The sequence below is a fragment of the Apodemus sylvaticus genome, chromosome X (genome assembly GCF_947179515.1).
Source record: "Apodemus sylvaticus chromosome X, mApoSyl1.1, whole genome shotgun sequence".
Lineage (NCBI taxonomy): Eukaryota > Metazoa > Chordata > Mammalia > Rodentia > Muridae > Apodemus > Apodemus sylvaticus.
The window spans coordinates 107730380-108018737 of record NC_067495.1 but is presented as its reverse complement, the minus strand read 5'-3'; the positions used below and the strand labels follow the sequence as shown (position 1 = coordinate 108018737).

General features: G+C 37.0%; 1 protein-coding gene, 1 non-coding gene and 2 pseudogenes across 3 annotated transcripts; 1 reads left to right on the top strand and 3 right to left on the bottom strand.

The window, feature by feature from the left end:
* Positions 1 to 27730: 27730 nt before the first annotated feature.
* LOC127674639 (uncharacterized) lies at positions 27731 to 28417 on the bottom strand (annotated as a pseudogene).
* A 57873-nt stretch (positions 28418 to 86290) lies between these two features.
* Positions 86291 to 205184, bottom strand: Htr2c (5-hydroxytryptamine receptor 2C). Of its 2 annotated transcripts, none has more exons than XM_052171107.1 (4): positions 205150 to 205184; positions 201757 to 202073; positions 118084 to 118284; positions 86291 to 87120 (listed from the first exon to the last, which is right to left on the bottom strand). In XM_052171107.1, the coding sequence occupies exons 1-4, from the start codon at positions 205182 to 205184 to the stop codon at positions 86291 to 86293; spliced, it is 1383 nt and encodes a 460-aa protein (XP_052027067.1). The 2 variants fall into 2 exon arrangements, with proteins under 2 accessions (XP_052027067.1, XP_052027068.1); XM_052171108.1 differs by having other exon boundaries at positions 87060 to 87120; positions 118179 to 118284.
* On the top strand, positions 182231 to 182936 carry LOC127675137 (cyanocobalamin reductase / alkylcobalamin dealkylase-like; annotated as a pseudogene).
* Positions 205185 to 273231: 68047 nt separating the features above from the next.
* On the bottom strand, positions 273232 to 273359 carry LOC127675957 (small nucleolar RNA SNORA35). The gene has a single exon (XR_007975619.1). It is a non-coding gene; the product is annotated as a small nucleolar RNA SNORA35 (small nucleolar RNA).
* Positions 273360 to 288358: the final 14999 nt, after the last annotated feature.

Below are 288358 nucleotides of genomic sequence, written 5' to 3'. Positions count from 1 at the left end.
CAGTAAGAAACATCCCTCCATGGCCTCTGCATCAGCTCCTGCTTCCTGACCTGCTTGAGTTCCAGTCCTGACTTCCTTTAGTGATGAACTGCATTGTGGAAGTGTAAGCTCAATAAAACCTTTTCTCCCCAACTTGCTTCTTGGTCATGATGTTTGTGCAGGAATAGAAACTCTGACTAAGACAGTCTTCAAGGAAATCATAGAAGAAAACTTGCCCAACTAAAGAAAGAGATAGCCATAAAGGTACAAGAAGCCAATAGAACACAAAATAAATGGGACCAGAAAAGAAAATCCTCTCCTCACATAGTAACCAAAATAAAGAAGAGATATTAAAAGCTGCAAAGAAAAAGGCCAAGTAACATAAAAAGTAGACCCATCAGAATTACACCAGACTTCTCAACAGAGACTATGAAAGTCAGAAGAGCCTGGTCAGAGGTCATGCAGACTCTAAGAGAATACAAATGTCAACACAGGCTACAACAACCAGCAAAACTTTCAATCAATATAGATGGAAAAACCAAAATATTCCAGGACAAAACCAAATTCAAGCAGTATCTATCTACCAATTTAGCCTTACAGAGGATGCTAGAAGGAAAACTCCAACACAAGGAAAATATCTGTACCAAAGAAAGGACAAAGTATCAAGCATCCCACAACAAAGGCAAAAGGAGAGAACCACACACACATAAAACCACTTACAAAAACAGACATATCTGGATATTAATGGACTCAACTGACCTATCAAAAGACATAAGCTAACAGACTGGATAAGCAAACAAGATTTAGCATTTTGCTGTATACAAGAAACACACCTCAATAACAAAGACAGACACTATCTCCAAGTAAAAGGAGGGAAAACGTTCTTCTAAGGAAATGGTTCCAGGAAATAAGCAGGAGTTTCCATCCTAATAACTAACAAATTAGACTTTCAACCAAAAGTTATCAGGCATGATGAAGATGGACACTGAATATCCATCAAGGGTAAAATACACCAAGAGAAAGTCTCAATTCTGAACATCTTTGCTCCAAATGCAAGAGCAATCACATGCATAAAAGAAACTTTACTAAAGCTCAGACACACACATTGGACCACACACAATAATAGTGGGAGACTTCAGCACACACTCTCACCAATGGACAGGCCATTGAAACAGAAACTAAACAGAGAAACAGTGAAACTAAGAGAGGTTATAAACCAAATGGATATAACAGATATCTACAGAACATTTCACCCTAAAACAAAAGAATATGCCTTCTTCTCTGCATCTCAGCATATTTTCTCCAAAATTGACCATATCATTGATCATAAGACAACCCTCAACTGTTCCAAGAAGACTGAAATAATACCATGCATCCTATCAGATCACCATGGTCTAAGGCTTATCTTCAAGAACAGCAAAAACTACAGAAAGCCCATATACAGGCTAAAACTGAACAACTTTTTACTCAATGATAACTTGGTCAGGGAAGAAATAAAGAAATTAGAGTCTTCCTGGAATTTAATTAAAATGTTGACATATCATACCCAAACATATGGGACACAATGAAAGAAGTGCTAAGTGGAAAGTTCATAGCACTAAGTACCATGGTAAAGAAACTGGAGAGATCATACACTCACAATTTAACAGCACACCTGAGAGCTCTAGAGCAAAAAGAAGCAAACTCACCGCAGAGGAGTAAAAGAAAGGAAATAGTCAAACTCAGGGCCTAAATCAACCAAATACAAAGAATACAATACAAATAATCAACAAAACCATAAGCTGGTTCTTTGAAAGAATCAACAAGATAGATAAACCCCTAGTCAAGCTAACTACAGGGACAATAGGCAGTGTCCAAATTAACACATCAGAAATGGAAAGGAAGACATAACAACAGAAATGAATTAAATTAAAAAAAAATCATCAGATCCTACTATAAAAACCTATACTGCACAAAGCTGAAAAACCTAGATGAAATAGATTTCTAGACAGATGCCACATACTAAAGTTAAATCAAGGGCAGTTAAACTATCCAAACAGGCCTATATTGTGCAAGGAAATAGAAGTCATTAAAAACCTCCCAACTAAAAAAGTCCCAGGGCCAACTGAATTTAGTGCAGAGTTCTACCAGACTTTCAAAGAAGACTTGATAACAATTTTCCTCAAACTATTCCATAAAATGGAAGCAGAAAGAACACTACCTATTTTGGTCTATGAAGCCACAATTACTCTAATTCCTAAATCACACAAGGACCCAACCAAAAAAGAGAACTTGAGACGGATCACACTTATGATATTGATGCAAAAATACTCAATAAAATTCTTTTTTTTCTTTTTTTTTTTATTATTCGATATAATTTATTTACATTTCAAATGATTTCCCCTTTTCTAACCCCCCCAATCCCCGAAAGTCCCGCAAGCCCCCTTCTCTTCCCCTGTCCTCCCACCCACCCCTTCCCACTTCCCCGTTCTGGTTTTGCTGAATACTGTTTCACTGAGTCTTTCCAGAACCAGGGGCCACTCCTCCTTTCTTCTTGTACCTCATTTGATGTGTGGATTATGTTTTGGGTATTCCAGTTTTCTAGGTTAATATCCACTTATTAGTGAGTGCATACCATGATTAACCTTTTGAGTCTGGGTTACCTCACTTAGTATGATATTCTCTAGCTCCATCCATTTGCCTAAGAATTTCATGAATTCATTGTTTCTAATGGCTGAATAGTACTCCATTGTGTAGATATACCACATTTTTTGCATCCACTCTTCTGTTGAGGGATACCTGGGTTCTTTCCAGCATCTGGCAATTACAAATAGGGCTGCTATGAACATAGTAGAACATGTATCCTTATTACATGGTGGGGAGTCTTCTGGGTATATGCCCAGGAGTGGTATAGCAGGATCTTCTGGAAGTAAGGTGCCCAGTTTTCGGAGGAACCGCCAGACTGATTTCCAGAGTGGTTGTACCAATTTGCAACCCCACCAGCAGTGGAGGAGTGTTCCTCTTTATCCACACCCTCTCCAACACCTGCTGTGTCCTGAATTTTTAATCTTAGCCATTCTGACTGGTGTAAGATGAAATCTTAGGGTTGTTTTGATTTGCATTTCCCTAATGACTAATGAAGTTGAGCATTTTTTAAGATGCTTCTCCGCCATCCGAAGTTCTTCAGGTGAGAATTCTTTGTTTAACTCTGTACCCCATTTTTTAATAGGGTTGTTTGGTTTTCTGGAGTCTAACTTCTTGAGTTCTTTATATATATTGGATATTAGCCCTCTATCTGATGTAGGATTAGTGAAGATCTTTTCCCAATTTGTTGGTTGCCGATTTGTCCTCTTGATGGTGCCCTTTGCCTTACAGAAACTTTGTAATTTTATGAGGTCCCATTTGTCAATTCTTGCTCTTAGAGCATACGCTATTGGTGTTCTGTTCATAAACTTTCTCCCTGTACCGATGTCCTCAAGGGTCTTCCCCAGTTTTTTTTCTATTAGCTTCAGAGTGTCTGGCTTTATGTGGAGGTCCTTGATCCATTTGGATTTGAGCTTAGTACAAGGAGACAAGGATGGATCAATTCGCATTCTTCTGCATGCTGACCTCCAGTTGAACCAGCACCATTTGTTGAAAAGGCTATCTTTTTTCCATTGGATGTTTTCAGCCTCTTTGTCGAGGATCAAGTGGCCATAGGTGTGTGGGTTCATTTCTGGATCTTCAATCCTGTTCCATTGATCCTCCTGCCTGTCACTGTACCAATACCATGCAGTTTTTAACACTATTGCTCTGTAGTATTGCTTGAGGTCAGGGATACTGATTCCCCCAGATTTCCTTTTGTTGCTGAGAATAGTTTTAGCTATCCTGGGTTTTTTGTTGTTCCAGATGAATTTGATAATTGCTCTTTCTAACTCTGTGAAGAATTGAGTTGGGATTTTGATGGGTATTGCATTGAATCTGTATAGTGCTTTAGGCAAAATGGCCATTTTAACTATATTGATTCTACCGATCCATGAGTATGGGAGGTTTTCCCATTTTTTGAGGTCTTCTTCCATTTCCTTCTTCAGAGTCTTGAAGTTCTTGCCATACAGATCTTTCACATGTTTGGTAAGAGTCACCCCAAGATACTTTATACTGTTTGTGGCTATTGTGAAGGGGGTCATTTCCCTAATTTCTTTCTCAGCCTGCTTATCCTTTGAGTATAGGAAGGCCACTGATTTGCTTGAGTTGACTTTATAACCTGCCACTTTGCTGAAGTTGTTTATCAGCTGTAGGAGCTCTCTAGTGGAGTTCTTTGGGTCACTTAGGTAGACGATCATGTCGTCTGCAAATAATGATAGTTTGACTTCTTCCTTTCCAATTTGTATCCCTTTGACCTCCTTATGTTGTCGAATTGCCCGAGCTAGTACCTCAAGTACAATATTGAAAAGATAAGGAGAAAGGGGGCAGCCTTGTCTGGTCCCTGATTTCAGTGGGATTGCTTCAAGTTTCTCTCCATTTAGTTTGATGCTGGCTACCGGTTTGCTGTATATTGCTTTTACTATGTTTAGGTATGGGCCTTGAATTCCTGTTCTTTCAAAGACTTTAAGCATGAAGGGATGCTGAATTTTGTCAAATGCTTTTTCAGCATCCAATGAAATGACCATGTGGTTTTGTTCTTTGAGTTTGTTTATGTAGTGGATTGTATTGATGGATTTCCGTATATTGAACCAACCCTGCATTCCCGGGATAAAGCCTACTTGATCATGGTGGATGATCGTTTTGATGTGTTCTTGGATTCGGTTGGCAAGAATTTTATTGAGTATTTTTGCATCGATGTTCATAAGGGAAATTGGTCTGAAGTTCTTCTGAGAATACATCAAAACCATCATCCACCATGATCAAGTAGGCTTCATCCCAGGGATGCAAGGTTGGTGTAATATAAGACAATCCATTAAAGTAATCCACTATGTAAAAAAAAAAAAAAAACTGAAAGAAAAAAAATCACATGATCACCTCCTTGGATGCAGAAAAGTCATTTGACAAAATAGAGCACCCCTTCATGTTAAAAGTATTGGAGAGAGAAGTAATTTAAGGCCCATACCTAAACATAATAACAGCAATATACAGCAAACCAACAGCCAATATCAAATGAAATGGAGACATACCTGAAGCAGTCCCACTGAAATCGAGACAAGACAAGGATGCCCACTTACCCCATCATATCTATTCAATACAGTACTTGAAATGCTAGCTATAACAATTAGACAACAAAAAGAGATCAAGAAGATGCAAATTTGCAAAGAAGAATGAAAGGTATCACTATTTGCAGATATGATAGTATACATAAGCAACCAGCTAATATGAGGTCTCCAACACACACACACAGCAGAGGCCTGCAGGATCTGTGTTCACTCAGAGATGATGTGCCTAACCCTCAAGAGACTGGGAGGCCCCAGGGAGTTTAGAGGCCATGTGGGGTGGGGGTGGGGACATCTACCTGGGGACAGAGGGTGGGGAGGAGTTATGGAATGTGGAATGGTTGGAGAGTGGAGGGGGTGGGTTGGAATAAAATGTGGAGTGTAAAAAATTAATTAATTATTTATTTATTTAAAAATATCAAGGCAACATTTAGGCAGATTATATATTTTATTTCACTGAGAGCATCAATTATGTCAATTCAGTTGTTGGTGTTATGAAATCTTTATACATTTTGATTTTCAGTCATATTATCAGGGATTGATAGTCAAGATTACACAGATATATATTACTATCTCCCACTGTCTGAATTGCTTTTCCAACAAATTGGGAAAAGATCTTCACCAACCCCACATCAGATAGAGGGCTAATATCCAATATATACAAAGAACTCAATAAGTTAGACCCCAGAAGAACAAATAACCCTATTAAAAATGGAGTACAGAGCTAAACAAAGAATTTTCACCCAAAGAACTTCGGATGGCTGAGAAGCATCTTAAAAAATGCTCAACTTCATTAGTCATTAGGGAAATGCAAATCAAAACAACCCTGAGATTTCACCTTACACCAGTCAGAATGGCTAAGATTAAAAATTCAGGAGGCAAATTGGTGCAACCACTCTGGAAAGCTGTCTGGCCGTTCCTCAGAAAACTGGGCACATCACTTCCAGAGGATCTTGCTATACCACTCCTGGGCATATACCCAGAGGATTCCCCAGCATTTAATAAGGATACGTGCTCCACTATGTTCATAGCAACCCTATTTATAATAGCCAGAAGCTGAAAATAACCCAGGTATCCCTCAACAGAAGAATGGGTGCAAAAAAATGTGGTATATATACACAATGGAGTACTATTCAGCCATTAGAAACAATGAATTCATGAAATTCTTAGGCAAATGGATGGAGCTGGAGAACATCATCCTAAGTGAGGTAACCCAGTCTCAAAAGATCAATCATGGTATGCACTCACTGATAAGAGGATATTAGCCTAGAAAACTGGAATACCAAAAACATAATCCACACATCAAATGAGGTACAAGAAGAACAGAGGAGTGGCCCCTGGTTCTGGAAAGACTCAGTGAAGCAGTATAGGGCAAAACTAGAACAGGGAAGTGGGAAGGGGTGGATGGGAGAACAGGGGGAGGGAAGGGGGCTTATGTGACTTTCGGGAGTGGGGGGCCAGAAAAGGGAAAATCATTTGAAATGTAAATAAAAAATATATCTAATAAAAAAAAAACAAAAAAAAATCCAGTTTCTGTTCTATCCATTTTGTAGATCTCCTGTTAATTGTATTTACTAGTTTTTACCTTCTTGATAAATTGACCCCTTTATGACTCTCTCTGAAAGATCCCTTTTACTCTCTGGTAACATTCTGTTTTTGATTATTTTCTTTGCCTAACTATTAGTATGGCCCAATAAAAGTGTCTTCCTTCCCCCACAGGCAATGTCTGCCAGTGTTCTGTATGTCCAGTGTCTGTGCTTTGCAGATAGCACTCTTTCTTAAGATTTCTTACTGTCAAAATGGTGTCAATGCCTACGTGACTGAGAGGGCATTAACACCAGCTATCTCTCTGCGCCCCATAGACACAGCAGTGGAATTGGTGAATGGAAGGGACATGAGATGTACTTTTCCCCAGTGACTGGGGTCTCTTCTAAAGCAGTGAGATCAACCAATACCTATAGTAATGAACCATGAACACAGCTTGTAAAAAAAAAAAAGGTCCAAGATATTGAAAGGTGAATGATTTCTGATTTTAGGCATTGTATGTCCTAGTGAAGATTTGTCATCAAGGACATCCACAGAGAACTGGGCTTAAAATTTGCCAGGCAGAAATGTTACCAAGAGTCACATGCTGGAACCTGGATAAAAAAATGTATGGCATCAATAGCTCTGAATACAAGGGCTATTTTCTTGTTACAGTAAATTTTTTTGTGTTTGAAAAAAGTATTAGTATGGCCTCTCTAGTTTTATTATGCTTGAATTTTTCTTTCTTTTCTATATATATTATTAGTTATTTGTAAATTTTGTATAGCATGTTTTTATCATTTTCACCCTCCTATCTTGCAACTCTTCCCAGTTCCATCCCCTTTCTATTTCCACTCAAGTTTGTGCTTTCACTCCCTTCCCAGCCATGAAGGACAACTTGTGGTGTCCTTATAAGTATGCTTGTACATGTAAACTTCTGCTGGAATGATGTTGGTATTTTAGTTGATTCACTTTTAGAGGAAGTTTACCCTATCCTCCCCACAAATTAACTATTGCCAAAACTAAGTATAGAACCTCATGCCCACCTCCTTTGTTCCTGAACCATTACTTCTAACTGGTGTTACAACCTACTTCTTAGGAATTCCAATTTAGACTGTAGGCTGGCAGCACTTCAAGACTTCCCAAGAACTCCAACATGAAATTGGGACTGCTGAGTATTTTGGACTGAATACCTGCTAGATTTGTGCTGTCAGAAGAAAGCCATTATTGTACTGGTTGTATTTCTCAATAGATTAAATACAAACTTGTATTTTAAGAGTGAAACTATAAAATTTTTATGTAAATGGATGAAATCTCAGACTATGGATAATGTTACATTTTTTTCTCTCACCATGGATATTCAATTTGAATCTTAGGAAGTATTTCTCTCATTTGAAATATTCAGAGTTCAGGCATCACTATGCAGTCGTGGAAAAAAAAACTTTCAAGAGAGAGGAAGTAGAAAACATGACTATACGCAGCTAAAAGAGAATTATAAAACAGGGCAAATAGATTGGGATTGGTGAGAGTTGAACAGAGGAGAAAAGCAATCTGGGAGGGACAAGCAATGCTAAAACGTTTTTTGATTGTCATATGGGAATGTACCACTCTGGAAGCTTCCTAAAATATACCTACATACACACACACACACACACACACACACACACACATACATACATATATACATATAAAAGAGTTAAAATGGGATCATCCCTTTATGGGATAATAATTCCACTACTAAATACCAGGGGCTAACACATTAAAAAAATCCAGTGTCAGAGAAAAGTTATTTCTTTGGAATTGTTGGCCAGTGAGGGCCCATGTCCTATATTTAATTAGATTGGTTGTTTTCTTGACATTTACTTTTAAAATTCTTCATATAGTTTAGATAGTAACCCTTTGGTGGGGTGAAGTTGGTGATGGGAGCATAGGGTGCCTTCCTACACAGGAAGTCAAGGGCACTGGAAAGAGGGAAAGAGGGCAGGCACAGGTTAAATGGTTCTCATACTGATTTTTAAAAAATTAAATCTTATAATTGGTGTGTGTATTTGGAGTGATTTTTTTCAGACAGGATGTAGGTGTTATTCTGTTTTGTATTTGTGTTCAGTTGATTCAAACTTAATGTACAGAGAATGAGAGCCATTGGAACACTCAGTCCTAAATGGGATCTCTTCATAAAACCCTCCCCTCAAGTTAGGCAGAAACATTGTTATTAAGAGACAGAGAGAATTGATGACTCCAAAAAACAAAAATAACATTATCTTCTAGATACATGAGGACTGATGCAGATATCAACTCATAGAGACTGTGTCAGCATGTGCATGGCAACTCAGCTATTAAAAACAGTGAATTCATGAAATTCTTAGGCAAATGGATGGAACAAGAAAGTGTCATCCTGAGTGAAGTAACCCAGTCACAAAAGAACTCACATGGTATGTACTCACTGATAAGTGGATGTTAGCTCAAAAGCTCAAAATAAACGAGTTACAATTCACCTAGCACAGGAAACACAAGAAGAAGGAAGATTTAAGTGAGAGTGCTTGGTTCCTCTGAGAAAGGGAACAAAATACTCACAGGAGCAATTATGGAGACACAGTGTGGAGCAGAGACTGAAGTAAAGGCCAGCTAGAGACTGCCCTACCTGGGGATTCATCCTATAAACAGTCACTAAACCCCTGACACTCTTATTGGATGACAAGAAGCGCATACCAAAAGGAGCATGCCATGGTTGTCTCTGGAGGGGCCCTGCCAGAGCCTTACACATACAGAGGCAGATGCTAGCAACCAACTATTGGACTGGGTATGGGGTCCCCAATGGAAAACCTGGACCAGAAGAGCTGAAGGGGTTTACAGCCCCATGGGAAGAACAAGGAAGTTGGCCACCCAGAAAACCTAGGACTCCCAGGGACTAAACCATCAACCAAGGGCGACACATGGTTCCAGCCAAAAATGTGGCAGAGGAAGGCCTTGTTGGACATCAGTGGGAAGAGTGGTCCTTGGTCAGGTGAAGACTCAGTAGAGGCCCCAACAAAGGGCATTGGGGGGGGGGAGGTGGGAGTAGGTCAGGTGGAGGGGCATATATTTAGAGGCAGGGAGTGGGAGGAGCCGTTGGAGGTTTTTGGGGAGAGAGGAATCAGGGAAAAGTTTTACCATTTGAAATGTAAATGGAGATTATATTCAATTAAAAAGAAAAATAAAGACGTTGGAAGGAGCTAATCAAGAGGAATGTTTTATTTCTGATTGAAATTATTTATACCTAAAATAAATTATAGTAAGAGCAGCACAATGGTTAAAATGACATTTTAGATTGTACCTACTGAAACACAAACAATAGTAATGAAGGAATAGTTCAGAGGAAGAAGTATCACAGAAAAACAAAACATAGACAGGACATATATAGCCTAAGTTATCAGCAGTTAGTTTACATTCACATGGGCTGAAAACTCATTCAAATGGCTAGATTAACAGAATAGATGAAGAAAACATGATTCCATAGTATGTGTCTAAGACATCTAAGATTCACATACAAAAAAATGTTTGAAAAAAGAACCGTAAAAGAGGACAAAATAAAACAATGGTTATATTCATCAGAAAAGACAGGTAGGATTTATGGCTGGACATTAATTAGAAATTTCATCTTTGGAGATGTAATCAAAATGAAATCTTAACAGATGCAATGATTAAATTTACTCTGCTATTATTAAGCATAGAAAGTGTTTTAGGGAAAATACAACAAATATTTAAATGCAAAGTAACTCCTGTTAATAACACTATAGCAGTAATGATGCATTTATTGAAATCAATATGGCAAGACAAATCAAAATATTAATAATAGGAGATATTAATTATATGAATCATTATTTTATATTAATAATATAAAGCTATACCATATAATTAGAAATATATATACTATTATTGATAATATTATATATAGATCAATAATATAATATGATTGCATATTAATTGCCATTATAATTAAGATCATACAATATATCATCATATTGCTAATAATATGTATCATCACATTATATTATATATATTGTATATTAATTATATCATATATTATTATATATTAATTTTTATGGTGGCTATTATATATTAATTGTTAATTAATAGTTAATTGTTGCAATTATATATTAGTTGTTATGGTATTATACATGATAATAATAATACCTTACAATATTAATGTATTAATTCAGTATTATATATTGATATATAATATTACAATATTAGTAATGCATTAATAATAGAATTGGAGCTGGAAAGAACCTGAAAGAGTCTGCTACAGTTTCAGGCAGGTCAGTGGAGTTCCCTAGTCATTACTTACTCATTTGCAAAATCGTCCATCTATCAAATATGTTTGAGGAAATTTAAACTGAATAATACTTGTTTAGGTATTTTATAACTTCATGGCTATTCTATTCATAAATCCGAATTTAAACATGAGCTTATTTGTTCCATGACAGTTTTATGCCAATGAAAAGTTTAACCATAAATAGTATATTGGTCTCCTAAACTTATACCACAAAGTTTCTTGAGTTAATATTTTGTCAATATGGTACATTTCTTTCACTATGACTTGGATTTTTTTCTTAAGGAAATTATCCTATATATAAAAGTTAGCTTCTTTTTTACCCTAGCAATGCTGTTAAAATAAACCACGGTGATCTGACCACTGTATAAAATATACTGGAATGCTGTTTCTTATGTTTGACTTAGTACCCAAGACAGGAGATTATTGAAACATAAACACCAGCCCTGGTAAATTACTATCTACTGGAATGAGTGATTAGCATAGGACATAGAATTCCAGTTGTACTGGTTGTTTGAAAAACAAATTCCCCTGTTGTTATGATACCACTGATCCAGAACAGAGTGTACATAGGCATTTGAGACTCAGTGCCCTGGATTTTTCCATTGTTTTTTCTCATTGTATCTAAAGCATCAAGTGGTGTTCTCTGAAGCACACAATTTGCCCTAAATTTTGTTTTATTTTATTTTTGGTGGGTGAAAACTGAAATTAATTCCTTCATGACTTCTGAATGGCATATCTGCCAATTTCCAGCTAATGGTGACTGTAAGAAAGATTTTTGTCTTGTAATTAACAATGAAATGTGCCTGGGATTCAGATCTAGAGTTGTGGTCAGTCTTGTCAGTCAGAGACAGCTTTTCCTGTCACTCAGTAGTAGAATGTAAAGTTAGAGGACCTTTGGGGAGTTAAATGGTGAGCACAATGTTGAAAACATAGAACCCAGAATACATACTGTTCAAGCAAGTTATCATCCAATTCAGTGCCTGACAACAAATACTATCTGTCCAAACTATTCTTCAAAGACTGTGTGTCAAACAGCTTTGGAAAGTACAAACATAAGGGACAAGCCAATCTAAACTAAGGCCTTAGGGAACTCCATTCCCTAATAGTCATGGTCATTGCTTTCAGGAAAGTGAAGTTAGTTCTTATGGGGCTATAGAGTAATCCAAGTGCCAGAATAATTCCCCAAAGAATGCGGCCAAGAAAATAAATTTTTCTCTAATGACACACTACACTGGAATCACTTTCCCCCTTGTACTCTTCCTTTCTTGGTTTCTGGTTTTACAGTAAAAGTTCAAATGAAAAAAAAAAAAAGCTAAGGCCCAGTTTTTCAGAGAATTCACCAATATTAGGATATCTGTATATTTTCTCCTTTCTGATGTCTTACCTGAGAATCTCAGCACCCATGTGCACATGGCAACCATAAGTAAATTCACAAAGATATCAAAATGGGAAAGAAGAGTTGTAGGGCCGACGGAGTTCAGAGGGACTTGGAAGAATGATGAGAGATGGTGATGAGGTGAAAATAATCAAGCATGTTATTTTTACACACACAATATACATATACACACACACTATAAACACACACACTATGCACACACACAAATACACCCCCACATGCACACACACATACACCACACACACCATACAAATACACCCCACCATACAAATACACCCCACCACATACATACACACACCCACACATGTACATGCACCCACATGCACGTGCATGCACGTGTGAAATTGCTGATAAAGAGAACCTGAGTTTAGACTGCAGCACCTATGCTTGTAACCCCAGAGCTGTGGGAGGCAAACACTGGAAGATAATTGGGGTTTGAGTCCAACAGCTCCAGGCTCAGTGAGATGTATTGTTTCAGGTGAATTATTAGAAGAAGGGGATGGGCAACTGGGAGGAGGTGAGGGTTGATATTGGGATATAAAGTGAATAAATTAATAAATTAATGAAAAATAAATAAAATAAAAAATTAAATAAAATTGCTGACATCCTAAAAGAGAGAGAGAGGGCAATAGAACAGCACCTGAAGTCTTTCTCTAGGCATACCAGAGAGCGAGAAGGAGAGGACAGACAGAGAAACAGACAGACAGAGACACACAAAGACAGAGAGAGAGAGAGAGAGAGAGAGAGAGAGAGAGAGAGAGAGAGAGAAGAAACAGAGACAGAAGAGAGATAGACACAGACAGAAGACAGAGTCACCTTGATGTGTTTTGTGCTCTGGCACCTGCTAGTTGGGCGACTCAGGTGAACCACTTGCTGATTGTTGTTTCGTTTGGTGGACTCATGTTTAGTCACTTAGCAGTACTTGCAAGAGATGAAAAAGTTACCTTTACCATCTGAGGCCTGAATAGCCTTGGGGTACTGTTGTTGTAGAATAAAGATTCAGGAGAATAAGCACACAGGAAACGTGCTTGTATTTGACTCTGACTAGATCTTTGTGAAATCTCCAGTAAACTTTTTGTGGACATGAAAAGTAACTTAGCTATTGTTATCTTGGTGGCCTTCTCAGTGGATTATAGCAGATTCATCTGTTTACTCTCTTAAAAATGCACTCAAATTTGTAGAATGGCAAGGGAAATTTTGAAATTCTACAAATTTATATTGGCTACAAAGATTTTGATACAAATTTTCTCCAAAATGAGCGTCTAAATGAAACTTAAAATTTATTATTCTTTTTCTTGCATTCTCACAGGTAATAGAAAATATGAGGTAATGAACTGATTTGCTAATCAAACTAGACATATTTTAAGGATATTTCAAATTGGTATGTAAAGACTGAAAATAACCCTAACAATTGTTTTGTGGCTATTTCTTTATATATAGATGATGTTATTCAAGTGTTTTCTGACATATAAAAACATCTTATTTATATAATTACAGAAATAATTTAAGCCAGATATGGAGGTGCATGGCTAAATTCTTAACCCTTGGAAGGTAAAGGCAGTAGGATCAGGAGTTCAAAGTCACCCATGACTGTAGGACTTTCACATCAGCCTCAGCTACAGAAGATCCTGCCTCAAAAATAAAACAATCAAAGAAAGAAAAAAGTAAAATAAAAGAGAAAACAACAAACAGCAGAAGGAATGAAGCCAAAATACTATGAAAGGATTTATATTAAAAATCTTTCTTGATCCATTTGGATTTGAGCTTAGTACAAGGAGACAAGGATGGATCAATTCGCATTCTTCTGCATGCTGACCTCCAGTTGAACCAGCACCATTTGTTGAAAAGGCTATCTTTTTTCCATTGGATGTTTTCAGCCTCTTTGTCGAGGATCAAGTGGCCATAGGTGTGTGGGTTCATTTCTGGATCTTCAATCCTGTTCCATTGATCCTCCTGCCTGTCACTGTACCAATACCATGCAGTTTTTAACACTATTGCTCTGTAGTATTACTTGAGGTCAGGGATACTGATTCCTGCAGACTTTCTTTTGTTGCTGAGAATAGTTTTAGCTATCCTGCGTTTTTTGTTGTTCCAGATGAATTTGATAATTGCTCTTTCTATCTCTGTGAAGAATTGAGTTGGGATTTTGATAGGTATTACATTGAATCTGTATATTGCTTTTGGCAAAATGGCCATTTCAACTATATTGATTCTACCGATCCATGAGCATGGGAGGTTTTCCCATTTTTTGAGGTCTTCTTCCATTTCCTTCTTCAGAGTCTTGAAGTTCTTGTCATACAGATCTTTCACATGTTTGGTAAGAGTCACCCTAAGATACTTTATACTGTTTGTGGCTATTGTGAAGGGGGTCAAAGCCAGACACTCTGAAGCTAATAGAAAAGAAACTGGGGAAGACCCTTGAGGACATTGGTACAGGGAGAAAGTTTATGAACAGAACACCAATAGCATATGCTCTAAGATCAAGAATTGACAAATGGGACCTCATAAAATTACAAAGTTTCTGTAAGGCAAAGGACACCATCAAGAAGACAAACCGGCAACCAACAAATTGGGAAAAGATCTTCACCAATCCTACATCAGATAGACGGCTAATATCCAATATATATAAAGAACTCAAGAAGTTAGACTCCAGAAAACCAAACAACCCTATTAAAAATGGGGTACAGAGTTAAACAAAGAATTCTCACCTGAAGAACTTCGGATGGCAGAGAAGCATCTTAAAAAATGCTCAACTTCATTAGTCATTAGGGAAATGCAAATCAAAACAACCCTAAGATTTCACCTTACACCAGTCAGAATGGCTAAGGTTAAAAATGCAGGAGACAGCAGGTGTTGGAGAGGGTGTGGAGAAAGAGGAACACTCCTCCACTGCTGGTGGGGTTGCAAATGGGTACACCCACTCTGGAAATCAGTCTGGCGGTTCCTCCGAAAAATGGGCACCTCACTTCCAGAAGATCCTGCTATACCACTCCTGGGCATATACCCAGAGGATTCCCCACCATGTAATAAGGATACATGCTCTACTATGTTCATAGCAGCCCTATTTATAATTGCCAGATGCTGGAAAGAACCCAGGTATCCCTCAACAGAAGAGTGGATGCAAAAAATGTGGTATATATACACAATAGAGTACTATTCAGCTATTAGAAACAATGAATTCATGAAATTCTTAGGCAAATGGATGGAGCTGGAGAGCATCATACTAAGTGAGGTAACCCAGACTCAGAAGATGAATCATGGTATGCACTCACTAATAAGTGGATATTAACCTAGAAAACTGGAATACCCAAAACATAATCCACACATCAAATGAGGTACAAGAAGAAAGGAGGAGTGGCCCCCTGTTCTGGAAATACTCAGTGAAGCAGTATTCGGCAAAACCAGAACGGGGAAGTGGGAAGGGGTGGGTGGACAGGGGAAGAGAAAGGGGCTTACGGGACTTTCGGGGAGTGGGGGGCTAGAAAGGGGGAAATCATTTGAAATGTAAATAAATTATATCGAATAAAAAAATCTTTCTATTAGATTATTGCTATAGGTTTCTAGTTTTAGCCATACTTTTATGTGTACAATTGATACATAAAATTAAATGCTTTCAAAGATTTCGTGGTCTGAGCAGTGCCACTTTTATAGTTAAAAGGATTCAAGCACTGACTCTCCTAAGATGCTGTATACAACAACAATAATCATAATATTGTTTTATTCATTGTTAAATCTTTCTGGAGATTCTAACAACTGCTGCTTAAGTCTTTATTTAACCATAGTGTTGGTCCTTCTGTAAAGTCTTTTAATTAAATTCATTAAAGTGACTCAAGTACTTATTTTATTCAAGTTATATGTCCTTTAAATATTTTTATTATGTTTTGTATGTTCCTTGTATACCTTTCTTTGCTTGTTGGCACCCTAAAAATATGGGCAGCTTGCAACAAATTACCTAAATAGTATTTTCTGATGCTAAAACATCAACCACATCTGTAATTTCACTCCTTAAATGTCATAAGCATCCTTAAATGTCTTTAAAGTTCATAAACCTTACAATGTAGGGCAGCATAACCATTGTGAGGGATCATGCAGTTTGACACCAATAAAAGGAGTCGGAAAGCCCAATCCCAAAAGATGACTTCAAAATAAAATGTGTTGTGAATTGGCAGTATCTGGATACACTGCATCAGATGGCTTTACTGCAGTGTTGGTCAGAACAGTGTGTTCTGAACACATAGCATTGTACTTTCATGCTTCACATTTATTATACCATGATGCATTAGATCTTAGCTTCATATCTGAGACTGTTTGTTGTATGTTATGAATGAGACCTGTGGTTCTCAACTTCAACTATATTGTGACCCTTTCATACAGATCTGCATGTTGTGGTGATCCTCAGCCATAAAATCATTTCTTTGCTACTGCAAAACTATAATTTTACTACTGATATAACTCATAATATCTGATACCCAGGTGGGGGTCATGGCCCATAGTTTGAGAAACCATTATCAATGCCCAAAGTACTGTATGGAAAGAAGATTATATCTGTCACAACTATCCTTTCTTTTGTTATAAATATCTGTATGTTTTAGGTTAAATGAAATAAAATATTCTGGCCAAGTGTTGCCAATGCCATTGATCAGTGGTCCTAGGTTTCCTAATTCTATGACCCTTTAATACAATTTTTCATTTTGTGGTAATACCAACTATAACATTATTTTCATTGCTATCTTATAACTGTAAGTTTGCTTCTGTTGTGAATCATAATGCAAATATCTGATATACAGGATATCTGATATATGACTCCCCCAAGGCGGTCATGACCCTCATGTTGAGAACCCTGAATTAGGATATTTTTTACTACACATATGAAATTTTCTACTCTCATAGAAGCATAATGGTGTAATCATAGAAAATAAAGGCTTTAAAATATTTTCTGCCACCATTCCTTGATGTATATGTATGCTATTAGTATCTCCTTTCCTGTTTCCTATGTACAGGTACAATGTTATCTTTCTGCTTTCTGACAGCCATTAGGGCCTTACACTTCTGTTGCCATGTATACTATGTCTTGATGGATTATGGCCCTTTGGAATTGTAAACCCACCTCTTTCCCTTAAGTTGCTTTTCTTTTATAGTATTTTATCACAGCAACAAAAATGTAACAAACATATCTGTGAATTGGGGTCACATGAAAACTTCTCAGGTGAAAAGAGGTCAGAGTTGGGGAAATTTTGGAAGTACTGATCATGGGAAGAAAATATTCTTCGACTGAGGGAGGAACTTTAACCTAAGAACTTCAACTTCCATACTGTTTAATTCTTCAAATTTGGCCAAATAGTTGGTGTTCAGGTGGTGTCACTCCAAGTGGCTACCACTTTCTACCAATGTAGTGACCAAAGCAAGCAGGACCACTTTTATCTTTATGATGACAGAGTAATGAACAAATCTACAAGATGGCTTAACTAGTGAGCAAATTTTTCAGAGAAGTGTACTCAGAATCAAAGAAAAAAACGCCTTACCCAAAAAACAAAAAGAAAAAAGAACAATAACCAAAAAAAAAAAAAAAAAAAAATCACACCGGCTTGGGTGATGATGGCACATGCCTTAAATCCCAGAACTGTGAGTTCAGGGCCAGCCTGGTCGACAGAGTTAGTTCAGGACAGCCAGCTATATAGAGAAACTACACCTCAAAAAAAAAAAATAAAACCAAGCAACCAACCAAACCAAAAGAAAACAACAAGAACAAAATCATCACCTGTACCAGATCTTATGTAAGTGTCTTTATATCTGTAATTGGCAATGTCAAAAAACAGGGACAAAAACTTAAAAATACACTATGTCTGTCATCTATCTATATCTATCTATCTATCTATCTATCTATCTATCTATCTTGTATGTGCATGGGGAGTGAGAGGTTTTTTTGCATGGCATGTACATCAAAAGACAACCGATTTGCTCCCTATCACTTTCAATCATAACTAAAAGCATACTGCTTATAGAAAAGTTGTTGTTATGCACTATTATCTAATGCTAATCTGAGTATTTTTAAAAGTTGACTCCTTCGGTTCCTCCGTTCTAAACAACCTCCTTACCCAAGGTAGATCTACTCACAGTGCATGCATGTTTCTATATGTTGATGTACTATAACAAGTACATGCTTGTTAAATATTTTTCCATACTTTGTTGTTTGCTACCTGGTACTTTGATAAAGTTATTATCTCCTTTCTTTTAAACACATAGGTTTCATCACTACAGTAGTAGACAGGGCTGCTAGAGCATATGGATATTCTTTGTTAAGCCACTGATTTCCATCTTCTCTTTTGGTCCCTTAGGTAAGTTAGTCTTTCTGTATTTAACACATGTACTCCTGGCACTGATATGACTTGTATCAACTGCTCAACTTTTAATAAGTACCAATGTGTAGCTTCACCCAAAACTAATTAAATTAAAATATTCAGGACTGAGAAAAGGGATCTATACTTTCTAAAAAAGTTTCCCACATGGTTATGATGAACAGTGAGTTTAAAAATACATGATTAAAAGGTTTATATTCATTTATTCAAGATAATTTTATGGTGCACATTGTGCTTTTAAAGATAGTATTGCCATTTGCCAAGATTATTTAAATCTAGGGTTATTGCTTTTAAGCATATAACTTTCAAATTTGAGAAGGAATATGTACAAAGTTTATTTTCAGGAAAAATTTGAAAGTGGATGGCCTTCATTAAAGCACCAACATCAGGTGTGTGAATCAGAGACTTGCCATTCATTCATATATCCAGGAGTTCCATAAGAACACTAAACTGAAAGCTATACTATGTACACTAAGAGCCCAGTGTAGACCCGTGCAGGCCCCGTGTTGCTGCTTTAGTCTCTGTGAGTGTATATGAGCTATGCTCAGTTGATTTAGAGGAACTTGTTCTCCCGATGTCTTCTATTCTCTCTGCCTCTTACACTATTTCTCCTCCCCCCCCCCCTATATGGGGTTCTCTGAGCTCTGAAGGGAGGGATTTAATGGACACATCAATGTATAGCTAAGTGTTCTAAGGTTTCTTTTTTCTCTTTCTAAATAAAGTCTGACTGGGGATCTTTATATTTGTCTCCATCTGCTGCAACAGGTACCTTCTCTGATGACTGAATAAGCCACTGACCTATACATATAGAAGAATAGCATTAGGACTCATTTCATCACAACTTTTCATCCTACATCCTTGTACTATGTTTTTGTCTGGTTCTTAATCACCCAAGTAGTGTCAGTTCCATATCATGGAGTGGGCCATAAGTCAAAACAAAAACAAAAACAAAAACACTGGTTGGTTGCTCCCACAACCCCTAGCATACTTTGCAGGCAGGACAACAATGTAGATAAAAAGTTTTGTGGGTAGGTTGATGTCTATGTTTCTGCTTTGGCAGCCTGTAGAGTACCTTCTCATAATAAGACACTAGAATGTAGATGTTAGGTTCTATGTTGGCACCAGCAAGGCACCTCCATGTTCAATGAGTTGCATGGGTGTTGTCTTCAGCAATTGAGCCTTGCTGTCAGTTTGTGTAGAGCAACCTATTGTCTTGGCAACAGTTTGGGTTGTTTGGGAGTTTCCATGGGACACTTTCGATAACAACCCAGTTAGATGTAATCCAGTCTGGATGCTAGAAGCATTGTTTGGTGACAAGAGATGGTCAGTTTGAACTGTTTTCTCCCCCATTATTTGAAGACTATTAGGACCACATTCATGTATTTTAGAAACTTCGCACTGCATTAGGTTTCTTCACCACACCTCAGATGCTCCTCTAATCTTATTACCTCCCTCACCAATTTCCCCTCCCCTCCCCTACCTGACACTTCAGTTCCTGTCCACCCTGACCCCAGTCCACCAACAAACTCTATTCTATTTCCCACATCTAGGGAAACACATGTTTCCCTCCTACTCTCTTCCTTTATACTTAATCTCTCTGGGTCTACAGATTGTAGTTTGGCTATCATTTACTTAATGGCTAATACTCATATGTAAGTGGATATTATAAAATTTTTATGAATAGTAAACTGTTTTCATAATTGCATTTCAAAAAGTTTAACCAGACTGTTTTGTGCTATGCCATAGTAGGCTATTATTTGTACTCACCACAACTAAAGGATTTGCAAATGTAACATATTCCTATTTAACTTTACTTTAATCTGAATTTTATTTTTGTAAAGTTTCACTGTGTGGTCCAGGCTGGCCTGGAACTCCTGATCTCAAATAATTTTCCTTCCTCGGCTTTCTAGACATATATCCTATGTCCAGCTGGACATCATAGTAAAGTCACATAGGAAATAATTGTAAAGGCACAAAAATCTACATAATTATTGTTTACTAACATGACAAAGATTCTGAGACTGAAAAAACTATACTCAAATGAGCAGACATTGGGCTAGTGCTTTCCTGCTGGTTTCTTGTTGCTTTTGGCCATGCACATGGGGGTCATTGCCTAGGAAAGAAAAGCAAGCACAACTTTTGTTGTTCAGGTAGGTTTAGGACAAAAAAAGCAATGGAAATAAGAGAACCTTTAAATTCTTGGATTTGATTGTGTTATAAATCTGTGTGGGAGTTACACTGCAATTCTCCCGTGGAGATGAAATGGTTTCTGTCTAATCAGGAACCTGCCACAATTTCCTTTTATAGAGGACTTCATAAGAGATTTTTTTCTACTTCTATCACGTTTTATGTTCCGAACAGATTTTAAAAACTGGCTGAGTGCATGTTACTTTTAGCTTCAGAATATAACATGCACATTTAAGAGGCATTTAACTATTATAAATTATTTTGATGACTTAACAAATATCAATACTGAGTTGATATTTTTAAAATAAATATTACTACTTTAATAAAAATAATGATGCAAATAAACAAATAAAGTACAAAAAATCTCTGTGGGAAAGTCAAAGAAGTAAACCAAAAGATTCTGTGGGAGAAAAGAAATAATTGCAGCACTGGGAGGACTAGGCCAGGATTGTTAGAATGTTGAGATCATCCTGGGCTTCATAGAAAGATACTGTATTAAGGAAAAAATAACAGCAAAAAGAATTTACCCCAGTATCTGAGAAAGAGAAGGGGTTGATTGAGATTGGGTCTTGGATAATTCACATTTAAGGACTTCTGCAACCCCTTCTCAGCAGTCAGCCTATATGCCTTATTGGTAAAAAGGAGAATTGGACAAGCTGTGAGAAAATACTATTGAGATACAGCTTCTCTGTTGTGTATGGAATTAATTGTGCAAATTGTCAAGTATGAGTCGGTCACTTCATAAAATGTGAAACTGCAGCATATATGAGAATATAGGGTTATGGTTATCATGCAAGTATTATGGGTTGGACTGTTTTAGGTCCCTTACATGACATTGATTATACAATAAATTGCTTATTAGATTTTAATTTTTATTAATGTCTGTCAACTTTTCTTAAACTTCACATTGAAAGAAATCAGACAATTATGAAGTTTATCAGTTTTTCCTAACCACGCTTGCTTTTTAAAGCAGTTTGAAGAGAATGGTTTTATTGGATATTTTCTTTATTTACATTTCAAATGTTATTCCCTTTCCTGGTTTCCCCCACCTCCATCCTGGAAGTGCCATATCCCATCCCCACCTCCCTGTTTCTATGAGGGTGTTCCTCCACCCACTCACCCACCCACCCACTCCTGCCTCCCCACACTGGTATTCCCCTATACTGGGGACATCTATCAAGCCTTCATAGGACCAAGGACCTCTTCTCCCAGTGATGCCTGACAAGGTCATCCTCTGCTACTATGCAGCTGGAGCCATGTGTACTCCTTGGTTGGTGCCTTAGTCCCTGGGGGCTGTGTGTATATGTATGTCGGGGGATACTGTTTGTTTCATATTGTTGTTCCTCCTATGAGGTTGCAAACCTCTTCAGTTCCTTCAGTCCTTTAACTCCTCCATTGGAGACCCCATGCTCAATCCAATGTGAATATATCAATATATGGACATGCAAATATGTGAACATATGAACATATGAATATATGAACATGCGAACATATAAATATATGAATACACGGATACATGAATACATGAACACATGAATATATGAATATATGAATAAATGAGCATATGAATACATGAATACGTGAATACGTGAATATATGAATACATGAACACGTGAATATGCGAACACACGAATATGCAAATATGCGAATACGTGAATACACGAATACACTAATATACGAATATACGAACATACGAATTCATGAACATACGAATTTATGAATTCATGAACATACGAATTTATGAATATATGAATTTATGAATATATGAATATACGAATATATGAATTTATGAATATATGAATATACGAATATACGAATATATGAATATATGAATATATGAATGTGTGAATATATGAATATGTGAATATATGAATAAATGAATGTATGAATATATGAACATATGAATATCTGAATATATGAATATGTGAATGTATGAATATATGAATATATGAATATATGGTTATATGAATATATGAATATATAAATATATGGATATATGGATGTATGAATATATAAATGTATGAATATATGGTTTATGAATATATGGATATATGGATTATGAATATATGAATATATGAATATATGAATATATGGTTATATGAATATATGAATATGTGAATGTGTGAATGTATGAATGTATGAATGTATGAATATATGGATATATGAATATGTGAATGTGTGAATGTATGAATGTGTGAATGTATGAATGTATTAATATATGAATGTATGAATTATGAATGTATGAATATATGAATTATGAATATAGGAATATAGGAATATATGAATGTATGAACATATGAATGTATGAATGTATGAATGTATGAATGTATGAATGTGTGAATATATGAATATATGAATGTTTGAATATGTGAATGTGTGAATGCACAAATATGCGAATAAATGAATACATGGATATGTGAATATATCAATAGATGAACATGCAAATATATGAACATATGAACATATGAATATATGAACATGTGAATATATAAATATATGAATACATAGATACATGAACACATGAATATATGAATGTATGAAGATATGAATGTATGAATTGTAAATATATGAATACATGAATGTATGAATATATGAATGTGTGAGTATATGAATACATGAATATATGAATGTATGAATGTATGAATATATGAATGTGTAGATATATGAATGCATGAATGTGTGAATATATGAAAATGTGAATATATGAATGTATGGATGTATGAATGTATGAATGTATAAATGTATGGGTGTGTGGATGTGTGAATATGTGAATATGTGAATATATGAATATATGGCTATGTGGATATATGAATATATGAATGTATGAATATATGAATATGTGAATATATCCCAACAGGGATATACCTCATAATACTTCCTATGGGCCTGTGGGGACCAATTACATTCAAACTGCCGCCATACTTTCCCAGCTACATGTATACATATATTCATGGATGAGAGATAAACAGAATGAGGGAGGATGGAATGTGAAAGAGACAGATGATAGAGAGATATTTACATACATAATTACATAAATACATCCTTTCATACATCCATACTTACATACTTAGAAGATGGATAGACAGGCAGATATATATGATGACAATCTAAACATTAAAGACATGGTGTTCTTACTTCACACACACACACACAGAGTATAGTTTACTATACCCAATTAAGACATACTAATTGGACATTCAAACTGCAAAGTCTTCTACAAATGCACCCACAAAACACACAATGTTGAGTTGATGTGCATAGATTTGATTAATGAGTAAGCTTTCCTTTATTTCTGACTTTTTTGAGGATTACACCCCAAAATCTCTCTCATACTTGTTCATTGCTTCAGTTATTACTGTATACTAACTGATACTTATAATCCACTAGACAGCAATGTTACAGAAGGTACTTTGTCGCGACCACCCTCGCCAGCAAGGAATGACACAACGCAGAGAGATATTCTTCAAGCAGTTTATTCCCAGGGGGATTATAAAACACAGACACGAGTCATTCTGCAAGGAGAATGCCCCTCCCCCCCTTACTGAGAGACCAGCAATATATATACTAGAGGCCAGGGAAGGGAACAGAAAAAATCAGTTATAGTCATAGGTCAGGCACCTGGGAAGTCCGTACCACACCGGGCAGGAAGGCAGGAATCAAGCTAAGCCACGGGATGTTTTGCTCTCAAGAAACTTGTACAAACAGCTCAGCTGGGGGCGTTGAGCCAAGCTCTCTGGTTCCCAACAGTACTTATTGTGCTGGAGATACTCATTCATACATCCTCGGCTCCAAGAGGCCTGCTGAATAATGATCCTAGTACAGAGACCCCACTTAATGAGAAAGAACTCTCTGAAGTACCCTTGGCCAGAGGTGGAGTTTTAATATCCCATTAGTCACAAAGAGTATGTGGGCACTATTGAAGGTCTCATATGCAAACCAAGAATGTCCCCCAAAATAGAGATGCATAACTAGTGGTCATAGGTGAAAGGGCAAGGAGCAAGGGGAAAAATTTGATGTGACAGTCTCTTCAGGATAAACTGGAGACCTGAAAGCCCTGTGAAGAGGTAAAGTAGCATGTTTGGTTGGGTAGTTTAAATTTCGTACTCTTTCCTTGACATGAGATCAAAGTCCCAGCCTACCTCATGCAGTGGAGCACATTCCGGGTACTGCCTTAGCAGCTAGCAGCTCCTCATCACAGACTAGAGCATCTGTCCACTGTAGTGATTGTGGTGCCCAGTCAGGAAACAGTCTGAGCATTTATCAGAAAACCTGGCTGACAGTCCCACACTGATTCTCCTTCTTAAGAATATCTTCATCTGCTAGGTCTAGATATGAAATGTGTGAAACACATCATTTTAGTTTCTGCCTTGGGGCAATGAGTTCTGTTCTGGGCTGTACTTGATAAGCTTGGGCTTTAGAAATTTAAGCCTGGGTGGTCTGGAGGTCTGTTTGGGTGGATTGAAATATTGTATGTCCTAAAGGTAGGTAGGGTGGGGAATGTCTGAAAACCCTGCATCAGAGGAGGACAATGCAAGGTCCTTCTTTGTCAGAAAGGAATATTTGAAGACAGCTTGGAAAAAAATGAAATCTGAGGACTCCTGGTGAATCAGAGGCAGTATATTAGAATTCCTTTGGTCAGAAGAGAAGGATCTGAGGCCCCATTAAATAGACTTAGTAAGTCCACTCCCACAGGAGAATATTTAGAATGTCTGAGAACCCTTTGGATATTGGTAGTCTGTAGCTCTCTATTACATTTAAGAGGCCTGAGATTCTATTTTTAAGAAGAGAAATAGTTGCGATACATAATTATATTTAGGGAAACAGAATAGTCTAAAATCTAATTCAGTAAAAGAGGATTTCTTTGGGTAGGTGGAAACATATCCAGTATCTCTGTTTGCAGAAGAGAAATTGTTCCTGCAACTCTTGGGACAGGTGATTGTTCTAAGATGCTGTAAAAAAGAAGGATGAGATAGGAGCCCCCCTCAGGATTTATGGAATAGTTTTAGCCTCTTACTCTTATGTCTGCAGCCCTATTGAGCAGAAGTTGAAGGCTGATTGATACCTTGAGATTTAAAATACATTCTAGGTACTCACTCCTTCATCAGCTCCAAACAAGAAATCACAATCTAGAATACACATCATCTGACTGTCAGTTGTAAGCATGACAGCAGTCTTAGAAGTCTTCTAAGAAGCTGCAGTGCAGTAGTCTCTGGTTTACTGTCTTCCTCAAATATCTCTCCATCCACACATTCCTCTGCATGGAAGAGAGGATATCTCTATCTAAGGGAACACAACAAAGATAGGAATCTGACTTACCCTTGCCTTAATACTTCTCTGTTTGGGACCACAGTCCAGAGTTCTCAGAAATCTCTCAGGTCAGATCAGTGCTTCCCAGGCCACAAAAATTAGAAATTGGTGGCAGGAGATGCACTGGGAAGATAGGGAATTGTGGGATTTCCTCAGACAGGCCAGGTCTGGAGCACTCTCTTTTGTGAATGTCTAAATCATGTAAGATGGGGAAAGAGCTTGGGCAGCTTTGTACAGAAGTAGGACTTTTCTGCCCTTCATCAAAGAGGTAATGTGCCAGACTTCATGAGAATAAGGGTGTGGAAGCATCCTGGTCATAAGCAGGATTTCTGAGAAACTCCCTGTAAAGGTGAAATTCTATACCTTTTGATCATGTCTCATAACATTTGGAGAAAACAGAAATGCCAAAGACTCTTGTATCCAGGAAAGATCAAGAGTCAATTTGGATTGTAGAGAATATTTCCTTGTCCAGGCGTCATGGGAACCTAGAACATCCACATCATGCAAGCCAGGTAGCAGTGTAATCAATCTCCAACATACTAGGAGGCAGTTCCCAGGTAGGTCTCCTAATAAATCAACTGCTTATTTCTGAACATGACATGACTTTCTCGTTTCTGCTGGAAGGGAATTGATTTGTCACCAATTAGGTCAAATCAAGTATTTCTAGGTCCTCACTGGTCAGAAGAAGCATCTGTTTTTCTCCATGTGGAGAAAATTGCATAGCATGTGCTTCTGGCTACAAATTGTGAGCTACTCTTAATCAGAAGGGGGATTCTTGGCATGTCTTTAGTCAGAGGGGCCTACCTGATGTCTCAATGTGCATCTGAGACAGCTAGGAGTGGAAGTTGTAAGTTTGATATAGTTGATGAGAAGATAAAGTTCTAAACTCCTGTTGTTCATATGGGGCACAGAGTGGGACAAATGAGGGCAGCTTGTGGATAAGAAAAGAACTGAAAATGCCATGATAAGAGAGAGTAGGGCCCAGGACACCCTTATGAGATGGACTGCTTTACAGGTTCCATTTGTCAGGGTGGAAAGCTGTGGTTACCATCTTGGGCATAAGAGGTAAGTTGGAAGCTTCCTAGAGCAGAACTTGAAGATCTGACTGACTTTTGATTAGAGGACACATTTCTGAGGTCTCTTTTGTTATAAAGAGCCTCTCTGATGCCCAGTTTCTTAGATGGGGCATTTGAGAGGATGTCTCTTTCAGCCTGAAATGTTCCAAGGCGACCTGAAACAGGGGGCACATATCCAATATCTCTTTGTTGACAACTAGAAAGTCTGAGTCCACATTGGTCAGACACAGAAGGTATGATAGCTCCTTTAGGGGAGAGGAAAGAACTATAACTCCCTCTCTGCAGTGGGATTCTTTTGAGATTGCTTCGGACAAAATGTGAATATTTGTGGCCTCCTAGGACAGAAGGGTCACAAAGTGGGTACACAAATTCATACCAGAATACTGGGTCTCTCTCTAGGCAAGACAGGGAAGGTATCATGTACTCTGCTAGAAATACAGCATGTCTGTAATTTCCTTGAATAAGAGGGAATGATGTGGTACTCCCTTTTGGAACTGGTAGAGGTATGAATCCCCATAGGATAAGAATCCATGTTGTAGGATGCTGTTTGATACTAATGGAAGGTTCCTCTCCAAAATGAACAATAGGAACATGTTTTGACACCTCCTAAGTAGAAACAAGGTGGCTGGATTCCTTTTGGTGGTGATGATGAGATTTTGACACCCCTATTAGTGCTGTCTCCGTCTGGAGATGACTCAATGCCTTCTTGGTCTGGAGGAGAAGTTTTCAGGATTCCTTAGATATCAGAGGCATTCCTCTGTTTTCTCCTGGTAGAAGTAGTGTGTTTAAGAATCCCATGAGGAGTGGTGGAATTCCTGAAGCAGTGTTCATGAGAGGGGGTGGTACTTGTGAACCACTATAGAGATGTCATATTGGGGAATAGCTTTTGGTTTCTTATCTTTTTTGGAAGATGAAGAATGTGCCCCTTTTTTGACAAAGAAGATGTTTTTTCACTCTCAAGTTCTGAATGGAAAGCTTGAGTATCCCTTTGGTCAGAATGGGCCTTTTCTGATTGGGGTTTTGGAAGATTTGGACCATCTGTGAATGACTTGGGGAGGTGGGGAACTTTTGAGGTCATCCTCATAAGATCCTTTGGCAGAATCAGAAGTGGAGCAGTTTCAGTTTCTGTTGGTTTCAGATTTAAGCTTTGCACACCTTTTCTTAGAAGTTCAAGCTCTTAGACCCACTTTGGAAGAATGGCAGGTTTTCCAGCCCTCGTCTTGTGATGGCACAAATTTCAGGTCTGCTTGGTGTAAAGAGGAATGTCTTAATTTTGTTTCCCCCAATTTAGAATGTGTGGAGGAACCTCCTGGAGAAGGAGAATGACTGAGACCTTCTTTAGGAGGGGTACTAGATTTGAAACTCAATTCTGATGATTTTAAGGGGGAAATGTTCCTTGGAGGAGTAGAAGTGGGAATTGAATACGTTTTGGCATACTTGGAAGAAGTGAGGCTACTTTCAGCAGAATAAACACATTTTAAGGCCTCAAGTTCTGAAAGGGACGATCTGATGTCCCCTTCAGGAAATGGTGCATATTTCAATATCCTTTGGATAGAATTGAAAAGACTAGGGCTTTCCTTGGGAAAGGGGGAATGCCTCGGGCATTCTTCATCAGAAGAGGCAGGGATAAAGTCACCATGTGCACGAAGGGACAGTCCTGAAAACTCTGTTGAAAAGGAAGTACCCAGAGAGTCTTGGGGAGATGGCATAGGTTCTAGGGGCCCCTTGGCTGGTTGAGAAATTTCTAGAGTTTCCTGGGGAGATGTTGGCATTCCGAGGATCCCTTGTTCAGATACTAAAGGGCCCAGATCACCTTCATTAGGCTTCAAAAGCCCCAGAGTCCCTGGTACAGATGGCAAAGATTCTAAAGTCCCTGACTCAGAATCTGAAATTTTAATAATGGTTTGGGTACATGGCAGAGGTCTTTCTGCCTCTGGACTAAATGATGAAGGAGGTGGAAATCTGAGAGACTCTTGTGCAGCTGACCAAGTTTCTATAGTCTCTTGGGTGACAGGTGGTGTTTCTGCACTGTTTTGCATATATGACAGTGTTTCTAGTGTGCCCAGAACAGATTCAGAATGTCCAAGATCTTCTGGATCCGATGATGAATTTCCTAAAGCCTCTTTTTCCAAACAGGGTCCTGGAGGCCATTGGGACCACAAGGAAGTGTCTGGAGGCCTTGGGCAGATGTCAATGTTCCTATAACACACTGGTCAGCCAGGGTATGTTTCAGAAACAATAAGACTGGTTGTGACACTCTCAAATCCAATTGGACAGATGGAGAAAATCCTAGACTCACTGTGAAAGATGTTGAAATTTCCAAATCTCCTGGCAAAGCATTGGATATTCCTGGACTGGCATTTGTACAGGTGCAACCTTACAGATTGCCCTGTAAAGATAGGCAAGGGCCTCTAGCTTCTTGAACAGATAACAAAGGTCCCAGATTCACTTGAAAAGATAAGGACATTGTCAAAGGCCCTACGGCAGATGATGCAAGTCCTACTGTTGCTTGTCCAGATAAAGAGATTACCATGGGACTTTTGAAAGAATGCATAGATCCCAAAGAGTTTGAAGCAGATGGATCAGTTTGTTGGACCATTTGTGGAGAATTCAAAGACTCCTTTGGCCCCTGGCGTGAAGTAGCAGATCACTCTGTAGGTTTAGAGAGATCAAAAGTCCCTTATGAGGAAAGGGAAGGACCCAAAAAGCTTAGGGAAGAAAGTAAGGGACTAAGTTGTGCAGATATTGAAAGTTCCAGAGATGAGCCATTAGATCCTAAATGTCCTGGGGTAGCTGTTGAAGATTTTTGTGCACTGGGTGCAGATGATGAATATCCTAGAGTCCCCTGGGAAGATTACAAAGGCTTCATGGAGCCCTGTACATTTGCAGAAATTCTCAGAGATCCTTGGTCGGATTCCAAATTTCTTGCCATATTTTGATCAGGGTGGGTACATCTCTGATACACTGGGGAAGATGGTGAGTCTGCTACTGTACAGTGTGTAGAGGTGGACAGTGTTCCTATACCTTGTGTATGCAAGGAAGGACTTGAAAGCCTTTGCATAGATGTAGAATGTCCAGTAGACCTTTGTGTAGATGTGGACAGACCTACTGTCCTCTGTGCAGATAGACAGGAACTCACAGCTCCATGAGCAGAATCGGAAGATTCTTGAGTCCCTTGTTATGAGGAAGAAAGACCCAGAGGATTATGAGAACATTCAGAACATTGTGATGTTTTCATCATTGCCTGGGCTGAGATAGAAAGTTTCAGAAGCTCCTGCACTGATTGTAAAGGTGCTAGATACCCTTGGTCAGATGGGAATGTTTCTGTACTTCTTTGGGTAGAAGATGACTGTCTACCAGGTTTTGGAGGTGATGGGGGCAAAGTTTCTAGAGTCGCTGAAGGAGATTGAAAAGATGTTGCCTCCTCCCTCACTCATGGCAAATGGCCTACAGTACTCTGTGATTCTTTGTATTGTCCCAATACCCCTGTGGAATCTGCTGAATTTTCTAAATTTCTTTGGTTGGAGAAAAAAGAAGTTTGCATAGGCAAAGTTCCCTCTCCTTCCCTGAGAAGTTCCTTGGGCTTTTGAGAAGATGGAGGCAAAGCTCCAAGAACCCCTGGAGTAGGTGCAAGATGCTGTTGACCACCTAGTACAGATGGTGAGTGAGTTACATCTGCTGGTGAATACAGAATGGGTTCTTGAGATTTCTGGCTAGCTAGGAAAGGTCCAGTGTCCCTTGAGGAAGATGGGGATCTTTGTGCAGCATGTGGAGGAGATGGAGAGAGAGAGAGAGATCTCCTAGCTTCCTGGCAAGAAGTTGGAGGTTGCAAAGTCTTTAGAGCAGATGACATAGTTTGTGCAGTCCCTTGTTTATATGTGGACATTTTTAGAGGCCCTTGGGCAGAAAGAGAATATCTGAAAGCCTCTTGGGTAGATGAAGAAGAACCTAGAGTTCCTTGTGCCAATAAAGAAATTTCCAGAGGTCCTTGATCAGATGGCCAAGATTCTGGGAGCACCAAGATTTTGGGTAGAACCCAGAGATCCTGGAATTGGTGGCAAAGTACCCACAGTCTGCTTTGCAAACATGGACTGACCTACTGTAGCATGTGCAGATATGGAATACCCCCAGTGCCCTGAGCAGATGGGAAAGATCCTAGAATCACTTGTTTAGATTTAGTCTCTTTCAGAGTCCCTTTTGCTGATAGGCAAGGTCCCACAGCCTGTGATCAGATGATACAGTCTCTTGTGGTGCAGAAAAACCCAGATATTCACCTTGATGTGATGATATTAAAGATCCTATAGATCCTGAAGCAGATTGAGAAGATTCCACATCTTCCCACACATATGGCAAATGTCCCAAGGTGCTCTGGGTGTGTGTGTATTTTGTCCCAAATCCCCTGTGGAATGTGGTGAATGTGCTCCATTCCTTTGGATGGGTGACAAAGAACTTTGCACAGGCAAAGTTCCCTTTGGAGCTGTGAAGTTTTTCTTGTGCCCTTTAGAAGTTAGTAAAGGTCCTAGAGCTGCTGGACTAGATAGTGGATGTGCCTGACCACCTGGTGCAGGTGGGGAGTGTTCTGGATAACCTGATGAAGACAAAAAAGTTCCCAGATTTTCCTGGCTAGATAGGAAAGGTACAGTAGTCTCTGCAGAACATGATGATCATGGTACAGTTTGTTGAGCAGATGGAGACAATTTGAGAGTCCTATGGAGGAGGAGTTGGATATTTCAAAGACTTTGGCACAGATGACACTGTTCCTATAGGTCCCTTTTTGGATGTTGACAGATTCTGAGACCCTTGGGCAGATAGGAAAGTTCCCAAAACCCCTTGTGCAGATGACAAATATCCTAAAGTTCCTTCTGCAGGTAAGGAGATTCCCAGAGGCCCTTGGACAGATGAAAAAAATCCCTAGATCCTGCTTGTCACTTTCTTTATTACCTAGAGTCCCTGAGCTAGAAAGCAAGAGTTCTTCAACTCCCTATGCAGCTATGGGCTGTCCCAAAGTGGCTTGTGCATAACCAGAAGCTTGCCCAGGCACCTGAATAGATGGTGAGGGTAATGGAGAAATTTGTGGTTTTGCATGCAGCTCAAGAGTTGATTGTGAATAGGGTAAAGTTATCACAGCTTTTTGCAAAGCAGGTGGAGGGGCTGGGCTTGCTTGTGTTGGTGAGGAATGGCCATGGGGCTTTGGGGCATGTAGCAAAGTTCCTGTAGTCCTTAACACACATGGAGAAATTCCCAAAGAACCTGAGACAGAATACAAATTCTTATGAGTACATGGGGCAGACTCAGGTGTACCCTGATTCTTCAGTGCAGATGATGATGACTGCTGGAGAGACTCTTGAGTATATGGTGACAGGCCCACAGTTGCATGAGCAGATATACAACGTTTGGTAGATAGTAAGTATGCTAGATACCTTGAGACTTCTAAAGAAGATTCCTGAGATCCTGGGTCATAGTGTGAATGTCCTGTATGTCCTGAGGGAGTGGCAAAAGACCTGTAGTCCCTTGGATAGATGGCGAGGTAACCTGAGATTCTACCTTGCGGGATGAGTGCCCTACATTCTTTTGGAAAGATGCTGACTGCTCTAGAAGTCCTGGAGTAGATGGTGAAGAACCCACAGTTTTCTGGATAGACATAGAATGTTCTAGTGTCCCTTGTATACATCTTGCAGTTGTGCAAGTCCCTGATGTAGTTTGGGGAGTTTGCTGATCATGTGGTACAGATGAGGAATGTTTCACACTCCCTTGGGAAGATAACAACAGGGTTTTTTTTTTTTTTTTTAGTTTTTTTTTTTTTTTTTTTTTTTTTTTTTTTTTTTTTTTTTTAGTTTTCTGAGTAGATGAAGAAGATCTTTGTTCAGGTGGCAAATTTTCTAGAGTCTTAGTTTCAGATTTTGGCAGTCCTGTAGCAGCTTTAGGAGAAAGAGAGTATTTCTCATCCTCTTGTTTAGATGGCAATATGTGAGCCATCCTATGAGTATGTTGGGAACATCCTAAAGCCCTTGTCTTATGTCGAGATGGTTCTACAGTTCCTTGTAGTGATAAAGACTGTCTCAGATTGTCTTTTTCTGAATTGTTTTTTGTACCTTCCCCTTTGGCAGATACCAAAGGCTCTAGGGTCCCTTGTGCCTGTGATGATATTTCAAGAGTCCTTTGTAAAGGAAAATCCCCTATTGTAGATGGCAAAGAATGCACATTCTGTTTAGAAGGTATGTAAAAGTTTAGTGGTTCTTGGGTAGTTACCAAAGGTTCTAAGACCTGTGCAGTAAATGGATGATATTTCTGTGCATTTGATGCAGAATGTGAGTCTTTTACACCTTTCTTGGTGGATAGCAAAGACCCATAAGATTCTTGGAAAGAAGAGGAAGATATAAAAGCCTCTGAAGCAAGAACAGGTAAGGAAATTCCCACAGGATCAGTACAAGACTGCTTATGTCTTGGAAAACCTGAGACATTTTTCAAATGTTCTGGAGATCCCTTAGCATGTAAATATGTCCTCATATTCATATCCAAAGATTGCAATGGTCCTTTAGTCCCCTGGGAAAACAAGGGATGTTCCATATCACCTAGACTAGGCAGAGAACACCTTAGAGTTCCGTGTGCATATGTGGAATGTTCTAGAGTATGTTGTGCAGATAAGGATTGTCCCACAGCCCCTTGGGAAGAAGACAAAGGTACTAACTACACTTCCTTCTGAGGATGAGGGAGCTCCCTGTTGCCATTGGGGTACCCCTGAGCCATACTGAGATAAATTTACATCTCTAGGGATGTGCCGTATATTTGATGTCTCCTGAGATGATGGAAAAAGCCCCAGAGGCTGTGGAGCCACTGGTAAGAGTCAAAGCACCACAGTGGCTGAAGGGGAAATTACTAGAGCTTCTGGTCTAGGTGGCAAAAGTCCTAGCATCTTTTGTGCTGATTGGTAGGTTCCCATTTTAGCTGGGAGAGATAACAAAGGTGCAAGAGTCCCTTGGGTAGTTAGTGAAGTAGAATCAGTACTCTGGGTGTTTGTGGAAAGATCCAGAGGCCCTTGCAAAGACATCAAAGGTCCTGTAAACACAGATGAGGATGAAGAAGTTTACATAGGCCTCTGAGCTTTGGAGACATGTCCTAAAACCCCTGTGCTGGTGGGAAAGTTTCAGGTCTCCTGGGAGGGGGGATGAATATACTGAAAAATTTATTGAAGATGGAAAAGCTTTCACAACACCTTGGCAAGATGGCAAAGATTCTTTTGTTCCCTGAGCATCCAGAGCTTCAGGGAAAGATCCTGAACATCCTAAAGACATTTGGACAGTTGGTAAAGTTTCTAGATATCCCTGCTTAGATTTTGATGGTTCCAGAGATCCTATGGTGAATGGTAAATGTTCTCCTGCAAGGGTACTGGAGGCAGAAGGACTTTTAGATTCTTTAGAAGAAATGGAAGTTTTTACATATGTTTTGGCTAATGGCACAACTTCTAGATGAGTTTTTTTGTTTTTTTTGTTTTTTTAGATGTGGACTTTCCCTTAAACCCTTTGTAATGTAGAAGAGGTTGTGTAGTACTGAAGTCTGATTTGCACAGTAACAAATCACCTTGAGCATGGGGAAAATTTTCTGGAGCACTTGAGAGAGATGAAGAAATTCCCTGAAGCCCTGGGGCAGATGGTGTAAATACTAGAGCCTTGTGGGTAGACAGAGAAAGCCCTTGAGCCTTTTGGGAAGATATGGACTGTCTAGCATGCCATTTGGTAGACTGGCAACTTTCCACAGTCCCTTGGCCATCTGTTGAATATTCCAAGGTCTTTTGGACAGATATAGAAGGTATGGGACTCACCTGAGGAGTAGTTGTAACTTTTGATGGTTATTTGGCAGCAGGAGATGATGTAAACCCCACTTGTGCAGAAGGTCTTAAACCTTCTTTGTCAGAAGGATCAACACTTAACTTGATTTTTAGAGAAACTGGAGGCCTGGGGACCACTTTGGTAGAGGGAGAATGTCTACTATTTTCCCCCAGAGAAGGCATGTTAACAAAAAACTCTTGGGTAGATGGAGATAATTGTAAAGTACCCTGTTCAGATATGGTAGATTCTATGGCCTCTTACTCAGATGGGGAAGGTCTTAATATGTCTGCACAAGTCTTGACTTGCTTCAGAATGAGAAGCTACTAAAGCTACCTGTATAGGTGTGGCCTCTCCTAGAGCACCATGGACATATGCGAGAGGTCTAAGAGCCTCATGGGCAGTTATAGAAGTTTCTAGACCTCCTTGCTTATTTGTGGAAGTTCGAAGAACACGTTCTTCAGGGGGTAACTCATTTTGTATAGAAGTGTCAGATTTCACAGCCAGCTTGATGGGAAAACATGTTCCAAGGCCCCTTCAGAAGATAAGGTAAAATTCAGAGCCTTTGGGGTATTTGGAAGATGTTCTGGAGTCATTTGTGGGCCTGGAGAATGACCAACAGCCTTATGTGCAGATAGGTAAGAGTCTGTAGTATCTTGTGTAGATGGAGAAGATGCCTGATCCTCTTTAGGAGATAGGGAAGTTCCCATAGCCTCCTGTGAAAGATGGGGATGTCCTATGGATTCTTGTGCACAGGCGGAATCTAAGGCATCCCCATCTTTAGATGTACAGGATGCTACAGATGTATGTGTGTGCATATCACATGCCATAGCCCTTTGTTCACATAGGATTGAACCCAGAACCTTTGGAACAGATGGAATATGTCCTAGAACATATTTTGTAGATGTGTCACAACCATGAGACACTTCTAAAGATGGAACTGTGGCTAGAACTCCTTTTGTAGATATATCCTGTCACACAGTCCCTTTGTGAGATAGGGTAGTATTCAGAGAATCCTGTACAGGTTTTGGAAATCCTAGAATCTCTGATGTATATGTGGAAATTTTTACAGCCTCTCTTATGGATTCAGAATGTCCTAGAGTTCCCTGGGGAAGCATGGAAAGTTGTATAGTTTCAGCACACTGTACAGATACAGAGTGTGCATGGCTCCCTGGGAGTGTTTGGGCACAACCTTGGCTCTTTGGGTCCTGACGACAAGTCAGGAGGGCCCTTTTGGCTGGTATGGGATATTTGAATATTTCTTGGTCAGTGTGGAACTTTCTGAATACTCATTGTTTAGAGGGAGCACGTTTCAGTCTTCTTCTGCTAGAAAGGGCATATTCAGGTTCACTTTTCATAGCAGGAGAATGATTTAATCTCCCTTTCTATGGGAGATCACTTTTGAGAACATGCCTTTGACCCTCTTCTGTAGAGGGGAACAATCCTAGTGCCCCCCTGACAGATTGGGGAGGTCTCAGAGCCCCTGGGGAAGATAGTGAGGGTGCTAGTTCACTTTTTGTATGTGTAGAAGGCACAAGAGTCCCTTGGGTGGACTCAGGAGTTTCTACCACATCCTGCATATGTGTAGAACTCTCAATAGTCTCTATAGTTCCTTGAACTTCTGGTGTAGATGTGGAAATTTTTGTCTCTGCTTGGACAGGTATGAGCGGTAGGAGGCTCACTTAGGGAATATTAGTTCCATATAGTCTTCTTTGGAGTGTAGGAAATGATCTGAGAACTTTTTTTTTTTTTTTTGCTCCTGACAATTGCATAATTTTTTTTATTCGATATACTTTTTATTTACATTTCAAATGATTTCCCCTTTTCTAGCCTCCCACTCCCAGAAAGTCCCGTAAGCCCCCTTCTCTCCCCCTGTCCTCCCACCCACCCCTTCCCACTTCCCCGTTTTGGTTTTGCCGAATACTACTTCACTGAGTCTTTCCAGAACAAGGGGCCACTCCTACTTTCTTCTTGTACCTCATTTGAAGTGTGGATTATGTTTTGGGTATTCCAGTTTTCTAGGTTAATATCCACTTATTAGTGAGTGCATACCATGATTCACCTTTTGAGTCTGGGTTACCTCACTTAGTATGATGTTCTCTATCTCCATCCATTTGCCTAAGAATTTCTTGAATTCATTGTTTCTAATGGCTGAATAGTACTCCATTGTTCAGATATACCACATTTTTTGCATCCACTCTTCTGTTGCGGGATACCTGGGTTCTTTCCAGCATCTGGCAATTATAAATAGGGCTGCTATGAACATAGTAGAGCATGTATCCTTATTACATGGTGGGGAATCCTCTGGGTATATGCCCAGGAGTGGTATAGCAGGATCTTCTGGAAGTGAGGTGCCCAGTTTTCAGAGGAACCACCAGACTGCTTTCCAGAGTGGTTGTTCCAATTTGCAACCCCACCAGCAGTGGAGGAGTGTTCCTCTTTCTCCACACCCTCTCCAACACCTGCTGTCTCCTGAATTTTTAATCTTAGCCATTCTGACTGGTGTAAGGTGAAATCTCAGGGTTGTTTTGATTTGCATTTCCCTAATGACTAATGAAGTTGAGCATTTTTTAAGATGCTTCTCCGCCATCCATAGTTCTTCAGGTGAGAATTCTTTGTTTAACTCTGTACCCCATAGGGTTGTTTGGTTTTCTGGAGTCTAACTTCTTGAGTTCTTTATATATATTCGATATTAGCCCTCTATCTGATGTAGGATTTGTGAAGATCTTTTCCCAATTTGTTGGTTGCTGATTTGTCCTTTTGATGGTGTCCTTTGCCTTACAGAAACTTTGTAATTTTATGAGGTCCCATTTGTCAATTCTTGATCTTAGAGCATACGCTATTGGTGTTCTGTTCAGAAACTTTCTCCCTGTACCGATGTCCTCAAGGGTCTTCCCCAGTTTCTTTTCTATTAGCTTCAGAGTATCTGGCTTTATGTGGAGGTCCTTGATCCATTTGGAGTTGAGCTTAGTACAAGGAGACAAGGATGGATCAATTCGCATTCTTCTGCATGCTGACCTCCAGTTGAACCAGCACCATTTGTTGAAAAGGCTATCTTTTTTCCATTGGATGTCTTCAGCCTCTTTGTCGAGGATCAAGTGGCCATAGGTGTGTGGGTTCATTTCTGGATCTTCAATCCTGTTCCATTGATCCTCCTGCCTGTCACTGTACCAATACCATGCAGTTTTTAACACTATTGCTCTGTAGTATTGCTTGAGGTCAGGGATACTGATTCCCCCAGATTTTCTTTTGTTGCTGAGAATAGTTTTAGCTATCCTGGGTTTTTTGTTGTTCCAGATGAATTTGATAATTGCTCTTTCTAACTCTGTGAAGAATTGAGTTGGGATTTTGATGGGTATTGCATTGAATCTGTATAGTGCTTTAGGCAAAATGGCCATTTTAACTATATTGATTCTACCGATCCATGAGCATGGGAGGTTTTCCCATTTTTTGAGGTCTTCTTCCATTTCCTTCTTCAGAGTCTTGAAGTTCTTGTCATACAGATATTTCGCATGTTTGGTAAGAGTCACCCCAAGATACTTTATACTGTTTGTGGCTATTGTGAAGGGGGTCATTTCCCTAATTTCTTTCTCAGCCTGCTTATCCTTTGAGTATAGGAAGGCCACTGATTTGCTTGAGTTGATTTTATAACCTGCCACTTTGCTGAAGTTATTTATCAGCTATACGCTATTGGTGTTCTGTTCAGAAACTTTCTCCCTGTACCGATGTCCTCAAGGGTCTTCCCCAGTTTCTTTTCTATTAGCTTCAGAGTATCTGGCTTTATGTGGAGGTCCTTGATCCATTTGGAGTTGAGCTTAGTACAAGGAGACAAGGATGGATCAATTCGCATTCTTCTGCATGCTGACCTCCAGTTGAACCAGCACCATTTGTTGAAAAGGCTATCTTTTTTCCATTGGATGTCTTCAGCCTCTTTGTCGAGGATCAAGTGGCCATAGGTGTGTGGGTTCATTTCTGGATCTTCAATCCTGTTCCATTGATCCTCCTGCCTGTCACTGTACCAATACCATGCAGTTTTTAACACTATTGCTCTGTAGTATTGCTTGAGGTCAGGGATACTGATTCCCGCAGATTTTCTTTTGTTGCTGAGAATAGTTTTAGCTATCCTGGGTTTTTTGTTGTTCCAGATGAATTTGATAATTGCTCTTTCTAACTCTGTGAAGAATTGAGTTGGGATTTTGATGGGTATTGCATTGAATCTGTATAGTGCTTTAGGCAAAATGGCCATTTTAACTATATTGATTCTACCGATCCATGAGCATGGGAGGTTTTCCCATTTTTTGAGGTCTTCTTCCATTTCCTTCTTCAGAGTCTTGAAGTTCTTGTCATACAGATATTTCGCATGTTTGGTAAGAGTCACCCCAAGATACTTTATACTGTTTGTGGCTATTGTGAAGGGGGTCATTTCCCTAATTTCTTTCTCAGCCTGCTTATCCTTTGAGTATAGGAAGGCCACTGATTTGCTTGAGTTGATTTTATAACCTGCCACTTTGCTGAAGTTATTTATCAGCTATAGGAGCTCTCTAGTGGAGTTCTTTTGGTCACTTAGGTAGACGATCATGTCTTCTGCAAATAATGATAGTTTGACTTCCTCCTTTCCAATTTGTATCCCTTTGACCTCCTTATGTTGTCGAATTGCCCGAGCTAGTACCTCAAGTACAATATTGAAAAGATAAGGAGAAAGGGGGCAGCCTTGTCTGGTCCCTGATTTCAGTGGGATTGCTTCAAGTTTCTCTCCGTTTAGTTTGATGCTGTATATTGCTTTTACTATGTTTAGGTATGGGCCTTGAATTCCTGTTCTCTCCAAGACTTTAAGCATGAAAGGATGCTGAATTTTGTCAAATGCTTTTTCAGCATCCAATGAAATGACCATGTGGTTTTGTTCTTTGAGTTTGTTTATGTAGTGGATTGTATTGATGGATTTCCGTATATTGAACCAACCCTGCATTCCCGGGATAAAGCCTACTTGATCATGGTGGATGATCGTTTTGATGTGTTCTTGGATTCGGTTGGCAAGAATTTTATTGAGTATTTTTGCATCGATGTTCATAAGGGAAATTGGTCTGAAGTTCTCTTTCTTTGTTAGATCTTTGTGTGGCTTTGGTATCAGCGTAATTGTGGCTTCGTAGAAGGAATTGGTTAGTGTTCCTTCTGTTTCTATTTTGTGGAATAGTTTGAAGAGTATTGGTGTTAACTCTTCTTTGAAGGTCTGGTAGAATTCTGCACTGAAACCATCTGGTCCTGTGCTTTTTTTGGTTGGAAGACTTTCTATGACTCCTTCTATTTCTTTAGGCTTTATGGGACTGTTCAGATGGTCTAGTTGGTCCTGTTTTAATTTTGGTATTTGGTATCTGTCAAGGAAATTGTCCATTTCCTCCAGATTCTCCAGTTGTGTTGAGTACAGGCTCTTGTAGTAGGATCTGATGATTTTTTGGATTTCCTCAGTTTCCGTTGTTATGTCTCCCTTTTCATTTCTAAGTTTGTTAATTTGGATACTTTCTCTGTGCCCTTTGGTCAGTCTGGCTAAGGGTTTATCTATCTTGTTGATTTTCTCAAAGAACCAGCTCCTGGTTTTGTTGATTTTTTGTATGGTTCTCTTTGTTTCTACTTGATTGATTTCGGCCCTGAGTTTGATGATTTCCTGCCTTCTACTCCTCCTGGGTGAAATAGCTTCTTTTTGTTCTAGGGCTTTCAGGTGTGTCATTAAGTTGGTAATGTATGCTCTCTCCATTTTCTTTTTGGAGGCACTAAGGGCTATGAGTTTTCCTCTTAGCACTGCTTTCATTGTGTCCCATAGATTTGATTATGTTGTGTTTTCATTTTCATTGTGTTCTAAAAAGTCTTTAATTTCTTTCTTTATTTCTTCCTTGACCAAGGTATCATTGAGTAGAGTATTGTTCAATTTCCACGTGTTTGTGGGTTTTCTGTTGTTTCTGTTGCTATTGAAGACCACTTTTATTCCATAGTGATCAGATAGGAGGCATGGGATTAGTTCTATCTTCTTATATTTGTTGAGGTCTGTCTTGTGACCAATTATATGGTCGATTTTGGAGAAGGTACCATGAGATGCTGAAAAAAAGGTATATTCTTTTGTTTTAGGATAGAATGTTCTATATATATCAGTTAAATCTAATTGGTCCAAAGCTTCAATTAGTTTCATTGTGTCCTTGTTTAGTTTCTGTTTTCCTGATCGGTCCATTGAGGAAAGTGCAGTGTTGAAGTCACCCACAATTATTGTGTTAGGTGCAATGTGTGCTTTGAGTTTTAATAAAGTTTCTTTTATGAAAGAGGGTGCCCTTGCATTTGGAGCATAGATGTTCAGGATTGAGAGTTCTTCTTGTTGTATTTTTCCTTTGACCAGCAAGAAGTGTCCCTCAGAGTCTCTTTTGATGACTTTGGGTTGAAAGTCAATTTTATCTGATATTAAAATGGCTACTCCAGCTTGTTTCCTGAGACCATTTGCTTGTAAAATTGTCTTCCAGCCTTTTACTCTAAGGTAGTGTTTGTCTTTGACCCTGAGGTGTGTTTCCTGTAAGCAGCAAAATGTAGGGTCCTGTTTACGTATCCAGTCAGTTAGTCTGTGTCTTTTTATTGGGGCATTGAGTCCATTGATGTTAAGAGATATTAAGGAATAGTGATTGTTACTTCCTATCATTTTTGACGTTATTTTTTAAATTTGATTGCTTAACTTCTTTTGGGTTTGATGAAAGGTTACTATCTTGCTTTTTTCAGGGTGAAGTTTCCCTCCTTGTATTGGTGTTTTCCTCCTATTATCCTTTTTAGGGCTGGGTTTGTGGATAGATATTGGGTGAACTTGGTTTTGTCGTGAAATATCTTAGTTTCTCCATCTATGGTGATTGAGAGTTTTGCTGGATATAGTAGTTTTGGCTGGCATTTGTGTTCTCTTAGAGTCTGCATGAGATCTGCCCAGGACCTTCTAGCCTTCATAGTCTCAGGTGAAAAGTCTGCTGTGATTCTGATAGGTCTTCCTTTATATGTTACTTGGCCTTTTTCTCTTACTGCCTTTAATATTCTTTCTTTGTTTAGAACATTTGGTGTTTTGATTATTATGTGACGGGAAGTATTTCTGTTCTGGTCCAGTCTGTTTGGAGTTCTGTAGGCTTCTTGTATATTCATGGGCATCTCTCTCTTTAGGTTAGGGAAGTTTTCTTCCATAATTTTATTGAAGATATTTGCTGGCCCTTTAAGTTGTAAATCTTCACTCTCATCTATGCCTATAATCCTTAGGTTTGGTCTTCTCATTGTGTCCTGGATTTCCTGGATATTTTGGGTTACAAGCTTTTTGCATTTTGCATTTTCTTTAACTGTTGAGTCCATGGTTTCTATGGAATCTTCAGCATCTGAGATTCTTCTATCTCTTGTATTCTGTTGTTGATATTTGCATCTCTGTCCCTTGATTTCTTCCCAAGGCTTTCTATCTCCAAAGTTGTCTCCCTTTGAGTTTACTTAGTTGTTTCTACTTCTGATTTTAGATCCTGGATGGTTTTACTTAGCTCCTTCACTGCTTGTTTGTGCTTTCCTGTAATTCTTTAAGAGATTTTTGTGTTTCCTCTTTCATGACCTCAGCCTGTTGACCAAAGTTCTCCTGTATTTCTTTTAGTGTTTTTTGCATTTCCTCATTATTGGCTTTTGTATTCTCCTGGATTTCTTTCAATGATTTTTGTGTTTCCCTTGCAAGGGCTTCTACCTTTTGATACATTTTCTCCTGAATTTCTTTAAGTATGTCCTTCATGTGTTTCTGTACCAGCATCATGACCAGTGATTTTAAATCCAAATCTTGTTTTACTGGTGTGATGGGGTATACAGGACATGCTGGTAAAGGAGAATTGGGTTCAGATGTTGCCATATTGCCTTGATTTCTGTTAGTGACGTTCCTTCGTTTGCCTTTTGCCATCTAGTTCTCACTGGTGTTAGTTGGTCTTGTCAATGTTGGACTCACCAGTGCAAGGTCCCCCTTCCCAGGTGGCCTCTGGTGTACAGCTTACTTCCTGCACTGCCTAGAGACAGGGTGCTGTTGCCCAGGCTGTTCAGATCCCGAAGCAGACACCTGAAGGCTCCCGCTGGGGCCTGCTGGATTCACCGGAGCACACTGACTTCTCCCCGCTGGCTGCCCTGAAGCCCCACTTGCCTCTTGCAGGACCTGGAGTTGTGGTGTTGCCGCCCAGGCTGATCTGGATCTGGAAGTGGAGAGATCTGAGTGCTCCTGCCAGAGGCCTCAGGATTGGAACCTAAGCTCAGTGCCACAGGAGCAAGCTGTGCTGTGAGCTCCCAGACTGCCTCTGGGTGCACACCAGGTCTCCCGCACTTCCTGGAGACCGAGTGCTGTGGCCAGGCTGTTCAGATCCCAAAGCAGGCACCTGAGGGCTCCTGCTGGGGCCCGCTGGATTCACCTGAGCACACTGACTTCTCCCCACTGGCCGCCCAGAAGCTCCTCTTGCCTCTTGCAGGACCTGGAGATGTGGTGTTGCTGCCCAGGCTGGTCTGGATCCAGAAGCGGAGAGAGCCTGAGAACATTTTTTAATTGTAGAGGACTTTCAAAGCCCTCTTGCTTTAATGGAGAAATTCTGAAATCCCCTTGGTCAGCAGGGTCAGGTTGCAAACTCACTTTACTTGAAGCAGATTGCATAGGGTGCTTTGGGGGAGAGGGGGAACACCTTTGTCTGTCTTTGTGAGAGAACTTAGCTCTCTGCCCTTCTTTGACAGCTCTCAAACCTATTAAACTCTCCTGGGGAGAGGTGGTAGGTCTTGATACATTTGGGGAAAATGAGAAATCACTGAACTTACCTTTGGGAGGATGTTTGGAGCCCTCTTTGTCTGATGGGGCCTGTTGTAAGTCCCCTTGACCAGAGGGGTCTTGTCCAACATGCTTTGGAAGAGAATTGGAAAGATTAGAGACATGTAGGGTAGGGGATAAACTTTTGAAACTCCTTCTGGAAGCTAAGGCATGAATGATTTTCCTTTCAGCATTAGTGGGAGGTCTTTGTGATGCCTGGGCAGATGTGGAATGTCCCAAAAACCCTTGGAAACATTTGGTGAGTTCCAGAACATCTTGGGTGGATAGGGACAGTCCCTGAGAATCTTGGGGAGAAGTGGAAGATCCCAGATCTCCTTGGCTATATAGGGAAGGGTGTATGGAACCTTGAATGTGTGGGAGAATTACCTGTCCATGTTGGCCAGCAGAAGAGTCAGCAGAAGATGGCCCAGGCACTGTGTGATCTTTGAACTTTTCACTGGCATCTCTGGCACTGTTATCTATAGATGTTGCAGGCACTCTGGCACTCATCTTGTCATGATCCACAGGTTCTTCAAACCCAGTAGACATAGGCTTGCCTCTTTTCACCTTCCCATGTGTGAGCACAGAAGATGAGGCCACTCTTTTGCTGGTGGCCGGCTGTAAAGCAGATGTTCTGGTGTCCCTGGCCAGTGGGTTGCTTATTTCTGCAGAAATCCCCAAAGGGAGAGAAACTGTCCATTTCTTGTTCTCTTTCAGATCCCTCGGAGGGTCCAGGGTCCTCTGATTGACTGAACCCTTTATAAGAGCTTTGGGTTTCTGTAGCTTTTCTGTAACATGAGCATCAGGTTTTTTGAATCTCTGGTCCTCATAGGGCTTTGAACTCCTGAACTTGTGCCGAGTTGGTCTAAGGAGCCCCAGAGGCACAAAGTCCCTCGGGTGTCTGCTGGTCATGTGTGTCCCCCGTTGATTTAGGGCATTATAATCTGGTTGGGAGACACTAAAGGGGGTCCCAGACAGTGGAGCCTGGGAACCCTGCAAGTGCTTCCTCCATTGTGGTTGGGTGTCAGTATTCATTTGAGGGGCACTGAAGGGGGTCCCAGGCCATGGAGGATGGGAACCCTGCAAGTGCTTCCTCCATTGAGGTCTGGTGTCTCTTTTTGCTTGGGGGGCACTGAAGGGGGTCCTCTGATTGACTGAACCCTTTATAAGAGCATTGGGTTTCTGTAGCTCTTCTGTAACATGAGCATCAGGTTTTTTGAATCTCTGGACCTCACAGGACTTTGAACTCCTGAACTTGTGCTGAGTTGGTCTAAGGAGCACTGGAGGCACAAAGTCCCTCAGGTCTCTGCTGGTCATGTGCGGCCCCCGTTGATTTAGGGCATTATAATCTGGTTGGGGGACACTGAAGGGGGTCCCAGGGCGTGGAGGCTGGGAACCCTGCAAGTGCTTCTTCCATTGTGGTTGGGTGTCAGTATTTGGTTGGGGGGCACTGAAGGGGGTCCCAGGCTGTGGAGGCTGGGAACCCTGCAAGTGCTTCTTCCATTGTGGTCGGGTGTCTCTTTTCGCTTGGGGGACACTGAAGGGGGTTCCAGGCCGTGGAGGCTGGGAAACCTGCAAGTGCTTCCTCCATTGTGGTCCGGTGTCTCTTTTTGCTTTGGGGACACTGAAGGGGGTCCCAGGCCGTGGAGGCTGGGAACCCTGCAAGTGCTTCCTCCATTGGGGTCTGGTGTCAGTATTTGGTTGGGGGGCATGGAAGGGGGTCCCAGGCGGTGGAGGCTGGGAACCTTGCAAGTGCTTCCTCCATTCGGGTCGGGTGTCTCTTTTTGCTTGGGGGACACTGAAGGGGGCCCCAGGCCGTGGAAGCTGGGAACCCTGCAAATGCTTGCTCCATTGTGGTTGGGTGTCAGTATTCGGTTGGGGGGCACTGAAGGGGGTCCCAGGGAGTGGAGGCTGGGAACCCTGCAAGTGCTTCCTCCATTGTGGTCCAGTGTCTCTTTTTGCTTTGGGGACACTGAAGGGGGTCCCAGGGTGTGGAGGCTGGGAACCTTGCAAGTGCTTCCTCCATTGGGGTCTGGTGTCAGTATTTGGTTGGGGGACACTGAAGGGGGTCCCAGGGCGTGGAGGCTGGGAACCCTGCAAGTGCTTCCTCCATTGGGGTCTGGTGTCAGTATTTGGTTGGGGGGCACTGAAGGAGGTCCCAGGCGATGGAGGCTGGGAACCTTGCAAGTGCTTCCTCCATTCGGGTCGGGTGTCTCTTTTTGCTTGGGGGACACTGAAGGGGGCCCCAGGCCGTGGAAGCTGGGAACCCTGCAAGTGCTTCCTCCATTGTGGTTGGGTGTCAGTATTCGGTTGGGGGGCACTGAAGGGGGTCCCAGGGTGTGGAGGCTGGGAACCCTGCAAGTGCTTCCTCCATTGGGGTCTGGTGTCAGTATTTGGTTGGGGGACACTGAAGGGGGTCCCAGGGCGTGGAGGCTGGGAACCCTGCAAGTGCTTCCTCCATTGTGGTCCGGTGTCTCTTTTTGCTTTGGGGACACTGAAGGGGGTCCCAGGCCGTGGAGGCTGGGAACCCTGCAAGTGCTTCCTCCATTGGGGTCTGGTGTCAGTATTTGGTTGGGGGACACTGAAGGGGGTCCCAGGCCGTGGAGGCTGGGAACCTTGCAAGTGCTTCCTCCATTGGGGTCTGCTGTCAGTATTTGGTTGGGGGGCACAGAAGGGGGTCCCAGGCGATGGAGGCTGGGAACCTTGCAAGTGCTTCTTCCATTCGGGTCGGGTGTCTCTTTTTGCTTGGGGGACACTGAAGGGGGCCCCAGGCCGTGGAAGCTGGGAACCCTGCAAGTGCTTCCTCCATTGTGGTTGGGTGTCAGTATTTGGTTGGGGGGCACTGAAGGGGGTCCCAGGGCGTGGAGGCTGGGAACCTTGCAAGTGCTTCTTCCATTCGGGTCGGGTGTCTCTTTTTGCTTGGGGGACACTGAAGGGGGTCCCAGGGCGTGGAGGCTGGGAACCCTGCAAGTGCTTCCTCCATTGTGGTCCAGTGTCTCTTTTTGCTTTGGGGACACTGAAGGGGGTCCCAGGGCGTGGAGGCTGGGAACCCTGCAAGTGCTTCTTCCATTGGGGTCTGGTGTCAGTATTTGGTTGGGGGACACTGAAGGGGGTCCCAGGCGATGGAGGCTGGGAACCTTGCAAGTGCTTCCTCCATTGTGGTCGCGTGTCTCTTTTTGCTTGGGGGACACTGAAGGGGGTCCCAGGGCGTGGAGGCTGGGAACCCTGCAAGTGCTTCCTCCATTGTGGTTGGGTGTCAGTATTCGTTTGAGGGGCACTGAAGGGGGTCCCAGGCCTTGGAGGCTGGGAACCCTGCAAGTGCTTCCTCCATTGGGGTCTGGTGTCAGTATTTGGTTGGGGGACACTGAAGGGGGTTCCAGGCCGTGGAGGCTGGGAACCCTGCAAGTGCTTCCTCCATTGGGGTCTGGTGTCAGTATTCGGTTGGGGGACACTGAAGGGGGTCCTGGACCATGGAGGCTGGGAACCCTGCAAGTGCTTCTTCCATTGGGGTCCAGTGTCAATATTCGGTTGGGGGACACTGAAGGGGGTCCCATGTCGTGTAGGCTGGGAACCCTGCAAGTGCTTCTTCCATTGGGGTCCAGTGTCAGTATTTGGTTGGGGGACACTGAAGGGGGTCCTGGGCCGTGGAGGCTGGGACACGGGTGGTCTATGGTCAGATGTTAAAGTCCGGGCTGGGGCTTGCTGGCCTCTCTCCACAGGTCTGGCCATTTAGTAATAAGGGAAATTTAACAGGAAACGGGAAATTGGCTACTACCCCTTGAAGGCGCAGCAAATGCACTTGCCAATGGTGACTGGCAGCAGGTAGTAGTCACGCAGGATACTTTGAGAGAGGCTCTGTCTCTCCTGAGATCTGTGGACACGTCCAGAGGGCGAAGCGCACAGAACTCGAGTGACCGTGACTCGCAGCAGGTAGCAGTCACGCAGGATCCGTTGAGAACGGCTCTATCTCTCCCGAGATCTGTGGACACGTCCGGAGGGCGAAGCGCACAGAACTCGAGTGACCGTTGGTCTCCGGAATCAAGCACAGCTCGAGAGCTGCTGTCCTCGGGCCTGCACGGGCCAGTCGCGAGCTGCCTCGCGTGGCAGGTCTGCTTGCAGTAGCAGGGCAAGCATCCAAGCTTTCTGAGTGAGGGGGGACGCTGAGGACCCTCTTCCTTAGGGTCCAGAGTGCTACCTAGTCTGATGCCCACTGTCAGGGAGCATGACAAGGAACTGTTGAAGGGACAGCATGATTGGAAAGGGCAAGGGGTGCTTGGGAGACCATGCTTCCAAATCCAACTTGCACCAGGATAGAACCCTCCAACTGGAGGCCATCAGTGCTGCAGTGATGTCTATTGGGGCCTCATAAGTGAATGGGAAAGGCTGATCTAGACCCTTGCTCCTCAGAGTCTGTGAGGGCTACACAATCACTGGTGTGTTTGCTAGGGAAAGAACAAGTGATCGTGTTTGTATAGAGCATAGAATGCGTGGAAATGATCTTTCAAATATTATTCTGTATTTTAAAGATGACCTATCCTAGATAAATTGATCCTAGATAAATTTGTGACAACTGTGAGTCTTCCTGGATGCAGAAACATATATATAAATGACTAAATAATACTTACTGCAATATAATTATTGTGCAAATGATATGCAATTTTTCAGAGAATAAGGACAAAAAAATAAACTCCTTATAGAATTGATGAAAGTTGTATTTCAAACTCTTTTATCTGTGTTTGACTAGATTCAGAACACAGACACAGTTGGACTCTTGAATGTAGCACCTATGGTCTTAAAAATTGCTTTGTCTGTCACAGTTAGCAAGTTGGGTTCCTATTCCATTTACATGTTTGGATTACTTTTGGAAGGTCATATACTTCTCCTGAAAACACAATGGGCTAATGGCTCATGTTAGTAGCTCTGCATGAGCCATTCACTTTCATTCCAATGACGCAGCTGCAGCATAGGTGTGCAGAATCATTCTTGAAGCCCTTAGTCAAGTTGATTCTTAGAAAGGTCATGCTTGTACAGCCGTTGATACACTGAGAAAGTCGAAAATTGAGGACATGGATCAGAAAAGTATTCTACTGACAGAAGAACTTGGTTTGCTTGTTGCACACCTTGCCAGTTTCCTTTGAGCAGTGTTTGATCTTGCTGGAAGAAAGGCGACTGTTTGGGTGTCTGCCTGTTTCTTTGATGTTTGTGAAAGACTTGTTTCCCTTTGGCTATATAGCCAATAATCATCATTCAGAAGCACAGGGGCACTTTCCTACCATCTAATTATTTCCCGGTTACATTGCCTTAGTACTTTGCCACATGTTCTTTCTCCTTGGTATTTCCCAATGCTCATCACCCCATTTCTTTGTTTAACCCCAATTTATCATAGTAATTTCAATTTTCAAGGTACCTACAGCCAGGAAATCCATTTGTTTCCTAAAATCTGGGGTAAATTCTGTTCTTGGCTAATTCTGTATTCACAGGTATGAACCCATACTAGTACATATTGTAACTTTTTGCTCCATTATCTGATTTTCCAGTTTGTCTTTTGCGATCATTGAACACATTGAATTTACTTACCAGAATAATTCTACTAGGCATGAAGAACTTGCTGCAGGATTAAATGGACAGGAAATTATAGCTATCAATTCAGATAATATATATCTTTTGAGAATTAGCTTGGCAAGTCTGATGTCAGCACAAAATAGTTTTCTCAATTTACGTTACATTTCAGATAATCTATCAAGGTAAACTGAGTAGTTGTTCATAAATGCACAAATGTCTGCTTTAAGCATGGTAATATTTAATAGAAACTTAAATTTTTCACTTTGAAATGAAATGGTTGAAGATGATTACTTGATTTATGATTGGCTAAGATTTTTGTGAATTATTCTACATACCTGAAAATGTCTCCTAAATAATATCATTATTAATAATAACATTATTAAGTTGTTCAAATAAAATAACTTATAGTAAATGTAATAATGAAAATAACTGATTTTCTCTCTGAATACTGTGCAAGGGGGTCTGTCTAGGAGCACAGGGAACACAGGAGAGGCAGAGCAGCTGGGACAGGGTCCTTATGGGCTTCATCTGCACCCAGGAGCTAGGCTGAGCCAGATGAGAACTAATGTCCCAGGGGCGCTGCAACAGGTTTCCAAGCCCACAGGAGGCACAATCTCCAGCCAGAGACTGCTGAACCAATTAACACCAGAGATAACCAGATGGCAAAGCAAATGCAAGAATGTGACCAACAGAAACCAAGGCAACATGGCACCATCAGAACCCAGTTCTCCCACAACAGTCAATCCTGGATAAACTCAACACACCTGAAAAGCAAGATCTGAATAGAAAATCACACCTCATGATGCTGGTAGAGGACTTCAAGAAGGACATAAATAACTCCCTTAAAGAAATACAGGTGAACATGGGACAACAGGTTCCTTAAAGAGGAAAAACAAAAATCCACTGAAGAATTAAAGAAAAACACAAACAAGTGAAGGAACTGAACAAAACTATTCAGGATCTAAAAATGGAAATAGAAACAATGAAGAAATCACAAAGGGAGACAACTTTGGAGAAAGAAAACCTTGGAAAGAAATTAAGAGTTATAGATGCAAGCATCAGCAACAGAATACAAGAGATAGAAGAGAGAACGTCAGATGCTGAAGATACCATAGACAACATTGACTCAACAGTCAAAGAAAATGCAAAATGTAAAAAGCTCATTAAAAAACATCCAGGAAATCCAGGACACAATGTGAAGATGAAAATAAAGGATTATTGGTATAAAAGAGAATAAAGGGTTATATCTTAAAGGTCCAGTAAATATCTTCCACAAAATTATAGAAGAAAACTTCCCTAACCTAAAGAGATGCCCATGAACATGCAAGAAGCCTACAGAACTCCAAAAATACCAGAAAAGAAATTCCTCCAGTCACATAATAATCAAAACACCAAATGGACTAAACAAAGAATATGAAAAGCAATAAGGGAAAAGACCAAATAACATATAAAGGTAAACCTATCAGAATTACACCAGACTTCTCACCAGAGACTATGAAAGGCAAAAGATCCTGGGCAGACCTCATACAGACCCTAACAGAACAAAATTGCCAGCCCAGACTACTATACCCAGCAAAAGTCTCAATCAACATAGAAACAGGAAAACTAGACCAAATGGATTTAATACATATCTATAGAAAATTTAATCCTAAATCAAAAGAATACTCCCTTTTCTCAGCACTGCATGGAACCTTGCCAAAATTGACCATATAATCAGCCACAAAAGAGACCTCAACAGATATAAGAAGACTGAAATAATCCCATGCCTCCTATCAGATCATCACAGATTAAGACTGATCTTTAATAGCAACAACAAAACAAAACAAAACAGAAAGCCTACATACATATGGAAGCTGAGTAATAATAGTCCACTCAGTGATATCTTGGTCAAGGAAGAAATAAAGAAATTAAAGACTATTTAGAATTTAATGAAAATGAAGGTTCAACATAGCTAAAATTATGGAACACAATGAAAGCAGTGCTAAGAGGAAAACTTATAGCTCTGAGTGCCTCCAAAATGAAAGTAGGGAAAGCATACACTAACAGCTTAATGACACACCTGAAAGCTCTAGAACAGAAAGAAGCTAATACACCCAAGAGGAGTAGACTGTTGGAAATCATTAAACTCAGGGCTGAAATCAATCAAGTAAAAACAAAAAGAACTATACAAAGAATCAACAAAACCAGGAGCTGGTTCTTTGACAAAATCAACAAGATAGATAAACCCTTAGGCAGACAAAGGGTGGAGGAATACTCTCATAGAGGCTGTGAGAAGGGAGATGGGATAGGGTGTTTCTAGTCAGGGGGTGGTGACTGGAAAAGGGGATAACATTTGAAATGTAAATAAAAATACAATAATAATAAAAAGAAACAAAAATAAATAAATGAAAGTCAACAAGAAAAATAATTAAAATAGCTGAATAGTATATTTTATAGCATTTAACTCATTAATTAATATTCTTTTCTCGAGATTTTAAAATTTATTCATTTTCTTTGTCAGAATGCAAGGGAATAAGTTTCATTCAAGTACTTTCATACATATGCTTTTATTGATTTATATTATTGCATGTGTGTAATCGAAATATCCATTGGTGTCTAGGTGATTACCAAGTTTATTCACTTGCATTAACAAACAACTGGATGACCAGGAAAGGAAGAAGATCAAGCCTTGTCAAAAACCAAATGAATAATTTTATACTTATGGGATGTGAGAAGCTTGAGAAAGGAAGTCAGTTAAAAAATGCTGGTTTGGATATGTAATAGGCCCTTGGTGTTCTTTCCTTCCAGTACTGGACCTATCTAGTACCCAATTTTAAATAGGGTTATTTGTATTTTTTTCCTTGAATGCCAAATGTTGTCTATAATTTCTTTTATTATCACAATTGTCTTTGCATCAAGAAATATAGGGATAGCAGGTTTCTTTTTAAGGTTTAGTATTAACTATTAAATATCTTCCCCATTTTAATTGCACATTACTCTGCCACACACACACAAAAAAAAGGATTTAAACTCAAGTTACTTGAAGCCTGGTCATACTTCCATGATTAGCTGGGTTACATTGTATCTCTGGAGTCTAACTTCATGAGTTCTTTGTATGAATTGGATATTAGCCCTCTGTCAGATATAGAGTTGGTAAAAATCTTTTCCTAGTTTGTTACTTACCATTTTGCCTTACAGAAGTTTTGCAATTTTATGAGGTCTCATTGGTCAATTCTTAATCATAGAGCATAAGCCATTGGTATTCTGTTCAGAAACTTTCCCCCTGTGCCAATGTAGTCAAGATCTCCCCCCACTCCCTCTTCTATTAGATTCAGTGTATCTCGTTTGTGCGAAGGTCCTTGATCCACTTTTACTTGAGCTTTGTACAGGAAGATAAGAATGGAACATTTTTCATTCTTCTACAAGCTGACCACCAGTTGAACCAGCACCATTTCTTTTTCTTTCTTTCCTTCTTTCTTTTCTTTCTTCCTTTCTTTCTTTTCTTTCTTCCCTTCTTTCTTTTCTTTCTTTCTTTCTTTCTTTTCTTTCTTTTCTTTCTTTTCTTTCTTTTCTTTCTTTTCTTTCTTTCTTTCTTTTGTTCTTTCTTTCTTTTGTTCTTTCTTTCTTTTGTTCTTTCTTTCTTTCTTTCTTTCTTTCTTTCTTTCTTTCTTTCTTTCTTTCTTTCTTTCTTTCTTTCTTTCTTTCTTTCTTTCTTTCTTTCTTTCTTTCTTTCTTTCTTTCTTTCTTTCTCTGTGTAGCCCTGGCTGTCCTGGAACTCTCTGTAGACCAGGCTGGCCTCGAACTCAGAAATTTGCCTGCCTCTGCCTCCCAAGTGCTGGGATCACAGGCGTGCTCCACCATGCCTGGCCAGCACCATATCTTGAACATGCTGTCTTTTTTCCACTGGATAGTTTTAACTTTTTTGTCAAAGATCAAGGGAACAAGATCAAGTGTCAAAGATCAAGTATGTGGGTCCATTTCTGCATTCAACTATATTCCATTGATCTACCTGCCTGTCACAATACCAATATCATGCTCTTTTTTTTTTATCACTGTTGTTCTGTAGTTCAACTTGAGGTCAGAGAGGGTGATTCCCCCAGAAGTTCTTTTATTGTTGAGAAGAGATGCCACTATCCTGTGTTTTTTGATATTCCAAATGAATTTCTGAATTGCTTTTCTATCTCTATGAAGAATTGAGTTGCAATATTGATGAGGATTGCATTGAATATGTAGATTGCTTTCAGCAAGATGGCCATTTTTACTATATTATCCCTGCCCATCCATGAGCATGGGAGATCTTTCCATCTTCTGAGATCTTTGATGTCTTTCTTCAGAGACATCATGTTTTGTCATATAGATCATTTGCTTGCTTGGTTAGAGTCATACCAAGGTATTTTATAATATTTGAGACTATTATGAAGTGTGTTGTTTCCCTAATTTCTTTCTCAGCCTGCTTAACCTTAGAGTAGAGAAAGGCCACTGATTTGTTTGAGTTAATTTTATATGGGGTTCCTTTGCTGAAGTTGTTTATCAGCTGTAGGAATTCACTAGTGGAATTTTTGGGTCACTTAAGAATACTATCATATCATCTGCAAATAGTGATCTTTTGAATTCTTTCGTTCTATTTTGTACCCATTTAACCTCCTTTTGTTGTCTAATTGCTCTGGCTAGGACTTCAAATACTATATTGAATTGGTGGGAGAGAGTAGACAATCTTGTTTAGTCCCTGATTTTTGTGGGCTTGCTTCAAGTATCTCTCTATTTAGTTTGATGTTGGCTACTGGTTTGCTGTATAATGCTTTTACTATGTTTAGGTATGTACCTTGAATTCTGGATCTTTCCAGGACTATTTTTTATTATATATTTGCTTTATTTATATTTCAATGATTTTCCCTTTTCTGGATCCCCCCTCCCCGAAAGTTCTATAAGCCCTTCCCCTCCCATTCCCCAATCAACCCCTTCTGCTTCCCTGTCCTGGTATTTCCCTATAGTACTGCGTTGAGCCTTTCCAGGACCAGGGGCCTCTTCTTCCATCTTCTTGGACATAATTTGATATGTGAATTGTTTCTTGGGTATTACAAGCTTCTGGGCTAATATCCGCTTATCAGTGAGTGCATACCATGTGTGTTCTTTTGTGATTGGGTCACCTTACTCAAGAAGACATTCTCCAGTTCTACCTACTTGCCTAAGAATTTCATGAATTCATTGTTTTTAATAGTTGAGTAGTATTCCATTATGTAAATATACTACATTTTCTGTATCCCTTCCTCCATTGAGGGACATCTGGGTTCTTTCCAGCTTCTGTCTATTATAAATAGGGCTGCTATAAACATAGTGGAGCATGTGTCTGTATTAAATGCTGGGGAATCCTCTGGGTATATGCCCAGGAGTGGTATAACAGGGTCCTCTGGTAGTATCATGCTCAGTTTTCTGAGGAACTGCCAGACTGATTTCCAGAGTGGTTTTATCAACTTGCAACCCCACCCGCAGTAGAGATGTATTCCTCTTTTTCCACATCCTCTCCAGCACCTGTTTGATTTTCTGAGTTTTTGATCTTAGACATTCTGACTGGTGTGAGGTGAAATCTCAGGGTTGTTTTGATTTGCATTTCCCTGATGACTAAGGATGTTGAACATTTCTTTAGGAGCTTCTCAGCCATTTGATATACCTCAGGTGAAAATTCTTTATCTCTGTACCCCATTTTTAATAGGGTTATTTGGCTCTCTGGAGTCTACCTTCTTGAGTTTTTTGTATATCTTGGATATTAGCCCTCTGATGTAGGGTTGGTGAAGATCTTTTCCCAATTTGTTGGTTGCTGTTTTGTCCTTTTTACAGTGTCCTTTGCCTTACAGAAACTTTGTAATTTTATGAGGTCCCATTTGTCAATTCTTGATCTTAGAGCATAAGCTGTTAGTGTTCTGTTCAGGAAATTATCCCCTGTGTCCATGTCCTTAAGGGTCTTCCCACTTTCTTTTCTATTAGTTTCAGTGTGTCTGGTTTATGTGGAGGTCCTTGATCCACTTAGTAGTTGAGCTTAGTACAAGGAGATAAGAATGGATCGATTTACATTATTCTGCATGCTGACCTCCAATTGAACCAGCACCATTTGTTGAAAAGACTATTTTTTTCCACTGGATGGTTGTAGCTCCTTTGTCAAAGACAAGTGACTATAGGTGTGTGGGTTCATTTCAGGGTCTTCAATTCTATTCCATTGATCTACTTGCCTGTCACTGTACCAATACCATGCAGTTTTTAACACAATTGCTCTGTAGTATTGCTTGAGGTCAGGGATACTGATTCCCCCAGATGTTCTTTTACTATTGAGAATAGTTTTAGCTCTCCTGGGTATTTTGTTATTCCAGATGAATTTGAGAATTGCTCTTTCTAACTCTATAAAGAATTGATTTGGGATTTTGATGGGGATTGCATTGAATCTGTATATTGCTTTTGGCAAGATGGCCATTTTTACTATATTAATCCTGCCAATCCACGAGCAAGGAAGATTTTTCCATCTTCTGAGGTATTTGTAGATTTCTTTCTTCAAAGACTTAAAGTTCCTCTCATACAGATCTTTCACTTGTTTGGTTAGAGTCACAGCAAATACTTGATCTTGTTTGTGGCTATTGTGAAGGGTGTCATTTTTCCTAATTTCTTTCTCAGCCTGCTTATCCTTTGAGTATCCTTGATTTGCTTGAGTTAATTTTATATCCAGCCACTTTGCTGAAGTTGTGTATCAACTGTAGGAGTTCTCTTGTGGAATTTTTGGGGTCGCTTAATATACTGTCATATCATCTGCAAATAGTGATAATTTGACTTCTTCCTTTCCAATTTGTATCCCTTTGGCCTCCTTTTGTTGTCTGATTTTTCTAGCTAGAACTTCAAGTACTATATTGAAAAGATATGGAGAAGGAGGTCCTCAGCCTTATCTAGTCCCTGATTTTAGTGGGATTGCTTCAAGTTTCTCTCCATTTATTTTTGATGTTGGCTACTTGTTTGCTGCATATTGCTTTTACTATGTTTATGTTTGGTCCTTGCATATATATTATAGCTTCTGGCTTTAGATTTTTATGAGATTCGTGAGTCTGTGAATGACTGTGTTTCTGATTCTTGTGCCTACTCTTGGGGTTCTTTGTCTTCTGTTAGCCTTCATGATCCATTCTCAGTGTGATGATTTTTTATACGTTATTTTGTCATATTTTGTTGTTGTCTGTTAGAAGCCTGTGCTTTCCTAAAGACTGACAGAAAATGAGTGGATATGGAGGGGAGGAGAGGTGGGAAAAGTACTGTGAACATCATAGTTGGGGAACCAGTAAACAGGATATATTATATGAGAAATTAATTTATTTTCAATTTTATTAGAAAGAAAAATAAGTTTAAAATGGCAGAAGGGCTCCCAGGCTGGCACCTTTTACCTCTGAAATACTAGTGATGATATCATGTACACTTGATAATAAGAGTTTACATAATCCTTGAAATCAGCATTACAACACAGTATTGGGACTGGCCAGATAGGTAAATGGTAACTCAACTGTGCCAGCTATTCTGTGTTTGATCCAGTATTTGTGCATGGTAGAAGGAAAGACAGGATATTGTGGCACGTACTTCTGATTTCCATATATATGTTATACACACTGCATAACATAAATAATGTTAGATAGATGTTGGTTGCTGTGCAAGAGGAAGAGAGAAACCATTAGAACTTTTATGGAATGTGGCACAGCAGTTAGACCAAGCCCAGTGGGTGTGCCTGAGAGAGGCAGAGCCCTGAGGACTAAGTGTTCTGAGGACTTCATGCTGTTGTGGAGTTCTGCTCTGCTTGCTACCCTCACACCACATCCCTCATAATATATGAGTTGTGTAAAAACTCTAAGGGAGGTTCATTGCCCTTACTGGGCAATGTCATTGTCACCCACAGTGTTAGTTGGATTGAACTTTTTCATGCATTGCTGCTGGGGCAGATTAATGATTTAAGTGCCACCCTTGGAAAGAATTTAGGGATGTTGGTTGTTAGCAATGACCCTTAGAAAAAGTTTGCAGATGTAGATTACTGGTCAAATTAGGTTAAGATGTTTCTGCTAGTGGATTTATATAGAAAGTCTTAGGGAAAAATTTACAGTACACAAAGGCATATTTTTGAGTATAAAGTGAGGGATGATTTTAAGCTCAGGAAACAAGAATAAAGGCAGTCTGACTACTACTACCAACATGCCTTTCTTGATAAAGCTGGGCTGGAGATCAGATGATGATTAATTTCTTGTACCCATTTTTGCCCTCAGTTGTTTGATATGATTTAATTAATAGTTGTTAATTATTAGATGTTCACCCTGAGAATTCAAAGAAATAATTGTTATTTATAAAAATTTCAATTTGTGATTCTTTTAAGATTTTTATAAGATTATTTTTTGAGAAAATTAATAATAGTTGATCCCTTTGTTGCACCATACCAGTTGCACCCTGTTGTACTCTACCTGTAAGAGAAGCCAATTGACAATACTACTTTGATTACTTATACCTTGTTAATTTATAATGAGTTTCTTAGTTAGGAATGTGTGTGGGTTCTTGGGTTCAGTATTTTTTAATCCATAATTTAAAACATTTGATCATGTGAGGATATTTGGGAACATGATTTTTCTTACATATGCTCACTGTCATTATTCACTAGAAGAAAAATAGAATGTAAAAACTGTAATTTTTATACTACCTGAGAGATTTTCCTGGGATATAGAAGCTGTGGGAGACAAAATGAAATTGTTGGAGCTTTGCTCCATCCACCAAATGTGTATATGTGTGTGTATATATGCATATATAGAAAGTTGTTGGAACTTGTTAATGATTGCTTCATCCACTAAGTGTGTAAATATGTGTGTGCCTGCTTTACACCAAACTCACATCCCCTCCTTAGGTAGCTGAACCCTGTCAGAGCTGGTTTTTGATAGATAGATATATAGATAGGTAGATAGATAGACAGATAGATCAATTTTATATAGTTCAGGACCCTCAGGCTAAGGAATAGTAGAGCCCACAGTGGCCTTATTTCTCTTATATCAATAAACAATCAAAGCAATCTACCACAGAGTGCCATCAAATCTCTTTCATTCCTAAATAATGGCTGGATTTTGAAGAACTAGAACTGCTGTTGCTCAACTTTGGTTGTTGTAATACAAGATTTTAATGGCTTTTAAATATTGTTACTAAATTACTCTTAGTAAATATTGTCATTAAATTACTATTATTAAATACTGTTACTCTAATTGGAAGTATGAATATGGGAGAGTGGAACCTAAAAATGAGTCAGACTGAAGACTCATTTAATAGTCATCTTTATTCAGGGCATCAGACAAGTTATAGTCGAGTCTGTGGGTATTCTGAGTCTTATCTAAAGTCATATGAGCAACATTTACTTTAGTTCAAATTGTATACCATCATAAAGGCAATGTCACATGAGGAGTTTAGGGTGTTTGTGTGTGTGTGTGTGTATTTGTACAACTTGTGCTTGGAAATAACACTCTAAATAATGATGGGTAAGATGATGATAATTCTAAACTAAACCCATTCCAATTTATTGTACCTGGATGAGGGACGTGAAAGCACATTTCAGGAACATCTGTGTTACAGAGCAACGGAGAAATTTCTTAAGACATGGAACGTGAAACAGGAGATGAAACAATAATACATTTTAAGAAAAAATGTTTTGAAAGAGGTGAAACCAAAGGATGTTCTGAGGGTGGAAAACAAAAACATTCTATGCTGCAGGAAATCTCTGTTAAACAGGAAGTAAAAAACTCAAAATAGCTTCAGGAAGTCCTTGAAATTGACAAAATTCTTGAGAACTCCTCCATCACCAAGAGTATAGAAATAGTAAAGACCTTTTAGAGTCCAACTCAGCCCCTTAGACTGCCTGGAAGAAACAAAAAGTAGCTGAGGTCCCTAGAAGGCCACCCTATAGCCCTTGAGCAGCCTAAAGGCTGTGCTGTGTGATTCTGTGAGACGTCATCCGTGCTGCTGTGGACTTGCTGATATAGCTCTGTGACATGCCTGTAAGTAACAGCTCACCCATGGTGGTGTACATCTGGATCCTAATAGGGTTGTGGTAGAGCCAAAACATTTACAAATTCATCCAAAAAGTGTCATGCAGGCTGGAGAGATGGTTCAGCGGATAAAAGCACTGACTACTCTTCCAGAGGTCTTTAGTTCAATGCCCAGCAACCCCACAGAACCATCTGTAATGGGATCTAATGCCCTCTTCTGGTGTGTTTGAAGACAGTGACAGTGTACTCACATATATAAAATAAAGAATTTTTTTTAAAAAAACTGTCATACAACACTGTGAAGGAGCTAGTTGTTTTTTTTTTTTTTCTAAATACAGTATTTTCTGGACATGAAATTTGGTTGATGATAACTCTCAGAAAACATGTGTAGACATGTGCCTTTCAGTTAGAGGTACTTCCTAAGCAGCTGGCTTACATTACAGTCACTGTATTTTCCATAACCCTGATATTTTATTCCTGAACTGGGACATAAGAACCAGTAAACAGATGGGTAGCTTGTGGCTCTTTCAAAAATGCTATGGAAAAGAACACAGAAATGGAAATGGAAAACAGTGAGATTATCTGGAGAAACCAACAGAAATTCTAAAGTTCTTAGTTTTGATAAGAAAGTCTTTAGTTAGAAGTTTATTTTTCTATCTGTAATAATTATTTTTTTAATTTTATATATTCTTTGTTTACATTCCAAATGATTTTCCCTTTCCTGGTTCCGCCCTCCCCATAAGTACCATAAGCCCTCTTCCCTCCACCCATTCTCCAATCAACCCCTCCCACTTCTCTGTCCTGGTACTCCCCTACAATGCTGCATCAAGCCTTTCCAGAACCAGGGCCATTTCCTTTCTTCTTCTTGGGAATGATTTGATATGTTAATTGTGTCTTGGGTATTCAGAGCTTCTGGGCTAATATCCACTTACCAGTGACTGCATTCGATGTGTATTCTTTTGTGATTCGGTTACCTCACTTAGGATGATATTTTCCACTTCCCACCATTTGCCTAAGAACTTCATGAATTCACTGTTTTTAATTGCTTAGTAGTATTCCATTGTGTAAATATACTAAATTTTCTGTATCCATTCCTCCATTGAGGGACATCTGGGTTCTTTCCAGCTTCTGGCTATTACAAATAAGGCTGCCATGAACATAATGGAGCATGTGTCCTTATTGCGTGCAGAGGAATCCTTTGGGTATATGCCCAGGAGAGGTATAGCAGGGTCCTCCAGAAGTTTCATGCCCAGTTTTCTGAGGAACTGCCAGACTGATTTCCAGAGTGGTTGTAACAACTTGCATTCCCACCAGCAGTGGAGAAGGGTTTCTCTTTCTCCACATCCTCACTAAGACCTGATGTCTCCTGAGTTTTTGAACTTAGCCATTCTGATAGGTGTAAGGTGAAATCTCAGGGTTGTTTTGATTTGCATTTCCCTAATGACAAATGATGTTGAGCATTTCTTAAAGTGCTTCTCAGCCATTCAAATATCTTCAGGTAAAAATTCTTTGTTTAGCTCTGTACCCCAATTTTAATAGGGTTATTTGGTTCTCTGGAGTCTAAATTCTTGAGTTCTTTGTATATATTGGATATTAGGCCTCTGTTGGATGTAGGGTTGGTGAAGATCTTTTCCTGATTTGTTGGTTGCCATTTTGTCCAATTGACAGTGTCCTTTGCCTTACAGAAATTTTGTAATTTTATGAGGTCCCATTTGTCAATTCTTGATCTTAGAGCATAAGCTATTGGTGTTCTGTTCAGGAACTTTCCCCCTGTGCCCATGTCCTCAAGGGTCTTCCCCAGTTTATTTTCTATTAGTTTCAGTGTGTCTGACTATATGCCGAGGTCCTTGATCCACTTGGAGTTGAGCTTAGTACAAGGAGATAAGAATGGATCAATTCGCATTCTTCTACATGCTGACCTCCAGTTGAACCAGCACCATTTGTTGAAAAGGCTATGTTTTTTCCACTGGATGTTTTCATCCCCTTTGTCGAATATTAAGTGGCCATGGGTGCGTGGGTTCATTTCTGGGTCTTCAATCCTATTCTATCGGTCCACTTGCCTGTCACTCTACCAATACCATGCAGTTTTTTTTTTAATTTATTAACATTTTTTTACATTTCAAATGATTTCCCCTTTTCTGGACCCCCACTCCCCGAAAGTCCCATCAGTCCCCTTCCCTCCCCCTGTTTTCCCACCCAACCCTTCCCACTTCCCTGTTCTGATTTTGTGCAATACTGCTTCACTGAGTCTTTCCAGAACAAGGGGCCACTCCTCCGTTCTTCTTGTACCTCATTTGATGTGTGGATTATGTTTTGGGTATTCCAGTTTTCTAGGTTAATATCCACTTATTAGTGAGTGCATACCATGATTCATCTTTTGAGTCTGGGTTACCTCACTTAGTATGATGTTCTCCAGCTCCATACATTTGCCTAAGAATTTCATGAATTCATTGTTTCTCATGGCTGAATAGTACTCCATTGTGTATATATACCACATGTTTTGCATCCACTCTTCTGTTGAGGGATACCTGGGTTCTTTCCAACTTCTGACAATTATAAATAGGGCTGCTATGAACATAGTGGAACATGTATCCTTATTACATGCTGGGGAATCTTTTGGGTATATGCCCAGGAGTGGTATAGCAGGATCTTCTGGAAGTGAGGTGCCCAGTTTTCGGAGGAACCACCAGACTGATTTCCAGAGTGGTTGTACCAATTTGCAACCCAACCAGCAGTGGAGGAGTGTTCCTCTTTCTCCACATCCTCGCCAACACCTGTTGTCTCCTGAATTTTTAATCTTAGCCATTCTGACTGGTGTAAGATGAAATCTTAGGGTTGTTTTGATTTGCATTTCCCTAATGACTAATGAAGTTGAGCATTTTTTAAGATGTTTCTCCGCCATCCGAACTTCTTCAGGTGAGAATTCTTTGTTTAACTCTGTACCCCATTTTTTAATAGGGTTGTTTGGTTTTCTGGAGTCTAACTTCTTGAGTTCTTTATATATGTTGGATATTAGCCCTCTATCTGATGTAGGATTGGTGAAGATCTTTTCCCAATTTGTTGGTTGCCGATCTGTCCTTTTGATGGTGTCCTTTGCTTTACAGAAACTTTGTAATTTTATGAGGTCCCATTTGTCAATTCTTGATCTTAGAGCATATGCTATTGGTGTTCTATTCAGAAACTTTCTCCCTGTACCGATGTCCTCAAGGGTCTTCCCCAGTTTCTTTTCTATTAGCTTCAGAGTGTCTGGTTTTATGTGTAGGTCCTTGATCTATTTGGATTTGAGCTTAGTACAAGGAGACAAGGATGGATCAATTCTCATTCTTCTGCACGCTGACCTCCAGTTGAACCAGCACCATTTGTTGAAAAGGCTATCTTTTTTCCATTAGATGATTTCAGCCCCTTTGTCAAAGATCAAATGGCCATATGTGTGTGGGTTCATTTCTGGATCTTCAATCCTGTTCCATTGAATTGCCTGCCTGTCACTGTACCAATACCATGCAGTTTTTAACACTATTGCTCTGTAGTATTGCTTGAGGTCAGGGATACTGATTCCCCCAGACTTTCTTTTGTTGCTGAGAATAGTTTTAGCTATCCTGGGATTTTTGTTATTCCAGATGAATTTGATAATTGCTCTTTCTAACTCTGTGAAGAATTGAGTTGGGATTTTGATGGGTATTGCATTGATTCTGTATATTCCTTTTGGCAAAATGGCCATTTTAACTATATTAATCCTGCTGATCCATGAGCATGGGAGGTTTTCCCATTTTTTGATGTCTTCTTCCATTTCCTTCTTCAGAGTCTTGAAGTTCTTGTCATACAGATCTTTCACATATTTGGTAAGAGTTACCCCAAGATACTTTATACTGTTTGTGGCTATTGTGAAGGGGGTCATTTCCCTAATTTCTTTCTCAGCCTGCTTATCCTTTGAGTATAGGAAGGCCACTGATTTGCTTCAGTTGATTTTATAACCTGCCACTTTGCTGAAGTTGTTTATCAGCTGTAGGAGTTCTCTCGTGGAGTTTTTTGGGTCACTTAGTAGACTATCAGGTCATCTGCAAATAATGATAGTTTGACTTCTTCCTTTCCAATTTGTATCCCTTTGACCTCCTTATGTTGTCGAATTTCCAGAGCTAGTACCTCAAGTACAACATTGAAAAGATAAGGAGAAAGGGGGCAGCCCTGTCTAGTCCCTGGTTTTAGAGGGATTGCTTCAAGTTTCTCTCCATTTAGTTTGATGCTGGCTACGGGTTTGCTGTATATTGCTTTAACGATGTTTAGGTATGGGCCTTGAATTCCTGTTCTTTCCAAGACTTTAAGCATGAAAGGATGCTGAATTTTGTCAAATGCTTTTTCAGCATCCAATGAAATGACCATGTGTTTTTTTTTCCTTTGAGTTTGTTTATGTAGTGGATTGCATTGATGGATTTCCATATATTGAACCAACCCTGCATCCCTGGGATAGAGCCTATTTGATTATGGTGGATGATCGTTTTGATGTGTTCTTGGATTCGGGTTGGCAAGAATTTTATTGAGTAAGTTTGCATCGATGTTCATAAGGGAGATTGGTCTGAAGTTTTCTTTCTTTGTTGGATCTTTGTGTGGTTTTGTTATCAGCGTAATTGTGGCTTCGTAGAAGGAATTGGGTAGGGTTCGTTCTGTTTCTATTTTGTGGAATAGTCTGAAGAGTATTGGTGTTAGGTCTTTTTTGAAGGTCTGATAGAATTCTGCACTGAAACCATCTGGTCCTGTGCATTTTTTTGGATGGAAGACTTTCTATGACCCCTTCTATTTCTTTAGGGGTTATGGGACTGTTTAGATGATCTATTTGGTCCTGATTTAATTTTGGTATTTGGTATCTGTCTAGGAAATTTTCCATTTCCTCCAGATTCTCCAGTTGTGTTGAGTATAGGCTTTTGTAGTAGGATCTGATGATTTTTTTTTGGATTTCCTCAGTTTCTGTTGTAATATCTCCCTTTTCATTTCTAATTTTGTTGATTTGGATACTTTCTCTGTGCCCTTTGGTCAGTCCGGCTAAGGGTTTATCTATCTTGTTGATTTTCTCAAAGAACCAGCTCCTGGACTTGTTGATTCTTTGTATGGTTCTCTTTGTTTTTACTTGATTGATTTCAGCCCTGAGTTTGATGATTTCCTGCCTTCTACTCCTCCTGGGTGAAATAGCTTCTTTTTGTTCCAGGGCTTTCAGGTGTGTCATTAAGCTGGTAATGTATGCTCTCTCCATTTTCTTTTTGGAGGCACTAAGGGCTATGAGTTTTCCTCTTAGCACTGCTTTCATTGTGTCCCAAAGATTTGGGTATGTTGTGCCTTCATTTTCATTAAATTCTAAAAAGTCTCTGATTTCTTTCTTTATTTCTTCTTTGGCCAAGGTGCCATTGAGTAGAGTATTGTTCAGCCTCCATGTGTATGTGGGCGTTCTGTTGTTTCTGTTGCTATTGAAAACCACTCTTACACCGTAGTGATCTGATAGGAGGCATGGGATTAGTTCGATCTTCTTGTATTTGTTGAGGTCTTTCTTGTGACCAATTATATGGTCAATTTTGGAGAAGGTACCATGAGGTGCTGAGAAAAAGGTATATTCTTTTGCTTTAGGGTGAAATGTTCTATAAATATCCGTCAAATCTAATTGGTCTAAAGCTTCAATTAGTTTTACTGTGTCCCTGTTTAGTTTCTGTTTTCCTGATCAGTCCATTGAGGAGAGTGGAGTGTTGAAGTCCCCCATAATTATTGTGTTAGGTGCAATGTGTGCTTTGAGCTTTAGTAAAGTTTCTTTTACAAATGAGGGTGCCCTTGTATTTGGAGCATAGATGTTCAGAATTGAGAGTTCTTCTTGTTGGATTTTTCCTTTGACCAGCAAGAAGTGTCCTTCTGTGTCTCTTTTGATGACTTTAGGTTGAAAGTCGATTTTACCTGATATTAGAATGGCTACTCCGGCTTGTTTCCCGAGACCATTGGCTTGCAAAATTGTCTTCCAGCCTTTTACTCTAAGGTAGTTTTTGTCTTTGACATTTAGGTGTGTTTCCTGTATGCAGCAAAATGTAGGGTCCTGTTTCCTTATCCAGTCTCTTAGTCTAAGTCTTTTTATTGGGGAATTGAGTCCATTGATGTTAAGAGATATTAAGGAATAGAGATTATTACTTCCTGTCATTTTTGATGTTATTTTTATAATTGAGTGATTATCTTCTTTTGGGTTTGATGAAGGAAGGTTACTATCTTACTTTTTCCAGGGTGTAATTTCCCTCCTTGTATTGGAGTTTCCCTCCTATTATTCTTTGTAGAGCTGGGTTTGTGGAAAGATATTGTATAAATTTGGTTTTGTTATGGAATGTCTTGCTTTCTCCATCTATTGTGATTGAGAGTTTTGCTGGGTATAGTAGTCTTGGCTGACATTTGTGTTCTCTTAGAGTCTGCATGAGATCTGCCCAGGATCTTCTAGCTTTCATGGTCTCTGGTGAGAAGTCTGGTGTGATTCTGATAGGTCTTCCTTTATATGTTACTTGGCCTTTTTCTCTTACTGCCTTTAATATTCTTTCTTTGTTTAGTGCATCTAGGGTTTTAATTATTATGTGGCGAGAGGTATTTCTGCTCAGATCCAGTCTGTTTGGAGTTCTGTAGGCTTCTTGTATATTCATAGGCATTTCTCTCTTTAAGTTGGGAACGTTTTCTTCCCTAATTTTGTTAAAGATATTTGCTGGCCCTTTCAGTTGTAAATTTTCACTCTCATCTATACCTATAATCCTTAGGTTTGGTCTGCTCATTGTATCCTGGATTTCCTGGATGTTCTGGGATAGAAGCTTTTTGCATTTTGCATTTTCTTTGACTGTTGAGTCAATGGTTTCTATGGTATCTTCGGCATCTGAAATTCTCTGTTCCATCTCTTGTATTCTGTTGTTTATATTTGCATCTATGGCCTCTGATTTCTTCTCAAGGTTTTCTATCTCCAAAGTTTTCTCCCTTTGTGATTTCTTAGTTGTTTCTACTTCTGTTTTTAGATCCAGGATGGTTTTGCTCATTTCCATCATTTGTTTGTTTGTGTTTTCCTGTAATTCTTTAAGAGATTTTTGTGTTTCCTCTTTCATGACTTCTGCCTCTTGACTCAAGTTCTCCTGCATTTCTTTAAGTTTTTTTTTTTGTTTGTTTTTTGTTTTTTGTTTTTTTTGCCTTTCTTCTTTATTGGCTTCTATCTCTTGAGCCTTATTCTCCTGCATTTCTTTAAGTGATTTTTCTGTTTCCATTATACAGGTTTCTAGCTTATTCATATTCCCCTGTATTTCTTTAAGAGATTCATCTATGTCCTTTCTGTGTTGTTCTAGCAGCATCATGATCAGTGATTTTAAATCCAAATCTTGTTTCTCTGGTGTGTTGGCATAACCAGGACTTGCTGATGTTGGAGACTTTGGTTCAGATGCTGCCATATTGCCTAGATTTCTGTTAGTAGCATTCCTGCGTTTGCCCTTTGCCATCTTGTTCTTTGGAGCTATTTGGTCTTGTCTCTGGCTGGTGTTTGGGCCTCCTGAGGGGCTCTGGGGCTATTACTGCAACACTATATGGCTGGGTTACCCCTGTAGCTGATTGCTGATGTGCTTTCTTCCTCTTGGGTGCCCTTGCAGCTCTAGTGTGCTTTGCCCCAGATTGTGTCTGTGAACCAGATGGAGCCCGTTTGTACCTTCAGGGAGTGCTGATGGTGTATGCTGCTGGGACATTTTCTGCGTGCTGATCAGTCTGCTGGGCAGCCGATCTCCCAACCGGGTTGGTGCACACAGGCTAGCCTGGCTGCTCAGGCCCTGGGTCCAAGTAGAAGCCTGGGAGGCCAAGGTCCAAGCAAAGTTCCCCTCGGGCTATGACTGTTAATTGGGTCTGTCAGGTGGCCAGGATGGCGGGCGTATGCGCTCGCGCTCCCTGAAAGTGCTGGGAGAGTCTGCTGGACTAACAACCTCCTGGGCGGGTTGACACACAGATGGCCCACCAAGCCGCCCAGTTCTTGGGGTCAGTACAGGGCCTGTTGGGGCCTAGACCCCCTGCTTTGTTAGCCTCAGGCTATGCCAGTTACAGCTTTGCTTGCTAGAGCTCTCTGGCATCCTGTAGGCAAAATGGCGGTGTGCACGCCGGCGTGGGCAAAAAACAAAACCTCCTGGCTGGGTTGGCACCCTGATGCCCCCCCCCCCCAACAGCCCAGTGCCTGGGTGTAGGCCAACGCCCGTCGGGCTTAGACCCCCGCGATGTTGGCCTTGGGTTATGTTTGTGTACCTCAGTCTGTCCGATCTCTCTGGAGTCCGAAACCAAGATGGAGGCGAGTCTCTGGTGACTGGCGGGAAGCAGAGTTCTGATGTGGCTTCTGTGCGGCAAAAGGCACCGTAAATCCTCAGGTGCTTGCAGCCCGGCTGGCCAGCGAAGGTCAGTGGTCGTGGGCGCAGGGCCTAACTGGACCCTCTGTCGCCTTGGTTCCACTGCTGATGGCCCTTAGGCTGGACCAGCCACTGCTGCACTGCTGCCACCACCGCCGCCGCTGCCGCTCCCTACCATGCAGTTTTTAACACTATTGCTCTGTAGTTCCTGCTTGAGGTCCGAGATACCTATTCCCCTGGAAGTTCTTTCACTGTTGAGAATAGTTTTAGCTATCCTGGGTTCTTTTGTTATTCCAGATGAATTTGAGAATTGCTCTTTCTAACTCTTATGAATAACTGAGTTGGAATTTTGATGGGGATTGCGTTGAATCAGTAAATTGCTTTTGGTAAGATGACCATTTTAAGTATATTAATCCTGCCAATCCACGAGCATGGAAGATTTTTCCATTTTCTGAGGTCTTCTTTGATTTCCTTCTTCAGAGATATGAAGTTCTTGTCGTATAGGTCTTTCACTTATTTAGTTAGAGTCACCCCAAGATACTTTATGCTGTTGGTGGCTATTGTGAAGGGTGTCATTTCCCTAATTTCTTTCTCAGTCTGCTTATCCTTTGAGTATAGAAAGGCTACTGATTTGCTTGAGTTGATTTTGTAACCAGCCACTTTGCTGAAGTTGTTTATCAGCTGTAGGAGTTCTCTGGTAGAGTTTTTTCGGTCACTTAAGTATACTATCATATCATCTGCAAATAGTGATGGTTTGACTTCTTCCTTTCCAATTTGTATCCCTTTGACCTCCTTATATTGTCTAATTGCTCTGGCTAGGACTTCAAGAACTATATTGAAAAGATATGGAGAGTGGGGGCAGCCCTGTCTAGTCCCTGATTTCAGTGGGATTGCTTCAAGTGTCTCTCCATTTAGTTTGATGTTGGCTACTGGTTTGCTGTATATTGTTTTTACTATGTTTAGGTATGGGCCTTGAATTCCTGTTCTTTCCAAGGCTTTCAGCATAAAAGGATGCTGAATTTTGTCACATGCTTTTTCAGCATCTAATGAAATGATCATGTGGTTTTTTTCTTTGAGTTTGTTTATATAGTGGATAGCATTGATGGAACCATCCCTGCATCCCTGGGATGAAGCCTACTTGATCATGGTGGATGATCGTTTTGATGTGATCTTCGATTCGGTTGGCAAGAATTTTATTGAGTATTTTTGCATTGATATTGATAAGGGAAATTGGCCTGAAGTTCTCTTTCTTTGTTGGATCTTTGTGAGGTTTTGCTATCAGCATAAATATGGCTTCATAGAACGAGTTGGGTAGTGTTCCTTCTGTTTCTATTTTGTGAAATAGTTTGAAGAGTATTGGTGTTAAGTCTCCTTTGAAGGACTGATAGAATTCTGCACTAAAACCATCTGGTCCTGTGCTTTTTTTCCCTTGGAAGGCTTTCTATGACCCCTTCTATTTCTGTAGGGGTTGTGGGAGTGTTTAGATGATCTATGTGATCCTCATTTAATTTTGGTATTTGGTATCTGTCTAAGAAATTGTCCATTTCCTCCAGATTCTCTATTTGTGATGAGTATAGGCTTTTGTAGTAGGATCTAATATTTTTTTTAATTTCTTCAGTTTCTGTTGTTATATCTCCCTTTTCATTTCTAATTTTGTTAATTTGGATACTGTCTCTGTGCCCTTTGGTTAGTCTGGCTATGGGTTTATCTATCTTGTTGATTTTCTCAAAGAACCAGCTCCTGGTTTTGTTGATTCTTTGTATGGTTCTCTTTGTTTCTACTTGATTGACTTCAGCCCTGAGTTTGATGATTTCCTGCCTTCTTTGCCTCCTGGGTGAATTAGTTTCTTTTTGTTCCAGGGTTTTCAGTTGTGCTGTTAAGCTTCTAGTGTATGCTCTCTCCATTTTCTTTTTGGAGGCACTCAGGGCTATGAGTTTTCATCTTAGCACTGCTTTCATTGTGTCCCATAGATTTGGGTATGTTGTGCCTTCATTTTTGTTAAATTCTAAAATGTCTTTGACTTCTTTCTTTATTTCTTTCTTGACCAAGGTATCATTGAGTAGAGTATTATTCAGTTTCTATGTGTAAGTGGGCTTTCTGTTGTTTTTGTTGTTATTAGAGAACACTTTTACTCCATAGTGATCTGATAGGAGGGAGGCATGGGATTATTTCAATCTTCTTATATTTGTTGAGGTCTGTCTTATGACACATGGTCTGATTGATTTTGGAGAAGGTACCATGAGGTGCTGAGAAAAAGGTATATTCTTTTGCTTTGGGATGAATTTTATATACATATACATATACATATACATATATATATATACATATATATATATATATATATATATATATATATATATATATATATATATATATATATATATATATATACATATATGTTAAATCCAATTGGCCCAAAGCTCCAAGTAGTTTGTTTCACTGTCTCCCTGTTTAGTTTCTGTTTTCCCAGTTGGTCCATTGAGGAGAGTTGGATGTTGAAGTCACCCACAATTATTGTGTTAGGTGCAATGTGTACTTTGAGCTTTAGCAAAGTTTTTTTTTTTTTTAATGAATGAAGGTACCCTTGCATTTGGAGCATAGATGTTCAGGGTTGAGAGTACTTTTTGGAGGATTTTTCCTTTGACCAACAAGAACTGTCCTCTGTGTCTCTTTTGATGACTTAGTCATCAAAGTCAATTTTATCTGATATTAGAATTGCTACTCCAGCTTGTCTCCTGATTCCATTTGCTTGTAGAACTGTCTTCCAGCCTTTTACTCTAAGGTAGTTTATGTCTTTGAGACTGAGGTGTGTCTCCTGTATGCAGCAAAATGTAGGGTCCTGTTTATGTAACCAGTCTGTTAGTCTATGTCTTTTTATTGGGGAATTGAGTCCATTGATGTTAAGAGATATTAAGAAATAGTGATTATTGCTTCCTATCATTTTTGATGTTAATTTTATATTTGAGTGGTTATCTTCTTTTGTATTTGATGAAAGAAGGTTATTATCTTGTTTTTTCCAGGGTATAGTTTCCCTTCTTGTATTGGTGTTTTCCCCCTATTTTCCTTTGTAGGGCTGGGTTTGTGGAAATATATTGTGTAAATTTGGTTTTGTCATGGAATATCTTGGTTTCTCCATCTATAGTGATTGAGAGTTTAGCTGGGTATAGTAGTCTTGGCTGGCATTTGTTTACCCTTAGAGTCTGCATGAGATCTGCCCAGGATCTTCTGGCTTTCATAGTCTCTGGTGAGAAGTCTGGTGTGATTCTGATAGGTCTTATTTTATATGTTACTTGGCATTTTTCTCTTACTGCCTTTAATATTCTTTCTTTGTTTAGTACATTTGTGGTTTTGCTTATTATGTGACAGGAGGTATTTTTTTTTAATGTTATGAAAACTCATGTCTTTTTTCTTTTTTTTTAAAATATTTTTATTTTCTATATTCTTTGTTTACATTCCAAATGATTTCCCCTTTCCCAGATCCCCCCTCCCCATATGTCCCATAAACCTTCTTCTCTCCATCCATTCTCCAATCACCTCCGTCCTTTTTTTCTCTGTCCTTATATTCCCCTCCTATGCTAGATCAATTCTTTCCAGGATCAGGACCTTATCCATACTTCTTCATGGGAGTCATTTGTTATGCGATTTGTGCCTTGGGTATTTAGAGCTTCTGGGCTAATTAATATCCACTTATCAGAGATTGCATTCCATGTGTATTCTTTTGTGATTGGGTAACCTCACTTAGGATGATACTTTCCAGATCAAACCATTTGCCTAAAAATTTTGTGAATTCATTGTTTCTAATTGCTGAGTAGTATTCCATTGTGTAAAATATACCACATTTTCTGTATCCATTCCTCCTTTGAGGGGCATCTGGGTTCTTTCCAGCTTCTGGCTATTATAAATAAGGCTGCTATGAATATAATGGAGCATGTGTCTTTATTGCATGCTGGGGAATCCTTTGGGTATATGCCCAGGAGAAGTATAGCAGGGTCCTCTGGAAGTGTCATGTCCAGTTTTCTGACGAACCACCAGACTGATTTCCAAAGTGGTTGTGCCATCTTACAGCCCCACCAGCAGTGGAGGAGTGTTCCTCTTTCTCCACATCCTAGCCAACACCTGCTGTCTCCTGAGTTTTTAACCTCAGCCATTCTGACTGGTGTAAGGTGAAATCTCAGGGTTGTTTTGATCTGCATTTTCCTAATGACTAAAGATGTTGAGCACTTCTTAAGGTGTTTCTCGTCCATCCGAATTTCTTCATGTGAAAATTCTTTGTTTAGATCTGTGCCCCATTTTTAATAGGGTTATTTGGTTCCCTGTGGTCTAACTTCTTGAGTTCTTTGTATATATTGGATATTAGCCCATTATCAGATGTAGGGTTGGTGAATATCCTTTCCCAATTTGATGGTTGCTGTTTTGTCCTTTTAACAGTGTCCTTTGCCTTACAGAAACTTTGTAATTTTATGAGGTCCCATTTGTCAATTCTTGATCTTAGAGCATAAGCTATTGGTGATTTGTTCAGGAACTTTTCCCCCCGTTAACATGTCCTCTAGGGTCTTCCCCAGTTTCTTTTCTATTAGTTTCAGTGTGTCTGGTTTTACATGGAGGTCCTTGATCCACTTGGAGTGAAGTTTAGTACATGGAGATAAGAATGGATCAATTCGCATTCTTCTGCATGCTGACCTCCAGTTGAACCAGCACCATTTTTGAAAAGGCTATCTTTTTTCCACTGGATCTTTTTGGCTCCTTTGTAGAAGATCAAGTGACCATAGGTGTGTGGGTTCATTTCTGGATCTTCAATTCTATTCCATTGGTCCACTTGTCTGTCGCTGTGCCAATACCATGCAGTTTTTAACACTATTGCTCTGTAGTATTGCTTGAAGTCAGGGATACTTATTCCCCCAGAATTTCTTTTGTTGTTGAGAATAGTTTTAGCTATCCTGGGTTTTTTGTTATTCCAGATGAATTTGAGAGTTGCTTTTTCTAACTCTGTGAAGAACTGAATTGGGATTTTGATGGGGATTGCATTGAATCGGTAGATTGCTTTTTGCAAGATGGCCATTCTAACTATATTAATCCTGCCGATCCACGAGCATGGCAGATTTTTCCATTTTCTGAGGTCTTCTTCAATTTCCTTCTTCAGAGACCTGAAGTTCTTGTCATATAGATCTTTCACTTGTTTGGTTAGAGTCACACCAAGATACTTTATATTGTTTGTGGTATTGTGAAGGGTGTCATTTCCCTAACTTCTTTCTCAGCCTGCTTATCCTTTGAGTATAGGAAGGCAACTGATTTGCTTGAGTTGATTTTATAACCAGCCACTTTGCTGAAGTTTTAGGAGTTCTCTGGTGGAGGTTTTTGGGTCACTTAAGTAGACTATCATGTCATCTGCAAATAGTGATAATTTACATTTATTCCTTTACAATTAAACTTACCTTTAACATCTGTTGTGGTGTGAGATCCCATGTTGGAATAGAGATTACCCATGACACCAAATAAGCAGCATAATGCCTAGGGAAAGAGAACTATATTAATGGGAAAGGAACTGCTAACACAACTGAGGGCAAGAGCCATAAGACCCTGAATTGGTATTCTAGCCATTATTCTAGTCTACCTCCTTCCAACTTCGTGAATGCTAGACAGCATATAGGAAACAGGATATTAACTGAACGTGGCATAGATTCCATGAGGTCTTTATGCATGATGAGGTGGGATTTTGTTTTGATGTAGCTGGTTTGGAATTACCCAGGTTCTTTTAAGTATTCCTCTACCCATGTTCATGTAAGTAATAGTCATTAATGGAATCCTTAACTTGATCTGTTGTATGTGCTGTATCAGAGGCTGTAACAGCCTTTTATCTGTGTCTTCCCAGGAAAAATTTATAAAGCAGATCATACAGTAGGTAGTAGGTTTAGCTTAATGTTAAAGTGTATACTTGGCATGAGTAAAGTATTGAATTAAATTACAGTTAACCCAGTCCAAACTGGAACAGAACAGAAAATGGAGACATCAAAATATTTTAGAATCCAAAAGCAGCTTCCATGCCTGGTATTGCTAGTTCTATATTCCAAGGTCCTAGTATGTTTTAGGATTGATGTTTTGAATATATTAGGCTTATATCACTGTAAAGAGATGTTTGAATGAGATGATTAATGTATAAAGACATGGTATTCATTTTGATTTACAATTTTGGAAGTCATGATAGAGTGTTGCCATTGCTTTGTGTCTCTGGTAAGGCAGCATGTTGTAGGTGCATGTGTTAGAGCAAAATCACTTATATCATGATACATGGATTAAAGAGAAAAAGGAAGGCTCTGAGGTCTCAGAGTATCATTTGCAGTCATCCCCCAATGATCTAGAGAGCTCTACTGTTATTAGTGTTAACTGAGATCTTGATAGGCCTCTGAAATAACCTAGGTGACAAGCTTGTAGGTGCATCTGTAACCTATTTTAAAGATTATATTGACTAAGTTAATTGAAGTAGGAAGACATACCTAGAAGTCTTGGCATGATTATCTAAGCATGTGTTCTAGACTGCATGAAGAGGAGAAATCTATCTGAGTACCGTCTTTCATGTATCTCTTCTTCCTAACTGGATACAATATGACCAGCTGCTTCAAGATCCCACTGTCTAATATTCTCTGCCACAATTAGATGATACACCCTGTAGGTGCCTGACCTTTCCAGAAATCAGGCCATGGCACTTGCATTCTCACTCCTTGCCCTGACAGTTTGCTTTCTCTCACTTGATGCTGTGAGCAAGCCAAGCTCCCTTCAATAGATACATTGTGGCCCATGGTCTTGGCATGAGACCAATTCAGACTAAATCCCACTGTGTATCTTCTGCCACTCTCTGGGAACTCACAAGAGTCAGCAACCTCTTTTGCTCTCTGGAGTTTTAAAGGAACTTGAAGGCTCATGTCTTACTATAACATGGTGGCCATTTCTCCTGGGGTACTGAAGGAAATGGATCTTCCTTCAGGAACCCATCATGTCATACCTGGTAACTATCTCTCCTAATGTAACTCTTCTCTGGCTTTAGAGGGATAGCTCTGTTTCTGCTTTCAAGGCCCCATTATGTTGCATGTGCACAGTGTTTTATCTCTCCTAATTGTCTTCCCACTTAAATTCTAAATTGAATCATACCTCACACAATAGTTGTTAGGCTCTCTTTCTTAATAAAGCTTATTCTGAAGAGTAGCTTGCTTAATCTCCTTTTCCATGAAAAATGCTGCTCTGACCTGTGATTTTGTTCTGAGAGACTATACTCTGCAACCACAAGACAGAACAAAGTCCTTCTCCCTCAAGTTGCTTGGGCCATACTACTTTATTATACAAACAGGAAAATTAACTAAAACAACCTATCACTAGGTCTCTGCTCTTAAAGCTTCTACTACTTTCTAAAAGTGCCACACTATGGACTAAGCATCTAACACAGGGAACTTCAGAGAACATTCGAGATCCAAACTATAGCAGGTTGCTTGGCTTTTATCTTTAAGCCCTTTTGTTGTCCATGTTACATCCTCTTACAAAGAAATCGAACTCTGGTGTGAAGAGAGATTCATTTTGACATTTTCATAAGAAACACGTGGTAATTTACTCCTTAAATATGTTAATAAGTTCTTAGCCTTTTAAGCTAGGATTATTAGCTAAGTAGATGAACAGCAATCAATAGGTGTGGACACCACTGAAGATAGAGGTCCTCACCCCATCATAGTCTATTTTAGAATCCATCTTCCATTTTCCTTGTAACACTAGAAAGGAAAGAATCACAATTTCTTCTCTTTGAGATTTTTTTTCCCATTCATATTTAGCTGTTTTTTTTTTAATCTAATACCATTCCTCCTCCCCCTGCTTCTATGAGAGTGCTCCTCCACCTACCCTCTCCAACCTCCTTACCCTGGCATTCCCCTACACTGGGGCCTCTCCTCACATTGATGTTCAACAAGGCAATGCTTTGCAACATATGCACAAGCGCCATGGGTCCCTTCCTGTGTATTCTTTGGTTGGTGGCTTAGTCCCTGGGAGCTCTGGGGAGTATGGTTGGTTCATATTGTTGTTCTTCCTATGGGGTTGCAAACTCCTTCAGCTACTTCAGTTCTTTCTCTAACTCTTTAAGATGTAAACGTCTATAGGAAAAGGTATTGGAGCTATGTTGAAGCTCATTAAAAAAACCCTTCCTACTCAAAGAGTGTGGTGTAGTCTAAGTTTTACCTCATGAATATTCTGAGGTCCACACATTACAAACATACATCTTAGAGTTAATATAACAGGGCCTGCCAATCACTTGGCCAAGTTTCTTTGTAATTGATAAAAATAGGTATTTTTAATGTTTTGAACTATCTACCAAAAACATATTTGTGCTTGGAGCGTTGTTAGTACGCAGTAGATGACAATTATCATGTAGTTAGACATGAGAAATTTCCTCTACTCCACAACTGCCGCGGTAGCCCAGTGATGTCTGTAAAAATGATATTTTTCAGACAGAGGCGGAAAAGAAATGCCTCCTGGGAATAACGGAACACTCTGGAAGATGTGGAAGCTGATAATCTCACCTGGCAATTTACTGTACTCTCTTACTTTCTGGCTATTTAAGATGGGCCCTTAGTTCTCAAGTAGCAGTTTGCCCTGACTTCCTCCTTTTCTCTCTTTACCGGGATTCCTAAGGCCTGACTGATAATCCGATCTTTGAAGTTGACTCACTGACCGCCAAACCCCCTTTTCAGAATTGCAATGCCTTGCCTCATAGTTGTTTACATAATTACTACCTTCCAACCACATGCAGGTTTTTATGGCTGTGTATGAAGATGGCTCTGGCACTCTGGTACTGAAAGCATTGATTTACTCAGGAAGTTTTGTTTCACAAGATAGAAGGCTAAATGTTAGATAAGGATTTCTCACAAGAACTTGTTAAGACCCAGGTGGTATAAAAAACTGCAAACTCTTTGAAGATTTACTGTAAACTATAAGTGACTCTGTATTCTAATCAGGAAGTTTGATGGCATCTGTAAATTGATCTTCTATATCTGTTACTTGAGAAACTTTGTACCTGATTGATGTTGCATTTCCTTGTACCAAATGGCTATGATAATTGTGCCTCACTGGCTACATCTTTTGAAATGGTAATACCAGCTCTTCCGGTATAAAAATCCTTGCCTTAGAGCTCCAAAATACATTCAGTTCAAACCACCTCTGTGTGTGTGTGGTTTGTTCTGTCTGTCATCTCAGCCGGAGCTGTGCCTTCCTGGACCAGAGGACCCTGGTTATCCCACAGCAGACCCACGGTCTGTAACACACAACAAGAAAAAAATATCATGCCCTGTGAAGTTTCTCTCTGTTCTTATATTCCCCTCCAATGCTAAGATTAATAGAATTAAAAGCATCTCAAACTATTCTTCCATGTCTTTCTGTCCAGCCCCAGAGGATCTTCACAAAAGGAACATGTTCTAAAATGATTAGTGCTATGCTTTGTGTTAGGCATAATGTTAAAAGTAAGCACACTTAACTTTGGCTGAGTACTAAAAGCAGGAAAAATGATGTTGATAATAAGATTATCCATAGGTCTTGGAGTAAAGTTTGAGTTTGCAGAAATGCAAGGTCAGGGAGATAATGTTAGAATATAGGGGAAATTGATTTAGACTTTGTTTGAAAGCTAAGAACAAAGAATAAACTGATGGATTTAAAGACAAAGTTAAAGATAGCAAATACATATGTGGATATGAAGAGATCTGGGTTTGAACTGAAAATGATATAAGTAGAAGATTCAGTTTAGTCATGAAATTGGTTCACAAATGCCCTTCCCTCCTCTACTTATATGTGTATTGACCCCTTCCTTCACCAGCAATTCATTTATTTCATTTATTTTTCTTTTTGATGTGTACGAGTGTGCCTCTCTCCCTCTCCCTCTCCCCTTCCCTCTCTCCCTCCCTGCCCCACCTCAGTGTGTGTGTGTGTGTGTGTGTGTGTGTGTGTGTACTTCAGAGTGTGTGGAGGACAGCCTTAGGTGTTTGTTAGTTCTTATTTCCCATCTTGTTTGAAATAGGATCTCCGTTTTTGTTGTTTCCTGTTGCTTATGCCAGGTAACCTGACCCAAGACTTTCTCCCATCTCCTCTTAGGAGCCTTGGGATTAACAGATGCATGTTTTGCCCAGGAGTGGTATAGCCGGGTCCTGCAGAAGTGTCAGGCCCAGTTTTCTGAGGAACCGCCAGACTGATTTCCAAAGTGGTTGTACCATCTTACACTCCCACCAGCAGTGGAGCACTGTTCCTCTTTCCCCACATCCCTGCCAACACCTGCTGTCTCCTGAGTTTTTAACCTTAGCCATTCTGACTGGTGTGAGGTGAAATCTCAGGGTTGTTTTGATTTGCATTTCCCTAATGACTAATGATATTGAGCATTTCTTAAGGTGCTTCTCGGCCATCCGAATTTCTCCAGGCGAAATTTGTTTAGCTCTGTGCCCATTTTTAATAGGGTTATTTGGTTCCCTGGTGTCTAACTTCTTGAGTTCTTTGTATATATTGGATATTAGCCCCCTATTGGATGTAGGGTTGGTGAAGATCTTTTCACAATTTGTTGGTTGCCATTTTGTCCTTTTGATAGTGTCCTTTGCCTTACAGAAACTTTGTAATTTTATGAGGTCCCATTTGTCAATTCTTAATCTTAGAGCATAAATTATTGGTGTTCTATTCAGTAACTTTTCCCCTGTTCCCGTGTCCTCAAGGGTCTTCACCAGTTTCTTTTCTATTAGTTTCAGTGTGTCTGGTTTTTTGTGGAGGTCCTTGATACCCAGAGGATTCCCCTGCATGCAATAAGGACACATGCTCCACTATGTTCATTGCAGCGTTATTTATAATAGCCAGAAGCTGGAAAGAACCCAGATGTCACTCAATGGAGGAATGGATACAGAAAATGTGGTATATTTACACAATGGAATACTACTCAGCAATTAAAAACAATGAATTCATGAAATTTTTAAGCAAATGTTTGGAACTGGAAAATATCATCCTAAGTGAGGTAATCCAATCACAAAAGAACACACAGGGAATGCAGTCACTGATAAGTGGATATTAATTAGCCCAAAAGCCCTGAATACCCAAGACACAGTTAGCATATCAAATGACTCCCATGAAGAAGTAAGGAGAGGGCCCTGTTCCTGGATAGGCTTGATCTAGCATTATAGAGGAGTACCAGGACAGAGAAAAGGGAGGGGGGTGATTGGAGAATGGGTGGAGAGAAGAGGGCCTATGGGACATATGGGAAGGGGGGGACTGGGAAAGGGTAAAGCATTTGGAATGTAAACAAAGAATTTAGAAAAAAAACAGATGCATGTTTTTTCCTTTAAGTGGGCTCTGGGGAATTCAACTAAGAGCCTCACCCTCTAAGTCATCTTCTTAAATATTATTTGTTTCCTTTTTAATAAACTAGTAAACATGATTAATTTGTTTCACTGAGGTTTTGTAAGCCATCATAGATTTCTGTTAAGCAAGATAAGGAGACTGTGTGAATATTCCACTTATAGCCAATTCTGACAAAATCATGGATATATTTTATACTCAATATTTTAAGTCATATTTGAATTGAGGAGAGGATAGTTTGGACTGCAACCTCAAACAGGGAAGTTGGTGCCATCTCTAGTTAGTGTTAGAATATATATGTGATAACTATTTGGTTAACAGGGTCTCCTAGCCTCACTATGTATTCCAAACCAATCATACACACACACACACACACACACACACACACTCACACACACACACACACGTGTATATATATGTATATATACATATATGGTATATATACATATGTATATATATATATATATATATATATATATATATATATATATATATATATATTAGATTTCATTCTGCTCTTCTGCTTCCCACATGAGAGTTTGCTTTTGAAAAATAATTAACCCCTGCTGGCCTTCTGGATAATGTAACCTTTTCCAAAACTGGGCAGCAGCTGAATTAACTTTTGTTGGGGACCATGAGAGATAAAGGTGATTTACAACTTTGCTGGGTGAGTAGGGGCTATAGGGATGAGTGTAAATCCTTGGTCAGGGCCAGCGTGCTGAGGATGTCTCATTTGCGTAAGATTCCAGGTGTTGTTAGACATAACCTTGTAAGGGGAAAGGAAGGTCATTCTGGCTATTGGCTAAGTGTCCTTCTTCGGTCAGGACATGCAGGCCCCACACATGTGGAGAATGATCTTACTCAGAATGAGATTTCCAGGGTTTGGGCACACCTTGATTCCACTCCTGCTCCAGGCCTGCTCCAGGCCTGCTCCAGGCCTGCTCCAGGGTCCATGGCTTCCTGGCCCCACATTTAACTTTTTCTAGCACCAATCAATTCCTAACAAGTAGGATTTTCAGGCCCTAATCGTGGCTTATAATTAGGAATGCAGGTAACATTTTATAAAACCGAGAGCACATTTTTAAAACAGAATCTTCATCCTTTCAAATTAACCCCGCGTGAACATTATTATTATTATTATTTTATTTTATTTTATTTTATTTTTTGGTTCCCAAAAGGTGATTTCATTTTACTCATGGTCCACAGAATTGAACTAAATTCTAAGATATTCCTTTTGGTGTCTTCAAAAGTTGAGAGTTGTTTGATATGGAAAACTCCACACATTTGATGTCAAGAGTTTTGTTTCTTAAAAGCAAATCTTTGTAGCAGTGATTTTGGAAGGGCTGGGGATGGGTGCTGGGGATTGAACCAGGGCTCTCTGCATGCCTGGCAGGCATTGGATTGCTCACTGCTAGCCAGATCCACTTTGAAAATTTTATTTTTGTATAGAATTTTGCTGAGTTGCCCAGAATTATCTGAAATTTGATAGGTACCTCAGGCTGGCCTTAACCACCCTGCCACCCTTGGATTATTTCTTGTTCCTTTCCTTTAGAAGATACAAGGTTAGAAGAAATCCTTATTGTAAGTGTGGTGGCTTGTCCTACTTTCTTCCTTTCTCCCAGGCATATAGAGCCCAAGATAGCAACCAATGCTTTATTTCATTGTTATCATTGTTCTAAGTGGGATACAGGTCACAAAATATTTGAGAATTGCTTTGAGACGTTCTACATTTGTAGGTTTGTAAGAATATCTCTTTATAGCAGGTTCCATTTTCTAGGTAACATTTTTATTTACGTGTAAGAAAAAAATATCCAAGAAGAAATGGGTCTCAGCTGTAGAAGTTCCACTAGGGTAAGTGGGAGCTCAGAAGCAGTGGGTATAAGAAATCAATGACTATTTCATGGTAAGTGATATCCTTTTTTGTCTGCCTAGAAGAGTAGTTCAGGGCTATGAACTGAGTTACCTCAATATTATGCCTATCTTTAATACCACTCGTAGTAGTAGTGATACCATTATTGGGGTAAGCAAAAAATGAAACCTTGAACTAGGTAGATGATGGCTCAGTGGGTAAAAGCACTTGGTGAACAAGCTTGAGGATGTGAGCTATCTCTGCAATGCATGCAAAAAGCCAGAAATGCTGCCACACATCTGTAATCTAAATGACAGATAGGGGATCAGGGTAAGAAAATCAGCCAGAATATTGTTTGCCAACCAACTATTGTGAAGTGGGCAGTGCAGAGACAGAAAGAAGAAAGATTCTGTCTCCAAACAAGGCAGAGTGCGAAAACCAAATCCCCTTCACATGCATGCCATGACATCCACTGATGAACACACTGCACAAATAAATTTAGCTTTTCTCTATTGTTTTTATTGGGCACACACAGCTCCTAGCTTTAGCAGTGCAAAACAGTTCTAGGGCCTGGCATGGTGGTGCATTCCTGTAATTGTAACTCATATGATAAGGAAAAGATTATGAGTTTAGGGTTAACTTGTGCTAGATAGCATGTCCTAGGCCAACCTGGTCATTTTAGGCAGTCTTGAATTAATTAATTATTCTGTCTATGCATAACAGTATCTGCTGATTCCAGTGGCTGTTCAATTTCTGTGAAGTAACTTATTTATATTCAGAAAGGAATGAAGCACCAATGTTCTCTTCTAGAATTGCAGTTAGACCAGCATCCTTTTGGCTTTTCCAATCACCTGTAAACTATATATGTTGAAAGAAAAGGCCAGTGCATTTTGTCAGCCTTAACTCCAGGTATAAGAAATCAAGTTGCCCTGTATGTGGCCTCTGATAATTTCAGAGGTGTCTGCCTAAGCCATCTGAGTTGAGAGGCAAAGTGAACTTGAAGGTGTCATATACTACGTGATGACCTAACTGAAGAATGGGGAGTTTTTTGCAACTCATTTAGCCATGGGGAAAGACAACCTAGCAACTGATTTCTGACTCTCTGTGTGTACCTGTTGTGTATCTGTTGAGAGTACAGTAGTATCTACATGCTGGAGATAAGACTATCCATAGGATAGATGGTTCTTGCGGGGCAGGAGTGGTGCACACTTTAATCCAGGCGGAAATAAGTATATCTCTAAACTGGAGGCCAACATCCACAGTGCAAGTTTCAGGACAGTCAGAAACTCGGTCTCAAAATAATAGACTGCCCTGTCTGTCCTTGGGGAGTATTGAGTCTGGTGATTATGGTGATGATTTACTTTTTAATTATATATTTTTTAAGAATTTAAAGATATTTCAATCATGTTCTTTCCCTCTCCCAATTCCTTCTAGATCCTTGTTCCTTTGCTACACTCTAGCATTTTATTTTTTTTAAATTATGTTATTTATTTACATCCCAAATGTTGCCCCCCAGTACCCCCTCCCACAGTTTTTTCACCCCATCACTTTGCCTCTGAGATGGTGACTTTCCCAGCATCCTGCTTCTCTAGGGCATCAAGTCTCTATAGGATAAGGCACATCTTCTCCTACTGGAGCCAGACAAAGCAGTCAGTCCTCTGCTACATAGGTGTGGGGTCTTCAGTCCAGCCCATGTATGCTCTTTTGTTGGTGGCTTAGTCTCTAGGAGCTCCTGAGATTTCTGGTTAGTTGACACTGTTGGTCTTCCTATGGGGTTGCAATTCTCATCAGTTCCTTCAATCCTTTCCTTAACACTTTCATAGGGGTTCCTGACCTCAGCCTAATGGTTGGTTGTAAGTATCTGCATGTCTCGATCAGCTGCTGATAGAGCCTCTCACAGGACAGCTATGCTAGGCACATATGTTTGTGTCTGCAAGCACAATACAGCTTCAGTAATAGTGTCAGGATTTGATGCCCACTCATGGAATGGATCCCAAGTTGGGCCAGTCACTGGTCAGCCATCAATCTGGCAGATACTCAGAAAATTGGAAATAGTTGCATCTGAAGACACAGCTATACTGCTCCTGGGCATATACCCAAAAGATGTTCCACCATACCACACTGTATGTTCATAGCACTCTTATTCATAATACCCAGAAACTGAAAGCAACCCAGATATCTCTCAACCAAAGAATGGATACAGAAAATGAGATTCATTTACACAAGAGAATACTATTTAAAAATGAGGACATCATGAATTTTGAAAGGAAATAGAGGGAACTAAAAAATATCATCCCGAGTGAGGTAACCCAGACCCCAAAAGACATGCATGGTTATGTACTCATTGATAAGTGGATATTAACCATAAAGTATAGAATGCCTGTGATACAACCCACAGTCCATAAGAAATTAAAAAATAAGGCCCAGGTGAGGATGCTTCAATCCCACTTAGAAAGGGGAATATCCTTAGCATTTTCAATTGATAGGGTAGATTTTTATCCTGAAATGGTGCACGGGGGAAAAATGACACATGACAAGCTAGGTCATCATTTAATAAATTTAATAAATTAAGAGGAAGTCTCACAAAACTCAGAAGAAGGTAATTACACAGGAATAAGGAATCAGACAACACTTTGCAACCATTCACAAAAAGTACCATTTGACAAAGGAGAAAAATTACAGGAAATAATATAAGGCAGTCTGTTGCACGTGTCTTAAACAGTATACATTATAATAGCACATCAAAATGATTTGACAGTAAATTCACCATGTTTACATTTGTCACATGGACTATTTTAAATACATTTATAAAAGTTTGTAGATTTAACACTGAACTGTAAGATTTACTTCCAAACGGATATATTTATATTTATATATGTATGTTTCATAGCAAACTGCACAGAACTTACAAATAGCACACAAGTTGAGAATAATTGCTGTGTTGGGTACTATTATGTACTACTACTTGATGACATAAGAATTATTAACAAATGTGCTATAAGCGATTATCATTCCACTTATTGCTAGTGCTTTTGGAACTCCATGGTTTATACTCTATTTCTCTGTATAACATGTGCTATGAGCTTGCCCTGATAGTTAAAAAGAAATCAGATGTTTCCAATTTTCTCTAATACTTCAGATCTGAATGTCTCTTAGGGACTGCTGAAGGAGTTTTCTCCAGCGCTTTCTATATCAGCTCCTCTGCCTTACATTGGTACGGATCAGTGGATTCATGCAACATACATGGCGTACATGCACAGCACCATCTGTATGTGCAGAACTCATGCTCAATGCATGCTGTGTTTCTTCAGTCATTTTCATTTCATTAAGAAGTAGGTCATCTCATTCAATTTCAGGTAATGGTTTTAACATGCAGTTCAACTGACCTAACAGGCAGGTAGACTTTACTTCCATGTCATGTTTGGGCATGCTCAAGCAATTGAGTGACATTTGGCAGTGTTGTAAATCAAATAGAGACTGTTTGAGTTTCCTCAAATACAGCAACTCTCCCACTGCCCCCATGGCAGACTGTTTAATTTATCTATGCTGTGTGTTGAGAACACACTCCAGGAGTTTTTGCAATTCAGATCCTACATTACCGACTTCAAGATCCTAAGAGACCCACTCCAAGGTGTGCAAGTAGCTGTTGGGCATAAGAAACAGTGTCATGAATTCTTCAGAAATTTTTCCACAGTTGTGTGAAATGTACACACAAGGAGACACAGTTACTGGGAACATGTGTATACTCTGCACACAGCATAGACTTAATAATCTGACTTGAGCAAGGCTTGGAATCTCTTCATGGTTTTCAGTTTCACTAAAATGGTACTTAATTCTTAGAGAGCAGCAGGCCCATGAATGAAACAATGGCTGACACTTAAAGGATCACAGCACTACATTTGAACAAAGATTTAAAGTTCAGGTACAGAATTGCAGCACAATGGAGAGCTTGTCACGATCATAAGTGAGCTGCAGCCTTTTCCTGCACTAGAGAGCTTGGAAGGATCTGAAAATGAGATAAATTTTGTTTAAAATCCAAATGGAAACTCTGTATTTCTTTTCTTCCCAGAGTTCAAGAAAAATGACTTTTTAAATTACTTTTTTTTTCACATTCTAAGGGCCTAATTCAGTAGTCCTTAATCAAGTAAAACTTTCAAGGTCACAGTTTTCTTATCCTTCTCATACTAGTTTTACTTAAAAATGGACTGCTAAATTGGGCCCTATAGATAGAGGTACCATAATTAAGAAGATATTTTAATAAGGCTCAACATGCAAATTTCACTTTGTGTGTAGCACACAAATTTCCAGAATTTGGAGATCAAAATCCAATTGATGTTGAATCCTGGATTGGGAAATAACTCTGGGATTTGTTTTCCCAGTTTACTCTTGGAATTAGGTATTTACTAAGGACCAGAATGAAAACACTAATTTTAGTTTTGCTTATCGTAATAATCAGAATTTGAACATTGTCCTTAAGAAGTGAAAAGCTGTTTGATGTGTATATCTCTTTGGCATCCTTCCACTTCTGTAGTCCTGGTTAACCAGCTGCTATGTTAAAATGCCACTATGTTTGGAAACAGACATTGCAGCAAAATACTGACACAATATTCCAACAATGTCAAGTTTACCCCGTGTGTAACAACAAAGTTGAATTCTGTCTCTGACTCACTGATGAATATGTTTCACAATGGGCAGAACCTATCTTACTGTGTTTATGCATGTGGATGAGCAGAGCGAGAATCTAAAGTACATATTTACTGTTAACCCGGAAACGATGCCACTGAATCTGTCAGTTTAAGTGTGGTTTGAAATATCACCACAGTCACGTGCATCATTCTGGTCTCCTGCAAATGCCACCTGAGATGAATATCAACTTTTCCACATTCACAAAAAGAATAGAGATAGGAAGGAAGAAAGCAAGGAAGGAGCAAGGAAGGGAGGGAATACGGAAGGAAGGGAGAGAAAAATACAAACACTATTATGCATCAAGGAATCAAAATAAATTAGTCTCCATCTATCATAAACAGTAAATATAGAACCCCAAATCTCACTATTTAGCACATGATTGTAAAGTACAGGGTTGCAAAGCTATTTATAAAAACACTGTTTTTGTCACACAGTAGTATTTACACTAGTTATGATCCACAGGAAAATCACGGGGGTGGGGGAGGGGGAGTTTCCTACAAGAGATTTCCTGTAGGAAGTTTGCACTGCTCTTGCTTACACACTACTAATCCTCTCGCTGACCACATTGGAGGGATTGACTGGGAGCTCTAAATTCTCTACCTGCATCTCTATGCCAGGCTCTGTGTCATTAGCTTTCCTTGCCACACGTTCATTGGTATGCCTATAAATGTTAACATTGAGCTCCCTTCCAGACAAAGCAGTGGCAGCAACCCTAGGAATCTGTCGAACAGGAGGCTTTTTGTCTGGCTTATAATCGCAGCGCAAATATTTAGAGAAAGCCCTTCGGTAAATTTTGTTGAAAAGAGTGTACACCAGAGGATTGATGCCTGAACACACATAGCCAATCCAAACAAATACATTGAGAAGCTTCTCCATTAGCTTTTGGTTACAGGCCTTCCCACAAAGAACCGACAGGATATTGGTGATGAAAAACGGGCACCACATGATCAGAAACACAAAGAATACAATGCCAAGGACTTTGGAAGCTTTCTTTTCATTGTTGATAGCTTGCATGGTGCCCCTAGGACGCTTTTGTTTCTTCTTTCGAACTGGTTTCTGATCTGGATTGGGGTTGGGAGCATTCTCTTCTTCACCACCATTCTTCTTGCAGCAGCACTTCAGAAAGTTCAGGCTGATGTTGCGCAGGTCCTCCTCAGTGTGGCCTCGAAGTAACATCAGAGTTTGACGGCGCAGGACGTAGATCGTTAAGAAGTAGGTGATCACCATAATCGTCAGCGGGATGAAGAATGCCACGAAGGACCCAATGAGAACAAAGTTCGGATCATTGAGCACGCAGGTTGTATTATTCACGAACACTTTGCTTTCGTCCCTCAGTCCAATCACAGGGATAGGAACTGAAACTCCTATGGGAACAAAAAGGTGGGGAAGTCATTACAGCACATGCATTGATTTGTACAATAGCACAGTCATTGACATTTTGACAAAAAAAAAAAAAAAAAAAAAAAAAAAACCTTGATGTTTGTTGAAAGTTATTCATGGCAAACCCCAGAAACTCCTGGAAAGTATTGGTATAATAGATAATGATGGCATTCAGTGAATTGATAGAATCTCCATTTTTGAGACAAGATAGTGAAGATATTATGTCCAGGAGTGGACTGAGTCCATTATGTTCTATTTGTAGTCCCTAGAACTGTTATGGCTCATCGAAGGTGCCCAATATTTGTTAAGATAGGAAATAGCAGTCAGTCATACGTGTCTTCAGAAATATCATTAAGATAATTTTTAGTATACTCTTATTCAATTATAACAACACTGATATGTACCTCTACAAAGTCTGGGAGGAATGACTGGATAGTTTCGCAGTCATGCAACCACTAATATATGAGCAGAAGCAACTGATTTTTTCTCCCCCCCCCAAGGCTTTGTGTGTGTGTGTGTGTGTGTTTGGTCATCAGTAAGATGGTTTCAAGGTCAGTAAACAGAATGAGGGTGAGGTAAGGATGGATCTTCAGGGTATGATACTGTGCTAGGGACAGGAGGAAGAAACAATGGAGGAGGGGGCTAGGAGGGAGGAATGGATGAATGGAGGGAGGGAGCGAGAAAAGGAGGGAGATAGACACAGAGACAGACAGACTTAATTTTTATTCATAAGATAATGGACAAGTAGTCATTCAAGAAAATCAACTGGATTCCTGACAAGAGATAGCCAAAAGGAGGAGGACAGTGACCTTACACTCAAACCTTCTGGAAACATCAGAAGCACTATGGTAGAGCACATAAGTACACACCACTCGACACATAGGGACAACTTTCCAAGGGAATTTTCATACTAGTCTATCTTCTCTGCATCCTCAAGAACAGAAGGCCTTGCCAAACTCAGATTGTGCCTGGGAGATTCTATCTTAGGAAAATGGGGCACTGAGCTGCTGGATATACACACTGCAAAATGAAAGAGGAGATAACCTATACTCTTAAACAAGAGTTCTAAACTCCAAGGACCACTTGTAGAGCTATGTGGAACTTAATACCTTAAGGCCATGCTAACTGACTTAAGTGCTCCTTTTCAGCTAACATATTTGACTGAAAGAGAAATTCTCAAATTCATCTGGAATAACAAAAAACCCAGGATAGCTAAAACTATTCTCAGCAACAAAAGAAAATCTGGGGGAATCAGTATCTCTGACCTCAAGCAATACTACAGAGCAATAGTGTTAAAAACTGCATGGTATTGGTACAGTGACAGGCAGGCAGATCAATGGAACAGGATTGAAGATCCAGAAATGAACCCACACACCTATGGCCACTTGATCCTTGACAAAGAGGCTGAAAACATGCAATGGAAAAAAGATAGCCTTTTCAACAAATGGTGCTGGTTCAACTGGAGGTCAGCATGCAGAAGAATGCGAATTGATCCATCCTTGTCTCCTTGTACTAAGCTCAAATCCAAATGGATCAAGGACCTCCATACAAAGCCAGACACTCTGAAGCTAATAGAAAAGAAACTGGGGAAGACCCTTGAGGACATCGGTACAGGGGGAAAGTTTCTGAACAGAACACCAATAGCTTATGCTCTAAGATCAAGAATTGACAAATGGGACCTCATAAAATTACAAAGTTTCTGTAAGGCAAAGGACACCATCAAAAGGACAAATCCGCAACCAACAAATTGGGAAAAGATCTTCACCAACCCTACATCAGATAGAGGGCTAATATCCAATATATACAAAGAACTCAAGAAGTTAGACCCCAGAAAACCAAATAACCCTATTAAAAATGGGCACAGAGCTAAACAAATAATTTTCACCTGAGGAACTTCGTATGGCTGAGAAGCATCTTAAAAAATGCTCAACTTCATTAGTCATTAGGGAAATGCAAATCAAAACAACCCTGAGATTTCACCTTACACCAGTCAGAATGGCTAAGATAAAAAATTCAGGAGACAGCAGGTGTTGGCAAGGATGTGGAGAAAGAGGAACACTCCTCCACTGCTGGTGGGGTTGCAAATTGGTACAACCACTCTGGAAATCACTCTGGCGGTTCCTCAGAAAACTGGGCATGACACTTCCAGAAGATCCTGCTATACCACTCCTGAGCATATACCCAGAGGATTCTCCAGCATGTAATAAGGATACATGCTCCACTATGTTCATAGAATCCCTATTTGTAGTAGCCAAAAGCTGGAAAGAACCCAGATATTCCTCAACAGAAGAATGGATACAAAAAATGTGGTATATATACACAGCCATCAGAAACAATGAATTCATGAAATTCTTACGCAAATGGATGGAGCTGGAGAACATTATACTAAGTGAGGTAATCCAGACTCAAAAGATGAATCATGGTATGCACTCACTAATAAGTGGATATTAACCTAGAAAACTGGAATACCCAAAACATAATCCACACATCAAATGAGGTACAAGAAGAATGGAGGAGTGGCCCCTTGTTCTGGAAAGACTCAGTGTAGCAATATAGTGCAAAACCAGAACAGGGAAGTGGGAAGGGGTGGGTGGGAGAACTTGTGGAGGGAAGGGGGCTTATGTGACTTTCATGGAGTGGGGGGCTAGAAAAGGGGAAATCATTTGAAATGTAATTAAAAATATATCAAATAAAAAAAGATTATCATCTAAAAAAAAGAAAAAGAAAACATAGATAATAATGATTGCTATTTAATCTCTGGGAAGATCAGAAAGGGAGGGTTTGGAATGGGATTATTAAGCATTTTCCTCAGGCATGAAATTTTTGGTCTTTGTGATGAGTCTCCAGATAAGAAACTAAGTGACAGGGTAAGAAACAGCAGCCAATGCAACAAGATTTCATTGGATGCTGGTCCACAGTCATCTATAGATCTTGAGCTAGCCATGTAGGTTGGAAAATAGAGAAGGGTATATAAACTTGGAGACATAATTCAAATTATGACTTTTAAAACAAAAAATTGTACTTGATTAGAAATTATCAGATCTTTCTATGGACCCTGAAGGATGTCAATGGTCCAAGGGAAGATAGCCATTTCATGAGACAATTCTAGAGGAACACCTTCCAGATTCTTTTGGTTAGCAGAGGGTGCAATTAAGTCCCTCTCTAATCCCAGAACTTCAGGAAGAAGATCCTGAGGCTAGTGACTGAGAAGTTTGTCATCCCTCTAAAGGCATCACTATAGAGATAGATATACCTCCCTCTAGAAGCATCTTCACAGAGGTAGAAGTACCTAGACACGAAGTTTCAACTTTCCATGGGCTATGCTCCCTAGGGACAGCATCTTATGCTGGCTGTAAGTTCAGTGCATTGACATCCCTCAGAGCCCAGCCCTGTGCTACTGTAAGCTCATTTCTGTTAATAAATAAAGTATGCCTACAGAATTAGGACGACAATTTTCAGAAGTTGATTTTCCACTCCTGGAGCTGAATTTGGGTCACCAGGGCTTGGAGAACAGAGCCTTGACCTGAGCCATTTCTCTAGGCCATAAGTTTCCCCTCTGAAAACACACTACCCCATGCCCCCACCTTTACCCATTCCTGCTTCCCTGTCCGGGTATTCCCCTATACCTATAAATAGGCATATACCTTGTGAGGCCTATTTTATACCCAGTATTTTTATATACTTTTATGTAAATTAAGGGAAGGGTAAATATTATAGCTGCCTGTTATTTCACCCATTCTCTGTTTCAGATGTATATTATGGATGATAGAGGTGAAAATGTTTTATCTTAATTTGGCTAACATTCTACTCAATATATATCATTTTGTCAAGTAGTTTAGTGACTTTACTAAAGCTGTATAATTATAAATTTTGTTTTTGAAAGCCATGAATGCAGTCAACAAACATGAAGAAATTAACTTTCAATACTTTATGAACATTATTGATAACAATAACAACAATCATGGAAACAACATCAATAACAATATATTATGCACAGAATATTTTAGTTGATACTTAAATAACAAAAAAAAGTAGTACCAGCAGTTCTCAAACTGTGCTTCAAGGACCCTGGGAGTCTCTGAAATGCTTAGAATTTTCTGGTCTGGATAGTTTCCTATTACTATATATTTTATTATATTTTTACTATATAAACTTTTACTATATTTTGGGGGTTTTATCTACATAAACTACTGTAACTTAGCCTGACCTTGAACTTATTTTCCTTTTTTCATTTTCTTTTCATTCTACCAGAAAAAAATTTTTTCTTAAACTTTCATGAGCTATTGCATATATACATTTTTCAAATAGTAACATGGAACCATGAATAGATTGGGCATTTTTATATTACAGTGAATAAAATATACCATTACATTATTTCTAAGACAGTTCTAGTTCCTGCAATACATGTATATACATGTGTATGTATTTCTATGTGTTTTTATTTTATTTTTTATTAGATATTCTTTGGTTGCATTTCAAATGTTATCCCCTTTGCTTGTTTCCCCTTTGAAAACACACTACCCCATGCCCCCACCTTTACCCATTCCTGCTTCCCTGTCTGGGTATTCCCCTATACCTATACTGGGGCATTGAGCCTTCTCAGGACCAACAGCCTTTCCTCTCTTTAGTGTCCAACAAGGCCATCCTCTGCTTCATATGCAGCTGGAGGCATGAGCCCCTCCATGTATACACTTTGGTTGGTGGTGTAGTCCCTGGGTGCTCTGGGGGTACTTGTTGGTCCATATTGTAGTTCCTCCTATGGGACTGTAAACCCCTTTAGCTCCTTGGGTCCTATCTCTAGCTACTCCATTGGGGACCTTGTGCTCAGTTCAATGGCTGATTGTCACCTCTGTATTTGTCAGGCACTGACAGAGCCTCTCAGGAGACAGCTTTATCAGGCTCCTGTCAGCAAGTACTTGTTGGCATTCACAATAGTATATGGGTTTGGTGACTGTATATGGGATGGAATCCCAGATGGGGTGGTCTCTGGATGGCCTTTCCACCCAGATAGTCTCTGCTCCATACTTTGTCTCTGTAGCTCCTCCCATGGATATTTTGTTTCCCCTTCTAAGAAGGATCATAGCACCCACACTTTGGTCTTCCTTCTTGAGTTTCATGTGATCTGTGAATTATATCTTGGGTATTTTAAACTTCTGGGCTAATATCCACTGATCAGTGAGTGCATACCATGTTTGTTCTTTTGTGATTGGGTTACCTCACTCAGGATGATATTTTCTAGTTCCATCCATTTCTACCTCCTGAGCATTTGAATTACAAGCTTTATTTCTCTTTATTTCTTTCCTTCTTTCTCTGTGTCTTTCTGTCTCCTTCTTTCTTTCTTTCTTTCTTTCTTTCATTTTTACTTGAAACATCACATTAAGTTTAATGCATGTGCACATTGAGAAATTTAGGTCTTATTGTATCAATAGACATTTAAAAATTCAAATGTTTAAAATAATGTTTGAATTCCTGAAAATATTTAAATTGTAGGAACTGTCATAAAGGTATATAACATGGTAATATAAAAAAGATTTAGATTATCATTATTAAAAGGAAAATGATCCATTAAAGTCTCTTATACTTTTCATTTCTAATATAAACATTAATATTTATACTATTGATACAATATATATTCCACATAAAAGACCTTGGGAGTCCCTTAGTGTTTTAAAAAGTATGAAGATTCCTTAAACCAAAGTTTGAGAATGCCTGTTTTGTGTTGTTAGATAAATCATGTAAGGTCTGTGGAGTTAATAGCAGATATGTTAGGTCTTCTTTATCATTTTCAGTTCAAGCAATAGTAATTCATGTGTAATTAAACCATCAAGCATAAATAACAGTACTACTTCCATTAACACACCTTAAATGCATTATTTTCATAAGAACCCAGAAACACCTTTTATTTGATCAAGCTAACTTCAGAAAATAAAAATTTAGCATCTGATATATTTTACTTTTCATTTGATCAAATAAGAAGAGTAGATATGAATAATTACTTTTGATACCATATATCCATAACCATTTCAATAATAAAGTCTACCCTTTTCTCAGTGTTTCTTATATCATACTATATGATCCAATTATATTTAAATTTTTATATAGTTTATAGATTACTTAATTCATTACAGATAATAAAAGAACTAATTTAATATTTCTGAAGTTAACTTCATGTCATCTTAATATATTAGAAATAATGAAAACAATTCATAATTTAATAATGCTATATAATTCAGGTATTATTTCAACTAGTGAACAGTTCAATATTGTGCATGCACTATCTAATCAATTTTTTCAAACTGAAAAAATAGTTTAAATAATGATTATTAATGTTATTTAAAGATAAAATGAATCTTCAATAAGCATGTAAAGTCTATCAACATTATAGAAACACTGAGCAATACATATTTCAAGTTTTTAAAAATATGGACTACTATTTATACTTTATTAGAAATATTATATATTATATTATATATAACTACAATTACAGGAACTATATTAGCTACTACTGCTACCACTACTATACTCAATCATTAAAGACGTTTCACCAATAAATTAATTGTGTGTTTATATAATCATATTTGCATGCATTATCTCATTTCATAAAATATCACCTATTAAGATTATTTAACTGCAACATGCAAGCTTGAATATTACTGACTCTTATACTTGCTTCACATTATAAATTGTCTGCATGCATTATCTTATTCTAGTGCAATAAAAACTCATTTAGTGAAGTTATTCTAATGCAAAAAAGTAAATCTAGACTGGTATAAGTATAAATGCATTATATTAGTTCCTAAAAACCTTGAATTCAAGCAACACAGATCAGTTCTTTTTAAGCCATCAGATAACATCGCTTGCCAATGCCTCTAAAACAGATTTTTAAAACATTTTTGCATTTATGATTTATCTTTTTTCAGTTTATTTATTTATTTATTAGATACTTTATTTACATTTAAAATGTTATTCCTTTTCCTCGTTTCCCATTTGAAAACCCTCTATCCCTTCCTCCCCACCCCCTTCACCAACCCACCCACTTCCGCTTCCCTGTCCTCGCATTCCCCCACACTGGGGCATCCAGCCTTCTTATGAATGACAGTATATTATAATCAGTGTTGACTAGACAGTAGTTCCCAAATTCTTCTCCCATTTATTAAACTTAGTCTGAAAAAACAATAGCAGTATTTGCAAAACAAATGTAGTACAGAAGCCCAGAAATACTCTGGGAAAGAAAAAAGAGGGTATGCCACAGAAGTTAGAGATAAAAGTTACCTTTTAAACTAAGGTCATTGTTTAGAGAGAAAATAGTCATAAAATAATAATGAACAAATTGTTAAGATATGGGTAATAAATAACTGGTAAAGACCTGTATAAAAAGAGAAATGAATAAATTTCTTTGGACAACCTTACCAACAGAATGAAGCTATAGATTAGCAATGTGGATTTTTGAGATGAGGCTGATGTATCTATTTTCAATCCTTGTATAATTTGGAAAGTTATTTTTTCAAGGATATGTAGGAGGACTAAGTTGATATGACTAATCTCTTGCCTCCTGCTGTGAGTCCCTTGAAAACCATAGTTAACATCATCCAATTAAAGAATAACAAAGAAAATCAGGGTAGGTTTCTTCTTTAGATGACATATTGTTACTAATATTTGGAGAAAGAGGTGTTTTGTAAGCTTGAGGACTAATTCAGTTATGGTGTTGGTAGCATGAGAAATTAATGAGTTCACTCAAATTTGATCCTCTGCGATTTTTAGATTTGAATCCAAGAAAGAATGCAGGCATATATATTTATTTGTATTTATAGGGTAGTTATTGTTCACATAGTGCTAAGAACTTCTACATAAGACTGAGGAATTGTGATTTAAAAGAGGACAGCAAGGCAGAAAGAATAAGGAGGAGACTGACTGAGCTCGCAAGAGTAATGCCTGGGGAATAGAAAGTACTCTTGGACAGAAATTTATAAGAAAGTGGATGAAGGAGTGTGGTGTTTTGAATAGGTATGGCCCCCATAGACTTATGGGATTTTGTGGTTTCCCATAGAAGGGGGCAATATTAGGACATGTGGTTTTTTTGGTGTAGGTCGGGTGTTGTTGGAAGAAGTGTGTCACTGTGGCCTATGGATCAAGATGTATATACTCTCATCTCCTCCTGTAATATGCCTACCTGTACACTGCCATGCTTCCTGCCATGATGATAATGGAGATAAATGAGATATAATAAGAAAAACATAATGCAAGTGCAGAATGATTTTTGTCTATGGGAAGTGTTGGATACATGACTATGTGATAGTAATTATCAGGGAATTTAAAGAAAGTAAGGAAGTGACTGAAATAAAAAGCAAAGGAAAAATTAACTGAATTGTTAACTGGATCTGTAAAGTGGTTGACATAGATGTTTCTGGATTCTAATTAGCAACCAGAAAGTAAATGAGCTTTTCTTAGAAATCAGATGAGATAGCTGATCACACATATGATACAAAGAAAATACCCAAGCAAATAAATACAAAGAGGTTGGAGAAAAAGACAAGAGAACCTGAGAAGAGATGTACATTTAGGTGCAAGGAGGAAATGAAGTCCTTAGTTCTCTATTAAATACACAGAAGAGACATGATTATATAAGGGCAAAGGGAAATCTAAACAGAGGGAAACAGGGGATTAAAGATCAGGGATATGTTGCTGAGATCTGTAAGAGGTTCCTCTGGAAGTCCAAGGCAACTCCAAGTCTTGGTAGGTGGCGCTAGTGCAGTGATTCTCAACCTGTAGGTTTCCACCCCTTTGGCAAACCTCTACAGCAAAAACATTTATTTACATTACAATTCATAGCAGCAGTAAAATTCCACTTACAAAGTAGCAATGGTATGATTTTATGGTTGAGGGTCACCACAGCATGAGGAACAGCAACATTAGGAAGTTTGAGAACTGCTGATGTAGATATAGGGAAGCAAAGTCTGGGCAGGATTCTAGTCTGTGCTGTGGCACAGGATTGCAAGCAACTGAGAGCCCATGGCGGTAGGTCAGACCTGTTACAGAACTCACTCCAAGTTGTGTTAAGTTAGAAGTGATAATGGAAGATCCATATGAAAATCTTCTTGATAGTATGTGTGAAGTTCTAGCCACATAATTTTTCCTAAAAGGAGAAATTACAAGGTTGTGATTTTGAGGGGGATGTTGATGACAAAAGAGGAGCTGAGGGAGTTTGCAGCCCCGATGGGGGAGGAACACTGTCAACTAGCAAGAACACCTCCCCTGGAGCTCCCGGGGGACTTATTCACTAACCAAAGAGTACACATGGAGGGATCCTTGGCTCCTGCTACATATGTAGCAGAGGATGGCCTGGTTGGACATCAGTGGGAGGAGTGGTTCTTGGTCCTGTGGGGGTTTGATGTCCCAGTGTAGGCGAATGCCAGGGCAGGGAGGCAGGAGTGGGTGAGTGGGTGGATGGTGGAGCACCTTCATAGAAGCAGGAGTAGGGAGAATGGGATGGGGGGGTTACGGAGGGAAGACCTGGAAAGGGGAAAACATTTGAAATGTAAATAAAGAAAATATCCAATAAAAAAGGGGAAAAAAGAAAAGAGGAATGTGGAGTATGAGTTAAAGGTTTGAAACCTTTTCTTGTGACTGTGATCTTGTATTTATGACTAGTGTTCCTCAATGAAAATGTAATGACATATAAGAGGCTTCTAAGGAGCCAAAATATTTTAATATTCTCCTGTCAAAACAATAATGGTAGATCTTGTATGTATTAGGAAAACACTTTTGCACAGGGCTGGGCCGTCTCTCATTGGTTTTTGCTTTCTGATAGTGGTTCTCACTAAATTACTCAATATTCCCTTGAATTTGCTCTGTAACCCAAACAAGCCTTGACTTTGTAATTCTCCTGCCTCAGCTTCCAGAGTGGCTGGAATTAAGGACCTGTGCCAACAGCCCTGGTATTTAAAATAGCACAGTAAATAAAACACTAATGAAATTTAGAATTCGCTAGTGAGCATTTATCATATGGTAATATTTCTGTCACAAATATGAAAATATTTGCAGCTCATTCTGATGATATAACTCAAACATCCAAGTTATTTTTCTGATACATTGTATCCATTTATAGCTAAGCCAACAAAGTATCGAATTTCATTCATTAGTTAGATTAAATAAAATACGTTTTCACAATGAAAATTTAAACCTTCATGTAATAGTGGCTGGTATTAAAATCAGTATTTTAGCTAGTCACAGTAGTATAGTAGCTAGTAGTAATTATAGTAGCTAGCATTAAAATGCAGATAGAGCATGTATGCATATACAGTAAATAAAATAAATCTTTTAAGAAGTCAGCTTTAGGGTTGTAACAAAAACTTACAAAAATTATTTAAAATACCCTGGCAGTATAATACAAAACCAACTCAGGGGTATTTTTGGAGGTTTTTTCCCCCCTCAATGGTTTTCTATATATATTTTCTGGTTTTGATGCAAATGTGTCTCAGTGTTTGCATGTTTTTCTTGTGCTTTTTCTTTTGTTCTTTATTTCCAGTTTATTTTGTCTTATTCTTGTTTGTTTTTATTTTATCTTATTGTTATTTGTATGCTTACTGTTGTTATTTATATGCTTACTGTTGTTATTTATATGCTTCTTTCTCTTATGATGAAAGAAAGAAAATGTGTGGATTTGAGTAGGAAGGAAAGTAGAGAGGATTTTGGAGAAAGAAAAAACTATAATCAGAATATCCTGTGTGAAAATGATCTGTTTTCAATTAAAAATTTGAAAAAAATGCATTTTATATTAGTGGTTGAGGAACTTATAGAAAATACACCCTCCAACTACCAGCTTTCAAAACTCAAACACATTTTTGAGCAACAATAACAAACAATATTTGAAAGTATTTGGAGCGAAACAAGAAGTAGGAAGAAACTATAAGGAACCATTCCATTCAAAATTAGAAATCTTGAAAGATGAATCTCAAATTCCTCTGTCCATTACCTGGGGACATTCTCTAGCCTGTATGTTAGAACTAGAAAGTTGAGTTCTAACTGAGCCGCAGGAGTCAGAATGAAGAATTTAGGAATGGGAAAAGAGCTAAGAATGTGGTAGTATTAACCAGAGAAAGAAGGAGCCACAGTGTGGAGGCAGCCTTGAATTTCCATACAAAATTGCCTTGAATTCTTGCTTGGCACCTGAATCTCCTATGAGCAGAAGTAGGGAAAACATGGAACCAGGAACACTTAAGAGGTTTAGTATACTTAGAGTGATATTTATATCATCTGTTGTAGAAAAACAGAATTTGGAATTATAAATTTAAAGGATCCTAGCACATAACTTGGGCCATTCAATAACTGTAGAAAATAAACTTTAAGGGGAAAAGCTCTTTTCTTTTGATTTCTATAGTGGGTTGGTCTGATGTTGCTTGCATTCTAATGCTAAATACTGGTTCCTCGAATTGTGGTTGCTTGCTCAAGTGATGTCACAAGAGGCTAGAGCCTATGATTGGGCAGTAGAGGGAGAAAGGTGGGACTGGAGGGTCCTGATAAGGTGTTGCAGGTAAAGAAAGAGAGGGAGGCTTTTGACTGTGGGATGGAAACCCCGTCCCTCCACTTGATGCCCTGTCTTTCTACTGTGGGTTGACTTTACAAGTTCCTTCTCTCTTCTGTTGGGCATTTCACCTAAGGTCCCTCCCTTTGAGTCCTGAGCTTCACTCACCCGCAGCGTGAGGGAAAGGAGGTCCAGTAATTGGTCCAAATTGGGATCCACCTCAAAGGGAGGCTTCAAGGCCTGACACCATTATTTATGATATGGTGTGCTTACAGACAGGAGCCTAGCATGGCTGCCCTCAGAGAGTCCCAACAAGGAGCTGAAAGAGTCAGATATAGATATTTACACCCAACCAATGGACAAAAGCTGGTGATTCCTATGTTTGAACTAGGGATAGGCTGGAAGAAGCTGAGGAAGAGGGTGGCCCTATGGGAGGACCAGCAGTCTCAACTAACTTGGACACCTGTGATCTTTCGGACACTGAGTGTACTAGCTGATATGTGTGTCAACTTGAGACAGGCTGGAGGTATCACAGAGAGAGGAGCTTCAATTGGGTAAATGTCTCCATGAGATCCAGCTGTGAGGCATTTTCTCAGTTAGTGATCTAGTGGGGAGGGCCTTGTGGGTGGTGCCATCCCTGGGCTGGTAGGCTTGAGTTCTATAAGAAAACAAACTGAGCAATCCAGAGAAGCAAGCCAGTAAGGAACATCCCCTCCATGGCGTCTGCATCAGCTCCTGCTTCCTGACCTGCTTGATTTCCAGTTCTGATTTCTTTTAGTGATGAACAGCAGTGTGGAAGTGTAAGCTGAATAAAACCTTTCCTCCCTAACTTGCTACTTGGTAATGATGCTTGTGCAGGAATAGAAACCCTGACTAGGACATATTGGTACCAGGAGTGGGGTATTACTGTGACAATCTGACCATGTTTTGGGGAAGACTGTGGAAAGACTTTGTGGAACTTTGAGTTACAAGAGCCATTAGGATGATAAGAGCTATGTGGAATGTTCTGTAGAATCTTGAAAGATAATGTTAAGAACAGTTCAGAAGATGGAGGCTGAGCTTGTGAAATTTCAGAGGGAAAATTAAAGACTCTTATCAGGGATGTTACTGTTTTGATTGAGAAGATTCTATGGTTTTGGTTAGCTGGGGCTGAAGAATCAGCTGTGATTAACAAGATACCAGATCCACAAAAGCAAACCATTGTGTTACTGGGACTATTGATGCTAGTTAGCTGGAGTTAAGAAATTAGTAATGATTAAGAAGAGACCAACATCACTGAGGTGAAATCTTCTGGGAAGTGTTTGCTGAGAGCACAGAGGCTGTGTACCAGAGATAGCCAAGGTCATACCTTGTGTTGTGACTGGACATGGTAATATGTAAGAGTCACCCAGGTAGTACTGGTTTTGAAGGTGTGAAGAGGTCATGAAGAGTAGCTGAAACCCAGCACTGTAAGAGGCCATGGAAGGCCATCGGTGAAGGTGCAGCCTCAGCTGCAATTGATGGCTCAGGATTTAAGAGGTTGTGCAAAGGAACTGAGGTTTGGCACCATGAAGAGAGCCTATGAGAGGCTATTGGTGAAGCCTAGTTACAGTGGAAGACAGTAGTGTTTTTAGATGCCAGTACCATGAATGACCACCAAGAACAACAGTACAGGCAGCTTGAGCCTAGAAGACAAGCTGTGTGCTACAAAGGGCAGATCTGGAGAAGTGATTCAAGCCCTTGGAAGAGCCCAGAAGATTGTGAGTTGGATCCCAGACATTGGATGGTTGGAGTCTGATTTTGCTTTTGATGGTGACTGTGCCCTGATATTTTTTTGTCTTGAAAAAAGAAAGAGTCCACAGATAAGAGAATTTGAATTTTTAAAAGACCTTGAATTTTAAAAGATATTGGATATTTTAAAGGGATTGAACTTGTAATATACAAAGACAGTAGGGCTTTTAAAGTTATTTAGATCTTGGGGATGAATAAGAAAGTAAGGTTTGAGGCTTAATAGTGATGTGTTTATGTGTCAAGTTAACAAGGGGTCAATTGCACTGGCTGGTTTTGTGTGTCAACTTGACACAGGTTGAAGTTATCACAGAGAAAGGAGCTTTGGTTGAAGAAATGCCTCCACGAAATCCAGCTGTAAGGCATTTTCTCAATTAGTGATCAAGGGGGAGGGCCCCTTGTGGGTGGTACCATCTCTGGGCTGGTAGTCTTGGGTTCTATAAGAAAGCAAGCTGAGCAATCCAGGGGAAGCAAGCCAGTAAGAAACATCCCTCCATGATCTCTGCATCAGCTGCTGCATCGTAACCTGCTTGAGTTTCAGTCCTGACTTCCTTTGGTGATGAACAACAATGTGGGCATGTAAGATGAATAAACCCTTTCCTCCCCAACATGCTTCTTGGTGATGATGTTTGTGCAGGAATAGAAACCTTGACTAAGACACTGAACCACCCACTCCAACACATATACATCATAGGACTGCCTGGTCTGGCCTCAGTGAAAGAAGATGCACTTAACCCCCCAGAAACTTGAGGCCCCAGGGAGTTGGGAAAACTGGTGGGGTGGGGTTGGGGTGGGGGGTGGGGACATCCTTTTGGAGATGGGAGAGGAGGAATGAGATGAGGAACTGTTGGAGGGAGGATCAGGAGGGGGATAATAACTAAACTGTAAAATAATTAATTGGAAGGAAGGAAGGAAGGAAGGAAGGAAGGAAGGAAGGAAGAAGGAAGGAAGGAAGGAAGGAAGGAAGAAGGAAGGAAGGAAGGAAGGAAGGAAGGAAGGAAGGAAGGAAGGAAGGAAGGAAGGAAGGAAGGACAGAAGGGAGGGGGAGGAAGGAGGAAGAAGCTGCCATGGGCCAAAACCATGAGGCTAGGATAAATAGCAAGTAACAAGGGACCTTATAGCTGGGTAATAAGTTAGTATAGCCCTAGATCTATCCAATCTAAGGATATTGCTTGTAAATAAAATACCTGGCTGGTGCATTCATTCAGGCTTTTTAGGATTATAAATTCATAATATAGATTTCTTTTTCTTTTCTCCTTTGGCATAATATTTTTCTATGTAGTTTAGTCCATCCTGGAGTAGAACTCATTTTGTAGTAGACAGTGGCCTTGAACTCACAATTTTCTTGCCTTAGTATCCCCCATGCTGGGTTTACCTACATGCGACAGCACACCTGGCTTGCCCTGTTTCTTAAAGATGAAAGATGTAGTCTAGGACTGAAAGCAACCCTGTAGCTCATTATTAATAATTTGTTTTATTAATTAACAGACCATCCATAGCTTTTTTTTTCATGAACATTTTTAAAAGGTTACTAAAGATACAAAGAGATGGAGGAATACACTAAAGGTGATGTTAAGTCAACAGAAACAGAACAAGATATAACCATTAATGTTCCAACCAACAGAGAAGAACTTTATCATAAATATGCTAAATAATCACTACAGATACTGTAGTAGTTATAGAGATGGAAATTTCAGGATGGGTATAAAAGTTAAAGAAAATATTTCAACTGTATAATAGACTTTTTGAAAAACAGGATAGGATTTCCAGTCAATACAGAAACTGGTGAATTTGAAAGTCTAAATCATGTACACTTAAGCACAAAGAAGAACATCATTGCAAAAGTTTCGATCCATGTTTGTAGCCTTGACAGAGATTCTTGGACTCGACTTGCCATCTCATCAAAAGCAATGATTGAACAACCCAAAGCAAAGATAAAACCTTCTATTCGTCTTAGTAGTAGAACCTGGGCTTTCAGGAAATATCTTTACACATAGCCTTGTGTTTATGTATTTACCTGGATATAATATCATGAATATGCAACAGTGAATAGGTGCTTAAGTAGAGATTGGCTATACTGATGAAAAAAGAGATAGGGATAAGAATGGTGGATTTTAAAATGTTCAACTTTCTAGACAATCAACAGAAGAAAAAGACAAGAAGAGGCAAAGAGAGGTATGTACTGTTACATGGCCTGCTTGAGGACTAGTTGCTCATATACAAATGATACACACCTTATGGCAGCTATCAAAATAAGAACAGCAACAGAAATTTCCAGTGGTCAAATAGTTCTAGTTGGACTTTCTTCCAGTCAGAATGATGAAATGTTATTGTTACTAACACAGAAGAAGAGGAGAAGGAGGAAAAGGAGGAGCGGAAGGAGGAGGAGGAAGAGAAAATCTCATTAATGTTCAAGAATTTACTGCAATGTCGCATGAAATTGGACCTTGGCATGAACAAGAAGACTAGTCAGTCTAAACTGTAACTAACATCCTGGATCTGAAACCAATCCAGTTTAGACTCTTGGTGATACCATATAAAAATAGAAAGTTAATACAACAGGTTTGATTCCTATTATCACATCAAAAATTTTAATGACATAAAAACAAAAGAAAGGAAGTTTTCAAACCATTAAATAAAACATCTGAATGAAAAATGAGATGCATAAACTTAAAAGAATTGTTTGAGATGAGAAAAGAAATGAACCTGAATATTTGGACAGGTCTATGAGAGATTCTGAATAACAAAAAGGAAAAATAGATTATAGAATTTAATATAATTTTTAATAACCGGTGAGGCAATAGCAAGCATGAATAATGTTTAGAACACGAGGAGAAAGAACGGGGCATAAATATGCCAGAGAAAATAATGGCTGCAATTGGCTCAATTTGATGAGAAAGTATGCATCTTTTGAATTAGTAGCACAGCAAACATTTAAGTGATCAAATTCAACAGAAACAGCTAAATGCACAGGGCATGATTTAGGAATATAAAAGTAAAATTTAAGACATGATAAGTGGGAAAAATGACAAATCTAATGAAAAGCCATAAAGATGGAAGATAATATAATAATATGAAAATAAACATCTCTCCAGAGAACTAAGGAAAAACTTAACTAATGAAATGCACCTGTCAAATCAGAATTTTATCTAAATGGACATACTTTTCATAAATAAAAGTAAAATTTAAGACATTTTTTCAGATCAACTTAAGTTGAAATTGTTCACAACAGACTGCTCCTCCACTGCTGGTGGGATTGCAAACTGGTACAACCACTCTGGGAATCATTCTGGAGGTTCTACAGAAAATTGGAAATTGATATACCTGAAGACCCAGCAGTTCCACTCTTGGGAATATACCTAAAAGATGCCCCACCATGCCACAGAGGAACATTCTCCGCTATGTTCAACATGACCTTATTTGTAATAGCCAGAAGCTGGAAATGGCCCAGATGTCCCAAGACAGAAGATAAAGAAAATGTGGTTCATTTACACAATTGAATGAATACTACTTAGCTATTAAGAATGAGGACATCACAGTAACAGACAAGTGGACCAATGGAATAGAATTGAAGACCCAGAAATGAATCCACACACTTATGCTTACTTGATCTTCAACAAAGGAGCTGAAAACATCCAGTAGAAAAAAGATAGCCTTTTCAAAAATGGTGCTGGTTCAATTGGAGGTCAGCATGCAGAAGAATGCAAATTGATCCATTCTTATCTCCATGTACTAAACTCCACTATAAGTGGATCAAGGACCTCCATGTAAAACCAGACACACTGAAACTAATAGAAAAGAAACTGGGAAAAACCCTTGAGGACATGGGCACAGGGGAAAAGTTCCTGAACAGAACACCAATAGCTTATGCTCTAAGATCAAGAATTGACAAATGGGACCTCATAAAATTACAAAGTTTCTGTAAGGCAAAGGACACTGTTAAAAGGACAAAACTGCAACCAACAATTTGGGAAAGGATATTCATCAACCCCACATCTGATAGAGGGCTAATATCCAACATATACAAAGAACTCAAGAAGTTAGACCCCAGGGAACCAAATAACCCTATTTAAAAAATGGGGTACAGACCTAAACAAAGAATTTTCACCTGATGAAATTCGGATGGCCGAGAGGCACTTTAAGAAGTGCTCAAAATCATTAGTCATTAGGGAAATGCAAATCAAAACAACCCTGAGATTTCACTTTACACCAGTCAGAATGGTCAAAAACTCAGGAGACAGCAGGTGTTGGCAAGGATGTGGAGAAAGAGGAACACTCCTCCACTGCTGGTGGGGCTGTAAGATGGTACAGCCACTTTGGAAATCAGTCTGGCAGTTCTTCAGAAAACTGGACATGACACTTCCAGAGGACCCTGCTATACCTCTCCTGGGCATATACCCAAAGGATTCCCTGGATGCAATAAAGACACATGCTCCATTATGTTCATATCAGCCTTAATTATAATAGCCAGAAGCTGGAAAGAACCCAAATGTCCCTCAAAGGAGGAATGGATACAGAAAATGTGGTATATTTACACAATGGAATACTACTCAGCAATTGGACCTCATAAAATTACAAAGTTTCTGTAAGGCAAAGGACACTGTTAAAAGGACAAAACAGCAACCATCAAATTGGGAAAGGATATTCACCAACCCCACATCTGATAGAGGGCTAATATCCAATATATACAAAGAACTCAAGAAGTTAGACCACAGGGAACCAAATAACCCTATTAAAAATGGGGTACAGATCTAAACAAAGAATTTTCACCTGAAGAAATTTGGATGGCCGAGAGGCACCTTAAGAAGTGCTCAACATCATTAGTCATTAGGGAAATGCAGATCAAAACAACCCTGAGATTTCACCGTACACCAGTCAGAATGGCTAAGGTCAAAAACTCAGGAGACAGCAGGTGTTGGCAAGGATGTGGAGAAAGAGGAACACTGCTCCACTGCTGGTAGGGTTGCAAGATGGTACAACCACTTTGGAAATCAGTCTGGAGGTTCCTCAGAAAACTGGACATGAGACTTCCGGAGGACCCCGCTATACTTCTCCTGGGCATATACCCAAAGGATTCCCCGGCATGCAATAAAGACACATGCTCCACTATGTTCATAGCAGCCTTATTTAATAGCCAGAAGCTGGAAAGAACCCAGATGCCCCTCAAAGGAGGAATGGATACAGAAAATGTGGTATATTTACACAATGTAATACTACTCAGCAATTAGAAACAATGAATTCACAAAATTTTTAGGCAAATGCTTTGATCTGGAAAATATCATCCTAAGTGAGGTAACCCAATCACAAGAGAATACACATGGAATGCAATCTCTGATAAGTGGATATTAATTAGCCCAGAAACCCTGAATACCCAAGGCACAAATTGCTTAACAAAATGACTCCCATGAACAAGTATGGAGAGGGTCCTGATCCTGGAAAGGATTGATCTATCATTGGAAGGGAATATAAGGACAGAGAAAAAGGAGGGAGATGATTGGAGAATGGGTGGAGAGAAGAAGGTTTATGGGACATATGGGGAGGGGGGATCCGGGAAATGGGAAATCATTTGGAATGTAAACAAAGAATATAGAAAATAAAATATTAAAAAAAAAGAAACAATGAATTCACAAAATTTTTAGGCAAATGGTTTGATCTGGAAAATATCCTCCTAAGTGAGGTAACCCAATCACAAGAGAATACACATGGAATGCAATCTCTGATAAGTGGATATTAATTAGCCCAGAAGCTCTGAATACCCAAGGCACAAATCGCATAACAAATGACTCCCATGAAGAAGTATGGAGAGGGTCCTGATCCTGGAAAGGATTGATCTAGCATTTTAGGGGAATATAAGGACAGAGAAAAAAAGGAGGGAGGTGATTGGAGAATGGGTGGAGAGAAGAAGGTTTATGGGACATATGGGGAGTGGGGATCCGGGAAATGGGAAATCATTTGGAATGTAAACAAAGAATATAGAAAATGAAATATTGAAAAAAAAGAAACAATGAATTCACAAAATTTTTAGGCAAATGGTTTGATCTGGAAAATATCATCCTAAGTGAGGTAACCCAATCACGAAAGAATATACATGGAGTGCAATCTCTGATAAGTGGATATTAATTAGCCCCGAAGCCCTGAATACCCACGGCACAAATTGCATAACAAATGACTCCCATGAGGAAGTATGGAGCGGGTCCTGAAGGGTCCTGATCCCGGAAAGGATTGATCTAGAGTTGGAGGGGAATATAAGGACAGAGAAAAGGAAGGGAAGTGATTGGAGAATGGGTGGAGAGAAGAAGGTTTATGGCCCATATGGGGAGGGGGGATCTGGCAAAGGGGAAATCACTTGGAATGTAAACAAAGAATATAGAAAATAAAAATATTTTAAAAAAAGAATGAGGACATCCTGAGTATTACAGGCTAATAGCTGGAACTAGAAAATATCCTGAGTGAGGTAACTCAGACCCAAAAGGACAAGCAGGGCATGTTTTCATTAATAAGGGGATGGTTAAAAGTACAGAGTACCCGACATACAGTCCACAGAACTCAAAAAGGTCATCAGGCTGAAGTGCCTGAGGACCCTCACTCCCAATTGGGAGGGAGAACAAAGCAATCACAAATGGGGAAAGAGGGAGGGAACTGGGAGCAAAAGAGGGAAAGTGGACAAGGGTGGGAGAGGGATTTGGGGGAGAGGGGAACCTGATCTTGTATTGCTTGAGGGAAAAGGACAGAAGCCCAGGGGGGCAGCAAAAAGAAAGGAAGCAAGCAACCATAGGAATTTGGGGGGGACCCTAGAGAATAATCAGAGATCTTAGAGGTGAGAGACCCTTAGGACTCAAAGGGAGGGACCTTAGATGAAATGCCCAATCATAGAGAGGCAGAACTTACAGAGCCCACCTCCAACCTGAAGACAGGGCATCAAATGAGGGAGATGGGGGGGCCATCCCACAGTCACAACTCTGACCCTTAAGTGTTCCTCTCTGAAAGAATTACAGGGATGGAAGTAGAGAGGAGCCTACGCAAAAAAGGTCCAGAGACAGGCCCAAAGTGGGATCCAGCTCAAGGGGAGGTCACAAATTCTGAAAACCTTTTTTTCAGAATTGAAGGTGAGATGAAAAAAATTATTACAAAGAAAATTATTTGTAGAATTCAGTGCAAAAATGCTTAAATAAGTCTTTGAAGACAAAAAGAAGGATATGAGCAAGAATCAGTGACAAATCCTTAAACCATATGTAAATATAAGATTAAATGTGATTTAACAGCTGGGTGTGGTGCTACATGTCTAGAATCCAGGATTAGTCTGTAAACATAGTGAATTTCTGGGTAGCCAGAGCTACAGAGGGAGGCATTTAGTCTTTTCTCTCTTGCTCTCTCTCTCTCTCTCTCTCTCTCTCTCTCTCTCTCTCTCTCTCTCTCTCTGTGTGTGTGTGTGTGTGTGTGTGTGTATGTTTGTCACTGTCTGCATGTGCACATTACACACTTTATACACAAATTATGGGAATGGTAAAATGTGACTCTACTCTTATAAATTTATTGTATTCTTACTCTGGGAAGCAACTAACAAGTAATTGGGATCAATTAAGGAGGTACACTTTGTTTTCAATCTTAAAATTTAGATGTAGGGTGGTATATTGTAAAGGCAATAGATGAGTTCAAGGCAGACAGGTGGATCTGTGTTTGCTGATAGCCTCCCCTACATAGCTAGAAGAAGGAGGAGGAAGGAGAGGGGGAGGAGGAGGAAGAGGAGGGGAGGAAGAAGAAGGGAGGAGAAAGGGAGGAAAAGCATATAAATATTAATAATAATAAGATGAAGGTGGTTTCTGGAAAATGAAAACAGTTTGGGAATGACACCTATTAAAATGGCAGAGCTAGAATTCCAAAAGATTTTTCTTAGTAAAAAACAAAACAAAACAACAGAAAATCTGGAACACCTAGAATTAGCCCTCTAGGGCTGTACAAAGTAATGAAAGATTAGTAATAACAAAGGAAATATTGATTCAAAAAAATGCCTCAACATTGGCAAGCATCAAACCTTTCACCATCTTCTGCCACCCAGATAAGTGGAAGTCTTAATAATACAACTGATGTTTCTGATACAATGTTGAAAATGGAGCAGATCAATCAAATCCAGGAACTCAGATATATAGCTATCTGTCATGCCTGGTGTTGTCCTGGAAGACCAATTGAAATTTCTGTTTTGTTGCTGTTGGATTTGCATAGGAGTTTAACTAGTTCTAAAAGGCTCTAAGACTCAAGGGACATTTTTGGCAACTGTTCTAACATTGTAATTATCTGAGGTGGCCCTTGTATGTGGATGTAATAAGCAAAGAGACTGGGGTAGAAGCTTAAAATTAGTTATCGCATAAAGATTTCCAAAGTTCCAACATAGTTCCCATACTTTAGCTCTCTCTGTCTAAGTATGCATTCATTCATAAGGCTGTGCTTTTTTTTTTCTTATTTTTTTCGATGTATTCTTTATTTACATTTCAAATGATTTCCCCTTTACTGGGTCCCCACTCCCCACATGTCCCATAAGCCCTCTTCCCTCCTCCTGTTCCTCTATCCACCCCTTCCCACTTCCCTGTTCTGGTATTCCCCTATACTGTTGCATTGAGTCTTTCCAGAACCAGGGGCCACTCCTCTGTTCTTTTTGGACATCATTTAATATGTGGATTATTTGCCTTGTAAAGATCCCAGGTGGCCCTAAGCTCCCAGTTCTTGCTAACCCAGAGGCTCTGTGCAGGCCAAATGTAAAGTCCATAAGAGATTTATACCCTAGTTAAATACTAAAGAAGTATCCCAACAATAACATGGACCCTGACAAGGAAGTAGATTTATTGTTTCCAGGCAGGAAACTAATCTCTACCTAATTAGCAGCTGGTCACCAAACTAATGAGTCACAGACTTTATTGACAAAGAATATATGCTTTGTGCAGTTCCTTCAGAAATGTCCCAAAACTAACAAATATTACAATAAGGCATGGAAACAACAAGTCCTAGGGAACAAGGAGAATCTAAATTCCAACAAACCACAGGTAGCAATAAAAAAAATTCTAATCCAAAGAAACAAACATATGGCCAGTGCACAATAAATGAAACAGCAAGTGAAATCTTTCCCAGGAAGACTAGATATTGAACTTACCAAATAAAGACTATTTTAATAAGTTAAGCTACTTTGAAAATGTTCAGCTAACTCAATGCAAGAATTAAATATGCTCATCGAGCAGAATATTATCCATATAAATATTAATAAAGTAACACATAGCCAACATAGTTCTCAAAACTACAACAAACAATGAAGGATCACTGAGAGAGTTCTTGTCTAAGCATCTTCAGATGTCTTAGAGTACATCCTAATCACAGAAGAAAATGTTTCTAGAAATAGTCATGGGGACATGAAGCACAAAAAGGAACATTTAATCAAGAAAGTTACTACTGCTTAAAATGAAGAATGAGATTCTGTAGTGTCTGAATAATATGCATTTTATTCTTCCTAACTCTTGATTCAATGAGACAGGCAGTCTCTCCTTGACAAGATACAACCAGTGCACAAGGCTTTCCCACACTCCAAGTTTGATGTATATGCTTCAAAGAGTGGCAGGACACTGACAGTTTTTTCTGTCTTGCCAATGAAATTATTATCTGGTGATCACAGTTGATAGGCAGGGACTTCACTGTTCTGCTCAGGCTCCACTCATACAATGGAAGTTCTGTTTTCTGAATGCTGATGTGGAAAAAGCTATTTTTACATATTATAAAGCAGTGGTTCCATGAATGCAGAAGCAAGCCAAAAGACTGATTGTTTTACCAAGCATTCAGAGACTACAGTACATTTTTTTCAAGAAAACCCTGCTAGCATCCCTGTCCTTCCTAACTCTAAAGACAGAATTGTAACCCTGGACTTTTAGCTTAGAAAATATTCAATAATAAAGCAAGTAGTTCTTAATCTATTCTCAGGGAAAGTGACTTATTCTATTATAGTATTGAAAAATTTAACCTTTGGGACAATAAAAAATCCAATAGAGATTCCTAAAAAGTAAGAGTAAAACTCGACAATAGAACAGCTTAGCCATCATCAAGAGATGCAACACAAGCACACACACACACACACACACACACACACACACACAGAGAGAGAGAGAGAGGGGGGGGGAGGGAGAGGGAGAGAGAGAGAGTCACTCACGGACCACCAAGAGATGAGGAAGAAAAGGAGGGAGCAGAAAAAGTATTTTTTGAAATAATGGCTGAAATTTTCTCAAATTTATTAAGATCCAATTAGCTATAAAGTACATTAGCCATGCTATAATCCACAGAGCAAACAAAGCTGACTAACAAAGATGGCCCAAGGTAGGATGCTTGAATTTCACCGAGAAGTGGAAATAAAATCACAATAAAATTAAACAAAAACATTGGGCGTAGATGGATAGAGGGAACAGGATGGGAGAGTGGGTGAGGAGGGAAACAGGGGATCAAGTATGAGGAGGATGGAAGGAAGAGAACTGGAATAGATGGTGGGGGACATCTCTGGCACAAGCTAGAACCCAAGGACAATAGCAATTCCCAGGGACCTATAAGGGTGAACCTAGCTAAGATCCCTAGCAATAGGGGATATGGAACTTCAAATGTCCAACTTGTGTAATCAGGCAACACTTGCAATGGAGGGAGGGGACACTAAACCCACATTGTGTGTCTGTTGGGGGAGCACAAAACTTTTGACACACAATTTTTCCTGCCTACAAGACATGAAGGGATAAAGAGGGAACAGAAAATAGGGGAATGGCCAACCAATAACTATCCCAACTTGAGATCCATGCCTTGAGAGAGAGCTCACCCCTGAAACTTTAATGATATTGTGCTATGCTTACAGACAGGAGCCTAACTTAACTGTCATCTGAGAGGCTTCAACCAGCATCTGAGTGAAGCAGATAAAAAGACCTACAGATAAATATTAGGCGAAGCATGGGGAATCTTATGGAAGATGGGGAGGAAAGATTGAAGGAACCAGAGAGGTCAAGGATACCAGGAGAAAATCTACAGACTCAACAAACCTAGGCCATAGGGGTTCTCAGAGACTGAAGCAACAAACAAGAAAACATGCATGGGATCATGAATCTAGGCCCTATAAGCATATGTAACAGATGTGCAGCTTGGTCTTCTTATGGGTCTACTAACAATTGTAGCAGTGGCTGTCTCTGACTGTTGCCTGTCTTTGGTTACTTTTCTGAGCTTCCTTGTCTAGCTTCAATAGAAGATGATGCACCTAGTCCTACTGCAACTTGATGTTCCAACATAGGTTGAAATTCATGCAAGGCCTCTCTTTCTCCTCAAAGAAAGGGAGGGGAACCATGGGAGCAGGGAAGATGAGGGGTGCAGGGTACTGGGAGGAAAGAAGGGAAGAAGTTGTGATTGGAATGTAAAGTGAATGAATAAAATAATAAAAAGTGTAGGAAATCAATCAACTCTAAATCATGTAAATCAAGAGAAACACTGTTTGTGGTGAACATATAAGACATTAAAATGGTGAACATATAAGCAAGGAGAAGATTTTGATATTAGGAGAAAGAGATAAAGGGCTTAGCTCACAAGTCATTAGATCCCCTAGAACTGGAGTAACAGGCAGTTTTTGAGCTATCATATAAGTATTAGGAACCAAACCTCGGTCCTCTGTAAGAGACCTTGCTTAACCCCTGAGCAACAACTGCACCCTAACAATTTATTCTTGAATAAGTAATATATCAAAACAAGAACTTAAAAAGTAATAGAAACACAACATACTAAAACACAAGGCATACAACAAGCATAGTAGAAGAAGGAAGTTTATAACCATTGGTGCCTATACATGAACCAGATTAATTTAATAAATGTTATATTAATTAAATCAGCATTATAGTAGTATAAAATAGTCAGATATATTAGTGTAATAATAGAAATTCTGAAAGTAAATATGTATCTCCTCCCAATGTATCTTTAGTAAAAGCAAAAAGAATATTAGAGAAAGAATAAGTTGTTCTGGGAAAATTGGATATTCACTAATGAAGTTAGCCCTCTACTGCCATGCATAAAAATCAAGTAATGGATCAACAAGTTAAATACTATACATGAAACTATATTAAAAACACAAGAGAATGTTTTAGGATATTGTGTTGAAGTAGATTTTTGGATAAAATGTTAAAGTGGAAATATTCAAATGGGTCTATATAAAATTTTATTTTAAAAATTTTCACAGTGTAGGAAAAGGTCAACAGAGTTAAGAAAAAACTTAGAGAATTCAATAAAATACTTTAAATCTGTACACCTGATAAGAGGTTAATAACTAGAATGTGCAGGGAACTCAAACACCTCGATATCAACATTAGAAAACAATAAACCCCCAATAACCCAAATAAAATATTTCTGAAAGGAAGTCTTCTAAAAAGTCAATCAGATATTTCATAACCAATTCTTCAGCACAAGGAAAATGCTAATAAAAACCACAATGAGTTAGATTTAGGAGGATTCTACCAAAAAAAGGGAAAAAGAACCACTAGCAAGATGTGATGAATGGGTGGAGAGAGGGGGAAACCTAACACATAGTTGCTGAGAATATAAATTAGTATAGTAATTATGAAGAACAGTATTGAGTTTCCTCTAGAAATTAAACTAAAGAGATGATATAGAAATTCCATTACTGGCTAATGCCTCAAGAAGACTAAATGAGTATGTCAAAGAAATATTTGTATTTCCATATTCTTTGCAGCACATCTTGTAATAGCCAAGAAATGGAAAAAACATATGCACATGAACTGATGAATGGATAAAGGGAATTTAATGTATGTACTTGATGGTACAATATCCAGCCATATATCAGGATGTACTCTTGTCATTTGCAACAAAATAGATGGGACTGGAGATTATTGTGCTTAATGAAATAAGTCAATAACAGGAAGTCAAATAACACATAATCTCTTTCATATGCTGAACCTAAAATATGTTAACTTTATTATAGCTGAAAATAAAGTGGAGAGAAGGGAATTGTGTGAAAATGTTGACACCGTCATTGAAATGAAAATTTAATTAATGGCTCAATAGGAGGTTTATTATTTCAAAAAGACAGAATTAGAAAATGCAGAGAGAGAAACATGGAAAAACACAGACAACAGAGAGAGATAAATAGAAATATCAACTGAGATAATGCATTCTAAAGAACAAAGGAATAAATAATGAAGAAAAACCAAGAAATTCTCAAGTATGTGTGTGATACCATCCAGTCTCCCAACACAGTTGGTGTTAAATAAAGAAGGATAGAAAAAAAGAGACAGAAAATATATTTGAAGAAGTAGTGGCCAATTTTTTTTAACGAATTTGACCACAAGTAAGTTCCTATACGTACAAAAAAAACCACCATAAACTCCAAGTAGAATAAAGTTTAAAAGGGACCATGTATAGAGTCAGAATAATAAAATGTCAAATTACTAAAGCCATGTAAAAATCTTATTAAAAGTAGAAGAAGAAATAGAAGCAGAAGCAGCTAATCACATGAAGAGAAATTTCAAGAACAATAAGCAATCCCTCCAACTGATGCTGAAATAAAAGTAGGGTAGCTTTTAAAATGGAATAGCCTCAGCTATGCAGTAGCTAAAGTAAGAAAATTGGCAATCAGTCAAAATCACATATTGGTGATGGAGACATATTCACTGATTAAAAAACTATAAAATACACAAAGATTAATTAAGATAATTTAAAGAGAAGTAGATAATTCCAAAAACAATATTGAGATTTCACAACATAACTTTCACTGACAAGTTGAATAAACAAAAAAATTAATGAAGAACTACGGGTCTTAATCTATGCCATAATATAGATAGACCTAACAGATATCTACAAGTGTTGCACATGACAGTAAAATATATATTCGTCTTAGATATACAACAGTTTCCAAATAGACTGAAAGTTAAAGTAGGAGACAATTATCAATTAGATTAAAAGGATTGAAAGTAGGCACAGTATACTTTCCAAAGAAGATGGAGTAAAAGTAGAATTCCATAATGGAAAGATAATGGGAATTTTCAAAACATGGGAATTAATTAGGAATTAGGCAACTCAGTCCTATAAGGATAGTTAGTCAAAGTAGAAACAAAAGATATTAAAAAATATGCTGAGACAAAAAATGAGAACATCCCACAACAAACTATGAGACCCAATGAAAGCAGTGTTTACAAGAAAAAGAGGTAACTGTAATGTTTATATTTTAGAAGTCCTCAAATGAACAAACTGATGTTCCTTTAAAAGTAGTGACTAGAAAGTAAGCCAAACCCAAGGAAGAGTCACAGAATAAAGTTGCTGTCAAAATGGTGAAGTAAGTCCACAGTAAATAGAGAAAGAGCAAATAAAAAAGGATTGGACAAGGGAAGTAAAGGAGAAAAATCCATGATTAAATTCACTTCTTGTAGAAATGTAATAAAACAGAGTATAGCCAAACTTAGAAAAGAGAGAGAGCCAATCTTAGTAAAGGATGATGTAAGATTTTTGCATGCTACTCTGTGCCCAAAACATTATAAACAGTAGATAAAATACTAAGTTGTTTCTTTGAAAATGACTGTTTACCAAAATAATATGAAAAATTAAATATTCCTATTCATTTGAAGTGATTAAATCAATAATCAAGACAACACACACATGTGCACAGGACCTGCAGTTATGGAAAGCTATATGGCTATATTATTTAATTGTTCTAAACAAAGGTAAAATGCTAAAAATCTTCCAAAAATCTGATAAAATATATGAAGATCATTGTAGATTCACTTTATGAGAAATATATATAATCATCACACCAAAACTGGCTACCAAAGAAAAGAAAATGACAAAGCAAATCTCTCTGGACAATTAGCTTTAAAGGGTTAATTAAATCTTAAAAGAATCCTAGAGAACATCATACTAAGTGAGGTAACCCAGACTCAAAAGGCGAATCATGGTATGCACTCACTAATAAGTGGTTATTAACCTAGAAAACTGGAATACCCAAAACATAATCCACACATCAAATGAGGTACAAGAAGAAAAGAGGAGTGGCCCCTGGTTCTGGAAAGACTCAGTGAAACAGTATTCGGCAAAACCAGAACGGGGAAGTGGGAAGGGGTGGGTGGGAGGACAGGGGAAGAGAAGGGGACTTGCAGGACTTTTTGGGGAGTGGGGAGCTAGAAAAGGGGAAATCATTTAAAATGTAAATAAATTATATCGAATAAAAAAAAAGGAAAAAAAAAGGCAAGCCACCTTCTTAAAGGTATAGATGACACATGACAAAAAAAAAAAAAAAAAAAAAGAATCCAATGATGTAGAAATAAAAAATCCATTACCAAATATAATTTACTTGAGAAAATCAAGGTTTATCCCAGTTCAAAAACATAATCTGGTATACTATGAGAATAAAGGAGAAAATATATCCAATAACCACCATATTAGACAGAAAAAAAAAGATTTGAAGAAATTCCCACTAATTAGGAAATGTCACAATAAATATAGAAAGAAAGGCAACTTGCTGAATCTGATGAAAGATATAAAAGGCCTGAAATACCATACAGCATTCATATTGCTAGAGACTTAGAAATGCCAGACCAGCTTTTTATCACTGAAGCCACAGCCCTATGCATGAACATCACTCAGTATTAAAATACTAATCAGAAAAGAAGGGAAAATGTCCTATACTTGCTCTTTCACTGAACACTACCTTACATGCCCTGTCAGGACAACAAAGCAAGACTAATAAAGATTTAAGACAAGGGATGGTCAAATAAGTCTCCTATCTTTTATAAGTGACATCATGGAGCATATACAGGAAATTGCATTAACTCTGTAAATAAGCTGTTAGAAATACCAAGTGAATTTAGCCAGATTTCTGGGCAAAGGATAAATGTATAATATACTAGGTGTATTTATTTCTGTATAAAATTGCCAACAAGTAATTGACAATAAACATGTTAAAAACCAATTCATTTCTATATAAAATTGTCAACAAGTAATTGGCAATAAACATTTTATAACCAATATTATTTACAATAGCTACCAAAGAATTAAATGCCCAGAAATGTGTCTACAAAAGATAGAAGTAATACCTATAAGATAAAAACAGTATAATTGAATATAAACAACTTAAGTAAATATAAAATATTTGTGTGTACATATGGATATGTGTATGAATTGAAAACCATACTCTTGTTAAGACTTTAGTATCTACATAATTGATTTATAGATTCAATTCAATTATGTTTTTTTAAAAAATAAGACATTTTACATTTTAGATTGATAAGCTAATTTAAATCTTTATGAAAATGAAAACATTTTAGAGTAGTATTAGTGATTTGGAAGACCATGACTAACTGATATATTCTACTAAATAGCTATTATTTTAATTCTAGCATTCTAGACTATTTAGATTATTTATAGTAATATAGTTTTAGAAACAATTGGTTTTAATTCTACCATTTAGTATCTGATGCTATATTATTAATCTATTTTCCATTTTTATCTTTTACATATACATATGAATTTGTTTTATTAATCTACCATATTTTTTAAATTTGGAAATTAGTCATTTCTCTTACAGTTTTGAATGCACAAGTTATACTTTTTTAATCTACTATTGATGCAAAATATCATTTTACCTTAAAAATGTCATAATGGTATCTAACAACAACTATGTTGATTTATAAATGCAAAGAATGTCAACTTAATTTCATAATTGCAGTTTTGCTTATCCAGATTCATGGAATTCTGTGAGAAACTTCATGGCTTGTTATCTAATGGTATGATGTAGATCACAGGATGATCTACCATAGCTACAATAAATCAATATGAATAGTGATATAAATTAAAATGCTTGACTAGTCCAGAGATAAAACTTTAGAAGATGAATGAAGAGCCAAGAAAAGTTGAGGCCTTATTTTCCCCATTTGAATGTTTTAAACAAACATAAGGTTGAAGAGAAATTGTTTCATGAGACACAGTATAAGTTCAAGTGAGTGAGAGAGGATTAGAAATAACTCTAACTTCCATCTAGTTAAAGTTTTAGACTTTAATGTCAGTCAAACACTAACGAAGATCTTAAGTATGTGAAATAATGTGATTGTTTATCTCTTAGTATTCTAAATTTTTAAAAGAGCAAGAGCTGTCTTTTATGTATTTTGTTTAAGAACTCAAAATGTAATTAAAATTCATGAGAAATCATAATTTTGTTTAATTACTTCACAAATTTTTATGTTTACTTCATGCCAATTCAAATTGTATTATTAATTTCCCATTGAAAACTTGAGTATAAAAAATGTAAAAATTAGTAGGCCAAATATTCTGGAAAGATCTTTCTTTTCATAGATTTCAATGTTATATTTTTAAAATTTAGATTCTTTCTTATAGTTTTGTAATTTTCATAGCATTTTGTATCTGTGTTGCCAAATCCACTGGTATATTAAGTGAAAAAAATTAGCTAAGGTAAGCTTAGGTACCATATCCATATGCTTTATACTACTTTCATTATTTTTAACCTAAATATCAGATATGTAGGTTAAGAATAATTACTCGACAACCGATCAAACGCAATGTTACCAGTCGATGTCTGTAGGTTGTTCACAGTACATAATCCGAAGGTATTGAGCATAGCCGCTGCAATTCTATGGCCAGGTATATTTACCTATTGATATTGCCCAAACGATGGCAATCTTCATGATGGCCTTAGTCCGCGAATTGAACCGGCTATGCTCAATAGGATTACGTATTGCTACATACCGGTCCAGCGATATGGCGCAGAGGTGCATGATGGACGCAGTTGAAAATAGCACATCTAGTGAAATCCAGACGGGGCACAAATATCTAGGTAAAGGCCAGACATAATCTGAAAGAGAACAAAGAGAAGAGAAAAGAACATGTTATCCAAATTGTACTGACCATACTTTTACACTTTAGTTTAATTATTATTTCCTCTCCACAACATTTTAAAGGCAGTGCGATTTCAGAATTTTTCCCAGTGATGATAGCATCAGTGCTATAATTTTTTTAATTACAGTATGCTTTACATAATATAAAAGTAACTACTTTAATGAGTACAGTTCCAGGGCATGTAGTAGCTTCACAGTATTATATAAACATGACTTCCTTCTAGGTCTGTAACATTTCATCACTCCAGAAGAGAAATACAATCCACTAACCAGGCAGCAGCCTATTCATTGCTGCTCAACCCACACTGACAATCTCTAGCCTGTTCCTTGTCATTACAGATTGATGTGCTTTGGAAATTTCCTATAACTAAAGTTATTTTTCATAGTGAGACTGTTGATAAGCATGTTTGGAGGCTCATCCATGTTCATCTACTTATTATTACCTTGCTCCTTTTAATAGCCAATGAGGTAGTCTCAAGAGATTTTTAATTTCCTTCATATATTGTTTATTGTTCTATGAAGCACTGAAGATACTTATAGTTTTTGACCCTGTGTTCTGTAGTTTCACCAAACTCATTTATCATGTCTAAAATTTGCATGTATATTTCTCATGATTTTTCTTTTTTTCTTTTTTTGATGGAGAATAGAGTTTATTCAGGGCAGAGAATGGGAGTTAGAGAGGCAGAGAGAGACAGACAGACAGAGAGAGAGAGAGAGAGAGAGAGAGAGAGAGAGTAGAGGTCAGCCATGACCACGGAGACAGGGGAGGGGAGGAGAGCCCAAGAGGGCCAGAGAGATGGGAGTGTGATGGGAGAGAGCAAAGAGAGAACATGAATTTTCATACATATGATCACAAATATTTTTGTTTTTTTTTCCAGTGCTCCTTCCATGTTTCATGTTCATTCCTCATCTCATTTATTTAACTTGTCATATGGTATCATTTCTTAAACTTTTAAATGTCTTGTTTTTCTTTTATTTATGCTGAAGTGCATACATGTGTGCTGTCGAAGACCAAAGAAAACCATTAGATCCTGAGGCACTTCTTTAGCCCCTACTTATTAATCTCCCAATTCCATAGAAATATATCCACTAGAAGAAAGGAGGAGTGGCCCCTGGTTCTGGAAAGACTCAGTGAAACAGTATTTGGCAAAACCAGAACAGGGAAGTGGGAAGGGGTGGGTGGGAGGACAGGGGAAGAGAAGGGGGCTTAAGGGACTTTCGGGGAGTGGGGGGCTAGAAAAGGGGAAATCATTTGAAATGTAAATAAAGTATATCAAATAAAAAATTTAAGTTCAAAAAAAAAAAAGAAATATATCCACTTATTTCTTCTTCCTTTCTTAGTTCTTCTCACTAAAACACAAAATTACAAAGAAATACTGGATTTCATAGTGGATATTTTGTTATTCCGTGTTTATCATTTTGCTAATTGCTATAATTTTGCTTTTTCTTTAGTTCCTTGAGGCATAATGGTAGGTTAAATGTTGATGTCTATGCTGTTGAATCACTCTGGTGAGTTAGTTTTTCATTTCACTTACTGTAATTTCTAACTCCCTAATGCTCTGTTGCAACATTGTTGTCCATTGTCCCTTGTCTCCTTTAGTTCTTTGTTCACTATTTCCTTTAGCATTTCGAATAATTTAAGTAGCTGATATAAATTTTTGATAATTCTGTTCTTGGGCTTCCTGTTGTGGTCAGCTTCTAGGTTTTATTTTGTTTTCATTTTTCCGCTTAATTTGGCCATTTTTACTTTTTCTGACTTTTATTTTTATTAATTTATTTATGTATTTTTGATGTAGGTGTGCCAATTTCTGGACTAAAAAAGAGGTGAATAAATAAAGTTCAAAATAAAATAACCCACCCTCCAAAAATGTAGGTGTGCTTTGTCTGCATGTACACCTAAGTGCCAGAATAGGGAGTCAGATCCTTTATAGATGGTTGTGAGCCACCATGTAGTTGCTGGGGATTGAACTCAGGACCTCTAGAAAAGCAGCCAGTTCATTTAACCTTTGAGCCATCTCTCCAGCCCTATGATTTTTATTTTAATGTATCTTGCATATATGATGAGATTTTTAATTTTATAATAAAGCATCTCTATAAATCAGGTTTCCCTATATTTCTGTAGGTTGACACTATTTGTAATGGTGGGTTTTGTTGGTTTGTTTTGCCTATTTAGAACATATTACCATTTTTCAAAACCAGTTTTCATCATCTTGTTTAGATACTATACTTAAATTGAGTTTAAACTATAGTATAACTTAAGAATTAGGAAAAAAATTGGTTCCTATATGCAGCTCAAGCTAGTCTTAAACTTGTGATTCTCCTGTCTCAGCATCCAGAGATCTAGGAGTTAGAGGTATTCCCCACCACATCTGGATCTTGCCTACATTTTCACTAAAATTGTCTAAGACTCTCTGTATGCAAGAAAACAAAATATTCCCTCAATGCGTTCTACCTGACTTTGAGACTTCTCAGTGCATGGTGAGGTTTTTTAAAACCTTTTCTTAATGGAAAATGTTTTCTTAGCCATCTTGTCAATCCTGAATTTCCTATTTATATTTGTTATTCATGGACCTTCATGGGTTTACAATTTTATGGTTTTCACCAAATTTAAGAACTTTTCAGTCCTTATTTTTCAAATGAAATTTTCCCTTGTTTATCCATTGAAAGTCAAGGCACTTCTAAAATAAAGCATTTTATTTAATGCTTTCTCATATATTTCCTAAGAGGCTTTCCTTCTTTTCTTTTCTTTTCTTTTTTTTTTTTTTTTTTGAGTACTTTTTTTTTTAATCTGGTGGTAGCTTTGATGGATCTCTCATCTGATGCACTCAGGTTTTTTTCTGTCATTTACCATTTGCTACTAAGTTTATCAAAAAAACACCCTTAAGCTCTCAGATTTATTTTTGTTGTTTTTAATTTATCTTCTGAAAGTTACAACTTTCAATCAGTGTTAGCATAATTTTTATGTTGTTACAAATATAATGAGAGTAATAAACTTATGCTCTGACTTTCAATATCTGTATATATTCAGAATATGCTACTATGAGCCTGTTATGTTTCCCCTGTTCTTGAAATTTTATCATATCTCAAGCATTGTGACTATTACTTGGCTGAGATGCTTGGCTGTTTGCCAGGCCATCGTCAAATTGAAATAATTTCTATTTGTTGGGCTGCAGCTCAAATGTCATTACAGTTTACTTACCATTTCTTAACCTGCTTGAAGCATTTACTGACAAGCATGCTATGAGGTTAGTGACTTTTAAAGAGGAGTTGATGGCTTTTCAGAGAGAAGAATTAGTTGTTTCTTTTTCACTGTTCTATGATAGCTATTCCCTCAACTTGTAGATTGAATTTAATGTCTATTTAAACATTTCCCTAGGTGCTCTCTTTGTCTCTCTCTCTGTGTCACTCTGTCTCTGTTTCTTTCTTTCTCCCTTCCTCCCTTTCCCTTACTCCCTCACCTCTCCTCCTCCTCCTCCTCTTCTGCTCTTACTCCTTCTCTTCTTTTCCTCCTCCCCCTCCTTCGGTTTTAAAACAGAATATCACCCTTGTTGCTCAGGAAATTACTATGTAGGCTCATGTGACATTTAATGACTAGGAATACTCTTGTCTCAGCCTCCAATGTGCTAAAAACTAATGTGAATAAATATGCCTGATTTCTTCAGGTCATTTAGGTCATAAAGCTGAATTGTTTATTAAAGACTTAGCAAAGTCTTATGGTAGAAAATGTTTCTTCTTCATTTATTATGAAAGTGAGTGATGTTGAAACTCAATCAATGTGACTTTCATCCAAGTGTTCACTAGAAAGATCTCTAAACACAGGTGTTTGTTAATTTGACTATTAACATTTATTTTTATATTTCAGACCTGGGGGTTGAACCTATATTTGTCTTTATATATGCTAGGAATGTGCTCTACCACTGAGCTAAAACCTCATTCTTTTATCACTCCTAGGTTTCCTAAGCAACATCAGTTATGGAAGTTGACTGTATTGGTGATTATATTAATTTGTTTGATATTTTGCTTATAGAATTTCATTCCCAGTTACACTTGGATGTTCAGATGAATAGATGTTTCATTGGATTAATTAATCTATTTGTTATTTTCTACCATAATTGCAGATTTCTCCAAAAAATGAGTGAATTTGCATGATCCACACATATTTACCATACAGCAAATAGGTGGAATGTTTAGAGATTCACATAGTAAAAATGTTATAGCTGGATGAGACCTTATGCTGGGCGAGGTGGTAATGCATGCCTTTAATCCCAGCACTTGGGAGGCATAGGCCGGCGGATTTCTGTGTTCCAGGCCAGCCTGGTCTAGAGTGAGTTCCAGGACAGCCAGGGCTACACAGAGAAACCCTGTCTCAAAAACAAACAAACAAACAAACAAAAAGATAAGACCTTATTTTCAGAAGCAAAGTTGTGTGTCCTAAGAGCTTAGGAGATGGCAGATGTTGTCCATACACATACTGATAGAATTTCTAAAACAAACGGGATAGATTGGAAGCTAGCCTAAGAAGGAGTCTCTTGTGGTTTGGCATTCTGAGAAACGTGACTTTCTGTGTTATCGGATAACATATCTTTATCAGTTACTTCTCAGTCTACATTTAGGTTAGTTGAGGCAGAAAGACCTATCCTATATATGGATACTACCATTTTATAGCATTTGTTGATCTTTGCTTCCTGATTATGCACATATTTTTATGTTCCTAACACCATACCTTTCTTGTCATGCTGGGCTATATCTTCTGCAACTGTTAATCAAAATGAACCCTTCTTTGCTTTCAGTAGTTTCGATTATGTCTTTTGTTATAGAAACAAGACAAGTAACTAACACAGCATTTTAGCTCATACCCACAGCTGTCTGTCACTATATGCAGTACTACAGACATGTATTCACTTCATACAATGATGGTGGCTTAACAGATATCTTTTGTTGCCTATTCCTCCATTTTAAAGTGGATTCATCTCTAGAGAGTGACTTTTTTCCAGTTAGTATTATATTCTCAAGGGAATCCCAGGATAACATTTAGTCACTGGGTACTAGTCTAATAGAAAAAAAAGTCATCTTAACTGTACTACATTCTGAACTTTCTTAAAAGTTACAAAATCTCCACAAAAATGGTTGATTTAACATCTCCAAGATATATCATCTAAGAAATTTCAATATCACAGAAGTGACTACTAATGTGACTGCATTAGACGAAGTTCAAGATAAAAGTTAAAAAGAGTTATTAGAAATGTGTTAAAAGAAATCAAACATGACATGAATAAACTCTAGAATAAATTCTAAGAGGAAAGAAATAAATAGTTGAATAAAATGAGGAGGTCATTAGGGGCTTTGAAAGCAAAACTAAATAAAGAGAAACAACAAAGTGAAAAACCAAATACTAGAAATGAAATAAATTTTAAATAAAAGTGCATTGGAAAATCAGACTCATAAAATAAACCATAGAAAACACAGAATAAATCATGATATAATAATTCTAAACATATATTCACTGAAAACAAGTATACCCAATTTTGCTGAGGAAATAATACTAAAGTTACTGATTAAGCCCAAAGCAATACTCGTAGATTAGAAACTTCTACTTCCTCCAAAATGAAAATTATTATAAGAAATAAAAACAAAAGTAGGAACATCAGAGATAATTGTTGTATAGTATATCAGATAGACTTAGAAGTCATATACAGAGCATTTCATGTAAGTTCTGATGAAAAATAACCCCAATAACTCTTGGAGCTTTCTCTAGAATAAAATATCCTTCTGAATTGAATATTAGTACAAAGAAAATGTCTTAAATACACAAAAGCCAAATCACTTCTTATATTACATCTTATTGTAATGGAATTAACCTAGAAACAAGCATCAAAATGAACTACAGAAAATTTCACAGACAAATAGAGATTAAACGGCATACAAATGAATATTGAACAAGTCACTGAAGAAAACAAGGACATTTTAACATTCATACGTCAATGAATAGAAACATCAAAACTTTAAAATTCTTTATGTAGGTTAAAGATAAATAACATTCATTAATATTTATGCAAAATTCCAATTACAATATTAAAACAATCAGAAAAATATCCAAAACTAATACATCATGGCAGAACAACAATAATTGTGGTAATGAAATGGTAATTCAACACTGTAAAATATACTGGGATGGTATATTATGTTTATGTTGTGAAAAGATTTATGCTATTTTAATAGATACTAAAAATCATTTGAATAAATATAAAAGCCACTTTATATTTAGATCTAGATCTTAGATCTAGATACTAAGAACTCCCTTAAACTTGAGAATTTACTCCTAAACAACAAGTATACCTAATTGAATAATTGAGGTAATGCAATTTAACTTTATCAGACTCAGGAATTGGAGAGAACACTAACTTTCTTATTGCTCATTATTGTGCTTCTTTTTCTTTTTGCAGTTGTCTTAAACCTAGGTGCCCAAGAGTGCTAGGGGAATACACCTGAGGTTCATGACCATCACTGTGTTCCTCATTGCTTTATTAATTTGGTAAGTTAGCCGGTTAACTATTGTGTATTTATGGGTCAGACACTTGATATGGCAACCTGTGGAAGCCAGAGGACAATTTGTACATTCTGGTTTCTCCTTGTAATTGCTGGATCTCAGAGATCAAACTCAGTTGGTCAATCTTAGTAATAAATGTCCTCGTATGCTGAGCCATCTAGGCAAGTCTCTATTGGTGTTTTGTTGACTTTTACGGAGATGAGTATCTAAGTAACTTGTTTAGTGTTTGAAAATAAGAGAGAGATAAAATTATTTTATTTCATAAAATTTCTTACTCATATCTTTTCAAGTTAAATGTAAGATTTATTTTTTACTTTTACTCTTTAATTAGTCATCAATCTTATGGAAAAATTCTGTGTCTAACCCATATAAGAAGTCATACTGTTATTCATTTTATGTGAAAACTGAAAAATGGAACTTATTTACTTGAGACATGCAAATATGTCTGAAAATCAATAATTTTTCAGTAAATAAATGCTTATGTCACAAGATCTTTCATGAGGCAAGCCTAATATTGAAAATGAGTTGTATATGTATCCTTACATATAATGTTATTATATGCCCCTTGGATGAGACTGGGTGCTTTATCTAACAAGCATGACTTCAAAACATTGGGGGACATACCACTTTCTTTCTTGCAACAATTCCTACCTCCCCTATGTACCTTGGAATCTTGCCTATAGGCTATTACTATCATATCTACAATTATTTAATACTCTCTGCACACCTGGTATGAGGTATATGGCTTCTTTTTTAGTGTTCCATTTTTAATTTTTCTAATTTTCACTCTATAAATGACATTCTTTCCTTAAGTAGGGATTAGATTATCTCTTACTCTAGGTACTTTTCCTCTGAATATCCTAAATAAAAATGGACAACTACCAAACCTCCTTATTCCATCATAATGTTAAGAGAAGGTGAAAGAATTTTTTCAGTCCTGCCTGTATGTTTATAGGAATTTCTGCAGACTTTGCTATCCATTCATATATCTTTTTCCTCTCGTAAGCTGAAACTACAGAAATTAGTCTTCACCCTATAATAAATAATATCCATCAAAAGTTCTTCCTAACAATATAGCTGAACATCTTTGTTTCTTCCATGAATAAATTTTATGGCTCTTCAATCAAGCAGAATGATGTTTCCAGTATCTGTCATGACGAAGTGGGCCAGGAGATGGGACATCCTACATATGCAACCAGCCAGCCCCCTCTTATTATGAAGTAGGGATTTCCTGGCAGCACTATGCAGGATGTTCAACCTCCCCGTCCATGTGAAGATCAACTGATGCACCTGGAACTTCTGTTCTCTGTTGGAGGACTTGCCATTGGTTGATGCTTCCCTGTGCAAATGATGATATGAAGGCCTCTTCAAACTTTGTCTTCTGTTATGGATGAAATGGCATTGACTACTGATAACCAGCATGGCCTAGAAACCTAATAATCAATAACCCACACTTTTTTTCCAATTATTCTCCAAATCTCAGAACTATCAATTCTTATAGGCCTTTAAAAATAATTCTCTCCATAATACAGGTTCCACAACACATTATGAGTTACCCACTCCAGAAATACTGCAAATTTAGGCAAGGGCAACTGCTTGCTTCTGTATATAATATGCCCACAGTCTTCTTGCACTATAGTAAAGTCAGTTTCTACCACTGAAGGAGTATACTGCATACAATTTTTGAACAGTGCTAGCACAGACTAATTAACCATCTATTAACAAAAATGTATTCCTAAGCAATATCCTGAGATCACAGATTGTGGTTTTGTAATATGATGAGAAAACTCTGAATGAATTAATTATGTAGGGGTATAGTATATTAGCTGTCTTTCACCTGAGAAAATTCTGCCTCGATGTGCTCACTCAATTATCAGGCCTGGGGACTTTGTGACATTTCTAAGTTGTAACCCTACAATTCCACCAGGAGCTCACACTTGGGTTGTTCTTATGAGCTACAAATAATTTTTCAAAGCATTCTGTACTTGCCCAAATGAGAGACTTCCATAACTCTAAGGCTTTCTATTTGACTTTGAAATTTTTATTATTTTGAGAACTATATACATAGCTTCCTTTTTATCATGTTCTGCTCCGTCTCTTATCTCTTTCCATGTCCAGCCCTCATTCCTCACCTACCCAACTTTGTGTCCTTATTATTAAAAACCCAAGTTCGATTAGTTCTTCCTTTATACTCACAGGTATGTGGTTATCTCCTGGAGTGTGATAAACCTATCAGGTCCACACTTATAATCAAAAGTAACTCTACTTCTCCTGAAAGTTTTGAATTTTGATTAAGTTACTTTCACTCAGACTGCAAGTCATTACCCATGGACTTATAATAAACATTTTCATTTGTCTGTTTATATATTATTTTAGAGTTGTTTAATATGTATAAGGATAAATGAAAAAAAAACGTTGTACTCTCTGCCTTTCCAAGAATATAATAATGGCGATTTTAGCTAGATTTGTTCTATATAGGCCTACTTTCTCAGTAGCAGGAATAATTAAATGATGCAGGAAAGGGAATAAGGATTATGACATTAATTTTATGTTTCTATACTTTGTTCCAGGCTCTTTAGCTGCATCTTATTACACTAATCATTTTGATAATTAGATTTCTAAAAATAAAATACTCGATTATGTTGTTGAAGCAGGGTGATTGCTAAATCAGTAGAAATGGAGGAATAGGAGCAAATAATTTCAATGATCATAGAGATGAGTACTTATAGTCAGGTTCTAGAGTTTTTCTTAAACAAATTGTCCGAGTACGTCTGGGTAACAGTATCAAGAACTTTCATTTAACTAGGATGGTAAGGAGTTAAATTCAAGAGTTACTAACACTATGGACAAAAAACAGTAAGACAGCAGCTGAGCTTTAAGTAGTTCAAGACCCAGCATGGTTAGGGAAATTGGAATGAGAAGTCACAACCTGTGCCTTCAGTCAAGTCTAGGTATCCACTGCCAATAAGCCAGTTAAGAGGCCCAAGTTAAAATGGAAAAGAGAATAAGAAGATGTTAATTAATGTGAACATATTGAGAAGAGGGATAAGATCCTGTAAATCCTTCAAGTCCATCTTGAAGTGAAAGTTCAGAAGTGAAAACAAAATTTAAACAGAAGGTGAAAGATAGGCACATATAAGCCATCCCTGTGAAGATATGCTTCAGTCTTATCCTGGAAAGTGCTCTGAGTAATTGTGAGAACTGTTTAAAATTTCTCTGCAAGACTATTTTCCCCTTCGGCTGGAGCCATTTTCTCCTCTAGCATGAGATCCTTGGGGACATTGTCATTTGATTTGCGCCCATTGTTTTAAGAGTCTGATAGTCAGAGATACAAGTGTTTCTTTTAGCACATCTTCATTTCTGCCAGACATTGAACAATTTCCCCCTTTCTGTTTTGTCACCTCCATCTTGAGGCAGTGTGTCTATATCTGAAACAAACATTATAAATCAAAGTAGGAAGAATTTTTATGTTAGCTACCTATTTATTTTAATGGCAGAAAGAAATGCCTATAAAGTATGGAGCTATTTATAATATGGTATGTATTACATCCATATTTTATAAGTGAATATTATATAGATAATTACATGTTATATATAATATGTATGATAACACATGGCCCATGAAACTTGATAAGTTACAATAGGATATTTTAGTCAACACTATATACAAGGCTTGGCTCTAGCATGTATTAGAACACCATGTGCTTTCCTTAATTTGCTATAATTTTAGTAATAACTGTATTGTCTCTGATGATTGACTTTTCTCTGAATTTGTTGATTTTGGCTTTTTTGTGGAGACTCACACCTGTAAAATAACCATTTGCAAGAACCCTTCCTGCTCTTCCAGGGAAACCCCTACAATAAGTAGCTGAAATTGTACTTTATTTGGACAGCCCTTTCTGAAATTGTGCCTCCAGTTAATCTTCCCTTAATATGTCTTCCAACTGTATTCTGTTTCTATCCTAATACATTTATGGTACCACAATCTTCCCTCTTCATATTCCCTGATATATTGGAAAGTTTTGGAAAGTATATTCTATCTGGGTGCTCTGTAATGTGGCCTGTGCTGTAGTGAACAGCCCAGGTACCAGTACTTTTATGCCTCATGATGTCACAATTCATCTCATTGTTGGCATCATCTTTGCTCAGACTTTCAGCCAATGAGAATGCATCCAGTAGTATACAATGACCTCACTTCAACTAGCAGTCTCAGTCTTACTCTGGTCAGGCCAAGTGGCAGCTGGCTCAACCAAAGGAGCTCCTGTTTGCCAGTCATTCTAGCCTCCATGCTCTGAAAAGAGAGATCCTCGAAAGAACAATAGACAACCTGCGATTTTGTCTCTAAGAAGCCTAAAGACTTTGAGTCTTCAATATCTTCTCTGTGTTGGATGCCTCTGTATTGAAATCTTCACTTCTGTTCAGATTACTCTCAAGACGAAATGTGGACAATATTGGACACTCCTGAAGTAACACCGCAATAAGTTCCATTGGACTGTCAAGTTCTCTTCTATTGAATCTCTCATTTTCATCATGGATGGGTGAATGTGAACTTACTCTGCTGAGCCAGACCCCACGATGGGAATAGGATTCTTTGCAAGATTTTACTATCCTGATCTTGAGGTCATCTATGCAGGTATTAATAGACCACCTCCACCTGTCATCCATCAAAAATTTCTGAGTCAATATCTCTTCGCCATGCCTCCAGAAATAGCTAATCATCGAGGTGGTGGATTTAAGTATTTCCATTTAATAAAAGAAATTGTGAAATATCATCTTGATGTCTACAAGGCTCTTTTATGATAGATTTTTATTTGGGAGGTGGCATAACATTGGGAAGTGGTATAACATTTTTGAGTTCAAATAGTTTAACTATATGAAATAGTAGCAGTCCTTTGGTCTTTGTAAATATAACTAGCAGTAAACAAATTTGGAAATATCTCTTGTCTGTTAAAGTATAAAATATTTGTTTTAATATTTGTTATTTTATTTTACAAGATATAAACTGTTTATACATCATTCTATTTAAGCACATCCTGTTGGATCTATGAAGAATGCCTTCATAGCATATTTCACGACTTTTATAGCTCCGCTCTATATAGGACACAGAACTGGAGTAATCCTAAGTGTGAACCACATTGCTTTGGATAATCTCCAGTCTGCATAATATTTTCTTTCTACTAGAAACACACCAGGTGCATAAATAACTATTGACAAACTAGAAGGAATGAAATCAGCCAATGTGTCCAAATAAGTCTCAAATATTTTCTCTGCAGTAGGAAATGTGTCACTAGGAAGAAATGGTTGTTTTACTATAAGTAGAGAGTATTGTGAGAGCGAACTGGTATTTGTTCATGGATAGCTAATAAAGGAACATGTGGCACACAACTAGCAGCTCACTAGGAAGCAACAAAGTTTTCCAGGGGGAAGCTTTCAGCCATAACTGCCCCTCAATCTTCTATAAAAAACAAGGCTTTAGAGAAGCATTTATAACAACAGCTAGGCCAACCAGGTTCAATATGCTAGTGTATTTCACAGTGAATTAAGTCTTTGTAATAGGGGCTTGTCATGATGTAGTTTAGCAGTCCTTGTGTCTTCCACATGACAAATATTAACCAGGAATAAGAAAAAGAGAAATGATATCTAAAGGTAATAAAATATGTAATAGTTCACTAAAGTGTTAGACACACACAAACGCACACATGTGCACACATATGCATGAATGTATATATATGCTTTGAAAATTGGGCTCTTACTATCCCAACTGTACAACTTAGATATCTTTTCCTAGATTTTATAGCATTATGTATGCGTTAATATACTAATCTAAAACACATGAAATAGAGTCTAAGGAAATTAAGAAAAGAGGAAATTTGGTTTAGGGATATTCTGTTAAATTTTGTTGAGACAGAGACTTAAAACTTAGGTTTGACTCTCCTGGAACTTCCTGTGCATAGCTGATTTCATTCAAACTCAGAGACGGTCCCCTGCTACTGTCTATCAGTCTGCTGGGATTAAAGCTTGTTGCTCCACAAGCTTATATTGTTTCTTTAGTTTTACGTTTATCTCATTCACTAATATCTGTATTTTAATTTGAGATTTTTGTATTAATATAAAATTTCCAGAATTAGAATTATAGAGAACTGGGTTCTTTCCAGCTTCTGGCTATTATAAATAAGGCTGCTATGAACATAATGGAGCATGTGTCTTTATTGCATGCCGGGGAATCCTTTGGGTATATGCCCAGGAGAGGTATAGCAGGGTCCTCCAGAAGAGACAAGCCCAGTTTTCTGAGGAACCACCAGACTGATTTCCAGAGTGGTTGTACCATCTTACAGCCCCAACAGCAGTGGAGGAGTGTTCCTCTTTCTCCACATCCTCGCCAACACCTGCTGTCTCCTGAATTTTTTGACCTTAACCATTCTGACTGGTGTAAGGTGAAATCTCAGGGTTGTTTTGATTTGCATTTCCCTAATGACTAATGATGTTGAGCATTTCTTAAGGTACTTCTCGGCCATCCGAATTTCTTCAGGTGAAATTTTTTATTTAGATCTGTACCCCATTTTAATAGGGTTATTTAGTTCCCTGGAGTCTAACTTCTTGAGTTCTTTGTATGTACTGGATATTAGCTTTCTGTTGGATATAGGGTTGGTAAAGACCTTTCCCCAATTTGTTGGTTGCCGTTGTGGTATACATACATACATACATATACATACACATACACATATATACACACACACACACAATGGAGTACTATTCAGCCATTAAAAACAATGAATTCATGAAATTCTTAGACAAATGGATGGAACTATAAAGTGTCATCCTGACTGAGGTGACCCCATCACAAAATAACACTCATGGTATGCACTCACTGATAAGTGGATGTTAGCCTAGAGCTTGGAATACCCAAAATACAAGTCACATATCAAATGATGCCCAATAAGTAGGAAAAACAAAATATGGATCCTTGGGTCCTTTATATAAAGGGAAAAATAACACAAAAGGAGATACAAAGACAAATTTTTGAGCAGAGACTGAGGGAAAGACCATGCAGAGACTGCCCCACTCAGGGATGCATCCCATATACAGTTACAAAACCCAGACACTATTGTGGATGCCCACAAGTACTTGCTGACAGGAGCCAGATATAGCTGTCACCTGGGAGGTTGTCCTAGTCCATGACAAGTACAGAGGGGTACACTCTCAGCCAGCCATTGAACTGAGCACAGAGTCTCCAATGGAGGAGCTAGAGAAAGGACCTAAGGAGCTGAAGGGGTTTGCAGCACCACAGGAGGAACAATGATATGAGCCACCCAGTACTCCCAGAGCTCCCAGGGATAAAACTATCAACCAAAGAGTATACATGGAGGGACCCATGGCTCCAAACACATAGGCTGCAGAGGATGTCCTTGTTGGACATCAAAGGGAGGAGAGGCCCCTGGTCCTAGAAAGACCTGATGCCATAGTGTAGAGGAATACCAGGGCAGGGAAGCCGGGGAGGGTTTATTGGGGAAGGGGAGATGGCTTATGGGATTTTTGGCAGGGGAACCAGGAAAGGGGCCAACATTTGAAATGTAAATAAAAAATATACCTAATTTTAAAAAAGAAAAAAAATGAAGAAAGCAAAAAATAATTATAAAGAATTATAGATCTTACAAGGAGAGAGCTTGGCTGGTGGATGAAGGTACACTTTTATTATAAAATAAATTTAAGGGTTTTACTACATTATATTTTGTCCAGTATTTTTACTCAAATGTTGTGTCTGGTAATTTAAAATATCTTAAAATCCAGAGAGGGACTACTTTTTAATCTGTCCACCATTTTATCACTCTTAGTTAGTTTTGAGAATTTTTCTAGATTTTTTTGTTGTGATAAAAGATTTGATTCAAGATTGAAATAAAAGATGGAAAATGGTAAAAAGAAAAAAAACAATAATAAGAAGAAGCTAGTGGTGGAGGCAGGTAAAGGGTTGTAATAATGGACCCACTCTAGTGACATGCCACAACAAAGGGCCAGATGTTCACAGAAATTTCCTCTAGGATGAACCTGCACTGCTGTATCTGACGTCAGCCCAGAGGTTCAGAGTCCAGAAAGCAGAAAGCAATTGGAGAAGGGTAAGAGAAAGGGGGAAGTAGCAATTGAAATGCTCTCCAGAGCACACTTACTGTTAGCTAACATGGAGGAGACTCATTTGATCAGTTTATACTTATGGTGAATCCTAATTTCTATTCTTCCTCTTTCCCTGGAAGATGCTCTTTATAGGCTTTAAAAGGATCTCAGCCTGAAATTTATAACATTGCAACAAGTCCCAGGAAGTCCCAACTAAAGAAACTAAAGGAACACTGACATTACTTAAGATTAGCAGAATTGTTTGAAAAGTTGAAATTTTTCTTTATTTCTCCCCTTAATAACCCTTTTTCTAACATTATTCTCCAGGGCCTAGCCCAGTGAGTCTCCCCCATCCTTCCCTCTATATACCTTCCCCAACAAGACACATCTAGTTTGGCACCACATCAGAGCCTAGGCCCAATCTAGCCAACAATGTCTGTGCCACAACTAATTTCAGGGTGTCTGCCAGGACTCATCCTGCCTAACAGCTAAGCTGCAGGCCTTTCCCATGCTACATCTAACTGTTTCATCCAGCCAGATCTTCTTAGTCAATCCAACTTCATTCCTTCCAAGTCATTTCTGACCTCTAACATCCTCTATTCTCCCCAACCTGCCCTGTCAACATCTCACTTAGAACTAATGAAGGAAGTCCACCAGTCCAGATCTCATCTGAAAAAATACAACAGTGAGAAAGATAAAAATCCTACAAGTCCTGTAGAAATGTTTGACGATGAGTATTAACTAAACGAAACCCTGGACACCCAATTGAAAAGAGCTTGAATTTTTGTAAGAACATCTTCCCCATATTTGATGGATATTTTGCATTTCAATAGATATTCCTCTCAACAATTTAATATGTGCTCTAACCAGATGAAAGCCACATTTACCCCCCCTGAATATTCCTAAAGGTGACCAGATACATCTCGAAAGAGGCATACTTCGTGATCTGAAGTCAGAGTCCCATCCTTAAGATTAGGTAGGTCTTTCTTTGTTTGGGACTACTGGCCAGTGGAAGGTAAGGTATACAAGTTATGAAGTCAAGAATATAGGCCTTAGGAACATCCAAAAAGAATGCAAAAAAAAATTGTCAAAATGTTGGCATTATAAGGAGACAAAAGAAAGAACATATGTGTGGAGTTTTTGATAGAGTATTGTTATATTGGCCATGTAGTACATGATATTAGTAAGTACCAAGATGTGACTATCAGTACAATAGTGACATGGTAGTTACATTGATAACCAACTGCTTTCTGATTGAGTTGGTAACCCAGTGCATGAAAGGTAATTCATGCTTGGTACTGTAAATCCAGTCTAAGGCCAGGGCTGTGTCAGCAATAGGCCCTAGAGAGGAAGCCACTGCTATTGTTTGGCTAAATGGAGATGATGTGCTCTTCAGATGATCTTTTAACATTTATATTTATGAATTAGTGCTGCTGGCAGAGAAGCTTCTTTTCTTAAATAGTACAACCCTTCCAGACTAAGGTACCTTGTGGAAAAGTGGCTATAATGAACCTAAGAGTCAGAGTATTAACAATATTGTAGAATTTTTTCTGGATATGACTTAGCTGTTGCACCCCGAATCCCAACTGCTATAATCTGTACAAGATTCAGCCATCTGTATATGTCACAGAGGAAGAAGGGGCTCATGAAGTCTCATAACTTCCTGAGTTTTTAAAGCCAGTTAACTGTAGGTCTGGAGGGCAGGGGGAGGGGTGCAGGGGGAGAATCATAAATGCCCAATCTTCCTTCAGATTTTACAGACAGTTAACTGTACTTAAAGAGAAGGTGTTTTAAGAGCCTCACCCTCCCTGTATTTTTTTTGCCAGTTTACTGGTTCTAAACTCAGTACATAAGGCTCATTAGGGCCCATGCTTCCTTGAGTTCTAATTGGCATTTAACTGTTGCAGAGGAGTGGGGCTTAAGAGGTCCTACCTCTCTCTAAGTGTTTATAGACAGTTAACTGTAGTTAAAAAGGTTGGAACATGAGCCCTGCCCACCTCCCCCTCCCCTTACTCACAGGCAGTTAACTGGTGCTGGGTTGTGGGATTCTTGAGGCCCCAACCTAACTGATTTTTTATTGGAAGTTAACTGTAGTTGGGAGAGTCACAAAATTCTATAATTTCCTTAGAGAAGAAAGGATTATGAGGTCTCCAGCCCTATCTGAGTTTTTATTAAGAATTAACTTTAGCTAAAACTGAGAAAGTCATGAATGAGGAATATGATCAAATTATATAACTGTATGAAAATATAATTTTATTACTGTAAAATTAATATATGCTATTAAACGAATTTAAATAAATTTAAATTTCATAAAATTTAATCATTTTTGCATTGTTAGGATAGAATTTAGGGCCTTACAAATGATTTGTGCATAAAACCACCATACTAAAATAATATTTTAGTTTCTTAGTTCCATTAGACTTTACAGACATTTTCTACAAATCCAAGTTTGACGGTGGGGGTGGGGTGGTTGTTGGCACTGTTTTTTCTCATGTTTAGTATATGAGGCTTATGTGCATTAAAAACTTTAAAAGTGATAAAAGTTAGTATACAATACTTAGAGCAATCATTGTTTCTCCTCTATGATTGCAGCAACATGCTGTTATCCATAATTCTTTGAGTGTATATAGTTACCTTAGGTTCTCGATATAAAAGCTATCTAAAAAATTTCATTTTATTAACAGCTTAATATTTTTATTTTTTATTATGAATTTTCATGGTTATCTTTTTTTCCTCACTTATTGGAACCATAAAATTGGAAGCCAGGACATTTGGTGTCTATTCTAAGACTGCCATTGAGTGAAGCATAGATAGAAGCAAATCAATAAGCCATTCCTTTGGTTTTATCCTTTCATCTACTCAGCTACCTACTCACTCATTCATTCACTGAGTATAACTAGCACCTCCTTGGTATCAGATACACTTCTATACTTTTAGGAGGAGACAGACAACAAATGAATAAAGTGTAGATAGAGCAAATATATATATACATATATATATATATATATGTATACACACATATACGTAATAAATATGTATGTATATTATTTCCTATCAAGAGTAAAAATGTTTTGAGTCCAAGCAATAATGTAGACCCAGTGATGCATAGGCTAAATTATTTCAATACTGAAGTTAAATCAGTAACATAAATATTTTCATAGAAGTGCTGGTGTAAATCATTATTTTTGAAAGAATATGTAAATTTTCATTTTCCTGTCTATAAAGGTTGAATGATTATATTATATTTTCTTTTCTTTAATTGGAAATAATTTTTCCATTTAATATATTCTGATCATGGTTTTCCCTACTCATTTCCTTCTAGATCCTCCCTACTTCCCTATACTTTCTACCCCATGACTTCTTTTTCTCTCTCTTTAGAAAACAAATAGACAAATGAAGAAATGGACCAGAACAAAACAAACAAAAACAAAGAAAAAGCATGAGAAACACATACTTACAGAGCCACAGACACATACAAACAAAACTCAAAATATACAAAATAGGAAAACATAATAGACAAGCAAACTAATAGTAAGGTTAGAAAACAAACAAAAAGTTCAAATAAAGTAGCACAACAAACAAACAAAAAATCTCAATATCATTAAATTTGTTATTGATACCTCCTAATACTTGGCATGGGGCCTTCCCTTTAGAGTGGCTTGTTGATTTTTCTCATAAAAGTAGCTCTTGGTTTTTGATATTTGTATCTTTTCTCTTTGTTCCTAATTGATTGATTTCATCCCTGTGTTTGACTCTTTTCTACTGTCTACTCCTCCTGGGTGTGTCTGCCACCTTTTGTAGCCAGGCTGGATGCACAGTGGAGGGATAAGGACATCAATCTGCCTACAGAACTTTCAACCCAACATTTGTTCTGCCTAAAAGAAATGCAGGGACAAACACAGAGCAGAGATTGAAGGAATGGGCAGCCAGTAATCAGCCCAAATTGAAACTTATCCCATGGGTTAGCCCCAATCCCTGTCATTATTAATAATACTTTATTGTGATTACAGACAGGAACCTAACATAACTGACCTCTGAGAGGCTCTACCCACAGTTGACTGAAACAGATACAGATTCCCACAGCCAAACATCAGACAGAGGTCAGTAACCACAATGGAATAATTAGGGGAAGGATTGAAGGTCCTGAAGGGGATGGGAACCACACAGGAGAACCATCAGTCAACTAAACTGGACCCCTGGAAGGTCTCAGAGACTGAGCCATCAAACATACACCGGGTGGAACAAGGCACAAATATAGCAGTCATGTGCCTGTGTCTTCATGTAGGTTCCCCAACATCTGAAGTGGAGGCTCTCCCTAAATCTGAAGCCCAACTCTGGTATCCATTCCCCAAACAGGGCTGCCTTATCTGGCCTCAGTGGGAGAGGATATGCCTAATCCTGCAAGGACTTCATGAGTTTGATGCACATGTATGGAACAATTGAATAAAAATGCCATTATGGGGTACAGAGTTAAACAAAGAATTCTCACCTGAAGAACTTCGGATGGCGGAGAAGCATCTTTAAAAATGCTCAACTTCATTAGTCATTAGGGAAATGCAAATCAAAACAACCCTGAGATTTCACCTTACACCAGTCAGAATGGCTAAGATTAAAAACTCAGGAGACAGCAGGTGTTGGCGAGGATGTGGAGAAAGAGGAACACTGCAAATTGGTACAACCACTCTGGAAATCAGACTGGCGGTTCCTCAGAAAACTGGGCATGTCACTTCTGGAGGATCCTGCTATACCACTCCTGGGCATATACCCAGAGGATTCCCTAGCATGTAATAAGGATACATGTTCTACTATGTTCATAGCAGCCCTATTTATAATTGCCAGGTGTTGGAAAGAACCCAGGTATCCCTCAACAGAAGAATGGATGCAAAAAATGTGGTATATCTACACAATGGAGTACTATTCAGCCATTAGAAACAATGAATTCATGAAATTCTTAGGCAAATGGATGGAGCTGGAGAACATCATACTAAGTGAGGTAACCCAGACTCAAAAGGTCAATCATGGTATGCACTCACTAATAAGTGGTTATTTACCTAGAAAATTGGAATACCCAAAACATAATCCACACATCAAATGAGGTACAAGAAGAAAGGAGGAGTGGTCCCTGGTTCTGGAAAGACTCAGTGAAGCAGTATAGAGCAAAATCAGAACAGGGAAGTGGGAAGGGTTGGGTGGGAAAACAGGGGGAGGGAAGGGGGCTGATGGGACTTTCAGGGAGTGGGGGGCCAGAAAAGGGGAAATCATTTGAAATGTCAATAAAAAATATATATAATAAAAAATAGAATGGCAATTCACCTCTGTCATCATATCACTTGGAAGATAGAGGCAGGGAAAATAAAAATTCAACATCAGCCTCATCTACATAATAAGTTTCATATTAGCCTGGGTACCAGGAGACCACATCTTAGAGAGAAGGAGGAGCTGGAGTTGGAAGATGAAAAAGAAAGGATGAAGAAGAGAATATAAAAAGGTTTGGGAATACTAAGATATGAGAATTCCCATTTAGATTCCAAACCTTTTTGGACGCTACTAAGTCTCTTTTGGATTATACTGTAAAAGAACATTAGTATTAGATATTTGTACCTAGATTTCTTTTAAAAAGGTAAAACTACTATAACTATTTGAATGATTTGTATATTTTAAAGTCTTAACATGAATGAAGAATAAACCATTGACAGAAGTAGAACAGAGCTATACAACTAATTCATTAAATGTGGGTTTCAAAGACAAGACTTTTGTATGAGAAACGTGAGTGGAGAGCATACTATTGTGAGAAGTATAAGAAACAGAGCTCTAGAAGAGGAGGAATTGAAGGACTGGGGTTGCAGTATACAACTATGTAAGCAGGTCTAAGATTGAAGATGGGAGCCCATACAAGCCACTTGGATGCAGATAGAAAATAGAGTGGACAAAGTACATTACTTAACCAAAATTCTAGAGGTGTCCTGAATGAGATGGGCACACCTATGAGCATTCTTGAAGGAGATGTTAACTATTCTGTCATGACATCCATTTTGGCCTATTTATGATTTGTGAAATTTTAAAACTCTTTCATACTTAATTTCCTTATTTTGCCATGAGGCTCAATATCTTTACATCATATGCTTATACTGAGTACCAGAGAAAAATACATACACATATTTTTGTGTGTTTGGTGGTAATGATAAAACTCAGGACCCTGCACATGCTCGGCAAATGTTCTCCACATGGATCCATCTTCAGCCCAAAGTAAATATGAGACCTATAAAATGTTGAAACAGTTTTAAACTGTTTATATATATATATATATATATATATGCAAAAGGTAAAATTTATTTAGTGTTAATGCCTGTGTATTCATGCTATACAGATGTGTGCGCATGCCAAAGCAGACCTAGAGAGCTCAAAGTATAATTTTGAAGACATAATTCTTTCCTTTCACCTCTTCATGGGGTCTAGGGATTGCTCTCAGGTTCTCAGCCTTGGCTGAGTGTGCCTTTACCTGCTAAGCCATTTCACCAGCACTTCAAAGCAAATTTTGTGCAATTATGTATAGTACGTATGCATCACATTTTAATATTATGCTTTTATACATGTGAAAAATTATTTTGATTGACAAAAGAATAAACAAATAAAACACAAATAAGAGAAAAGAGAAATCATCAAGTAATCAGCTATGCTTTCATAGGAGCTATGTCTTCATCTAATAGGAAGCACAGTGTTTTTCTGTTCCTTGTAACTTGATAAAATATGTGTGGTGATTTAAATAAAAATCAAGTCCATATGCCCATATATTTGAATGTTTAATCATCAGGAAGTGGCATTATATGAAGAGGATTGGGAGATGTGACCTTATTGAAAAAGGTGTAGCCTTCTTTGAAGAAGTTTGTTACTTGGGGGGGGGGGGGGGGAGGTGGAATTTGAGTTTTCAAATCCCAAGCCAGGACCAGTGTCACTTTCTCTTTCTGTTGCTTTAATCCAGGGAGCAGAGTACTGTTATGACAGGCCTGACTATGCTACTTGTTGGCAGAAAATACACTTTTGAACTTTAGATTAGGCAAGCAGTTGAGCATTTTAAGGAGGGCTTAATGGGAAGTACTAGTAGGAGCATGGAAGACCAGACTGAGATCATTTGAACGATGGGGGCCAAGCATAATAAGTCTCAGAAGGGATGAACTTTACTAAGTGACCTAGAGTCTATTTTGTGACATTTTAGAAAAGACTGTGGCTTCTTTTGTCCTTGTCTGAAAAAACACACTTGAGGCTAAATTGAAGAGTCTGGATTAATGCCTTTGGCTGAGGAGAGCTCCCGGCAGTCTAGTATTGACTGTTGAGTGGACAGTCATATACAGATCTTTAATAAAAAGGATCACAGTGAGCAAGGAAAATACAAAATGTACAGTTTGAGGAGGAATAAAGAATCAGGAATGTAATGGAGGTAAGATCTGTGTTCAGGAAGAAAAAAATTTAAAGAAAAGTCTGATGCTGTAGAGAATAAAGGGAATTATGAAATCAGTGCAAGATATCACCTAGTTAATCTTGTAATTTTTGAAAAGGAGTTAAGCAAACTTAGGCACTCAAGAAACCCATACAAACCAAAAAGCTTGAAGATGTAATCAAATGAGTGGGTCATGTTCTAGCTACAGGAAGCAGCATTACTTGGCTTTAGAGTTACAGATAGAAGAAAGGGATTGTGGAATATCCCTTCACAGATAAGGAAAGCAACCAAAGCCAGGCAGGTGTCAGGGATGTCTGAGCATGGAGACAAAGAGAAGCCATTATGTGAAATTATGAAGTTAGCCTGGTTTGCCTTGAAGATTCCAAGATGTTGGAGATGCCAGAGTTATGAGATATCTGATGAGGAAAGTTGTGAACATGAAGTGTGTTGAGGTTTGTTTTTATTGTTTATTGCAAGGCTAAGTGCAGGTCCCCTGGGGTCTGTGCATAGACCCAAGTGACTCTATTTGGCCCAGCTCACAAGTTACTTCTGATTGGTAAATAAAGATGTCAACAGTGTATAACTGGGCAGCTTATACATAGGTGTGGTTTATGATTCCAGGACTTGAGATGGGAGGCGAACAAAAAGAGGGAGAAGAAGGCAAATGGAGGAAGAACCACCACTTATTAGGTGTGTTCAAGAGAAAATGGCCCTGAGGCCTGGCCAACTGAAGTTATGAGAAGCCTAGATAAAGCAATAGTAAGTAATAATTTGGGGCTATTGATAGGAAAGTAGATTCTAATTCCATGAAGAATAGATACTTGCTCAGCTCTTGTGTTGTATAAGGCTTATTAGCATAAAACCTTGGACAACAACAAAGACCATGGCTTAATTGTGAATTGTGCTATATATCTTTGTGTATCAAGTTGACAAAAGGCATATTGTGCTCGGAAATTTTATGTCAGGTTGACATAACCCAGGGTCATTTGGTGGGAGGGAACTTCAAATGAGCAAATGCACCCACCAGAGTTTCTTGTGGGCAAGACTATGATGCATTTTCTTGGTTGATAGTGACTGGCATGGGAGGGCTGCTTAGTGGCAGGCAGTAATATCCCTGGACTGGTGGTCCTGGTTGCTAAAAGGAAACAGACATAGTAAGCCATGGGGGGCGGGGGGGGGCAGGCAATTAAGCATCACTCCATGAGCTCTGGTTCAGTTTCTGCATCCAGGTTTTTGATCATATTTCCTTCATGATAAATAGCAACAGACATATAGGCTGAAATTAGCTTTTTTTTTATTACCCAAGACATTTTTGATTATTGTGGTTTATGACAGCAATAGGAACTGTAACTAGCATGTTAAGATATTTCAGGCCTGTGAGGCATCAATGGGAGGAGACGCCCTTGGTCTTATGAAGGCTGGATGTGCTCCCTGCCCCCACTCCTGTGTAGGGGAATGCCAGGGTAGGGAGGCAGGGAGAGAAGGATGTGATAGGGGGTTTCCAGAGTGGGAAACCGGGAAAGGAGATAACATTTGAAATGTAAATAAAGAAAATATCCATTAAAAAAAGAGAAAAAATTATATTTCAGGCCAGCTGGGCTCAAAACTGTTAGTGTTATTGTGGTAAATGATCTGAAATTGTTAAAACTGAACTTCAGTGACCTAAAAGTGTGGTTTAATGTATTTTTTGATAGGGAGAGAGAGAAAACAGGAAGTTCAGTAGGTAGGGGGGTGGGTAGGATCTGGAAGGATTGGAGGGAAACAAAAAGATATGATCAAAATATATTAAAAATTCCATAAAATAGCTTAAAATAGTGCAAACTAATTTTATTTTCTTTCTCCAGAGAAGATTTAAGATTTGTGGTAGGAGGTAAAAGTTGAAGCCTTTGCCATTAGATTGATTGGATACAGACCCAACCTCTTATAGTTAAAAATCTATGAATTGAGGAAGCCAGTTTCATTTTACTCTTGAATATTTTCCATAACCCAGTTGATGAGACTCTCTGCCTACGGAACCTTTCACCATGGTAAAGCCTTTCCTACCAGGACCTAAGCGTAGGATTGTGGTTCAAGTTCATTCCTGGTTCATCCTTGTGGTTATGGTACAGTTAGTTCCTTATGGTACTAACTTAAAGAGCTATGCTCCTCCAATGACTTGTTCTCTACATGCTTTCAACTTTGCTTAGTGTCTTAGGCAGGGTGTCTATCCCTGCACAAACATCATGACCAAGAAGCAAGTTGGGGAGGAAAGGGTTTATTGAGCTTACACTTCAATGTTGCAGTTCATCACTAAAGGAAGGCAGGACTGGAACTCAAGCAGGTCAGGAAGCAGGAGCTGATGCAGAGTCTATGGAGGGATGTTCCTTACTGGCTTGCTTCCCCTGGCTTGCTCAGCCTGCTCTCTTATAGAACCCAAGAGCACCCGCCCAGGGATGGTACCACCCACAAGGGGACCTCCTCACTTGATTACTAATTGAGAAAATTCCCCACAGCTGGATCTCATGGAGGCACTTCCCCAACTGAAGCTCCTTTCTCTGTAATAACTCCAGCCTGTGTCAAGCTGACACACAGAACCAGCCACTATACTTAGCAAAGCTCTTCAATGCCATAGCTGCTTGATTCTTAAATTAAGTAAGCTTAAATTAAACTATCTAAGCTGTAATTCTGAGTGAAATTTTGCCCTTTTATTCAATAGTACCCTTTAGCTCATTTTTTTGCATCTCTCTATATAACACATGCATACATTTATAAACAAATAAACAGGTTTATGTGTTCAGTATACTTGATCATTAGTAATGCACCCATCATCTAGTATACTACATTTTCAGAAAACTATCATCAATGCTAATTAAGCTTATAAACTATTTTTGAATTAGCATTGCTTCCAATTTGTCTACAAAATCTTTTGATAAGCCACATAGGAAACCTTTTGCAATGGTGAGCTGCAAAGACTTTTTAATCAACATACAGACATGCTTTTTAGTCATAGTGCTGATTCTTTGAAAAATAAATAATATTTACAAACTGCCCAAAAGAAAGACAGTAGACTGAAACTGCCAAGATTAGAGGTGAAAAGGTACCTACTACAGCAGACTAGAATGAATTCAGAGGATTAGTGGGAAGTTTACTACAAAAAGCTAGAAAATATAGAAGGAATAGACAAATCCCTAAAGACATGTTATATACCAAAATTAAAGTAACAAAAAGCAATGTTTGTATGAGTGACTCTAATAAATTTTATTTTCTCTCTTTATTTCTCTCTCCTTGTTTATCTCTCTTCCCACTCTCACACACATTCTTTATTTGTAATATCCAGAATCTTTATTCATAATATTCAGAAACTGGAAATAACATAGAGGTCCCTAAACTAAATAACTGATTGTGAGAATGTGGTACATCTCCACAATGGAATACTATTCAGTGATTAAAAAACAAAGTCATCATGAATTGTGCAGGCATATGGATGGATATTGACAAATGTTATCCTTAGTAAGGTAGCCCAGATCCAAAAGGACATGTATAATATATATTCATTTATAAGTGGATATTAGCCATAAAATATAGGGTGCCTATACTACACTCCATAGACCCAAGGAGGCAGGACAGGAAGGAGGGCACAAGCAAGGATGCTTGAACCTCACTTGGGAGGGGGAATGGAATGGTTGTGGAAGGCAGATGTAAAAGAGGGAGCTAACTGGGTGGGAGAGGGAATATGGGGAGAGTAATGGGGTTCATGGTCAGGTATGGTGAGGAGCAGGGGGATGGCCCCATAGGCATGAGAATGAATGAAAATCTACAACTGACAGAGGTGGGGAGGTGGGGGAGCATCTCAAGTACATCACAGAGAGCTGAAATAAGGGAGGTACCCAAGAATCAATGGGGAAAACTTCAACTGTAACTCACAATAATGTGGATATGGAATCTGAAAAGGCTACCTCCTATACCCAGACAGAAACCTCAGTGGAGCAATAGAGACACAAACCCACCCACAAATATTTCAACTCAAATTTTATCCTTTCTGCAAGTAATGTAGGGATGGGGGAAGGAGCAGAGACTGATAGAATGGTCAACCAATAACTGACCCAACTTGACACCATCCCATGAGCAAGCATCAGTTCCTGTCACTATTAACTAAACTCTGTTATGCTTTCAGAGAGGAATCTAGCATGGCTGTCCTCTGAGAGGCACCATCCACCAACTGACTCAGAATCATACACTTAGAATGGATGGAGCTTGTTGACTCTTATGGAAGAATAAGGATTGCAGGCCCCAAAGGGGACAGAAACTCCACAAAAGGCCAACAGAGTCAAGTAATCTGGATACTTGGGGCTCTCAGAGACTGAACCACCAACCAAAGAATATACATGGGCCTGACCTAGGCCTCCCAGCTCATATGTAGCAGACGTGCAGCTTCGTCTTCATGTGTGTCCTGAACAACTGAAATGAAGGTTATCCCAAAAGCTGTTGCCTATCTGTGAGATATGTTCTTCTAGCTGGGCTATCTATTTGGCCTCATTGGAAATGAAGTGCCTAGCCTTGCAGAGACTTGAAGTGCCAGGATGGGGGGATTACCAGGAGTGCCCTACCTGCTCAGAGTAGAAAGGGAGTGGGGATGGGAAAAGGATTGTGGGAGATGGTGACTTGGAGGGGAAGAGTGAGTGGGATATAAAGTGAATAAGTAAAATAAATAAATATTTTAAAAAGAAACAAAAATTGAAAATATTTTTAAATATTTAATATCCTTAGCCACCGAGGAAATCAAAGTTAAACTACTTTGAGAGTCTATCTCACTCCAGTTGGATTAGTTAGCTATCATCAAGAAAAATAACAGAAAATGCTGGTGAGAACCTGAGGGAAAGGAACACATACATTTCTGGGTGTATTATAACCTGGCATAACTGTTAAAACGTCAGTAGGAGACTTTCTCAAAAAGGAAATATTGAAGTATAGTGTTTTCCTACAATTATTTCACTATATAGACCCAAAGAACTCTAGGTCATCCCACAGAAATACTTGCACATATTTGTTTATTGCCACTTTATTATCAATAGGAAGAAAGTATAAAGTAGGTGAATAGATAAAGACGTGGCACATGCGCAATGATCTAAAGAAGAATGAAGCCATGACATCTGTAGGAAAATGGAAGAATAGAAATGATTATATTTAGTGAAAGATTCTCGTACAAGCCCCCAAACTGTTTCTTTCATATGAAAATCATATATATGATAAATATATGACATGAAATAAAAGGTGTAAAGAGAGAATTATGAGGGCCTGCAGGAAGGAGGTGAGGGAAGTGAGAAAGTATTCACAGAAACAGTGTTTGTACAAAAATGCTAAAATGAAACCCATCACTTTGTATGTCATTAAAAAAACTATTAATGAAATGGTTACTAGACTTCATTATGAGGTACACTTTCAGAGTAGTAACAATGTAAGTCTAAATGAACTCTTTTGTCGATGTAAAGATGTTATGCTGTTTGAGTTTTAAAAGTTTTCTGTTTGGTTGATTTTTTTCTTTGCTTAGAATAAGCAACTGGAGTTGAGCAAACCAGTACCACTGCCTTAAGTTGCTTCTTTCAGGACACACAGCAAGAGTGGAACTCTGGTTCTAATGATTGTTTAAAAAAAGATTGCGGGAGGAAGATCAGTTATTTTACTCACTTCTCTTCTGTGCATGATCTGTAACTCAGTAATTTCTTCCATTGAAATCTCAAGAAAGGCCACTTTAAAAAAAACCTAACTTTGGATATGTTTGAGAACATGTGGAAACAATATATATGAATGACTTAAATATTTAAGATATGAGCTAGTCTTCCAAGGTTATAAACTTCTTCATGTTTCCAGTTTCCTTAAATATTTTCTTTTTGATATACATAATGAGATACAGGCCTAGGCATTTTTTTTTTTTACCTTAAAACTTCAAACAATGAAGAATTACTACTGTACCCAGGAGATACTTGATCTTTTACCTAATGTCTTCTACAGTGGAAACCTTGAGATGCTGTTTAGTCTATCAGTTAGGACAATAACTTAAACACAGGAATTTAACATTCTATATCACCATGTGGACAAATGCTTCTTTTCCCCATCTTTGGTTTATGAAAATCTCTTCAAAAATAGTAAGGCATATCAATATAGGAAATGAACAAAGCCTGGAGGTTGAAGCATTATTCCATTGCTGATCTGGTATGGAAATTTTTCTGTACCTAATAGCAAAATCTTTGCTCCCACATATATAGAATGCTTTATCTAGATAGCTCTGATTTCAAAATATGGAAATGACATCAAAGATATCATGCATGAATGGAAAAATGAAATACATATGATTATTTTATTGTATGCCAAAATATATATGAGACATAGAAAAACACTAACAGATGATTCAGGCTCAAAATAGTGCTGCAAGGTTTGGTAGGAAGAATATTTGTTTAAAGCTTTTCTGGTTTACATAGGAAAAAAAGTTGTGCTCAATAGAACACTTTCACTTTTGAGCTGATTTCTAAGATATATGCTTGGGGATGTTTTGTTTTGTAAAATACAAGTCTTTTCTTTCTCTTTCTCTTGATAAATATAATCATCATCTTCTATCAATCATATAGGATAGGTTATCAGACCTTGCTGACACATAAACTTGAGTGTAATTTGCCTAAATACTTTTATTTGGGACTTGTAAAGCAGCATTCCAGAAAAAAACAGTTTTGAGTTATTATCTCATATAATATTTAAAACACAAAATATATAAGAAGTGCTATAATATCGATATATACAACTTCTAAGCTTCAGTACTATACCAATTAAATATTCTTTTTCTGGATTTTAGGTTACAGAATTTTCTTTTTCGTTTACAAGTAAAGGATAGTTTGTCCAAGGTGAGAATAAAACAGTGTGGACTATCAACCACTATCCATGTAATACCAAGTTCTATGTAATACCACTTAGCTGCAGTGGTATTTCATTATTATTGACAGATGACAAGGCTCCTTAAAAACATTCCAAACACATTCTATTTTTTTATCAATTAAAAATCTATTTGAAAAATGGAAGATTTACAGGATTCCCTATAAATGGTGTAGCACTTTTTATTTCCTGTCAAATATTTTCTGTTGCATAAACATTTATTATACATTTCTACAGAAATTATTCTTCTCACCTAAGGAATGTAACAAATAAAAGTCTTTGCCTTGATGGATTTTGCTAGACTTGGCCATTATATCTCTCTATTATCTGGTATTAGTCACTGAATTGTTTGTCATTGCAGATTTTGAAATTTCTATAGAAGTTATTAAAGGTAATGATGAAAAACAGATATTTTCTACCTAAGTTAAGGAAATAAAGGATATAATCTATTTAAATTAAGTTAATATTTTTCGAAAACTGAAATAAGTTGCTTGGGGGTTAGGGCCATGGTATCCATGTATGAATTCATGCCAAGCCTCATGCCTAATATACTGGAGTTGTTATATGCTTAATATCCATTAATAAATGATCTAGAAGGGTTTTTTTCAAATGTCATTTTTACTTTGATCCTGTTAGATCTTTGGAATGAGACATAACCTTATTCCAACAAAGTAGAATAGGAGGACATGAAAGAAATACAACTAAGAAAAAAGGGGAATATTTACATCATACTATACAGTGTGCAGCAGATTTAAATTTCTCCTGTAAGACAGGTTGTGATAGGAAAGAGGGAAAGGGAAGACACACACACACACACACACACACACACACACAAGAATATTTAATCATACTTTATAAATGCAACTGTAAAAATACCCAATCTTTCCAGTTGTAAATAAAAGGTTACAAAAATCACAAAATTTCACCTTCCACATGTAGTTAGTTTGCTTGTAATGCTGGAATCTCAATCTTGTTTTCAATATTTTTTTCTACTACTTTTGAGTGTTTACCAATGGAGAAATGTGGAGAAACTCATAATAGAGAAATCATCCATAAGAATGTAACCTGCTAAAATTCTGCTAAGATTCTGACGCTCTTAAACTCAATTTAAACATATTGATGATTTCTACAAAAACCTTATAAATTTTCTAGCTTTTATTCTTGATCTTATGGTCTCTTTATTACCTTGTCATTTCTTAAGTCTCAATTTTTGCTTTTGTGTCTTGTATGTTAGCATAAACTAGAATTAATAGCTATTGTTAGCCAAGGAACGAATAAAGTTGTCTTCTAAGTCAGAAACTATGAGTTCCCTTGGACCTACTCAAGTCCCCCTTATTTAAAGTCCTTTATTTATGTACCCCCTCTCACAAACATTCTCTCTCCCAAAGCTAAGAAATGACTCAATTAGAAATGTTTTTAATACAAGAGGTTATGCTGTTTAGTTTTTGTCAACTTGATACAATCCTAAATTATTTGGAAAGAGAAATTGTGAAAATGGCCACCACCAGATTTGCCTATGGGCAAGTCTATTGTGCATTTTCTTGATCAAAATTTGATATAGGAAGGCAGAGCTCAAAGTGGGCAGTGCCATCTTTATAATGGTGGTCCAGGGTGCAAGAAGATCAAATCATGGTGATTAAGCCAGTAAACAGCACTGTTCCATGGCCTCTGCATCAGTTATCACTTTCAGATTTCTTCCCCGTCCTTCAATGATAGGCTTTGATAAGGAAGTAAACATGAAATAAATGTGTTTCTTTTCCAATTGCTTTTGGTCATGATGCTTTGTCATAGCAATAGAAACCCTAATTACAAGGGAAATTGGTAACTGTAGTGTGGTATTGCTCTGACAGATCCATGTGATTTTGGGAGGGTGGTGGTACCTTTTGAACTTTGGGCTAGGAAAACACATTGAGTGCTAGTTCAAAGGCTAGTTCTGTAGCAACTTAGAAGATAATAAGACAGAGCAGAGCAAGGGGTGGAGGGCTGAATTTTTGTGTGCTATTTTGTATTAATCTATGATATCTGTTCAGCTATTGTCCAATAATCAGTTGCAATTCAGAAGAGCAAAGCAGATGGAGGAAAGCCTTTGGTTTTCTAAGACAAATAATTCTAGTTATCAGAAGCTGATGGATTAGTTGTAATTTAAAAGGTACTAGCATTGTTGAGGCAAAAAATCTTTTGAGGGTATTCGCTTAGCGTCAGCACACTGAAGCTCTGGTTCAAAAAAAGCTAAGGGTTATATCTCATTCTAGCAACCAAAAGATGGTTATGTGGTGACAGTTTTGAAGGCATGAAGAGTTATGGTGAGCATCTGAGCCTTGGCACCACATGCCACTGCTGGAGTCTCCAAAGAGTAACCAGAAGAGGCTATTGGTGGCTGTGCATCCAAGCTGTAGTGGAGATCAGAAAAATTTGGAGATGCCAGTACTATTGGATGACTGTTAATGATAGCAGGAAATGTAGGAGTAGAGTGTGCATGCTGCAAATGGAAGTGTGAAAGGCCTGTGGCTGTCTGAACCCTGTTGGAACCTAGAAGATCATGCATGAGTCACAGAAATCAGACATTTACACTGGTGAAGTTTGTTGTTGCTTTGATTATATAGTTATGGATTGTGACTTGGGTCCTCTTTGGAGTTAGACAATATTTAACCTATTGTCTTTTTTTAATAGGTGCCCCCAGTTGAGAAACTGTGAATTCGGTGTCTCTTGAGGTCTTAAAAATATTGCATTTTTAAAGTGTTTGAATTTTTACAGACTGTAGGACTTTTAAAAAATTGGAATATTTGCTATTTCTTATTTTCAGTTTTTCAGCATTTTGAGAAAAAGAGAGAAAACAGATGAGGAGGGAGGATGGGAACTATCTGGGAGTTGGGAGAAGGAAGAGAATGTGTCAAAATATACTGTATGAGTAAAATTCAAAACAAAAAGAAGTTTGATTATATTGCGATATTAATATTAATATGAAATCTTAAGGTGAACAAGAAAGGAAAAGGAAGGTTACACTGATATGTGTCTTTGGTTCACAAGGTGTCAATTATTCTGGCTTGTTATGTCAAATTGACACAAGATGCACCAACTCGTCTAAGGCCCCCGACATATATGCAGCAGAAGACTGCCTGGTCTGGCCTCGGTGAGAGAAGATACACCTAACCCTACCCTCAACAGATTTGAGCCCCCAGGAAATGGGGAGTTTTGTTGGGGTTGAGGTGGGAAGTAGCAACATCCTCTTGGAAACAGTGCTGGGGAAGGAGGTATGGGATGAGGAAGAGTCAAAGGATGGATACCAGGAGAGAGATAGAGACATGACTGTAAAAAAAAAAAAAAAAAAAAAAAAAAAAAAAAAAAAAAAGATCGAAAAATAATAAAAAGTCTATCATTCAGAGAGAGAGAGAGAGAGAGAGAGAGAGAGAGAGAGAGAGAGAGAGAAGCACAATTAAGAAAATGACCCCTCCAGATTGTGGGTGAGATTGTAGTGCATCTTTTAATTGACCATTGATGTGAAATGGCCCAGCTCATTGTATTACCTCTGGACTGGTAGTCCTATGTTTGTAGATAGGCAGTCTGAGCAAACAACAAGAGGTAAGTCCAAATGCAGCATTTCTTAGAGCCTGTTTCAGTTCCTACCTCCATGTTCCTGCCCTGCTTGAGTTTCTAGCAATACTCTCCTCAGTGATGGAATGTTCCCTGGAAGGATGAGCAAAATAATCCCTTTCCTTCCCAAGTTTCTTTGGTCCTGGTGTTTTATCACAGTGATAAAAAACCTAATGAAGATATCTGGCTGGCTGTGAAGAGTAAAGGCTTGACAAAAGTGGAAGGGGAACAAAAGAAGGTAGGATCTAGAGAGTGATGTATAGGGATGAACTTTATAATGCATATATAAAAATATTATAAGCTGGGCAATGGTGGTGCATACCTTTAATCCCAGCACTTGGGCTGCAGAGGCAGGCAGATTTCTGAGTTTGAGGCCAGCCTGGTCTACAGAGTGTGTTCCAGGACAGCCAGGGCTACACAGAGAAACCCTGTCTCAAAACCAAAAAAAAAATTATAAAATAGCATATTTTTAATATATGTTAATAAAACATTATTTTTTCTTTTATTCTTCACTCATACATTACATCCTCCCTAAGTTTCCCCTTCCTCTGGTCTTCCCAGTCATTCCTCCTACCTCGCCTCTTCCTCAGATCTACTCCTCCTTGGTTTCCCTTCAAAAGAAAGAACAGACCTTCCAGGATTATCCAATCAACATGGCCTAACATTACAGTAAGAGTAGGTACACACCTTCATATCAAACCTGAATGAGGCAACCCAGTATGAGGAAAGGGGGCACCAACACAGGCTGAAGATGCAAAGATACCTTCCCCGACTCCCCTGGTTGGGAGTTCCACAAGAATGCCAAGTTATACAACCTTGTGTTATATGCAGAGAACTTAGCTCAGACCCATACAGTCTTCCTGATCTCTCTGAGCCCACTTGAGTACTTGTCAGTTGATTCTGGGCCATGTTATTTTGGTGTTCTTGGCCACATTTTTTGTGAGGATCCCCTGGCTCTGCCTAGTGTTTGGGCTGTAGGTCTCTGCATCTGCTCCCATCAGTGTTCTTTCTTAGAAAGATGGTTAATCTTCATAGTTTACTTGATTGGATTTATAATTACAAGGAAATTTGTCTTGGGGTATGGCTAGGACGGCATTTCTAGAAAAGATTGTCTGAAAATGAACAGCCACCCTGAATGTGCATTGCACCATCCATGGGTTGTTGTCTTCTAAAGTAGAAGAAGCAGCTGAACACCAGAATTCATCATTCTTGACTGCAGATCCATGCGCTTGCCTCACAATTATGCTTTCATGCTTTTGCCATGGTGGATTATTTTACTTTAAGCTGTAAACTCCCTTCCTCAAATTGCTTCCTGTCAGGAATTTGGTCTGATTAATGAGAATTGCAACTAATATGCAAGGAAACTGAATTTAAGAACCTTCTTTGAATTCTCATCTAAATGAAGTGACTTGTTTTTATCTTTTCAGTCAGTTGTAAAAGGGAATCCAGATTAGGTACTGGAAATTAGAAAATAGCCATTTTGCTTTTATTGGCTATTTTTTGGATTTTTTTGTTGAAATTGCCATGAATAGTGGATAAGGAAGTATTTACAAGAAATAAACCTACAAAGCAGAATTGGGACCTAGGTAAATTCTTTCATAAAAATCTTGATTTTTAGAAAATAACTAAAGCCATAAAACTAACTTAAAAGATTTCCATTCTAAAACAACTTACTGAACATTGATGTAAACAATGGAATTACACTGTTTAAACTTGAGTTTAACCCCATTCCTCTCTTACCACAGTGATAGAGCACAATAGCCATGAAAAACATTAGCTGGTAACCTGGGAGATGACCTGTTTTGGTGTGTCATGTTAAATCCCATTCCTAGAACACATTCAATACTTTTTTAACTATTTGCAGTTTCTTTTGAGCATTTTATTCCCAGGGCCTTGGCTATTTGACCTGACTTGAGTTCAGTTCCTTGGAAAAACCCCTATCCCTGGGGTATTATTGAGAACAGTAGCTATAAGCTGGATTTGGTAACACATTGTTTGGCTAAGTCTATGAAATTATTTAGAACAGAGAAGCAGCTGGCTAAAATAAACTTAAGGGTTGGTAACAAGAATAAGAGTAACAAAAGGGATTTTATAATTTTCCACTATATTACAGGAATCAAATAGGGGTACATTACTACAAAGTCAGAAAAGAAGTAGGAGGAAGAGGAGGAAGAGGAAGAAGAGGAGGAGAAAATAGTAATAATAATATAATTATATTAACAGCAAAAATTTCCCTAACCTTGATGTTCTACTGAAATGGGAGGTAAAAGCTAATACTGAAATAAACAGTGTCAGGACAGAGTGGAAGAAAAATGGCTGAAATCATTTCATAAAATATTCTGAACAGTTGTTATTAAATTCTAAACTATTATCTTTCAATAAGAACTACTTTCTTTGAGACAAGGCCTGTCTATGTAGCCATGATCATCTAGTAACTCTCTATATTGACCAACATGGCTTCAAACGCACAAAAATCTTGCCAGTCTCTCTCCTAAGTGCTGGGATTAAAGGTATATGACTTCTTCCCTATGTAAAGAATAATTCATAAGCAGTCAGGTCAGAAAATAAACTAAAACTCCAGAAAAAAAAGACAGAGAAGAAAGCAAGAACCAAATATTTCAGGTAATTTAGAACATGCAGAATTAATCTAGGAAGGGTCCCAAAATAAACAGCAATGTAGAGCCAAACCTGTGAAACAACAGAAAACATGGAGGAGGGGGAAGAGGAGGAGGAGAAGGAAGAGAAAGAGGAAGAGGAGGAAGAAGGGAAGAGAAGATCTGATTACAAAGGGAATAGACTATGTTGCTTTAAATATCTAGCTTTCAGTAAGAATTATTTTGTGTGGCTAGTGTGGCTGCAAATTATATCCAATAGAAAGAGAATTGATTCACCTGCAGCAAGTAATATGGAAGCAGACAGACTCTGGGAAGGTTAATGGAGCTACCAAAAATGAAACATAATCTTTGTGTGCTTTCAAACCTGTACCCATCAATTATCTCTCCCAATCTCTACCAGGATAATGCCTAGAACTCATTTCAAAATATTTAGAATAAAACATTCTTGTTAACTTCAATAGAATAAGTTATAAGACATGAAAAGTAAATGAAAATTGTGGTTCATAGAAAGAAACCAAAACAGGATATATATAGAATGTGTAATTTGGGGGAAGGTCTTCAAGGGTGAAGTAAGAGGGATTTAGTAAGCCAGCAGCCATCTTAGATCCCAGGAACAGCAAAGACTCCAAGGACAGACCATCCGGAAGGAAGCAATTAGCTATGAGGCAAGGCTATATTTTAAGGCTAAAGTTACCATCTTAAAGCACCCATATTGGTCTCCTCGAATGATGATAACATTAAGCACCACATACAATCTTTGAAGGATTTCTTTGGCAAACCTTGTAGTACCAGAGCTGAAATGATGATGATAAGGATGAACACATCTTGAACAGGATGACTCATTGCCATGTTTCCTCTTCAGTCTAAAATCTCATATCAGAATTCTGCACTAAATCAATCTGGCCCTGTTTTTTTTTTTTTTCCTTTTCTTTTCTTTGTTTTTTATTCGATATATTTTTTATTTACATTTCAAATGATTTCCAATTTCCTGGCTCCCCACTCCCCGAAGTCCCATAAGCCCCCTTCCCTCCCCTTGTTCCCCCATCCACCCCTTCCCACATCCCTGTTCTGGTATTGCCCTATGCTGCTGCACTGAGTCTTTCCAGAACCAGGGGCCACTTCTCCGTTCTTCTTGTACCTCATTTGATATGTGGATTATGTTTCGGGTATTCCAAATTTCTACGCTAATATCCATTTATCAGTGAGTTCATACCATGATTGATCTTTTGAGACTGGGTTACCTCACTTAGTATGATGTTCTCCAATTCCATCCATTTGTCTAAGAATTTCATGAATTCATTTTTTCTAATGGCTGAATAGTACTCCATTGTGTATTGGGAGGTTTTTAATGACTTCTAATTCCTTGTGCGATATAGGCCTGTTAAGATAGTTTTCTGCTCATGATTTGACTTTGGTATGTGGTATCTGTCTAGAAGATCATCCATTTCTACTAGATTTTCCAGTTTTGTTGAGTATAGGTTTTTATAGTAGGATGTGATGATTTTTTAAATTTTCTCTGTTTCTGTCATTATGTCTCCCTTTTTATTTCTGATTTTGTTAATTTGAATACTGACTCTGGACCCTTTAGTTTGGCTAGTGGTTTTATGTATCTTGTTGATTCTCTCAAAGAACCAGATTCTGGTTTTATTCTTTGTATTCTTTTCTTTGTTTCTATTGGTTGATTTCAGTCCTGAGTTCAACTGTTTCCTGCTTTCAACTCCTCTTGGGTGAGTTTGCTTCTTTTTGTTCTAGAGCACTCAGGTGTAATGATAAGTTTTAGTGTAAGATCTCTACAGTTTATTTACCACAACACTTAGTGCTATGAACTTTCCTCTTAGTAATGCTTTCATTGTGTCCCATAAGTTTGGGTATGATGTCTCAATATTTTCATTGAGTTCCAGGAAGTCTTTAATTTCTTTATTTCATTCCTGACCAAGTTATCATTGAGTAAAGAGTTCAGAGAAATGCAAATCAAAACAACCCTGAGATTCTACCTTACACCAATCAGAATGGCTAAGATCAAAACCTCAGGCAACAGTACAAGTTGAAGTGGATGTGGAGAAAGAGGAACACTCCTGAAGACCCAGATATACCACTCTTGGGAATATACCCAAAAGATGTCCCATCATGCCACAGGGGCACATGTTCCACTAACATCCCAGTTTGTGAGAGCCAGAAGCTGGAAACAACCCAGATGTCCCACAACAGAAGAATGGATACAGAAAATGTGGTTCATTTACACAATGGAATACTACTCAGCTATTAAGAACGAGGAAATTCTTACTTTTTCAGGCAAATGGATCAATTAGAAAATATCATCCTGAGTGAGGTAACTCAGACCCAAAAGGGCATGCATGGTATGTAGTCACTAATAAGTGGATATTAGCCAAAAAAAAATGTACAGAATACCAAAGATACAGTCCACAGAACTCAAAAAGGTAAACAAGCTGAAGTGCCTAAGAGAGGACACCTCAGTCCCACTTGGGAGGGAGAAGAAAGCAATCACAAGTAGGGAGGGAGGGAGGGACCTGGGAGGGAAAGTAGACAGGGAAGGATAGAGGTGGGAGAGGTGGGAGAGGAGAACCTGATCCAGCATTGGGGGAGGGAAAAGATCTAAAGCCTTGAGGGCCAGCAGAAAGAATGGAAACAGGCAACCTCAGGGGATAGGAGGTTGGGGGGACCCTCTAGAATGCAAAAGAGACCTGGGAGGTGAGAGACAGGACTAAAAGGGAGAGACCTTAGATGAAATGCTTTACAGTAGGGAGAGGGAACTTATAAAGCCTACCACCTCCAACAGGAAGATAGGGCTTCAAATGAGGGAGATGAGGGCCATCCCACAGTTATAACTCTGACCCATAATTGTGCCTCTCTGAAAGAATTACAGGGATGGAAATGGAGAGAAGCCTGAGGAAAAGAAGGTCCAGAGACAGGCTAAAAGTGGGATCCAGCTCAAGGGGAGGTCCCAATGCCTGACACTATTACTGAGGCTATGGAGCACCCACATAAAGGGACCTAGCATGACTGCACTCCAAAAGACCCAACAAGCAAATAAAAGAGTCAGATGCAGATATTTGAACCCAAAATGGACAGAAGCTGCTGACCCCTGTGGCTGAATTAGGGAAAGGCTGAATGAAGCTGAGGGTGAACCTGTAGGAGGACCATCAGTCTTATTTAATTAGGATTCCTGAGATCTCTCAAACACTGAGTCAACAAACAGGCAGCATACACCAGCTGATATGAGGCCCCCAACACATACACAGCAGAGGACTGCCAGGTCTGTGTTCATTCAGAGATGATGCACCTAACTCTCAAGAGACTGGAGGCCCCAGGGAGTTTAGAGGTCAGGTGGTGTGGGGGTGGGGACATCCAAGTGGAGACAAGGGGTGGGGAGGAGGTATGGGATGTGGAACAGTCAGAGGGTGGACAGGAGTTGGCAGGTGGGGAATAAATTATGGAGTGTATAAAAATAATAAAAAATTAAAAACTCTCATATCAAAAACTAAATTTGAGTTCACTGGACTATATTTCTTTTCCCCACACGGCAAGTCTTCTTTCTCACCAACACTCATCTGCTTATAGCCATACTGAAATAGATGGCCAATTCTAGATTGTTAGAGCTTCTGATTACAAAATGATTTAAACAGAAACTCCCAGAAGACTAATACACATTGAAAGTTAAGTACTTTGCCATAGCACTGCATGCTGGATTCTTTTTAATTATATAAGTTTGGCAATGCTGCCACTTAATTTTCCTACTCTACTGAAATTACAGTATTCTTACCTTATTTTGTTCAAAGACAAATCTATAGTTACTATATTTTACCATGCGACAGCATATTTAAGATTGTAAAGTAATTTGATTTATTTTTTGATTGTAAAGAAATTGGTCTATGTATGTCTTGGTCTATATTTTAATTTCACAGTTGTTTTGCTTCTACATAGAATCTTGTATGGCTGTAATACTAAAATACCAAAATTATATAGAGATCTCATGGTTGTTAGATACTTTCACTTGTATTCTTTAGTATTCCCAAGTCCTGGGGACTCCTACATGGTGAACTAACAGAGCCCAACACAATTAGAATGGCAAAGACTAGGGAACAATAAAAATTCGAAGAGGTGCTTAGTCACACTTTAACGTTTATGATGCACATAATTCTTATTAATCAAGTTACGTTTTATCCATAGCAAAATTACTATACTACAGAGTTCAGTAAAAATATTTCCTCATCTTTCATATCTTATTCTAATTGCACAGAAGACAAAACTGCTTAATGTGGTTGATATGTGCCACCCACTGGTGAAATCCATATATTCACAGATTGCAAGACTGTAAGAAACTGAAAATTTGGGACTTTCAATAAGAAGAAGGGGGATATTGTAAATGATTTATTTTCTACTATCTATCTACTTGTTTTTGAATATATTTTATGTTTGAAGTCAAACTTGAAATTTGTGTTATTTAAATAGTACATATTCAAATTCACTTGTACTTCTTACTAAAACATAAAATCCATAAATGCTTTATGGAGGGCATAGTATTGCTATCTGAAGGGGATATTATATTTAGAATACATGAGATGGATATAAACAACATAGAAATATAAATAAGTGTTTAATATTGCTAAATGTCATCATTGTATTTTCTAGTAAAGTTCTGAGGGAAAATATGCTTTTTAACTCTCCCATTTTTCATTTGTTAAAAATACGATGTAGTTCATACGATGTAGTTATTACTGTTTCTTCTACCCAAGTTCTTTTACAATCCTTCCCATGCCCTCACCCAAATCCATACCACTTCTAGCTATCTTTACTAAAAAAGCAGGCCTCTAAAAATTAACAATAAAATCAAACATATTAAAACAAAAACAACCAAATTAAACAGAAGCAAAAGAACCACAAAAAGCCCTAACATCCAGAGGTTATGTGCTGTATGCTGTATGCTATATGCAAAGGCACACATGTTTAATCACACAAGGCCCCCTCCATCAAAAAAATAGCAACCGAAGAAGTCATGATATACATATAGAAGACCATTAAGGATACAAAAAAAAAAAAAACTCAACAAAATATTAAGTGACAAAAGGACCTCTAATGATGCCATTGAGTTTGTTTTGTGTTGGGCAAAAGGCTGGTCCTAAAGTATAGTTTGTATCTCAAATAAAAAGGCTAGAAATAAAGTTTTTCTTGTAAATGGAGATAACTCCTGGGTTTTGGATATGGACTTGTGTCTACTTCCAATTTCAGTTCTGGAATCCCATCTGGTACAAAATAATAACTGTATATGGGATACCTACTGCCAAAATTATCCCAAATGGAGAAAAACGTGAAGCACTCCCATTAAACCAGGGATACAATATGGTTTTCCATTTACCCCATTCATATTCAATATAGTTCTCAAAGTTCAGCTACAGGAACAAGCTATGACACAGAAATAAAAAGTATATAAATAATAAGTATACAATATCTCTTTTTGCATATATTAAACCAGAAGACTCCACAGAAAATTCCTAGGCTTAGTCAGAATTTTCAACAAGTTGGCAAGATACAAAATTAACATACAAAAATTCATAGCTTTCTCTATACAAATAGCAAGCATGCTGAAAACGAAATAAAAAGAACCCCATTCTTAATAGCCTTTTAAAAACATGAAATAAACCTAATCAAAAATGTGAAAGACCTGCAATAAAATATTAATCTAAAGAAAGAAACTGTGGTGGTTTAGGTTAAAAATATCTCATATAGGCTTAGACATTTGAAATTTTGTTCCTCATTTACTGGGTGCTGTTTGGGGAAGTTTAGAAGGTATAACGTTACTGTATGAAATCCATCACTAGGGGAAGCTTTTGAGAGTACTAAAGCTTGGCATCCTTCCAAATCACTGTCTTATATTTGTAGTTAAGGATATGATCTCTCTGTTCAGAAACTTTCTCCCTGTACCGATGTCCTCAAGGGTCTTCCCCAGTTTCTTTTCTATTTGCTTCAGAGTATCTGGCTTTATGTGGAGGTCCTTGATCCATTTGGATTTGAGCTTAGTACAAGGACACAAGGATGGATCAATTCGCATTCTTCTGCACCATTTGTTGAAAAGGCTATCTTTTTTCCATTGGATGTTTTCAGCCCCTTTGTCGAGGATCAAGTGGCCATAGGTGTGTGGGTTCATGCTCTAAGATCAAGAATTGACAAATGGGACCTCATAAAATTACAAAGTTTCTGTAAGGCAAAGGACACCATCAAAAGGACAAATCGGCAACCAACAAATTGGGAAAAGATCTTCACCAATCCTACATCAGATAGAGGGCTAATATCCAATATATATAAAGAACTCAAGAAGTTAGACTCCAGAAAAACCAAAGAACCCTATTAAAAAATGGGGTACAGAGTTACACAAAGAATTCTCACCTGAAGAACTTCGGATGGCGGAGAAACATCTTAAAAAATGCTCAACTTCATTAGTCATTAGGGAAATGCAAATCAAAACAACCCTGAGATTTCACCTTACACCAGTCAGAATGGCTAAGATTAAAAATTCAGGAGACAGCAGGTGTTGGTAAGGATGTGGAGAAAGAGGAACACTCCTCCACTGTTGGTGGGGTTGCAAATTGGTACAACCACTCTGGAAATCAGTCTGGCGGTTCCTCCGAAAACTGGGCACCTCACTTCCAGAAGATCCTGCTTTACCACTCCTGGGCATATACCCAAAAGATTCCCCAGCATGTAATAAGGATACATGTTCCACTATGTTCATAGCAGCCCTATTTATAATTGCCAGAAGTTGGAAAGAACCCAGGTATCCCTCAACAGAAGAGTGGATGCAAAAAATGTGGTATATATACACAATGGAGTACTATTCAGCCATGAGAAACAATGAATTCATGAAATTCTTAGGCAAATGGATGGAGCTGGAGAACATCATGCTAAGTGAGGTAACCCAGTCTCAAAAGATGAATCATGGTATGCACTCACTAATAAGTGGATATTAACCTAGAAAACTGGAATACCCAAAACATAATCCACACATCAAATGAGGTACAAGAAGAAAGGAGGAGTGGCCCCTTGTTCTGGAAAGACTCATTGAAGCTGTATAGAACAAAATCAGAACAGGGAAGTGGGAAGGGTTGGGTGGGAAAACGGGGAGGGAAGGGGACTGATGGGACTTTCGGGGAGTGGGGGTCCAGAAAAGGGGAAATCATTTGAAATGTAAATAAATATATCAGTAAAAAAAAAGATATTATCTCTCAGCTTGCTGGTCCCACTACAATGTCTGTTGCTTTCTGCTATGCCTCAAGCCCACCATAATGTCCTTTCATTCCTCTTGAATGATAAGCCAAACTAAGTTCTCTTTTCTTTGAGTCCTTCAGTAATGGTGATTTATTATTGCAAAAGAAAATAAACTGATCCAAAGGCCAGGGAAATACTAGAAGAAGGAAGATCTTTCTATGCTCAAGGCAAGGTAGAATTCGTATTGTAAAAATAAATGTCTGACCCAAAGAAATATGCAGAAACCACTCAATCCCAATGAAAACAATGAAGACATTCTTCACAGAAACAGGTGGGGGGGGGGAAAGAAACTTAAATTAATATGAAAGTACCAAAGACCTTGAATAGTCAAAATATCCGGAGGAAAAATTAGTAACACTGGAGGGATGACCATATCTGATCTCAAGTTACACTACAGAGCAAAGCAATTCAAACAGCATGATACTGAGGAGAAAGCTTTAAAAAAATACAAATAGGTAAAAAATATTTTTTAAAGGTCTTAAACATCCTTAATCATTAGACAAATAAAAAGCACTTTGAGATTTAATCTTATCCCAGTGAGAATGGTTAATTTTTTTTCATTTTACTTTTTTTATTATATATTTTTATTTTCTGTATTCTTTGTTTACATTCCAAATGATTTCCCCTTTCCCAGTTCCCCCCTCCCCATATGTCCCATAAACCTTCTTCTCTCCACCCATTCTCCAATCACCTCCCTCCTTTTTCTCTGTCCTGGTACTCCCCTCCAATGCTAGATCAATCCTTTCCAGGATCAGAACCCTCTCCATACTTCTTCATGAGAGTCATTTGTTATGCTAATTGTAGCTTGGGTATTCAGAGCTTCTGGGCTAATTTTTTTTAATTTATTGATATATTTATTTACATTTCAAATTATTTCCCCTTTTCTGGACCCCCACTCCCCAAAAGTCTCATCAGTCTCCTTCCCTCCCCCTGTTTTCCCACCCACCCCTTCCCACTTCCCTGTTCTGATTTTGCTCTATACTGCTTCACTGAGTCTTTTCAGAACAAGGGGCCACTCCTCCATTCTTCTTGTACCTCATTTGATGTGTGGAATTTTTAAAAGAAAAAGTAATGAAAATTTCTGGTATGGATATGAAGAAAGTGTAATATTTATCCATTTTTGGTGAGATTGAAAACTAGTGTAACTGCTATTTTCTAACATGGATGTTTATCAGAAATCTGGAAATAACTTTACCAGTGTAAATAATTCAATGTCTGATTTCTGTGACTCATGCATGATCTTCTAGGTTCCAACAGGGTTCAGACAGCCACAGGCCTTTCACACTTCCATTTGCAGCATGCACACTCTACTCCTACATCTCCTGCTATCATTAACTTTGATTCAGTTCTACCACTCCTGGAAATATATCTAGGCAACCCTGTATCCTACTGATGAGACCCTGGCACCTCAATGTTCACTGCTGCTGTATTCTCAATAGCCAAGAAGTTGAAACAGCCTAGTTTTTTTTTTATCTAATGAACAAAGGATAATAAAAATATATACATAAGCAATGGAATATTATTTACCTATAACAATGAAATTTTCAGTTAAGTGCATAGGGTTACTCAGACTCAGAAAGATAAATTCTGCATTTCCTCCTTGTGTGTGGATCCTAGATTCATATGTTTAGATTTCTTTATTAATTTTGAATACACAATGTTGAGAGTATATGCTGATAAATATTAGGTCAAGATATGTAACTGTAAGATCTCTCATTGACTTCATGGAAGGAAGATTTCAAATGGAGTTACTGTCAATTCCAATAAAGGATAAGTATACTATTGTTATAATTTTATTTTAGAATTTCTAAAAGTTATCATTGTGCTTAACTAGTTCATTTATGATAAGCACATTTCTTTTACTGGAAAAGAGATAAGATGTATTCTGAGTCATTAAATATAAAACTAATGAGTAATTTTTTTGTCTAAGACATCTTTCTGTCACTAACTATACTTACTAAAAATGTGTGAAATGTATAATATTGCACGAAATATTAATTCTTTTATCCCCAGTTATTCACCAAGGCATCATATATATATATATATATATATATATATATATATATATATATATACCTTCATAATGTTAATTTGGAGCTCTAAGGAACTTGTTCATTATAGAGTATTAGGATATATACGAAGACCTAGAAATGTCTAAATCAATTCAATGTCTCCCATATAACAATGCAGCAATCCCTTTAATAGAGTCTAGTGGTAGAGTGCCTCTCTATAAACTTGCTGGTTAACTGATGGAATTATTTTTTTGGTCTGTTTTTGGTGTTCTCTCTGGTGTGAGTAGGCATTCATATTTTGTCTCCCTGGAAAGGTTCACAGGACAAGCATTCTCATGGATGGCAATGATGGTGTAATGACAGAGACTCAGCAGAGATTACAGTGCCTGGTAGAAAACTATAGATACCCAACAGCCAAGGCCATACTCAAAAGATGCCCAGCAAATGATGATGGATAGCCAGTGTTAGTTGATGGAATCCCAGTGAGAACTCATGAATGACTAATTAGACATGATGAATACCAATAAGACCAGCCAATGGTTAAAATTCAATTGCAGGCAGTAGTAGGTCAAAATGGAGCAAATAATCTATGATCACGTTCCTTTTTAAAATTTATTTTCATGTGCCTACGTGTGTACCTGTGTATCTATATGTACCATGTTTGTTCAGTGCCCACAAAATCCAAAAGAATGTAATGTATTTTCCAGAACTGGAATTACAGATAGTTGTGAAATCCCTTATGTGGGTTTTGGGAATTGAACCTAGATTCTCTGCAAGAACAGCAAGTATTCTTAATCACAGAGCCATTTTCTAGGGCTGTGATCATGTTTAAATGACAATAAACATCTTGGTAATTTATTGATAAAATAGCCATTGCCTTTAAAAATATACTTGGTCCCACTTTCTGATTTAATTTGGTCCATTCTATAGGTGAAAATGTATGTCCAATACTGGCAATCTGACCAAAAATGCATAGCCAGGGTATTTATAGGCCTTATTACTATTACTTTGTAAAGTTAACATAAGATCAAAGTGCCCTCTAAAGTCATACCTCTGTGCCTATAAAGCAATTCAGTTGTCAGGCCTCCCCAAGAAACTTCCTTTTGCAGTAGATGACTGAATGCAGAGACTCGCATGATTGGTCAAATTACAGAAAGTGTTTGTGGAATGTTCTGCTATCACTGATATGGCACATATAAATCACAGAGCCTCTACCCTCCTAGAGACTCAGGAAACATCCCTGAAAAGTGTAGTGGAAAGATTGTAATAAGTAGATGTTGTAAAGGAAACAGAAGGAAACATTGACTTCTGGACATGACATAAGTGCTGCATGCAGAGTAACTGTGGTTCTCTGCACAATGCTAGCAGAGTTTCACTCAAGGACCTCCACATAAAACCAGACACACTGAAGCTATGGTGAAGCCACCAATTCACAGTTGACAGCTGCTAGGAGGTTGCTTACTTTGGGGTTATAACCCTTCTAAGTTTTCCATGTTCCAGTATATGGCTCTCCACCCATATGCATATGGTGCATATATTAGATTCAATGTATTGTGAAAATAAATCAATAAATACATAAATAAAAAGGAAACAGCACAGATGTGAGGGGGCATGGGTAGGGTCATGGGAATTGGAGTAGAGAGTGGGGATCATTAAGCTTAAAATATATTGTATACATACATATATGATATTCTCAAAGAATCAATAAAAACATATTTTAAAAGTTAAATGGCAGCAATTAGAAACAATGAATTCACAAAGTTTTTAGGCAAATGGTTTGATCTGGAAAATATCATCCTAAGTGAGGTAACCCAATCACAAAAGAATACACGTGGAATGCAATCTCTGATAAGTGGATATTAATTAGCCCAGAAGCCCTGAATACCCAAGACACAAATTGCATAACAAATGACTCCCATGAAGAAGTATGGAGAAGTTCCTGATCCTGGAAAGGACTGATCTAGCATTGGAGGGGAATATAAGGACAGAGAAAAAGGAGGGAGGTGATTGGAGAAGGGATGGAGAGAAGAAGGTTTATGGGACATATGGGGAGGGGGGATCTGGGAAAGGGGAAATCATTCGGAATGTAAACAAAGAATATAGAAAATAAAAATATTTAAAAAAAGTAAATAGTGAAAAAAAGTTAAATGGCTTCATTTGTAGAATAAAGTTGTAGGTAGAAAAATTCTGGAAATACTCAATATATGTGAAAATGTTTTCAAAGAATTCAAGGTGATTTTATGTTTACTTTCTATTTGGTTTCAGAACATTCGTGTGGATACTGATAGAATCTTCAGCAATCTTAGGGATGAAAGTCTATAATATAAAGAAGGATCAATATTTCTAGATACATTTCTTTTTTATTAGGTATATTCTTTATTTACACTTCAAATGTTGTCCCATTTCTTGGTTCCCCCCTCCCCTGATCTAGATAAATTTCTAATACTTATTTCTCAAATATGTTGCTGAGTATTGGTTTGAGAATCTCTGTTTCTTAAAGACATACATCTCTAACAAAAGGTAGTTAAGGCTATAACAATTCTTTCAAAGAAATGTAAAAATTAAAAATAATTAAAAATGGATCTAAGTTTATGTGTATATATTCCATTTTTGTAGGAAAAATTAACTATCAATGAAAAATCATCCTCACCCATGTGTATAAAGTAGTAATTACATACAAGGGGAAGTAGCTTATTGAACAGTTCCATGTTTTAGTATAGTTGTTCATAAAGAAATATTTTAAAGAACATATAAGATGAAATGAGTGATAGTAAGGGCTTTAGAATATTTGTACACCTATGAAAAATAATCAGTATGTCACTAACAAATTCTGAAGCTTTAAGCACATCACTTTTCTAAACATCAGGCTCTTTATTTTTAAAGCAGAATAAATAAATAAATAAATAAATAAATAAATAAATAAATAAATAAATAAATAAAGCCATCATTTTAAGGTGATGAATAAAGGAGATATTACATACAAAGCTACTTTGAAGAATGGAAGAATCAAATATTAATGTTTCCTATAGTACGTACCCACTTGTAAGTGAATATTAGCTGTAATTAAAGATAATCATGTTACACTCCTCAGACCTAGAAAGGCTAAGTGACAAGGAAGGTTTAAGTGGAGATACATAAATTTCCATAGAAGAAAGGAGATGGCAGTGGAGAGGAAAGAGAGTATGGAGGGAAAACTGCAGTTGGGATGCTATATATGAGAGAAAAACAAGTGTTTAAAAATTGATGTTTACTATGAATGCATAGATTAAAATATGGGGATTGTGAACTGTAGCTTTATAGAGTCGTTAGTCTATAAATTATTTTCTCTCCACTTTCATTTATATGTCCTTTCCAATTCCCATTAACAGAAACTGCGCTGCTTACTTCTCTTTAATGACAGGCAATCCAAAATTTTGCTCTCTGCCAACTCTTTAAGCAAACTGTAAGAGGAGTTACAGCTACCAAACTATGTCTGATCGGCAGTGTTCATGTCTCTGATAAATAAAAAAATTAAAACTAAGAATAAATGAGAGGATGTGGGTTTGATAAAAATAGACTGAGATAAATGTCCTTCAAGTGACCTTTATTAGAAGAGGTAGGTCGACTCTTCATTAGCAGAGACTGTCATCATTGATAACATGATGGGGGGTCACAAAGGGAAAGATAATTCAATTCCCTTCAGTTCCAAAGAATTGAGGGGGTAATTTCTCATTTCAAAAGGTGAGCAGTCAGAGAAATCCATATTGAATGACCTAGTATATGTGATAGATATCAGGATCTGGGAATTAGAGGAAGGGGACGAGCTGCAGCTGTGAGGAAGAACTTGTAACTATTGGAGCTTTAAGGGCACAGCCTGAGCCATTTGTGAACTTCTATGAGAGAGATTTCTGGAACTTAATTGACTTCTAGGGAAAAGAGAGGCAGCTAGTGGGTCTAATATTTATAACAGTCACTCTCAAATGATTTGAATTAATAATCAGATGATTATTACTACTAGCTCTTATATAGAAAAAAGCAAGAGTAGTTTAAAATATTGAAAAGAATGGTATTGGTGTTTACTCAATTTACTTCATTAAAAATTTCAATATATACAGGTATTACATTTAAATTTAAATAGATAAAACATTAATAAAGCCAATATTTTCTCATTAAGTTTAGTGGTTTGAATGAAAATGGCCCTCATAGTATCACAGAGAATGACAGGATTAAGAGATGTGACCATGTTGGAGTAGGTGTAGCCTTGTTGGAGCAAGTAAGTCACCAGAGTTGGGATTTGAGATTTCAATGTTCAAGACAAGCCCAGTGTCACTCTCTCTTTCTTCTGTATGCGGATCTGATTGTAGAATTCTTAAATATATCTACAGCACCATGTCTACCTGTGTGCTACTATGTGCCTGGTCATGAAGATAATGGTCAAAACTTCTGACCTGTCCAGTCTTAAGCACTGTCCTCTATAAGAGTTGTCATAGGCATGACATGGCTTCACAGAAATAGAAACCATAATTTGGTACCAGGGACTGTGATATCACTGATATGCCTGAGCATGATTTTTTTCCTTTAGGAATTTGGAAATGTTAGGAATTCGGACTAGAAAAGCAAATTGGACATTTTAAGTGGAGCTTAATGGGCCACACTGTAGGAGCAAGCATGGAAGACAGTGGTTCTGGGAGTGCTTTGACGTGTGAATGTCATGCTCAAGAGGATTTAATGACAAATATTAGTTAGTATGTGGCCTAGGGATAATTTTTGTTATATTTTGGTGAAAAATGTGGCTTCTGTAGGCCTCACCTAAAGCAATCTGCTTGAGACAAATTCAAGAGTTTTGTATTAATACATTTAGCATAGCTTTCCAAACAATGTAGCAGTGACTGTGTTATATGCAGATTAGTCGCCAGTCTCACACAGATGTATAATGAAAAGGAACAAATGGAGCAAGGAAAAATACAAAAATGTACAGTTGCAACTTTACACCAGGAAGAGTAGTAATTTAAGAAATACCTAACACTATCCTGGGTTTTTTGTTATTCCAGATGAATTTGAGAATTGCTCTTTCTAATTCTATGAAGAACTGAGTTGGGATATTGATGGGTATTACATTGAATCTGTATATTGCTTTTGGCAAAATGGCCATTTTAACTATATAAGTTCTGGGAGAATCAGTATCCCTGACCTCAAGCAATACTACAGAACAATAGTGTTAAAAACTGCATGGTATTGGTACAGTGACAGGCAGGCGGATCAATGGAATAGGATTGAAGATCCAGAAATGAACCCAGAAAATGAATCCAGAAAAGATAGCCTTTTCAACAAATGGTGCTGGTTCAACTGGAGGTCAGCATGCAAAAGAATGGGAATTGATCCACCCTTGTCTCCTTGTATTAAGCCCAACTCCAAATGGATCAAGGACCTCCACATAAAACCAGACACTCTGAAGCTAATAGAAAAGAGACTGGGGAAGACCCCTGACGACATCGGTACAGGGAGAAAATTCCTGAATAGAACACCAATAGCATATACTCTAAGATCAACAATTAACAAATGGGACCTCATAAAATTACAAAGTTTCTGTAAGGACATTGTCAAAAAATGTGGTATATTTACACAATGGAGTACTATTCAGCCATTAGAAAGAATGAATTCATGAAATTCTTAGGTAAACGGATGGAGCTGGAGAACATCATCCTAAGTGAGGTAACCCAGTCTCAAAAGATCAGTCATGGTATGCACTCACTAATAAGTGGATACTACTAGCCTGGAAAACTGGGATACCCAAAACATAATCCACACATCAAATGAGGTACAAAAGGAACAGAGGAGTGACCCCTGGTTCTGGAAAGACTCAGTGTAGCAGTATAGGGCAAAACCAGAACAGGGAAGTGGGAAGGGGTGGGTGGGAGAATAGGGGGAGGAAAGGGGGCTTATGGGACTTTCGGGGAGTGGGGGGCCAGAAAAGGGGAAATCATTTGTAATGTAAATAAAAATATATTAAGTAAAATAAATAATAATGCAAAAAAAAAAAAAAGAAAGAAAGAAATGCCTAACACTAAGTGTAACCAAGGGAGTGGTAACCTCAGAGCAAGGCTTCACCAAGCTTATCTTCTAACATGTAATAAGGAATTAAAGAAAGTGAAAAAGAATTAAATAAAATCTTAAAGCCAGGTGTGGTGGTGCACACCTTTAATCCCAGTACTCAGAGGTCAGAGGCTGGTGAATCTCTGAGTTTGGGGCAAGCCTAGTATAAATAGAAAGTTCCAGAACTTAGGCAGTGAAGGAAACAATCAAAAACAGAAAGCTGGTAAAGATGGAATTGAACTAAGAGACCATGTTCAAGCCTCAGCAATCAGCAGAACTTGGCAGCTTCAGCCATGTGGTTCTGGCTTTAGAGTCAAGGATACAAGAAAGGAGTTATGGAATATCCCTCCAAGACTAAGGAAAGCTACCGAAGCCAGACCTGTCTCAGGGGCATCCCTGCATGGAGTCCTAGAGAGGCCATTGCATGAAGCTGTAAAGGTGAAGCCTGGATTGCTTTTGAGATCATAAAATGTTGGAGATGCCAGAGCTGTGGGATACTTGCCAAGAAGAACTGCTAACAGGGAGTGGAGCCAGACCAAGGGGAAGAAATGTGTTGTTGTCAACAAAGCTAAAGGAATTAGAGACCTGAAGAGCCCTTTGACTACAGACATGGAGATGCAGAATTTGTAGTTTGCCTTGGAGGATTTCTGGTCTTTCTTTTGTCAAGTATTTCCTCACTATGCTCCCTTTCCCCCATTTTGGTATATCCTGTGCCATTGTCCATCTGAAGTATGCCATCTGCTTTTTCATTTTCATTTTATAGGGGTTACAGCTAAGGAATTGCCATGAGTCTCTGAAGAGATTTTGAACTTTATATTTTTCAGCACTGATGAATAAATGAATGAGCGTCACTGAGTTGATTCCCACATTCGAATTAATGGCAATATAGTGGATTGAGTAGAATCATAGGTACTAAAGAAGATGCGGATTTCCCAGGCTCTGCAAGTATACTGAAACACTGTTACTCCATGATTTTGGAAGCAATAGCATCAGTTATTTCAAAACTTAAGGTGTCAGGGGTGTGGTTACATTTCATTCATCATTGAATTTGAGCAGAGCACAACACATATGTAATTAATTCAATTAATTCAGATTGATAAATTGGGGTTCTGTATAAACCTCAGTGCCTTGTAGATTTTAGTAATTTGAAAATAAAGTCAAGACATAAGATTTTAGGCTTGCAAGATCTATTTTTAGGTTGAGTTCTCAACAAAATGTGTGTGTGTGTGTGTGTGTGTGTGTGTGTGTGTGTGTGTAGGTGCTGGCTGGCTAGCAAGGTCTAGATACATGCCTATATCTGCTCTCCTACTTTCCAATACTGGGAGTATAGGGGCTTCTCACTATCCTTAGCATTTATATGGATACTGTGGATCTAAACTCAGGTCCCCATGATTGCACACAGCCTGCTGAGCCTTCTCCCCAATATTAATCTTTGAATAATTTTAAAGTAACATTTTATACCTATTAAATGCTATATGTTTAAAATTATATATCTATCTATCTATATCTATCTATCTATATATATATATATATTGAAATTTTACATATAGAGTAGACTTAGTCCAAACATTAAAATGCTTTACGAGAAAGAAGGTAAAAATTAGAAGTAATTAAGGAAAATTATAGCACATCAATTAGGCATTTTCTCCTCTTTGCACACCAGCATGTAAGATCTGCCGAATGCTAAGCAATCACATTAGGTGCTTGATTGTAACAAATGATAAATATATGCACAGGGAAGGCCAAGGATTTGAAATGTTACATACTTGGGGATTTTCTTTTTATTTTGTTTATTTCATTGTACCTTTGAAAATTATGGAGTTGTGGCTAAAATGGTTAGTAGAAAAAATAAAACTGTTCTGAAAATATCTGAGATGTGATTCAAAAATAAATATAGGACTAATTGCACTCAAAAAGTCTATGGAATGCAATTTAGTGAAAGTGAAGTTGTTATCTTGTGATTTATTGAAACATAAGTTAGCCTGCAATAGAATGATGCCAAGGACAATTTATTTCGAGTTTTATTTTTCTAAGTTTTATGTCGACAATGAAATAATGATGCCTCACTGATACATGCAATTACTAAAAATGGCAGCAATTATCTGTATAGATAGTTACACACATCATTCAGCTATAATGAGTCAATAAATAGCTCCCTATAGGTGGTAAGGGGGGAAGACCCGTGATGAAAACTACAAGTTGCTTACATATATGACTGCAGGACTGAATGTTAGCGTTAAAAAAAGAATGTTAGGGGTTGTGCCTATCTATTGGAGGTTGTCTCTACAGGTTCTATCTCCCATTTCTCAGGTATTTCAGGTAATGTCATTCCCTGAATGGGTCCCTGGCATCTGGGACTTAATAGTGGCTACCTCCAGTTCTCCATGCCCCACTGCTGCATATTTTTATTCAAGTTCTTGTCCCTCTGTACTTCTTTCCTGTCCCTTCCCATGCTTGATCCTGACTGCCTTATTTCCCTCCACCTCCTCTCTCCATCCCTGATCCCTCCCTCCCTCTACTTTCTGTGAATGTTTTGTTCTCCTATCTATGTGGGGTTGAAACACCTGTACTTTGGTCTTCCTTCTTAAGCTTCATATGGTTTATGGGTTGTATCATGGGTATTCTGAACTTTTGGGCTAATATCCAGTTATCAGTGAGTACATACTGACACCCATCTCAAAATTTCTAACCCAGAATTGTTCCTGTCTACAGGGAAAGCAAGGAAAAACAATACAGCAGAGACTGAAGAAAAGGCCATCCAGAGACTGCCCCACATAGGGATCCATCCCATCTGCAGACACCAAACCCAGACACTATTAAAGATGACAAGAAGTGCATGCTGAGCATAGCCTGATACAGCTGTCCTCTGAGAGACTCCACCAGCATCTGACTAATACAGATGCACATACTCATAGCCAACCATTGGACTGAGCCTGGGACCCCAATAAAAGAGCTACAGGAAGGACTAAAGGAGCTAAAGGTGACCCCATGAACATCAACTAACTGGACCACCCAGAGATCCCATGGACTAAACTACCAACCAAAGAGTATATATGTAGGGACCCATGGCTCTAGCTACATATGTAGCAGAGAATGGCCTCGTCTCACTCACATCAGTGGGAGGGAAGGCTCTTGGTCCTGTGGAAACTTGATGCTCCAGCACAGGGACCTGATCTCACATCAGTGGGAGAGGAGGCTCTTGGCCTGTGGAAGATTGATGATTCAGCATAGGGGAGGGGTGATGGGATGGGGGTCTGGAGGGGATGCTGGGAAGTGGGGATATCATTTGAAATGTAAACAAATAGAATGATTAATAATAGAAAAACAACAAAAAAGAATGTTAGTCTTAAAGTGGTGATGCCAATAATAATAGAGATAAGAAACAAAGAGCTTGCAGTTGGATATGTTATAGCCCAGATGATTTGATAAGAGTCAGAGAGGCTTAGCCTCCACAAGTTTGTCTTGATCCCTTCAGGAGGGCAGATGTAAGATACTGTTTACTTATCATAGATCCTCACTTCTAATGCAGCTCACTGGAACAGATTAACTTGTAAATAGGGGTGGTTTATTAAGTTAACAGAAAGCTTTGAGGCGACCCCAGACCACCCTACAGACAAGGTACTAAATATGAGGTTAACAAGAAAGACTGCAGTTACATCTTGGTGACTATGCTGGAGTTAATTCTATGCCACAATAAAGCTACATTAAAATAATTATGTAAATATGAGCTAATAAAGAAAGCATTTGCACATGTAACAGTGCTTGAGATACTTGCGAGCTCAAAGGACAGCTGGCAGTCGTGGATAATGAAGAAAGTAGGGGTCAGAAGAGGACAGAGGCAGGCTTCAACTCTCCTTAAGTGAGTATGGAGTGTATGATCATATCCCAGGTTGGGCCAGAGGGATATGCATAGCTTGTCTCTCTATTGACTCAGAGCATGATAGCCCAGAAAAACCATCAGACTTCCAACAACTACCATGGCCTTTGCCCAATTTCTACCATGGTCCTATATAATCCCAACAAAGTTAAGTTCAATGGCTTTTTCTATATTAAGAATGCCTCCTACTCTTGAGAGTTCTCTCACTTTTCCTTAATTTCTCACATTTCCGTGATTACTCACTTTCCCATAATTCTCATAATATGGCTTTTTTAAAAAAAAAAAAAAGAGGGGAGGCTGTGATCCGGATGAAATGTTTGGAAGAAGAATAAATAAAGAATTCTGCAGCAGTAACATCTATAAGGCTAGATTAAACATGTGGAACCAAGCTATTGAAATTGATGGAGAACAGTACCATCTTTATAGGAATGCTCCTACTGCTCTTTTATAGGCACACATCTCTATACTTATATACAGATAAGTTATAGTCCAGATGATCTGAAAAGTGACAGACAGGCTCCAAAAAGTAAGGCCCAGGCTGCCTGCCTTGCCCAATTTAATTGTAATTTTTAAAATATCATTCTGACATGTGTCTATTTGGATTTAATGTATCTATATAAATTTAATTTGAATGTATCTAATGTTTGGTGTTTAGTGCCAAGCATCTTTTTATATACCTATTTGCATGACAATCTGTGTATTATTTATAGTAAAATGTTGCTTCCTGTCTTTTTCCATTTCAAGCTGAATTGTGTTTTCCTATTCATATTTCAGAGTCCTTCATATGTTTCAGAACAAACTGATTAGCCAAAAAAATATTTTGCAAAAAGCACTCATATCCTAGACCCTTTTCATTCCCCTTATATGGAAATAAAAAAGGGAGATGAGTGAGGAATGATCTTGAATCTTTCCCATACTCATGTATGGCAACAAAAAAGGGACATTTTGCTGCTCTAATTAAGGGATTTGTGATACAGAGATCATTTGGACTGTGTAAGTGAACTCTGAAAAATAAAAGTGCATGAGTGATTTATTAAAGGAAGAAGAATAAGATGTCAGAAAGATAATAATAAGTAGGTGTTTCAGATTGGCTCAATTTCAAGAGTGTTTACCTAAGATGTGCCCACCAATAAAAAGTGGCATGACTTTCTCTTTTTGTTTTTATTTTGAGACAGGCCCTTGTTGTATGACCTGGAACTTAGTATTTAGGCCAGACTAACCTCAAACTCATAGAGATTCAACAGCCTCTGCCTCTTGAATGCTGGGATTATAGGTAAGTGCCAACTCTTCTGGCCCTAACAACTTTCTGATTGAATTTGAGGCCTTATCCACAGGAAAGAGTTCATACCTGATACTATAAACTTGACCAAAATCTCTTTACTAAATGGATGTGAGAGTCAAGCTACCAACTAAACATTTATGTTTGTAATTATTGACCAGTGCTTACTCTCAGCCTATTTCAATGACAGTTTTGCTTGCAGTGGTGAAAGTTAATAAAGAAACTCACGGCTATTCAAATGCTGACTGTTGAGTTCTCAGTCCTAAGTGGAACCTATATGTACTCTAAGGACTGGTGAAGAATGTAGAATAACAGATGTTGGAGCACAAAGGATGTAGGAGATGTCTACTGGTGAGTCATGCTGGAAAACGGTGTCTGCAGGTGACATGGTCATTGCACTTGTGAATGCACAGAGATTATGGTTCTTTGCAGAGGACTTTGCAAAAGATTGGTCTAGTCAACATTCTATCATGTATAGGTCCCATCCCACCATCAAGAAGTTCCACTACTGGAGTTAGTAGTTGTTTGGAAAGGAATATTCATTCTATTCAGTGGTATAACCACTGACAAGTCACCCATCTACCAGTCAGTAACCGTATTTGGTTCAGCCACCACTCCTCCTGCCTGCACCAGGCCTGCTGTACCAGGAACATCAAGATTAAATCCTTTATTGCCCCAATTCTTCGCAGGGTATCTGCTATGGCATGCCTACCTGCCATGAGAAGTGTACCATCCTGTGAGTACAATTCTCCAGACCAAGGCTGCCAAGTCAAGGCCTGCTGCACCAGAAATATCCAGGTTAAGGCCATCTTTCCAAAACCTGCTGCTACACCAGGGACAAACAGATAGCTTAATGCCACTCTAATAACATAATCAACAAGAGCCGTGGTAATATGGCACCTCTAGAGGCAATGATCCTACTATGGCAAGTTCTAGATATCCCAACACAACCAAAGCCCAAGAAAATATCCTTGAATCTAATATCATAAAGATAATAGAGGGCTTTAAAGAGGTTCAGAGTGTCCAAGGCAATTGGATCTGACAATGGTCCTACTTTTGTCTCTGAGGTAAGTCAGAGATTGACAGAGATTTTGGAAGCTCCATTGTGCATACCATCCCCAGAGCTCAGGACAAGCAGAGAAAATAAGCAGAACTCTATGAAAAACCTTAACTAAATTGACCTTGGAGAGGTACTGCCCCTCCCCTTAGCCCTGTTCTGAGCCCAGAACAGCCCTTACCATTTTAACCTGACTCCCTTTGAGTTGTTTGATACACCAACTCCTTTGGTGCCCACTGGGCTCTCCCAGGAGGTATTCCACAACATGAGATTTGGTCCAAACTGTCTGCCTTAAATGCTGGAGACCTCTCATCACTTCCAGACTGGTGACTGGAACTATGTAAGGAGACTTCAGGGACAGATAGGTTAGAACCCTGATGGAAGGGACCCTTCATGGCACTGCTATCCACTCCCAGAGGCCTCAAGGTGTATGTTACTGTGGCCTGGGTACATACTTCCCATGTGAATCCTGCAGACACCCTGTTCTCCAGAGATTCACACTAGAGGTACAGAAGATGGAAAATATGTTCAAGCGCCAAGATCACTCAACCTTTATCATGACAACCTTTATCATGGTACCTTTGGATTCTGGTTCCTTCTCCCATCCTATGTGCCCATCTGCAAAACCTGTAACAGCACTCACTGTCTCCTTTCTGTTGGGGTTAGGGGTGGCTGCGACAGCCACCAGGACGTCTGCTCTGGTCTTACAAGGGGAAAATTATGACAGTCTGAGGGCAGCCACTGATTTAGATGTAGAGAGAATAGAAATTTCCATCAGTCACCTTTAAAAATCACTGACTTCATTATCAGAAGTAGAACTGCTGAACAGGTGGTCTATGTGCTGCCTTAGCTGAGGAGTGTTGATATAGACCATTACAAGGTTGCTAAAGAGTCAATGGCCAAGGTGAGGAAAGGGCTAGCCAAGCAGAAAAGAGAAAGAACAGAGTTAGGGCTGGTTCAAGTGTTGGCTTAACTCCTCCCCTTGGTTAACCACACACATATTCACTCTGTTAGGACCCCTAATTGTTCTCCTGCTATTGTTGAACTTTGGTTCTTACATTTTGAACCACTTGGTCATCATTGTTAAGAAACACTGAAGTACAGTTCAGCTAATGATCTTAAAGCACAGATCAAAGAACTAGATACAGAAGACCAGGAGTATGAGTTATCAGAATACCAGCAATTGCTTCAGGATTGAAGCATGCACAAAGAAAAGGGGGGCAATGAAGAGGCTAGCTAAGGAACTTTGGAAAGGTCATGGAACATTTGCTCCTCCCAGAAGGGAGAGGGTAAATTACATTCCTCAGACCACAGGGAGGTCCTGCGACTAGGGGAGGCCCAGAATTATTTTGAAACCATTGGCCACCTACCTCATTTCCTAACAATCAATCAGTTTAAAGGTAACACTGTGCTGCCAATCACATTGTGCCTAATGGTGGCTTTCCTGAGGACTGTATAAAGGCCAGCTAGGTGCGCTGCACATGGCCATTCTCTCTCCACATGCAGGGTGATCCCAGCATTCTGGAACAACAAATTCCTCTTCCTTTTTGCAGCAAAAGAAGAGGAATTGAATAAATACCTTCAGGGGAATACCAGGACAGGGAAGCAGGAGAGGGTTGATTGGAGAAGAGGGTGAGGGGAAAAGGCTAATAGTATTTGGGGGGGAGACCAGGAAAGGGGACAACATTTGAAATGTAAATAAAGAATATATCTAATAAAAAGGAAACACAAAAAGGAAAAACAAAAACAAAAAAACTACAGTAACATGGGTGAAGAAAATGACGACAAGTTTTAAAGACCTGAAAATAAAAATAGAAGCAGTAAGGAAAACACAATACAAGGAAATCTGTGAGGTAGAAAAACTGGGGAAGAGAACAGGCACAACAGAGGAAAGCATCTTTAACAGAATACAAGATATGGAAAAGAGAACGCAGGGGTAGAATATACAATAGAAGAAATTGATACATCATTCAAAGAAAATGTTCAATCTAAGAATTCTTGATATAAAACATCCAGGAAATCTTAAGTCATATGAAAATGCCTAACCTAAGAATAATAGGAATAGAAGGTGAAGGAATAGCTCCAAGGATGAAAATTATATTCTCAACAAAATCATAAAATAAAATTTCCCCTAACCTAAATAGACATCTATAATTATACAGGAATTTTACAAACACCAAAAAAAATCCTCTCACCACATAATAATAGTCAAAATACTATATCTACAGAACAAAAAAAAAGAATATTAAAAGCTTCAATGGAAATGGACAGGTAACATACAAAGGCAGACCTATCAGAACTACACATGATTTCTCAACAGAGATTCTAAATGCTAGAAGTTCCTGGATGAATGTCTTACAACTTCTAAGAGACCACAGATTCCAACCAAGGTTATTGTATCCATCAAAACTCTCAATCACCATAGATTTAGAAAACAAGATATTCCAAGAAAAAAATTAAATAATTTCTATCCACAAATCCAATCACACAACAAATTCTAGAAAGAAAACTCTAAATCAAGCAGGGTAACTACACCCATGAAAACACAGGAAATAAATAATTCCACACTACCAAAAACAAAAGAAAGGAAGCACACATAAATACATGCACACACACATATACACACACATCAAAATAACAGTAATTAACAATCATTGATCATTAATATCTCTCAATATCAGTGGAATCAATTCCCAAATAAATTGAGACAGGTTGAGAAAATGGAATCAAAAATAGGATCAATCATTCTAGTACATATAAGAAACATACCTCAGCAACAAAGATAGACATTAACTTAGAATAAAAGGATGTACAGATGTTTCCCAAGAAAATTGACTCAATAAGCAAGCTGGAATAGACACTCTCATAGCTAATAAAATAGTCTTTCAACCATCATTAATGAAAAAATATGGGGAAGGACATCATACTCATTAAAGGAAAAAATTCCTCAAGATGTCTCAATTCTGAACATCTAATTGATGTAAAGATTAAACCATACAATGAACCCCACACATTAATAGTGGGAGACTTCAACACCCAAACTCTCACCAATAGATGTGTCATCAAGGCAGAAACTAAACAGAGAAATAATGAAAGTAGCAGGTTATGTATCAAATGGCCTAACCTATCTACAGAACATTTTACCCAAAGACAAAATAATATATCTTCTCAGCACCTCAGGAAACCTCCAAAATTGACCACATATTTGGTCACAAATCAATTCTTAGTAGATACAAGAAAATTGAAATAATTCTTTTATCTTAACAGACCATCATGAAATAAAACTGGACTTCAGCAACAACAGAAAAAAAGTTTTGCTAGGATAAAGATGGACCAGATATTGAGGAAATGGCCAACCAATGACTGGTCCAACTTGAGGCCTTTTCCACAGGAGAGAGCTAACTTTTTTTTTTTTTGAGGAAAAAAAAAAAAACTTGAGGCCTTTTCCACAGGAGAGAGGCACTATTTTTTATTGGATATATTCTTTATTTACATTTCAAGAGTTATCCCCTTTCCCAGTTTCCCCCCTCCAGGATAGCCCCTATTTGATATTCCTCCCTCCCCCTACTTCTATATGGGTGTTCTTTCACCTACTGTTTTCCCACTTCCCTGCCCTACATTGGGGCACGTATGGATCCTTCATAGGACCAAGGACCTCTTCTCCCATTGATGCCTTACAAGGCAATCCTCTGCTACATATTCAACTAGAGACATGTATACCCCTTGGTTGATGGCTTAATCCCTGGGAGCTGTGGGGCTGGGAGAGTGTCTGGTTAGCTGATGTTGTTTTTCTTCCTATGAGGCTGAAAATCCTATCAGCTCCTATAGTCCTTTCTCTAATTCCTTCATTGGGGACTCCATTCTCAGAAGAATGAATGACTGTGGGCATCTGCCTCTGCATTTGTGAGGCTCTGGCAGGGCCTCTCAGGATACAGCCATATCAGTCTCCTTTCAGCAACCATTCCTGGCATCCATGATAGTGTTGGGGCTTGGTGATTGTATATGGGAGGAATCCCCAGGTGGTACAGTCTCTGGCCTTTACATCAATCTCTACTCTATATTTTATCTACATATTTGCTCCTGTGAATATTTTGTTCCCCTTCTAAAAAGAACCGAATCACCCACACTTTGGTCTTCCTTCTTCTTGAGCTTCATGTGGTCTGTGAATTGTATCGTGGGTATTCAAAGATTTTGGTCCTGAGTGATATAACCCAATCACAAAAGAATATACATGGTATGCGCTCACTGATAAGTGGATATTTACCCTGGCACTATTAATGGTAGTCTGTTATACTTGCATAACTGTCTCCTGACGGAAATAGATGCTGAGATTCTCAGCTAAACAATAGGCAGAGCTTTGAGAGTCTAATGGCAGAGTTGGGGAAAGAATTGAGGAATCTGTATGGGTCAAGAACACCACAAGAAGTCCTATAGACTCAAGTAACCTGAGCCCATATGGGCTCACAGAGGGAGAGCTATCTCACCTACCAAAGAGGATGTAGTGGTGGACCTAATCCTGCTACACAGATTTGTAGCAGATATGCAGCTTGGACTTCATGTGAGTCCCACCCCCAAACTTAGGCAGGGGCTGTCTTTGACTCTGTTGCCTGTCTTTGGGTCCCTTTAACATGTCCTGGCTGCCTTGTCTGCCAACAGTGTGAGAGGATGTACTTAGCCCTGCTTTGTCTTGATGTTACATGGTGTTTTGGTACACAGGGGGAGCCCCCCCCCCACTCTGGGGAAAATGGGGATACTAGAATGGGAAGGGAGTGAGACCATACGACTGGAGAAGAGAAGGGAGGGGGCTGCAATCAGGCTGTGAAAAATGTAAGCATACATGCTCATACAATCAAACATAATTAAAGTCCATAGGTCATGTGCACAATGAAAAGATATTAGGGGAGGTGGAGAACTTGAGAAGGAGCAAAGAGGGATGGAAATGAAAAAGTTTAGCTTAGGGTGAAAACAGTCCAAACTGAAATTGTGAAGTAGTCTCTCCCTCTCTCTCTCTCTCTCTCTCTCTCTGTGTGTGTGTGTGTGTGTGTGTGTGTGTGTTAGTGCACATAAAGCTCTGTATTCCAGTTGCAGCTGTATAAAAATGTTGTCATGCCAATCAGTCATACAGAGAGATGTGCTCACAATCCAAACAATCCAAGAAATGCTGGAAGCTAGCAGAAATACATAGGTAAAAAAAACAGCAGAATCATGAGAGTCGTATAGTAGACTATGGTCTCATAGACAGTGTATAGCCTAATCATTCTGATTTCAGACTTCTGGTGTCATAGCTATGAAAAATGCATTTGCATGTGTCTGGTATATTTGGAAATATGTGGAAGAAGTTAAAAGTTTCTCTTTATCTATTTTTTAAATTTTTAAATTTTTAATTTTTAAAATATTTATTTCATAACTGCTTTTTCTGCATGTGTGTCTGTGCATGACATGTGTGCCTGGTGCATGTGGGGGTCACAAAATGTGGTGGATCCCTGGGACAAAACTTACTGATGGTAGTGAACCACCATTTGGGTTCCTCTGGCATAGCAGTAATAGCACACGTTTTGAGACAAGGTCTCACTGAAACTCTGATTTCACTCACTGACTTGATAAATAGGATTAAATTAAGTTCTCTAGCTGTACTTGTATCTACAAATAATATGTAGTGTGTTCTGCTACTGTAATGACCTGCCTCAACTAGCCCCGCCCTTCTCTTAACTTTGAGAAACAGCTACAGAATAACTGCCCTAAGTTGTTATTTCTGATTCTGTAAAGGTGTTGCTCATGTGGGCTGAATTTCAAACCTCTAACTCACTAGTAACAAAAGATACCCAAAATAATATTGTACAGCCTATAAAGGCAAGTAACTGTAGATGAGATTCCAGTCTCCAGGCCAGTAGCTCACTGCTGCTGGTCATCTTAATAAAAATGAGTTCTCCAACACTTCCAATGCACTCTTGGTTTCTCAGTGACCATATTTCTGTAGCAATTTGGCTAGACTGGGTAGCTAGCAAGCCTCAAGGATTTTCCTGTCTCCTTATCCCCAGTGCTGTGATTACAGGCATGCATTACAGGCCTGGATATTTAAGTGGGTGCTGTACATTGTAGCAAATGCTTTACTGACCCAGACAACTCCAACCACAAGAATACATTAGTTTAAAATTATATTTATATTTAAATTTATATGTATGTATGTATGTATATATGTATGTATGATCACATGTGAATGCAGATGTCAAGAGGATGACAGATGTAATGGAACTGGAGTTGTAGTCAGTTTTGGGAAAACATGGTCCTCTGCAAAAAGCAGCAATTGCAATTAACTGTTGGACCATCTCTACAACCCACAAGAATGCATTTTTAAGTCAAGTGTGTGGGAATTTTATAGATGCTTTTGGAAACTGATACACTATATTTTATTATCATTTTTATTCCAGAACTATGAAAAAACAAATGTACTTTTCAATCCACCTATTGAATTGATCAGTGGTTCTTAGATGTGGTGACTTTTTCTAAACGAGTGTTCTGAGTGAATGTCCTCAAAGCCAAATAACCACCATCTTTGGAGACTAGCTGCACCCACTTTCAAAAGAATTATCTCAGCTCGGTTTGCTGGCTCTTTGGAGGGGTGGGGTAGTACAGTGTAAATGAGAAATCTGACAATTACATTATATAAAGTACATGCAAATAAAGCTTTTGGGAAAATGATTATGGCATGAACATCTGCTCTTATCAGTGCCACACATGTTAAGGAAATTGCTAACTATTATAAAGAGGCAAATGGCATGTCTTTTAACTGATGTATGAAACATAAACAGAAAAATTATGCACATCAATTGGGAACTTTGTGACGTTTCAATACATTTATACACTGTGCAAGTTTAAATCAGATTAAATATACGTATTTCCTTGAAGCCACTATACTTTTTATGATTAAAAAAAATCCATGCAAGGTTTCCCAGAAAGCTCAGCATTTAGCGTGCGCTATGGAACTGCTTGTCACAGAGCTGAAGCAGATGAGGAAACCCTATGTCCTTTTGGCTTCGAGGTTTACCCCTTCCAGGTGGCATGGTACAATGAACTCCTGGGCCTCCAGCCTTCCACTTGCCCTTCCCAGGGCCTACCCTGGCCTTCCTGGTACTCAGCACACCTGCTATGTTTGACAGAGCCCTCAAACCCTTCTTGAAGAGCTGCCACTCCCAAACACTGAGAAACCCTGTGAACCAATGTGTGTCCTACCACCTGAGGTGTGTTACAGAGTTACCAGGATTGCATATGGAAGTCATTGCTGACTATGAGGTTCACCCCAATCAGCAACCTAAGATTCTAGCCCAGGCAGCATCCCATGCGGCAGGTGCTGCGTACTACTACCAAAAAAAGGATATGGATGCTGACCCATGGGGAGCCGGGCACCCAGCACATAGCAGGTGTGTGCATACACTCCCGATTTGGGGGTTGGTTTGCAATCCAAAGGTAATATTGCTGCCAGGGATTGAAGTGCCAGATTTGCCCCCCAGAAAGCCCCCTGACTGTGTGCCTACAAGAGCTGGCCGCATCACTCTGCTTCAAGGCTTCAGTTTCCACTGGCAGGACTGGACTTACCTGGATGCTGTGACTCCTGAAGAGCGTTACTCCGAAGAGCAGAAGATGTATTTTTCCACCCCACCTGTCCAATGCTTGGCTCTATTAGGCTTAGCCCAGCCCCCAGAACACCCTAGCACTGCATCTGAGCATCCTCTTTCCTTGCTTACCAAGCCTCAGAATTCCAGGAGAGCACGAAGCTGGCTTAGTCCAAGTGTCTCACCACCTGTATCCCCAGGCCCTTGATAACTTTTCCCCTGTGGGATCCCACACATGGTGGATTTGTCTTATTTTAAGTATGATTTGGGTGTTGAAAATGCACTTTTTCCATTTTTGTTTTTTTTTGGGGGACAGGATTTCTCTGTGTAGCCCTGGCTGTCCTGGAACTCTGTAGACCAGGCTGGCCTCAAGTTAACAGAGTTGTAACTGTCTCCCCCGGAGTGCTGATTTTCACACTGTGAAAAAAAACACATTTGATTTTGGATGTGATGATTTCCTGATGATAGTATTTCAAAGACAGTCAAGACTCAATTTACATTGGTCAAGATAAATCGTATGCCAAGGCAGACTCAAAACCAGCTGTTGAAGTCAGATACTCGACTCGTGCCTGTTACTATTCTCCTAAGATACTTCTATTTAAGAGCCATGGTTCTCACTGTCCCTTTAACACATGTTAAACATATGTTGTAGTGACCCCAACCATAAAATTATTTTTGTTGCTGCTTCATAACTAATTTTGCTAATTATGAATCATGATATAAATATCTAAGTTTTCCAATGGTCTTAGGGAATCTGGGGTCATAAGAACCACAGATAGGGGTTCCCATCACATAGAGCTATGCTAAATTAACATTTAAGTAAACTGTGCTGTTACTAAAGGCTTAAGGAATCTGATACTTAATACTCAAATAGATGTACTTTGAAACCAGGCAATGGTGGGCACATGCCTGTAATCTCAGAACTTGGGAGGCAGAGGCAGGCAGATTTCTGAGTTTGAGGCCAGCCTGGTCTGCAGAGTGAGCTCCAGGCCAGCCAGGGATACACAGAGAAACCCTGTCTTAGAAGAAGAAGGAGAAGAAGAAGAAGGAGAAGGAGAAGGAGAAGGAGAAGGAGAAGGAGAAGGAGAAGGAGAAGGAGAAGGAGAAGGAGAAGGAGAAGGAGAAGGAGAAGGAGAAGGAGAAGGAGAAGGAGAAGGAGAAGGAGAAGGAGAAGGAGAAGGAGAAGGAGAAGGAGAAGGAGAAGGAGAAGGAGAAGGAGAAGGAGAAGGAGAAGGAGAAGGAGAAGGAGAAGGAGAAGGAGAAGGAGAAGGAGAAGGAGAAGGAGAAGGAGAAGGAGAAGGAGAAGGAGAAGAAGAAGAAGAAGAAGAAGAAGAAGAAGAAGAAGAAGAAGAAGAAGAAGAAGAAGAAGAAGAAGAAGAAGAAGAAGAAAGGAAGATGTACTTTGAATTCTGGAATGTTGGAAGGACATGATGGCATAGGATTGTTTGGTCTAACCTAACCAAGAATCCAGAAGAAAATTCTTGCTGATGTTACAGGATCAAAAAGGAATATTCTCTAATCATAGCTAAAATACAAGAAGTTGAATACAATCCTAAAAAAAATAAAATAATAAAAAAGCGCCAAACCATTTTATCTAGCTTATCAATTTGGTGTCATATTACTGTCTATAGCCACCAGACCATGTAATTGTTGCACAGAACTTCATATTGCTAACTCACCATATTATCTATGTTCTCAGGGGAAAGAATTGAGAATTGCTTTTAGGCACCATTGTTATAGACAGAAGAGTCCACCTCACCACTGGATATGAATTTTTTTTTGCCCAATCCATGCCTTAATTTTGCTTGATTTTTACATAGATTGATGGGTGATTTTGAGTTACAGGGTTAGTTAGAACTGAGTAAAGAATATGTGAACCAAATGGAGAGTCACTGTTGTACGATTTTTTAGTGTCTTTAGTGCTCTTGTCATTTTAGCATCTTCTTTACACAATCAAAATCTATAAAGTATTTGAGAGTATTTTGAGTATATAACACACAACAGTGAATCCGACTCAAGCTTGTCCTTGAACCTTCTCTTTTAAATATTGTAGAATAATGTTTTGTTTCTTTAAAAAGGACCTTAGCATATATAATTTTTATGATGGATTATATGTATTTTGAAATATTTCTTAAGAGACCAGTAATTGTGAAGAATGTGAAGAAGATGAATGAATGGCTGGGAACTGAGAATGCACACAGCTGTGGCTATGTTCTATTGGTTGAGGAATTGGGTACCATAGTGACCTAAATATAATCTATTTATATGAAACTTATGTCTCTTGGCAATTTGCCAATACGTATGCAGAAACGGACTTAAATCATTTGGGGGAATATCTGTTCATGATATCCTTTGGCATACTCTATCAGTCAATCAAATATTAATTGTGAATATTAAAATTCCAAGGCATACGTCTGTCTTTTTAGAGAGTTAAGGATGAAATCAGTGATTTAGAAAGTCATCAGAAAGTGGCTTCAGAACAGAAATAAAGAATAGCAGTTAAAGGAAACAAGGTCACAAATTTGAAATTGTGTGTGGGGAATGGGTTAACATGAAAGGTTTAGAAGCAAGGAAAAGGAAGAATGAAATGATATAATTTTGTTATAATCTCAAAATATTTATGAAAGTGTAATAATACTCTAAGCAAAAATACTCTTAATATAGAGAAAAGTCCACAAGACCCCACCCCTAGATGAAAAAATGCTGACAGTCCATGGTTACTGATGAAGAGAACCTGTTTTCTCCAGGAAAAATGTCCCTAATATGTTTTCCAGTCCCATGTGATCAGCATTTAGCATATACATATGAGTAATACAAAACAGAATCACTAGGTTTTATGGGTTATGAAATTGAGAAGGAATTGGGGTAAGAAACATAGAAGGAATAGAAGAGGGGATAGATATGGGAGGGGATGTTATAACATAGTCTACTCATGTTTAAAACTCTGAAAAATAAAAATTTAAATAAAAAATTATTTCACAATTTAAATTACAACACTTAAATATATTTGAATATTCTTGTTATTCATGCTTATTTCTGATGTACCATATCCAACATTCTAAGAGAAAATACCAAATGCAAACCTCTATTTCATTCTGAAATTCCTAGTCTAAATACGCAAATGTCTAGAGGTGCCATTTCATTATACTAGAAAGAGAATGAGCTTTACCAAGTTTAAGTTGTGTGTTTATTTGAAATGGGAATTTGATATTATTAGATAGCCATTCTGAAGATACCGTATGACATTTCTTGGTGTTGTTTATTTAAAATATTTTTTTAAAAAAGTGAAAATAGAGCCTAAATAAAAATACTACACATTACCATTACCACAGTAGATCTTCGAAAAGTTTGGAGTTCCAAGGTGGGAAGAAAATTATAGCATTGATGCAACAATTATAACAATAACAATATTTTAATGAACATCTGAGGAAATCATTAAAGAAAACAAAGCTGAACAAAATAAAAGTACAGCAATTTTTAAGTATACTGTGGTCAATATATCCGAAAATGCATACCCAAAGGATTCAGAATAATATTTGAATAAAGCTTTTCATTTTGCCCATACCATGAAACAGTTTTTAAACTAGCATACTTACCTTCTTTACATTCTACAGATCAGCTTAACTCTAACTTTTCTCCAGATTAGCTCCCATGCTCTTTTCCCCTCACAAAAATCTCCTGATTGTTTTATGGTTTTTAGGATTATACCCAGGGCCTTGTGCACCATAAGACAAGTGCTCTCTTACTAAGCTACTATGCCCTCAGACATCCTCCTGACTTTTCAAGAGGAAATCATGAGTACTAAAACAGTATGGTTGACAATACAAATAGGTGGTAGAATTGGCATAATATACATTCGCATCTTAACTCTGATATTTTACTAGTCTGATAATGTGACCTCAAACAAGTCATTACTCATGAAAAATGAGTAAGCTATGTGTGGGCAGAAACGCATTGTTGTGGATTTGCACACTGGCCTCATTAACAAAAAGGGTATTTGCTATAAACTTTGTACTCAAAAAGTGACTGTAGCATGAACAATCATTAATTTCTATACCTACAAAATTAGATTTTTGTAAGACTTAATGTGACATGGTAACAGCTGTTTAGGTCTTGACACATTACTGTAGCCAACGTCCAATGAAACTTTGTCTTTCAAAAATTGTTCATCTTCACAAAGTCTTATTGAGATGTATTTTTACTCCAATGTGGTCTAATTATGTCTAAAAGATATTCATTGTCATTACACTCCAACAAGATGTGTATACATTTTTCTGTGTGGATAATATTGTACATGATGGCATTTGGATTGTGTTGCTGCCACACTCCTTTGTAAGCATCAACCTGGGTTTGTTTCTTTTACAGTGGGAACTATATATCTATACTCTCTGGTTTAGTGTTTCAAAAGTTGGGTTTAGGGACAGTCAAATATGAAATACATGAAGAGGATCGGGAATGTTTATTGTATTAAGCAGAACTACATACAATTAAGCATGTACTTAGGAACTTGCATTAAGATATGCTTTCCAAGTCCAATTCACAGACCACATGAAGCTCAAGAAGAAGGAAGACTGACGTGTGGGTGCTTTGGTCCTTCTTAGAAGGGGGAACAAAACACTCATGGAAGCAAATCCAGAGACAAAGTGTGGAGCAGAGACTGAAGGAAAGGCCATCCAAAGATTGTCCCACCTGGAGATAAGTCCCATACACAGTCACCAAACCCAGACCCTATTGCAGATGCCAAGAAGTGCTTGCTGACAGGAGCCTGATATAGTTGTCTCCTGAGAGGCTCTGCCAGAGCCTGACAAATACAGAGGTAGATGCTCACAGCCAACCATTGAACTGATCACAGGGTCCCCAATGGGTTACCAAATGGAGGAGTTAGAGAAAGAACTGGAGAAGCTGAAGGGGTTTGCAAACCCACAGGAAGAAAAACAGAGCTCCCAGGGACTAAACTACCAACCAAGGTGTACAAATGGAGGGACCCTTGGCTCCTGCTGTATATGTAGCAGAGGATGGTCTTGTTGGACATCAATGGGAGAATGGTCCTGTGAAGGTTTGATGCCCCAGTTTAGGGGAAGTAGGCGGGAGTGGATGCGTACCCTCATAGAAGCAGGGAAGGGAGGATCAATGGAGGTTTGTGGAGGGGAAACCAGAAAGTAGACTAGCATTTGAAATGTAAATAAATAAAATAACCAATAAAAAATAAATTGAAGAGTTCTTATACTAACAAATTAAAAGTACATTCTAAGGGTCGAGGGGAAAAAAAGATTAAAGAATCACACCCAGGAGGAGTACAAGGCAGGAAATAAACTCAGGGCTGAAATCAATTAGAATTAGAAACAAAGAAAACAATACAAAGAATCAAAGTAAGCAAGAACCTAGAAGCTGGTTCGTTGAGAAAATCAACAAGATAGACAAATATCAGCCAAACTTACTAAAAGGAAGAAAGACAGTACCCTAATTAATAAAGTTAGAAATGAAAAGGGAGAAATAACAACAGACACTGAGGAAATTCAAAGAACCATTAGTTCTTACTTTTAACCTGGGGGTGGCAAAAACTTCACCGTTAAAAAATAAAAGTAACTGTTTCTTTAAAGCCTATACTCCACAAAATTGGAAAATCTAAATAAAATGTATGATTTTCTGGACAGATACAAATTACCAAAGCTAAATCAAGATCAGGTAAAACATCTGAATAGTCAAAAGAAAGAACCCCGCATGATGATCTCACTAGATGCAAAAAATCATTTGACGAAATCAAACATCTTTTCCTTAAGAGTTTTGGAGAGAGCAGGCATACAAGGTGCATATCTAAATACAATAAAGGCAATATACCTCAAGCCAATAACCAACATCAAATTAAATGGAGAGTAGCTTGAATAATTTCCACTAAATCTGGAACAAGACAAAGCTGTCTACTCTCCTCCTATCTCTTCAATATTTGAAGTTCTAGCCAGAACAATGAGACAACTAAAGGAGATCAAGTGGATACAAATAGGAAATAAGTCAAAATATATCTATTCATAGATAATATGATAAGTGACCTCAAAAATTCAAGCAGAGAACTCCTACAGCTAATAAATGCCCCCAGCAAAATCAACTCAAAGAAATCAGTACTTCACATCTAAACAAGAGAGAAACTGGCTGAGAAAGAAGTTAGGGAAATAATAAGTTTCAAAATAGCCACAAATAACCTAAAATATTTTGGTGGAACTCTAACCAATCAAGTAAAAATTCTGAACAACAAGAACTTCAAATCCCTGAATTCAGAAAGGAATTTAGGAGGAAATTGGAATATGGAAAAAAATCTCCCTTCTTATGGATCAGTAGAATTAACATAGTGAAATGGCCATCTTAACAAAAGCAATCTATATACTCCAATGCAATCCCCATCAAAATTACAACACAATTCTCCACTGATCTTGAAAGAACTGAAGGGGCCTTATTTGGCATCAATGTGTGTGTGTGTGGGGGGGGGGGTAGGCACTTGGTCCCGTGAAGGGTTGATGCCCCAATGTACAGGAATGCTAGATCAGTGAGGCAGGAGTGGGTAGGTAGATTACGGAACACCCTCATAGAAGCATGGGGAAGGGGGATGGGGCAGGGGTTTTGCAGAGGGGAAACTGGGAAAGGTGATAACATTTGAAATAAATATAAATAAAATATCCAATAAAAAAGAACAGTTTTCAACTTTATATGGGGAAGAAAACAGTAAAGTCAAAATGATCCTGAACAGTAAAAGAACTTCTGGAGGTATCACCATCCCTGACCTTAAGTGTACTACAGAGAAATAGTGATAAAACTGCATAGTATAGCTATAGAAACAGATCCAGAAATAGGAAGTCCCAGAGACCCAGGAGGAGTGAGGTTCCAAGGAGTCAATGCAGGTGACCTTAGCTGAAATGCCTTTCAGTGGTATATGAAACCAGAAGAGACTACCATCAGTAGTCAAACAAGACCTGTAGTGGAGGGATGGGGACACCAACCCTCCTACAAAACGTTGACCCAAAATTGGTCCCGTCTAAAAGAAATTCAAGAACAAAGATGGGATGAAACAGAGACTGAAGGCATGCCTGACCAATGACCAGCCCATTTTGAGACTCATCTCACAGGCAGGCATTAATCCCTCACATTCTTCCTGATGCTGTTGTTGTACATGCAGATAGAAGCCCAGTGTAATGACCCTCTGAGAGGCTCTACCCTGCAGCTGACTGAGAAAGATGCAGATACTCACAGACTTTGGCTAGAGTTCAGGGAACCCTATGGAAGAGTTAGGGGAAGGACTGAAAGCTGACAATAGGATAGGAACACCACACACAGGAAGACTAACAGGGTCAGTGTACTGGCTAGTTTTGTGTATCAACTTCACACAGACTGGAGTTATCACAGAGAAAGGAGCTTCAGTTGGGGAAGTGCCTCCATGAGATCCAGCTGTGCGGCATTTTCTAAATTAGTGACCAAGTGGGGAGGGCCCCTTGTGGGTGGTTCCACCTCTGGGCTGGTGCTCTTGGGTTCTATAAGAGAGCAGGCTGAGCAAGCCAGGGGAAGCAAGCCAGTAAGAAACATCCCTCCATGGCCTCTGCATCAGTTCCTGCTTCCAACCCTGCTTGAGTTCCAGTCCTGACTTCCTTTAGTGATGAACTGCAATGTGGAAGTGTAAGGTCAATAAACCCTTTCCTCCCCAACTTGCTTCTTGGTCATGATGTTTGTGCAGAAATAGAAACCCTGACTAAGAAGACCTAACACCAATACTCTTCAAACTATTCCACAAAATAGAACCAGAAGGAACTCTACCCAACTTGTTCTATGAAGCCACAATTATACTGATACCAAAACCACACAAAGTTCCAACAAAGAAAGAGAACTTCAGGCCAATTTCCCTTATGAATATTGATGCAAAAATAATAAAATTCTTCTCAACAGAATCCAAGAACACATCAAAACGATCATCCACCATGATCAAGTAGGCTTCATCCCAGGGATGCAGGGATGGTTGAATATAAGGAAATCCATCAATGCTATCCACTACATAAACAAACTCAAAGAAAAAAAACATATGATCATCTCATTAGATGCAGAAAAAGCATTTAACAAAATTCAGCATCCTTTCATGCTAAAAGTCTTGGGAAGAACAGGAATTCAAGGCCCATACCTAAACATCGTTAAAGCAATATACAGCAAACCAGTAGCCAACATCAAACTAAACGGAGAGAAACTTGAAGCAATCCCACTAAAATCAGGGACTAGACAAGGCTGGCCTCTCTCTCCATATCTTTTCAATATAGTATTTGATGTTCTAGCTAGAGCTATTAGACAACAGAAGGAGGTCAAGGGGATACAAATTGGAAAGGAAGAAGTCAAATTACCACTATTTGCAGACGACAAGATGGTCTACTTAAGTGACCCGAAAACCTCCACCAGAGAACTCCTACAGCTGATAAACAACTTCAGCAAAGTGGCTGGTTATAAAATCAACTCAAGCAAATCAGTTGCCTTCCTATACTCAAAGGATAAGCAGGCTGAGAAAGAAGTTAGGGAAATGACACCCTTCACAATAGCCACAAACAATATAAAGTATCTTGGTGTGACTCTAACCAAACATGTGAAAGATCTATATGACCAGAACTTCAGGTCTTTGAAGAAGGAAATCGAAGAAGACCTCAGAAAATGGAAAAATCTGCCATGCTCGTGGATTGGCAGGATTAATATAGTTAAAATGGCCATCTTGCCAAAAGCGATCTACAGATTCAATGCAATCCCCATCAAAATCCCAACTCAGTTTTTCAGAGAGTTAGAAAAAGCAATTCTCAAATTCATCTGGGATAACAAAAAACCCAGGATAGCTAAAACTATTTTCAACAACAAAAGAAATTCTGGGGGAATCAGTGTCCCTGACTTCAAGCAATACTATAGAGCAATAGTGTTAAAAACTGCATGGTATTGGCACAGGGACAGACAAGTGCACCAATGGAATAGAATTGAAGATCCAGAAATGAACCCACACACCTATGGTCACTTGATCTTGGACAAAGGAGCCGAAAACATCCAGTGGAAAAAAGATAGTCTTTTCAACAAATGGTTCTGGTTCAATTGGAGGTCAGCATGCAGAAGAATGCGAATTGATCCATTCTTATCTCCAGGTACTAAACTTCACTCCAAGTGGACCAAGGACCTCCATGTAAAACCAGACACACTGAAAGTAATAGAAAAGAAACTGGGGAAGACCCTAGAGGACATGGGCACAGGGGGAAAGTTCCTGAACAGATCACCAATAGCTTATGCTCTAAGATCAAGAATTGACAAATGGGACCTCATAAAATTACAAAATTTCTGTAAGGCAAAGGACACTGTTAAAAGGAAAAAACAGCAACCATCAAAGTGGGAAAGGATATCCACCAACCCTACATGTGATAGAGGGCTAATATCAAATATATACAAAGAACTCAAGAAGTTCAACCCCAGGGAACCAAATAACCCTATTAAAAATGGGGTACAGATCTAAACAAAGATTTTTTACCAGAAGAAATTCGGATGGCCGAGAGGCACCTTAAGAAGTGCTCAACATCATTAGTCATTAGGAAAATGCAAATCAAACAACCCTGAGATTTCACCTTACACCAGTCAGAATGGCTAAGGTCAAAAACTCAGGAGATAGCAGGTGGGAAAGGATGAGCCCAATCCTACAGAAAATTGATCCACCAAGGTGGATGGATATGAGGAAGCTGCCATCTCAGAAGTTAAGATGGAGAATGGGAGTGATCTCTGAGAGGGTGGCTGGGAGGGGTCAGGATTTGGGATGTAATCAATTAATAAATAAATAATTTTAAAAATTCCCAGTGAATTAATTTTGAGCCTAACTTCTGTTAGCATGTGAGATTGAATGAGTTTATAATATTACTTTAAACTGTAAGCAGTTGTGTGAATGAAAACATATATAATGAATTATGGTGTAATGGTAAGAGATAATTTGAAGTGAAATACAGTTTATTTTGAAAATGTGGTTAATAAATGCCTTTCTACATTTATTTATTTATCTATTTATTATTTTTAATATTTGCACATCTTCCTTGGTGACTCATATATCCATCTCTCTTGATGAATTTTTAAATTAGCTCTGGGTTTTCTTAATTTATGCTCTATTAGATATATTATTGCTGAAAATTTTCTACTACATTTTCCTTTTCAATCACTTAAGTATTTTTGTTTCATGTATATTAAGCATAATTTATCTATTCATTTTATGGCACTCTCAGAGTTATCACAACTGATTTAAAGGATGATATAAAACCCAGGATACAAGAAGTATACAGTGTTTTTTGTTTTTTGTTCCTATGAGGTTAGTCCACCTTGTGTGTGGCTCCTGTGGGTGGCCTTTCTTTATTCCCGGGGGAAGAAGGATTTCCCTGTTTTGTCCTTCTTCTGTCTTGAGTTATTTGAGAAGCTGGCCATCTAAGACTGAAATATACATGACAGTGTGTTTTTTCCCACCAGTTTCTTTCTATCACTTGGCAACATGAGCCTTAATTTCCAATAACAATTCTAAGAACCTTTGACCTAACCCAGTATTGTAAAGATTTCTCCTTTTTTTTTTTTATAGAAAATTTGTAGCTTTGCATTTAGCTTTAAGTTACATTTGAGTTAGTTTTTCTTAGGTGTGCATTTTTATGAGGATGGAAATTTGTTTTTTTTTACACATGATAATAAGTCTAGTATTATTAGAATGATTTTAAAATGAGTTTGAGCCTTTGTTGCATTTGTTGATTTTTTTCAGTCTTTGACTGTAATCCACTCAACATAGCATTCTTCTTGATTACTGTTGTCTGATAGTGAAAACTAAGATCAAATCAAATTCTGTCTTCAACATTGAAAAATAAATTTCTCTGTCTCTGTCTCTCTGTTTGATCTCTCTTCACCATGTGTGTGTGTGTGTGTGTGTGTGTGTGTGTGTGTGTGTGTGTGTGTACCCCTGTGTGAGTACAGGAACATCAGGTCTTGGACAAAGTATGAAGGTCTGTCCTTGCTTTTGAACTTTCTTTGGGACAGGTTCTCTATATACACTATGTTAGCTTCCCCATGAGCTTCCAGGAATTCTCCTGTCTCCCTTTCTCACTGTGACATTGGACTACTGAGATTATAGACAGAAACCACACCATGCTACTTTCCATGGATTCTAGTGCGCTGCACTCAGGCTCTCATGCTTCTATAGCAAACATATTAGTCACCAAACAAATGAGCTTATTTTCAAAACTGTTTCAGCTGTTCTGATTCCTTTACATTTCATCATAAAGTTTAAACTATGCTTTATATTTATGACCCTTAAACATGAAGATATATTTTTTGTTGACACTGTACTGAATCTGTAGATCATTTCAGGAAGTATTAATATCCTTAGAAGACTGACTTGTCCAATTATAAACAAGATGGGTGTCTTACTTTTTCTAGTATATTTAAATGAATTTTTCTAGTGTTCTTACTTTTCTTCATATACCTCAATTATATATTTTAGTAGATTTATACATTTGATTTGTTTTAATTATATTGAAAGCAATATAACTTTGAATTTGTTTTCCAATTTCTCTTGCTAGTATATAGAAGCACAAATTACTTTTACATATGAACATATAAATATAGCTTACAAAATCTCTTCTTAATGATTCTAATCATTCATTAAGTTATCTAGTTATTAGTGAATGTACATTTTCCTGCCCTAGAATTTTTGGGAGGTCTGGGATAGAATTCAGTGCCTGGCAAAGGTAAGGCAAACTTTCTACCACTAAGCCACATCCCTACATACCAAACTTAAAACACGTTAATTTTCAGGTTAAAACAATGTTCTACTTGTAATTTTTCTTCACATCCCAGGACTAGTAGTTTCTTTAAGAAGTCTTTGTTGTTCTTTGTAGGCAGAGCTGGGAATCAAGCCCAAGTGTGCATATTCATACATATAGAAATTTATATATCATCTAGCTGTCTACCATCTATCATCATTAGGAAATTATAGTTATGAGAAGAATATTAGATTTTACCTTTTATTGAAAATAGATTTTTGCCTCAAATAATACATCCTGATTATGGTTTCCCCTGTCTTTACTCCTCCCTGGTCTTTGAATCTCCCCTTCTACTTGGAGTAAACCCTTTTTTCTCTCATTAGAAAGTTAAGAGGCTTCTATGGGATAATAATATAATATAAAATAATGTTCTAATCTAATCTAATAATAAAATATGGAAACTAACATAATAGAATTAGACAAAATAACAAAAGGGGAAAAGCCCAAGGATAGGGCCAAGGAGCAAAGACTAGTTCACACCCAAGGAATCCCATAAAGATACTAAACTGGAAATCATGATATATACATGAAAGATCTGTGGGACAAAAAAGAGAAGGAAACAATATAACTAAAATAAAAATAGTAAAATAACATTTAAAACAATTTTAAAAAAGAAGAGCCCTGACGGAAAGTTATGAGATAATGAACCTCCAAAGGTGCTACTGAGTTTGCTTTCTAGTGCTGCACATGCAGCCTACCATTAAGAGTAGTTTGTTCCCCTTGTGAGACTCCCTTGAAAAAGATGGTAATTTTATTTGTAAGTGGTCACCAATTGTAGATAACATATAGGTTAAAGATGGGGGCAGGTGTACACATCTTTTAGCTCTAGCATCCCATCTGGAATAGCTCTATGAAGGGGCATTGCATGCTCTCAATTTCTGTGAGTTCATATTTGTGTTGATCGTGTGTTAATTGAGAGGACCTGTCCTCTTGTCCTTCATCTCCTCTTGCTCTACACTCTTTCTGCTTCCTCATGAATATTAATTAAATAACATTCATTTCATTATTTTCTTTCTTCATATATAAGAATAAGAAACTTAAGCCTACAAACCAGGGTCCATGGAGGCTCACTTAGACTGTACTACCAACCAAAATTGTGTGCAAGGGCTGGGCCCAAGCCTCCTACACATTTCTAGCAGATGTGTAGCTTGGTCCCCAACCATTGGAGCCTGGTCTGTCTTTGCCATTGGAGCCCCTTCCCTTAACTGGACTGCCTGATTGGGTCTCAATGGGAAAGGATATGCTTAGTCTTACTGCAGCTGAATGTCCCAAGGTGGCGTGGTATACAAGAACTTCCTGTTCTCTGAGGAGAGGGGAAGTAGTAATCCGGGAGGAATTTGTAAGGTTAGGTAGGACATGGAGGAACAGACAGATAGGGGAGGGAACAATCACAGGAAGGGGCAGGGAGGAAGCTGGATAGGAAAGGAGACATGCAGGGGAAGAGGGGAACATGATCAAGTGGAGGAAACAGGAGTGAAGTCCTGAGAGCTGGTTGAAAGTATGGAAACAGGCAACCTCAGGAGGTAGGAGGTGGGAGAACTCTCTGGACTGTACTTGAGACCTGAGAGGTGAGAGACTCTCAAGATTCAAAGTGAGGGACCTTAGATAAAATGCCAGATATTGAGGAAAGGGAACTTGTAGAGGCCACCTCCAGCAGAAAGAGGGATGGGGTGCCATGCATGCCACAATCAAAATGCTTGATTTATAATTGTTCCTGTCTGAAAGAACTGCAGGACAAAAATGGAGAAGAGCTTGAGGAAGAGATGGTCCGGGGACAGGCCAAATTAGAATCCAGCTCAAGGCCTGACACTGTTACTGAGGCTATGGAGCACTCACAAAAAGGGACCAATCATGACTGCATTCCAGAAGACAAAACAAGCAGCTGCAAGAGTCAGATGCAGACATTTACACCCAAACAATGAACAGAAGCAGCTGACCCCCATGGTTGCATTAGGGAAAAGCTGGAAGATTCTGAGGAGGAGGAGGGCATCTGTGTAGAAGGACCAGCAGTCTCAAATAACCTGAACCCCCCCACACCCGGCATCTCTCAGACACTGAGCCACCAAACAGGCAGCATACACCTGCTGATATGAGGCCCCAACACACATACAGCAGAGGACTGCCGAGTGTAGCCTCAGTGAAGGAAGATGCACCTATCCCTCAAGAGATTGAGGGAGTAGGGAGGTATGGTGGGGTGAGTGTTGGGCTGGGACAACCTTGTGGAGATGTGGGGGAGGAGGTATGGGATGTGGAAAAGTCAGCGAGTGGACTGGGAGGAGGGTAAAACTTGGACTGTAAAAAAGAAGATTAAATTAAAAAAGATAGTAAAAAGAAAAGTGAATAAATTATTTGAGAAAATAATAAGAAATCTAGCTTTAAGAAAAGCCTACTCTATGGGATATACTTCAAAATTCAGAATACACAGAATATAGCCATATATCAATGATAAAATCAAAAGTAAAATTGAAAGTTCATGGAAATGCAAATCAAAACAACCCTGAGATTTCACCTTACACCAGTCAGAATGGCTAAGATTAAAAACTCAGGAGACAGCAGGTGTTGGTGAGGATGTGAAGAAAGAGGAACACTCCTCCACTGCTGGTGGAGTTGCAAATTGGTACAACCACTCTGGAAATCAGTCTGGCGGTTCCTCAGAAAACTGGGCACCTCACTTCCAGAAGATCCTGCTATACCACTCCTGGGCATATACCTAGAGGATTCCCCACCATGTAATAAGGATATATGTTCCACTATGTTCATAGCAGCCCTATTTATAATTGCCAGATGCTGGAAAGAACCCAGGTATCCCTCAACAGAAGAGTGGATGCAAAAAATGTGATATATCTACACAATGGAGTACTATTCAGCCATTAGAAACAATGAATTCATGAAATTCTTAGGCAAATGGATGGAGCTAGAGAACATCATACTAAGTGAGGTAACCCAGACTCAAAAGGTGAATCATGGTATGCACTCACTAATAAGTGGATATTAACCTAGAAAACTGGAAGACCCAAAACATAATCCACACATCAAATGAGGTACAAGAAGAACAGAGGAGTGGCCCCTGGTTCTGGAAAGACTCAGTGTAGCAGTATAGGGCAAAACCAGAACAGGAAAGTGGGAAGGGGTGGGTGGGAGAACAGGGTTAGGGAAGGGGGCTCATGTGACTTTCAGGGAGTGGGTGGCCAGAAAAGGGGAAATCATTTGAAATGTAAATAAAAATATATCGAATAAAAAAACAATTAAAAAAAGAACACCTAAGTTATCAGTGATAAATTGATTCTAACAATGTTATTCAGCAAAGTTTAAAAATTAAGCAGCATTTGAAGATACAGTTCACAGACCAATTGAAGCTCAAGAAAAAGGAAGACCAAAGTATGGATACTTTGGTCCTTCTTGGAAGGGGAAACAAAACAGCCATGGGAGGGGATACACAGACAAGTTGCAGAGCAGATACTGAAGGAAAGGCCATCAAGACTGCCCCACCTGGGGATCCACCCCACATACTATCACCAAACCCAGACGCTAATGTGGATGCGAACAAGCGCTTGCTGACAGTAGCTTGATACAGCTATCTCCTGAGAGGCTCTGCCAGCACCCTTCAAATACAGAGATGGGTGTTCCCAGCCAACCATTGGACTAAGCACAGGGTCCCCAATGGAGGAGCTAGAGTAAGGACCCAAGGAGCTGAAGAAGCTGTCAGACCCATAGGAGGAACAACATTAGGATCCAATCAGTACCCCCAGAGCTCCCAGGGACTAAACCATCAACCAAAGAGTACACACGAAGGAACCCATGGCTCCAGATGTGTATGTAGCAGAGGACGACCTTGTTGGACATTAAAGGGAGGAGAGTCCCTTAGCCCTGAGAAAGCTTGACGCCCCAGTATAGGACAGAAAAGAGCTAGAAGGTAGTTGGTGAGCAGGGGGAAGGATGTGCTGGGATAGGATGTTTTTGGAGGGAAAACCAGAAAGAAAATAACATTTGAAATGTAAATAAAGAAAATATCTAATAAAAAATTAAGTTGCAAATAAAATCATGGGTCCTAGAAAGATGGCTTAGCAATTAAAAAGCATTGATTGAGCCTTCCCGTCCATTTCCCCACCCAGGCAAGATCAGTGCCCTATACCTACTAGAATGGTACAGCCAGGAGGTCTGCAGAAACCAAAAATAAATAAATAAATAAATAAAAAAGAAAGTTCACTTATTTACAATTTTCATTATCCTTAAATTAATGATATAATGAATAAAAGTGTTTTTAAATTATTCAAGTGCATTATTAAGTATTACTCACTTCAGTGTGGTCATATTGATTTCAGATATATTCTTTTCAATTCATTCAAAATCCCTCTTTTCAATGCTCTGAAGAAATGCTTGGAATACTATAAATACCTGATCTTTCAAGTACCTGAGAGATAGAATTGTACAGTGAAACTATAGTGGTGTTCACTTTTTATCAGTTTATTTCTTCTGCTGAAATTGCCTTTCTTGTTCTCATGTTTATATTTCTTGTTTCATATTTAAATGGATACATTTTGTATTCTCCAGTGGAATAATTAGTTTTCTTTTTTCTTTATTATATTTAATATTTTTTACAGTCCAGTCCACACAGTTATGTGCAAGTGATGCTATAAAACAATCTTAAGATCTGAAAATTTATTATTTTTATTTTTTGGTTATTTCTCCATTGCTATGCTGTCTTTATATATAGACTTTCTTTTTTCCTTGTTTAAATTGGCTAAAATTTTTCCTTTTAAAAAAGCAGATTTTTATTTCTGAACTGAATGTATTTCTTCTTTCTCTTCTTTATCCAATCAATTACTTCTATTATCTCTCTGAATTTTTTCTTTACCTTACTTTGTTTTACTTTTTGGGCTTTCTTTGTGGTTCTCCAAATTTTCTTTAAGAAAATTTTATTCGTCCTCTTCTCAAAAAGATATCATTATGTTTTCATGTCAGTTTGGTGTATCGGTAACTCTAGACTCTTCCTATGATAGGAAATATAGTGTTATTTGTCTTTCTTGGTCTGACTTATCTTGAAGTTTGCAGCAAATGTCTTCAGTTGTGATTTAGTAATGATACAATTGAGGCGAATTTGCATCTTTCTTGCTGATTTCTAAGGTTTTAAGCTCAAGAACATCTTTACAGAGGTAGCAGTGTGCTTTCTTTCAAAGGCTCTACGTGAAGAATAGAGGACGGTGTGTGGCGAGTGGATGGTGCTTATTTGTGACATTTCTGGCCTGAAAACTATGTTTTAATCTCTTCACCATTTCACTGTCCCCCTCCCTTTTCTTCAAATGTCAATTCTGCCTATGTTGTTTTTCTTTTTCACTCCATTCTACCTCCAGGAGGTTATTTTTTCTTTAGATTTGTGCAGACTTTTCAGTCTGTGACTTGAAGCTCATCTGTGAAACTTTTCCGTCTTCTTTCTTTTTTTTTTATTTATTTATTTATTTATTTATTTATTTATTTATTTATTTATTTTTATTTACATTGCAAATGATTTCCCCCTTTCTGGGTCCTAATGGTGTTTTTAGATCAATTTCAGGCTTCCTAATAATGTTCTTTTTTTAATTTTTGTTACACTTTTTTTATAACATTTTTATAGCCTATCTTTGGTCTAGCCCTCCCACCCCCAAAAGGCATGTACTGGGGAGCTCACAGTTGAAACTATACCTTTGAAGTTGTTGTTTCACTAAGTTTCTGTGACCTTGTCTTCACTAATACTGAAAAAGTAAAAGCCCAAATAACCAGGAAGTTACAGGTGCTTTGAGGCAAACATGTCACTGAAACTCAGTGGAATAGGAAGACTGTACTTCCTAAGAGTGCCTTATCTATAAGGCATTTAGAGCTGATAAATTTAGGTACTGCCACTGAAGACTTGGGAGTGGCTAAGTTTCAAGTGTCATGAGATATTATGCTCAAGACACATTGTTCTTCTTTTTAAGAATTTTAGGCTATTTTCATTGTCCAATTCCATTATGCATTTGGGGAACTCCTTGGACATCTCTCTTTTACTCTACAGGAAGGTGAGTATATTAACAATTAAAGATAAACTGGGACTTCTACATATTAACAATTAAATTTGAACTTGACTTTCAAACTTTGTAGTTATGCTATTTATTGAAAGACAAAGTATATGTCCGTGGTGACAGCTACTTGGGAGTCTGATGCCGGAAGTGCACATGAGCTTTGATTTATTAATTTATATTTATTATTAATATTTTTAAACATTTGATGTTTTTCCTTTAATTTCGTGTGTGTATAGGTATTTAGCTTAGCTGTATGTCTGCACCACATGCATGCTCTACTGACTACAGAGGTCAGAAGAGGGCATCAGATCTCCTGGGACCACAGTCAGAAATATTTGTGAAATGCCATGTAGGTGCTGGACATTGAACTCGGGTCCCCTGGAAGACAATGTAGTATTCTGGACCAGGGCTTTAGTGTGATTTTGAATTTTCTAAAATCATAAGTACTAACCAAAATGAAAACATAGATTAAAATGAACAAAGCAAAGAGATGGCAGAAAATCAAAAAAAACCAATAAAGACTCTTGAAAATCATGGAAGCTGAGTTTTATGGTTGTGATATGAACTTGCATTTATGTGCTCAGAAATCAATTTTTATACTTTGTCTCCTTATAAAACTATGACTTAGAGACTGCAACACCTATTAAGTGCATAATTTGTACCAACTATTTAGTTTGTCAAAAGATTCAAAAGATTTCATGTGCTGGGGGTATAGCAGTGATTGAGCACTTGCCTAGAGTGAATGAGGCCCTGGGTCCAATATCTTTCTCTCAGAAACATTTCTTAAAATAAAATTACTAAAGAAGAAAAGAAAAGGTTTTTTCTCTTTGTTCATTAGAGTTGGCACTGATAGTGTGCTAGCCCAAATACAGGTCATAGTACCATTTTGTCACTATCCCATTTTGTGTGGTTATTTATTGTTTATAAATTACACTTGCAAATAAAGTGTTTACGGATAATTTCAATATATTATAAAGTAGGTCTTTTATCTTTTGAAAATTCTGCTAAGGTTTTATTTCATAAATCTCAATATATCCACTCATTTTTTTCTTGCTCACATTTTGTTTATCTTTGCTTTTCAAGTTCTATAGATAATTATTAACTGTATGAATTACATCCTGAGGATTATTACAAACCTATACAACAATCTGAGACTGAGAAATGAATAGAATTGTACTCACCATAAAGAATTGCAAGCAGAGACAGGGGCATGACAAGTAGTCCCACCAGCATATCAGCAATGGCTAGGGACATTAAGAAATAATTGGTTGCATTGTGCAGTTTCTTCTCCATGCTTACTGCCATGATAACGAGAATGTTGCCCCCTATTGTCATGATTATAATCACGACGATTGAAAGTGCTGGCCAGTTTTGTACCCCGTCCGGGAATTGAAACAAGCGTCCACCATCGGAGGAATTAAAAGTGTCAGTTACTATAGCTGCTACTGGACTTATGGAAATATCGAACTGCCAAACCAATAGGCCGATTAGGTGCACGCTGAAAATTAAAAAGAAAAGAGAAAGGAAAATCAGGCTCCATTTACACACACTATATCACTTATCCTAGGCAATAGCTTGTAGCAGCTTCTACTACTGTGACCATGAGTACATTTCCTTTCTTTTATTGAGTGACTGCTATAAGGTGCACACACACACACACACACACACACACACACACACACACACATCTCACAGGAGATCAATAATGATTTATTCTTATTATGCAGCTGAAAAAAAGAATGGGGTTTTACAAAAAAGGTTTTGATATTTTTCCCAAGCCAATGAAGCCAAGTAAATTACAGGACCAGGGGCCATCATAAGTTCTAGTTTCAGACTATTAAAATCTTAAATGTTACTTTAGTCCCAAAACACAGTATTGTTTGACTTGGTGTGATAATTTATTATTCTCTTTTAGATTTTTTAATTTTATTTTATTATGTTGGATTACAGAAGACCATTTTCACTTAACATATGTCTTCCTCCCATACCTCAATAGATTCCCTCACTCTCCTTAGACCTCTTTTTTCCTGAGACAGTTTTGCTTTTATTTTCATGTTGTTTGTCATACATGAGTATGTGTCTCTATGAAGTAAAGGCCCTACAAATAAAAGAAAATATATGGCCTTTGTCTTTCAGAGATTGACTGAATGCTTTATTCTTTATAGTTTTAAAATATTAATTTCTTTGAGCTATTCTTTAAGATGGCTGTGACAGAAATAATGGGAAAGTTTCTTAACGAACCCAATGGCCAGACAAGATACTTGGAAGTGGAATTGTGTTGTGCTAAATTTAAAAGAAAGTATCAGACTTTATCGAAACAGTTTTATGAATTGTTTTTGAAAGCCACTGTGACAACACACATTCATTCATTTTGAGAAGTATTTTCAAGTTCTCATGTTTGCTAAGTGACTTTCTAAGGTTGTTCACTTCTTGCCTTGTGCCTTAAACTTTAATGCCCCCTACTGTCTAATTTGTGTACTCAGTTTTCTAGGACTTAACTCTAGGCTTAAGAGTAATTTGTATAAATGATTGATTCCCATGGGCAAAGGTAGGAATTAAATTTCTTAAATCATTTTAAATACATATTTTTACACTGGTCCTTGGAGTTTACCAGTAAGAATTTCAGGTTAGGTGGCAATCAAGGACAAAGAAGGTATTGATATTTTACTTCTGATAATTTCAAATTAATTTCCCTCCTAGTGATGAGATTTATTTACATTTCAGACACAAATATTTGCTCAAGATGTGAGCTCCTAAGGTGTGTCCAACAAAACCAACACGTTACCTTCCATGATAAAAATAAGACAACATTTATGTTCAAAATTTTCTCCATCCTAGAAGGAGGAAGAAAATAATATGGGAGGACAGTGGAAGGGAGGGACCTGAGTAGGAGAGGGTAGGGGAAAGGGGGAACAGGATCAGGTATGGGGGTAGGGGAGAAGCCCAGATGGCCAAGAGAAAGAAATACATGACCTCAAGGGATGGGGGGGGGCTCTCTTGAAATTACCAGAGACCCAGTAGCAAGAGATTCTCAAGACTCAATGGGGGCGACATGGGCCAAAATGCCCAATATCAGAGAGTAGGAACTCAGAATCCACCTCCAGTAGATAGACAGGGCCTCAAGTGGAGGGACAGGGTTACTAACCCACAGTCAAAATTCATGGCCCAGAATTGTTCCTGTCTTAAAGTACTGTAGGGACAAAATCAGAGAAAAGACTGAGGGAAAGGAGGTCCAGTAACTGGCCCAACTTGGGATCCATGTCATGGGATGGGGAGGCAGCAGGCCTGACACTGCTATTCTATGCTTAGAGACAGGACCCTGGCATGGAGAGACCCTACTAGCAGCTGACTGAGACAGAAGCAGATATGTATACCCAACTTTTGGACTGAAGTTGGGGAACTCTGTGCTTGAATTGGGGGAAGGATTGAAGAAGCTGAAGGGGAAAACTACCCCATAGGAAGACCAGCAGTCTCAACTAACCAACACCCCAAGGATCTCTCAGTGACTGAGCCACCAACCAGTTACATACATGAGTAGGTCCAAGGACACTGACATATACAGAGCAGAGGTCTGACTGGTCTGGCCTCAGTGGGACAAGATGCTCCTAATCCTTTAGAGATCTGAGGCCCCAAGGAAGAGGAAAGTCTGGAGAGGGGAGTGCACTCTCAGAGTCAGTGGGGAAGAGGAATGGGATAAGGAACTGTGGGAGACAGATCATGGAGGGGGTCATGCCTGAAGTGTAAATAAATAAAATAATTTTTAAAACTTTCCTGTTTGAAAACATCATTTGTGACTGGCTATTCTGGATGAGATCTATTTATCTACTTCTATCTATCTATCTATCTATCTATCTATCTATCTATCTAATTTTTATTTTTACTTCCCTCTGTTTATTATTTTCAGTTATTATATAGGGGCAAAGGGATTATTCCTTAAATAGCAAGTTTGGGTTAAGTGAGACATACAGTGCCTTCACTCTTGTATTTAATTCTTTACTAGTCTTTACATTGCATTCTATTGTTTCATTCCAGGACAACAGTGTTCTGCCCTATCAGCTACATCCTCAATCCCTGACTTCAGATCTCTAGCATGCTCTACTATTCCTCACAAAATCAATTGCTTAAATGAACATCATCCTCTCTTCCCCTTCTCACTTTTTCTGCAGTTCAGCCTGTATCTATTCTAAACTGATCTCAGTCTTGTAACCCCCTGTCCCAGTCACCTTGGTGTCTGTACTATAGCTTTACAGCATCACAATAAGCAGCCATTTGATTTTTGGAATTGTTCAGTTCATACAAGAAAGAAAGGGGAAAAAACTCTTTAAACCTTACCCATGATAGAAACAAACATAAAAACTATAATAAGTGCAATTGAGGCTACTATCCCCATATCATTTAGTATATGAGTTTAAAATTTAATTAGATGCCATATTATTCTTATTCCCAATATATTATCTTTAAATACAAAATATTCATATTTTTGATACAGGTCTTATGCAAGCATTTTGATATTATTGATTAAGCAGCCATAAAAGTAACTGTTATTTTAGTAAATTAAGTAATAGAATTCTTACAGGAGCGTGTGCACTGCGTTGCCCAGGTTCACCATGATTGCTTCAGTTTTAAGCAACCAGAGTTTCAAACTGAGAATTGGAAAGTTAACAGAATTGTTTCATTCCCTGAGGAGAGAAAAAAAAGAAAAGAGAAAAGAACATTAGTTAAAATATCAAATAACTTGCATATTAACCAATTAAATGAACTCAAATGAACATATTCAGTGTTAAGATAGTCAATACTTCACTTAAGTAACAGGGAAAGATGTTATATGAAAGTAATGAAGAATGGCTAAGAACATTTTTTCACTTACTTATAGGCACAAAGTGATTAATTTTTGTAAAATTTCTCATTTATGCTCTACTACTGGGTGCCTTTACTGCATATTCTTTTGTTAGAGTAAACAGAACTTCAAATCAATGTTTTGCAAATATGTTATAAATAGATTTTTGAGATCTGCAAGTCATTGGGGAAACATAAAATTTAAAATTAATTTACATCTATAAAACTAAACTGTTTCATCTTACAGTAAAATAAAGACTATAACAAATTTTAATAATTAAACATATTTTATAAATTTCTAAGTTTTGTTTCTCTTCAAAATGAAACCCACGTTAATATAGAATTCTATTTATACTTTTGCATTAACCAATAATATCCACCAGATGGCAGCAGAAATTAGTTAAGTTTATCATACATTCTAAGTACAGCAGTCCCTCTATGTAAACTATTTAGTAGCAATTAATGAAATATTACAGCCAAAGTAGATGAGGTAGTATTGAAACTTAAAAATTAAAGGCTAGTTGTATCAAATGATTGAAATGACACGCTTAGCTTCTTTTGTGGATTGCGAGCAGCTTTTAAAAATCTTCAGTTCAGATGGTTTTTCTTTCTATAAGTTGTCTTTTAAAGGATTGTTTGAGATATCATGACCTGTGTATTGGACGACTAATCCATATTTTTAACTGCTGGTTTAGAATTAAATTGTCCAGAAAAGTGAATGCATCTTTGCAGAGCTTAGCCTGCAAAGATCATTTTTACAACAACACAAAGTAAACGGTGTGAGTCCTAGTGACTAACAAAGTAGTCTTTAGGGCTTTCTTCATTGAGATTTGTAACTAAGAACAGAGAAGTCAAATAAAGATCACTATGTTCTCTATTCTTCCTCGTCTTTGTTTCTGAGTTTGGGTTTGACTAAACTTTTTGCCCTGCCAAATTCATAGCTAATAAATCTATTCTTTTTAACTTTATAACGTGATTTCAAGATTAACATCTGTTACATTTTTCAGTTTGCAAGTACCCAATTTGGCAATCAGAAGAAGCAGAAGAAATGTGTGTGTGTGTGTGTGTGTGTGTGTGTGTGTGTGTGTGTGTGTGTGTGTGTGTGTGTAACTGTGCATAAAAGAGGAGGCAGTAAAAGCTTGAGAACATCACATAATATTGAAGATCCATTTTATGTAGTTTATATGTATTTTCAAGGAATATAAAAATAAATATTAGTCTTGATACTTTTTCTTTGGTGGTCTTAGGTTCTTTCAGAAATGCGGAATTAAAATTTCACTAGAACAAAATGTAATTCCTCATTCTCATCTCATTTAATAGAACTTTATTTTCCTAGTCATTCAAATTATCAATTAATTAATCACAAATACACTTCCTCTATCACAGTATTAAAGCAATCATTAATTAATATGGTCTGCCTTTGTTCTTCAACATCTAACTTTCAATTCTATCAAAAACATCTGGTTACTCTTGTGAATATATGCCCTCTGACTTCTTAGTGACTAGAGACTCAAAATATTATGTGAGCGAATGGTCTCTGCAGACTGCTGAGCCATTTTATCTGCCTCCAGACAACACGTAAACACTCCTTCTTTTTGAGGTAGAGAAATAGGTGATGAAAAATTCCTAAATAAATAGCAGTATCATTAAACCTTTCCCTTTTTTAATCTTTCTAAAGTACCAAAAGAGATTTTTTTGATGAAAAAATGTTGAAAACGCTTTAATATTTATTTTTTCATGTATCCACAAATTAGTATAGTTTTTATAGTATAGAGTCAGTGATAATGTAAAATGCAGTGTATTCCAATAGGAGTATACTTGAGTATTATCGATTGCACTTGCAATAGTTACATATGGTCCTGATCTCATGAAGTACTTTATGCATGTTCTCAGCCCTGGTTTAATTGAACTATTGTTTCAGGAAACACTATGTTTTCTTAGAAATTAATCAACTCCACATTATTTCCTTTAGAATTACAGATAAAAGCATCGAACAGGAATTCACTTTCTTAGGGTCGAGTTTTGCTAAGAAAACAGTCATTATAAACACTATTATGCACAGAGATTCCCAATTTATTAACTAAAATTACTTTCAATCAAAGTTATGTCTTTTCATGCAGGTAAAACTTGTTTTTTTTAATTTGTTTTACTTCTGTCTTATTTTTCTCTAATACCAAGGGGCAAATGTCCTTCCTCAAGTTCAGAACTAAAGCAATCATTAAAAATTTACATTTTAACATTGACTAAAACAAATGGTAAATTGTCTTAAGTATTTATAGAGATTTAGGGACACAATATAGGAGGAATAAGTTATATGAATTATATGACACAAATTTTGCTTCATTATAAGATATAATGTTTTGCAATAATGAGTATCATGTATATTGGAAATAATAAGTGTTTGTAGAATCACAAAGGAGAGAAAGAATGCAAAATTCCTCAAGCATCAAATAACTAACAAGGAAAACAAGCAAAATACTTTCTGATTTATACTTCTCATACTCTACATGTGAGTCAAACATTTAAACTTGGGAAGTTTTGTGTTTTATGGATTTTTATAAATTCCATTTTTAGATGATGAGCGAACTGGCTACTCTTTAATCAGAATCTATTTGACTCCCATAGAAACTGTGGGCAATGAAGCACAAGTGAGTGAGAGCATGAGAAAACCAGAATTTAATGATTTTCTCAAGTATGAAATAATAATGATAATAATAATAGAAGATTAAATCACAAAATGAATTCACTATCAGTAACTACTCATATCAATTTCTTATTTCCTCCTGCAACATTTATGACATTTTTATGTTGTCTTTAAAGCATTGAAGGATCTTTAAGTATCAATAACAGATTTTGCTCAGGCAAAATCGAGGACAAATATTTATTTGCATGTGGTTTTCATTAGCATGATTTTATAGCCGATATTAATTAATAAGCTCCTTAAACATAAATCCAAACACTGAAATGGTGTGCATTATATTTAATAGTTGCTCATTAAAACTATGCTTGTATGTTAATAGGTTACATCTATCAGCTAAGTTTATAGAACTTATGTGAACACTTGGAAATACTTGACCAAAAATAAGATTACCATTAAGTATTCAAAAATAAATTTCAAACTGTTAAAAATCCATGTCATTCACCAAAATAAGTAAAACAATTATAAATAATTATCTTGAAAAATAATGAAACACAAAGTTAAAACACTTTGTGTGTGAGCATGTGTGTGTGTGTGCGTGTGTGTATGTGTATCCTCTTTCCGTTTCTGTTAATTAGTCAAGTGTTATAGCTAGTTGACTTAGGGGAAAGGGTGAGGGAGATTTTGAAAAATATAAATTTTAATGGAAGACAATGGGGTTTGGATTATATATACATTATATTTGAAAAAGAAATGGAGTTTGAGAAGGGACTGAAGGAGCTGAGGGGATTTGCAGTCCCATGGAGCTACCAACAGTGTCAACCTGCGAGATCTTCTGGGGACTGGACCACCAACCACAAAATACACATGAAGAGAGTAAATATGATATGGAATTCTTATTAGACTGTAGAATACGCAGCAAACAGATGATCCCTTGTGAATTTATTTTGTGTGTGTGGGTGGACATATGTGTGTGTCTGTGTCTGTGTTTGTATACTCACATACATGCCATGGAAGAGGTATTGAGTTCAGGGCAAAATTAGCAGAAGTTACTTCTTTCCTTCTACTATGTGGGGTTTGAGGACCTAACTCTGGTCATCCAACTTGGTTGTAGCCACCTTTACTAGCTTAACAATTGTCCAGCCCTTGTATGAATGTGTATCATAAATCATTTAAGAACTGAATCCCTGACATTGCATGTAAAGACCACTGGGGCCTAAAGGCCTGTGGAATCATGGAGACAGAGTAGTTGTAGCTACCTGCCCAGGACCAGTCCCTCAAATAAGACCCAAAAGTTAGGGGAAGGACTAACTGGAGAGAAGATGAGCTGCAGGGGTTAGAGGGGATAGAAGAACGTAATAAGTGTGAATATTATCACAATATACTGTATACATATATAAAAACTGGCAAAAATTGAATAAGACGTCAATGAAATCTTCTGATTATTATATGGACTCAACTTTAAGCAGATGGCTAGATCAAAATGAATTAGTCGAAATGTTCAGATGGTTCATGTGAGGAAAAGAATCCTGTGCAGAGTTCTAACAATCCAAATATATGTATATGATTATGTACATGTATATGTATATGATTATGTATATGTACATCTATATGTATATGATTTTGTATATGATTTTTGTATATGTATATAATTATATATGTGTATATGTGTGTGTGTATATATATAATATATATATTATTAGGACTAAGGTATATTACTTGAATGTTCCTTTCAAATTTAAATGTACTATAACAATTTCGTAATAAAGCAAACTTGATTCAAAAAATTCACATATTCTATGAATTTATGAATTCTATGAAATTTTGAATTTCTATGTTTTTACATTGTGTAATTCTTTATGATTTGACGGAAAAAATTTCAGATACTACAAGCAATTGAAATCCTTTACTACCAGTAAACATAGTAGCTTTAATATGGAAAGTTCCTTTAGAAATGCATTCTATGAATTTAAATGAAAGCAAACACACCATTTTGAATTTTAAGCTCTTAACTTACTCTACAATCTTGAATTCACAGAACTTCTGTGACTAAAAAATTATAAGGGATCAAATAATCTAGTTCCTTGTCTTCAGGCAGGTCTATATTTAAGTCACTTTGACAAGTTTGACAGTTGATGTTCTTTAGAACAACTTTCGTCGGAGGTAATTTCAAAACCCTTCCATGTACAGCAATCTGTTCGTTTTGGAAATGCTATTTTACACCAGGCAAAATCACCCCAGGCTAATTGACATCGCTGGAAATGAAAACTCTCACAACACATCAGGAGAGGGATGTACACCTCAGACTTAAGACAGTTATTGCATTTTTGCAAGACTTGCCCTGGAATACAGTGCTTCAAATCTAAAACTAGACACTTCCCTAGACTGTGACAAGAGGGAGAAAGGACACTTCTGACACTGTAGTCATATATGCTGGAAGATTTTGTAATTTTTCTTTTTAAAAAAAGTTGGCAACATTCAGAGGATGGTATTTGAGGCCTTTTTTAGACATTTTGTTAGATCTCATAACACCAATATGATTATTTAACTTGAAAGCAGTTGTTCCCAATACTTACACTTCCCCACTTTTCTGTTCAGAAAATACTAAGGTGTATTGAGGCCAAAGAACTTCCCAACTTGTGCTTTGAGTGCAAAAGAAATATTTTCTCTTTATTTGTGTATTTGAAATTCTTACGCTTGATATATATTATGGGATATTTGTCTTTTGTTTTGTGGTGTTGGGATGGCATAGTCCTCATGTGGAAGCCACATCCTCAGGACCACATAAAAACAGTTATAGTTAAATCTAACTAAAATGCAAAATAAAACCAACGAAACAAACAAAAAATACAGTGAACTCCTCAAATCAACAGCGTTTAAAGTAGTAAGTTTCCATAGCAAAACCTATTTCACTTGCCTAAAATAATACTCCAAAAATTTAGTTCCTAAACTAAAGTTGCTGATGCAAATCACTCAATAGTTGTAATAACAAACATTGCTGGGATCTGTCTTAGTGGGCAACTTGCCCAGCAATTTGAAGCTGTTTCTCCATAGGTGGTTGGAGAATTCTGCCTAAATTATCTCAACCTAAGTATCCTTATAGCAAAATAAACAAAATAGCTTATAAAGAGCAGTACCAACAGGGAAACCATATGTTAATATATGTGTTGGAGACCAACTCCAACTGACTTCCAAGACTGAAAACTGTACAATCAAATTTCTATGTGTTCAAACATTTATTGATTCCCTATTCTGTTCTAGGCTCTTTGCCAGATGCTGTACACATCTTGGAAAACAAGGCAGAAAAATGCCCTGCTCACACAGGGCTTACATTCCAACACAACAAACAAGGGATAAACATGCCAGAAGTGTATCATTGTTATGAATGAGATAGAATCACATAAAGATAAGAAGTAACAGGAGGAAATATTTCAGACAGATTTATAGCTCTATGTATTCATAGATTGAGGCTGTATTAGCTATTATTTATCTCAAATACAGTTATTTTACACTGGCTATATAGGCAACTGACAAGTATCACTGGTGAAAATACTTTTTGCTTGTTTGTTTTACACACTTGAAACAATTCATTCCCTTTAGTTTTGTCAACGTATATACAGTCCAGCATAGCTGTATACAAAAATGCATTTCCCCCTTAGATTTACAATGAAGTCCCTTCACTGACAGACAGTTCTTGCTCCCTCATTCTTGTTTGATTAAGAAATTATACAGTTTGGGCTGTCAAGCAGGCTTTGAATGTTGCAGATGCTCCAGTTGACTTAAGAGAAGCGAAAAGTTCAATCAGTTGCCCAGATGTATGTATTGCCAAATATCAGGGTACTTGGGTACATCTGGACAGCCGAATGAACTCTTAACCCCTCATCTCTCCAACACTTCTTCAGTTTGCCAGCTTTAGATACTCCTGGATAAAGGGGAAAAGAAGTGGAAAAATAACACTACTTTGGAGTTGAAAGATTGATTAGTCTTTCAAGTTTGGCAACTTCACATCAAGAAAAAGCAATCTCTGCCACCATATATTACTGGAAAATATGTTTAAACAACCGACAAGCAACAATATTTACACAAAACTGGCTCATGATGAACATTAAAAATGTATGACAAGTACATAAAACTCAATGAACAAATCAAATTTGCATAATTTACATTTTCAAAAATATCATGTTTTGTTATTTACTGGGCACTAGGTACTGTGGTTTCAGACTTGACTTTATTACTTAGTTGAAGTGTAGCTAAAATAAATAATTAGATTTATTTGGGTCTCAGTACTTCTCCCATTTTATTATGAAGTTAAAATAGAAAATTACAGGTAGATTCTGCTTGCCATTTCCAGCTCAACATGAAACATGACATACACCTAAATGTTCCCCTTAATTTGAAAGGAGTGTGAGAGTGATCTGGGAGGTATTTTCATAAAGCACTCCGTATATTCTGCAAGTCAATGTGCATACAGTCTTTAGCATCTATTTTTTTCTTCTTTCTTACACTAAAGATTTAGGAAATCACATACAGTCATTAAAAAAATAAGACAAAGTTTTCTATTCATAATTTTCTGACTTAAAATATCCCGTGCCTAGAATAATTACAAAAAAGTACGTTTTAAGAAGTACTACCTGGTTGTGTGACATTCTAAACCTCACCTTCCATTTTATTAAAGTTAAGTTAGTGTAGTGGTTCTCAACCTGTAGACCATGAAATTTTTTTGGAGGAGGGTGTCAAGCAACTGTTTCACAGTAGTTGGCTAAGATTACCAGAAAACACAAATGTTTACATTACATAAAAATTACCATTATGAAGTAGCAATGAAATAATTTTATTGTTGGGGACAGAACAACGTGAGGAAATGTATTAAAGAGTCACAGCATTAGGAAGGTTAAGAACAACTCTGAGAAGCACCAAATCTGTTTACTGCTTTATGGGCATTTCTGCTATTTTGTTGATTTGTCGGACAATTTTGAAAATACTCTTATTTCTTGCATCAGGTCCATAATCTTTGCAATATATTATCAACATTTAGAGAAACAGATATGCCTATTTTATAACTTCCCTTTCTGGGTTTGAAGTTAACATTTCAAGTAACATATAATAAATATATAATCACCTTAAACATTTTCTAACTAGTTTCATTAATAATTCTGTAAATTATTCTTCTCTGTACAACTCAGTATAAAAATACAATATGGCAGGAAGTTTAGAACAACATCAATTCTTTAATCCTGTTGTTTATGACTTTAGTGAGTAATAGTCTGTGTGTCCATGCCTGTGTTTGTGTGTTAGAGGTGGTGAATGCAATAAATGTACTTTAGATGAACATGTTTAAAATAACCACTCTCCAAAGCTCCATACTTTCACAAGGTGAAAACATGTTATAATGTCCCAAAGCCATCGAATGAGTATCTATGTTTGATCATCTTTTTCAAATGGAAGAGCTAACTTGCCTAACATTAAAACCCATGTAAAAAACTTACAATTGAATATCTTAGAAATTGATACGATTTGTGAAATAACAAATTCTTCATAACAGAAGCACCTGCTTTCAATTTTTTAAAAATGATTAATTTTTTGTATGTGAGTTATACTGTAACTGACTTCATACACACCAGAAGAGGGCGTAGGATCCCTTTATAGATGGTTGTGAGCCACCATGTTGCTGGGAATCGAATTTAGGGCCTCTGGAAGGTTAGTGCTTTTAACCACTGAGCCATCTTTCCAGCTCACCTGCTTTCAATTTCATTGAAAGATTATTCTACATAAAGCCAATCATGATTTTTCTACCCACTCAAATGCAGCAGAGATGTGGTTAGCTATTACACAGATTCATAGTCCAATACAGACTAACGAGGTAATTTTGCTAAGACATTATCACATTCTGCAGTTTGGTTTAATGATAATTTTTAAAAGCAAAAGAAACAATTTGAATATGGCTTTGCTCTTTGATCAGACTTAGAAATGGACCACCAACCAGGAAGCATACACCTGCTGATATGAGTCCCCCAACACTAATACAGCAGAGGACTGCCTGGTCTGTGTTCATTCAGAGATGATGCACCAGCCCTCAAGAAACTGGAGGTCCCAGGGAGTTTAGAGGTCTGGTTGTGTTTTGGGTGGCAGATGGGGACATCCTCATGGAGATGGGGGAGGGGAGGAAGTATGGGATGTGGAACAATAGAAGGGTAGATTGGGAGGGGGGAATAAAATCTGGAGTGTAAATAAATAAATAAATAAATGATAAAAAATAAATATGTAAACATCAAATGAAAGATTACTAGGTTTGGAACAGACTTGCTAACATGGAAAAGGAAAGTCTCATGGGGACTTAGGCCTAGACAAAGAATGAAAGGATACTAAAGGAATGATGAGAGCTACCCAAATCATTTTCCCCCACTACCTGTTTACTTAATACTAAGTGGTCAGGCTTGAAAGCACATACATCCAAGTAAACGTCTATGAATTTATCTAGCCAGGTCTATGTATATGTGTATATGTATGCATGTATGTTATATTTAATATATGAACAACCTAATAAAACAATTTGAGAGGGCGTAAAGGGGAAGAAGAACATGGGATGGGTTGGAGGGAAGAAAGGTAAAGAAGTAAATGATGAAAATATTTTAGTTTTGGAAAATAAAAATAAAATATTGCTATGTGTGACAATTACACAGCAGTTTTATAAGAATATATACAGAATTTTAGAATTGTATGATGCCATGCTATGAAATAACAAAAAAGGAGAGAAATAAATTATTAAACTGTTATAGAATACTAACAGTTACAGTCTGTGATATGGAGTCATAGAAATTATTTGACTTTTATCCATACTGTTATATATGTTTTTGAAAATTTTTTAAAAAAATTTATGTTCAGATGAGATGTACTCTCACTTCATTATTTTATCCCTAATCTAGGTTTTTATTCTCTTAATACCTTAACATACCAAGGGTTCTGTTCTTACAAACAGAAGGAAACAAAGCAAAAACTACTATTTTATTTTTCTCCCTAAACAAGAATAATGTATTTTTCTTAATAAAATATTTGTCTTTGTTAATGATATAAAATCTTATAGGCTTCATTCTTCTTGAATAACTTTTAAAGAAAAGTGCTTGCTGGCAGGAGACTGATAAAGCTGTCTCCTGAGAGGCTTTGTCAGAGCATGACAAATATAGAGGTAGATGTTTGCAGCCAACCACTGAACTGAGCACAGGATCCCCAATGGAGGAGCTAGAGAAAGGACCCAAGAAGCTGAAGGAGTTTGCAGCCCCATATGAGGAACAACAATATGAACCAACCAGACCCCGCAGAGCTCCCAGGGACTAAACCACCAACCAAAGAGTAGACATGGAGGGACCCATGGCTACTGCTGCATATGTAGCAGAGGATGGTGTTGTTGGGTATCAATGGGAGGAGAGGCCTTGGTCCTGTGAAGGCTTCTCTCAATGCCCCATCATAGGAGAATGCTAAGGCAGTGAGGTAGGAGTGGGTGCATGGGTGGGGGAGTACCCTCATAGAAGCAGGGTTGATGGGGCATGGGACAGGGGGTTTGCACATGGGAAAATGGGAATAGGGACAACATTTGAAATGTAAATAAATAGAATAGCCATTACAAAAAAGGATAGATGTCATGATAATACCTTGAGAAGAGTTATCCTTAAATGATTGACATGTCTAATATCAACATATTAGCCTTTAGTGGGTGACACCTTTTCCACTTAACAGCGGTATCTCATTGCTTAAGCTCTTTTATCTAAGATCTCTGGGGATGTACAGTAACAGAAGCTCATTTACTATAAACCATAGCTCTAATTTGGCACTTTTCCTAAATATCTAGATGGGCAACTGGTTCCATTATGCATGCCTGGGCATACTTTTTCAGTGTTAGTGACTAAATAGGCTGAAACGGAACTTTTATTAGATGTATTCATTACTTATTTTAAACCTCTATTCACTTTGAACATTTATAAAGAAAATATATTCATTGTAAATTATTACTGGGTTAGAGTAAGAAACTTTTGCCTCCCATGTGATATTACTGGGTAGGTTATATCAGTAGGTTGTATCTCCATTCATGCATGCATATTGCAACTATTAATGAGAAAAATCTCTATGGATGTAAAAGAGAATAGGAAGCTGTACATGGGAAGATTTATGGGGGAGTGAAGGGGAAATGATAATTTTTTATTCTAACTTTAAAAATTAAAGAATTAAAATAAGCCTATTTAAGTATATGCATCAACATGTACATTTTCTTCTATATGTAGCAAATTACAGTCAGTGTTGTTATTCCTACTACTACATTTAAAAATTTTTAACCGGCCATATTTCCTTGTATTACAAATAACTACTATTAGGTTTAAGCTAGAGGACTCTGTTTTGTAAATGCAAATACTATATTCATAAGTAAAATGCAATAACTATGATTACTGAGGATATAGTACCATCTTGAGAATACATGATACAATTACTGAGATGTTTTAAAATATTTACTGAAAAGAATTGATCATATTTTATAGATTTTGAAAATTGGTTTTACTTTATTTAAAAAAAATAAATGCTAAATCATTTACAAAAGTGTAGCACCATAAAAGTGAATGTGGTTATTACAGTTGTTTAAAACCAACCAAATATGTGGTGTTGTTGTATACTTTGGGATATACAACTAAGTAAAGAAAAGACCTTTCCTTTTGTAAGTGGTAATAGAAAGAGGGTAAGAAAGCGAGTAGATGGAGGACACCAAGAAAGCCAAGTTTCTCTACATCAACGGAGCAAGGCCCATATGAAGTCACATAGATTCAAGCACCAAGCACAGGGCCTGCCTGGGTCTGTATCCGGGCTTTTGCATATATAATATAGCTGTTAGCTTGATGGTTTTATGGAATTACTGAGTGAGTGAATGAGTGGGTCTCTGATTCATGTGACTTCTATTGGTCAATTTATTTTCTATTGGTATTTTCATGACCAACATCAATGTTGTAGATTTTGTTTTATCTTATTATATTTAATTTTGTTATAGTCTTAACGAATAAAGAAAGAACAAAGGAAGGAAAGAAGAAAGGAAGGAAGGAAGGAAGGAAGGAGGAAGGAAGGAAAGAAGGAACAAATGAAGGAAGGAAGGAAGGATTAAAGAAAAAAAGAAAACCTGCCAGTGGGGTAAAGGTTACCAACCAAACTGTCATACCTGCCTGGAGAGGGAAAATCAGTTTCCTGTAATAGAGTGGCACTGAGAACACCAAGCACTCCAGGATAGGCCCCACGTTCAGGAGTTAGGACCACACACAATGGACATCATGGTTGAGTGTGTATTTTTATTTGGTGACAGTTAGCTTGGTTACCTTCTGTTAGGATTCTAAGCTTCAGCCCACAGTTACCTGGCAACAGCTACAGTTACCTGGCAACAGCCAGGTAGGTCTGGCCCACTGTAAAAGGGGATTCCTGCCTCCTCTTCTCTCTCTTGCTCTCTTACTCTCTTACTCCCTTGCTCCTTTGCTCCACCTCTCTCCTCATTCCCTTCCCAGCTCTCTCCATGTTGTCATGGGTGCCCTCTATTTCTCTACTGTCTCCTTCTCTATGCCTTTCTCTCCCTCTACTACACTCTTAACTCTCTTCCCCATGCCCAATAGAAATAAACTCTATTCTATGCTATACTTACGGCAAAGGGATGCCATGGCATGGGCCAACTGAGACACCCCCTTCCCCCACATCCCCATACAATATATTCTTATGCCGCTTTCTCTTTTATGATCACAATACCTTCTGTTTGGAGTATTAACTAAATTGTGTTTTATAGGTTTTGGACATTTGGTTGTTGATTAGGTTTTTATTTTGTTTTGTTTTTGAGAAAGAACTTAATGTTAGGTGGGCCGGGAGTGGGAGAGGATCTGGAAGGACTTAGGGGAGGGGAAGAACATGATCAAAATAATTCAAATTTAAAACTTGTTTTAAATAATACAAATACAATTTAAAAAATAAATAAGGTCATTAATGTGTTAATGTCAGTCATTGAGTATATTTTATTTAAAAAAAAACCTTAGGTTTAAAATTTCAAAGGAAAATGGTATTATCCTAATACAAAAGAAAATTTAACATCATTAAGTCTGAGTTGCCTACATTTGTACTGAACTGCATTTGAAATAAGTAGTGTTTCCTTGCTATGTAAGTGAGATGAATTGCTATACACACTAAGTTGTACGGAAAACTTTTTAAGTCAGGAATTAATTACATCATGAAAATAAATGGATATTACAAGAAGAATTTATTCCTTTTATATGTGTGGTGTGTGTTGCGATATGTGTTATGTGTGATGTGGTGTATCTATATAGTGTGTGTGTCTGTTATATGTACACATTTGTTTGTTGGTGCACAAATAGTGGTATTATAGACATGAGAAACCATTTGGTTTTTGACAGGGATGCTGAAATTTGGACACAGCCAACTCTTCAAAATCAAGAAAACATTTTTCATAGTGAAAACAATGACAACAAGAACAAAATAGGAGCAAAACCCTAGTTTTTCCATAGCTTGTGCAGCATTGATAGAGACTCTGGTCACTTACATCTGCTTAATGAACCTCCTCATAACCACTCTGAGCTGAAAGCCACAACTTTTAGCAATACTGTCAGGTTAACAGTCAGCCAATAACCAGTGATTTGTTAAGCAAGCACCTATTTTCCAACTGATGGCCTTTAGTGCTGTTTAGGTATTTTGACCTTATTGTCTCCTGGAAACACTGCAGTTAAAGGATATTTCTGATCTAAATGTATGCCATTATTGTTTAAGTAAAACTCCTGTAAGAATTCCCCCTCTCTTTAATGTTTTTAAGAAGACATTTAGTATTAAATAGGAAGAAAGGGAGTGAAAACACCCTCAATATCTATTTGCTTAGCATCTTAGATGTGCAATGTTTCCTTAGAGACAGAAGACATAATCAGTGGTCAGTCATGTCTTGTGATATAAAGAAATAGGAGTAATTAAAAGAGACAGAGTTTAAACATTACAATGGAAAAAATATCCCACTGTCTGCTAATGACCCATTGTTACGTGCTGGCCTAGCAGTAATTGATGAAGACCCACAGGCTACTTGAAACTAACTGAAAGGTTAAAAAAGAGCCAAATACAAGGATTCTAAACTGGCTTCAAATCTCTAAAACCAAAGATACAACGACAGCCAATGTTAACAAAATGGAAGGCAAACTGTCAGCCACAGATAGAGTTAGTTATTCTTTTCTACTTGATACATGCCCTGAATTATTTTTTATTGGATATTTTCTTTATTTGCATTTCAAATGTTATCTGTTTCCTCATCCCCTCTCAGAAAACCCCATATCCTATCCCCTTCCCACTGCTCACTAACCCACCCACTCCTGCTTTCCTGTCCTGGCATTCCCCTACACTGGGTAAGCCTTCAGCAGTTCATGCCTTGAATTCTAAGCCACTTAGAGCAAGTCCTAGCTGATGATGCAACTACACCGGGTAATATTATGGTGACACATTTCCTTTCTTTAGTCAAAAAGGATGAAGAACTTCTTGCACACCAAAGATCCATATCACTCTGTGAGGAATGCAACACAGGGCCTCTTTAGTTCAAAGTAAAAACAAGGGCCAAAGGCTCTGGCCTACCTCATCATTTCTTTTCTCTCTACCAATGTCTCCTGCTTGCCTCCCTGTTCTTTTTTTCTGTTACTCCATTTAATAGTCTTTGGCGCCTCTCTTTTAATCCCATTTAAAAATTATTTTATCATGAAGACCAAACACCTGCAAAGGAACTCTGTATCCCCCAGTGATAATAATAGATACTTGAAAATAGGTCTTGAGTTAAATATATGTGGATATATAGTTCTTGGAGGTTTCTTGCTGAGTTGGAGTCCAGATGGTTGGCTGGTAGTCACTGCCAGTCTAAATTTGCTCTCTCTATTTAATAGTAACAAAAAGCCTTTCAGTTGGCAGTTTTTAATAAAATAGCAAACACAGGAAGGGACAAATCATACAAGCTTAAATATTTTTAAAGCTAATAGATTAAAATAAAAATTATGATACCAAAGTAAATTATTTTCTAAAATTATATGGCAATTATTATTGTTGAGCTACTGCCTTTATCTTTTCTAATTTTCAAAAGATGACAGATTTAAATTGAATGGTATTTTACTCCAGCTGGTTATAAAGATGACAAAACTCAAGGTGTATTCATGCAAAGCTGAATTTTATACATTTGGAGTAGGGCACTTAAACCTTGAAATGAGCATAAAAGAACATGAGCCAGTTTGATCTTTACATTCATAAATGAGGAAAAGCACATGCAAAAAAAAAAAGAAAGAAAGAAACCCACAGAGTCTATTTGAAATCTTTATGTTGATTCAGGACCTATCAACATGATAGCCTTGAGGGTTCTACTTTAGTAAACTGTTATAGAAAATAAGAATAAAATTGTGAATTAAGAAAACTGCATTATGCCCATCAAACTTTGCAATATGATGAAATGGTTTCTTGACTGGGATACCAAAAAAAATGGTTTACTCACTTTCCCTATTAGTGGATAAGTTTGAGCTGAGGACCTTTGGTATGTCAAGCCCTGTGTTAAGTACTGAAGCTATGATGATAGGCAAAAATTGATATTCTTCATTTTAGCATAAAAAGAAAGCCCAGTGCTAGTAAATAATCACATCAGCTTTACACTGTCAGATTGTAGTCAGTACTAAAAGGGTAAAGGGTAGCCTGTATTCAATTAAAAGGTTTGTTTTTCATTGATTATTCAATTACAAGTTTGTTTGTTTGCTTGTTGGTTGGTTGGTTGGTTGGTTGGTTGGTTGGTTTGGTTTCTGAGGCAAGTTCTCATGTAGTCCAGACTGGCCTTGAACAATCTTAAGCAGCTGAGGAGAGCCTTGAGTTCTTGATTGTCTGGACTTCCAGACATGCCTGACTTCAATGGTGGTTTCTGTAAGAAGTTAATTGACCTGAAGGAATCATTCTTGAAAACTTTTCATCAGGCTCAAGGTTGTTAGAGGGGAAAATTCAGTTTCAGACCCAAGTTTAGCAGCCCCAAACCTAAGTGTTGCATTTCACTGATGAAGATAGTAAAAGGTCATAGTTTAAAGAATAAAAATCCTGTGTTGCCTATTATCCTGAGTGAGGTAACTCAGATGCAAACCCCATTGGCAAGACTATCCATTAAACTTTTAACCAGATTTTATCCTGTCCATAAGACATGCTTGCATGGGGGAATGGAGTAGAGACTGAGGGAATGGATAGCCAATGACCAGCCTAAATTGAGACCCATCCCATGGGCAAGCACCAATCTCTATTAATAATACTCTGTTGTGTATGTGACACTATTAATAATACTCTGTTGTGCTTGCAGACAAAAGCCTAGCATGGCTGTCCTCTGAGTGACTCCACCCAGCAGCTGACTCAGACAGAAGCAGACACCCACAGCCAAACAGTGGGTGGAACTTGGGGACTCTTATGGGAAAAGAGGAAGGATTCCTGGCCCTGAAGGGGATAGGAACTCCACAGGAAGACCAACAGTCAACTAACCTGGACCCTTGGGGCTCTCAGAGTCTGAACCACTGACCAAAGAGCATATACAGGGCTGGACCTAGGTCCCCAACATATATGTAGCAGATGTGCAGCTCAGTCTTCATATGTTTTCCCCCCAAAACTGGACCATGGTTGCCTGTCTGTGGATATGCTCCCTTAATTGGGCTATCTTGTTTGGCTCCAGTGGCAGAAGATGCTTCTAGCCCTTCAGAGAATTTATGTGCCAGGGTTGGGGGATACCCAAGGGTGGCTTCCACTCTCTCAGAGAAGAAAGAGAGGGAGAAGGAGAGAAGGACTGTATGAGAGGGGACTGGGATGAAGGCAGCAATGAAAATGTAAAGTGAATAAAAAATAAATACATAGAAAATTAAGAAAAAGAATAAAAAGTCACACTGAATATTTCTTTTTTTTTCTAAAAGAATAGTGGGGACTGCCAACATTTTCAACAATACTCTATTAAGATGTGCTTCATTTATGAGAAGTCATAAGTATAAAAATATTTGAGATAAAACGTTGGTACTTCACACTCCAATATGTGGCTGCCTTTCATTTCAGGCAAAACACATTAGTACTGCCATCTCGTGGCTACTATGATAAATAGTCATTTGTATGTTTGGGCTTTGTTCACAGGGGATCAAATGCAAGGTGCATCTTTTAGCGATTTCTGATTGATTTCCCAAGCCTGTTTTATAATAAACCTAATTATGGAATACACACATACTGCTACACTTGTAATCCCAGAGCTCTGTAGAACAAAGTTGAATTACAAGTTGAGCATCTGTGTAGATTACATAGTGAAATGCTGTCTCAAAACTCGGCAGCATCAGCACGAACATGGTCATACTGATGCAGAGCACACGCAGACACGTAATAAAGACAATAATGAGGAAAGAAAGCCTAGACATACCATTTTGATAAAAGACAGACAATTCATATGGATATCATCCTAATTTCGATAGAAAAGGTTGTCAAGACATCAAAAATTACATGAATTTCCAAAAAGGGAAACATAAAGTAACTGTTTCCTGACCTATTTTTAAAATTACAGTTTTTCATAAATTATGTAGCTTAAACTAATCTTTTCCTCTAATGAATTAGGATTCAATTTTAACTAGTATCACTTATTGCAAAAAGAATTAAAGTACTTTTTCAAAATCCCATTTTCTCCCCAGGGTGTGTATGTGTGCATATGTTTTGTGAGGTGTAATATATCACAATGCCACTAGTATCCATCAATACATTTTGAAAGATGCTGTAAGATTTGGTAATAAAGAAGATTAGCATGGTAGCCAAAACATTAAGAATGACCTCTAATGACATCATCTTTCTATAATCTCTTCCTTCTTGAAAGTGAGTGGAATTTGAATATAGAAACTTTGCCTTCTTTATGGTCCCCTCTGCAGCAAAAGACCCCATTTAAGTGATACTATTAGTCCTTTAAATGCAGGCCTTCTTCTTTCCTGTAATCGAAGAGCATGTCACAGAGAAATGAAGCATTAAAAATATTTTTTTTTGCAGGGCCAGACCGGGAGGGAATGTAAGGGCCTTGAGTCACCTCACCCATACCCTGTAGGAAACCTAATAATTGGAATGTGGACAGCCAGTCAGAATGGTAGTCCGTGGGTAATAGGCTGTTTTAAACAGGAACCACCAGTCTATAATTCTAAGGAACTGAGTTCTGCTAAGGTTTTGAATTAGCATGGAAACAGATATTTCTCCAGAGCCAGGTTAGAGTTTAGCCAGCCTGGCATCTTTGCTTAAGCACTGCTAGATCTTAAGCAAGGAGCTCATGAGAAGTTTTTGTTTTTGTTTATTTGTTTTGTTTTTCTTGTTTTGTTTTTTTTCGGAGCATCTGATGTAGAAAACAATGAGGCTGTAGGCTATAGTGCTAGGGAAATATTAGTCATCTCCATAACTAGAGAGGAGCCGATCTGATGTAAAGTACTGCAGGTTTTTATTCTACTCAAGCTAGTTCTTCTCTCCCCCAGTGCACCAAAGTCACCCAAGATGGTTTACAGGTGGGAAGCCCTGAATAGGAGCAAGGCTTTATAGTAAGCAGCAAGCAGGGAGTATGTGTGCAAGCATCTAATTGGAAAGCTACTGTGGCCTTTAACATAATTAGCTGGTGCTGGGAGTCATATCATACACTTAATTTCTGCTCCCTTCTGCATTGGTGGCTGTTAGGCAAGGTGTGGCCTTGTAAACTGGGGTACAGTTTTGTTGGGGGAATAACCTAACAGTTATTCCTAAGTGTTACACCTAAGTGTAAACTGGGAACGCTGGTCTTGTTGGGGATTAGCCTAGAGACTGGACAGGTTATGTTGGGGGTACAACTTGGAAACTTGGTCACGTACTCTAAAATGGGGTCTGAATTTAAAAGATTTGGCATCTCGAGGTAGTGTTGTAAACAAGCAGTCTTTTGGTCATTTGTTACATGGCAAAGGAAAACACCTGTTGTTTATCAAAGTAGAGCCTTGACACAATGACTAGTGAAGAACAGAGATGGACAACAGCAGAATTTGGGCAGGGAGAGATTGACATAGCCATTGGAGAGCATTCTTAAAGTTTTGTCTACCAGACTTATCTACTATAATATGAAGTCATATAGAACTTTTCATAATTTATTAATACTGTTGGCATGATGGCAGCCAGTCTAGGTACTTGTTGCCAAGCCTGAGGCTCTGCCCAAAACTATACATGGTAAAAAGGAGTCATAGCCTACAAGTCTTCCTCTGACCTCCATATGCATTGTAGCACACATACATGCTGATTCACATAGACATACTAGGTAGATAAATATTTAATGAAGTTATTGACAAGAAGAGAAAAGCTGCAAGGCAGAGCAGATAGAGGCCTGTCCTTTTAGATAGGTAAAGCCGTTTCCTCATTAGGAAGAAATCATTTGCTTCAGTGAAACAGTATTTGGCAAAACCAGAACGGGGAACTGGGAAGGGGTGGGAGGGAGGACAGGGGAAGAGAAGGGGGCTTACGGGACTTTCGGGGAGTGGGGGGGCTAGAAAAGGGGAAATCATTTGAAATGTAAATAAATTATATCGAATAAAAAAATAACAATAAAAAAATTTATTTAATTGATCTTTATAAGTACTCTACTACATGGAAATGAGAAATTGAAACTCAAAATTTGTAAAGATATGTTGCGATGAAAAAGATATTTGGGAAAGAATTTATATGTATCACACTACTACAATCTTTCTTAAAATTCTTTCCTGGTAAAACAAACAAACAAATAAACCAATGAATATATAAAACAAAGCAAGTGTTACTGCATTTTAATAAGCATGAGTAAAAGTTGTATAAAACGTACACTAATAAAGCAGAAGTCACTTTATGAAACATGACCGAGTCAGTATATTGTCACATTTGTAGCACAAAAGAAAATGAAAATGTTGAAAACCTCTGCTTGCTTAATATGGAGGAAACAAAAGAATCCAAAGTAAATAGATGAGAACTTATCTGCTAACACACAAATTGAAAGTCCTCTATATTATCCTCTGCATAATGAATGCAACCTACTTAAGGGGAGCTTCTGAGAAACTAAACCTCAAGCTGCCAGATAATGGACAGGAAATTTCAGAATAGTCTGTAATAGTTGTTGAAACACCAAAACAGTTAAAAAAGACCTTCAGCATTAGGAATAACAAAGAATGCATGGGTTTCTGTGAGAATGCTGGAAAACTAAGTTTCACTTATGCTGCCCATGACTCAAAGAGCTACTAAGATTATTGTGTTTTCAAAGCTTTGTACTTATATTGTAGCCTCAAAGAAATCCATTAATAAACAACTATGAACAACTATTTACATTGCGCTTTTTGTAACACTGGGCCTCAGGTAATCAGTTTAGCAAAGTAGACATTGAACCTCAGCACATTGCAGTCCCTGCTAATTTGGTTGTTTTGAGTGTTTGGTACAGTTCAAAGCAATGCAAATGAAACGACTTTGAACTTGATGAATGGAATGATATTAAATGCCTGTTTACCTTCTGCTTTGTTTTCTTGGCAAATTTTATTATTTTAAGGAATAAATCTACAGTTCTATTTTCTACAATTTTTTTCAGTAAGCTTAGACTATCCTCTTAGTAATACTATTACATAAGTACAGGTTTTATTTCGACACTTGAATGGAATGTAAAAACCAAAACAGACACACACCTAATCTCTTATTCATTGTGTGCAAAAGACTGATCAATAAATCAAATTGCTGCATTAAGAGTATAAGGTGCAGCAAGACCACAGTTCTTGCACATTAAACCTTGGTTATGGCTTTTCCTACCTGTTCCTCTCCACCTTCCTTCAAAACCCAATCCAGATCCACTCTCTTTAGAAAAGAACAGGCTTGGGTTACCTCACTTAGGATGATATTTTCCAGATCAAACCATTTGCCTAAAAATTTTGTGAATTCATTGTTTCTAATTGCTGAGTAGTATTCCATTGCAATCTCTGATAAGTGGATATTAATTAGCCCAGAAGCTCTGAATACCCAAGGCACAAATCGCATAACAAATGACTCCCATGAAGAAGTATGGAGAGGGTCCTGATCCTGGAAAGGATTGATCTAGCATGGAAAGGGAATATAAGGACAGAGGAAAAAAAGGAGGGAGGCGATCAGAAAATGGATGGAGAGAAAAAGGTTTATGGGACATATGGGGAGGGGGGATCCAGGAAAGGGGAGATCATTTGGATTGTAAACAAAGAATATAGAAAATAAAAATATTTAAAAAAAGAAAGAAAAGAACAGGCTTCTAAGAGATTATAATATAACATAAAATAAATTATGAGATAAAACAAAAAAAATCACATTGAAATATAGCAATAAAAACCAACAGAAGGAAAAGATCCCAAGAGAAGGTCAAAAGAATCACAGAATCCTGCAAAAACACAAAAATGGAAGCCATAATATAGAGAGAGGATCTAGTGCAGACCCATGCAGACCTTGTGCATGCTGCTTTAGTCTCTGTGAGTTCATACTAGCTTTGTATATGTTGATTTAGAGGGCCTTGTTTTCTAAGAGTTCTCCATTCTCTCTGGCTCTTATACTGTTTCCATCTCCTCTTCCATCTGGTTCCCTGAAATCTGAGGGTAGGGATTTGATGTAGAAATCCCATTTAGGGGTAAATGTTCCACGGTCTCTCTCTCTCTCTCTCTCTCTCTCTCTCTCTCTCTCTCTCTCTCTCTCTCTCTCTCCCTCTCTCTCTCTCTCTCACTGATTAATGCCTAGTTGTGAGTCTTTGTATTTTCTACTGCAAGAGAAAGCTGATGATGGCTGAACAATGCACTGATCTACTGAAGCTAGATGTGAAATATTTTAAAGGGAATTCATCACATTCATTACAACATCAGAATAAAGCAAGCATGGCAAACTTGTAGAATTTATGACAGAGCATTACAACAGATGATTTGGGAGAAGCAGATTCTCTGCAATAGGAAAAGCAGAGAATTGTTTGTTGCTGTTGTTCCTATATTTTTATATTCTTTTTTTTTTTGGTGTTACACATTACAAATTATTTCATTAACATTAAGAGAAACACTGAAACTACAGCATAGCAAATATTCAGAAATCCCAATGGCAAGCTTTAAAAATAAACAGATCTTGCTGGTGCTAAAACCAGAGCCTGGATTTAGAGATGAAGTTTCTTGCAAGTAGGTGTAAGGTTGCCTTTTCAGAATTGGTCCATAATGTTTGCTTCCAAAACACAGATTTGGTTTCTAATACTGCTCAGTGGTAAAGCAAAAATACTTAACCAGATTGAGGTCCTGGCACTCCCCTACTCCAAATCCAAATTTATTGTGGAAATGCAAAAACTGGCAAGGCTTGATATTTAGCTTAGCTTCTTTGGTAGCAGCCAGCCTTAGTTCAATGTTCTTCAAGGGGCTTCAACCGTGCCCCAGACCAGCCTGACACCCACAGCTTTTTCTGTGGCCATCTGCTGAAGTTAGTTGAATTCTACTTAATTTAATTCATATTCTGACCCCCAGAAAGTTACTATTAATAATCAATCTATCAAAGGCATCTGGGGGAGAGAGGGAGAGAAGGCGACTTTTCTCCAAGCTGTGGAAGCTGACGATTTTTTTTGCCTCCCCCCCCCCTTTTTTTGAGAAAGGATTCCTCCATGTTATAGCTTTTGGCTGTCCAAACTCACTTTGTAGTGAAGGTGGCCTTGAACTCAAAGGGATCTACCTGTTTCTGCCTTCAGAGTTCTGGGACCAAATATATGTACCACCTCAACTGGCTGGAAGCTGACATTTTCACACACACACACACACACACACACACACACACACACACACACACGTAAACCTAACTGTCTTATCCTGTTCTCACCTAAAGAATCTCAATCCAAGGTATCATAAAACAAAACCCAAAATTAACATAATTAGTAGATAAAGACAAATCCAGACACTTTTTCTGTGAACAAGGCCTATGTTCTCATCCCACCGTAATTTATGTCTTTATTTCCAAGTATCATTTTAAAGTTTCTAATGAAACTAAAGATTCATTTCTACTTGTTTCTTTTCATCCAACAATCCCTGTCATTTTTTTAAATATATCAGATATTTTATGAGCTTGAATAATTAATTTGTGTGACACATTTCTGTTAGAGGATGGTTATAAAGTCCTCAAATTCTATGTTTACTTATGTGCCTTTTTGTTCTTATTGTTGCTATTGTTATGCTAGGGTATTGAATCTAGAACCCTACAGAAGCACTCCATCACTGAGCTACACTGGTAGCCACAAACTTTTATAAAATTCCAGAAGATTGACATGTAGAGGCACAATGTAACAATATCTTTACACCTTAACAGCTTTTCAATAATGAACTAAGAAGTAACAAAATAATAAAATTAAACAATGGTGAAAATTTTCCTATCATTACAAAGAACCTCCTCTAATGTCAGGATTCAGTAGTAGTGTCTATGTAATGCAGAATTTATCATTCTCATGTAAGTCATTAGTGTGAAAAACATTTTTATAAATATAATACACATACAAACACAGGCAGACAGACACACACATCTTTAGTAATTCTAGAAACTACAATGTTTACTGGAGAATTTACTGGAAAGGAAATGAATTTACAGCTAGACCTGGAATAATTTATTCCTCATAACAGTTAATGGGTTATAGTATATATTCTTTACAAGAATATTCTCAATACAAGGCCAGGAGGCTTTAGATGAGTAGAGGAGTAGATTGTTTCTGCACTAAGCTCATGAGCTCATGCACAATTTAATAGAGAATTTAATTTGCAGTAACATGGGTGGACACGGTACATTATGTACAGCAAAGTAAGCCAGGCAAAGAAGACAAGAGCCGCATTACATCAGTTATATGCTGAATCTGAAAAAATCACTCATGAAAGCAGACAACAGAACTGCGGTTACAGAGGTTGAGGATGTGAAGTGATGTGATGATAGAGAAATATTAGCCAAGAGGAGAAGGGGAGGGGGATGGGAGAGGCGAGAGGGAGCAGCTGTGGAAGGTGGTGGAGGGTGGGTTGGATATTGGGATGTAAAGTGTATAAATAAAAAAAATGGAAAAAAAGAGGCAAGTTGTGGTGATATTTTATTTTTAAACTAAAATACTTGTGTATTATTTGAAAAAGTATCTGACCTCTCAATTTCTTTTGTGAGTATCCTTTTATGAAGAGGCTATTTACTATTTATTTTTAATCTTTTATATAGATTGAAAAAGCCAATGTCCAAATATGAATACCGAAAAAATTTGATAAGCTATGGAGTTGTTATCTTAAATTGCAGATGCTCTTATTAATATGCATAAGTCCAATAAGATTAGATGGCCTGCTGTTATCTCAAATAGTTTGAAGCATGTGGAAAAACAGTCCAGCTACATTCATGTGCATATAAATTAACATTATAATTATAAAATGAATAATGACATTCTATCACAGTGAAAAGTTAGATAAATTAAAAACTTATTTAAAATTGTTCTAACATTTCAAATTAGTCTACTAGAGATGTAAAATAGTATTCAAACAACACATGGACAAATGTTTCTGTTTATGTATTCTATAACAATCTTTCAAAGGCCTCTCTTCAATCTATAAGGGTGATTAGAGGACAATACACCATTAATATTCAAGGTGATAAAGCATTGATTAAAAGTTATCATTTTACTTTTACTCACACTTCCAAGATAATCTTATCTTAACTACAAACCATGGGCCTTCTAGCAAAAGCTTTGATTACTCAAGTATAACAAATATGAATGCCCCTTTCCTAAAAGAGACAAATATGGAAAATAAGCTCATGAAACACTTAAAACATGGCAAAATCATTAATATCAAAGCAAAGATTTCATATAATTTGGTAGACAACATATTGACAGAAATGCTCATAAACAAAGAAGCCCATTCATTGCTCACTGGTGTGAGGCATATACACATATTTGCAGGCTTCTGGAGATAGCTATGAAAATACAGCACCTTCTTTGTTAAGAAGGAGATAAAATATAGCATGAAATCTTAATAGCAGAGTTCATATCATTCTATGACATGAATTATTTTCCCTACAAATTAAGCTCAGAAGTCAGGATGGTGAATATATTGAAGGCAAAGAATTTTAGGGGCTAAGGAAACAGTCAACCTATGAGAATACTTACTGGGTTCAACGTACAGTTTTTATCATGGGAGAGCTAAGAAGAACTGGACAAGGAAGTAATGAAGTGAACTAGTAAAAGCAGCAGCTGGCCAAGTCTCAGGCATAGAGAATTGATTTCAACATATTCAATGCAATTGCGAATAGACAACTGGGTGGACTTTGTGTTAAAAAGATAAATTCAAAAACACAGTGTCAAGAGCAATGTGGGATTGTTTCCCAGTCCAAGATTGTCAATAATTATGACTGCAAGTAATTTAAAGCTTCAATATTAAGAGAGGCAGAATTATTTCTTAACTGTACAGGGAAACATTATGCAATGAACCACAACAAAAAAAAAAACACCTATTCATTGTTCTCTCCATTTCTTTCTTTAAGACTATAGACTCCAACACAGAACATTCTGTTAAGTGAATGATATTAAATCTGTAGTTAACAGAATACCCTAGAATATCAGAATGTATATAATGATATACATGTGGATTACTTTCTGGGAAGCTGCAATTGTAAAGAGAAAGTAGTGATATTACAAATTATTATAGTCATGAAAACATAAAAATTTAAAAGAAACTGTATAAGCTCTTTCATTCCCATATATGTAAGCTTACATAGAAAAATATCTCCTAGTACTTAATGCTGACGTTGGAGAAAATATGGTGCATGTAATTAAATTTTACTGCAAAGCAGACACAGTTTCCTAGTTCATCTCAGATTTTCTTCCACTCCTTTGGGTTGGTAGTCCACACTATTATTAAGTGGAGCATTCTTTATGTAAATCTTAGACATAAATTAGACCCTGAGATGAAAATCGAACATCCTATTAATAATAAGTGTGCTCCTGATCTCATCATAGGATCAATCAAATTATTAGAAAGGCACTATACCTTAAATAAAGGATATTTTTGGTAAAAGTTTAAGATCACCTTGCAATTGAGAAAATGAAAAAAATCTGAAAATGTATATTACATATTAATTACCTACTTGTATAGCTGAAAGTTTCTTTATTGTTTCTGTGTGCCAAAATAATGCAATTACACAAAATCCCATGCATCTAACAAAAAAGAAAATTTAACACAGTGGAAAGCACTATCAAAAAACTAGATTTTTGTTTGAGGTTAAAATTTTGAAAACATTGATAAACACTGTATATTTTGAATTTGATCAAAACGGACAGAGGAAGAACAGCACACTTGTTGAGCATATGAATTCTTTCAACGGTTCACAAACTGCTACATTTAAAATTAATCACCTTGTGGGCTATATTATCTCAAGCTGTATATTTCATATAAATCACCTTGAGTTGGTTATTATTTCTAGAGTGGTTTGGGAAAATGTCTTAAAAGTAGTGAAAACGAGAATGAAAGTCAATTTCAAATGACTGCATTAGACTAGACTTATGAGGCAATAAAATAGATGATATGCTTAAGCGAGGAAAATGGTGGCCCTCATGATATGCCTGTATACTTTCTGTTAGGCACTTCAGAACTAAAGTTGTCCTATAAATATTTAGCAATGGAATAAAATGAACAGGACTTAGAGTATATATAACCCAGGTTTTTATAAAGTACAAGCAGATGGTATTTATTTTGAGTGTTCTCTAACATGAAGAAAATAAAGAAACTCTGTGGAAAAGAACCCCAGATTTAAGCATATGTAAATCTCTGATAAATAGAAGCACAATAAAATTGTAGAATAGCATGCATTTTCTTTGTGAGCTTCCACCAGTGGAGAAAATTAAGCAATTTTATTAATCATTTTATTTGCTCATGAGTAAGCAATATCATATTGGGCTTGATAAAATGATGTAGGAACTCAGAAATCTGAGCCGGAAACACACAAAAGTCTCAATATCCATTGTTAAATTTTTCAGAAACAAAATAAAGTAAAATTTGGCATGATTACAATCACATATTGATGAGAGCACTTAAATCACCTTGTACCTAGTTTTTCATAGATAGAAAAGTGTGTCCATTCCAATCATTAGTCATTGTACAAAAGAATAATATGCTTTATGTCCCTTTTTATCTTTTTTTTTCAATTAGAACAGGCTTCACTCTTCTTGCCAACTCTACACATGCATTTCAGTATCTTACGGTCAGGAGAAGGGCTAATGACCACACTGAATAACTAAAACATCTATTTAGTTAATGCAATTGTAAGTAAACACTTGATCATTTCATCCTGATTCTCTCTGGAAGTTTCACCTTGATTAATGTAATACTGTCAATAGCAATGCCGCTATCATGGGAGTTGAATAAATGGAAAGTTGCTAACCTTACCAGATTTCTTTTCTTTATGCAACAACAACATAATGAAGGATCAGATGAGCACAGGATAGACATATTTAAATAACCCATGAGCATCATCTTGTGCATAGCAGATTTGACTATCCGTATACTAAATAAGAATTTCTGCCCTCCCTTTGTCATTCATCTTGTAGATACCTCTAGATCTAGTGACTATCCTTTATATTCTGAATTATATCTTCACTCTAGATAAAATATTTACCTTCAAGGTCAGTGGATTTCAATTGGGGATGATTTTGCCTATCAGGAGTTATTCAACAAAGTGTCGAGTAGACATTTTGCTCTGTGATGCATATATAATACATCACATTGGATGCTTAAATACTTTCATTAATATGTGATAGGGTAAAGGTATGTAATTAAAAACAAATATTTAGTATGATTATCCCTTTTGAAAGTAACAATTATTTTTTTATTCGATATAATTTATTTACATTTCAAATGATTTCCCCTTTTCTAGCCCCCCCACTCCCTGAAAGAATTTTCTTTGCTGCTAAATACATAATTAATTACTTGATAGCAGTCATTGGATTAGAGTCAATAGATATAAATAGAAATTTCTAAAATGTTCTTTTTAAAGTTAGGCTATATGATGACTATTAACATTATCTTTCTTTTGATAATTAATCAATTAAATTTGATAATTTGGTAATAATAAAATGCCCACCATATAAATAAGTTTATTTTGGAGATGAGTGGATTGTTTTTTTAATAGACAAGCTAAATATATGCAAAGTATAAAAATACTTCCAAAGTTAGAACTGATAGCTATTTCTCCAGAAAGGAGTACTTTCTTTATGAAAATGATAATAACATATAAAAAGTAATATTTCTCCTGCAGATCTGTAAATTCTCTATTAAGTCAGGAAAGTAAAGCATCAATATTTTTCTATCATATCACTTTCCTCCTATAGTATCACTAATTTTAAGCTAGGAGTAATTCTATCAATAAGATATATAGATCTTATTTTTTTCCAACAAGCAATAGCTTTCAGTCAAAACAAATTCTATTAAATAATCTTTTTTGTTCCAACATATTTATAAATAATTTGTTTTAAATGTGACAAAAGTGATCAAGATACTCCAAACTATGTCTCAATTTATAGATTTAGATATTTAACTCTCTATCCCTACCAAAGTCAAGCAAAATGTTGGAGCTCGGTAAATAGCTGTTGAATGAAATATTGAGATTATGTTAAGATTATATACAGGACTAAGAGAAAGAAATTAGAAAATGATTTTCAAAGCATTAAATAGTTTAAAACGTGTGTAACTGAGCTGATTACTGGCATTAGTGAGTGTGATGCTTCTTTTACCTCAGTCCTTTATACAAAGCTTATAAATGTGCATTGTTTCTTGCTCAAAAATGTTTTTGCCACTGATTTTAATATAATTGTCATTTTGAGACTACCAAAACTTTTCTGAGTCAAACAGAAAGCAGTGCTGTAATATTTCTTTGAATGAAATTGGCTATTGTGTTGAAATGACTTATTTCTTGGAGGCATTTAACCACTTCTCTCCTCAATTTCTTCTGGTTTAAAATGAAGTTAGTATTGATCGTGACAGAGGGTTATGAATGATGATAATGATACATAGTAAAACAACTATTGCAATCACTGAAATTATGATGACAAATAAAAATCTTGCTATTTATCAAAGGACATTACAATTTGAATATAAATTGACTGCCATGTGCTTACATTTAAATGCTTGTTTCCATTTTATATTGTTATTTTGGGAACCTGTAGATCTTTGAGAAGCTGACTGATGAAAGTAGGACATCTGAGAGAGGCATTGAAGGTTATACTCAGTTTTCATTATGGCTCAATTTCTATGCATCATTGTCATTATATTAACTGCAACTGTAACCCTAACACTAAACCTTACCCTTCCTGGACCCTGACCCTATGGCTATTTGACCCATACCATCGTTACACCTGAATATCATGAGCACCGCCATGCCTTACTGCCAAACCTGAGTGTAATAGCTCTGGAATCATGGACCAAAATTATTTTTAATCAATGAACTGACTTTGTTAGGTATTCTATAATATTTATCCAAATGCTGCTAGTATTCGGTGGGTATTAGTTTAAAGAGTTAACTTCCCTATAATAGCATGCATTGTATTGCGTCATGACTGATATTATCTTAGGTGGCAGGTTTATATGTTTCTTAACATTTTAAACTTATTGCATGATTGTCAATTTGTTCATTGGTGCTGTGTAAAACTACTCATATTTTTTTAGAGTGCATGTCAGCAAGCATTGCATGCTTATTTTTTAACCTGTATCAACTGAATACTAAATTTCTAATGTCAATTTGCTGCTATATATAAACTAATAAGGCTGCAAATTATATTGTCTCCACCAAAGGGCTTACTATTTCGTCTTTAATATATCAGTAAAACATGCAGGAATCCCTTAAAGTTATTTCCTATGATGTTTTAAATTCAAATTTTCACACTGTATTGCATTTGTATATAAAAATTCTTGTTAGATGTAAATGTGAAATAAGAGAAGTAATGCAGAAGAAATAAATATATAGAGAATGTTAATCAAACAGATGAAAGTCTATCAAAATCATATAGTTGTAGTTTTATTTTTTGTTTGTTGTATTTCATAGAGAAAGAGAAACAATGAAAGTCAAGCTAGCAAGCTTGCCACAATGCTAGCAACTTCCCTGTGTTGACTACATAATTTTTGGCCTAGATGTACAGGGGAGGAAATGACCAGGTTGCCAATTGGAAGAATTACCAACTGTTCATATCCACATCTCTAAAAAGTCAACAAAATGCCATGATCATCTTTAGTGCCATGAAGGAAAAGACAATCTTCCTGGAGATGCTGCTCAGATATGTTGACCAAAATAATTCTTCACCCAGGAAACAGATTTTCCAAAATAGTGATAGACACAACAGATGCTTAGGGGGAGATTGTGGAGGGAATCTCAGCATTGCTGTTCTATTATTTGAATATATTTTTAAATTAAGTATGTCTGCAGAGTTGTCAAATTGATACCGTTTATAATTATTGAGTTTTTTTAAATGAGAAATTATCTCAAAAATGACAAGAAATGTTCTCTATAATAGCCACAAACAACTTCACATTGCAAATTGTTTGCCATAAACTAAACTAACCATTTTGTCATTCTGGTGTAAAGATTTACTAATATCAAGTTCATTAAAACTACAGCAAATCTTCATTTGTGACCTGAATTTGCATTCTCTTTGATCTAATAAGTTGGTTTATGGGTTACAAATCCCAAGGTGTTACCCATTAAAAGGCCATGATTCTGTCTTTGCATTTGACCATCCTTCAGCAGTCAAGTCTGGCCAATTTTTAATTCAATCAAACCTTTTAGCTTACCAAATTGTGGTAGTAAATACCACTGAGTTTGATTTGCTAATCAAAAATCTTATTGATGCCATATAGATAGATGGCTCACTGTGTAATGCCACTGGACATCAAGTTTGATGGCCTGACTTCACCCTTGGGACCCACATATTAGAAAAAGAGAACTGATGCCAGCTAGTTATCATCTGACATCCAAGTGTGCACCATGACACACACACACACACACACACACACACACACACACACTAATACCTGCATAAATAAATGCATTGAGTAAATGATTTTAAGGGTTCATTTAAGTGGAAATTTCTGATTCATTCCTTCCATACCAACTATTTGATCTTCTGAGTTAGAGGCCAATTTGAATGTAACAAAATACTGTCTCTGCCAGGATGTTTTAGCAATTTAAGCACTCAGGAGGTTTGAGTGCAAGCCTAGTTGGGGATTATCTTATGAGTACCACCCCAGCCAGGACTACAATGTGAGGCTCTGTTAAAATATGGAGGGATAAAAACCCATTTTAACTAAGTAAAGTCAAACAATCCTACTTCTGTATTAGAGTATATACATTTGTCAATACGATTATACTTCAAGGAACTCAGTTCATGTTATTCTAGAAACCAAGTAAAAGGAATGTCAGAATGGTTTGTGTTAGATTGAAATCACATTTTCTATTCAAATTAAGGACAACCTTTTGAATCAAACTGATTACACTAGAGGATAAATCTGCATAGGAATACTTAGAGGTAATAAAACAGGACATAAGACAGCTAAATGGCTTTGATTTTTAAGTTTACTAGTCTAAATTATCAAAGCTATTTGTAAAATAAGCAACTATCTAGATATTCCCATTTCAATTCTTTATTGTAAACCAGTTTACATAACCTCCATTTGCTTCCATTTGGAGGTAGTCAACTATTCTTGTGTAAACACAACATTCTTCAGACAAAATCCTACATTTGCCCTGATTCTCAAAAGCTGTACATGATTGCCCTTCTCTTCAGTATACTGCTGTCTTCTTTTGTGAATTATCATGATAAAAAAACAAAGATACTTTTCGGTCTTCAGTCACTTAATGGAAAAGCTACATGGCTTCAGAGAGAAATAACTAATTGAAAGATCAAGCATTCTTACATTCTGATGCAGTGTTTTCAGAAATAATCAACTTTCTGACAACCCCTAACGTTTAATGATAGTGGAAATAAGTTCATGCTGTCTCTCACAACACATTAATAGAGAAATTTTAAGACCAGCATTCTGTCTGCTTTATAGCCTTGTGAATTAAAAGTTCTAGCATGGAAAATTATAGTTGTTTAATTATCATTATTATTTTCGTATTATTAGTTAGAGTCAGGAAGTCACCAAGTAGTGCATGCTGGCTTGCTATTTACCTGAGACTGGTCTTTGACTCCAAATCCTCCTGTCTCCCTCTTTTCAAGTATGGAGAATACAGGAATGTGCTAAACTATCTGACACTATGTGCGGTTTCTAATGAATGTTTACTTTGTTGTAAAAGTTTAGTGTAGAAAAGTGAGAGCAAGTAATCATGTTTCAGTGAAATTTCCAAAGGAGAAAACAAGGACATTGGTAGCCAAGTGCACCCACAGTATGATGGAGACACACATCAAGTGTTAGTGGGACCTGAGAAGAAAGAGCTCACTAAGACACTTTTTTATGGCTTCCTAATAATATCTCATTTTTTTTAGGATGACCAATTCTTGGTTAGAAAAGATGACTTAAAATGATTATAAAACAAATTGATAAAATTTCAGTCTTATCTATTTTTCTCACACTTACATTATTATATCTTTCCATTTAATAAGTTGATTGGTGGATGGAAAGTTCATTCACATTTCCATGGCTATAAATGAAAAAAAAATTACTAAAATTTAATTTCTCCTCCAGTTTGTTGTTTAATTTCCATAATTTTAGGGAAGCTTTAATCAATTCAAAATGATAAGATCATTTTTAAATGCATGTAGTGAACATGCTACTTGTATTCATGGACTAAAACAACTTTTCTAATGATTAGAGCTGATTTTTAAATTACAAAATGATGTTTCAACATACATGTATACTTATGTATGTGTAAGATTATTAATACAAACCTATTTTAATTTCTTATTTCTTTGACTAAAATGATATCAATTTATCATTTCTTTCCTCCCTTTAAAATCTTCCTTGCCTCTTTAAAATTCACGAGAAGTAAGAGTATCAGAAGCCAATGGTTACAGTTTGAATATAGCATTTTTCTCAAAAGATTGTGCCTTTCAAATCAGCATTTTTTATAAGACTATATTTTACATTTATGGCTGTCTTAACATTTATAGTCATCCTACAGAGAATGTTAGGAAAGTTTAGGGGCATATTACAAATAGAAAAAGTTTGAGGCACTAAACTAACAAGTTATAAAATAAACTTTTGTCAAGTTAATAAATAATTTGTACATTAAGAAATCATAAGGCTGAAAAGTCTCCATTGCAATTTTTATTCATATATGAACTTAAAATCTTACTTTGTTCACTAAAAGTAGTATTTTTTTCAAACCTAAATTGCTCTGGGAAGCTGAGGATGGTGTGTAATGGCTGAGCACTTGCTCAGCAGACCTTCTGCACTGAATTCTAGTCTCAACTCCAGGAGAAAAAAATGACAATGAAATTATACTACAAGTTTTTGTAGATCCTATCAATTTTTGTGATAAGTATGGCAAGCCTAGTCTTAAATGTTTGCATTACATATGAAAAAATGTTAGGCACCAATCCATTTTAGTTACTGAATTATAGGGAAAATGAAAATCAAGTGACATGTTGTGAGATCAAGTATATGTTGTGAGAAATATATTACTAAATGCTAGGGTAAAGGTCTTTTGAAAAGACACCATAAGACATCCAAGCCAGGTGTATTGATATACATCTGGAATTCTTCCACTTTGGAGGCGGATGCAGGAGGGTCTAGAATCCACAGAGTGGGCTACAGAGTAGGACCCTGGCCCAAAAGAAAAATTAGAAGTCTCAAATGAGCAAAAGTACATATAATATATGAAATTTGGATAAATTAGTGAATGGTGTCCACAATTCATTATTAAAGTAGAAATGACAGTGAATCTATGAACCAGCATTAGAAGAAACTGTTTTATACATAAGATTTTTAAATTTTGCTTTTCATATATATTTTGTATTCTATATCTTATGACATATACTAAGTATCTGTTTTCTATAGTTTTTTTTCAAAGTGACTTTTAAACACTATTTGGTAAAAAACACAGTTGGGATAAAACACAGAAGTAGTCTTTTAAATTTTCAAAGTTTCTTGTAATCTTGAATCTAATCAAGTCAATGATATTAACTGTAGAAAAACTACAAATTTCAGAATGATAACAGCTTCAGCCACCAATTTTACATACAGTATTTTATATAGCTGAGTAGTATTTTATGTAATTCTTTTCCTTAACTTAAGGCAAGCTTAAGCAATAGAAATTACATTAAGTATTAAAATGATAAAAATGTTCCCATTCTTTCAAAATTGAAGCAATGTGAAACTAATATGTTGTTATTGGTATAGTTGGTTGCTATTGAAACATTTTATTATAAAAAGCACAACGGCTATATAATTTATTTATCTGGTTGAATTCCATGGTAACAAAAGTCTACTTTTTTATTTTCTTTAAAAGATATGATGAGGTATAGCAGGGTCCTCTGGAAGTGTCATGTCCAGTTTTCTGAGGAACCGCCAGACTGATTTCCATAGTGGTTGTACCATCTTACAATTCCACCAGTAGTGGAGGAGTGTTCCTCTTTCTCCACATCCTCGCCAACACCTGCTGTCTCCTGGGCATATGCCCAGAGAATTCCCCAGCACGAAATAAGGAGACATGTTCCACTATGTTCATAGCAGCCTTATTTATAATAGCCAGAAGCTGGAAATAACCCAGATATCCCTCAATGGAGGAATGGATACAGAAAATGTGGTATATTTACGCAATGGAGTACTACTCAGCCATTAGAAACAATGAATTCATGAATTTTTTAGGCAAATGGTTGGAACTGGAAAATATCATCCTAAGCAAGGTAATGCAATCACAAAAGAATGCACATGGAATGCAACATTGATAAGTGGATATTAATTGGCCCTGAAGCTCTGAATACTGAAGATACAATTAGCATATCAAATGATTCCCATGAAGAAGGAAGAAGAGGGCCCTAATCCTGGAAAGGCTTGATCCAGCATTGTAGGGGAGTACCAGGATAGAGAAAAGGGAAATATAGGAGAATGGATGGAGAGAAGAGGACTTATGGGACATATGGGGGGGGGGGACTGGGCAAGGGGAAAGCTTTTGGATTGTAAACAAAGAATATAGAAAATAAAAATATATAAAAAAGATATGATGAAATTTGATTTAATCAAGTAGATAAGTATACTGACATGAAGTAAAATGGTTCAAATTTTCCTTCCTTTCTATCTTTGCCTACTTGCCAAGGTGCTTAAATTATTTTAAACTGTAAATATTTTAAAACGAGCTATGTAATAAAAGAGAACAATCTCAGAAGTCATTTTTTTCATCAAAAAATAATAACCTTACACATTCCAAATGGCTTGAAGAAATAATTTGCCAAGAACATTCTCACCCTGAAACTCTAGTGTCAACTGCAGAAATGTCTAATAATGTACTATCGGACATTGCCTTTGTAAACCCCTTGAAAGCTAGAAAACTTTTTGATTGAAGAAAAAACTGTTCCACATTGTGTACAGGCTCATTAGTGGCAAACATACTACATTCTTTGTTTCTCTTTCTATTTATTTACATATGAAAGAAATGGTCTAGGAATAGATGGCCTATGGAGAACAATTTCTGGAATATGCTATAAAGTAAGGAAAATAAAATTATTCAGCTCCAGGTTTCTAATAGATCATAGATTGGTCTCATCATTAATTTAGGTACTGCAATGTTTTTATGAATAAATAATTATTTTAAATCATGTCGAAGGACATTGAAATATTGAGTTAAATATTCATTACCAATAACAAATTTCATAAAAATTACCAAAAAGCCTTATGCATTCCAAATGTCTTGAAGAAATAATTTGCCAAGAACATTTGCCAAAATGGCTGTTATTTACGTTGTTGCTTTAACAGTAATTTGCCCCCAATCACAACTCTCTTTTGTAGAGGAATTTTAATCCAGCAACATGACTGCTCAGGAAAAGGATCACATTCAAAGAACTTCCAGGTCTGTGTGATGGTGCTGGAATAACTCACCTGTAATCCCCTCTGGATGGACTAGACCTACCCTTAGTAGACACATTTAATGTCCAAACAATGACATTTAATTAAGAGGCAAAGTGATGAATCAGAGAAAGATTAGACAGAATGAGTTAGCAATAGGATATGCCCAGCTCTCAGGAGAAAAACTACTTAAGAGTAGAGCCCAGGGAGTCAGTTGGAAGTCAGTTAAGTCAGTTCAGTATCTGAGCTGGGAGTCAGTGCAGTGAGTGCAGTGCAGTAGAGTTGAGTTCCTTTTTGAGTTCATGCAGTTCAATGCAGGTCAGCAGATGAGATTGAAGATCTCATCTTCAATGAGCCAGAAGATTAGAATTACTCTCAAAAGTTGTTTTGAGGCTAAGAACAATGGAATCAGTCAGCTTGGAGATGAGTTTGGAACAGAACAGCTGAGTTGAACCAGCCAGCCAAACTTCAGTAAGAAAAAGAAATGGTGAGCTTATTCAGGATATAAAAGTTACTTTTTAGATCCTTTTATTCGGGGATTCATGTTATGAAATTTCCCTGACTTGAATACTGAATTTTTAAGGAACAACAAAGGTCAGGAACAACTATTTCATCTGATCATCAGTTTTTGGTTTTATGACAATTAAACAAATGGACTAAATTCTTTGAATACTGAATTTTTAAGGAACAACAAAGGTCAGGAACAACTATTTCATCTGATCATCAGTTTTTGGTTTTATGACAATTAAACAAATGGACTAAATTCTTTCCAATTCTAAAGTCCTCTGGATCCATGAGAATGATTTTAACAAGTGGTAAAAATAAAGATAGGGTATTTAGAGATTTGACATTTAAACAATCTAGGGATTAACAATCTCCCTGGAAGCTGCTTATGTTAATTTTAAGTTTATTTGTTTTAGGCAAAACAATCTAATCCCTTAGTGATGTGTCAGCATAATAATAGTAAGTTAGGATTTCACAGACAAATTCATGATTCCTATAGTCAGTCCTATAAGATGTTATAAATGCAAAAGGCCTGGTTCATTGTTAGAATCCCTTAAAAGTGACATTGTAAGAATGGAGTATTATATTCACAACTTCCTCATAAACAGTTTAGTAAAAATAAGTAAGTATTCTTCTTGTGGAATGAGAAGACTTAATTACCCCATGGCATTTAGAAACTCTTACTAAGAACTTAACTTTCAATCAATCTCTTGTGAACACATCTAATAATGTATCATACTATTTATTAATGACAATACGAATGGTATTTATAAATAAATGAATGCTGCACCACATTACTTTTTAAGAAAATGATTATACTTTCAGAAAAATGTCAAATACAAAGGTCAGTGAAATATCATGGTTATAATATTCAAGTTATATTATTGTTCAAAAGTATTCTTTCTATTACATTAAAATTCATCTTGTTATTGATATGTTTTGTGCCTTTAATAGTTGACATTTGTGTATGTATGGATTTATATAAAAATCTACTTGTCTAACCTTGAAGAAATAAATGAACTGCTAATGTTTTTTATTAAATGAGCTACCAATTTCATGTTAAACTTTAAAGCCACAAATTCATCCATAGCAGTTATTTTTAATAGTTTCTTGTTTTAGCCCTTTTATAGGTGCATATTTTTGAAATACTATAGTGAGAAATACAATCCTCTTACCACCATTCCTGTTTTTGTAATTTGGTATGTGGCTGAAAATGCTGTGATATTTTATATGCCCAAAATACCTTTACACTTATTCTTAGAGTGTTTTTTAAATAACCACACAAAATGAGAATTATTTGTTTGCTTTCCATTATAAAAATATTTCCCCCTTCCAAAATATAACCAAGAGTATCAAGGTAACTGAAATAAAAGTATGTTTTAAGATTTTAATAGTGTAAAATAAGAGATATTTACTATGTTCTAACTTATAAGAAGAAAAAATATATTACACGGAACACCATAGCCTCAATGTTCTCCCCAGAAATGAGCAAGACATCCACTCTCCTTCATATTCTTTCCCTTTGTGAAAATATCTAATTTCAGGATAGGAAATAACTCTTTGTAAATGATGTTGTCTTTGGCTCTGATCCCCCACGCAATGGGAACTTTTTTTCAGTGAATGCTGTGGTGGTGGTGTTGAAATCTCTATTTGGGGGTATGATCTAATTTATAAAGTGTGAGAAAGTATCACAACACAAAACATAGCGATGAAAATTAAACCACTAAATTAGTAAATACTTATCATGGCTAAAATGTTATAAAATTATATATTATTGATCTGAAAGGATTGTTGATTCAGTTATCAAAAGGTATAGTGTTCACATGCATAAATATATTTTAATTTTTTCAGGAAAAGAAATGAGACTTATAAATTAGAAGTTTTAGATAGAATGCAATTATTTTAAAAGATAATTTTATAACTAACTCTTAAATATAAAAATGTATAATTCTCAGAAGTCAAACATTTTGAACATACTGCAAATTATTTTAGTGAGTTCCCATTGTCTGTGAGTCTTAAAGGCTTAATATTTGCCAAAATGTAAGATGTTGAGTCCCCATTTTTCCCTTTCTCTTCCCCAAAAGTGAGACTTTGACCTAAATCTAATAGGGTTTTCTGATAGGCAGAAAAGATTACTTAGAAATTCCCTTATAGTATTCATATTCATTTGTATGTGTGAATGATGTATGAAGAAAAATTATATACTGGCAAAATTGAGTAATAATATAAATATACATCATGTCAAAAACTCATGTCTATTTTCAATCTATCATGTTCACTTCTGTATCAGCATGTGTTATAAGGAATGCCACAGACAGAATCTTTATCCTTTTCATGTGCCATAACCACTACTGGATTAAAACTATTTTAAAACACAACTGGGCTTTCCCAAGCTGAAGAATTTCTTGACATTTCCAAGAGTAATATAGAGTTGTGACATCTCCATCACGCTTGGTCTGATTAGGACCAAGCATTATAAAATTCACATCACTTTATCAAATTCTCATCAGAAACATATGGAATAAGTATCACTGCCAGGCCTAACAGCATGGTTGTATATTTTTTCAATTTGACAGAAAGAGGAGTTTCTAGGGAAAACTACTTATTTTTTTCCAATACATTTTCCAAAATTTTCCCATGCACTAACCTATGCCATTTCTTATAGGAAACCAAAGTTAAGGAGAAAACTTAGCATGAATTCATAGCTGTTTTGCAGATTGCAGAAGATTCTAGAAGCTAGGGAAGATGATCACAAAAGGGGAAGGATGAAGAACAGGTTTCTTCTCTAAATGACTTGTAGATTCATTTTTCTTTCTCCTAGTTAAACATATTAAATATTTACTGTTATGAGGAAAATGGGAGTCATTTGAATAAACTTTAGGCAGCAGGAAACTCATGAAATATGCTTCTTTTTTTCTTTTCTCACACTTTTTTGGTCATGTTGGGAATTGAACTCAGGGCCTTGCACATGTTAGAGTAAAGCTATCTCTTATAGTCCAAAGCATTACTTTTAGAGATAGAAAAACAGCCAATATAATTTCTAGACCAGTCTCTTCTTATTTTATATTGAAATTTATATGTATTTCCAAATTGATGTACATATATAGTGTATATGAGTGTGCGTGTTTTGTGTGTGTGTGCGCGCATGTGCGTGTGTGTACACGCATGCGCCTGTGTGTATATGTGTGTGTGTCACAATAATAATCAAAGGAAAAGAGCCTATCAATATGATAGTGAGGAAACATTAGGGACATTTAAGGGAGGGTGCTGCCGGTGGCAAAAGGGAAGGCGAGACTGTTGTAATTCTATTTCAATTAAAAATATACTTTAAAAGGGCAGTATCATAAACATCATTTAAAAGCCAATTTACACTTTAAAATGTCATTGTTAAATAAATGTTTTCATGCCTCAATATAACTACTCAACAATTATTTCATAGATAGCTCAATATCTACATAAAGTAGCTCTATTCACTCTAACATCATGTTTTTCTATCTAGTTGCTTAAAGAAAATGAAATATCTTAAGGCTAACATTTTCTAAGTGATGTGTGAGCAGTCAACTGACTAAAATAGCTTCATGTTGTTAGAAAATATTGCTATTTTAGCCAAAAATTCTAATGGATTGTTACTTAGACCAAAAGTATGTTTCTAGAATTTTGTTAAAGTTTTTCAAGGAAATTCACATTGTTGTCTACATTGAGATTTCTGAGACCATGATCCACTGCATAAACTCCATAAGAAAAAATGCAATCATCCTTCCTATTCACTAATAAATAATACTGAGGTTCTGGTCTTTCTCTTGAATTGTCTGGCTGATAATCTCCAATACTGATATGACAGTAGAGGTTGAGTTTCTCTCCTTTCTTAGCATTATCACTACAAAATCAATACCAGCACTGTAAACTTTTGCTTATTACATTTTATTGTTTGGGCTAAGACGATATGTTGGCAATGTCAACAGGAATCAAAAGAGTTCATATGAAACTTTTTCTTTAATGTTGATTCTATATCAGCCTTCATAAATGTGAATGTATGTGTGAGTCCATATGTGTATGTTTGTGATCTACATCTCATTTGAAGCACATTTTTTCTGATTACCATTTGTCATCAACTATACATTAAGGGGGGAACCCTTCTGTTCAATGGTTGTTTCTATACTCTTAGATTTATGCTGGTGTTCAAAATAATTCAATGTATAAGACAAAGAGAATAGCCAATCCTACAAATATAAGGCAATTTTATATTGTAAGATGGCCATATTGCAAAATAATTTTTTATCAGTCTACAGAAAAGGTGAAACAAAGATTGCTTTAGAACAGTGATACTTTCAGTCCTGGTATTAAAAGATCATTTTGGTAATCTGGAAAACCATAGAAGAAATAACATGCTGTAATTAGAAATGGCCCAACAATGCATTCATTTTTCTTAACCTTGAATATATGTTTTGTTAAAAACAGGCAGAATACAGTTGCAAAACCTTTAGCCCGCTTGAAATTATTCTTCTCTCATTCATTGGTAACCAGTCAAGATTACTCAGGCATCACAATGGCCAATGTGACTTATTACCAATGAGAGGTTATCTTCTAAGCTCTTTAGTTTTCAAATTTGCCTAGTCTTGTGGTTTTATATTTAAAAAGAAATATGAGGTTTTGCCATTAAGAAGGTGGTGATAAGATGGTGATGGGAAATAAAATAGCATTTTAAATTCTGTACGGTATTCATTTTAGTTTGATTAAAATACCAGTCAATGATTCATTATATTTTAGAGCTAAATGCTTTTATTTGCTAATTGATGCCTGCCTTCTAAGAAGACAAAAGTGGTTATTCATTATACTGGTATGATTATTCATTATACTGGTATGAATTGTCAATTTTCTAAACTAATTTGAACTTAAGGGTGAGATTATGGCAATATTCCAGAGTCAGATGCTTCTTTTCCATCTAGAGAATTGGTTCTCAAACTTCCTAATGCTGTAACATTTTAGTTCCTCATGTTTTGGTGAGCCCTGGCTATAAAATTATTTTATGGCTACTTCAGAACTGTAATTATGCTATTGTTATGAATTGTAATGTATCTAGTGGTGATTTCTGGTGGTAACAGCTGACTCCAATGAAAGGGTTGTTTGATCACCCAAAGGGATCATCACCCACAGTTTGAAATATGCCAATCTGGGTCATCATAAACTTCCTCATAGATTCTCCATGTATTTTTCCTTGTCTTACATTATCATTGACTGCAAGTGATTTTAATATTGCTCATAATTTATTTCCTATGAGATATAAAACCATATCCTCTTTAAGCTCAAGAAGCCATTATTGACAGTGCCAATAGAGAAAAATCTGTTTCATTTCGCTTTCAACAAACACTGGCCTAATAAACACACAAAACACCCATATGTACAACACACTTCAAGGTTGGGGCACTGAGTTCTCTGGGTGCAGCAAAAAGCTTTATAGTTCTTTGTAATTGGTCTGAATTTGAATTCAAATGAACTGAAGGAACTGTTCAAAGAGCCAAATCTCCCTTTCTTTCTCTCCTTTGAATTTCAACTCAGCCCCTCAAGCCTCCTCTTATCTCAATAGTTGTTTGTTCAAAAGCAAAAAAATTCCAGAGCATTATGTGATGTTTCTGTAAATATTTTAAAAAATATTTTAGATAGTATATTTATTTGCTCTAAAATAATAATGCAAAAAATGAAGTATCAGAGAGACATGACAAGTTATTCGAGCTCTTTATTTGGCATGTGATTTCCTGCATCCCAACTATTAATTTCAATGACTAATAAATCTGAGACCAAAAGTTTAAGCTGTACTTCAAAAGTTGTATTCCTACAGATCATAAGGAATTCTTCCTTTCCTTATAATAAATTTTTCAATATGTATTAAAGTGAAATCATTTTGCAGCTCAAATTATGTTTTACTTTTCCCTTTGAAAGTATTATTTTTAGCCTCAGATATCAGAAATGGAATATGTTTCTTCTTTAGGCTGAAATAATAGTGGAAGATAATCACAGCATTAAGTAGAATACTATACATTGCAAACAGAGACTGTATGCTAAGTATTTGGGTAGGTTAATCACCTTCTTTTACTTGGCTTTATTTCTATGCATTAGGGATTTTTATGATTATGAAGAAGAGATTTGTCAGGATGGACATTTACCTACTTAATATTACATATGGTTATCAAGGGTATTCATTGAAAACATAAAAATATTTCCCAATGATTGAACCAAAATTTCATGTGTTTTCATCAATGACACAATTTTGGGCTTTTGTTTAATGCACTGACCACAATGTTGAAGTTTAAGACATTTCTATGTGTGGCAGGTTGGAAGCTAAGGCAACCATTTCCGGCAATCATATTACTATAGGATGAGTCATTTCACTATACTATACCAATTGCCAGGGAAATGAAAGGCAGAATGTAAGTGCTAAAGATACCAAATTTGGAAGGAAAGAATATAAAATAACCTTTTAACAAGCCCTTGTCAGGTCAAGCTCAACCATATTCAGAGAAAATTAGAACCCACAGTAGAAAGAGAAGACTTCCAAAAGCTGTTTTCTCACTTTCAGATTAAGATTTTTCTCTCATAGAGATCTTATACTGAGTGTTTTTTTAAATTTATTGATATATTTATTTACATTTCAAATGATTTCCCCTTTTCTGGACCCCCACTCCCTGAAAGTCCCATCACTCCCCTTCCCTCCCCCTGTTTTCCAACCCAACCCTTCCCAATTCCCTGTTCTGGTTTTGCCTTATACTGCTACACTGAGTCTTTCCAGAACAAGGGGCCAAGTGAGGAAACCCAGACTCAAAAGATGAATCATGGTATGCACTCACTAATAAGTGGATATTAACCTAGAAAACTAGAATACCCAAAATAATCCACACATCAAATGAGGTACAAGAAGAATGGAGAAGTGGCCCCTTGTTTGATTGTTTTATTTCTAATAAAATCCTAAAAAAATTTGATAAATCTTTATATAAATTTCTTTCATTGAAAAAAGAAGATAAATATCTTAGGACTGTTATTATTTATTTCCTGTGACCAGGGTCCATGACACGTTCATATTAGATTTCTTTCTCAAATATGTTGAAAGTGAACATAACCACTTTTATTTTTAAAGGCAAAATCACAATGCTACTGCAATATTTTATTTTTACTTTCCAATAAACTGCCAACTTTGAATAATGACAATGTCTAAGCCCCTTATGGTACCCTCCAATTTCTCAAAAATATGGTTTATGTCGATAATGTCAATGACAGTGTAATAATTGGGATGATGAAAAAGGTTTCCTGAAGGTTTTGTGTTAAGTTATTTAGACATTAAGGTATGTTCCATATTTTAAAAGTCATCATTGATCAACTTGATTATTGGCAATAAATATCATATCATGGTACAATGTCAGTCAGAATGGAGTAGCAGAAAGCAGTCAACATAAGTTTGTCAAAGACAAATGTGTGGAGAAACACTATAATAGTATGCTTCTGGACTGCGATTTCTTAATTTAAAATTAGTGCTTACAATTTACATGGGAAATGCTTCTTTAATATTTGTTAAGATTAATATTAAATCTAATTTTACTTGAAATCAAGCATCTGTGATCTGAAAACAAGACATGTAAGTATAAATATATGTATTCTCTTTTGCTATTTTATTAGATGTTTGTTTAAACTGACCCGGAATTGATAATCATCCATGGTTTTGGTAAAAAGAAATTCTTTTGGTCTGGTTTCTCATTTTACTAATGGGAATATATGAAAACAATAGGATCAATAATGCTGTGGATTTGAAAACAGTGTACTAATAGCCACACCTATTTTTGCACGGTAGAAATAATGACATTAAAATTATTGATTGGAACTCTTGCACCAACCAAATAAAGGATGTAATTCCAATGACAAGGACAGCCTGTCATTTGCACAGTATTTTACTCTGCATATTTATCAAACTAAGAATATACCAGCAACTTTAAATAAACACTCTTTATTCAGTTCTATTCTTCAGTTAAGTCATGAATTAATTATAAACAGACTACTTTTGAGAAAGAATATTTTGCTTCTGAATATATTTTATTCTTGTAAATTGACAAAATGTAAACACATGACCTAATCATTATCACTGTCTGTAGGTTTAGTGCACTGTGTATCAATTAACCCTCTGCCTCAAATTTATGTATTTAATTCAAATTTAATATGACACATAATTTTTAAATTTGGATGAATATATGTATTATAGATATTGAATTCCCTTTAATAGATTAATAATATAATACTAGGCTCAGAAGAATTCTTAAATCCTTTTTAACTGTTTATGTCAGAGAACGAAGTCATTTTTGCAGGGTTTTTTATCATTGTGTCAACGTTTTATCTTGCTAAGTTAGTCTCTGAAAGATAAATTTGATTTGTTTTCTCTTCTGTGTGAGTCCTAGTCTTTTGAGGTATGTAAACCATATATATATATATATATATATATATATATATATATATATATATATATATATATATATATATATATACAGACTATATGAAAATAGATGTGAAATGGTTTAGAGGAGCAAAGTGTCCTCATGGAGGAAAGTAAGTGCAATTGGATATGACAGGCAATATATTCAAGTGATCAGAACCCTGCAGGAGGATGATCTTAGGTGACTGTATAATAAAATGAAGCCAAATTACTTAAGAATGTAGCTCAATATCAAAGACTTTGCCTTATATCTACAGTGCCCTGAGATAGGGTAGGAGATGAGAACAACTAAAACACTCACTAGAAATAATTATTTCCTGAATAATGAGAGAAAATTTTATGGAGTTGAATGCCAAGAGAATTTAGAGATTGCTACTTCCAAGCTGTATTATCTTAACTGCTTTCTGACTCTTGTCATTTAAGTAGAGACAACTATAAAACATTTGTTGTGTAAAGACAGTGATACTCTTAGAATGATGCTATATGTCTGTCAAGAAACCCAGGATAGCTAAAACTATTCTCAGCAACAAAAGAAATTCTGGGGGAATCAGTATCTCTGACCTCAAGCAATACTACAGAGCAATAGTGTTAAAAACTGCATGGAATTGGTACAGTGACCCGCAGGCAGATCAATGGAACAGGATTGAAGATCCAGAAATGAACCCACACACCTATGGCCACTTGATCCTCCACAAAGGGGCTGAAAACATCCAATGGAAAAAAGATAGCCTTTTCAACAAATAGTGCTGGTTCAACTGGAGGTCAGCATGCAGAAGAATGCGAATTGATCTATCCTTGTCTCCTTGTACTAAGCTCAAATCCAAATGGATCAAGGAGCTCCACATAAAGCCAGATACTCTGAAGCTAATAGAAAAGAAAGTGGGGAAGACCCTTGAGGACATCGGTACAGGGGGAAATTTTCTGAACAGATCACCAATAGCATAGGCTCTAAGAGCAAGAATTGACAAATGGGACCTCATAAAATTACAAAGTTTCTGTAAGGCAAAGGACACCATCAAAAGGACAAATCAGCAACCAACAAATTGGGAAAAGATCTTCACCAATCCTACATCAGATAGAGGGCTAATATCCAATATATATAAAGAACTCAAGAAGTTAGACTCCAGAAAACCAAATAACCCTATTAAAAAATGGGGTACAGAGTTAAACAAAGAATTCTCACCTGAAGAACTTCGGATGGCAGAGAAACACCTTAAAAAATGCTCAACTTCATTAGTCATTAGGGAAATGTAAATCAAAACAACCCTGAGATTTCACCTTACACCAGTCAGAATGGCTAAGATTAAAAATTCAGGAGACAGCAGGTGTTGGTGAGGATGTGGAGAAAGAGGAACACTCCTCCACTGCTGGTGGGGTTGCAAATTGGTACAACCACTCTGGAAATCAGTCTGGCGGTTCCTCAGAAAACTGGGCACCTCACTTCCAAAAGATCCTTGCTATACCACTCCTGGGCATATACCTAGAGGATTCCCCACCAGGTAATAAGGATACATGCTCTACTATGTTCATAGCAGCCCTATTTATAATTGCCAGATGCTGGAAAGAACCCAGGTATCCCTCAACAGAAGAGTGGATGCAAAAAATGTGGTATATCTACACAATGGAGTACTATTCAGCCATTAGAAACAATGAATTCATGAAATTCTTAGGTAAATGAATAGAGCTAGAGAACATCATACTACGTGAGGTAACCCAGACTCAAAAGGTGAATCATGGTATGCACTCACTAATAAGTGGATATTAACCTAGAAAACTGGAATACCCAAAACATAATTCACACATCAAATGAGGTACAAGAAGAAAGGAGGAGTGGCCCCTTTTTCTGGAAAGACTCAGTGAAGCAGTATAGAACAAAATCAGAACAGGGAAGTGGGAAGGGTTGGGTGGGAAAACAGGGGGAGGGAAGGGGACTGATGAGACTTTCGGGGAGTGGGGGTCCAGAAAAGGGGAAATCATTTGAAATGTAAATAAATATATCAATAAATAAAAAAAAAGAATTGGTGAATGGTTTCTGTTTCTAATACAAGATTTTCCTTGCTTACAATTCATCATTATTTAAAGAATATAATTAATGAGTAGAAATGCATTGTCCTTGTGCTATAAATTACTTGTGAAGTTTCTCTTCTAATACCATTCAGGAATAAATTCAAACTAAAAATTTGAACCGGATCATTTGATGGGATTTTAGTACTTAGGGATGACATGAGTGTTGCATGGGGAAATGAGTAGCTCAGTGATTTTGCAGATTCATAATTTTTAGGGTAAGAAAGCTAGGAAAGATCAAATGACTGGTATACCAAAGTCATCTTTTATTACTCATTCTCTGGACAAGAGAAAATTTCAAAGATAGAAAGAATTTTATTAGGTAAGTATTGAATAGAAAGCTGAAATGAGATTTCTTGATGATGATAATGGTAACTTGCTCAATGGCTTAATTTATCCTGATTATTTTTATGCTCAGTTTAAAAATCACACCTCATGCCATCAGCTAAATTCTAATTAGTTGGCAATGGAATCTTAGTAAATGTTTGGGTATTGGTTCTCTCTTTCCACTGTGAGTTGTAGGAACCCAAGATCAAACTCAAGTTGACTAATGGCAAGTACTTTTTTACCAAATCACAGGCTCTCTAATTTTACTTCTGTATTTCAATTGAAAGAAAATTATTTGTACATAAACATTGACATGGCCATTGTACTTAAAAAGTCATTTATTTTAAAAACAATCTGAATTAAGTCATATATGATTCATACTTCTACTCTTAGGCTCTGGCTGGGAACATGCATGTGCTGTAGAGTGACACCTTATCTTGAAAAAGAACTAATAATTTTTAAATAAAAATCAGCATGTAATGTATATTTTAATTGAAATAAAAGTTATATTTTCATCCAAAATATTCAACATTATTTGAAATATCTAAATAATTTTATAAGAAGCTATGAATGTACAGTCTCTTTCTCTCTTGTGTTTTGTTTTGGAATTTCCCAAGCAGAAGCATTTTAAATTTACACTTTGAAATGCAGGAAAATAAAATATATTCTGGTTACAAATTCTTTGCTTATATATTTTCTTTCTGACAATTACTGTATACATATATTGCAAATACATAGTGAAATAATGCTGGATTGAATCTGCACAACCAGGAAAATGTGCAGAATAGAATTTACTTATGGAGCAACAATACAAAACTTAGTTTTATTCTCATTATCTAGTCCTTATCCAGGGTCTCCCCCTTCCTATCTTTAATTGAATTCTAGCCCTAAATATACGTATGAAGAAAATTATAGTATTTTGGTACTTCAAAGGACAGTTTTCCTTACAGCATCCCAGAAAGCTAAGTTAAATAAATATATATATATATAAAGCAAAAATGTGTGGGCAACGTGTAATTGTACATCTCAACTTGTGTTGTATTAGTCACTAAACTAAGGTATTCATAAGACTTGCTCCCAAAGTACCTTCAAATTTCTTATGAAGAGCTCCTATTGAAAGAATTTAATTTAAACCAACAGAAACACAGATTTGGCATCTACATTTATTATCAATTTAGTAATGTAAGACAGTGTTGTTTACAAAGGAAACATGCTTACAAAAGTCAGAGGATTTCTCACTGAGAACCTGCATCAGAACAGTTCCATTATTTACCATTAGAAATCAATGGAACATTTGCATTCTGGAAATGTACATATAAAGTTTTTCAAGGATCTTTTAAAACATGTCTTTAGTCTTCTAAGATTCAGGTAGATATATGTGATAATTGTGTCATGCATAAAAGAAAATAATTTTCATCATAAATAAGGAGAAAGTACATAAGTGAATTTTAATAAAATTATATTATAATTATGAATTAATATAGACATTAAACATGTTTGTGGTTATCTGGAGATGTTTAAAAGCTAATAAGTATGCCAATTGCCTTTTATTAAAGGGCACACTTCTGACTCATCATCATGACACCGACTTCTTGAGTTTGTAACTCAAGTGTGAGAGTGGGTCTATGTGTAATCTCCATTCACAAAAATAAAACAAATTTGACTCAGTTTAGTTCCTGAGTTTCTTGAAATTCAATATTGCATGTGTATTTTATGCCATCCAGTTCCACAACTCCAGCTCTATGTCAGATTACAAGTATGCTTAATGGCTGTGGGGTTGGGTAAAGAACCTGGGATAGTAACAGAAACAGGCAGATAAGCACAGACACACAGACACACACACACACACACACATACACACACACACAAACACAAATGTGCATACATGTAGAGAGGGAAAAAGGAGGGAGAGGAGGAGGAGGAGGGAAGGGGAAGTGGGAGGAGGGAAAACAAAAATGTATGAGGAAGTCCAAAATCAGAAACCAGGACTCCTCTCACAGAGAATGAGAGCCATAGGCAAAGATAGTCTATCACGTTTCTCTAGGTGGTGTTTTGTCACTAAATCCACTGATCTTTTATGTAAACATTTCTTTTAATGATCAGATTAGCCCACAATTTTTAACCTTGATTTGTTGGTTACAGGTTCAAGTATATTAAGCTCCACAGCTTGTCATCCTATGTTTTTCTTTTCTTGTTATAGCCCAGGGTTTATTTCAACTCAACAAACAAATAAAAGATTAAGAGTTCAATGAATGTAATAAAACATAGCCATAGGAAGCAATCAAGGCATAGCACAACCTGAAAGTAAGGCAAAGTTTTTTAGTACTTGTATTACATTTCTAAGTAAATAGCTTCAATGTGTCAGGGCTCAAAGCCAGACAGCCGCATGCTAGGGAAGTGCTCTACCACTAAACTACACTGCTGTATTATGGGTTACATAGTGTGAATTATTACCAGGAAAATCAAAGTCATCCATCTCTTTGATACCTAGTTTCTCCATTTTATTTATTATATTATTTATTATTTTTATTTTATTTTATATATTATTTTATTATTGTTATTTTATTTTATTATTATTTATTATTATTATATTATTACTTTATTATAGTCTTAGAGAAAGGTGCAAATCATTGTATTTTAAAATCTTGATGTCATATATGAATAAAATGTTTTCAAAAATTTTACTCACTTTAGAGTTGATATTAAGAGTGAATGAATTTTATGTACATGATCATTTCAATTGATTAAAGATTGTGAATGCATTTGTTTATTTCCTACTAATTTTAATATCTTCTGAAACCATTGAAAATTATGCAAGTCAGGAAATAAACATTGATCAAAACGTGAAGTACAAAATATATGAGCAAAGGACTGACTTGTAAACATTAGCTTAAAGGCGCCATCTCCTTTCCTCCCTCCCTCCCTCTCTCTTTCTCATGTGTGTGAGCGTGTGTGTCTGTGTGTGTGTATGTGTGCATGTGTGTGTGTGTCCCTCTTTTATTTCACACTGTAGGGAGTTAAGGTGTTACCAATAAAGCAAAAAGACAATCTGACTCTATGGAAACAGACTTTGTGAACCTAATTTAGTAAGTCAAAGACCCCAATTTCATTCTTATCAATGTAGTACCCAAATGAAAACTAATGGGCATGTTAATTCACTTACAGCAAACTCCATGATAAGCTTTGTGGTAAGTGTAGTTCTAAAAGTCAATGAATCAGTGGGTAGAGGACTCAATTGATAAGCATTGCCTTGTGTTGAAGCAATATTCTATAAAGACTGCTATGTAAGGTCAGAGAGAGAACAGAGACTTGGGATATTAACATAAGCTAATCTTTACATTTCTCCTTCCATCTTTATGTACCCTGCTTAGATGGTAAGGACCGAGATGAAGGAATCATTTAAAACCAAATAAAATAAATTTGAAATGATGGTAGATAATAGTGTGATAAAATGAATTGAGAAAACATAATAGAACCTTTCAGAAAATATCTGTGGAATTTCACAGTTATGTACAGTAGGAGAAGCCAAGCAAATGAATGGAACAATGAGATAATTCATTTTCTTGCACAGGGTGACCTAAATGAAGATAAGTTGGCTGAAATTACCACACAAACAAAAATTAATGTGTATTTTAAATGATAATAAAAATATGAAGAAATGCCAGGATGGAAATAATCAAAATAATTGTTCTGTGATTCAGCAAGTTACTTTTGCAACTTTAATTAGCAGGTCAATGCAAATGAGTAGAGTTTTATGCTATTAAAAGTCGAGAAGGTACAGAATCTTCCAAAGGAATCTTGTTAAATGATCTAATGGAATTTACAATGTAGAAAGGAATTCTACACCATGTAGTTTCATCAGCCCATGAAACAAAATGCCAATCTATCCCCTTCAAGGTTGCTGGGATGGTACACAAGGCAACTGTGAAATTATTTGTATAAAGGAACACTTGAGAAGGAAGAAAAATAGCTGACAAGCATAAAATGAGTATGTCTATCAGGAAAAAAATTAATATAGCTTAGAAGTGAGACCTTCATATAGGTTGAAAAGATTATGAAAATGTAGTTAACTTTGAATAGGAAAGTCACTGGTACAGTGTAACAGTATTTGCTATGCCAAACAGTACCTAGTTGGTGAATTTAAAGCTTAATCGAAAGCTAAAGAACTAGTACAACAGCCACTTGACCTGGTCCAAGTGTTCAAATCTGTAAGCAACTGGATACACAAAACTCATTGTTGGTCTATGCACTTAAGCTAAATATGTCATTATTTCAAAAAAAAAACCTTACTACCATCACCTACCTGATTGCATTTAAAGTTTAATGTCCTACCACGTTGGAATTCTTCAAGTAATCAGTTTGTACTCATGATTTATTCCACATTTTTGAAACAATCACTTTTTTTCATTCTCTTTACATCTCCTGTTCTCAATAATAAATTCTGTGGCACTCATTAGTACTACATACACTCTATAACTAAGATGAAAATTTTACCACATATTTCAGAAACTATTTACACAATTTGCCTATTACTTCGGATGATTGTGTGCACCTTTAATCTGAACGCTTAGGAAGTGGTGGGGGCCATAAGATCAGGAGTTTGAGATCATCTTGCCTACATAAGTTGTCCAAAGCCTGCTTAGGTTATATAAAACTCTCAAAACATGTCTCAAAAACAGATACTAAGAGAGATCAATAAAATGCATTTCATACTCTCTGAGGATGACATAGACAGTACTGGAAACCTAGGCAACTCCTTAAAGCCAGTGAAGTTATGAATCTTGGAGGATAAGCTACAACAATCAGTTTAGTAAGACTGCATAGTCCCTAGTTAAATTCTAAGCATTTGTCCTTAATTGCACAGATATTGTAGTCCTCACCCTTCATCAATAAACTTCTTACAACACGTGAAAATCATTACAAAAAAAAAAACTGTAGCCAATCAAAATGCAGAGTTCTGGATTCCTGTCGCAGTGGATACACCTTGTTTATTTTTAGAGTCACAGTGTATTTAAATAAGTTCATATTTCTAAAAACAGATGATTACTAATTCATTCATCAAACATATATATGGATTACTATTCAAGCTCCTGTATGCATATGTAATTGAATACAGAACATTGAATAACATCTGGATAATTTTTATACATAGAATGAAAAAGAAAATGGAAAGGAGAGAGGGAGAAAGTAAGGAGTAAGATGAAGAGAAGGGCAGGTATACCTAGATTCTGCCTCATAAATGAGAATGTGGTGGAGATGGATGTAGTAGTGCATACCTTTATCAGGAGGACCAGAATTTCTGGATCATCTTCCACTTTGTAAACAGTTCAAGGACAAACTAGGCTATTAGATATCTTGTTTCAAAAAAAAAAAAACAATCAAACAAATGAAAAATAAAGCTCTTAATAGGTAAATCACCAAATAAATAGAAAAAGGGATTGAGGGAACCTTTATGCAATGTGGTAACAATACTGGTTAATATTCAAAATGATCTATGCATCATTCATAAAGTAGACTAACCAGTTTGTTTTTCCTAATGTATATCTCTAGTCCGATGAAGAAAATATTTTCTAGTTACAGCTATTCCTTAAAAAGAAGTCATAGGAGGAATTCAAAAGTAAAACATTTTATTCCTTGACCTTCTTAGGAAAGGGGTCCTGTTCAAATGCATAATCTATTGTTCTACATCTTTAGTGAATTTTAAAATTAGAAACAATTAATATTATTTCCATATTCAAATTACTTTCAGGTAACTGGCTACAAATTAAACCTGAAATGTAGTAAAATGATGGACAGGGTACTTAACAAAACATTCTGGATAAGGTTTACTATAAATAATGCATAAAACCTTTTTGATAAGTTTTATTATAAATGATGGATAACACATGTAAATAAAAAAGAGCTAATGGGCACAAAGCTTTACAGGAACTAACATTATTTCATACTATGTTAATTGAAATTGCAGAAGACTTTAAGAAAAATGATTGTAAAAATGTCTTATGGTGATCCAGGAAGTTCTGTTTTAATTTATTGATCTTTATAAGATTACTGATTTAGTATTCCTTTTTATATTCACTTAAATTTCTGCAAGAAATGATTTTGCTCCCATACTTTGTAATAAGTCCCAGGTTCAAGTCCATAAATTCTTTGAGGATCGGAAATGAACTGCCCATCTGTGATTTTTTAAAAATATATATTTGGTGTTATTACAGTTTCAAAAATGATAGTCATTTGCACATTTACCTTATATTCATTCTCTCCCATATCAGATCACAAGCTCTGTTTGGTTTGTAGTTTTTTATCCTCCACATAACAGGTGCTCAAATAAGATTTGTTGCTTCATTTATTTATTCAACAAATACTTATTGAGGACCTGCTATATGCCAGGCATGAAGAAATACAATGTGTTGTATATATTCTGACATTTTCTTTAAAACGTTCAACCATAATTTTCATTATGACATTATAGAAGAAGTTCCAATATTTCTAATAAGTACTTACTAAATCATTTTCTCTACAAACCTTCTTTTATCTCTATTTTTTCTTAGTTGTATCTAAAGATAGAGGTATTGTGTTTGTCTGACCTATAATGTGTTTTATTCTGGCTCTTGAATTAGACTTTTTAATGCATATTTAGTTTGGCTTTGCTTCCTTACATAAACAAGGAGATGCCAAAACAGGAACAAGTACTTTTTAATTATAAGAAATATAAGTGCAAGGATTATTATGCTTTAAAGTCAAGCTAAATCATTCTACTCTACCAAAGTCTTCTCACATTTAAAATGAATGACATATATCTATTCCAAATATTTTCAATAATTAGTTCCAAATGTAAGAATGAGGTGAGCATCAGATGTCATATTTATCAATATCCCATTAACTCTAAAATATCTGCATCGAATGTGTCATCAAAATATTTTTTGACACATGGTCATAATATATTTAAAACAAGAGTTTTATGTTGTTTAATCAATGGGACATTTGAGAAAATTGTCTTTATTTTTACTGTGATGTGCGTGACTGCTTTGCCTGCATATATAAGTGCACCACATGCATGCAATGCCTGAGGAGGCCATTGGAGGGTGTTAGATTCACTAAAGGTGGATTTAATAATTTTAAGCCAAAGATTGGGTGCTGGAAATTGAACCCTGGTCCTCTTCCAGAGCCACAAGTGCTCCTAAGTGCTGAGACATCTTTCCAGCACCTAAATGATTGTTTTTAATTCTATTAAAAAATAACTTTGACTGTGTGAAATTTTAATGAACCTATCTAAAAGAAGAATATCAAATAAAAAATAAAAGTAGAAATATGCAAATTCAAGTGGAGTGTTTTCGAATCTAGGTTGTGGGGTTTGGAGACAGGGTTAGTGAAAACCTTAAAATGGAGAGTTAATTAATCTGTTCTAAGTACAAAGTTGTCTTTTAAGAATTCGTGGTTTATTCTTCTGGATGTCATCCAATCTCTATCAAGTTCTCATTGCATGTTCTGTGTATTAAATAAAAATCTACACAGCCCATGCAATGAGCACATCCTAGAGACAAGAATGGTTGTGATATGTAGTTCAATAGTTGTGATCACGTCATCAACTTGTTAAGTTAAAAAATGTTAAGTGTATTTGAAATCTTCATTGGCAAAATAGAAAACATAACCAAAGAAGTATAGAATATTAGAAATTGGAGAACCAGTAGATTAGCAATCTGTCACCCTATACCACTATACTGCACTCTCTTCCAAACTATATAAAGAAAACAAATAGCTACTCCAAGTAGATGTTGATATTTGAGAACCTCCTGGGATAACATAAATTATAAGCTCATATAGGAAAGGCCATTGTTCACTACATCCAAACTAAATTCCATGCTCTGGTTTGTGAACCTATAGATAGATGGTTTCATGAGAAAAAATATTGGACATAGGAAGAAGAAAATCCTGGATTACACATTGTATTTCTGTGAATTTGTAAAACTTAGTTTATTTTCTGAGCCTTGGTTTATGCCTATAAAACAGGGACAAGAATAACTTAATTTCTTAATTTGTTTTCCAAAAGATAAGAGTTTAGTATGTCAAAGATCTCTGTCATGTATAAAATATAAGCAAATAGAATTGGTTCTTGGTCTTACCTGAAACAACATAGTCTCCTCATAGGTCTTGCTTTTTAATGGTTTTGTACTGTTTGTTTTTTCCTGAAATGTTTCCAACAACTTTTAAGTTATTTCTCGGTTCCATGACCCTGAATTAAATATTAGACTTTACGAAGTAGCTATGTGAGGACTATTTTGATTACCTATTATTGTTTAATAAACAAGTTGCTTGGAATGCAGTTGTCAGGAAACAGCTAAAGTCCTGGCTAAAATCAAATTTAGAATAAATTGGCAGGACGGGGAGAGAGTTAATAAGGAAGTGAACAAATGCACAAGATCATTGCAGAAGAATAATGCTGTAAAAACTTCAATATAACCAACTAAACTAAGAGATAGTGTTTGAATAGTGCGGATTGCTGGTGTATCAAGGTAGATTAATGAGGCAGTCACACATAACCTGGGACTTGAAGAATGAGGAGCATCTTGACATCTGAAGATCTGAAGTAAATAAGGTTACAAAGAGATCATCAAGAGCACATTAGTTCAAAGTGGGTGTGAACTACTTTAGCTTGGGAGAAGAAAATACCTAAAGTCATATCTTTGAGACCTAAATACTGAAGAGCTGTAAGAATGGAATGGTGTGCTAAGACAAACAAGTCTTTACTCCTGATTTGGTAGAGCTGTTTCTGAATCTATTAATATGTTCAACATAGTATCACCAGAAGCCTTAATATTTACCTGTTAAATGATCTGCAAAATGTACTTGGGTTTGAAAACTATTGTGATTTTAGCCTTATCATTCTCAAGACTGACTGTGGATAATATTTAAATGAAATAATTGGGGGGAATAGAAGTTGTTCTGGAAAGACTCAGTGAAGCAGTATTCGGCAAAACCAGAACGGGGAAGTGGGAAGGGGTGGGTGGGAGGACAGGGGAAGAGAAGGGGTCTTACGGGACTTTCGGGGAGTGGGGGGCGAGAAAAGGGGAAATCATTTGAAATGTAAATAAAAAATTATATCAAAAAAAAAAGAAGTTTACAATGCTTTGCTTCTAAGATGTTGTATTAGTATTCTTTAAGAGCCACGGTTTGTTAACATTGAAAGAGTTGAAATTGACATATTAAGCAATAAATTATCACTTTACTAAACTCCCTTGATATGTCATAGTTTCCACTTCCAAATTAGAAAATGGAGAATTGTGAAGCATTATTTGTAAGAATGTTCATAATTTAATAGATATGCCATTCATATCTCTGAAAATTAGCACAGCTTAATCATGATAAAAATACTAATAATTTAGCTTACATATTATGTAATAAAAAATGAAGCATTTCCCTACAGTGTCACCTTTGAGACAAACTATTCCAAATATGTGGTGTCGTGGCATTGGAATGCATGGCAAAGGAGGAATGGTCAATTTTCTGATCCCCTCATTACCCATAATACTAAAGATGGAAATCAGTCTCTTGCAAGCCCTCTAACACTGAGTGGTGTTAGAGGCCCCTTTCTTTTAGTAATAATTCTTGCAATAGGGGCCTCTGTTATGAACAAAAGGAGGATGAGCATAAGACATTTCCTCTCTCCTACAGTAGCAATGCCAAAAGTCAGAGCACACTCCTATTTTATGTCTCTGTCTTAGCACACACTATAATTTTTATGGTTTGTTCTGTCCTTATTGAGATCCTTCATTTTTCTCCCTATCGAGTTTGCCCATGTTGAGGCCTCCTGTTTCTTACCCTATGCCCATAGAGTAACCACAATTCTGTCACAAAGCATTAAGAACTTAGAGTCAATTAGCATATTTTAGGGTTTCATTTCCTTTCCTTAATATGTTGCCACCCAAGTATGAGAAAATGATCATCTACCCTCTACTTGTTCTATATTTATGACATGGGTAAATTGTTTTCAGAGACCAAGAACTGAAACGTTCATACTCCTCAAGCACATGATATACTATATTAATAAACATTACAGAAGATTAATAACATCAAATTGCCAAATGCTGATTCAAGGATGAGGGACAAAGAAGTGATGAAGAATGCTATATTTATAGTCATCATCAATTAAGAGGCTCATGAAGCTCATTACATACATTCCCACATTCTTAATAAATTCAGTTACATCTGACTTTTAAAAAAAAAAAACTCCGGCCTAAATAAACATAAACTCATATTGAATTCCAATTAGTTACATAGTTTTAAATCCATTTACTTAGATAAGCATACAGACTTTCAAATCATTCTAACTGTAGTAGGCATCTGAATATATAATGAAATCATTAAGCTTCTAAAAATGCTAGCTTATGAATTTCAGACAAAATGTACTTTCCTTAAAGCTACATAAGGTGGTGTAAAGTTGTAATCTTAGCACTTGGAGATTCAAGGCACATATGTCTGGTCTTCAGTTCAAAGGCAGCATGGGCCAAAAATGACTCTGTCTTGCTTTAAGTTTCTCTCTGTGTGTCCGTGTCCCTATCTTCTTGTCTTTATTTCTTGCTGTCTCTCTCTTTCTTTCTCTGTCAGTCTGTCTTTGTCCATCTGTTTATATATCTGTTTCTCTCTGTCTCTTTCACTCTCAGACTCTTTCTCTATCTACCTACCTATTTACCTACCTACCTACCTATCTACCTACCTACCTATCTACCTACCTGTCTATCTATCTATCTATCTATCTATCTATCTATCTATATATCTAACTATCTATCTACCTACCAACCTACCTATCTCTCTATCTCTCTAACACCATCTCTATCTCTATCAAATTGTCTCTGTCTCTTTTTCTCTGTCTCTCTTTTTCTCTCACTTGCTCATTCGCTCTGCTAATGAGCTTTCTCTGCAAAACTAAAACCAACTTATTTTCTTTAACAGGAAATGGCCTGAAATGTAGTCAGCAGAGAAAATGTAATTAATAACTGTCAGCCCATGCAAGCTGTCCAGTTTTATAATTAACTTACACTTTAATAATTTCCTAACAAAACATGAAACATTTTATCCTGTAAGAAATTATTATTTTGGGTTGTGTAGACAGAAAAAGAAAGTCCTCCTTCAGCTGGGTTTTGTGCCCTGACTGTCCAAGTTAAGTCATACAATTTATCTTAAGCTCATATATCAATCCAAGATATTCATGAATAATATGTGAAGGCTGCCAAACTAATATGGAACTGCATGCAGAGACCACTAACTTACACTATACATTACTAAAGTAAAGACTAAAAGCAATCAATACAGCTGCCATCATTTCCCTAAGACAGCATTTAGTAGGGTAGTTTCTAGAGCTCTCTTCAAGAATAAAAGCTGTGCTACAGCCTAAGTGCTCTTTAAGCTATGAAACTCTTTATTCAGATGGACCCAAAAGGAAGCAATAGTAATGTGATGTAATCATAAGCTCACGTTTGAGGGGAAAATAAATCAGTCTTTTCCATTTTGGAAAAAAAAATGCATACCCTAATTTAAACGTAAGCTTTGACAATAAATTATGTTTATAATTTTAAAGGTTCACCCCATAACATATTCATATATGCCTCAACCCTGACACGTTTGGAGCATAACTATTAAGTCATGATTTAGGGCTTAATTTGTTGTTTGCTTGTATCTCTAAATCATTAACCTAAAATTCATGACCAGTTCATTCATGAAAACAAATCCTTTTTTTTTCAAATGCTGGTTTGTTGACAGCTAGTTTCTAGAAAACCTAGTATACCCCAAAGTCCTATAGTATTATGCACAGATTTCTAAAGAAACTTAAAAGTTAGAAAAATGGTAATGCTTACTTATAATAGCCCCACACATAGAACAAAAGCTAAGAAGCTGAAGGAAATATGCAAAAAGCAAATAAAAACATACATTGATTTTTTGCAACTTTTATCAATCTGAATGTGATTTACACATTTTATCAATCAGATGTTAGTTTTGAAGTGTGTGGAGGAGCCCTTGTCTAGTATGTAGGATGCTCAATGTCCTTCCTGCAGCATTGTAAATAACATCTACTCCAAATTACTATACCATTATATACTTATACTGTGATTTCATAATCTCTCCTTCTCGCTCTCCTTCTGTCCCTCCTCCTGTCTTTGTCTCTCTGTCTCTGTCTCTATATCTCTCTGTCTTTGTATCTCTGTCTCTCTCTGTCTTTGTCTCTCTGTCTCTGTTTTTGTCTCTCTGTCTTTGTCTCTCTCTGTCTCTGTCTCTCTCTGTCTCTCTCTGTATCTGTCTCTCTGTCTCTCTGTCTATGTCTCTCTGTCTCTGTCCATGTCTCTCTCTCTCTCTCTCTCTCTCTCTCTCTCTCTCTCTCTCTCTTTCTCTCTCTCCCCCTCTCTCCTGATTTGTTGAGGCAAGTTTCACTGTGCAGCTCTGGCTGTCTTCAAACTCGTTCTATAGACTGGCCTCCAACTCACAGAGATTTGCCCACCTCTACTTCCCAAGTGCTGGCCTTAAAGACATACGATCCACCACCACCACGTGAAATAATTTCAAAATGAGGTCATAAATATATTAAAAACTCAAGGTTTCCCTGGCAAGTTGAATCAGTCAGCATGCAGAAGAATGCGAATTGATCCATCCTTGTCTCCTTGTACTAAGCTCAAATCCGAATGGATCAAGGACCTCCACATAAAGCCAGACACTCTGAAGCTAATAGAAAAGAAACTGGGGAAGACCCTTGATGACATCGGTACAGGGAGAAAGTTTCTGAACAGAACACCAATAGTGTATGCTCTAAGAGCAAGAATTGACAAATGGGACCTCATAAAATTACAAAGTTTCTGTAAGGCAAAGGACACCATCAAGAGGACAAATCGGCAACCAACAAATTGGGAAAAGATCTTCACCAATCCTACATCAGATAGAGGGCTAATATCCAATATATATAAAGAACTCAAGAAGTCAGACTCCAGAAAACCAAACAACCCTATTAAAAAATGGGGTACAGAGTTAAACAAAGAATTCTCACCTGAAGAACTTCGGATGGCGGAGAAGTATCTTAAAAAATGCTCAACTTCATTAGTCATTAGGTAAATGCAAATCAAAACAACCCTGAGATTTCATCTTACACTAGTCAGAATGGCTAAGATTAAAAATTCAGGAGACAGCAGGTGTTGGAGAGGGTGTGGAGAAAGAGGAACACTCCTCCACTGCTGGTGGGGTTGCAAATTGGTACAACCACTCTGGAAATCAGTCTGGCGGTTCCTCAGAAAACTGGGCACCTCACTTCCAGAAGATCCTGCTATACCACTCCTGGGCATATATACCCAGAGGATTCCCCACCATGTAATAAGGATACATGCTCTACTATGTTCATAGCAGCCCAATTTATAATTGCCAGATGCTGGAAAAAAACCCAGGTATCCCTCAACAGAAGAGTGGATGCAAAAAATGTTGTATATCTACACAATGGAGTACTATTCAGCCATTAGAAACAATGAATTCATGAAATTCTTAGGCAAATGGATGGAGCTAGAGAACATCATACTAAGTGAGGTAACCCAGACTCAAAAGGTGAATCATGGTATGCACTCACTAATAAGTGGATATTAACCTAGAAAACTGGAATACCCAAAACATAATCCACACATCAAATGAGGTACAAGAAGAAAGGAGGAGTGGCCCCTGGTTCTGGAAAGACTCAGTGAAGCAGTATTCAGCAAAACCAGAACAGGGAAGTGGGAAGGGGTGGGTGGGAGGACAGGGGAAGAGAAGGGGGCTTACGGGACTTTTGGGGAGTGGGGGGGCTAGAAAAGGGGAAATCATTTGAAATGTAAATAAATTATATCGAATTAAAAAAATTAAAGAAAAAAAAAAAAACTCAAGGTTTCCCTGGCAAGTTGAATCAGTGGGTAATGAGCTATTCAAATGAGTTTGATCTTATTGTCAGTACTGCAAAAACAATATATACTGTAAAGAAAGAAACAGAAGAAACTAGAATAAAAGACACTATAATTCAATTGTGTAAAGTAGAAAGACCCTGCTCCTGAGAGCATGGTTAGAGCATCCTGCCTGATAATTGAAAGCAGCGTGAATATGAAGAATATGCTTTTTTCTTCAGTACTGGCATGTATTCTTGTAAGTGTAAAGTCTTCAAGAAATTCCTATTCATTTATACAGTCTATCAAATCCAAAATACATGAAAATTCAATATAATTTAAAAACATGGAGGATTTGTTATCAAAAGTACATCTCATAAGCATATTACCAAGGTTCATTTTTCACACAGAAAAGATGAAAATATTTTACAGCATATTTCTATGTAATGTGTGTAATGTCAATCTCATAAGACCAAAACATGACTGAACTCTATCCCATGATATTGCAAATGTTAGTGTAACTAGCGGCTTATAATGCCCATCAGTGTCATTTAAGAAGTCACCTGTGATTTCTACTCAATAGTCATGTCTAGCCATTAGCCTTGTTTTTCATTTTCATTCAAGGTGAGGGTAAAATATATATATTGAACTGTAGATGCTAAGAGTGATAAAATCCAATTGTAGCATTTATGATCCAGATAAGACTATCTCTCTTGCTAAAATCTGTGGTGATTACTAGTATGAATAGAATACAAATAAAAAAAATCCCTGCATGTATTTGCAGTTATGAAATAGTTGTTGAGTAAAGATATAGTACATTTATATGTTAATTATAATTATATTTGTCAGGAAATTATTCTAGTATTACATAGCATGTCACCATACAATTCCCAATTTCTTCAAATAGCAATCTCCAGAGTCACAGAGTGTCATAAAACAATCTTGTTCCTTAGATTAAATGTAATACATTATTATTTGAAGATTAGGAAGACTATAAAACATGATGATCATATGCTAATATTCTCACATATTCTTATACAAAAAAACCTGACAGGTTATATACACAACTAAAAATGTACCAGTTCCTTTATCACTGTTTTTTCTTGTCTCTGGAGCATACAAGCTGTCATTTTGACATTATGGGGTAAGGACAATGGATTTTGGGTTTGCTTGGTAGAAAGGATATAAGTAAAGAAACCTTTATATTTCAAAACATTTTTCCTTTGCTCTACCTTGAGGAGTTTAAGTGCAATGGTCTTCCTGCTGTAAGAAAGATTGCAACCAGCTTGTCAATCTTCTCTCCCAACGAAATCAATCCTGGTGACAGTTGCCACTATGGCCTCCTCCATGTATTTAGAAGCATGGAGGAGGACATGTGAGCACCTGCCTCCGAGGCTCAGATTGTGTTGATACTATGACTGTGTAACCTTCTGAAAATGTCAAGAGATACCTAAGAAATAAATTTTTACTTTCATTATGTTGTTTTCCTTCACACATCAAATCCTTGTGGATTGTTAATTAGAAATTACCAATATTTACAATGTAATCAATACATGGCTTTTGAAATGTTTCTTCTACATTCTTTTATCATATAACTAGATATAAAAGAACACTTGATCAAAATATTTAACAATTATTGCAACAAGATGAACTATTTGTTTTTCTTTTCATAATAAAATCGGGTATAAAAGATGTTCCGTTATGGAGCTATGAAAGCAAAAGCAAAATGAGAAATACTAAAATTAATTATATATATTCACTATTTCTACAGAACATTTATTAAAATGTTGATAAAACTGCCAAAATCATACTCAAAAACATGAATTATAAACTTAAAGTATAGCACATAAAGATTCCATTCACAATACATTTGACCCATATTTGTTAAAGTTCTTGGCAATGAAATATTATTGAGCAACTTTCTGTCCATCAGAGTAATTTTTCTATTATAGTTAAGTTATTTTGACCTGAATAGGTTCACAGTAGCTGTTTATAAATTATACATAAGTATACTCAGAAAAATCAGTGATTATGTCATTTAACTAGTCACTTATTTTTAAGTAAATATGAAAAAATACTTGGCATAGTGGCCCACACTTGTAATTTTAGTACTGGGGAGGCAAAAGCAAAATTGGAGCAAATACAAGGCCATTATGAGCTGAACTGAAAGACCTCATTTCAAAAGGAGAAAAATAAATAAACCTCATCTGTAACTAAAACATAACTGAATCAGTAGCCCGGAAACTCTCTAGATGCAGTTTTTACATTTTATTAGGAAAGAGGACCTACTCACCATCATAATAATTTCAACTAGGATTTAAAAAATTATACCCATTCACTTTATATAATACTGACTCTATTCAGTTGGGAAAAAAGAAGAGAAGAAGGAAGAGAAGAAGTAAAGTAGGAGGAGAAGGAGGAGGAAGAGCAGACTCAATGAAAGCTGCCACTGCTACCTTCTTATTCAGTGTTGTAGATTTTCTGAGGTTGGTACCATGCTTCAGATATCAATATAAGTTAACATCTTAATTTTCCTTTCTATGCTTAATCCTTTCAAGGGATTGAAAACGTATCACAAATCTGTAGAAATTATGAGATGAGGCACAGAATTTAAATTATACTCTGATTTTCCTAATGTAATTATCACACACACACATGCATGTGTGTGCACATGTGCACATACTCTCTCTCTCTCTCTCTCTCTCACACACACACACACACACACACACACACACACACACAAACACACACACACACTCCCAAAATGATTAGAGTTTTAATTAATTTGACGTAATCAAATGCATCCTGTAATATTAATCTATTGGCCTGCTTTAGTTTCAATCTATTTTTCACATTTATGCTTAATCGCTGAAGCTTTCAATTTCTGCACATTGCAAAAAGAGTCCATACACTTTTTGCTTTCATTCTTTCTGCTTCTTTTCTATTTAGTCAGTTTTAAAGTTAGAAGTTTTTTTAAAAATTGAAGAAATAAAAATGTTCAATAAAACGGGAAGAAAATATAGATTTACAACTTCAAATTGTGTACAGAAACAATCCAATCACAACAAAAATGGAAATAATATTTCCAGTAGTGAATTTACAACTTTAGTTCTATCAATTATCAGTGAAATTTAGATGTTCATATATTTTGACTTGATATTTCATATTACTAACTTAGAGAACATTTGCAGATGCACAAACAGAACAGTATGAAATTTCTCAAAAGCAGTGCCCAGAAAAAATTAAAACTTGTGATATGACTATGTGAAGAAGTTATTTAGGACTTGTTTCTTGTCTTTTGCTTTTCTTTATAAATTATGTTTTGCCATGACTATGGTTAGAATTCAAGGTCTTTTACTCATACTAGACACCTTTCTAAGCTAAAACTTAGTAAACAATACTAAGAATGCATTTGAAAGGATTTTTGTTGCCCAACCATACTAAAAGCAAGAAGAAACTACTCATAGAAATACTCGAAAATGTTCTGTGTACAAAACTGAAATATGGAGGTAATAACCATGCTGAGATAAAATTTCAATTATTTGCTTTTCTTGTAACATTTATGGTCCAAGATCTCACACAGCTCTTGCTTTGTTACTTCTAGTTTAACAGGTCTCTATCTCATTTTCTACTATCAGTAGTATGAGCATCAGTATCAATAATCCAAGAAAGATGTATTTTACAGCTAGAATTAAATACACAGTGTCACTTCTAGCCTACAAGAAACCAAGATCTGTTGGGTTTGTGTGTGTGTCTTTGTGTGTGTGTTTGTGTGTATGACAAGATAAAATGATAAAATAATGAAGAATTCTCTTAAACATTGCTTTGAATTTTACCTTGGTTTTGTATTCACTATAGTAAGAATGTTCAAAGTTAATTCATAGATAAATGTATAATTCCTTAGTCCACCACATTTTAAAAGTATGTAGTAAGTATTGGACACTGTGACTTCTTCCTCAGAGAACTTTTCAGCTAAATCTATTTGTTACTTCTCCAGTTAATGGAGAGGAGTATTCATGTATGTCAAGATTGATGCATAATCCATTTTGATGGCTTAGAGACACTTTCCCCACTCCATGAAATGGAAAAATCTGCCAAGGCAAGTAGGCCTGCAGCCTTGAACCAGCTGGATTCACAGAAGACATCTGAGCCTCATTGAGTTGACAAGAGCTTCTTGCTGTTCAATTAATCTACCTGCATTCCAGGAAGCATGGTCTCCTATTGGTTGATGAACAATGGGAACAAGAGCATCCTTCCTGAAACCAGAGTGATACTGGAAGTTTGGAACTGCCTTTACATGTGAGACATGACAAAGGATGCCCATATACAGCAGTTGTGCATACCCTTGAGCAGGAGCCACAACTACTAGCTGTAGCATAATTAAAGTTTTCACTCTGAAAATATGCCGGACTAGCTTCTCCTGGTGGAGTCTTCTACTATTTTAAGTACCACCCATATCACAATATGGTCACATTTCTATTACAAAATAAAGAGTTACGTCAATCACCTGCAACATTCTCTCTCTCTCTCTCTCTCTCTCTCTCTCTCTCTCTCTCTCTCTCTCTCTCTCTCTCTCTCTCTGCCATCATTCTCTATGTCTCTTAACAGTGAAACACAGAATTCCAAATGGGTTGCAATACTACATCACAGGAAACATACGTGACAACAGTGATTGCTATGAAAGTCAGAAGAGGAAAACTTGATACAAATTTGACAGGTCATTTACATTGCCTTTATTAATGCTGTTATACCTCCACGAATGAATCTACTTCCTTTATACAACTAAACAAAGTAAAGGTGAAGACCATGGTCAGTTCAGTGTCTTAAATCTAGGCAGTAGAAAACACAGGCCTTTGATAGCATATAATATCACAATATAATAATAATACATCAATGTGTCATAAGGATTCAAATATCTCTGATGGACCAGGCCATGACTCAAGGAGAGGTTTGATGATAAAGGTTACCATCTACCAGAATGAATTTTAAGTACTTGAACCATGGCAGTTTTCCATCTGTTCCAGTTTGTAATTTGCTATCTTGACAACAATAAAATATGAATAGGAAATGCACTTACAGCAAGAGCCCAAGAGGGTAAGTGTAGCAAAGGAAGCACTACATAGATCAATAATTGTGCTTCCTTTTGAATATCACACTCTGTTATAAATATACTTCATTTGATATGCAGATACTTATTATACCAATGAAGTTCTTTGTCTTTGTTATAAAATGGTATTACATTAGGGTATTATCTAAATAAGCCTTCTTTTTCACAACAGCATGTTGTCCTTAGGAAATCTGATGAGAAAAAGACATTTTCTTGGCAGAGTTTCACAACAAGGACCTCTGAGACAAGTTCCAAGACAAATTAATATTAAGAAATTAAAGATTTTAAATGTATTTAAAAATCTGGCTTCTCACATCTTGTTATGAATGGAATATATATGTGGGGTGGTACATTCAGCTAGCACTTATTCCACAGTTAAAATAGTAAAGGGAAACAATAAAACTGTATTTGAACATATTCCTTCAGGTAAGTGAGCACTTTATCTTCTTATACTCGTAAGGCAAAAGGCATCCATTTTTATTTCCTAAGGGACCAAGTCTGAAAACTCAAGAGGGACATCCATAGAAGAATGTGCTCTCTTAGTTCATATCACCCACAAGCCTGAAAAGGCTAAAATTTCATTGTTCTCAAATGTTAATAAAGATGATAGTCTAAAGAATAATGCATTTTGAAAATATACTCTCAAATATTGAAACAAGCAACAAACCTAGGTTATAGTTGTCATTTATTGGCATGTATATTATTATTTTAGTTAAGCTATTACTAAGGATTTAAATTTTATAAAAAGCATGGCTTTTTTTCACTGATGTATTTTACCTTCATTGTTTCACAAAGGTAAGATTATAATGAGTTTCAAGTTGTATACATCTTTTAACAGTGATGACCTAAGTGTCTGAAAATAGACATAATCCCTATGGTTCCTGTCTTTTGTGATAGAGGATTATGCTTTAAAACCACATTCTAGAAAGGCATAGCTACTATCCATATCACTAAAAGAAAAATGTGAGATCTCTCTTTGGCATACTCATTTTACTTATAGAACTTATTATGGATTCATGTTTGACAAAGTCAACTTCACTAGATTCTACATCACTTCGTTTTTATATGCTACCAAAACTATGGCATTCAATATTCTAGTGCGTATCTCCATACTGTTCTGATAACAATACCAATGCTTGACTTTGCAGGTAAGTTTTATTAACATTTGGCTAAACAATGATTCATTGAGCTTATATTTTATGAAAGAGGCACTATATGTACAACAGTAAGTCTTAACTGTCTGTGAAGATAAATGTGTTGCTCTCAAAGAATCAGCCACTATTATGTGGTAGAGGGAGAGATTACTGGAGATTTGAGTATTTGAGCATATCTTAAAATTATAAACCGGCCAGCAATGGATGGTGAAGTAAAATCCCACCTCTAAGCGTACTGTTCATATAAAGGGGCTGAAGAAACTGGGAAGGACAGTTTTTCAGGAATGTGGTCAGAACATGAAACAAACAGGACATAAAGGAGCTATCATCTCTAAGGATAACAGTAGTCTCATTGTCATCATGGCAATGGAAGCTAATCTTTGTTCATTCCAACATGAAACGTATTTTAGAGACTCCAACTCTGAATATTAAAAGAATTGGTTTTTATTGCTAGAAGCTGCACAGCTAGAAAGGATTAAAATGGCTCCCTAGCACGGATAACACTGAATACTAGCTATTAACCGGGTAAGGAAATAGCTATCTTTTCTTAGGAGTAGAGATCATGTGGCTACCTGCTTTTTACCCGCGCACAATTTTCAGGAAGGTCCAAGACCCATTAGTTATGTACCCACCTGCATGCGGGAGCAGCCCACAGTGTGGCTCTCCCAGCTTTCGGAGGGATTTGTTTTCGCACTGTTCGATGCCCAGTTGGTCAAGAAAAAGTCCAATGGGTCACTTGCCAGTGCTACAGACAGCAAAGTTGTTATCACAACCACATGCTCAGTGCAGAGGAAGCAGAAAGGAGGAGGAGGTGAATAAGAAACCAGAATCATCTCAGAAATCAACACTGCTTTCGCTTGGCAGGGTGACTTATGAATGGGGTTCTACTTCCAAAGAAAGAAATGTGAGTTCAAAGTTAGGTGATTTTGAATCCAGAGTGTCAGGCGTCCCTGCATAAGTTGTAGGACCTTAGAAAATGTACTCGAGGTCTCCTGGCCACCGTTTCTTCATATGTTGAATAAGACTAGTACTATTTTCATCCTTCATTGCTATGAGAATTTTAGGGAGATGTGCAGCATCCAGGGCTGTACCTAATATTTTTTTTATCTCTCTGTGCGTGTGTTTGTGTGTGTGTGTGTGTGTGTGTGTGTGTGTGTGTGTGTGCGCGCGCGCGCATGTTCTAGGCTAAAAGAGGGATGAGTGTCTTCTGGAGCTGAAGATATAGAAGGTTACCAGCTACCTGACTTGGGTCCCTTGAAAGAGCAGCAGGAACTCTTAGCTGCTATGACTTCTTCAGCACCAGGGGATTATTTGTTGTTAATAATTCTACATATTTCCACTCCTTTTATAATTTTACTCCTACAAAGCAAAGTTTCTTTGCACTACAAGGTTTGTGTTGACTGAAAGATGGAGTGAATACTTACAACTGTCTAATATTTCCTATAAAAAGTACGCAGATCATTATACTTGGATTGTACTTTTGACAATCTTTCCTTGTACCTGGATGGACCTCACTTTCTCCCTCATGTACAAAATCAGAACACAATCCATTTGCTGCATCTTCTATTTTTCCTGTCTTGTTTATAAATGAAAACCTGTCACTTGCAGCTGCCTATAGCAAATAATCATTATTTCTTCCCATATGTCTGGCTTCATTAAATGAGAAAGTATTCACTAATAAACTTTATGAAGCAATTACAAGACTAAAATAATATACCAAAAAATACCAATATTCTACCCATATCACCTACCAATATCCCCTGCGCCTCTGCCATACTGAATGCTTCCTGCTTGGATACTCAGCTTTCTGAAATCTAAGAGTCTGGCCTCAGTGTACAGAATGGGATTAATTATAACCTTTAGTATGTGAATCACTATCATCATTGCACCACTCATGTCTCTCTTGCTATAATTAATTTGTTATTTAAAATTATGCACTGTGAATATCCAATTTTAGGAGATAAGGCCAACATTTTCCCAAGTATTTGTACAGATTTGTATTTCTGCCAGCAATCTATAAAGGATCCACTTCGTTCATATTCTTATAATTGTTTGATTCTTTTAAACTTTCAAGTTTTATCAATATAATCAATAGAAAACATTCCCTTTTTTGCCTTATATTCTCTATTTTATGAGGCTGTTTTCTAACCCCAAACTGAAGATTGCTATTTTTTCTTCCTAGACACTAAAGACTTAAGAAGATAAGAACAACCAAGACGATTTAAAAATAAGTATTAACATAATATAAGAGCATGGTAATACCCTTCAGGAATGAAAGTGCACAAGATAACATGTCATGACTCATAAAATGATAGTTTCCAGTCCAAAATGATAGAACAGTGACAAATTAAAAGAAAAATAGAAATTATTGTGAGGGCATAGACTTTATCCCAGTAAAGGCAGGCAGATCTTGCTCTGAGTTCTAGGTCAGTCTGGTCTACACAGTGAGACTGTCTAGAAAACCAAAACAAAACAAAAAACAAGAGGAAACAAACAAAAAAAAACCACTTTTGATCCAGTAGGAAAATTGACATAGTGAATACTATACCAATGCAAAGGGCTTGAATGGCACATAGAAAATAAATGCCTAATGAGATGAACAAGGTGACTGAAAAATAGGGCTATGCTACATGCTAATAGATAAAGGCACATCCTGAAGGAGCCTTACATGGAATGCAGGAATCAATGATTCTCTGTGTCTTTGTTCATCCATGATATTAATACTTAGGACAACACTATTCTATTGTTTGTTTCTTGTTAACTGGTATTTCACCAATAAAATCATGAAAACCTTGAGAGGACAGAGGTATTGGTGAACATTTCATTTCAATGTTTCAGCATTATTCAAGGATTTTCTTGCATTATTATTAAACTAGCACCCAGACACTTTATGCTACTCATTCTTTATTGTAACCTTCATGGAGAGACATGGAAGGAGAAAACCTTGCAATTTCATTAAAAAAAAAAAAAAACGCATTAAGCAATATGTCTGGGATCTCCTTTCAGTCAGATGTTTACAACAAATTGCGTGAAAACATGAATAATTTAGAGAAATAAACAGCATATTTTCCTCTGTGGCAGAGGTGTTTTGATATGTTAATTAGAGTGTTTTGCTTTTTTCAAAAGTAGGTTGCACCATTTTTAGTTCTAATGCAAACTTAATGCATTATCTATTAATATGAAGAGTCAAATTAACACTCTTAGATGTTTATACTTTTTGAAAAACCATAAAGTAACAGCTTTATGTTCTCTATGACATGAATATCATAAAGACAGACCTTCTGGATCTGTATTTGCTAATGATTACTATTCAAATGATTAGTACCTCTGAAGGCTATAGAGAATCTGGCGGCTATCCTTTTCCTTTCTTGGAATTTAGTGAATAGCTTGTCTCACAGCTATGTAACTGCCATAGGGACTCAAAATCAATGTATTGTAGAAAAGAAACTGAATATTTTTAAAGACCACAATATGATAGCAATAACATTAAAGAAATTTGTCTGAGAACAGGCCATCAATTATAATGTAAGGTACATGGAAACTATATACACATCTGATTAGTTACTTCACTTTCCTTTGCTCATTTAGGAAACCTAGTATATAAGTCAATTCTCTGAACTGGTAGATAGTAAGAAAAGAAAAACCTAATTTAGTCAGCCAGAGATACAGTCAACCACTTGCCTACTATGTGCAAGGCCTTGGATCCAAGACACATATACAAAGAAAGACAAAGGTTATCTCATAGTAAAATAGGGCTGTAGGTAGAATGGGTGTTTCAAAAAAAAATGTGTCATTGAAAAGACTTCCAACACAACAATCTCAATACCTGAAAACTACCATAGCAAGACAGCCACATTCTGGCCAGGCCAGTCTGTTACTGGTTTAAACAATACAGAGCCCTGTACCTAGAGACATCTGTATGCCATAGAGAGGAGAACTCTAGTGTTCTATTTCTATTTACTTGTAAGGAGTTTCTTTCTCAGGGAGTGGCTTTTCATATTGCCAATGTCCCCTAATCAACATCTTCTTCTTCTTCTTGACATGTTCACTCACTTTACCTACTTTACCTTTATTGCTCTTACTTGTTTAACACAAGTTCACAGGTCACATCAGCTCTGGTCTCTTCATCTCTTATTGGCTTCCATGAGCTCCCACATAGATACAGGTCACAAATCATATGCTTTGAAATACACTTCCTTCTGACCTCTCCACACTACCAGGTAAATTCTGTCTTCAATTTTATACTCAGATTGTCATTTTACACACTGATGCAATAAAAGCTCTATTTGTTGATCACTCGTTGACCTTATAGTGTCTTCCTTGATCTCTATTTTCCAGTAATAAGTTTATAACTAGACATTTTCCAAGAGGCTTAATCACTTAAAAATGTATTCTGCTGCAATCCTGATACCTCAACAATATGGCTGCCAAAATAAGACCCAAAGAAATACTACAGCAATAGACATGTGGATATAGAAGAGGAAAATCTCACAGGCACCTACACCCAAACAAACCTAACACGGCTCTATTTCTACAGTCAGCTAAGCAATACTGAGGTAAGAAGAACAACTCTTCCCTAGGGACTGGTTGCCTGACTGTTTATCCAATGCCAATTGATGAGTCTTGAAGTCATATATATATATATATATATACTAGTAACACAATAGGGAGCAAGTATGATGCATTCACATATTATGCAACACATATCTATCTGTATAATTCTCTATATATCCATATATATTCGCATAATGAATATATAAGGTATGAGAGAGAAAAAGAAAGAGAAGTAACAATTGGAAAAGAGGTCATGAGTTTAAAAGGACTGGGTAGGGGTGTTTGAAGAAAGGGGCAATGATGTAATTATATTTTAATTAAAAGTTAAATACATATTTTTAGTTCTATGTTTGCTTGATAAATTTGAAGATGTCTCTGAAATATTAGGGTTCCATGTTAGAAATGCATGGTCATTATTTTTACTTTTAGAATCAGTGATTATGGTTACACAATAACATAAAGATCTTTTCATAACCTAAAAATGTGGCTTTTCCTTTAAAGGCAGGAAGAGTGCCAGAGTCATCAAAGTGAATATTAATTAAAGAGAAGTAAGAATAGACAAACATTGTGAGAAAGTTATGCTGCTGTCAAGTGTTAGCACATCAAGTACTAAAATAAGACTTCAATATAATTGTCAAAAATACAGTAGAATAAAGCCAATCATTTGTGCTTTTATATCCATGGGAACATGATGTGTTTTCTTAAAATCAATTAGCAGATAAGTGTATGCCCAACTTAAAGGAAGCAAAGATCTGCAGAAACATAAGGATTTAAAAATACCAAAGAATGGAAATGAGCAATTCATTAACCTTCATCTAATATTTACTCAAAACATTTACTGGGCACTTTCTTACTGTGCGTAAACATTGCTTAAACTGTTAAAAGACAACTTTTCAGCTGGAACCCCACTAAATTTGTAGACTCAATAATATTTTCTGAGTAGTATTATTTTGTTAAGTCCAGAAATATTAAGAACCATCTGTTGAAATCTTAGAGGGGCAAGCTTCAGGAGCATGAGAAAAGAAAGGAGTGCTGGTATTTAAACAAAAAACAAAACGAAAAATAAACAAACAAAAAACAACTCAGGATGATTCAGACAAGTATTGCAGTTTACAAGCACTCAAAACTTGTTTTGTGGACAAGCACTATTTTCTGGCTATAAACACCACAGTCCTTTCCCACTAAGTAGCCAGAAGCATCAACCATCTGGTTTGACCTTATTTATAAGTAAAAGGCATTTTCAAGACAATACATAGGGGTTTTAACAATTAATAAATGGTTTCTATATGTTAAAATCATTAAGAAGTTCCATTTATGGAATTTCTCTGACAAACTTATGTTATCCTGAATTCCACATGATGGTTAAATTAATTGGGATTGATAAACTTTCTGAATTCCTTAAAAAAACAAACAAACAAACAAAAACACATGTATACATATACTACAATATGTGTGAGGAGTTTGGGGACACCTTGTGGATGGAACTCAGGTCATCATTGCCCGCAGTAAGCATTTTTACATACTTTGTCATCTTGCAGAGCAGAGTTAGAAGTTTGGATGGAGCAAATTATAATAATTATAATGATAGAAAGGAAATAATGTTAGTCATCTGTTTGTAACCAGGATGTATTTGATAATTAATGCTACCGAGTTTACATGAACTGATTCCGTTAGGCAAGTGTAGTAGAATACTGCATTAATCACTGATAATAAAAACTAGTTTCATTACAATGTTGTGAAATTTGGAGGAAATAGCATTTATCACTGGTGGTACCAGGACCATTGTCTGACAAGAGGGAGGGACACCAAATCTGGGCATGATCTCTCAGAGGAAGAGATTAGAGACTGAAACCTTTTGTTAGTTGTCGGAAATGCCTCCACCCACCCCAAGAAGGTGTCCATCAAGACCAGGAGGTAGTTGGCATGTCTGCCTGGTACCAACAATCATATCTGACATCATGCCTAACAGTGGAATAATTTATATTATGTCTCTACATAATGTCATGATTCACTTGATGAGAAACTTTGTCATCTGTACTTTAAGTGAGATACACACTTAACAGAGACACACATCAAACAAGCAACTCTGTTATATCCTATGCCTATATTTGCTACTCTTGATTATTTTATATGACCATGACACCTTACATTTCATCATTAAAGTCAATTAAGTTGGGCATGGTGGCTCATACCTGATAATCCTAAGAAATAAGGAAGTTGAAGTTTGAGGACTACCCAATGTTCAAGGCTTTCCTGGATCACATTGTACAGTGAGTAAGTTCCTATTTTGAATCAAAATTAGAAGAGAACAAGCACTCTCAAATTTTATACCTAAGTTTTTAGACATTTTTTGGCATCATGAACAAAACTGAAGGAAAATATTTCTTTTATTAACTGGCAGAAAAACTAGAATTTCTCCAATGATGAAGAATAGAGATTCTTCACATTTTATTTATAACCTATAGCTGCTGGTAGGATAGGTCAGGTTTTCCTATCTTTGTACGTTAAACAGCAATACAATTAGCCATTTGTTATAGCATTGAAATGAGATTTTAAAAGTGAATATAGTAGGTACTCTTTTTAATTCCCTTTAGTGGTAACACACACCTTGGAATCACTTGGCAAAAGTGACTGGAAGTAAGGGAAGTAGCATGAAATAGGAAATGAGATTCAGAGAGAGATCGAGAAAGAATCATGAAATATGTTCATTTTCCATTTGATACTCTGCTTTTAATATTTCTAACTCTGGGGTTCTTATGAAGTATCTATGAACTAAATTTCCTCCAAATGAAGCTATGCCTGTCGCAAACATTACACAAGGGTATATTGGATGGTGAGACTGTTGAAGCTGTGTAGGGATTAGAATGTTGCATTTCCAGAAGAAAGTTATCTTAGGCTCTCTTGTTCCTGTGAATAGCACTTTTTAGTCCCCTCTTCTGTGTGTTAGTTAACATGTGGTAAATATTGGGCAAAGCTCGTGGAATATATGAACAGAAACCTAATTTCTATTAATCCAAAAGTGAAGAATGTCATCAAATAGCATCTGAGGACTAGAGAAAGAATGCTTCACTTGGCTATAGCTCACCTACCTGGGGTAATATGAAAAGGGTTTGATTAATGACTTTGTTTTGTTACTATAAGAACTTTTTGAAATTGTTAATTTCCTACAATACAGTATTTGAATATGAATTCCAAGGTCACCAAAATGAATATATCGCTTCAGAATAAAGAATTTCTTTTTCCCTTTGAGATGAATGCTGTGTGTTTTTTCATGAATGCATCTCATCACTTAGGTCACTACTACCACCAAGGAATAAGCAGAGAAACCTACCAAACCCACATGTTCCTCTTACACTTAGCTCACCAGCAATGTCTGGCAGTCCCTTGAACATTTGTAGAGATCACCTTCTAAAGTCCTCACTTCTTTGTTCCTAGAGACCCCTCTTTCAATCTACTGTGTGCTTCCTAACAATGGGAAAACTGACTTTAAAGGCTTGCTCTGCCTCTGCATTCAATGTTCCTTTCACACATCAACAATGAAGTTTCCAACTTAGATTTCTACAAATGCTTGCAAGAAGCTTTTAGTTCTGAAGAGTTTGCAGCCACTTCTAAAACCTGACCTTTCTATTGTAGTGTCTCAATAATTTCTGTTCTCTTTCTCTCTCATGACAGACCAGTCCTTTGCTGAAATTCCAAAACGCAGAATTTAATAGCATTCCCTACTGTTCACTCAGCATGCTTACAGATACCTCTACTCATTCAAGTTTTAAGCTATTTTAATGTTCATATGGAGGGATTCCCACCACATTGAGCTTTCTCGGCCTAAAAGCTTACTTTTCTCTCATACAGTCGATGTTTTAATTTATCTAAATATATCAATGTTCTTCCTTATGTCTTTTTCTCTCTTTTCATTCCTAGCTACTTGTCTAGAAAATCCTCATACCTTCAAGTTGTAAGTCAACTGTCACATTTCTGCAGATCTCATCTTTCTCATACTACCCACAAAACTGTGGCACCCCTATTTGTTAGTAATTTTTGCTCCAGTAGGGTGGACTGCAAATTAACCATACACTGTTTTGATGTAGAAGCCAAAAATAGGGTTCAATTTGGACTCAGTTGAAAAAAATAATCAAAATGTCAATATGGATTGCTGTGGAAAGGTTATAAGTAGATTTCAGTGTAATCTGCACGAGGTTGTTATTTGGGCCTATCTCTATGTGTTAGCTCTCTGTGACCATCTCTGAGCTTTAAAGGCAAAGCTCAGTATCTGTGGGTGTCCACATGGTTCCCAACATCCAAAGTATGGAATAGGAAAAATTATTGACTCTTACTTTCTGACCTTGGTTCGAGTTTAGTTTATGGAAATTTGGGACCTTGTTAGAAACATGGAGTTTAATGTCACCAAACCTATTGAATTAGGATCCTCCAAATGATTGCAGCCATAGCATGGTGCCAGAAACAAAAGGGACCATGTGTCATGCTGCATTGAAATACTTTGTCAAAATCTCAACAATTTTAAAATAAAGAAGAAAGGTAGCTAGGATCATAAAAGGTATGAGTCACAGTAGATACATTAATTTTAAGACAAATCGGGTCTATTGCAAAAATGCTAAAGGTCAATTCAATTGGACAGAAATAAAGTAAGAAAGTGATGTAAAATTAAATAGCTCCAAACTACGGTTGTCTCCATGCTCGGTTCTGTTCTGTTTCCTGTTTGACTTCAAACTGTTTATGTAGTAAGAGTGCCTTTGAACCCTTGAGGCACTTGCCTCATTTCTAAAGTGTCCAGTATGCATTTCTGGAAACAAAACAAAACAAAACAAAACCTCTATGCTTTATAAACTGAATTACATGTTTTTATGACCTAATATTTTAAAATGATAAAATTTAGCATTGATATGTTTGTGTGATGATTTCTTTGGTTAAGAAATCTATATGCATGTATTCGTTAACTTTTTTGTACTCATGAAAGTAACTACAAACTGACTACTTACCTTTTAAAATTTTGTAACTTTCACTTATTTTGCAGGTGGTGAAGCTTTTTTTTTTTTTAAATCTTTTTAAAGAATATATACTTTTAAACTGTCATGTTAACCTTGCCAGCTTTTGCCACAGACTATTTCAAATAAAAATGTATCCATATTGTTAACAGTTTAAAAATTTCTAGTTAGATCAATTAGATTATATACATTTACATATATATAATTACATTTCCACATATTTATTGGGCAAGAAGAAGTATTTAAATATCTAGGCAATCACAATCTGGACAATATTTTGAGTTTAACTTAGTGTGAAATAGGATGACTTACAACTTAGATTATCAATAAAAAGAAATACTGTATACAATGCCAGAATAGAAGGACCCATGGCTCCAGATGCATATGTAGCAGAGGATAGCCTTGTCAGACATCAATAAGAGGAGAGGCCCTTGGTCCTGGGAAGGCTCAATGCCCCAGGGTAGGAGAATACCAGGACAGGGAAGTGGGAGTGGGTAGATAGGTAAGCAAGGGGAGGGTGAAGGAATAGGGGTTTTCAGAGGGGAAATGAGGAAAGGGGATACCATTTGAAATGTAAATAAAGAAAATATCTAATAAAAAATAAAAAAAGGAAGCTTCAAAACTTAGTCATGCTTAAAATACACTGTGAATTTTTAAAAAACTATACTTGAGTATTTCTATCCTAGAGGTACTATTTTATCATTGTTATTTTATCTTATAATGTTCATAACTATTATGATACTGATTATTATGTATTACATGTAGCACACTATGTTTTTATTGCGATATAAATGTGCCATCAACATAGACTATAAAGATACTCCACTGGTTAGTACTGAATCCTTTGATTCCTTCACATCTTTCTGCTGATATATGTTTTAATTTATCCAAGCAGAAAGCGAAGAGTAAAAAAATTATAAAATATAATATATATGATAAAATACAAGAAATTTAGATATTTCAATATTTTTGAAAGCCATTACAACATAATTCACAGTAAAATAATGGATCTCTGCAATAAGAAATATTGAATTTATTTGTAACACCATATGTCCACATAGTTAAAAATGAAAGTTCCCTCATTTTCAATACAAGTGTCAAAGAGAATGAAAAATATAAATGTGTTTGTGCTCTTCACTGCATCATATACTCAGGTAATGAGTTTTCCCTGATGCTATCATGTTACACAGAAAAACACGAAACAAACCTTGTTTACCTTAATACTTACTGGTATTGCAAACTTTATCCTGTTCAGGAGAAACACTGCTGTTCAACTGACAATTGGCCATTTTTCAAAAGAGATGTTGAGTACCATTAACCAAACCATTACCTCAGGAATTATATATGTATATGTATATGTGTAAGTATATACATCATATCTTTGTATTTGATTCTGTACAGCTATAGAGAAGTTATTACTAACTTTTCAGGAGAGTTGAAAAAAAATCACACAAACCTAGGTTTATATTGTAAAAATTAATGATTCTTATATATTTTAAAATAATTACAGAAACTTAAAAGCCCTGTTACTATTGTGCTTGCCCTGCATGTGTGGATCATGCTAATTTAAAAAAAAAAAAAACCTTTGTGGGTGTATAGGTATATAGGGATTACAATAGCACTTTTGATACTCACCAATATACAGTGAATATTATTATATTAAGAATATTAGCTACACCGTTACCATAAACAACTATTTTTTGTAGGTGGGTGGAAATGAAGTTTTTAGGTCCTTGGCATGCTTTAATAAGGTGAGCCTCTTGACAAAGTGAAGTAAGCCAAAACTTTATATAATAAAGTGAATTTTAAGCTAAATTTTGCCTTTGAGGTCTTTGAAGGATTCAAGTTTTGGAGAGATGGGATAGAACTTGTTAGTTCTTACTACTTTACAATAAGTTTGCATACCATTTTTTCTAACAGCTGATTAAAAACCAGTGGTCAGCAAAAGGCCAGGGAGAAAAATAGAAAACACTTGCTGTAGGGTGGTAGATACTTGGCATAAAGAGGTAGAGGGAAGATGGTTTGCCACGATCTGAAGAGTACTACTAAATGGTGAGAACAAAGGTTAAATTGGCTGACTTCACACTGTGGTAAGACTGACCTGGGTTTTTATCATTGGACAGGGCTTATAAAGCTGGTGATCAATATGAGATGATCTTGTATGGATACCATATAAACTTACCTGGACATCCATGTTAACCTATTTCACCAACACAATGAAAACATTTGTGGTACATTTCAACGTTCATAAACATACAGTGAGATTCCTCCTACAGGAACACTTCACAATTTTATACTTTATACCCTTAAGCTTCCCATAAGGATTTATTTTTGTACCACATGAAAAACTATTAATAGAAACTTTTTAATATAATTAACAGGGAGTGTTATGTTTGCTTACACATGAAGATATGCTTAATAACCTGGCAGGACAATTTGATCTTGGTTTTTTTTTTTTTTTTTTTGACTACTGGCTAAATTTTAATGTAGCCAATTTTTATATATCTGCTTTGTTGGAAAAATGATTTCTTCTTTCTTTCAATTGTTTTTATCATCAGTTATGTGTGTAGCCAGACATTCCAATCCCCAACTTGATTTCCTTCTTAATATCTTTTAAATTTGGATAGGCTTTCATTTTCATTTTATTTTTATACTCCGTATTTTAGTATTAACACTCTACTAAAATACCCCTATCAAATACTCCTACAATAATTAATTAAATGCCAAAATCATCAATTCTTCCTCCAATACTACTATTGTAACTTTATTTTGTGATATTAAATATGTAAATAGGACTGTGACAAGACTCAGATATTTAACTAACCATTTTTTTCTCTCTCCCTCTCCCTCTTGCTTTCTCTCTCTCTCTCCTTCTCCATCTCCTTTCCCCTTCTCTCTCTTTCCTACTTTTTTCCAACACAAGGTTTCCCTGTGTAAACCGGGCCATGCTGGAACTCAATATGTACACCAGATTGTTCTGGACCTCAGAAATTTACTTGCCTCCCGAGTGCTTTCATTAAAGCACATGTCACCTCAACCTGCTACCATTCTCTAACTTTTGTCCCTTCTGCAAGTTTGTCTTTACTGGTTTTTAGAATTTGTGAGTGACAATAAAGATTCTTACCTTCCTTAAACTTGGTCTGAAAAGCTGATTATGGTAATTAATAATAATAGCAAAATAATAATCACTATTTTATTTTACTGGGAATGGAGCACTTGCCAATCAATTATTCTTCTACTGAGATATATCTCAGCCTCATCTCTGAAGAATAGTTAATGAAATTTGCCTTTTAAAATTACTATCAGGAAATGCTAGCCTGATCTCCTAATTTCAAAGCACAGCTATGAGTTTGTCCCTATAAGGGGAAATCAAGTGATCATGGATTTTCCTTATTGGCCAAAATTTCTCAGTATGTAATTCTATTTTATATTTACTTACCACAAAGGTGAGATAGTGCTTTGAAACTTGCTGAGGGTATCTGCATCACACATAATTTGATAAAACATAATTTGAATGTTTTAGGTTGCATTAAAAGTTTTTTCCAACAAATTAATTGTTTCAGATGTGGTAGGCCATTAATGGTGTGTGTGTGTGTGTGTGTGTGTGTGTGTGTGTGTGTGTACAGACCTAAGGTTTCAAACTATCAGTAATCACCTATATATAAAACAGTTAAACATTGATCCAAAATGAGAGTCCCAGGGCATGCTTATGTGTATACTTACAATTAATTTGGAAAGAAGGTGTTCGTTGGCCTATGCTTGCAGGTATTAGTTGACAACCCTAAAAGTAAACATGAAAAAATGACATTAAGAATTATGTAAGTAAGGCTTTAGTCAAGGTACCTGTACTGTCTTCTTAGATAAAGCCTGGCTGAATAGTAATGGGTATTACTATTATTATCTATTATTACTAGTATTATCTACTATTATTATCTATTATACTATTATTACTATTATTTCCCAAACTCTGCGTGAAAATCTTAGCTCCACACGTATGAAAAAATAAAGTGTCAGTTCAGTGGGTCCACCACCTATGTCCTTCTGCTAAAGAAGAAACCACCTGTCAATTCTGTGTTCTAAACGAATCAGAAAAATTCTGTACCAGATGTTAAGTTGAACCGTTATCATAAGTAAGACAATATCCAGAGCTCTAATTAGAGACTAGAAGACATTCAATCTACAGGTTCTTAGCCTTTGGGAAGGAAAATAGCACCTGACAATTATCATTTTAATGTCACTTGTCATAACAGTATCATTCCTGTAATTATTTTATAATGCAAAAACAAGTTAAAATAACTTTTAAATGCATTTTCAAAGTAGGTTAAACAAACTTACAATAATGTTACTTTGTTATTTTAAATAAAAATAACCCCAACCACTACAAACATGTCCAGGATGTTTCAAATACAGGTATCTTCTTTTTAAAAGTTAATATTTAATACAAAGTTATATTAAATAAATAATAAAAGTTAATATTTCTGCTGAGTAAAATGGAGTAAACACAATTGGGATTAAAAGAATACATAGAAAATATTATTTTGTAATTTTGATTAGTAAAATAATTTTATTCATACACCTATCAACATAAGTTAATATGAATAACATAAAATATGTATGTTAAATTTTAAAATTACAATTTGAATAATTTGATGTGATTTTATTTCATATTATCCAAGTTAGAATGCATTATACCAAGAACCTACTATATTTTTGATTCCTTATGACAATAAACTAAGGTAGTTGTGAAGTCAAATAAGAGAGAAATAACTTGGATTAAATTTATTTGTCTATTATCTACATTAATTTTTAAAACACACTTAATATTCATAAATCTGCACGAGCACCTTTTTGCCAGTTTAAATAGTTAATTGCTATGACTGAAGAATAAATATTCAGCATTGTTAGTTTATTTTATGGAAACGTTAACGTGCTTATAATAAATCAGTTTCCTTCCTGGAAAGATACATAAAGCCTGCTCTCTTTAACACATTTCAAGAAGCAGAAATCCAAAATAACTAGCCATCTTCAATTTCTGGTAAGAGTCTATGTTAAGAGAAGTATTTGGCAATGCTGTTATTGATTTACATGATGCAAATTATAGGTTGCATTGCAAGGAAGCATGTAATCTGACTACACTGCAGTAATCTACTCTTACCGGTTGCTACTCCAGGTTAAATTAATTTTACCTAATTAACCTTAGAGGAAATTTAATATTTTGTGACCACAGAAGTGCAGCAAATGAGATTGCGGCCACCTAGTGGTCATTCATGACTACTGCAGTCAGAACTGTGTGCTCTGAAGTAACTGTTAGTATTTGTTTGTTACAAGTTTTCCTTCACCTGAGGAGATTGAGATAATCTTATAATGAAGCATTTCTGTTCCTTCATGGAAAAAAAAATTGAACCTGGCAGATTTCTCTGAAACTTGACACGTAAAACTATTTTTCTGATATGTCTTATATTTTCAAGTAGTTTTTTAAATGTTAATTCTGATTTTAAAAAAAGAGACCTTCTTCACTATAAAAGTAACTCTTTTCTAACAGATTTTCTTTCTGTTGTTGTTTGAATATAATCATGTAGGCCAGGCTAGCCTCAAATGTATGGCAATTTTCACGTATCTGTTTCCAATTACAGGGACATTCCACTGTGCTCTCCAGATCATGGCTCAGAGCCTTATTTATGGCAATATTTTCATCTACGAAAATATCTTTTCCCCACCAGCTAGCTGTGAATTTTAGATACATTTTATGATACATATTGTTGGTATTCTGTCTGGACCCCACCCCCACAGTCACCTGACAATAGGCCGGTATGCCCCTTCCCACAGTCACCTGGTATCACAAAAGAAACGAATGTACATAGCTGAATATTCACAGATTATCATATTCATTTAAAAAGAAAGGGTTGTTCTCCATTCAGGGTTAAAGTAACACAGGGCGATTAGAAGGTTCTATTCCCTACTTATTTGGGTTTTCAAGGAATCTTTAAAGAAGTATGGTAAATATGTGCTTAAAAATGTGCTCATTTTAAAGATAGTTTTGCTTACATCTGTGTGGCAGGCACCTTCACGTAGGTAAAATAAAAGCTATGTAGGCTTTCTCAAAAACATGTTCTGACTCTTGCACTGTGGTTTCTTTCAGTTGCAGAGTTGATATAAATTCTAGCATAAGGAGCCTTTGACTTCTCTATTTCTT

Coding starts and splice junctions, on each gene's coding strand:
- Htr2c (XM_052171107.1), bottom strand. CDS start 205,184: ATGGTGAACCTGGGCAACGCAGTGCACACGCTCCT. Junction 118,285..201,756: donor TCTGCTTGCAATTCTTTATG/GTGAGTACAATT, acceptor GTTCTCTTTCAG/ATTATGTCTGGCCTTTACCT. Junction 87,121..118,083: donor CGTTTGGGCAATATCAATAG/GTAAATATACCT, acceptor TTGTTCCCATAG/GAGTTTCAGTTCCTATCCCT.